Source organism: Bubalus bubalis, chromosome X (genome assembly GCF_019923935.1).
Source record: "Bubalus bubalis isolate 160015118507 breed Murrah chromosome X, NDDB_SH_1, whole genome shotgun sequence".
NCBI classification, from domain to species: domain Eukaryota; kingdom Metazoa; phylum Chordata; class Mammalia; order Artiodactyla; family Bovidae; genus Bubalus; species Bubalus bubalis.
Genome location: NC_059181.1, coordinates 141,434,646 through 141,723,003, shown reverse-complemented (window position 1 = coordinate 141,723,003; position 288,358 = coordinate 141,434,646). Strand labels below are relative to the sequence as shown.

Below are 288,358 nucleotides of genomic sequence, written 5' to 3'. Positions count from 1 at the left end.
TCACTTTCACTTTTCACTTTCATGCATTGGAGAAGGAAATGGCAACCCACTCCAGTGTTCTTGCCTGGAGAATCCCAGGGACGGGGAAGCCTGGTGGGCTGCCGTCTATGGGGTCGCACAGAGTCGGACACAACTGAAGCGACTTAGCAGCAGCAGCAGCAGAGAGAGTCATAGCAGAAGGCAATGGCACCCCCACTCCAGTACTCTGGCCTGGAAAATCCCATGGACGGAGCAGCCTGGAAGGCTGCAGTCCATGGGGTCGTTGAGGGTCGGACATAACTGAGTGACTTCACTTTCACTTTTCACTTTCCTGCATTGGAAAAGGAAATGGCAACCCACTCCAGTGTTCTTGCCTGGAGGATCCCAGGGACGGTGGAGCCTGGTGGGTCGCACAGAGTCGGACACGACTGAAGTGACTTAGCAGCAGTAGCAGCAGCAGAGAGAGTCATAAGGATCAACAGGGCCACTTGCTGAACTGTGCTGGGCTGTGAGGCAGGGAGGGTCTTTGCAGTAAGGGTCTTTGATGGTCTTAGGAGAATCTTTGAAGGTCTTAGGAATAAGCTGGGTTGCATTTGCCCTTAAAGTATGACTCAAGATTGTGACACTGGGACTTCCCAGGGTCAGGTGTCCGTCCATGCTGTTATCACCAGGTTGCTTCTCATCTGCCACATTATTTAACACATATCTGCATGGACTGGAGCCGTGTAGTGGCTTGTCTCTTCCACAGAGTAAAGGGTCTATGTTTGTGATACCGTCACTCGGCTGCCTTTCCTCTTCCCCTCCTGAGTTCTGAAGCACACTCTTCATGACTGAGGTTGCTGTAAGGATAGTTTCTGAAGAAGTGAGGACTGACAGTGTAGTCAGTGGTCCACTGGTAAAAAGTTTAACAATTGGCCCTCTCAGTTAGTGGGAGAGAAGGATGCTGATTTATAGCATTTGCAGATTTCCACACTTTCACATGGTGTAAACACTCCCACCAAGGCCAATTTCAGGCTCTCAGTATGTTGTCATGGAACACAGTCATAAAGAGGGACTTCCCTAGCGGTCCAGTGGTTAGACTCTGAGCTTCCATTGCAGGGATCATGGGTTCGACCCCTGGTCAGGAAACTAAGATCCTGCATGAGGTACAATGTGGCCCCAATTATTTTTTTAATTTTTAAAAAAGATTGGGATGAGATGTCCGCCTGTGCACTATCATAGGGTGTTTCTACCACATAGGCATAACAGATGTAAATCAAGAGCATAGATAATAGTGAAGTGTAGCAAGATAATTTGGAAGTGATGAGTATTCAGTATTTATCAGCCTTATATCTTGAATATAATTTAATTGCCAATATACCTAATTTAATGTTTAACAATGACTGTATTCAACAGATCAACTCCCCCAATTTTTGTTGAACAATCAGTTTTCACTATCCAACAGGGTGTGGTTCTACATCCCTTTTCTCTTAGCTTCAGCGAGAGAAAGAGAAGCTGAGGAAACAGAGCCTCGGGGCCGTCACCCCACTTTAACCAGAGCAGCCCCACTTGTATTCATTTTTTGGTTCTGTGTTTGAACAAAGGATTCCAATGTTTAAAAAAAAATTTTTTTGAACACACTCATGTAGATGGGCTATGATGCCCTTTCTATCTGCGATATCCAGAGTGAGCCATGCCCCATCTCCCCTTTCCTTGCCTGGACCCATTTTTGTCACTCAGGCTTCCTCCTCCTGCTACTCCCAGCAATCCTCTGTCCCATCCCAAGGATTCCCAACTCCACTGAAGGGACAACTGTTATTGTTGGATCTGGTTTCGACTGGGATCCCTTCTGGGCATACTTTACTCTTCAGCATGTGACTCCAGAAGCTTCTTCTAAAGGTCTTTCAGATACAAAGGGATGGATGTACAAAGGGCAGAATTCCAAGAAGGAGGGGTACTCCCATAATCGACCTAATTTATATCTTGCATTCTCCGTCCAAAAGCTCTACGTGTCAGTGGACTACTGGGTTACCAATTGCTGCCTGATCGTGGATCTCTATTTTTCTTTACACAACACAGTTTTCTTTATGTAAAAGCTAAAAACTGTTCTTAGCAGATGTTTGGGTTGCTCTCCCACTGAATGCAAGTTTTTCAGCCGTGGAAATGCATGAGGGGGCCGCAGGGGTTATGGATGTGACACAATTCTTTTCTGAAGGCAAATTCACCCTCCTGAGCTTGCCAGAGAAATTATTTTTCCAGGAAAACTAAACAGTAAGCACATACTTGGATGTTCCTTGCAGGCAAGAGAGGAGCCCTTTCTATCCCATTAAGGTCAGGCAATTGCCCAAATGATTTGCTTCACTGCCTATCATAACGGGGAGTGTGGGACAGAACCAGCGGGAGCCTACTCTCATCTCTCTCCCTCCAGCAGTCACAGTCGAGCAAAGTTCACAGGCACAGGCACCCTCTGAAGCCTGCAGTCAGAGAGGCTGAGGCTGGGGCCACTTGGAAACCCCTCAACACACACGCGCACACACACACGCACACGCACACACATGCACACACGCGCACACACGCACACACACACACAGTGTTCCCCTAGCTCAGTGCCACAGCTCAGCTCATACGGATCAGTGTTCTAGAACCAAACATGGAGAGATGGCATTTGGTACGTGGAAGCTGGGACCTAGGAGCTCACAGGATGGGATACAGTGCTGAGCTTCCTGGTCAGCTGCCAAGTCTGCCGGGTGTGCGCTGTTCAAATCCGATAGGGTAGCCAGTGGCCCAGGAGCTTGGGAGGGAGTGGAGGCTGCTATTTCCTGCCTGTAAGGCTGCCTTCAGAGGCTTAGGGGTACGTTCGCAGCTTGGTTTCTCAGGTTCTGTCCCCACTCTTGACAAACTCCCCTTGTCCCCATTTCCCTGAGAGTGATGGCTCTATATCTGAAGGCTCTTACAGGAGGGAGGGATGAATGCACGCCCAACACATAAAACAGACTCAGAGCCAAGCTCTGTCCAGTCTAGGCCAACTTAGGTGATAAATCTTGCTCAATTCCCTGGTCAGAATACCTTTGGCTACCTCTGCAAGCCAGGTCTATTCTCCATCCAGAGCCCTTTGGCTACAGTCCCTGCACAGTCGGCACTTTCTCCTCTTCTCTGGCCAAGCTGAGCTCACTCTCCCCTGGCTCCCCCCAAAGCCCTTCACTTTCAGAATCAGAATCCTTTGAACCCAAACTTTGTCTCTTACAAAAGTCTCTTCTTTTACCTCCAACTTTATTCCAACCTAGACTCCTAAATTCTCTTGAGGCTTCCAACACTTGAATTCGGGGGAATTTGGTCTTTCCAGGGGAAACAGAAGTGTTCCTTATTTATTTATTAACATCCAGGGGCTGCTATCATATATAGATGATCCACAGGAGATAGCAACCTGAGTGTGTTTTTCCCTCATCACTTGCTCTTGACCTTGGAGAGAGGTTTGAAAGCTAAATGTAAACCATTAGCAAAATACTGTCTTTTCAATGCACCAAACGGAGGGAAAGTTAGCTTATCTTTCAGAAGCCCCCAGAGTATTGTGGACTAGCTGAGTAAATGTAATTAGAAAAAGGAAAAGGGAAGTCAAGGATAAATTCACATGGAGCTGAAGGAGCCTCATGATAAAGTGGATTTTCCCAAGAATTGCCGGAAAGCAAAGCTGTTCAGCCTTTGGGAAATGGTGAGTCCAAGAATTTCTGAAGCGCCCCCACCCTTCACCTGGCCATGGCCTTGATATCACCAAAGAGTTCTGCTTGCTCTGCTCCAGGCTCAAGCAGCAAGCTGTTTTCATTGCTACTTTCCAAACTGTGCTCATATCCATTATCTCACTTGATTCTTGCCAGGACCCTGTGAGGTAGGTAGGACAACTATTAGTTTTCCCTGGGCTTACTTTTGGAAGATGCCCAGGACTCAGATTTTGCACAATTGTAACTTGACAGATTTGGCTCCATTTTCACATGCTAACAAAACCTGGCCCAGCCTAATCCTTATGTAAAGGGGAGATTTTTCCTGCAACATTGAACTAAACTAGGCAGAGAGATTCCTGACCATCAGGGGTGACATGATGGGGCGGGGGGCAATCTCAAAAAAATTTAGTAATTCTACCCCTCCCCTCCCTTTCTAGAGCACAGGCTTTTGAATGGGGAGGGCTTGTGTTATCCTCAAGCTACTCAAACCTTCTTTCTTGAAGACTCGATGCTAGCTATATTTGATCAAACAATTGATCAAGTGCCGATTGTGGAGGCACAGAGAAGTATGAGATGTGGACCCCGACTTCCAGGAACTTACAGTTTGATGGGAGCTAAACTTGTACACTGGAGAAGGCAATGGCACCCCACTCCAGTACTCTTGCCTGGAAAACCCCATGGACGGAGGAGCCTGGTAGGCTGCAGTCCATGGGGTCACTAAGAGTCGGACACGACTCAGCGACTTCACTTTCACTTTTCACTTTCATGCATTGGAGAAGGAAATGGCAACCCACTCCAGTGTTCTTGCCTGGAGAATCCCAGGGATGGGGGAGCCTGGTGGGCTGTCATCTCTGGGGTCGCACAGAGTCGGACACAACTGAAGCAACTTAGCAGCAGCAGATAACTGGTACACACGAGACAACAGTACATATCAGGCAAAACAGTGAATGTCAGGGAGAGTTGATGCAGCCAGGGGAGGCATCTCAGAGAGTCAGAACACAGGAGGGTGGTTAAAAGCATGAGCTCTGGGGTTATGCAATGAACATGGCTTTGCAGTCCAGATCCACCATTACTAATGGAAACTTTGAACAAATCACTATACCCTATCTGTAAAATGGGATGAAAATTAATAAACAGCTATCACATTAAGTTGCTGAGATTAAATGAACACAGTACCCAGCACATAGTTAAGTGTTTAACAAATGGCATCATTCAGGCACTATTTAAGCTGATCACTAAAGAATGGGTGGTTTGGAGACACTCATAGAGTCAGAACAATACAAAGCATGGAATTAAACAAAGTCACTGAATTTAAAAATAAAGGAGGTGTGTGAGGATGCTGAGGATAATGGTCTTACCAAAGCAGAGGATACACGTTAAAGGACTAGGGAAAAAATACACTTTGTTAAGTTAGGTGCAGCTAGATGATGAAAAGCCTTGACAACCAAGCAGAGGAGATAGACTGGATATAACAGGAAGTGAGAAGCCAGCAGAGACTCTGAAGCAAGAGGATGATTTGGGGATAGTGGTCTTAGAGTAAGATTGGCCTGGAGGTGTGTTTAGTGACTTAGGCAGGGACTGAGGGATATCTACTATATCAGGTGTGTGTTCATATGGACTTGATCTAGAGACATGAGAGTGAGATTACAAAACATTTGAAAATATTGGGAGGGGGTTAACTGGATAGAATTGGCAATTGGATATGGGAAATGAAAGAGAAGGAAGAGACCAAAAGAGTTCCAAAGTTTTGAGTCTAGATGACTTGGAAAGCGGTGGTGCAATTGACAGAAAAATGGGAGTCAAAAGGAAAAGCAGGCATGGAGGAAAGGAAATGGATTCAATGTTCAATGTTCAATTTGAGATGATGGATACACTTGCAAATAGAAATGTCTAGCAGAAAATAGTGACTGATGCAAAAAGCCAACTCATTAGAAAAGACCCTGATGCTGGGAAAGATTGAAGGCAGGAGGAGGGGGGATGGCAAAGGATGAGATGGTTGGATGGCATCACCAACTCAATGGACATGAGTTTGTGCAAACTCTGGCAGATAGTGAAGGACAGGGAAGCCTGGCATGCTGTCCATGGGGTTTCAAATAGTCGGACATGACTGAGCGACTGAACTGAACTGAGCAAAGTTATGAGATAGGTATTATTATTATTTCCATTTTATAGATGAGGAAACTGAAGCGCAAAGAAGGTAAATAGCTTACCCCAGGCCACACAGTTAGTAAGTGGCAGAACGGAGAGTCAAACCTCCACTCTAGCTTCAGAGACTGTTTTGAATAACTCTGCTGTTTGTTACCTCTTTAAGAAAGGAATTTTCTGTAGGTTTCTGATAGATAGCCTTCATCAAATTAAAGTTTCCTTTTATTTCTAGTTTTCTTAGAGCTTTCTAAGAGCAAATGAGTGCTGTGTTTGTCAAATATTCTAGCTGTATCTATTGAAATGATCATATCATTTTTTCCTTTAACATGCAAATATAATGAATTACATTGATATTATTTCTAACGTGAAACAACCTTGCATTTCTGGGATTAAACCCTAATTGATTCTATTATATTCTTCTTTTTCAAAAGTGCAGGATTTGATTTGCTAATAATTTATTTAGGGCTTTTGTATAGTGTCATTTTTCTGTCTTTGTACAATTTGGTATTTGTATAATGATAGTTGGGCTTCACTGATAGCTCAGTTGGTGAAGAATCCACCTGCAATGCAGGAGACCCTGGTTCAATTCCTGGGTCAGGAAAATCCACTGGAGAAGGGACAGGCTACCCACTCCAGTATTCTTGAGCTTCCCTTGTGGCTCAGCTGGTAAAGAATCCACCTGCAATGTGGGAGACCTGGGTTCGTTCGATCCCTGGGTTGGGGAGATCCCCTGGAGAAGGGAAAAGTTATCCACTCCAGTATCCTGGTCTGGAGAATTCCATGCACTGTATAGACCATGGGGTCACAAAGAGTCAGACATAGCTAAGCAAGTGACTTACTATAATGATAGTTTGGGGAAATAAATTGGAAGCTTTCCATCTTTTTCAATGTTCTGAAGCAGTTTGTTTATTGATAAGAGGATGTCCCGTCAAGGTTTGGTACAATTTACCTTTAAAATCTTTGTGTGTCAAGAAGGTTGAGGTGTATGCTTTTTTTTTTTTGGCATTTTTTTATTCTATCTCAATTTCTTCTCTAGTTTATTGGCACAGTCTGATTTTCACCTTCTCAAACCAAGTTTGGTCATATATATTCCCCTAGAAAACAATCCATTTCATCTAGGTTCCACATTTATTGCCATAAATATTAATACAAAATGCCAATTATTTATACATATACCAAGACTGACACAATTACTAAGAATATTAAAGTTTTCCTACAGTTTTTAATGCATTTGAAATGTAGTTCTCTTTTTTCTTTCCCCCTTTTTTTCTTTCCCTCTCCCTCTATCTCTTTTTTACTCCTGAGTGGTTTATTTTTTTTTTAACAAACTTGCTAACGTTGCCTATTTTAATGGTGTTTTCAAAGAGCCAGCTTTTGTTTGTATAGATCAACTTTCCATTTTTTGTGATTGTGTATTTTGTAAATTTTTACTTTAATCTCTATTAGCAAGCCTTATTCCTGTAAAGCCCATCTGTCTGGACTATCTTTCCTCCTTCCCTTCACTTGGCTAACTCCTACTCATTCTTCAGTTTATGCATCATTTCTTTCAAGAAACCTTCCCTGACCCTCCAGCATGATTTAAATGCTCATCCTCTGTCCTCCCCCAGAAACTTCCAGCGCTCATCATTCTACATTATAATTAGCTTTCTGCTTGTGTCTCTCCCCTATTAGATTGTAAATTCCTTGAGGGCAGGGACCGTATCTGGTTCATAATTGTACCTCCAAGTGCTTAACACAGTACTTGGCTTCCCTGGTAGGAATTCAAATGGAAGGTTTATTGGAGGTAGCACTCCATGAGTCGGCAGGCAGATCTAACAGAGAGGTCCCCACCAGTCTGGTACATGAGGTCTGGGATCTTTGTTTGTTTTGATTGAAATATAATTGATGTACAATGTTCTGTTAGTTTCAGATGTACTGCATAGTGATTAGGCATTTGCATGCATTATTAAATGATCACCACAATAAGTCTACTAACTCTCAGCCCCATACAAAGTTATTAGAATGTTATTGACTATATTCCTTATGCTGATGATATATATTGCCTCCCCATGGCTTATTTATTTTATAACTAGAGGTTTGTACATCTTCATCCCCTGCACCTTCTTCACCTACCCTTTCAGGTATTAAAAAAAGGAAAACCAATTAATTTTGATAGAACTTCCTTTCTTGATTTTTGAAGAATCAAAACCCTTCAAATGCGTAATTCCAATGGTCATCACCTAGGAAGGAGTCTTGCCCCCAACCCCGCCCTCCCCTTTCAGCCCTGCATTCCAGCATGGATATAGAAGGTTTAACCCCAAAGGAGACAAGGCCAAGAGTTACCCATTAAAGGAGCTGAGGCTAACTGAAGTTAAAGGTCTACAGGCTGCCCCAGGGCTTTTCCATTTAAAAGCAGCTTTCCTGCACAGGGGCCCTTTCCTTCTCTGCAGTGAGTATGGGTGGGGGGGACCTCATCCCACATTTCCATTTTCTTGTTTCCAATCTGATTTGAAATACCTTTCCCTCTTTTTCTTCTTTCCCCTCGATTCCCTCCTTTTATTTACCATTGATCTTGCAGTTTTTTAATTACTTGTGTCCAGGAGGTGTTTCGAGAATATGCACTGAAGTAGTAGTTTATGAAATTGGCAACATCCAAGCATTGCTGCCCTAGGTTTTCTTCTGGAAACTTCTGTGGTTAGCAGTCAAATCCAAAGAAAGCAGAACATAAGCCGAACTGAAAGAGATGCATACCAAAATTATGGAATACCATGAACATGAGAGCCAGCTCTTGCCCACCTCTCAGCCCCCACTTCCACCCTAAGCTACAGTCTGATAGAAGACGATTTCTAGAAACAAAAATCAAAGTGGTGATAGAGCGTGTTCCTGCTCACCGTGAATTTACTCCTTGAGAAAGATGGTCTCACTTCCTTGCATAATCTGGGTTCCTCTTCGAAGAAGGGATCATGAAGCTAAAAATATACAGACATTTTTGAAACAGAACTCATTCTGAAATTGAAGGGAAGTCAGAGGAAGCAGGACTCAAAGTACACCCACTCTGTGCCACCTATCAAAGATAGAACTCAATGAAGAGAGATATCCCACAGGGCACAATGTGGGACCTGGGCTGCTGAGAAAAGGTTGCCAGGCAGGCTACTTCAGACCTTTCTGAGGTTGCTTTGCTGACAGCACATGTGTTACAGGCACCATGTTAGGCTCTAGGAATGTAGCGAAGAACAGGACACAGCTCTGCCCTTGAGGAGCTTCTAGGCTGATGTCTACATGGGACACTCTGTCCGCATTTGGAACTCTCCTGGCTATGACACATGGCACCTTGACCTGAACATGCCCCATCTCCTTAGCATTTTCAGTGGCCTCAAAGACAGGAACTGCATGTCTTTTATCTCTGTACCCCCAATATCTAGAACACTGCTTCAAAGATGGCAGGCATTCAAGTAATATTTGTTAAATGAATGAAGGAAGGAAGGAAGGAGAGGAGGAATGATGAAAGGAAAGAGGATTAGGTGTCAACATTAGTAACAGTACTTTAGAATCCTGAGGAAGCCCCCAGAATCATGGGCCAAAAACCCAGAGATCCTTAGGTCAGCTTCACAGATGCTGGTGACTTTGAATTGGTCGCTTTTATTGTTGTGTTTACTCATCCTTGAAGGTATTAAAATAATAGAGCAGGAAAACAGTTTGGTGGCTCCTCAAAAAGTTAAACATTACCTTTTTAGTAACAAAGTTACCATATGACCCCACAACTCTACTCCTAGATATACACTGAAAAGAACTGGAAACAAGGATTCAAACTAGTACATGTACACACATATTCAGAGGCTTTGGCCTCACTACTCATGATCGCTAGAAGGTGAAAACAACCCAAAGTCCATCGATCGATGAATGAATTTTAAAAGTGTGATGTATCCATACAATAGAATGTCATTCAACCATAAAAAGGAATGAGGTATTGTTACACGCTACAACTTGGATGAATCTTGAAAACATTGTGCTAGGTGAAAGAAGACAGGTCAGTTTAAGAAGACGGCCTTTTGAAGAAAGTCTCGAGAAAATGTTGGTGTAGCTAAGGAGATGGGTGAGCACAAAGTGTTGGGTACTTGGGTGGAGCAGTGCTAGGAAATGCTTATTGACTGATTTCTTGATTGAATAAAAAAAGATATTTACATAAAGGATCTCACTTCAGGGATGCCCTATCTTGGGTCTTGTCTTCAGGCCACATTTTGTGTCAATGCTCTCATTCCCCCATTCTTTCACTCAACAAACATCTATTGAGCACTTCCTGTGCTCTAGGAAGCACAGTGCTAGGGATTCATAATCATACACATGGATAAGAAAAATTCACATACAACTGCAAACATTATTTTTAAACCGGGTTTCAACCTTTTACTTCTCCAAACTTTGAGCTTGATTAAACAGATTGGCAAGAGCAGGACAAGTTATGGTGGCAGTGATGGTGTTTCCACACCTGGACTATGTGGCGCAAGAAGCATGGTTAAGGGGCAGAGTACCTGAAAACGAGGCCAGCTCAGGAAATGGCCCTGTGACAAAGGAAGTAGAAGAGACTGTCTTCCCGCGTGTCCTGTCCTCTCTATCCCCTGCCCCCTGCCTGGACCACCTGGAGACAGTGGATTGAAGCAGTGGTCTCACCCTGTGTGCAGCAAACGTTTTCTCTCACCCCCAGCATAACTCACGAGGGGCTGTGTGTGAGCACTAGGTCGCCCAAAATTGAGGGGAGGCAATCTGATCAGAATGAAGAAGGGTCTGCTTCTTGCTGCCTATGCTACAGTTAATCCATTGCCATCTGTCTTTATTTTGCTGACTCACTGCTTTCATTTGGGTTGGCAGTTCTTTTGCTGTTGGCTGCAGTCTTTAACTGTTTACAGAGGGCTGAGATGGATGGAGAATTAGGGGCTTTGCATTCATTCCCTGGATGAAATCCTACCCAGGTACTGTGGGCCTCTTGTCGAGGGCTGAGGCCAAGGCCTCTGGATTTTGATGGATGGTGGAGATTAAGTGTAGGGTAACACATCATTTAGTCTGATTGCAAGGCCAGATTTCTCCCAAGTGCTGCCAAATGAGCTGGGAGGTCATGTGAATTGTCTGCCCAAGCACAAGGGAGCACGGCGCCTTTTAATTAGAACAAGGATGAAGGCTATTCGGGACCTTGGTCTGTCAGGGAACTTGGAGCACCCACATCCTATACCTCATTCAAGGTTCTCTTTAAGCTTCACCTCATCCATGGACACCTCCACTGTATTAATTTCCATCCCCACCAAACATCCTACCCCTCCTCCAAAATGCACTTTTCTACACTTTGAATCTCATCAGCATTTGTTTTTTATTGTGTACAGTCCTGGCTCACTCTGTCATTTTGGAGCCTACCTTCAGCCTAGTGAGAGACTCTTTCTTTATCATTGTGAGATATAAGCTCATCAAGACGTGAAATTCTTAGCCATTATAGCTCTGAATGTGATTCTGGGCATTACATGTTTGTGGTCTAAACCTGAGGTGACATACGGCTTATTGTCACACTTTGAAGGGTGAAGCACAGTGCTATTCATAATACTGGGATACCAGGTGTAAACTGGGACCACCATGGGCAAGCCAGTGCATATCTTCACCCCACCTAAAGCACTGGGCTCCTGTTTGACTTATTTGGTTCCTGCCCCAACTCCCAGGTAGGACAGGTTGACACTGAAACTGAGTAGGCAGATAGACCAAAAGTCCCTCAACTCCCTCTACCCCCAAATGATCTAACACAGAAAGTATCCTTTAAAGGGTTAAAACTGATATAAGCCCACTGCAAACCCATGGCGTCTTATTACAAGTCATTCTATCAGATATCCTGGAAGTGTTTCCACTGAATTCCTATAGATTTCAAAGGCCAAAAATGGCTTCCCCAAAATCATTTTCTCCTAGGATCCAGCTACCATATAACAAAATGGAGGTGACTTGCTTATCAGAATTATCCCTTTGAAAGCTTAATATTACATGGTCTAACTATCCCAGGGTCATCTGTGTTGGAAGGTATTCTCTACCAACAGGTCAAGATTAAAAAGTAGCCTCCAGAAATTGGAGCCCTCATACACAGCTGGTGGGATTGTAAAATGGTACAGACACTTTGCAAAACAGCCTGGGAATTCTCAAGCAATTAAACACAGAGTCACCATATGACCCAACAGTTCTACTCCTACTGTATACCCAAGACAACTGAAAACAAATGTCTACACAAAAACTTGTGCATGAAGGTTCATAGCAGTCCAATAATATTGGACTTTGCATAATAACCAAGAAGTGGAAACCATTCAAATGTCCATCAACTGACGAATAGATAAACAAAATGTGGTATATCCTTACAATGGAATATTATTCAGCCATAAAACTAATGAAGGACTGACACATGCTACAACACAGATGAACCTTGAAAACATTTTGCTAAGTGAAAGAAGCCAGACACAAAAGACTACATCATATGATTTCATGTCTATAAAGTATCCAGAACAGGTTAATCCATAGAAACATAAATATTAGTGGTTGCCTAGAACTGGACAAAGTAGGGCATTTGAGATGGGGAGTGACAATTAAAGGTTACAGGGCTTCTGGCATCAGGAGCTGTTGAAAATGTTCTAAAACTGATTGCAGTGATGTTTGTATAATTCTGTGACTATACTAAAAAATCAGATTATGATACATTGTACATGGATGAATTGTATGGTATGTGAATCATATCTCAATAAAGCTGTTTTAAAAAGTAACCAGGACTCAGTACCAGCTATCCAGGCTAGACTTGGCGTTGCTTTAGTAAGAACATGGGTGCCTTCTTCCAGACCATTCTTCTCCGTCTTCTCAAGTTGCCCAAGCACCAGCTTTGGCAAATGCCTCCTAAGGGCAGACCCAATTGGGGATAGGGGGAGAGAAGCCTTGTTAATACCCACAAGGCCTTGGCATTTTCTTATTAGGCTTTACAGTAGCATCCATCACAAAGTCACAGGATCCAATAATATGGGACAGGAAAGAACTTTGGAGCTTATCCACTCCAACCCTCCCCATAGAGACGCTCAAAAGGGGGAAGTGATTTGCCCGAGCCACACATTTAGTCAGTGGCAGAGCAAGAACCAGAACCAGACACTCTAGACTCCTTCTCCAATGCTCTTTTTCCTGCCCAGCTTCTCCACTGCCTCTCTTGTCCCTGTCCTACCCAAAGCAGCCCCTTGGACACTTCCTGCTGAAATCCAGGAGGAGTCAGTCTGAGAAGAATCCAAGCTCAAAATCAGGGTGAATTTACAATTTTGGAAACATAGTTCAAGTCTGGAAATGTGGTTGACTAAAGAGCGGGTCAGGAAATGTGCAGTATAGGTCTCCCAACATCAGGATGTGGATAGAGTACAGGATTTGACCCCTGGTGCAGCTAAATTTGTGGAATGATCACATGCTTCTCTTTATACTGTATTTGGCAGTATTAGAAGAGAAAAATAATATTCATCTTAGGAAAACCTTGGTAACTGCAAATTTTCTGGCAACCTTATTTCCTCTCGCTTTCTTGGAAGAAACCAAACGAAAAAGCAGCTGTACAAATTAGCCCTGACCAACAGGCCCGGGACCAAAACAAAACAAAAAAAAAAAAAATGAAGCCCAAAACAAATCAGGCTAAATATTTAAATCAGAATAGAAAATACATCCAACTCTACGCCTACTGAAGCTTTTCAAACTGCTAATCTCCACTTGATTATCGATAACATTCTCTTTTCTAGGAGGTCAGGACAAAGCTGGGGACAGTGTGACCGAAACTTATCAGCAGTTTTCTAAACCCCTTCATCTGTATTCACAGATTTTTCTGATAGCCCTGTTTAATAGAGGTCAAATCATGTATCCTGCTTGTGAGAATCAGAGTAGTACCCTAGTGAAAAGAAAGTGTGCTTAGTAAGTCACCAGTCATCAGACACTGTGGGCCAGGCACCGTGCTATTGCTGGAGGGAAGAGGAAGACGCAATGCCAGTTCAACAGGAGCCATCCAGCCCCAAATAAGACAGATCATAGCCGAGGGCAGGGGCAAAGCTGAGGAGGTAGCAGAGTTTATATATGTTGAATAACAGTCAGAGGACCAGCCTTTCTGGAATAGAGATTTCTTTTAAGGGAGTCATGGCATATTTGATTGACAAAGGAAGTTGGAGACAGATTGTGACGGCAGTGTAGGGTTTTGAGGAGGTGAGTGGCCAAATGAAAACCAGGTCAGGGATGTCTTCTCTTCACCCTTCCCTCAACGCTGGTTGAAGTGTGCTCCTCTAGGCTCCCATAATCCTGGGCCCTATCCTAACACTTTTCACACTTGCCTGTGATTCCCTGCTTCCTTAGAGTTCTCCCCTTCAAACTGATTTTCTTGTGGGAAGAGCTTACATCTGGTTGATGTGTTTTTCCCTAAGGCCCAGCAAAGAGTTTAACCCATGGTCGGCACTCAGGAACTGTTTCTTGATGGAATGAGATGGGAACTGGACAAGATAGGCTGGGATACAAGGCTAGATATTTGGAAGAGCCATCAGGAGAAGGCTGGGGAGAGATTTGTTTAGAAAGATGTTGCCCTGGTGCAGACATGAGGAAATATGGCCCTGACCCCAAACAGTAGCAATGGTGACTGAGAAGGGAGGATGTCAGATGCATTTCAAAGGAAGAATGCACAGGACTTGGAAATCTTAACAATGACGGAGGAAATAAAACAAAATGGCTATTGAGTTGAACTGGAGTAGTTTCCTCACGAGGTGGTGTGGTAGGTCCTACAGACCCCCGTAGTATTAACCAGCCCCTGCTCCCATTCTGTGGGCAATTGGTCATGGATCCAGCTGTTTATAGAGACCCTGGTCTTCTGCTCTTTTCATAGTTAGAATGAAGAGGACTAGACCATTGCTGAGGGGACTTTGCCCAGCTGTCTCCGTGCCAGCTGTGCTGAGTCCCTAGGGAGCTCGTGCTGACCCAATAAGACTATGCTGCAGAGTGATGGCCTGACTTTTGGTCGTCTTAATCCTATGGTCTCAACTCAGCCCCCACCACCTGGAGGTGTCAAACAAAGAAGTCCCAAACAAAGAAAAGCGTTAGCCTGAGAAACAAGAGTCCTCTTTTCCTAGCTGTGCCTGTTTCGTTCCACCTCAGTCTTTCTGCAGTCCAGGAAGGGAGGGGCAAGAGAAAACCACGGAACTTTTTAAAATCCCATTTTCCAAAAGCTAAATCAGATTCATTCTGTGTCTCCTACACAGACTGCATTCGTCTGGGTAATGTAAACACTGTGAGGCCACAGCTGTCTGCCAGCTGCAACGTTGAAGCCCATTTTGGGGGGCATGAAAAAACCTGTCTGTAACTATCACAGATGAGAAGTGTTAGCTAATGAATGGTCCCTGCTGAGTCCAGAGCCCAGCTGAGTTATTTCAGTCCTGGGCTTTAGCAGAGATTTTTATTGGGTAACAAATCTCAAATGCAACCGGTCACCCTCTAGACCCTGAATTGGAACTAGTCCCTCAATCCCCCCCAGATGAACTCACTCCAGGGACATTCCTGGTAGTAGCTCAAGGATCTTGGCATTCAGAGCATTGGATGACTGCTCAAGGAGGGTACAGTGCAGGCTTAATAATCCCATGACCCCCTTGGGCTCCCCACAGCCATGTGGACAGTGGCCTTTTCCGAGAGCAGAGTTGCCAATGGCTCCCACCGGGGCTGCTCAGCTTTGAGTAGCCTGAGAAACAGTTGGCTTTGAGTTGGACACCACTATTTCTGCTGGGCCTCAGCCTAATCCTCTGGTTCTTGCTGGCACCTTTCCTACTGTTCTTTCTCCTCTTATATGGGCTCAGGTCAGGGGCAGGCAAGGCCAATAGAGCCACCAGACCAACCAGCTGGCATGAGATGAGTGCAAGGGCCCAGCACCTTGCAGGGTGTCTGCCTAGAGTGTGCACACACCAGAGCCGTGCCTCCAGCTTGCCGTGGGATAGAAGCAGGTACTGATGATCAGCCTCCGTGTGTGTACTGGCTCAGAGCTGTCCGCTAATTAGAGACCCACAAAAGAGAGGAAAGTGCTATATCCAAGCCAGTGAATTTTTTGTGCTAAAATCCAAGTAACAGAAAATGTAACCATTTTAATGTGCACGATTCAGTGGCATTGAGTGCATTCACGATGCTGTGCAATCATCACCTCTGTCTAGTTCTGGAACATTTTCATGACCCCCAAAGGTGACCCCATACCCACTAAGTAAGTAGTCACTCCCCATCCCCCCACCCCCAGCTCCTGGAAACTACTAATCTGCTTTCTGTCTCTATGGATTTACCTATTCTGGATATTTCATATAAGTGGACTCATACAATACGTGGCCCTTTGTATCAAGCCATCATTTTTTTAGTACTCCATGTGCTAGTGGCTATAATAGGCATGAGACTCCAACCTCAGATGCATGCCAGGTAGCAGCAGCTGCTATGTTTTTTGGAATACAGTACTTAGCTAACTCAAGTCACACACTGGGTGATTTATTTGCACCACCCTGTGTAATCCTCACAACTTCCTGAAGTAGATAATAGTAATGTCCCATTTTAAAGGTGAATAGTCTGGGGCACTGAGAAATTAAGTGACTTAGGCAAGGTCATACTAGTAGATTAAAGTTAAGATTCCAACTTAAGTCCTCCCATTATTCATCATGAATGTAGCCCGACTTTGAGCCAATCTGCTTAGTTAGAGCCAGCCTACTGCCTTTGTGGTATGTGCTGCCTGCCCCATCTTGCTTGCCTTTAAGACCCCACAGGCAAGGGAATAATCTCATGAGGCCCTTGTTAAAATACCCTTGTGCTGCCAGGGATAGGAGCCTGGCATGAGCGCCCCTTATGTTCACATGCCCTTGGGCATACCCAGAGTTTTCTCAGAATATGACCCCACCCCTTTCTCTCCTACTCATGACAGCGTATGGGAATGTTAGTGACAGTTATTTATAAAGAAACTCTTGAATCCGCTTGAGTTTATTTTCTTAAGTAAATCAGATACAAGCTTTGGTATTTGATTATTAGAAACAAATACTAACTGATTATCAGACACCAGACTGCCCTGACATCAAAGATGCGAACCTGTGGTCCAAGGACTTTCTCCTTCATGACCCATCTGGAGGTGTCAGAGAGGTACAACTCAGCTCAATCAAGCTTCCCCTGGGACTGACGATCAGATTACTGTAAACAAAGGTCTTGGGTGGCCTTCATGAGGCAGCCTCGAAGGCTGTGCACCTGATGTCTGGACTTTTGAACATGACTCTGGCTGCATTTGACAGACTCCCATGCCCAATCACATATGTAAGAGATAGTCAGGGCCTGACTCAAGTTCACTAGCCAAAGTTGGGGAAAAGGGAAAGGAAAATGGGTATTGTCCCACTGTTTTCTAGACTCCAGGATGTATGTTTCAAAGCTCCACCAATGGGAGTGGCACTCCAGAAAGTTCAATGGAACTGAAAGAGACAAATATTGATACTCGACAGTCAGCTTCTATAATAATAATAACGGTGCCGCCTGAATGCAAATAAGCAGAACAGATGTTCCTCATGTGTTATGAGTTGAAAATCATTCCTTCATGTGGGATCAGTTAAAATCAAGCTTGAGACTTAGTGTATGTTTAATATAAAAATTCTCAATAAAAAGACTTTGGAGGCAAAATCCGAGTGAGGGCATGCTAAAATCATCTGGGCAAATAATCAACCATTCGGCATTCGCCTGGAAAATATCAAGGGATGTAAGCATAGGAGGATGGCAATCCTGGGAACAGAGGTGTTGATGAGAGAAATGTCCTTTGTAATCAGATCTAACCAGAGGTCAGTGTGTTCAGTTCTTCTCAGCGTAAGTGTGGGTCAGAGCTTGCTGTTCTAAGGTGAGGCCTGGAGGAAAGGAAAACCCAATTCTTTTGACATTTAATATACAATAGAAAAATTTTCAAAAGCTGGGTTCTTAGAAGAGCTAACTTCAACTTGAACTGTCTCAGCCCAGTCACTGGCATGGCAATTAATGAGAGAACCTCAGCCTTGTTCACTGCCTTCAGGACCCCATCCACACCGTAGAAGAACTTCATATCTGAGCTGGCAGACACACTAGGAACCATGATCCAATACTCTCAGCTCACTGACGAGACAGGTACAGAAGTGTTTTTGATATGCCCAAGATCAGAAGTGAAATGAAACCCGGGCAGAGCTGAGACATGACTCCACTCTGGGAGCCCAGCTGAAAGAGGCAGAAGTCAAAATGGAATATAAAAGCATGACTGCCCTTTCACAATAACAGCATAAAATTAGCATTCTACAAGGAAAAAAAAAAAACAGAACTGGCATGCTCTTTCATTCCATAGCAACAGCTAACAGACCTTTTGGTTTTAAAGAATTTGCATGGTGTAAAATAGTCACCTGATCCCAAGGAAGAGAAACAAAACAGGCAACTATTAAGAAAGTCTTAAAGAAGCCAAGAAAGGGCCAAAGGCACTGAGAGGCTGCCCTACGAGGCCAGGCAGGAAATATTAGAGCAAAATAGCTAGGGAAGATGAAGGCATAGAAGGGATGTCATATGATCAAAGTTTATAGAGAAACTCCAGAAGGCCATGGATCCAAAGGACTTAAACATGTCCTCCAGATTCTAGAGTATGAGAGGGGCAGCCTTTTTAGTGCATATCAGGAAAAATGGATGAAAGGCAGCCTTACTGTACACAGTAAGTACTAGTGTTAGCTGTGTCCAACTCCTTGTGACCCCATGGACTGTAGCCCACCAGGCTCCTTGAGTACTAGATGCCCAGTAAACATGAAGGAAATGCACAAACCTTCTCCACCTGAAAGGTGTTACAAAGCTACAAAGCATTTCTCAGAGAACTTCAAATAACCCAATTTTTGGTGTAATAATAATAACAGCTACCATCTATTGAGTGCTTACTATGTGCCAGGCACCATGCTGAGCTCTTCACATGATTTTCTCATTTCATCCTCACAACCACCCTGTCACTACTTTTCAGATGAGAAAACTGAGGCTCAGAGAGGTTGATTCATTTGCCCTAAGTCACACAGCTAGTCAGTGGTGGAACCTACCCTCAAATCCAGGTCTCCCTTCATTCCAAAGCGTGGAAACACTCCACCATCCTGCCTCTGTCATCATAAGGGTTTGGTTTCTTGGGACTCTCCCTCTGGCAGTAGAGAGCTGACAAAAGTGATGTTCTAGAACACTCATTCCAGTTGGTGGGAAAGATGAACTGGAAAGAGAAACCCTGGGATTAGGGATCCAGTTAGGAGCCTAAACCAATAAGAGGAGATGAAAAGCAAAGACTTGGTGAAATGACTGGGAGGAGGGACTGACAGACTCTAAAGACATATGGGATCCTACTGCACCGAACTTTGCTGGTTTCCTTTAGGACATCCTGGAGATCTCTCCGTGACCATACATGTAGATCTGTCTTACCCTTTTGGTGACTGCTCAGGGTTCCATTCTATGGGAGCACCACTATTACAAACAGTTTCAGTGAACACTCTGGATGTGCATACATCTTTGCATCCTGGTATCTGCTGCTGCTGCTAAGTCACTTCAGTCGCATCCGACTCTGTGCGACCCCAGAGACGGCAGCCCACCAGGCTCCCCCGTCCCTGGGATTCTCCAGGCAAGAACACTGGAGTGGGGTGCCATTTCCTTCTCCAATGCATGAAAGTGAGAAGTGAAAGTGAAGTCACTCAGTTGTGTCCGACTCTTAGCGACCCCATGGACTGCAGCCTACCAGGCTCCTCCATCCATGGGATTTTCCAGGCAAGAGTACTGGAGTGGGGTGCCATTGCCTTCTCCGATCCTGGTATATATGTGGGATCAATTCCAAGCAATAGAATTTCCAGGCTAAAAGAAACACATTTGAAATTGTGATAGACTTTTTTGAAAAGATTTTCAGCATTGAGATGATTAATATTTTAAACTAGGGATAAGGGAAAACCTTTCTTGGTACCATTAGGGAATGGTATATTACAGCAGAAATAAATGGATTGGTCACCATTTAATCATATAATCAAAAAGCACAGGGCCTTCCATTCCTTTCTAAAACAAATGAACACCCATATTGTCACATCTAGTGACAGGTAGAAAGGGAACCGAAGGCCTGGCAACCCTTTGGGAATCATTTTCAAATGTTGGAAAACTAGTAACTCATCTCTCTTCATTACTTAATTTCAAAGGAGGAGGAACTAAGCTGGAGTGTGTAACAACAGGATGGCTGTGGCCATTATTTAATAAAGGATACAGTGGCTCCCAGAAGGAAGGCTGGCAAACTGAAAGGAGGGAAGTCTTCAGACATCATAGGAATTTGACTTTATTTGTAGCTTCGAGAACGTTGGCCATTGTTTTCAGACTTCTTAAAAGTAGCACCCAAAGGGAAGGGAGGGTAAACTCAAGTATTATTATTAAGCATCATAGTCTGGTCCCCAGGTGACATTTTGTTACACTGCTATTAGAATCAGTTCCACCTGCAAATCCCCAGCCTGTGACCAAAAAACTACCTGATTGTGGGCATCATGGGTCAACAAAAATGGAGGAAGCGGACAGGGAAAGGAGGTAGCTGAGAGATAGCTAGCTGTCTCTCCCCAGAGAGACAAGTGGTCAAATGTAAGAAGTTTTAGCAAGAGACCTGTGCATGAAGACAATAGGTGTGTTTTTTAAATTTCCACCGAATGGACTAGTGAGCAGAATCCCAGCATCCCATCCTATTCATTCACGCAACAAGTATTTATTGAGCATCTACTATGTGCCAGGCACTGTGGGAGGCATTTGGGAAGTACAGCATTGAACAAAATGCAGGTGGCCCCTGCCTTCATGGAGCTTACTGTGTCAGAGGATAGATAAGCATGAAGCAAGCAAACACACAAATAAATCCATAGTTATAAAGAGTCATAAGTGCTGTGAGCAGGAAAAAAAAATTGATCCTCGGAAAGAGAACATTCAAATGGGGCCCAGCCTGAGGAGTCAGGATGGTCTTGCCAAGGTAGCCTAGCGTTTAGACCGAGTCCTGAGTGGCTTAAAGAGCCAGGCAGAGAGCGTTTAAGGCTGAGGGAAACGTGTAAAAGGACTTTGTGCAATCAGACCCGTAGAGTTGCTGAGCAGGCAGGAGGCTACCTGGGAGCTGCTCCCTCTCTGGACAAACCAAAGTGCTCTAGGCCTTACGGTGGCTCCGGGACCCAAGTGAGTTCCAGAGACCAATCTGGAAGTTACCCAGTAAGGATCCATGGTGACAGGCTGCTTGGAGGTTCAGCCAATTCGATATGGTGAGCTTCCAAAGTATTCCTAGTCTCCCCGACCTCAGAGAATCACATCCCAGTGATTTCCATCTCTGCTCATTGCTTGCCATGGGCGGGGAATGGCTGCTTGCCAAAACACTGAGCCTCACCTTGGTTAGGGTTAACGATGGATTGAGGCAGCTCTGGCCTTCAGGAAAAGCGCAAGCAGCAATGGGGAGTGAGAGCAACAGCCGGAGCCAAGGAGGCAGCCCCTGCCAACAACTTCCACTCCTTCCCTTCCCTCCGGCATGGCTGCCCAAGGAGCCCCGGTGACTGTGTATGGTGATCTGTTTGTTTTGCAACTGACAAAGAAGGAGGGAGCCCTTTCTGACATTTTTGCCCAGAGGCCCCAGATTTCTCAAGTATGAAACTGCCAAATACGCAACTTTGGGTGGATATTTGGCTGAATCACTTTGAAGGGCCTGTCAGTGCCTAAAATGGAAATTGTTAGAAAGCAGAGGAGAGTGGTTGCCAGCAACCATGAAATGGTAATGACCAAATCATTTATTTTTGCAATGAAATGTCATCCCCTAACACTACAAAGGCCGGGTTTTTTTTTTTTTTTCCTATCTTAGAAGTACTGAATACCTATAAGAAATCTTCAAAAGTGACTCTGTGTGCCATGTACACGTCCACATGTGCCCTGTCCCTCTCCCACCCTCTGCCTTCCCTCCTGAACCAAAGCTCCTCCATGCTTCTGAAGCCCAACTGCAACCTGGGATGAATTAAGAAGTTGGCTGATTGTGAAAGGCAATCAGGCTTTAGCTACCCTATAAAATGAAGGGGAGTTCATTTGGTTATTTATAAGATGGTGTGTGGCCAACTTTACCACGTGGCAAAGTCAGTGGGTAGTAATAGACTATACCCCAAAGCATGACGTGGGTCTTTGAATGATCTGTTCCAGTGTGGCTATAGTTGCACCTGGGAGACAAGACACTTCATAAGGTTTTACCGGACGTAAAATTCAGTAGCAGGCAAATTAGGCCAAATCTCCAATTCTGTGCCTTTTATTTTTAAACTCTGGTACTTTTTTTTTCTTTTTTGAGTTTACGAGGAAGAAACTGGAAAGTACATTGCGGGTTAACACTGGGCAATGGAAGAAGATCTACTATTTCTTTGAAAACAGCTATTAAGATACCATTCCTTCTGGCCAATTCCTGGGCGGCTTAACCAAAGACAAAGCCTCGGGTCCTTTCTGTTTTTCCACATTGACTCCCGGTTAGGATCAGTGAAATTTTATATGGCCATAAAATTCATTTTAAAATAATACTTTACAAGCCTTTTGGCCTGAAAAATATTTCAATAATGTCTGCACATTCAATACGGAAAAGTAAGCTAGGTCTCTTGAGCTCTCATTATGATAAGCTTTGAGAGGGATCCTTGGATCACAATCATCACTCTAAACTCTTTGATCACCTGTTTTTTTCAACAGGAGTGGTTTTCCCCAAAGTTGTTTGTGATTGTCACTATGAGATCCATTTTGTAAGCAGGTCTGGTGTTAAGACAGGTAACAGAGACATTACAATTTAGCTGTGGCCCATGGCCGACTGAATGTGGCAGTGGCATGATGTCTTGCTGCATTTGAAGCCCACACTGCATGGAATCCCCGTTATGCCAGGGGTTGGGGCAGCACACAGGAAGAAGTGGCTCTGTTGTGGGTGAATCCCTCCTTCTGATTCCCTTGGAGGGTTGATTCAAAAAGGAATTATAAACTAGGCCAACTCTGTCATTTCTGTCACTTTCCCAACCTTTGAAGAACCCTCTATCCCTCAGTCCCTGTGAGTCTAATCCCACTCTCTCAGCTTTGGCTTCCTTACCTATAACATGAAGGACTTTGACCAGACAAGCTGTCAGTTCTTCCCAAACTCTGACACTTGACAAATCTAATGGACTTACCAGCACAGAGCAATGTGGCCATTTTCCAGCACTTTCTGTAGTTTGGGAATATCCATTTTCTATAGTGTTCTTTCCCTCTGTGACCCTTTTAAGAGGGAAACACAACCCATATCCAGTGTCATAAAGTCAACATTTGGCATCACTGCCTGAGAAAGCTTTATTCTCTGTAGAAGGGACACAGAATGCTATAGAAGCCAGGGCAAGCCCCTGTGACTGACAAGGGATGCAGGCATATAAGGAAGGTGGGGTGGGCAGCCCTCACAAAAGCCAGAAACATAGTTGCCAGCTTAGTCCTCTCATGGTGCTTGTCCCACTCAGAAGTATGATGGCTCAGGGCAGACCCCCAGGCTAGCAGTCCTGGATTAGAATGTGTGTCTGCGTGCTCAGTTGCTTTAGTCATGTCCGACTCTGTGTGACCCTATGGACTATAGCCTGCCAGGCTCCTCTGTCCATGGGATTCTCCAAGGCAAGAATACTGGAGTGGGTTGCCATGCCCTCCTCCAGGGGATCTTCCCAACCCAAGGATCAAACCCATGGCATCTCCTGCATCTTCTGCATCACAGGCAGGTTCTTTACCACTGAGCCACCCAGGAAGCCCCATGGGTTAGAATAGCAGCTACTTAACCTTGAGCTGGCTAATGAACCTCTTTGTGGTTCAGTTTTCTAGTCTGTAAAATATTAATAATCATACTGTTGTGAGGATTAAATGAGATCAGATGAGCATGTTAAAGTGCTTAGAACAATGTACAACACATTGTTCATTGAACATTATTATGTTCAGTAAATGCCAACCATTTTCATCATCGGGCATCCATGTCCAGGTATGGAGCCAGGAGTGGCAAGGGTCACACTACACAGAGCTACCCTTTCTCATGTGTCATGTGTCTCTGGGATCTAAGTCATCTTTTGTGAGGTGTCTGCTCTGGATGAGGTGAATTTCTTCCATCTGCAGAGCTAACTGCCCACTGGATAGTCTTAGTCTCTCTAGATTCACAAGCCAGTGATAGTGACCCCAAAAAAGGGTGAGAATCTATTCCATGAGAGGGAAAGTGTGGTTATTTAAACCAAGCAATTGTCTCCCCAGTTTGTAGAGGACTTAACAGAACTCTGATTTGAAGGCTCTTGGAGTTGACAAAGCATCTTTAGAAAAGAATGTTCCCTGGGGGTACTCCATGTCCACAGAGGTCCAAACAAGAGAAAACAGATTGTGGTTAGACCCAGGGAAGATATTTTTACCACAGATGGATAAAATACTGGGCTAGATTCCCAAAACAGGTTATATAGTGTCTTTCCTGGTAAATTGCGCAAAGAGTAGCTGGCCATCTGTCCTAGATTGTGTTATAGACCATCCAAGCAGGAAAAGCCCTTAGAGGCCATTTTGTCCAAGTCTTGATTATAAGAATGAGAATGCTAAGATCCAGAGAGAGGGGACAATTGCCCTATAGCCAGAGAGCTACTTATTAGCAGACTCAGGATTTAAATCCTAGGCCAAAAGCTTAGGCCATTGCACCACGTTGCTCTTGTTCAACTGCTAAGTGGTGCCCAACTCTTTGCCACCCCATGGACTGCAGCGCACCAGGCTTTCCTGTCCTTCACCATCTCCTGGAGCTTGTTCAAACCTATGTCCATTGAGTCAGTGATGCCATCCAACCATCTCGTCCTCTGTCATCCCCTTCTCCTCCTGCCCTCAATCTTTCCCAGCATCAGGGTCTTTTATAATGAGTCAGCTCTCCACATCAGGTGGCCAAAGTATTGGAGCTTCAGCTTAAGCATCAGTCCTTCCAAAGAATATTCACGATTGATTTCCTTTAGGATGGACTGGTTTGATCTCCTTGCAATCCAAGAGACTCTCTGGTTCTGTAGTACCAACATACTAAAAAGTAATTGAGGCCCACCCAGAAGGACTCAAAGGTAATGAGCAGGGCCCAACTTGCCAGTCCACCCATGTATCCATCTGATTTTGAAGCTCTGGCTGTCCAAGTGTTTCAGCCAAGCCTCCTCACCCGGCTAACTGGTCTTCTTAGCTTACTATTTGAAAGCAGCTGTGGTTAAAGCAGAGCTTGCTGACTCAGCCCATGTAGTAAGGATGACTAAACACAAGAATTTCCTGTGGGGGGGTAAGGGGGATGGAAAATATCTTTCGAATGCATTTGTTTCAGGGAACCATTCTGATCAGTCAGGAGCTGGCCCACCGTGGGCCCATGAGGAAAAGCCGCAGGCTGTCCCCGCTCAGCACCAAGGCAGGGTTTACAGATGTTTCCTTTCTTTTCTGCTAAACAACACTGTGGCTGTCTCGGCACCATTTTGGTCTGGCCAGCATTTGCACAGAGTTTCATCTGCCAACCGGTACAGCCCAAAGCCAAGGGGAGCAGATGTCTCCCCTGACCGGAGGGCCCTTTCGCATCCCCCTGCATGGAGGCCTTCCCCCAGGGGTGAATGAGCCTGATCTGCTTTATCTCAAGGCAGCTTCAATCCTGAGCCCACCTTGAACTCGAGAGGATCATTTCTGCTGACTGATCAGAAAGCAATGTGGGCTGCCTTCCATCTCCAGGGTGCACTCGGGGGAGTTTGCAATCTGGAGTCGAGTCATCATTTTCAGGTCTGAATACCACACAGACCTTGGACAACTTTAGGAAACGAACATTGACTTCAGCTGGATTGCTCACCAGCTTAAGGCATTAATTCAGTGAAACTAAAATGCGGATAAATATTTCAAGGCTCTTGGCTGGAAAGGAGTCTGCCTTGCTCAATTAGAAAGTTGGAGACACCTGGTGCGTTTGGGGTCGACACATTTTTATAACTCGCAAATTAGAAAAGGGGGGCCAGGAGAGAGGGAGAGGGAACACACAGCCATCTTCCAAAAGCCATCGACCACGGCAAAGGTTCCCACACAGAGGAGTCAAGTCCGAGGGGCCTGCCTCAGCCCCTCCCCATGCCCCCCTATCCCCACCCACTTAGTCGCAAGGAGGAAACAGGACCAACTGCTTTACGGGTCTCTAAGAGTGTCGAGGATTTATTTTTCAGAAGTGAGTAACAATTTCTTATTCCAATGAAGGGGAGCGTTTTGGGTCAGCCAATGTGGTCTTGGCGGAGGGGAAGGGGTAGAAGGAGGGTGTCCCAGTTCCTTATACACCTAGCAGTGTGAGCTTAGAAGTGTAATTCCACTTTTCTCAGCCTGTTTCTGATTCTGTAAGCACTTACTTGAGCTACACATTGTGCCTGATAATAATCCAGCCTCTAAATATTCAGTGAATGAAAGGGAGGGAGAGGGCAAAAGAGTCGAGAATGTAAGACAGGACAATAAGGATCTGTGCAGCCCACAGAGTTGGTTTGAAACTTAAATGAAATAGTTATGAATTCTTCTGCTTGTCTAATACTTTACAGTTAATGAAGTAAGTATACACCCACTATCTTATTTGAATCTCACAAGACACCTGTGAGAGAAGCAGAGTAAAGATTATGTGTCTGATAGAGGGAGGTGAGGCTCAGAGAGGTGGGAAGGAATACATGAAGGAACTAGGCTCCAGATCTAGCGCACCATTAAACATTGGGCTGGCCAAAAAGTTCATTCGGATTTTTTTCCATAGGCACATATGGAAAACCCAGACAAAGTTTCTGGCCAACCCAATACTACACACCCTCTTACTTTCAAAGAAAGGGTTTTTAAAGGAGAAAGTGCTACTGGATCAATGCCTTGTAACTAAGCACACTTTGTATGAGGGTTCAAACACGATTTGAGTGCAGAAGAAGAAATATCAGTCCATGACTAGCAATGATATTCAAGATCACAGTTAAGACCTGTCCACTCAAAACACAAGAAGCCAGGGGGAAATGGCCTTGGAATGACTTGGGCTGGGATTATCTGATATTTTTGTAAAAGAACAATGGGGCCTCTGGTTGGCAGGGAGCTAACGGTTGCTATTTGCAACAGCTTGGGCCAGTGTAAGGAGACTGACTGTGGCTTCAGGTGAGCGAGCCAATATATACTTAGTTCACCCCCATCAGGTATCGCTCATGAAGCCATTAGCAGCTGAGCGGGAGCGGACTTGTGGTCTGAAACTTCTCCAGGTTTATGTGGGTCTTAGAACCTTTGACATATCCTGAATGGGGCTATTCAGGTTATGAGTCCAATCCCCATCCGATGAAGACACTTCTCTCTGCTGAGTGGCTGCCCAGCTTCCAGTGACAAAAAATCTTACTACCACTCTATGTAGTTTCTAGCTCTGGGTTCTGGCCAGCTCTACTGATGGCTGTCTGTGCCACTGACGTTTCTGACTGCATTTCTATGGGAATACAGAGATGTTGATTGCAAATGCACTCATGGAGGCCATCAGTCATGTTCCTAAAATGTTATATGAAAACAAAATTTTCACAAAGCACATCCTGGTTTTTGTGCCCTAGGTTGGCTTGTGATTTAAAAGAATCATTGTTTCTGAATTTATCACTTTTTAAAATATAGAATTAGGTTTGCTTAAAGCAGAAGTTTTTAACTTGGGCTCTGTAGTTCTCAAAGGAGATACAGAAAGTTGCATGGATTTTTCTGAAACTATCTGCAAAATTGTGTATTTGCGATTATACATATTTCTGAGAAGAGAAGTTTTTCTCAGATTCTCAAAGAGCTCTACCCTCAAAAAGGTTAAGAATGATGGGCTTAGAGGAAGGTGGAAATGTAATTGTGTTATGAATCATGCAACTTCAACTGCAATTTATTAGGAAAGTGACTTCATCTATGTCAATGTCCGTGGTCAGATTCTCTTCCCTTGTGCGACCGCTGAAGGATGATCTCCAATGGGACATGCTGCCATGCTTTGATCTTCTCCCTGACCTATTTGCAGGGTAATGGCCACACTAATAGGATGTGAGTGGTGCTTGCTATAGACTGGAATAAGATACCTGATAACACTTCCCGTCATTGAGTGGGCCAAAAATTTCATTTGAGTTTCTCTGTAAGATAGTGCAAAAGACCCGAATGAACTTTTTGGCCCACCCGGTACTTGTGTTCAGTCATCAATCCCAGAGTGCAGCCTATAAGGCAGACATGTGTGCTTCACATTTTGAGATTTGGAGGCTGATAGTTCTGATTGTGAGCAAGTCACTTAATCTATCTGAGCCTCAGTTTCCTCACCCAATAGACAGGAGTAGTATCATGGTTGCCTGAGGATTGTTAAGTGAGATGGTGGATGTATTGTGCTTGACATATAGTAAGTGCTCAATAAACAACAATGCCAACAGTATCTATGCCAGATGACCAAGTCTTTCAGTCCAGTTCAGTTCAGTTCAGTTGCTCAGTCATGTCTGACTCTTTGCGACCCAATGGATACAGCACACCAGGCCTCCCTGTCCATCACCAACTCCCGGAGTTCACTCAATCTCATGTGCATTGAGTCGGTGATGCCATCCAACCATCTCATCCTCTGTCGACTCCTTCTCCTCCCACCTTCAATCCCTCCCAGCATCAGAGTCTTTTCCAATGAGTCAACTCTTCGCATGAGGTGGCCAAAGTATTGGAGTTTCAGCTTCAGCATCAGTCCTTCCAATGAACACCCAGGACTGATTTCCTTTATGATGGACTGGTTGTATCTCCTTGCAGTCCAAGGGACTCTCAAGAGTCTTCTCCAACACCACAGTTCAAAAGCATCAATTCTTCAGCGCTCAGCTTTCTTTATGGTCCAACTCTCACATCCATACACGACTACTGGGAAAACCATAGCTTTGATTAGATGGACATTTGTTGGCCAAGTAATGTCTCTGCTTTTTAATATGCTGTCTAGGATGGTCATAGCTTTTCTTCCAAGGAGCAAGAGTCTTCTAATTTCATGGCTGCGGTCACCATCTGCAGTGATTTTGGAGCCCCAAAAAATAAAGTCTCTCACTGTTTACATTGCTTCCCCATCTATTTGCCATGAAGTGATGGGACAGGATGCCATGATCTAGTTTTATGAATATTGAGTTTTAAGCCAGTTTTTTCACTCTCCACTTTCACTTTCATCAAGAGGCTTTTTAGTTCCTCTTCACTTTCTTCCATAAGGGTGGTGTCATCTGCATATCTGAGGTTATTGATATTTCTCCCAGCAATCTTGATTCCAGCTTGTGCTTCTTCCAGCCCAGCATTTCTCATGATGTACTCTACATAGAAGTTAAATAAGCAGGGTGACAATGTACAGCCTTGACGTACTTTCCAATTTGGAACCAGTCTGTTGTTCCATGTCCAGTTCTAACTATTGCTTTCTGATCTGCATACAGATTTCTCACAAGGCAGGTAAGGTGATCTGGTATTCCCATCTCTTGAAGAATTTTCCACAGTTTGTTGTGATCCACACAGTTAAAGGCTTTGGCATGTCAACAAAGCAGAAATAGATGTTTTTCTGGAACTCTCTTGCTTTTTTGATGATCCAACGGATGTTGGCAATTTGATCTCTGGTTCCTCAGCCTTTTCTAAATCCAGCTTAAACATCTGGAAATTCGTGGTTCATGTACTATTTAAGCCTGGCTTGGAGAATTTTGAGCATTATTTTGCTAGCGTGTGAGATGAGTGCAATTGTGCAGTAGTTTGAACATTCTTTGGCATTGCCTTTCTTTGGGATTGGAATGAAAACTGACCTTTTCCAGTCCTGTAGCCACTGCTGAGTTTTCCAAATTTGCTGGCATATTGAGTGCAGCATTTTTACAGTATAACCTCTTAGGATTTGAAATAGCTGAATTGGAATTCCATCACCTCCACTAGCTTTGTTCATAATGATGCTTCCTAAGGCCCACTTGACTTCACATTCCAGGATGTCTGGCTCTAGGTGCATGATCACACCATCATGATTATCTGGGTCGTGAAGATCTTTTTTGTATAGTTCTGTGTATTCTTGCCACCTCTTCTTAATATCTTCTGTTTCTGTTAGGTCCGTACCATTTCTGTCCTTTATTGAGCCCATCTTTGCATGAAATGTTCCTTTGGTATCTCTAATTTTCTTGAAGAGATCTCTAGTCTTTCCCATTCTATTGTTTTCCTCTATTTCTTTGCATTGATCACTGAGGAAGGCTTTCTTATCTCTCCTTGCTATTCATTGGAACTCTGCATTCAAATGGGTATATCTTTCCTTTTTTCCTTTGCTTTTGGCTTCTCTTCTCTTCACAGCTATTTGTAAGGCCTCCCCAGACAGCCATTTTGCTTTTTTGCATTTCTTTTCCGTGGGGATGGTCTTGATCCCTCTCTCCTGCACAATGTCACGAACTTCCATCCATAGTTCACCAGGCACTCTATCAGATCTAGTCCCTTAAATCCATTTCTCACTTCCACTGTATAATCATAAGATATTTGATTTAGGTCATATCTGAATGGTCTAGTGATTTTCCCCACTTTCTTCAATTTCAGTCTGAATTTGGCAATAAGGAGTTCATGATCTGAGCCACAGTCAGCTCCTGGTCTTGTTTTTGGTGACTGTATAGAGCTTCTCCATCTTTGGCTGCAAAGAATATAATCAATCTGATTTTGGTGTTAACCATCTGGTGATGTCCATGTGTAGAGTCTTCTCTTGTGTTGTTGGAGAGGGTGTTTGCTATGACCAGTGCGTTCTCTTGGTGGAACTCTATTAGCCTTTGCCCTGCTTCATTCTGTACTCCAAGGCCACATTTGCCTATTACTCCAGGTGTTTCTTGACTTCCCACTTTTGCAACCATCCCCTATAATGAAAAGGACAGTATTGGGGGGGTGTTAGTTCTAAAAGGTCTTGTAGGTCTTCATAGAACCGTTCAGCTTCAGCTTCTTCAGCATTACTGGTCGGGGCATAGTCTTGGATCACTGTGATACCGAATGGTTTGCCTTGGAAACAGAGATCATTCTGTCGTTTTTTTGAGATTGCATCCAAGTACTGCATTTTGGACTCTTGTTGACGATGATGGCTACTCCATTTCTTCTAAGGGATTCTTGCCTGTAGTAGTAGATATAATGGTCATCTGAGTTAAATTCACCCATTCCAGTCCATCTTAGTTTACTGATTACTGAAATGTCAATGTTCACTCTTGCCATCTCCTGTTTGACCACTTCCAATCTGCCTTGATTTATGGACCTAACATTCCAGGTTCCTATGCAGTATTTGTCTTTACAGCTTCGGACTTTACTTTCATCACCACTCACACCCACAACTGGGTGCTGTTGTTTGGATCTTCAAGTCTTTATGAAGAGCCAAAGCTCTTTTTGTAGGACATGAGGACATGGATCACTCTAGGGCCCACCTTGCTGTCTGGGGCCATGCTTAGTGACCCATTCATGGGCATAGAAACAAAACCCATTGGACCATTGTCATCTTGTCAAAATATAGGCTTTGGCCTGTTCAGCACTTGTCATCTGCTAAAAGCTGTGAAGGAACCCTGATACCACATTTGATTATTGAATGGAGTTCTATGTAGAGATTCAGGCAGTGAGTATAGGAGGCTGGAGCAACTGGTGCAGTCAAATCAGCTCAAAACCTTCATTCAGTGCTTGGCCCAGCAGCAATCATAGTGTCCACAGGGTTTTCCCACCCCTCTTCCTATCTGAGCCTCAAAACATCTGGATGAGATCAGAAGGACAGATGTTGGAGAAGCCATTTATTACAGCAATAATATAAGCAAGTCTGGGAGTTTTGAGGACTTGGTGAAAATGCAGTGTTTTGCACAAAACAAACAAACAAAAATGAGTGTGTTAGCAAGAAATGGTAATTGAGTATTAGTTTGTGAGTATTGAGTCTATAAATGAGTATAGCACAGAGCTGGGCATGTGGAAAGGCTTACCTACATTGGGGTGTCTAGAATTCCATAAAAGGAAAAAACACAAGAGAGTCTAACTGAACACCGGATGCTCTCATCCAATTAAGGGCAGTAAGTCTTTAGAGACAGGAAGTCCTAAGTCAGTTGCAGGACCCCAGAAAGCCTTCCTCAAGGAGGCAGGTTTGGGGCTGTTCAGAGAGGCAGAGGGAAGAAGTAAAGGCTGGGAGGCAGATATGCAAGAGCTGAGAAGCTGGGAAGAGCCTGCAGGAGAAGGGAGGAGCTCAAACAGGGTGATGAGCCAGGGTGCTGCCTTGGAAAGAGTTTTGGGTAAAGAGGTTCTGGAGACCACACCCAGTTGCCCAAATGAAAACAGAAGGCATCTGGAGCAGCTAAGTGTGGCAGCAGAGGGGCAAAATGAGGGAGTGGAGCCAAAGTGTCCAGCTGGGAGCCGGGAATGAGAATCCAAACTTAAATGGTTAGAGTCTGGGCTGGGATAAAGCCACAGAAACCCAGGAAGGTGAACAATGCAAGGTGGGGTCTGCTGGTCCCTGGAGCCTTTACCTGGAGGAGCGCAAAGACTTTCCTCTCTGTATGGAGCAAACTGACTTGGGGGTCTTTCTACTTCTCTGGCATGAGAAATTTCTATTTCTTCAGCATGCCTCCTTCGGGAGCACGTGGCTGCCTGGCTTTAAGACAATCAGCAAAATCACTTGCGAAAGAGAGAAACCAAGAGGTGATTCTTCATGTTGCGAAATGATTCTTTACCAAAGGATATACAAAGAGCGCCTTGACTTAAACCCTCCCTGAAGTGCCTTTTTGAATGTAGGATGAACCAATTCAGAAATTCTATCGAAAATGTTTGTTTAAATAGCTTTAAAAAGTAAAAAAAAAAGTGGGGGGGGGGAGCCAAATGTTTCCAGTTGTCTTTTCTTGTGATACATGGGAACTGTATAAAACTTACACTTTCTGAAATTAATACTAAGCTATGGTAATTTACTGAGATGAAATATATGAGGATTAACCAGTAATAATAATAGTAGTCAATGTGTATTGAAGGCTTGCTAAGTATGACATATTACTAAACAATTTAAAGTCATTATCCTGTTTTTATCTTCACAACAGTCTTTTGAGGTATTCTCCGCATTTCAGAGATGAGGGAAATGAAACTTTAAGAGGAGTTAGCTAAATTGTATGCTATCAAAAGAAAGAAAGAGAGGGAGGGAGGGAAAGAGGAAGGAAGGATGGGGGAAAGAAAAGCAAAGGAAAGGGAAAAAGGGAAGGAATGTAACTCCCTTAGGTTATGTGCAGGGTAGCACCCTATGTCCTGAGAGGCTTTGGAGGGTAGGGTGACAAAACCCCTAGGCAGTCCCCCTCCTCAGCCTTTGCCCAGGTTTCTATTAATACTTAATGTAACAGGTCTTGTGAAACTTCTCTGATGGAAAGACACCTCTGTCAGCCTGCAGAGATTGGTCAAGGCCCTAGTCCAGCGGTGAAACAATTTTGTTGACATTTCAGCGTGACAGGTACAGAAGCAAGGTCTGCAAAGGGGGCTCGGGATTCAGTTCCCTGGGTTGTCCTGAGATTTTCTTCCTCAGATTTGAGCACTTCCCTCAGTTGAGAAAACCCAGGGCTGTGAAGCAGTTCTTCACTCCTGCTCTGGACACTGGGTGAGGAGTGGTGAGAGTTGACCCCTCCGAGCATCACGTTGGCTGGAGCTCTGAAGCACTGCTTCTACCTGCCTCGCGTGCCTGAGAGGCCAAGCCTGGATCAGCCCCAGAAACCCCCAGAGGGCAGGGGCCGTGCAGTTGATCAAGGCTGCCGACAGTGACTGGATTCATTCCGGGTTCAGCTCCTCAGCGGGGTAGGTGAAGGTGCCATACATTCATGCTCAAGGGAAGAAGAGAATCTTGTTTTTACAAACTTTAAAGGAATATAAAAATGACTTTGTGGTGTTTGAATTAGCTTTGCTGGATAAATAGAGCCCTGTGGCCCAAGGGCTTAGGGAGCATTGTGGGGAGATCAGATATTTCCTTATGCACATTTCTATATACATATGTTTCCTTATATGCATGTGCCTGAGAGCTTGTCACTGGTTCTCACTGAAACTGGTTGTTTCCTGTGGGTGACTTCTGTCTGTCCACCTAGGTGGTAAGTCCTTAGTTTAATATCTGAGCCTGTGTACTCTGAGGGGTCCTAGGCAGTTGTGTTTGGGGTCCCAGGCTGAAACTAAGACTGATATTTTTGAAACTTTCTTGGATGGAAGACAAGGGTCTTGTTTATCATTGGTTAGTCGCTAACTTGTGTCTGACTCTTATTGCGACCTCTTGGACTGTAGCCCACCACACTTCTCTGTCCATGGGATTTCCCAGGCAAGAATATTGGTGTGGGTTGCCATTTCCTTCTCTAGGGGTCTGGAAACCCTATTTAATTGCTGCTAGCAGTCTGTAGCTTATAAGAGATGAAACCTTTGATTTGGATTGTTGACAAACTATTCTTGTTTTAGTGGTGACAGCAGCTCCTATATATTGAGATCTTCCCATGTGCCTGACTCTACTAAACCCTTTACATTAGGATCACTTATCCCCCATTTTGCAGATAAGGAAAGTGGTAGAGAACTGAAGGGATTTGACTAAAGTAAGGCTCCTAGTGAGTGGAGAGGTGCGATTTGAACCTGTAATTTTTTTTTTTTTGAAGATCTAATTGGCTTTATTTATTTTATTTTTAATTGAAGAGTAATAGCTTTACAATCGGAGAAGGCAATGGCACCCCACTCCAGGACTCTTGCCTGGAAAATCCCATGGATGGAGGAGCCTAGTGGGTCACGAAGAGTCAGACACGACTGAGCGACTTCACGTTCACTTTTCACTTTCATGCATTGGAGAAGGAAATGGCAACCCACTCCAGTGTTCTTGCCTGGAGAGTCCCAGGGACGGCAGAGCCTGGTGGGCTGCCATCTATGGGGTCGCACAGAGTCGGACACAACTGACGCGACTTAGCAGCAGCAGCAGCAGCTTTACAATATTGTGCTGGCTTCTGCCATCTGCCATACATTAATACGAATCAGCCATATGTATACATATGTCCCCTCCCTCATGAAACTCCCTTCCACCTCCCATCCCATCCCACCCCTCTAAGTTGTCACAGAGCACCAGATTTGGGTTCCCTGTGTTGTATAGCAAATTCCCACTGACTATCTATTTTACATACGATAATATACATGTTTCAGTGCTAGTGTCTCAATTCACCCCACCCTCTCCTTCCTCCACTGTGTCCAAAAGTCTGTTCTTTATGTCTTCATCTCCTTTGCTGCCTTGCAAATAGGATCCTCAGTACCATCTTTCTAGATTCCATATATGTGTGTTAATATATGATATTTGTTTTTCTCTTTCTCACTTACTTCACTCTGTATAATAGGCTCTAAGTTCATCGACCTCATTACAACTGACTCAAATGTGTTCCTTTTTATGGCTGAGTAATATTCCATTGTGTATATGTAGCACAATTTGTTTATCCGTTCATCTGTCGATGGACATCTAGGTTGTTTTCGTGCCCTAGCTATTGTAAATAGTGCTGCGATGAACAATGGGGTACGTGTGTCCTTTTCAAATATGGTTTCCTTGGGGTATTTGCCTAGTAGTGAGATTGTTGAATCCTATGGTACTTTTCCTAGTTTTTTTTTTAAAGGAATCTCCATACTTGAACCCACAATCTTAATGACCACACAAATCTTCCCTGGGAAAATTGCTCAGAATTCTTCTCCTTGCAAATTTCAAGCAGGTACTCTTTAAGGGAATTAATATGTGGTTCAAGAAGCAAAAGTGGCTTTGGGAGGAGAAAGATACATAGTTGTCTATGAGCGAGGCTGGGAACCACTTGTGCAAGCTAGTCTGCTATGGGAGCAATTGTATCTTGACTGGGGAGAGAACAAGGAAGTTGATGGGACCACCTGGAGCTGGACAGCCAGTCCCTGAACTGGGCCTGAGCCTCAAGAGGGAGAAGGCCAAGGCCAAGGCCAGAGGCCAATAGGCCTGGAAAACTGGCACCATGGCACTGCTTCTAGGCCTGGGTGTCCTAGAATCATATAGAGGAGACGCCCAGCTCTTTGTACTGGGTAATATTCCCATGTACACCTCTGTTATGACTTGTGTCTTTTTTGCATATTTTCTAACTGGTTATCGCTGGTATATAAGAAAGTTTTTATTTCTGCATGTTCACTGTACATTTAACTACCCTCGTGAATGCTCATTAACTTTTGATGTAAAATTATAATTCACTCACATCTCAGTGAGTGAATGATGTAGTGATATCCTTGCATATCAGTTTTTTAGATATGCAAGGATATCATTACAAAAATAGAGAGAGAAAAAGAAAAAAGTTAGTCACTCAGTCATGTCCAACTCTTTGAGACCTCATGGACTGTAACCCACCAGGCTCCTCTGTCTATGGGATTTCTCCAGGCAAGAATACTGGAGTGGGTTGCCATTTCCTTTCCCAGGGGATCTTCCTGACCCCAGGATTGAACCCAGGTCTTTTGCATTGCAGGCAAATTCTTTATCATTTGTGCCACCAGAAGATATATGTGTATATATGTATGTATGTATGTGTATATAAATATATACACACAGTATATATATATATATATATATATATATATATATATACATCTACATATTGGGACTTCCCTGGTGCTCAGGTGGTTAAGAGTCAATGTTTCCACTACAGTCAACATTTGTTGGTGGAAGGAAGACAGGAATGCCATGCAGCCCCCCAGGAGAGATGGTCTTGGATAGAGCCTCTCTTTGCCATCCCGCCACAGGGCATGAACAACCCCTCCTCTCACATCAACCTCCTTGCCATCATCCATCACTTTGGGTGGCACCAGCACAATCACTCAGTGACAAGCAAACCAGGTTACAGCACTTTTCACATCAACAGATTGGCAAATCACAGACACCAGTGTTTGTCATTACCAGGTATCCTGATTTTTGTTTTGAACACTATGATCATCATTCCTTTGGGTAAATCCCTAGTGTCCAGATGTTTGCCTTTCCACACTGTAAAAGGAGAATCTTATTACTGGTTTCTAGTCACCTCAGAGCATTGTGGGGAGAGTCGAAGCCAGTCTGGAAGCTGGATGTCTAAACATCCCTGGGCTTGTGGAGTTCTCACCAAGCCTGTCACTGCTGTTGACATTGAGAATACTGGTGTGGGAACAAGTGCTGTCTTTGTCACAGGCTCAACTCCAGGGGCCTCTCCTTCCCTAAGCTGGCAGCTGAGGCTAAGCACTCGATATCCCTGGGCCAGCTGTTGTGAAGTAAACGCCAGGCAGTAGGTAAGGCAAGATTCAGAACTGGGCAGACAGCCAGGCTTGAGTGGGAGCCCTGATTCAGGAGTGGAGGGGGGCACAAAAGTTGGCAAACAAGTGTTTTCCAAGGGAGGAAGACTAAAAAAAATACAATCTTGTTTCTAAGGTAGACAGAGTACCAACGGGCTGTGGAGGAGCAGCCTAAAAATTCCTTCTTTAACTCACTTATCAACTGAAGAAGATTCTAGTACTAGAAGGACACTGTGAGCGATGTTTCCCAAGGAGGCTTCCCTGGGAGCACAGAGAGATAGCCACACCCTTTGAAGTTCGCTGGGAGCTTACAAAGGGCAGCGTTGTTTCCACCAGGGAAGAATGATAGCCCCACATAATGGTGTCCTTATTCTCTAAATCTCAGACCTTGTGCGATGAGGGGCCAGTGAGCCTTCAGGCTCAGGCAAAGGGGGGGGGCATGGGCAAGACACTTGGCACAACGCACATGCTCACAGCTTGCTTGCTAGCCAACATGGAAGATCTTTCCTAAGAAGATAGTGTGGTCAAAGTCTGGGGCCTGTTTCAACTCGCTTTCTAGGAGGATTGCTAAACCATACCCAGGTATTGTTTTAATTTGATGATGGTTGATAAATGTTTCCAAGTAGACGTATCTATCATACTTCATAGATTTCGGTGAAATATGTCATGCGCTTAGAGGCTGTAGAGATAAAAGACTGATGAGAAAAATATTGTTTTAAATCAGAATGAAAAGGGTGGTATTTCTGAGTGGTGGGATTCCTATCACACAAAAAAGAAAGTGAGTGGGCTGGCAAGAGCTGTCTAAGGTGGTCGATTCTCCATTCATTAGTTAAGTGAAGTCCTCAGATGGGGCTCTAACATAGCCTTAATCAACTTGGGGATGCCTATGGTACTGCATCATCCATGCTTATGTCAAGGACCACTTCCAAAATTCTGACTCATTTCCCAGGCCAGTGGAACCATGTAAGCATATGAGTTTCACGTCTGGTGTCATCTCCGGGAATTTCTGTCAGCCTTGGTGCCTGGGAATAACTCCATTAGACCCAGTAGAAGTTGGGTGGTGCAATGGCAAGAGTTCAGGCGGAGACCTAAGCTCCAGTCCTAGCTCTGTGCCAATTAACTGTCATTTCAAGTGGGTCTTTTAACAAATCTGTGTCTTGGTTTCTTCAGTGGTTAAAAAGAGTCTTTAATTTGATGATTGAGTCCCTTCCAGGTTTAAAAATAAGAATGTCTGTTTCTTAGCTTTGGGTTCAATAAAGAATTGTTGTAGGTATGCCAGTCATCTGGTGTTATAAATTCTTTTAGGTCTGAAAGGGATCTTAAAGGTCATCTAGTTCAACCCCTTTATATTATGGATATATCAATAGAAACCAAGACTCAGAGAGAAGGGAGTTGTTCAGTTAGTGCAGACTGAAGGTTAAAGATCAGGTTCCATGATTCCCAGTCCAGTGCATTTTCCACTGCCTTTATTTTTAAATCAAAGTAATACATGAGAATGATTTTTTAAAATCAAGTAATATAGGAATGCTTGTAATTAAAAAAAAAAAAAAAGAGTTTTCTGCCCTACCCTTAGTGTCACTCCTCAGAAGCAGCCATTGTTAAGAGATTCTGTTTTCAATTCATCTGGTGGTTATTTCAATATTTCTAAGTATGTCTCTACTCCTACTTCTTAATATATCCATTTAAAGCCTTATCTATTGACTCCTTGCTGTAAAAACTATGGATTTAGGTCACTTAGCATTACTCTCAACCTCTTTTCTTTCTCCACCTCCCCACGTTTGATAGTATTATCTTTATGAGGTTTTTAAATTCACCTTTTAAAATAGTATTCAGTATAATTTCCTATTTGGGTTATACAGTTCAATGAGTTTAGACAAATACAAAAAGTCATATAACTACCACCACAATCAATATATATCACCCCCCAAAACTTCCTTATGCTGCCCTTTGTAATCAACCCCATCCTTCACTCCCAACCCCTGGTAACCACTGATCTGTTTTATGTTCCTATATTTTTGCCTTTTCCAGAATGTCATAGAAATAGAACCAGCGAATATGAGAACTTTTTATACTGCTTCTTTCACTCATTTTAATTATTTTGAGATTTATGTCTCAGTAGTTCATTGTTTTTATTGCTGAGTAGTATTCCATCGCTTGAATGTACCAGTGTACTCATTCACCAGTTGAAAGACATGTGCATTGTTTCCAGTTGGATAGTATTATTTTTAGTGAATTCCACTGGTTACCTTTTAACTTGAAATCATATACTAAAACCTCTATTTCTATATCTCTAGACAATGTCCACTATATATTAAGTAGGTCTTCCTTTTCAGAATAGTAAATGCTTTTGACTAGATTTTAAAACATGATACTTTCATTCATTTCATCTCTGTTTTAAATGGATTACATTTGAGGGTATAATTTTTCATGTGGGTAGAGGGCTTGTTTAAATGCTATCCAGCAGCCCCATTCAGGGCTACTCCTCTTCCCAGTGGCTCCTGTAGCACAGGGGCCTTCTCTAGCTCTGGACATGCTTGTTGCTGGGAACATATACATGTACTTTCTGTTCTGACTGTTGCTAACGCAGGCAGGCAGTAATTTGGGGGAAAAAGACCTTTCTTCATGTGGATTTCAGCTTTTGTCTGTCATGCTTTTGCTGTTCCAGCTGCCTTCACCAGTGAGCACAAAGCCACATTTCCAAGGAGACTGACAAATTATCCCCAGCTGCCAGAAGGAGGTTAGCTTTCTGTGTGTTCTGTGTCCCCCTTCTCTGATAACTAACAGGTTAACTCTCTAAAGGGAATTGACAAAAGCAGAAATTGTCCTTTCACCCAAATAGGTTTTTTTGCTTTTTGAAAAGTTGTGGATTTGTCATAGTCCTCTCCATTGTGACCTTAATTTACATCAGGAAATACAGTGTAAATGATTACAACTGAACCCCTGTTGTTTGCAAGGTTCACATTAGTGCATTTTTTTAAAAAGCATGTATGAGATTGCAATTCTGTTTGAAAATTTGCTAGCACAGTGTCTTTCCTCAAAAAGTAGCTATTTGAAGGCTGAATGATACCAACCCTGGCCATAGAGAGTGATATGTGATTGCACTTACTTGTATTTTTAACCATCTTTGTATGTGTGTTATCTGCCTAGCACTTACACTGCATAATGGGGGGTGAGTCTCATACCTCGCCCGGTACGCTACACATAGTAGGTGCTCAGTAAATGCCTTTTGAATGGAAATGATCCAAAATATTGTCTTGCACAAATATGGTGAAGTATTCTGTATCAATGTAGTGAGTCAGGCATTCTCAGATACTACTGGGCATGCAAATTGATACAACTTTCTCACAGGGTCATTTGCCAAAATGTGCCAAAGCCTTAACGGTGTTCTTATCTTTTCACCCAGAAACTCTCTAAGGACTACCCTAAAAAAAAAAAAAAGCAGAAATGCACAAAAGATATAAATACTAAGAAATTCATTGTAGTATCATTTAAATTAGAAAAAAAGTGAAATCAACTTCAATGTCTAAATTATAAAATCTTATGTAGTAACATTTATACTATAAATGCTTTGTAGTTATTTAAAATCATGTTTAAGAGAGTCTATAACACCATGAGAAAATGCTCGCAACCTAAATTAAGTGGAGAAAGGGAGGATACAGATGAACATACAATATGATCTCCTGCGTGTGTGTGTGTGTGCACACATGCAAAAAGAAAGAAGACAGAAAGGAAATAAACAAAATATTAACAATGATTCTAATAGTAGAATTATGAATTATTTTCATATTCTAATATTTGTAAATTCCAAATTCTTTACAATGAGCTTGTATTACTTTACAACCTGAAAAATATCTTTTTAATTGGAAAGAAAGAAATACTATCCTTGTCACAAAATGTGCAACAATTTCTCAAACCAGAGTCTACTCTTCAGATGCCACGTGGAAAGTCATGGCAGCATTGTTTTCAGAAAAGCAAAATTATGCCTACAAGTCTTTTCGAGGTTTATTAAGAGCCTCAGTTTGATATTGAAAGGCAAAACTGTTCATCCTTTTCTCTAGGCCTAGTTAGGTTTCATCCTTCTCTCTCCCTATCCCCACCCATTTTAAAACTGTCCAGATCTGTGGAACAAATGTTGAACAAACTGGAAATAAATAAAATCCAATAGCTTTAAGATATCACAAAGCCCTCCCTTCCTGTGTATTAATGGCTACCAGCCCATTGTACTCCCCAGAGTGGAGGGCTGGAGTCAGCGAGATGGAGGCTTTTCTGATTCAAGCATGAAAACTGCAAATGCTCAAAATTTAGGAAGTCTGAGAAGATTGAGACACAACATGTACAACCTTTCCTCCCTCACATTCTGACCTTTACATAATAAAAACTGGTGGGCTCTGCTGGGGGAAAAAGCTACTAAGTGAAAACTCAGTCATAGAAGGCAGATACAGTAAGTATTCTTCACATTTCAAAGAAATCTCAGAATCCTAGAACTTTACAGCTAGAAGGAAAATATTCCAATAAGTCCAGAGTTCTTTCCAAATCCCAGATACTGTGCTGGTTGCTGATCAAATGTTATCTCATTAAAAACCACATAGCAATGCACTCCATTTTACAGATAAGGAAATCAAAGCCCAGGGAGGCGTTATAAATTGCCTTGGATTACATAGTTTTTTTGGCTGCAAAGCTGGAGCTAGGGCCTATATCTTCTGGAGACTCTCAGGTGAAAAAATGAGTTTTTCTAATATTGTCTTGTCCCTCAGTTCCAGATAGTCCAAAAAATGTGCAGTTGTTCTTGGATCTTTTGCTAACAACTTAAGCTAATCAGGTCCAAGATCAAACATATAGCCTTCTGCTTGGCTTCCAGTGACCCAGGATCTGAACCAGTCTGGCTTTTTACTCTCTTTCATGCCCCAGCCCCAACATAAACAGTCTGTTAACAAGTCCTGTCCATTTTTCCTTCAAAAAAATACCTTCAAAAAGGCATAAACTTCCAGTTACAAAATAAATAAGTCATGAGGATGTGACGTACAGCATGGACACTATAATTAATAAAGCCGTATTATTATATTTGCAAGTTGCTAAAAAGCAGATCTTAAAAATGCTCATCACAAGAAAGTAACATTTGTAACTATGTATGGTGACAGATGTTAACTAGACTTATTGTAGTGATCACTTCACGGTATATACAAATATTGAATCACTATGCAGTATACCTGAAACTAATATAATGTTATATGTCAATTATACCTCAATAAAAAAAAATACTTCTATATCCAACCCAACCTACAAAACAACCCAACCTCTACCTCCTTCTTGACTACTCCCAAACCATACCACTGCCTGTCTTCTGGCTCAGACAACAATTCTAGTCTGCATCACACAATTATTTTAGCACCTGTCATTCAGGGACAGTTAACATTTGTTCAGCAGCACTCATCCTAGCATCAAGCAAGTATTGATTGTCTACTATATGCCAAGTGCTGAGATGGAGAATTCATTTGTCTTTTCTCCTCAACTAGACATTAAACATCCTGAGAGTGAAGGCTACAGCTTTCTCCATAACCTCTTAAACACCCGTTGCAGCTCTGGGCACATACTGAAGACTTGTTTATTCAACAGCAGAACAGATTTAAGGAATCTGTCACCAGCTCAGCAGCTGGAGAACTCTGGGGACGCCTTAATCTATGGATCTGCCTCAATATCTCACAGGCTACATGAGCATGATCCACTCACTCAATGAAGACCGCATATCAAACTGGCTTTTTCACACCATACCTTCAGGGATAAGTGAAGAGGTTTAGCTAATAAGAGGTATGGAGTCCAAAGCATCAAATGGGGATTTCTGCCTCCAAGAAAAGAAGCTGGAATAGATGTACTTGTCCCTAATTTTTGTCACTAAATACAGCTAAAAACCCTGGGTGTTATATATAAAACAAATATAAGAGGACCAAGAAAGGTGGAAAGAAGAAGGCAGAGTGGCTAAAGACCTCAGTAACCAATGAATGACGTGATGGTGAGTTCCCTGGATTTTCTTTTTGCCTCATTGATTCCAGACTGGATGCTGGAGACACCAGCAGTTAAGAAAAAACCAAGTGGGAGCAAACAAACAAGAAAGGCCTGCTCTCTTTAGCCAAAGGACCAAGAAAGGGGCAGCCTAGCAAAGTAGGCAACTTTTAGACAAGTACTACTCAACTGTAGCCAAACACCATAGGAAAAACTATGACTTCCACACACACCCATGCCAACGAATGATGAGTGGAGAGCCTGAACTTCTAACCCAGTGTGCCACTAACAAGGCAGCAACTCTCTTTTCCCTGCCAGAGTAGGGGAAACTTCTCCAAACAGGAAAAACAAAAGGCTTAAATAAGAGCCTCATTACATGATACCCAAAATGAACAGTATTCAACTGAAAATCATTCACTATACCAAGACCAAGGAAGAACTCAAATTGAATGAAAAAAAGGATCAACAGATGCCCAAATCAAAATAAGAGATGTTACAGTTATCTGACAAAGATTTTGAAGCATCTACCATAAAAATGCTTCAGTGAACAATTACAAACATGCTTGAAACAAATGAAAAGACTAGAAAGTCTCAGCAAAGAAATATAACATCTCAGCAAACAAATACGAAGATACAAATAAGAACTAAATGAAAAATTTAGAAATGAAAAACTCAGTGGATGAGCTCAACAGAATAGAGCAGACAAATGAAAGAATTAATGAACTTAAAGGTATAACAATAGAAATTACACAGTGAGAACTGGTAAAAAATGAAAAGAGCCTCAGGAACTTATGGGACTATAACAAAAGATAATAACATTGATATCACTGAAGTCTCAGGAAGAGGGAAGAAAGAGAAAGGGGCTGAAGACCATTTGAAAAAATAAAATCTCAAAGTTTCCAAGTTTGGGAAAAAAAGATAAACCTACATATTCAAAGAGCTGAAAGAACCCTAAGTAGGATAGAAGCAAAGAAATTCACTCTAAGACCCATCATAGTCAAACTTCTGAAAACTAAAAACAAAGAAAGTCTTGAAGGCAAAAAGAAAAGAGAACAAAGAGACAATGTTCTAATAAGGAATTGGCACATTTTTCAAGCACTAAAAGAAAAGGACTGCTAACCCAAAATCCTACATCCCTCAAAAATTTCCATCAGGAATGAAAGGGAAATGGAGACATTCTCAGATGAAGAAAACTTAAGAGATTTTGTCACCATCACACCTACCCTAAAAGAACAGCTAGAAGAACTTCTCCAAACAGAAAGAAAATAATAAAAGGACTCTTGGAATATAAGGAAGAAAGAACACAATAAACAAAAACATGAAGAAATCCAGTAGACTTTCCTTCCCCTCTTGAGTCTATGAGGAAAGTAAATGAACATAAATGGAGGTAAGGTTTCCACTTCACCTGAAATGGTAAAATAACACCATCACTAGAGTGTGATAAGTTATTTATATGTAATAAAATACCTAAAGGAACCACTAAAAATCTATACAAAAATATACACTCAAAACCATGACAGATAAATCAAAATGACATTCCAAAAAATATTCAAGTAACCCACAGGAAGGCAGAAAAAAGAAATCTGAGAAATAAAAGGCAGAAAACAAAGAATAAAATGGCAGATTTAGATTATAATTTATAAAAAATTGCATTAAGTATAAATGGTCTAAGTATATCAATTAGAAGACAAAGATTGGTGGAGTGGATAAGAAAAATATGACCCAATTAAATGCATTATACTAGAAACCTACTTCAAATATAATGATATAGAGAAACTGAAAGTAAAAGGATGTAAAGAGATATATCATGCAAACATTAATAAAAAGAAAGTATGTGTCTATCAAAGAAGAGCAAAATAAGCACAAAATGAGCAGAAGGAAGGAAATCATAAGGAGCAGAAATCAATGAAATTGAATAAAGGAAAACAATGAAGAAAATAAATGAAACAAAAGCTGTTCCTTGTAAAGATCAATAGACTTGACAATCTCTAGCAAGACAAAGGAAAAAGAGAAGAAGCAAATTACCAATATCATGAACAAAACAGGAGATATCACTACAGATCCTACAGATAAGGGTGGGGTACAATAAGTACCATGAACAACTCTACACACTTGTATTTAAAAACTTAAATGCAGTGGACCAATTCCTTGAAAAACACAAACTACCACAAGTCACCCAATGTAAATAGAGTTCATAGCCCTATAACTATTAAGGAAATTAACTGCATAATTTTAAAACTCCCAACAAAGAACTCTCTAGTTCCAGATGATTTCACTGGATAATTTTACCAAATATTTAAAGTATCAGCAATTCTACATTATCTCTTCCAGAAAATAAAAGTAGTGGGAACATTTCCCTATTAATTTTATGAAGTTAGCATTACCTTGATACCAAAACCACCTAAAGACAGTACAAGAAAACTACAGACCAATATCCCTCATGAATATAGATGCAAAAATCTTTAGCAAAATATTAGCAAGTAGAATTCAGCAATATAAAGGAATTATATGCCATGACCAAGTAGGGTTCATTACAAGTATCCAGTTCAGTTCAGTTCAGTCACTTAGTTGTGTCCAACTCTTTGTGACCCCATGGACTGCAGCACTAACACCCAGAGCTTGCCCAAACCCATGTCCATCGAGTTGGTGATGCCATCCAACCATCTTATCCTCTGTTGTCCCCTTCTCCTCCTGCCTTCAATCTTTCCCAGCATCAGGGTCCTTCCCAATGAGTCAATTCCTCACATCAGGTGGCCAAAGTATTGGAGCTTCAGCATCAGTCCTTCCAATGAATATTAAGGACTGATTTCCTTTAGGATTGACTGGTTGGCTCTCCTTCCAGTCCAAGGGACTCTCAAGAGTCTCCTCCAACACCACAGTTCAAAAGCATCACTTCTTCAGTGCTCAGCTTTCTTTATGGTCCAACTCTCACATCCATACATGACTACTGGAAAAACCATAGCTTTGACTAGATGGACCTTTGTCAGCAAAGTAATGTCTTGGCTTTTTAATATGGTGTCTAAGTTGGTCATAGCTTTTCTTCCAAGGAGCAAGCATCTTTTAATTTCATGGCTGTACTCCTGGACACTCACAGGTAAGTCTGCTCAATCTTTTATGGGGTCACTGCTCCTTTCTCCTGGGTCCTGGTGTGCACAAGGTTTTGTTTGAGCCCTCCAAGCATCTCTGGTGGGTAAAGGGTTTGATTCTAAGTGCAATTTTGCCCCTCCTACCATCGACTTCCCTGATAGGTCAGTTGGCAAAGAATCCACCTGCAATATGGGAGACCCCAGTTTGATTCCTGGCTCAGGGAGATCTGCTTGAGAAGGGATAGGCTACCCACTCCAGTATTCTTGGGCTTCCCTTGTGGCTCTGATGGTAAAGAATCTGCCTGCAATGCAGAAGACCTGGGCTCGATCCCTGAGTTGGGAAGATCCCCTGGAAAAGGGAAAGGCTATCCACTCCAGTATTCTGGCCTGGAGAATTCCATGGACTGTGTAGTTCATGCGGTTGCAAAGAGTCAGATATGACTGAGCAACTTTCACTCTTCCTTTCACCATCTTGTTGGGGCTTCTCATTTGCCATTGGATGTGGGGTATCTTTTTCTGCTGGGTGATTCTCCTGTCAACGGCTATTCAGCAGTTAGTTGCAAAAGTTCTCACACGATGAGCACACGTCCTTCTACTCCACCATTTTGTGAGACAGTGACAAGTATCCAAGTCTGGTTGAATATTAAAAACCAATCAACGTATACCATCATATTAACAGGCTGAGAGAAGAAAAATCACATGAGCATATCCACTGATGCAGAAAAGACATTTGACAAAATTCAACATCCAATCATGACAAAATCTCTCAGCAAACAAGGAATAGAAGGAAACTTCCTTAACTTGCTAAAGGGTACCTACCAAAAAAAAAAAGCCCTACAACTAATATTATATTTAAGGGTGGAAAACTGAATGCTTTCACCCTAAGATCAGGTAGAAGGCAAGGATGTCCATTGCTACTATTCTTTTTTATCATAGTACTAGAAGTTCTAGTTAGGACAATAATGACAGAAAAGACATATAGATTTGAAAGGAAGAAATGAAACTTTCTATTTACAGGTGGCATGATAATCTACACAGATAATCTCAAGGAAGCTATTTTTTAATTCATTTTATTCAAGTATAGTTGACTTAGAGTGTTAATCTCTGCTATACAAAAAAGTGAGTTATATATATACATATATATTTTTTGTATTCTTTTCCATTTATCACAGGATATTGAATATAGTTTCCTGTGCTATACAGTAAGGCCTTGTAGTTTATTCATTCTCTGTATAATAGTTTACATCTGCTAATCCTAAACTCCCAATCCTTTCCTCCCCCTCCTAACTCCCCCTTGGCAGCCACAAGTCTGTTCTCTATATCTGTGAGTCTGTTTTATAGATAAGTTCAATTGTGTCATATTTTAGGAATTTTCTCTTTTTTTGGCTTCATTGGATCTTCATTGCAGTGCACAGGCTTACTCTAATTGTGGTGAGCAGAGGCTCCTCTCTAGTTGTGGTACAGGCTTCTCATTGTGATGGCTTCTCTTGTTGTGGAGTATGAACTCAGGCTTAGTATTTGCGGTATGTGGGCTCAGTAGCCGTAAAGTATGGACTTAGTTGTCCCAAGGCACGTGGGATTTTCCTAGACCAGGAATTGAACCTGTGTCCCCTGCATTGGCAGGCAGATTCTTAACCACTGGACCACCAGGGAAGGCTAGGAATCTATTTTTTTTTAACTCTTAAAATTAATGTCAATTCAGCAAGATCAGGGAATAAACATTAAAAATCTATTATGTTTCTATATACTGACAATGAAACATGGGCACCAAAATAAAAAATATAATACCATTTAAAATTGCTCAAAAAAAAAAAGACTTTGACATATACCTAACAAATATGCATAAGACTTGTATGCTGAAAACTACAAAATGCTAACGAAAGAAAACAAAGAAGAGGGGAATTCCCTGGCGGTCCAGTGGTTAGGATGCCATGCTTTCACAGCCAGGGGCCTGGGTTCAGTCACTGTCGGGGGAACTAAGATCCCACAAGCTGCTAATGGCATGGCAAAAAAAAAAAAAAAGAAAAGAAATTAAAGAAGATCTAAATAAATGGAGAGAAATGCTATGTTCCTGGATATGGGGACTCAACATAATAAAGATGCCATTTCCTTCTCCAGGGGATCTTCCTGACCCAGGAATCAAACCCGGGTCTCCTGCATTGCAGGCAGACGTTTTACCATCTGAGCCACCAGGGAAGCCCCCAATAAAGATGTCAGTTCTCCTCAAAATGATATACAAGTTGGTTCAGTTCAGTTCAGTCACTCAGTTGTGTCCAACTCTTTGCAACCCCATGAACCGCAGCACGCCAGGCCTCCCTGTCCATCACCAACTCCGGGAGCTTACCCAAACTCATGTCCATTGAGTCGGTGACACCATCCAACCATCTTATCCTCTGTCGGCCCCTTCTCCTTCCGTCTTCAGTCTTTCCCAGCATCAGGGTCTTTTCTAACGAATCAGTTATTTTCATCAGGTGGCCAAAGTATTGGAGTTTCAGCTTCAGCATCAGTCCTTCCAATGAATATTCAGGACTGATTTCCTTTAGGATGGACTGGTTAGATCTCTTTGCATTCCAAGGGACTCTCAAGAGTCTTCTCCAACACCACAGTTCAAAAGCATCAATTCTTCAGCACTCAGCTTTCTTTATAGTCCAACTCTCACATCCATATATGACTACTGGAAAAAGCATAGCTTGACTAGATGGACCTTTGTTGGCAAAGTAATGTCTCTGCTTTTGAATATGCTGTTTAGGTCAGTCATAACTTTCCTTCCAAGGAGTGTCTTCTAATTTCATGGCTGCAATCACCATCTGCAGTGATTTTGGAGCCCCCCAAAATAAAGTCAGCCACTGTTTCCACTGTTTCCCCATCTGTTTCCCATGAAGTGATGGGACCAGATGCCATGATCTTAGTTTTCTGAATGTTCAACTTTAAGCCAACTTTTTCACTCTCCTCTTTCACTTTCATCAAGAGGCTCTTTAGTTCTTCTTTGGTTTCTGCCATAAGGGTGGTGTCATCTACATTACTGATATTTCTCCCAGTAATTGATTCCAGCTTGTGCTTCATCCAGTCCAAAATTTCGCATGATGTACTCTGCATATAAGTTAAATAAGCAGGGTGACAATATACGACCTTGACATACTCCTTTCCCAATTTTGAACCAGTCCGTGGTTCCATGTCTGGTTCTAACTGTTGCTTCTTGACCTGCATACAGATTTCTCAGGAGATAGGTAAGGTGGTCTGGTATTCCCATCTCTTTCAGAATTTTCCACAGTTTGTTGTGATCCACACAGTCAAAGCCTTTGGCATAGTCAGCAAAGCAGAAATAGATGCTTTTCTGGAACTCTCTTGCTTTTTCCATCATCCAGCGAATGTTGGCAATTTTATCTCTGGTTCCTCTGCCTTTTCTAAATCCAGCTTGAACATCTGAAAGTTCATGGTTCACGCACTGTTGAAGCCTGGCTTGGAGAATTTTGAGCATTACTTTGGTAGTGTGTGAGATGAGTGCAACTGTGTGATAGTTTGAACATTCTTTGGCATTGCTCTTCTTTGGGATTGGAATGAAAACTGACCTTTTCCAGTCCTGTGGCCACTGCTGAGTTTTCCAAATTTGTTTTCATATTGAGTGCAGCACTTTCACAGCATCATCTTTTAGGATTTGAAATAGCTGAACTGGAATTCTATCACCTCCACTAGCTTTGTTCATAGTGATGCTGCCTAAGGCCCACTTGACTTTACATCCCAGGATGTCTGGCTCTAGGTGAGTGATCACACCATCATGATTATCTGGGTCATTAAGCTCTTTTTTGTATAGTTCTTCTGTGCATTCTTGCCACCTCTTCTTAATATCTTCTGCTTCTGTTAGTTCCATACTGTTTCTGTCCTTTATTGTGCCCATCTTTGCATGAAACATTCCCTTGGTGTCTTTAATTTTCTTGAAGAGATCTCTAGTGTTTCCCATCTTATTGTTTTCCTCTATTTCTTTGCACTGATCACTGAGAAAGGCTTTCTTATCTCTCCTTGTTATTCATTGGAACTCTGCATTCAAATGGGTATATCTTCCCCCTTCTCCTTTGCCTTTTGCTTCTCTTCTTTTCTCAGCTATTTGTAAGGCCTTCTCAGACAACCACTTTTTGCCCTTTTGCATTTTGTTTTCTTGGGGATGGTCTTGATCACTGCCTCCTGTACAATGTCTCAAAAATCCGTCCATAGTTCTTCAGTTGGTAGTTCCTAATCAAGTTGGTAGCTCCTAATATACAAGTTGGTAGTTCCTAATAAAAATCTCAGCAAGACTTGTAGAATTTTGTCTAAAATTTATTCAAAAAGTCAAAGGAACTAGAATAGCTAAGACAATTTTGAAAAAAGCAAAAAAAAAAAAGAGGAAAGAATCAGTTGGCCCTACTACGTATCTTTAATAATCAAGACTATGGTGGGGACTTCCCTGGTGGTCCAGTGGCTAAGACTCTGAGCTCCCAACGCAGGGGGCCTGGGTTTGATTCCTGGTCAGGGAACTAGCTCCCATATGCCACAACTAAGGCCCAGCACAAACAAATAAATATTTTTTAAGCCTGTGGTATTGGCAGGAGGATATATAGACCAACAGATCTGAATAGAATCCAGAATACACCCACATAAATATGCTCAACTGATTTTTTTTTTAACTGTAAATACAATTCAGTGAAGGAAAGATGGCATTTTCAATAAATGGTGCTGGAGAAGTTGGATATCTATGGGCAAAATAAAAGAACCTTGTATTAGAGTTCTTTAGTGAAACATAGCCAATAAACTGTGTGTGTCTGTGTAAAGACTGTGTGTGTATAGAAAGAATATGGGAATGTGTGTACATATATGTATGTATGTATGTATATGTGTGTATATACATACATCCAATTTTTCCAGCACCATTTATTGAAAAGACTATCCACCTTTCCTTCTTTGAATTCCATTTGTACTTTAAATATATACAGAAAAAAAGAGTGAGATTTTATTTTAAGAAACTGGCTCATGCAATTGTGGATACTGGCAAGTCCAAATCTGCAAGTCAGGCCAGCAGGCTGGAGACCCAGGGAAGAGTTGATATTGCAGCTCTAATCTGAAGGTAGTCTTCTAGAAAACTGCCTCTTCCTTGGGGGAGGTCAATCTTTTTCTTAAGGACTTTGACTGATTGGATCAAGCCCACCTATATTTTGGAGGGTAATCTGCCTTATAGTCTACTGAATTGAATGTTAATCTTTTCTAAAAATAAAAAATACCTTCTCAGCAACATTCAGCTGTTTTACCAAACATCTGGGCACCATGGCCTAGCCAACTTAATACATAAAATTATTCATCAAAAACCTCATCCTAAGTCTCATAACATACAAAAGTAAGTTAAAAGTGTCACAGACTTACATGTAAAACTAAAATTTTTAAAAACAAACAGCAAATATTCAGGACCTAGGACTAGGGGAAAAGTGCATAGACTTGACATCAAAAGCGCAATACAGAAAACGAAAAACCAATAAATTGAACCTGATCAAAATTTAAAACTTTTGCTCCATGAAAGGTCCTGTTAAAGAGGATGAAAAGACAACCTATAAAATGGGAGAAAACATATGTAAACCACACATCTGACAAATGACTCATATCTAGACTATATGAAGAACGTTTTAAAAACTCAACAGTGAATAAAACAGACAATCCACCCAGAAAATGGGTAAAGGACATAAAGACACATTTCACCAAAGAGGAAATACAGATGATAAATACACAAGATGTTCACCATCATTAACCTTTAGGGAAATGCAAACTTAGACAATGAAATGTTATTAATACTACACACCTATTAGAACAATTGAATAAAAAGCAATGACAATACCAGATGCTGGCAAGAATGTGGAAAAACCAGAACTCTCTGATACTGTGGGTGGGAAAGTGAAATGCTGTGGCCACTCTGGAAAATAGTTTGGCAGTTTCCTATAAAACTAAACATGCAATTATCATAGGACCCAGAAATCACACCCCTGGACGTTTATCCCAGAGAAATGGAAACTAATGCCCCCTACAGAGTCTTGTACATTAATGTTTACAGCTTATAGCTTTCCCTGTAATGGCCCCAAACTGAAAACAACCAAAATGTCCTTTAATAGATGAACAGTTAGGCAAACTCGGGGTGTGATGAAAAGGAATGTACAACAACTTGGATGGACCTCAAGGGTATTATCCTGAGTGGCAAAACTCTTTGCATCAATATCTCCACCCCTCACTCTGTAGTCCCCGTACCCCACCACTCCAATTGTAACCATTCTAGATTCAGTTCCCTAAGATTCAAAAGATAAATTGATAAAAAGAAGCACCCTGGTGATTTCAATTTTGTGGCAGTGTATGAGGAATGGTAGTTTCTAAAGTAATATATTTTATTTATTTATGTATGGCTGAACTGGGTCTTTGTTGCTATGCATGTGCTTTCTTTTTTTTCAATTAATTAATTTATTTTCATTGAAGGATAATTATTTTACAATATTGTGATGGTTTTTGGTATACATCAATGAGCTTTCTCTAGTTTTGGCGAGCAGGGGCTACTCTAGTCGCAGTGCACGGGCTTCTTATTGTGATGGCTTCTCTTGTTGCAGAGCATGGGCTTTAGGGCATGCGGGCTTCAGTAGCTGCAGCTCCAGTTTTCTAGCTCAGTAGTTGTGGTGTACAGGTTTAGTTGCCCCACAGTATGTGGAATCTTCCAGGATCAGGGATCAAACCCACATCCCCTGCATTCGCAGGCAGATTCTTAATCACCGGATAGCCAGGGAGATCCCTAAAGCAATGTTTCTTAAATATTATCATTATCTTCCCACATCTACATGACACACAGTCATGCACGCATATACATAACCAGGATGTTGGGCTTTTCATGCTATCGGAGTCTTATCTCTGTTGCCTCATTTTCAAAGATGAAAGATAGAAACCCACCTAAGCTGTATTCAGATGAAGGGAGAAAGTAATGGCTGGTGGCAGTGTAGGGGAAAGAGTAACTGGAAAGAGAGGAAGAGAAACCTGATAAGAGTTGCAGGGGGTGGCTTGTGCTGACCTGTGCTGCAGCTCTGTAGCTTTGGTCTTGGTCATTCTGTTGACATGTGCTCACTATCTCCCCATCTGCAACCCCAGTTCAAAGTCTGAGAACTGGTGTGGAAATGGCCCTTCTTCAGGGAGGCCTTAAGCCAGACCCCAAGACTAGGTTAGATCCTTGTGTTACACACTCTCACAGCACTTGAATCTGACCTTGGTGTCATTTATCACAATTTTAGTTACATATTTTTCAGGCTATTAAGTGTTAGATAATGATGTGTGAGTTTATCACATGTCTCCTATTTGGGACTGTAACTGGAATGAATGTTGGAACCTTGTCTTAGTTCATTTTTGTATATTCCCAAGCATCTAACAGGGTTTCCCGGGTGGCGCTAGTAGTAAAGAACCTGCCTCCAAATGCAGAAGACATAAGAGATGCAAGTTCAATCCCTGGGTCAGGAAGATCCCCTGGAGAAGAGCATGGCAAATCACTCCAGTATTCTTGCTTGGAGAATCCCATGGACAGAGGGGCCTTGCTGGCTATGGTCCATAGGGTTGCAAAGAGTTGGACCCGAATGAAGTGACTTATCATGCATGCATGCAAGCATCTAACACACTAGTGTTACTAAAAGGTGCTCAGTACGTATTTGTTAGATGAATGAAGAGGGAGAAGGTAGCAAGATTCTCATTGAATTAAACATAGTTACTGAAAACCTTTTTAAGAAAAAATAAACTTTGATTTGTATTTATTTTCTCTATTATGAAAATAGGAAAAACATTACTTATCCCCCATGTCACATTGTGTGCTGTGCTAAGTCACTTCAGTCGTGTCTGACTTTGTGACCCCATGGACTGTAGCCTGCCAGGCTCCTCTGTCCATGGAATTCTCCAGGCAAGAATACTGGAGTGGGTTGCCATTTCCTTATCCAGGGGATCTTCCCGACCCAGGGATCGAACCCGTGTCTCTTATGTCTCCTGCATTGGCAGGTGGGTTCTTTATCACTAGCACCACCTGGGAAGTCACACTGGATAGACTGAATAGATATGGAGATACTCTGGAGTAAAAAGCACTATTCAAGTCCATGGGCTAATGATAATAAAGCACAGGCTTCCTACCTATTGAGTTTGGGGAGCCATTGTACATTCTTGTCATGGAATCTAGGCCCTGGAGATGCTATGTATGACAATGTGTCCACCTCTAGGGGGCTTCTTTCCACCCACCAAGGATCTGTCCAAATCACCCAGCAGGAACCGGTGCTAGGTTAGAGTGCCTACCCAGGCTACATAAGGACTGTTAGGGATCAAAAATTATGGTTTCCATTACCTTTATTTATTTCCCCCATGGGAATAACTGAGTTAAGTTGAGTGAGCACAAAAGATTTGAGAAGAGTTTCCTTTAGACTTTGACCCTAGAGCCCAAATACTGTTTCCCATGCTTCTCCAAGTTTCCATTCCCTGTCACTCACATAGGAGGCCCCCTCCCCACCAGTCAGCAAGGAAGCCAGATTTTTCCAGTGGGAGGAATTGCAAGGGGGGTGCAGATGTTCCACGTCAGTACATTTCAAGGACAGGTCCAACCTGTTTAGCCTTTAACTCATAAACTTGCCTTTTCTTCTCAATATACCATGATCCAGCCCCGGGCCACCCAGGCTCCCCCCAACCCCCAGTCCCTTAGGGGAAACAAGGTCCTTGCTGGCTGAATTTCACATGAAATTCCCAAGTTACAATGAACAGTGCTCTCCTCATGGCCACCTGACACCAGAGCGGTTGCTCAACCCTCCCTCATTCCCATGCCTGCAGGGCTGGAATTAACTTGGTTTCAGGGGCCCCTGACTAAATCAACTATTTCCCAAGGTGCCCTTCTGCTTTCTACTGCTCTTGAATGATTTCATCCCGAGTTTCTCCTCCCTTCCTCCGGCTTGAGCTTTCTTGAGGATTCTCCCCTTGCCTGTCATACTCAAGTCGACTGTTTTCTCATAATGCCCCTCCCCACACCTGGCCCAGGCTCTTCTTTGGATTCAGGAGTGGTCCTGTACCCATCAGCAACTGGCAATCACCAAACACACACAGTTTCCTGAAATCACCTCAGTGTCCCCTGCCAAGAGGATCTAATTCCAGTACACACAAAACAGGGCAGATGCCTATAGAAAAAAAAAAAAAAAAAACAGGCAAGATACAAATATCACCAAGTTTTCCGATGAGAGTGGTTTTCAGCAAAATAGCTTGAACTGGGAATGACTAATCAAATCATAATCCATGAAAATCTACTCAAGGGCATTTTACAACACTTTCCTAGGAGCATTCTCTGAGAATACAAGTATCAGAACTTTATACATTGGGCTTATTTCTAGGCCTGACCACATTTTTTAAGCAGGGGAAAGTGTTACCAGTTCAGAAAACCAAGAAATGTGTTGGCATTTGATTTATTCTGCATGAAACTTGCTCGTTTTTCTAGTTTGGAGGTTAAGCAGGGGGACAGAAAGGACAACCACATTGATGTTAATACCTGTCCCCTTCCCTACCCCCACCTGCTACCTTGAAACCTAGTAGGTCTCCTAAATAAGCTGATGTGCCAGGCAGGGGCCATTGTAAGTAGCACACGAATGAAGTGAGAGAGAAAGGAAACTTAGGAAGGCTCAGAGAGCCCTTAGTGGGGTGTTGGGCATATTGTGAGCGCACAGTCAATGTTAGAGGTGCGGAGGAGGAAGAAGGAGAAGTGATACGGAACCAATGGCCAGATGACCTTGGATTCTACTGGAAAGAAGGGGTCTGACAGCCAGTGTCTCTTTGCCCAGGTACTCTGCCTTTCCAGCCGTGGCCCCTCAGGTTGAACAGCTGAGACTTTGTTCCCAAACTCACAGGTGTTCAGTCCCGCACACCTGGATGGAATGTGGTTCTCACCTTCCTGCACTTACTGAGTTGCTCTGAGGGAAATGCTGTACATTTTTTCAAAGGGAGCCTGCACTTACGTTTGCTCACGGTAAATTTTAAAATTCAGAAGATGATGAGCTTGTTGACTAACTAAATATGTCTGTTTGGATCCATTTGTGGCCCCTCCCAGGCAGATGCCTCCCCGTCCTGTGGCTGTGGGCTCCAGAAGCAGGGTGGGCAGTGGGGTATGAAAATGTGAGTCGTTGGTCTTCTTGGACCCAAAACTTATTTACAGAGCACAGGATTTACAGTCAAAAAGGGTGTTGTTTTTTTTTAAACAGAAGTGGGCAAATCATAGATACTCTCCATGTATGCAAACCTCCTTTCCAACAGTTATGAAAGGACATTCTAAACTTTAAATGAGAACCCTGTTGGCGAAGCTCCACCCAAACATCATGTTGAGAGGAAGATCACCTAAGAATTACCAACTTCAGGACCTGAAATCTCCCCAGTAATGCTGTGACTCCAGAAGTAGGCAAGGGTCCTTGTTATGGCCCTGGCTCACTTCCCCACCGCTGTTCATCTCACGTCAAAGCATAAGCTGGTAACGTACACCGAGGGATAGAATTCGACCCAGGGTCAGGTCAACTTGAACAGTTCTGCACAGAAGTCCAACTTTAAATTCTACCCTCTGTGGAAGCAGTCCCCTCCTGCAGCTGCTCACTCCCAGCTGCCCAGCCAGCTGCCACCAGGCCAAAATTACCCCTACCTCGGGGTCCTCTCCACACACTGCCTCATGTGCTGACACATCAGCTGGAATTGCCCACAGTGAAAGTCAGCTCTGATTTTCACTAATATATATATATTTTTGTAACTATAAAAGGGCAACTTAGAGATACCCCTCACCCTCAGCATATGTGGAATGAGATAATACAAAAGCTTGCTGAGTCAAACCCCAAGAACCAAATCGAGCCAGAGATGATGTGAATGTGGAACCAATCAAAAGTTTCCTGGCTTAGAAAGGCCTGGCTTAATGGTTCTCTTTAAAATATTTTTAAAATTTTCAATCACGTAGGATGGAATCCTCACACTCTTTTTCCAGATCCTTGGTGGTGGTGGGTTTTTTTTCTTTTCAAGATGTTGAGCCTGTTTCTATGTGTCATTAGCAGAATTTGTAGGCAACAGGAGATTGGGTGTGACATTGAGGCTGGGAGTCCCGGGCAGCAAGAGGTTGAGAATCAAGGATTCAGGATCAAATCACTGTTGCTTCTGTAGTGAGAGGTTGTCACCCAGGCAATTAAGTGTATATTAATTTTCCAGCAATGTAGTTTGACAATCAGCACATCAAATAAAATATTTCACACCCAGGAAAGGCCAAATGCACATTCCTGCATGTGTGTCCTTAAGTGGTATTTTTATGGAAGGAAACTTTCTTTGAAACAAATGTCAGAACAGAAGTTGAGCTTATGAAAGGCACTGAGAAACCATGGCACAGAGGTTTTAAGACATTGCCGGTAAAAAGCACAATCCTCCACCTCAGTGCCTTACACGGTCGTCATGCACGTTCGATGCTCGGATGGCCCACCTGTATGTACAGGTGTCCTCACTCACTTGCACATCGTTCACAGCAAAACCTGGTAGTCAGACTGCTTGTGTATGAGAAATCAAAGTGGCTGGCGGATCGGTCATCTGGCCCCCCAACTGCTCAGCCTCAGGACAAGAAGGGATCTCACAATGCTGTATGGGATTCTATCTGCACATCCCTGGATGAGCAAGGAAATTAAGCTGTTTTCTTACACAGCAGAGAGATTCAGGTGCCCTGAACCCCAAGTGGAGAGCTTCGATCCACCACCGCACTTCTGTCTGGTGTCTTGGAGGGGGTGTGATGAGTATGTACCGGTAACCTGTGCCTGAGGAAGGAGAAGATTAGGGTTGGCCTTGGTCCCCTGCCTGGGGAGGCCCCTGCGACTGAGAGATGTTGCGGTACATCATCAGGAAAAGGTTGCCACAAATCTCATTTCTGCCTCTGCCTTCCCGGATGCCTGCCCACCGCCCCTTTTTTTTCATTCATTTGTACATACATTCCTCAAGTATTTACCGAACACCTATTTCAGGCATAAGCCTGGGCTCGCCAGGGCAGGAGTGTACAGAAGACGCTTGTTTTCTCCTCTCCCTCTCAATGGGTCTTCTCTCCTTCTCTCTCTCCCCATAATTCAAGTGGTAACAGGGGTGGATGGAGGAATATCCAAAATTCATCCCTGTTGGAGACATCCTTGCCAGGAATTTCCAGCAACCCCCTGGGGAGAGTTGCAGATTGATGAGAATCCAGCTGGGACTCACAAGGGGGTGGAGGGAAGTGGGGGTGAAAGGAAACCCGCAGTCAGGCTGTCTGCCCAAGCCCAGGCTATAAGTCTCATTTATCAGGCATTTGCTCTGTGCCAGGCTCTGGTTGTGCCATCTCTCCTACCTCATTCAACCTTCCAACCCAAGAGGTAGTTATTATACCTGGGCCTGGTTCTTTATGAGGAAACTAAGGCCAGGAGGGGGAAGTGACTTGCCCAAGGTCACCCAGCTAGGAAGCAACATAGCCCCAGTTCAAGCTTAGGTCTATTTCCAATGCCCAGGCATTTTAAAAACTCAGAATGTGGCTTAGACATCAGCATTAAAATAGTTTGAAAATATAGTATTAGTCACTCAGTCGTACCCGACTCTTTGAGAGCCCATGGACTGTAGCTTTCCAGGCTGCTCTGTCCATGGAATTCTCCAGGCAAGAATACTGGAGTGGGTTGCCATTTCCTTCTCCAGGGGAACTTCCCAGCCTAGGGACTGAACCCAGGTCTCCTACATTACAGGCAGATTCTTTACCATCTGAGCCACCAGGGAAGTAGTTTAGGAGCTTCTAAAAGGTTCTATGAGCCCTGTTTCTCTGCCTAGTTTACTTTAGTTTTTCTTTTCAAGAATTATGATTTTAGGGGACTCCCTGGTGGTCCAGTGGTTAAGACTCAGCACTTTCACTGCTGTGGGCCTGGGTTCGATCCCTAGTCAGGAGACTAAAATCCTACAAAACTTGTGCCACGGCCAAAAAAAAAAAAAAAAAAAAGGAATGGTTTTTAATAATAGCTCCCATTTATTGAGCACTTACATATCAGGAACTATACTAAGCACTTTTACACTCTTTGGTTTCATTCACTCCTCACAACAACCCTAGGAAGTATTGTTGTTGTTGTTACTATCCTTATTTACAAATGAGGAAAGCAACACTTAGAAAGCCCAGGGTTACTCAGCATGTAAAAACTGAGCACAGCTTTTTACCAGGTTTCTCTGACACATCAAAGCCACTTAGCTGCTAGAGTATCATCTTGCCTTGAGCCCTCTATGATATTATTTTGAAGAGTCTTTCCTCAGACTTTCTTCTCACCCTTTCCCTGTCCATATAAATCTCACCCATTTCTGTCCTGTAAGTGAGCTACGTCACTGTCTCCTCTATAATCTCCTCCCCAAGACCACTTATTATTCCCAATACCCAATCATCCTAGACATCCCAAGCATGTATCCATACAGGAGGAATCATAACTAGAACATTACTAGCACCAAATTTTTAGTCACCTTTACAGATAAGCTCATGGAATCTTCAGAAGACAAAGTAAAACCATAAATTCTTATATTTAGAAATAACAAATACTACTTAAAACTTGATTTTTAAAAAAAATGCCTCCTAGTTTGATGATCTCTTACCAGCAAAATCTCTCAAATGAAGGGGAAAATCCCCCTTCCTGAAAATCAGTTTATTTTATAAACAATGATAAGGTGGCCCTTTCGAAAGTGTTGCTTAATTAGAGATTCAGAATTTAAACATACATTCTTAGTGATGTGTCCCAAATGACCATATCCCTTGAGAAGAACAATCCTTCCTATTTCTTTAATCTGCTCCTTCCCCCTGGTTTTGTAGCACAAACACCAGGGCAGCTGCCATTTTGTGCCGAGAATTTGTCTTTCCATTTTCCAAGGGAGCAAAGAACAAGGAATATCTCCCTTATCTCCCAATCCCCTGGATGGGGTCGTGCCCTTTGAGGACTTACTCTATTTCAGCTTCTACCTCTAGGCAGTCAGAAAAATAACTCTGAACCACCCAGAGAATGAGCACCTGCTTCAGTGACTGTCCCAACGTGAACACACTAATCCCCGGGTTTAGGAGAGGGTCGCCTTCCATGCAAAATGGCCAGGCTCTTCTGCTGGGTCGGCCCTGCTGGTTTTAATAGCGCTGTCTTGATTTCTAACAGCTGGGGGCCACAGTTGTTCAGTTCTTATTGTGAACTAGTGCATGGCTCACACAATATAAGATTCTTCATGAGGAGTCTGAGAGAATGCCAGATGGTAGTATTAGGGGAAACCAGGTCAGTTCCTTTCTCCAACATCTCAAGCTAGTGCCTTTGACCAGGAACCAAGAACATCCCAGCCCCACTGCTTTCTTAATGCTTACCACGTGGGATTTTTTTTAAAGTGAGTACTAAAATGTTTCTGGAAGCTCAACTTTTATGAGGGCACCAGGGTTGCCCAGCAAGTTATTTAGAACATGGAGCCAATGTGAAGTCCCTTTCAGCAGTCTGTTCCCTTCCCCCTCCCATCCAAGCCCTGCGCATAGCTTCACAAACATCCAGGCCTGGTAAACATACCCCAGCATTCCTTTTAAAGACATGATGAAATCAGAAAGAGACACAATCTCTGTCCTCGGGGTGGAAGTAGGACCATGTGATTCCCCACTTCTGTAACAAATGCAAGAGTTTGAGAAAGTGCGGTACCTTTTTTCCAGTCATAGAGATCTTGAGGGTTGATCTAGCAGGCCATTCTTCAGAGTTGGGGTTGCCATATTTGGTGGCTTTTTACAGAAGCTTTGCCCATTTCCTTTGTCAAAAATAGATGGGGAAGGCCTGAATATATAGCGTGTCCTAAGGTGCATTATACTCTGGGTCACCATGCAGCTCATGGAATAAATGTGTTCCACTGAAATCAGGAATGACAGCTTGGTTTTAAGAAGTCAAAACTACAAGGAGTGATCAGTGACCTCGAATTATCTTCTCTGAGCACTTCTGAATTTCTGTCTCTCATTTATTGCTTTTTTTCTCGGTTCCCTCTGTTTGAAAAGCTATTAATTTCCTCACCTTCCCATCTGTCATCACCCCATAAGTAATCTATGCCTCTTTTTGTGATGTCCTCTTTATCAGACACCTGCCCTGTATTACTTTCCTAGCACCGGCAAATACTAGACAGAAAACTCTGGGAGCTCCATGCTTATGGCAGATGCTTCCAATCCTGTTTTTGCCACTTACTAGCTTTGTGTCTTTAGTGAGTTCCCTAATGTATCTGATGCTCAACTTCTTCTGTAAAGTGGGGCTATTACTAAGAGTACCTCCCACACGGGGTTGCTGTGAGGATTCAGTGAGATACTGCAAGTAAAGCCCCTTAGCACAGTGTCTCAGTAAATGTTTGTTTCCTTCCTTCCTTCTTCAGAGGAATTTCAGTTTCTCCACCAGATAGCTGCCTCTAATGAACAGCCTTGGGTGGACTCAGTTTCTTTGTTCCCATAACTTAGGAATACAAAGAAAACTTTAAAAAGTGACAGTTGAAACACAAATGACACCTTCAGCCGCTGTCTAACAGGTCTGCCATCTTCAGCCTGTGAATACTTTGTTGTTCCTTTTGTCGTTTTCAAACCTTGAGCTGTTCTGGAGAGTTCGGTCTCTGCCCCTCACTGCCATTTGCCCTCTTAGAGCTTCTCTCAGCTTTTTGCAGCTGTGGGAAGTTGCTCCCAGAGGCCCTCTGTTCCTTTTGTTTGCTCTGCTCCCTTGGCTGAGTTTGAGAGTCATTTCTTCTCCCTCTCCTAAACAACGCGGCCGCCAGCACTGACGCAGAATTCACCACGTATCTTGAAGCAGTGGTCCATAGGTCAAGTCACTGCAGGACTTTCCCTTCCTTGCCACAATGATTTGCTCACTGTAGTATCTTCCAATTTTGTATCTGGTGTAAAGGCGGAGAGAAACCAGGCAGGCTCCTGGGAAGGCCCAAGGCCTACAGTCTCCACCCTTCTGGGCCCCCATTTCCACAGTTTTAACATGTGATGTTTGCCTTTGAGGACCTTACAGGATTGCTGCAAGGATCAACGGAGATAACGAGAGAACACGCTCTATGGGAGGGGTGTCTCTATACACAGAAAAGATAGCCAAATTAAAGAAAAAAGCAGAGATTTATTGCCATATGTGACTCATATATATTGAAACAAACTTCCAAAAATCCTAGGATTCTGTACTTGCTTAGAACATTGCAAAGAAGCACAAAAAGGTGGGGGGGGGGGTTGTTCCCCCCACTCCTTTCTAGGTTAAATAGAGAATATTTAGACTTTTGAGCACTTGCCCTATAGCTATGATGCTAGTTCCAAAGAGCAGAGCCCCAACCCTTCCATTCAGTGCAGAAGTTTGTAAAGAGAACCCCCAGTGTGAGACTTTCAGAGGTTATGCTGCTTGAAAGGGCCAAGTCAGCCCCCCGTCATTTAGAGCTGGACAGCAAGCCCCATTCTGATGGCTACATTGTGACTCACCCTCCCTTCTCCCCTGGCACCTTATCCTTGTCACTGCCACCAATATCAGCAAGGGCCAGTCACAACAAAAACCTGGCTGAAGACTCAGGTCCCTGTGAGGCCGTATTGTGTAGTCCTGTATATATCAGGAAGATGTATATAAATAACTGCATACTCGTGTGTGTGTGTGTGTGTGTGTGTGTATTCTCTCCTGCCTATATTCATAATATATGCACTAATTATGACCACATTATGATACATGATTATGAACACATTATGAATTATGGTCATATATTACGAACACACACATGGGAACACACATGCGGCATTTGGTGATAGAGCCTTCAAGACACTGTAATCTAGCCTCCCACATAGGACAGGAATTCCCTTTCCAGCCATCCTAAGTGACCACCCAGACTCTACCGGAAGGCCTGCAGAGAACCAAGGAAGCTTAGTTCTACAAGAGACTTCTCTGTGCATTTTTGGACAACTTTTAAAGTTAGAAAAAGCCTTCCTGATATTACACTAAAATCTCCCTCCCTCCTTCCACTCTCTTGCAGGCATCCAGTACCATCAGCAGCTTTAGACAGTACCTTTAAACAGGCTACTTTCTTTCTAACTTCCTGTCTCCATTCCTGGTTAGTTATCATCTTCCTAATCCCAAGTGGAATTTAACGTTGTAACAAGACAAAGAGTCAGAACGTTCATCCTTTCAAACTCTTATCTCAGGAAGAAGGCATGTGTGTCTGTTCAATTTGTTGGAAAAATATATTTATTAGTTTCCTAAGGCTGCTGAAGACTCTTGAGAGTCCCTTGGACTGCAAGGAGATCCAACCAGTCCATTCTAAAGGAGATCAGTCCTGGGTGTTCTTTGAAAGGAATGATGCTAAAGCTGAAACTCCAGTACTTTGGCCACCTCATGCGAAGAGTTGACTCATTGGAAAAGACTCTGATGCTGGGAGGGATTGGGGGCAGGAGGAGAAGGGTATGACAGAGGATGAGATGGCTGGATGGCATCACCGACTCTATGGACGTGAGTCTGAGTGAACTCCGGGAGTTGGTGATGGACAGGGAGGCCTGGCGTGCTGCGATTCATGGGGTCGCAAAGAGTCGGATACGACTGAGCGACTGAACTGAACTGAACTGAACTGAAGGCTGCTGTACAAAGTAGCCCAAACTGGGAGGCTTAAAACAACAAAAATATATTCTCTCACAGTTCTGGAAGCTAGAAGTCCAAGATCAAAATGTCATCAGGGCCATGCTCTCTCTCTGATGGCTCTAGGAGATGATCCTTCATTGCCTCTTCTAGTTTCTGATGTTTGGTGAAAATCCTAGGCCTTCTTTGGCTTGTAAATGATCGCTCCAGTCACATGGCTGTCTTCTCCCTGTGACTTCACATCATCTTCCCTCTGTGTCCAAATTTCCCCTTTTAGTAAGAGCATCAGTCATATTGGATTAGAGCCCACCCTAATGATCTCTTAATTTCATTATCTCTGTAAAGACCCTATTTCCAAATAAGGTTACATTCTGGGGTATCAGGGGTGAGGACTTCAACATATGTTTATGAGGGGACATAATTCCACATGTATGTGTATATATATATATATATATATATATATACACACATATACATTTATAGCTAAATGATGTAAGTTCAACAGCTTGGCCCTTGAGAAATATTTTAGAAAAGAGGCCTTTGTTCTTAGTTAAGGGGAAGATAGATTTTCAGGAGTAGAGGCCCTCCTCTTTTTGTTGTTAATATATATTTTAATAGTATTATATATCACATATGTATATATTATCAGATATAATAATGTAATAGGTTAGCCTAACATTATTTATATTCTATATATTTACTTTTAAATATATATACATTATAATAGACAGATGATGAACACAGGTTCAACGTATCATGTATCTATTTTAACAAAAGACTAATTGCATAGAGAAGGTACCAAGCCAACACTCTGCCTTAAGTATTTTGACATTGCAGGGATAAGGACCTATCATAGCAAAAGTCAAATTTTTATTATAGAAAAGTTGCAGATGGCAGAGATGGAGAGTGATATCTACCAGCGAAATACAACAGCATATGCAGAGATGGGGTCAACTTCAAAGCATTCTAGGGGAGCACTCAGGCTGGGGGCACGAAACAAAACCTGGAGTTGGCCTGGATCTCTCTCAGTCTGGAGTTGGTGGAGTGGATTGAGCAAGTCTGGCCCAGAGTGAGCCAAGGGTCAGCTTGCACTGGGGGAGACTTAATCCATCTTGCCTCTGATTTTTCAGGAACCTCTGGTGCTTTTTGATTTCCACCTCTGTGCTCAGAACTGACAGTGGACACGTAGATGAGCTCTGAGGAGGAACAGACATCCAGCCCATGTTTTGGTTCCTCCTTGTAGCTAAGGGAATCCATCCACGGGCGACTTAGGAGATCTGTGTCCACTGGCTTCAGTCAACCCAGTGGTTCCAGGAAGCCCCTTCTAGGCACCCAGCACTCTTCAGTACCTTGTGGACCTGGGACTTTCGGTTTTGATGATACTATGTCTCTCAGTTGCCTGACTTGGTCTGGGTGGTCTTAAGAATTTCTTCTCTCCTCCCATGTAAAGCCAAACCAAAGAAAGTTGTACCTATCTTCTGTGTAGAGGTTGACTTCATTCACTTATCTGATACCATCAGAGTGGGGGTAGGCTGTGAATCTCCCATTGCATCTAGGCATGCTGACACTTGTTGTGCTTGGTTGCTTGATAGCAGGAAGGAGAGCAGTGACCTGGGTTGGGGAGTTAGTGCATGGAGTGCTAGCTCCGTTTCGAGTGGCTGGTTAGGAGCTAATCAAGAGGGCAGTGGGTACATTTGGCCTGGGCCGACATACAGTCCTTGGCATCAGTGAGCTCAGTAGACAGGCAGGTGGGTAAGTGGGCAGGACTCTTGATGTGGGCCCTACACTTTCTACCAAGAAAATTTTCACTGTTGCCCCAGGACTTCAAGGAGGAGTTTGGGGAATGAGTGGAGGAGAGATTTAGCCAGTAACAAGGTTCAGGCCTTTAGGGGTTGGATAAGGAGGCACAGGGGAAAATGGTAATTTTTGGTGGTTCCTTCATTCTTTTATTCGATAACTATGTACTGAGTACTTACCATGTACCAGACACTATAGTAGATCAAGACTCAGCTCCCTAAGGAATTTACAGCCCAAGGATTAAGGGATGGGAAAAAATAGTAAGGATCATGGCAACAGCAGGAAATAGATTTGGGTTTTCCTTTCTTCTTAATGTGTGTGTCTGTGTATTCGTCCATCTGTCCATCTGTGTGTGCCTGTATATGTGTGTGAGAGAAAGAGAGAGGGAGAGAAGGATTTGCTTTTCCCACAATGTCCTGGCCTCAGGGCAATGCCTCTACCTATTCCAATATGCAGGCAAGCCTCCCAAGCTATAGGCTCCCTAACAATGGGCAACAGCTTTCCTACCAAAGAAACCTTTTCTAAACCCTTTCTCCCTCTCGGGAGTCAAGGGATGGTGAATGGCCTCAGTCAGGGTGTACACACGTGGACCAAGTGACCACATTCTGGGTGGGGGCATACACAAGGTAGCTTTGGATTTGGGAGAGCCACATATTAGTCAAGTCAGGTAAAAATCAGCCAAACAGTCTGTAAAGTAAACTGTGGTTTGATTTGGACTTAAGCCATCCTTCAGCTGGGGCCGTAGACGTGCACCTCACTTTGAGAAAACCTGTACCCAAAAATCCCAATTTTGAAAGGGAGAGAGGAATGTGCCTGACCATTTTTGAAAGCCACCTAGAGCCCTTGTTTATTGACACAGGTGTATCAAAGAGGTGGTGAAGCCCTTGAAGGAGCATCTGATTCAGTCCTCTGCCTTCTGATGGTAACACCCGGAAGTCATCTTGGGCGAAGGAGCCTTTCTCTGGTTTGGGCAGCCTTCCAGAGATGACTAATGGGTTAAAAAGGCGGCCATGCTGCTGTGGACTTGCAACCTCTGCCTAGACACAAACTTACCTTGTCTTTTGAAATGAGAAGGGACTCTGGGGCTTTGTGGCAAAGGGTGTCATTTTCTGAAAAATCAAACTCAAATAAATTATTAAATTAACACATGAACTGGATTAAGGGCACGCATTTGGGATTTTCCTTACATTTTATGAAAATTATGAACTACATCCCTTCGTTCAACTCTAAAAACTGAACTAACTCAGCTTCTCTTCATGAAAGGGAACGGGTTCCCATAACCTGATATTTGCCATTTCCACCAAAGTACAGCTTTCTATATTTATTTGGAAATGCTTATGTTCAGTCAGGGTATGGTTTACCCTTATTATGACTTGATTTCACATCAGACTCCTCACCTTTTAGTAACCAAATTTATGACCCAGAGAAAACTTCTCTCTCTTACAAGGAGCTTGGATTCTTACTTATTTCGCAACCTTTATTTGTGCATGAGATGAACCATGACATTTAAACTATGCTTGATAGCTTAACAGATTATAAGAACAAAACCAGATGGCCCAAACAAAAATAATGCTTTGATTGCCTTCAAATTCAATGTCAAAAATTAAAAACAGCTTTCAAAAAGCCTTGCCTTTTTTTTTTTTTTTCCAGAAATGACTTTGGATCATATATATGTATATAGACTTTTCTGCTCCCCCCAAAACTAAAAGTATGAAACTAAAAATTTAACAATGATTATTTTGAGATCAAAGAGTACTTTCTGTTTTTTCTATATCTCCCAATTTTTCTACAGTTTTTTCCCTCCACTGTTTCCACCTCTAGAATCAGAGGGGAAAAAAAACACTTTTAATGATTAGTTTAATTTGAATGAAATCTTTCCTAGGGTTGAGTCAAGGTGTTTTCCTTGGTTGAGAGAATGGACATTGTTAAGCATTAGCAGTTCATAATTCTTCCTCACCAAACAATGAATAATGTGTGGTTACTTTAACAGCTTGTTTCATGAGGCTGAAAACGAAACTGGGCCCAGATTTCTTTAGAATGAATGTAAATTCTACAAAAGCAGTAATTTAATTTTCTAACTCACCTTAATGAGCCTTCAACATCATTAATATAATAACAATCCTCACTTTCTTTGAGAGCAGCAAACCAAGTAATTCTTTAAAACTGGGCCTCAATTTTAAAAGGCCCCCAAACTTTGACATAGTTGGCTGGGCAAAGTCAACAACATGTGACTATTTGAATTTCTAAGCTAAAGGGTCCACAGAGTGCTAGGATTCTTCTGTTTTTATTTTTTAGAAGGATTTTTATTCCAACTCAGATTCATTTTTCTTCAAATCAGCTGCAAGAGCATGAACAAACTTTGCTGCAAATCAATGCCCTGACAGTTATATTTCCCTGAGATAATTGCATACTGCTTTGGAGTTTCCTTTTCCCCTCTGTTTCCTTTTGTTTTGACAACAAGATTCTGGGAAAACAATATACAAGTGATAACTCTGCTGTCATGAGTATACTGAATTTTAAAAATAAATAACTGTCGACCCCAAAAGCTTCCAGGAGCCTATGGAGTGAATTCTTTTTCCAAACTGTTCTCAAACCAGATGTGGAAATGTTTAGCTAATTCCCCTCCCCATTCCCCATGCAAAGAGTTCATATGTGTCTTTAACGACATCAGAGGCGATGGGGAGGCAAAAGTCCTGTCTGCTTTCAAGGAGATTTGTGTTACACATCTCCATTTGCTCACCAACATCACAAGACTAAGCTGGACTTCAGCTTTTGTCTCTCTTAAAAAATATCTTCTTTTCCATGAGATTAAAAACGCTCTGTGTTTAGACCAATATTCAATCTCTTTCTTGTAAGACATTAAGAAATAGAGTTCATATTCCCAGAATGAAACGTTTCATGTTTTTTTTTAATAATGTAAAGGATGTATTAAGATTTAGGCTTATTAGGGAATTTTTTTAAAAGGGGAAAGGAGGAAAACTCTTTTAAAAGAACTGATGGAAACTGTGTATGCATAAACCACATTTAGAAAAACAGAAAGCTACTGTACTCTATAGCTGCAAGGAAAGCAAACATTTTGCATCCACGTGTCATTAGCAGCTCTGGATTTACTGGCCTCTCTATAGCTCAGTTCAGGACTGTAGGTACCAATAGCTGAGCCCTGTTTGGTTATACAAATGCATGGAAGCTCAGATTCTGGGATGTCACAGGGATAATCTTGCAGTTTTTCTAACAGTCCAACCTCCTCCAAGAAGCCAGGGTGAATGTTCCCCCCTCTGCTGTTATTTCTTCCCCAAATCTTAAGTCCCTTAGCTCCTGGGATGCTGTGCACAGACCCAACTATGGCTAAAAATAGCTCTAATTTGGCAACTCCACACAGCCCTCTCTTCTCGCACCCCCTTCCCATCTTTAGCCCTTCAGCCCTCTTTTTCCTCTGCTCCCCCTCACCCTATAATCAAAGCCCACCCTCTCCCTCCCCAGTCAAGTCCAAGATGCCATTCTACCAGCACATCTCAGCTGGATATTAGAAAGGGCTGCTGACTTGATGAATTCACACTGTGTTGTGAATGAGTTATAACCTTCCCTTAACTCACACCCACACTCCCACACACACACCCTCTAACTTCCCTGGGAATTGCAGGCATTAGGGAAGGGAGGCTGCCCAGTCCTGATGACCTGTGCTCAGCAAAATGGAGCAACTCCCCAAGAGTGGCATTAAGCTAAGCCTTAGCAAGTTCATTAGCAAGTGCCTTCTTCTCTCTCCTGATGTCCCAACTCCTCTCTCTCACCTTAGAGAGGCAGCCATTTTTTTTCCTTTGGTCACGCACAGTTTATGGGATCTTAGTTCCCCAACCAGGGATTGAACCAGCACCCCCTGCATTGGAGGCACAGAGTCTTAATCTCTGGACCGCCAGGAAAGTCCCTAGAAATGCAGTCTTAAACACAGGTCCACTAACTTCATTTTTCAGTTTTATCTGAGCCCAAGCTATGTTGTCACACACATTTATTGCTCCAATCTTGTGGCAATCTTGTGGTTACAAGAAAATCAGAGGAAACAAATTCTGTCCTATGCTCAATAAGCTCCCAAACTCAGTGATGTTTACTAAACCCCTTCCTTCAAGACTGATTCAGTGAATGTAATTCAAAAAGCTAATGTTGGGGGTGAGAGTGAGGTAGTCTAAAATGATTGGCTGGGGGGCAACTGTAATGTTTCTCAGACAATCTGGACTTTTTATAATTCTCTTTGGATTAACCATGAGAAGGAGGAGAAGGGAAGATAGAAAAGATGCTCGAGGGAAGGAGAAGAAGTGGATGGCTAACTCTCTGGATGAGAACACAGCCTTAAACTTGGTCTCAGTTTGGGGGTTTGAACAACAAAACTGGAGTGGAAGGATTGTTTCCCTGGCCTATTCCAGGAAGTACTTAAAAGGGAGGTTTTTGTTCAGGGCAAATAGGTCCAGACTGTGAGATGACGTAGGAAGGAGGAAAGAGGGAGAGAGAGAGAGAGAGAGAAGGACACTCCTAAAGCGAGCTCAGGACAAGGCGGTCTTCCTGAGACCAAGACAGTAGTGCAGCAGTCATGGCGCGATGACCTCAGCTTCCAGGAGCAACCTCAGCAAATGCACATCATTCTGGAGCAAGTAGCTTGTTTATTTAGCTGTTGAGTCATTATCCAGGAGCAGCTGGCATCAGAATTTACTTGCTTTTTGTTGTTGCTGTGGTCATCACCATTGTATTCTGTTTGGTTGCTTTTTTGGAGGGGTAAGAGGGTTGAGTTTTCGGTTTGTTGCGGCTGTTGTTTTTTGTTCGTTTTTTTCTTTTTTTGCTTTGTGGAAAACAAACCAAAAAAATAGTCTTAGGAGAGACATTTCAGAACAAAGAGGAAAGGAAGGAGCCAGGTAAACCTCTTAGGCTTCTCTTTACACCTCAATATCCTCAAGAGAATGAGGAGTCAGTAACAAGGGAGGGAAAGACAGGGCCACCAATCAGATCAAGTGCTGACATAAAAACAAAACTTCCCATCCAGGCCACAGCACCTGGCTAGTGGGCTCCTCTGCCATTAAAGAAAACAGCAAATTCATCAGTATCAAAGGAAAAGAAAGAGCTGCATTTTTGCAACGGAGAAAGAGGGGAAGAAAGAACTGTCTTGGGGTGCTTTCTATTTAGCACAGTGCTGGGCACAGAGTAGACACTCAATAGATCAAATGAGTTCATTTACTCAAGGATTACTTAACTCACCAAGGAGCAAAAGTAAAACCCTGCATAGACATTTCCTTTGAAATTTTAGGCACTTTTCTATTTGATTTATTCTATTTTCACTTTTAAAATTAAAGCTGAGTTGAACGAAATGTGATGATATTCCTGTTTCTTCCTTCTTTCTTCATGTGTACCCCTTCTGAAGCAGAGCTTTAGACACTTGTTCTGAGCTTGACTCCGTTTTGCTCTTAATTACTCTGCCTGTCACTCTTTAGGAGGTAAAGGCAATAGGACTGGGAAATGGCTACAAAGCTTCCTATTGGAAAAGAAAGTAAGTTTAAAAGACCAGTGAAAATAAAAGCATGTCAAGCAAAGCATATGACTCCATGAGGTGCAAGCCATGGCCACAAAGAACACCTTAAGAGATGCCTTGACAATCAATGTGTAAAGTGCAAACCCATGACTTGCTTTCTTCAATATGGGACTTTTTGGTAGTTTTCATGTGTAATATGGATGGGGAAATGTCCAAATAAAAACCATTATGTTTTTATTTCTGCAATTTCACTCTTTTATAAGGTGTCTTGAGGAATATATTAGGGACTCTGTTGGTTATAATGGCTTATGATGCTACTGCGGGCATTTTTATTTATATATATGCTGCTAAGTCACTTCAGTCGTGTCTGACTCTGTGCGACCCCAGAGATGGCAGCCCACCAGGCTCCCCCGTCCCTGGGATTCTCCAGGCAAGAACACTGGAGTGGGTTGCCATTTCCTTCTCCAATGCATGAAAGTAAAAATGAAAGTGAAGTCGCTCAATTGTGTCCGACTCCCAGCGACCCTATGGACTGCAGCCTACCAGGCTCCTCCGTCCATGGGATTTTCCAGGCAAGAGTACTGGAGTGGGGTGCCATTGCCTTCTCCGTTATATATATATATATATATATATATTTTATTGAAGTATAGTTGACTTGCAATGTTTCAGGTACACAGCAAGGTGATTCAGTTATACAAATACACATATATTATTTTTGAAATTATTTTCCATCATAGGTTATTACAAGATATTGACTATAGTTGCCTAAGCTCTACAATAAGTGTTTGTTGCTTGTTGCGTATCTATTTTTTAATTAGAAATCTAGCCTTCTATTCATATTAAGTCAAATAAGTGGAATCAAGATGTCATCATTTTTTTAGTTAGGCAAGAATTCATAAGTTTTCTAAAATATATATATTGTACATACTTATACATATGTATAGAAAATTTTTTCTACTACACTTGATAAAGGCTTGAGAAAAAACATCAAAAAAAAGAAGAGATGCAGAAATTAGAGAATGTAAACTAAATGAAATGAGAATACTGGATATGAAATAGAAAAAGTGAAACTAACTAGATAAAAGCAAAAGGTCATCATATTGTCCAGTTGTTTTTAAACATGGCTGCTGATTAGAAACATATCTGGAGCTCTGAAGAAAAAAGCAATACCTGAACATTTGTATTTTCAAAAACTTTCAAGATAATTCTGACATGCATCCAGACTTTAAAAAGTGACTGTAGGTTTTTCTATTAGATCCCACTTTTGGTGATATAGAGTTATATTATTTTTCTGTTGACCAATCATGATACAATGGTATTAAGTGAGTAACAGTTACATAATCACAAGAGTAAAAGATGTTTATTAATTTTCACAATCAGTAGCCACTGCTGGCATTTTTAAAGCATTCATTTGATCACTTTACATAAGCCACTTGTTTGTTGGAAATAAACCACAATTTCTTGCTGGGTTCTCATTTAATTAAATTTGTTGCTAACCAAAAGAAGGCAATAGAGAAGAGTTCATTAGTACAGTATAGGGGAGGACATTGGGGCCTTCAGGAGGAAAGTGCTGTCAGCTTGAATTAAACTGTTATTTTCTGTCACCTTATTTAATGTTTGGCATGAAAACAATTTTGTTTTCTTTTTTGTTGGGGTTGCACACAAAGGAATGCCACTGCTAATCAGTGTAGACTTTCATTGTATATGTGAGGGAGTTTTATACCCAAACAACATGGTAAAGTCGTTTAAAGAAATCATTGTAGTTATCTAGAAACCCATGAGTTCCAACAATGAAATAAAAATTCAGTTCTCTCTCACAAAGATATTTTCCTTTGCTTCTTATTTTTTTTCAGTTTTATTGAGGTATAATAGACAAATAAAATTGGAAGAGATTTAAAGTGTACAACGTGCTGATTTGACATACATTTACGTTGTGAAAGAATCCCCCCTATTGAGTTAATAAAACACGTCCCTCACCTCACATGTTTAGCTTTTTTTCTTTTCAGTGAGAACGTTTAAGTTCTACTCTCTTCACATTTTTTTTTCAATGCTTTAGGAATGGCCTCTTTTTTTTTTTTTTTGGCTGCACTGCGTGGCATACGGAATCTTAGTTCCTGGACCAGGAATAGAACCCGTGTCCCCTGCAGTGGATGCAAGGAGTCTTAACCACTGGACCACCAAGGAAGTCCCTGGTCTTTTTTTTTTTTTTTTTTTTCAAATGGTCATGTTTGAACTTACCATAAGAAATATGATGATTTGCCTTTTGTGTTTTTGTGTGTTCTAGAACTCCTCACGGGATAGCTTCCTGTTTCCTGAGAGTCGTTACCTGATAAGCTGCCAGAATGAAAGTTTTCGAGCTGATAAGAGAGCTGATCATCCTCACCTCTGTGTTTTCAGCCTGTTCTGGACAAAATCCAGTGACTGTACTGTGCTCCACAGACTGGTTCATGGTCACGGTACACCCCTTCATGTTGAACAACGAAGTGTATGTCCACTTCCACGAGTTACACTTGGGCCTGGGTTGCCCTGCCAACCATGTTCAGCCACATGCCTACCAATTCACCTACCGTGTGACAGAATGTGGTATCAGGGCCAAGGCTGTCTCTCAGGACATGGTTCTCTACAGCTCCGAGATATACTACACTTCCAAGCATACCTCATCTAAGTATGTGATTCCAGTGTCATGTACTGCCCCGCTACGTTCCCCATGGCTCACGATGTCCTGCTCCAGGAACTTAGCCCCCAACGGAGGGGTCACAACCCGGAATGGCGAGACATGTTATGAAGTGTTCACCTTGTCACAGTCCAGCCAAAGGCCCAACTGCTATTGTCTGTCTTGTGTCTACAATGAAAGAGGGCAGAGTCAAGCCCCACATCACTAAGTAGACAAATAGAAGCTCTTATGACCCTCCTATGTGTGTTTTTGAGAAAAAACAACTCATGGTGATTTCATGAATGAGCTTTTAAAAAAAATTTTTTTGTATATTTTTAGGGAAAAATAAAATCCTGCTGGCATAGAAATATCAGTTGGGCATTTTTATTTCATAAACACATACAAAGCTTTTACTATGCGCCAGACACTCTTCTAAGTGCTTTACAAATCTGAGTGCCTGATCCCTTCTCTAAGATGACTTCTTTCTCCTTTAAGGGCCCCCAGTGAATCCCTCCATCTGTCACGCATGTCCCTGAAACTACACCACCCAACTTAGCATTTAGCCACATTCCTTCTTAGTTTGATCTATCACTTTTCTGTATCACTTTTTGTCCATGGAAGGCAGAATTCATACTAGTGGTTTATAAACCACCAGTGGTTCTAGGAATCACTCAACTCACATCCCACCAACTAGAAGGCATACTCCTGAGGCCAAGGGGTAGACCTTATACTCAGTCACACACTCATAGTACTCTGAAAAGTTGCCCGGCTTATGTGATCAGAAAATTTTCAGCCAAGCCTGGCTATCCATTACTGTTCTCAAAGACTTGCAAAGGGAAGGTACATCAGTTTATCCAACAGTGAGTTCTCTGGGTCTCTTTTATAAGTGCACTAATCCCATTCATGAAGATTCAATTCTCATGACCTAATTATCTTCCAAGGGCCCCACCTCCTAATACTATCACATTGGGGGTTAGGATTTCAACATACAAATTAGGGACGGGGAAGAAATACCCAGTATATCGCAGTCATGGCCATCAAAGAAACACAGCTGTTCATTTAAAAATCTCCTGCCCCTTCTTGAGGAAAACTAGGTAACAATCCCTGAAAATAATGTGTTCATTCAACAAACATTTAGCACCCTCATCCTATGTTCCAGGTATTATGTTAGATGCTGAGTATGCATTGGTGAATAAGACTAACATGGTCTAATCAAGAGAAGACAAGTAAACAAGCCTAGGGAGCTAGAAGCTATTCTAGCCCAGAGAATGGGCCTGTTCAGAGGCCTGAGGATCAGGGATGCAGCCATCAGAGAAACTACAATTAGTTTAATCCAATGTAGTTGGGGTAGAGGGCAGTTGACAGTGGTGAGAAATGGGGTAGAAAAGTAGCAATAAACAAGGCTATGTACAAGAAAATGAGGACTGCTCTTCCCCATCCTCTCTTCAGAAGCTTATGGATTATTAAACACTAAAACACCTATAAATAACATAGCAAACTGTCAGTACTAGATATAGGAGACCTGGACTACACAGGCAAGTTGTGCACTTGACACCTCAAGGAGCAGTATTCGTGGAGACACCCCCGGGGGCTGTGCAACGTATCAGCCTTGGCGGACACTCAAGACCTACTCGCTAATAACAGCTGTTACCATATGCCTGATACATTATACACATGACCTTATCTAATCCTCACAACTGCTCTGCAAGATAAAAATTATTTTCTCTGTTTTCTAGATGAGGAACCTGAGTCTCAGAGAAATTGAAGCTAGACAGTTAATACGTAACATTACTGGGATTCAAACCCAGGTTGGACTAGCTCCGAAATGCATTTTCCTCCCCTACGCTTAACACTCCCTCCCAGAGAGGAGAGGCTTCCAGTTGGGTTGAAGGATCCAGGAAGATTTCCTGGTTGAGATGGGCAGTGATCTCATTCTTAGAAGATAAGGAGGAGTTGGCTAAGCACAAAGTAGGACAAGGGGCATCCTTTGGGAGCGTAAGAACTGGCACAGGGCAGTTAAGTGTACTCTGATGGGAAGACACCTAGGGGGTTAGGGCTGTAAGTTAGGTGACAGGGCATGAGAAGAACAAATAGGGGAAGGTGTAAAAGTGTAGGAAGAGATGAAAATGAGAATGATTTCAAATGAAGAACCACAAGACTTCATTCATTTTAGCCTATGCCTATAGAAGCCCCATTCCTGATCAAGAGAGAAAGTGAGCTGTGCAGGCAAATTTGGAGTGTGACAGACTCCAGACCCTGGAGCAGAGAAGACAGGCTTCATGGGGGCCATGAGATTGGAGCTAAGCCCTGATCTGTCTGACAGGATGTAGGTGAAAAAGGAGATTGAATCAAAGAAGATGTCATCACTTAGAGCCCTAGAAGCTCAGAAGACATGGTCAGTTCTGGCTTTAAGTAAGGAAACTGGAATGAGGGTAGAGGATACGGGTAAGGAAGGATGAGTCCAGGTTGCACAAGTTGACTTGGAGATGATAGTGATATCCAAGGGAACATGTCCAGGAATTAGTTCAAGAAATTGAGCTTCCTTGAACTGGAGCTTAAGAAAAGGGTATAAGAGGTAATTACTGGGAGATAAAAGCCTTGGGAAGATGACATGAATCTAGGTGATTAGGATCAGAGAATGAAAACTCCCTAACATTCAATCTTCAAGGCACAGTTGCAAAACAAAAGAGAGAGAGAGAGAGAGACAACAAAGGATACCAAAGAGAAGTGATCAAGAGATGAAAGAAGTGTGACTCAGGGGATTCTAGACCAGAGATTTGGGTAGGTTAGTTTTTCCAGTGCAACAGATAAGTCAAGATGGAATAAGCCTAGGCCTCATGCAACTGAGGGCATTTGAACTAGGCCTTAAGTGAGAGGAAGGATTTCATCAGATGAAGATGGAAGGCAAAGGCATTCTAGGCAAAGGAAATAGCAAGAACAAAGATGCAAAGCAATATTGTATCAAGAATCATATTTTACCTGGGTAAAAATCTCTGTATAACTGGGCATCATTTTTTTCAGAATTCAAGAGTAATCTGCACTTGTTGACTCGGACATGTCTTTACTCAGTAAAGCAAACTTCAACCATTTCAGTTCCATGTTTAATCTTTTGTGCTTGATCATGTGCTTCTTGAGCATGGAAGACCCTGTCCTGTTTGTTGGTTTGTTTGTGTTGCTTTTCTCCTATGTAGTACTTGGTGAAGGTATTCAGTAGGTGCTCAAGCCTGTTTGGTGACTGTTACTGAGAAAGGGCCTGGAAGTTCATAAGCATAGAAACCATTCAAAAGATGGGAAGATAAAAATGCTTTTAGAAAAAAACGCATTTTGAGTTGGCTAGTTTATTTACCTTTTGGCATGCCACTCTGAAAGGGCATTTTCTTCCTTTATTGTGGTAATGTCCATTTCACTTTTAAGGTGACATGGTTTATAAAAATCTACCACATAGTTTTAATCATATTTGTAATAATAATAAGAAATGCTTTATTGCCCTCAAAAGAAATGAGCATTTTCACATTTTGTTCACTCTCTGGGAAAGCCAAAAATGTTTGAAACCATGTGTTATGATAATTGCTTGTCAAATATTTAAAAATATTTCACTGATAGAAGGAGAGTCAAAGTAACATTTAAATTTTAATTCCTATACCCTGAAAACGGGGTATTATAATACTAATTATAAAACAGCAAACCAGATTTTTAAAAAACAGTATAAAGTATATATAAATGTCAAGGGCAAAAAGTCTTTTATCCCTAATTTTAACTAATAGGCCATTTTGGAGCTGCATGTCAATACTCCCATCCCTCCATTCCTCCATCAAGAATGAAAGTCTGACCAAGCATTAAACTAAACACAGCATGTTCACACACACACACACACATGCAGACAGAGGTACACACACACCATGTTTATAAGAAATACACTATCCAAAAAAAAGAAATACATCATCAAAGATCAAATGTTTAAAGAAAGGCTAATTTATGAAGTAACATCTTTTAATTCTTTTTCTCTGTTTTCTTTAAATCTAATTAGTATTGCAATCCCTGTGGTTGATCTCTATGATATACTGCTTAAAGTGTAATTATAGTTGTTTATTCCCATAAAAGAGAGAAAGAGAGGACAGGGAGACAGAGACAGAGAGAGACATAAGGAGAGGGCTTTCAGTCTTGCGACTTTCTACAACTTTTTCAGAAGAAAACAAATGATTTGATCAGATTTCAGCTTATAAACTTACACACTGATTATACAATTATAAAACTTTCTGTATTAGTTATCTATTGCTGAACAATGTGCGTACATGCCAAGTTGCTTCAGTTGCGTCCGATTCATTTCGACTCTACAGACTGAAGACCACCAGACTCCTCTGCCCATGGGATTCTTCAGGCCAGAATACTGGAGTGAGCTGCCATTTCCTCCTCCAGGGGATCTTCCTGACCCAGGGATCAAACCCGTGTCTCCTATGTCTCCTGCATTGGCAAATGGGTTCTTTACCACTAGTGCCACTTGGGAAGCCCTTGCTGAATAACAAATTACCCCAAAACAGGACTTCCCTGGTGGCCCAGGGGGCTCAATCCCTGGTCAGGGAACTAAGATCCCAAAGGACATTTGGTGCAGCCAAAAAAAAAAAAAAAATTACCCTAGAACAACAACTAGTTATTCTCTCATGGTTTCTGCGGATCAAGAACCTGGGCACAATGTAGCCAAGTGCCTCTGGCTCAAGATCTCTGAGGAGATGCCATCAAATTGTCATTTCAAGATGCAACTGGGGTTGGAGATTCCACTTCCAAGCTCACTCAAGGGGCTGTTGGCAGGAGGCCTCATTTCCTCTCTGTGAGCCTCTCCATAGGCTGCCTGAGGGTTCTCATGGTATGGAAGATGATAATGACAACAAAGATAGGAAGTGGGAGAAGAGGGAGGGAAGGAGAGGAGGGACAGAGTCCAAGTCGGAAGCCACAGGCTTTTTGTAACCCAGTGTCAGAAGTGACATCTCGCCACTTCCGCCATGTTCTATTTGTTGGGGAAGTGACTCTGGAGGTCCAGCCCCTACATGAGGGGAGGGGACTACACAAAGGTGGAAGCACCAGGAGGCGGGATCACTGGGGACCATCCTAGTGATGACCTTAACTCCACAAATGAGATATTCTTCAATTTATCTGTGTATATATAATCAATTTACAATCAATGGCAGGACACAGCTTGGGTAGAAAAATACATGATAAGTCACTGCTGTACCCTTGCCTCTGTCGGTTCTGTTTTCCTTCTCTGGGGAAAATAAGTCCTACCAGCTGCAAATTACAAGTCCGACTGATTGGTGAAAAGTATTCCAGAGGAAGCTTCTATTTATTTTTCTAAGACGACATTGCTGAAGACATTTAAAGCCAAAGGGGAAAAGTGTAAAAGGTAAATCAAATAACATAAATGATGATGCTAGTTCAGATCAGACCAACGATTTCCTAATGCAACTCAGTGGGAGTGGGGAGATGGGGAAATCTGAGTCATATATATGTGTATGCACATATTTTTTATATATCCCTGGAGAAGGAAATGTCAACCCACTCCAGTATTCTTGCCTGGAAAATTCCACGGACAGAGGAACCTGGAAAGCTACAGTCCAAGGGGTCACAAAAAGTGGGACACAATGAGCGACTGAGCCACACACACTATATATATATATATATATATATATATATAAGGCATTAGCCAGCTTCAAAATTGAGAGGCAGGGGACTTTGCTCATTGATTTATATATACATATATATATGTATATATATAAATACTAACACAATGCTTCCCATCACTCTTCCCATTACTACTTTCTTTCTTTTTTTTTGCTTTGTTCCTATCCAATCCACAACCATCTGGCTTGGCCATTGATGAAGTTCCTGTAACTTATCTGAAGGGTAATGCAATGAAATCAGAGGAGCTCCCAGAATTATTAAACAGCAGGAACCGAGAGGGGCTCACAGGGCCTGAGCAGGTGGGGGATTGCAGGAGGCTTCATAAACAAGTTCCCGGAAGTGAAACGACAGGCTTGCCCTTCCCTGCCTGGTTGTCAGCCTTCATTTGTAGATGTTCTCTGACAGGCAAGGGGGAATTGCTCTGAGTCAGAGAATTAAATGCTAATACCAGTTTTCAAATGTAAAGGAACACACAAAAAAAATCCCTGCCAGCTGTCTAAAAACTTACCACTCCCCCCTTCAAAAGCACTTATATTCTACAGTTACCAGGAGGAATATTTAAATGACTCAAGTTATTTTCAATGTTATTTTAACTTTGTCACACACACCCTATTATATAAACACCAGGCTAATGTAAATTATTCACCTTTTAAAGTTACTTCAAAATTTTTGACTTTTAGCCAAATACGTATTTCTTTCTAGCAAGAATTCTTTTGAGTTGTAACTCTACAACTTAAATACATACACATCTTTAAAAGTTTATTTTCCAAGCAATGCCCATAGAATATTTATTGTTTTCTAAACTGCATTTACATGACAACATACTGAAAGAAAGCCAGTGTGAGGAGAGGAGAAATAAGTCCTAAAGCCAAGTCCTAAAGCCATAGTGAGACTGGTTTCTTTGGGGTTAGAGAAACCTCAGCCCTCCCCTCTACCAACAGAGCGTCAAGTTGAGAACAAATTGACCCAAAAAGTAAGCCTCAATATCATTCCTACACTAACTCCCTATAATAATTTACAGTCTGCAACCAAAGTAAAATTATCTCTTCAAAAATCTGGCTTTTATGATCCAAGCTACAAATTAATTCTCATGTTCATTTCATATTTCATCTGTTTAATTTTTGCTCTACCAAGCTATAGAGAAATCACACTTTTCTGATTATATTGAAGCACCTAAGCTCAAATATGTTGGGATATTTGGTTACAGCAACTACAATGAATATTTAAGTTGCCCAAGTTGCTTTCAGTGTTATTTTAACTTCTTGAAAATATTTAATGACAATTTTTTAAGCTGCCCATGAAAAAAAAACATTCTCCAGTTTGAAGCTCTGCCATCACCCCAAAACGATTAGCCTCAGTCCAGAAGGTGTGTTTCCGTTCCTCTGTTCCATCAAATCAGCACATGAGGTTAAATTTCTGTATTCTTTTGGTGAATTTTTTTGCCTGATATTTACTGGTATTTTAAAACATATTTTTATGACTAATGTCACAGGAAATTGATTATCCTTAAAGGCCAGTCAAGTCCTAGTCAGGGGCAGGAGGGGTGCGTATATTTTGGTGGGGGCCTATGCAGTTGTCTGAGAAATAGAGAAAAGGGAAGAAAGAGGGGTAGGGAGAGAAAGAGAAAAGCTGCTGGGGAAAAAAGTCTAGCACATCACCTGATACACAGTAGGCATATATGAAGCAGTATTTTTCCATCTGTTCTCTTCTCCAGTAAGAAAACTCAGTCCTGTGTGCATGAAGAAGAAGATATTCCAATGGTTCTGATCGACCTCGGTTTATCACAGTTTTAGTTTGTAGAGTTACCAGGTAAGCCCAGTGAATCTATTGCAAACAATTTTCATTACATCACACTCAAGGCCCTTCAAAGACTCCTCACAGTCCCATAATTAAATCAAGACGCCTCTGCCTACTTCCACACCCCTCTAATCTATTTGTCCTGGAGGGGCAGACCTTATTTGTCCAGTTCAATCAACAGCTAATTCCACAAAAGATAGCCTCTGTCTTGCTGTGTCTCTCTCCTTTTAACTCTTCTCTATCTGCAGGTCCCTGAACATACTGTTTTCCCCATTCCATTTAAATTGCACCTTCCCTTCAAAAATCGGCTTGAAACTTAAAAGTATGAAATGATGGTGGGGGACTACCCTGGTGGGCCAGGGGTTAAGACTCCATGTTTCCAATGCAGGGGACATGGGTTTGATCCCCAGTCAGGGAACTAAGATCCCATACACTGTGCCACACAGACAAAAAAATAAAAAATAAAAATAAATCAAATGATGGAGGTAGTTTTTCAGGAGAGGGTTTCTAGTACTGAGTAGCTAATTTAAAATAAACTAATTCCATAGTATTAAAGGGGATGAGTTTCAAATGCCAATCTCAGACCAACTTGTTAAGCAACCATGTTGGCTTTGGGTTAGACAACCCTTGGCACCAAGGGCACCAAAGGGCACCTAAGCCAACTCTTGAGGATATTGGCCACAAGCTTCACCACCGACACAACCTGACATTCTCCTCACTCCCTCCATCTCTTTTCCCTTCTCAGGTAGCATTTATTTGAAAATCTGCATTGGACACCAACTGACGCGAGTAATTGTGCAAAGTGCTGAGAAGAGATCCATAGCTGGGCATGTCCTTACCCTCTAGGGGCTTCCTATCTGCTAGGCAGAGACTTAGAATGACTAGCTTTATTAATGTGCTGTGATGGGACAGGCCAGAGGCAGTTAACCCCAACCTGAGATCATCTGAGAAGGCTTCAGGGAGGAGATGGCATTTGGGCTGAGCCTTGAAGAATGAGGAAATGAGAAGAGCAAAAATCTCCTGCGTGGAAGGATAAAAAGGAAGCTGTGGTTGGAGGGTGAAGGGGTACAACCAGAGGGGCAGATCAGAGCCAGGTTGGAGAGGGTCTTGAAGGCCACATTCAAGGACTACACTTTTCACTGTGTGATTTTTTAGTGCCAAGGATCAATATGATCAGAATTGTGTTTTTAGAGTTGAACTTAGGGAACTAGGGTGAGAGGGGCCAAACTAAGCTGGGGGATGAGCAGGGAGCCTGAGAAGGTTACCTTGGTGACCTAGGGGTGGCAAGTTAAGGGTTTGCATTAGAAGACAGAGAAGGAATGAGGGGAAGGACTTGATTTTCTTTTCCTTCTTTCACCTTCCTCCTTTCTCATTTTTGTCCTTGCCCTTACTCTCTGCCTCCCTCCTCTTTCCTTGCCTGAGGCCTAAGCATTCCTTGGGGACTCTGAGCTAAGGAAGCTGCTGAAGCCCTGGGTTTAGGGCACATGTTAAAATGGAAAACTGGACCCAGATCTCTAGCTCCATTTCCTGCCAATGGATGGAGCTCACCCTGATCATTAGCTACTGTGGAATCCCACCTGATTTTAAACCCAAGAATTATTTTAAGAGACAGGAGGTAAAAGAAACGACATGTCCCACCAGTCCTAGAAACTCTACATATTAAGTCTTTTAAATATTTTTTTTAATGCAAACAGCTATGTTATGGACACAAGAAGAAGTTCTGGATATTTTGGCATTAATAGCTTTAATATTATGCTTCAGTTATACACACTGACTTTCCTTCCTTTCCTATTTCAACAAATATTTCATAGTTTGGAAAACACATCTTGGTTTTAAACAGAGATAGCATCCCTTAGCACTGTTCACTTTCCTGTCCCCTCCTCCTATCTCTGCCCAGCGAGATATTATTTTCCCCCAGGAGTAGCACGATCCTAAAAGTGAAGTCGTTCCAACTTGGGGAGCTCTGTGCTTTTGACAGCACCTCCTTGGTGCTGGCCAATTTGGAGCTTTAAAAAATTTTTTTTGATATAAAAGGAGTAACCAACTGCCCAAATGCACTTCAGCCTCCCTGAATCCAATAGCATTTGATGTGTTGACGTTGCTCTATACTGAGTTTTTGTTTTTATAATAGGGTAATAAGGCTCAAGGAAAGCGCTAGAAGTGTAAGATTAGAAATTGATCATAATGTTTACGGTGAAAGCAAGTGACCAAATCTTGTCCAGGAGGTGGGCTTTCATCTCCATGCCCCTATCATTATACTGTGCTGTGAGCTCACTCTAGTGCAAAGGAGAGTCCAGCTGGCTTACAGGATGAGGACCCTGTAGGGCCAGCACAGTGTAGAGACTGAGGTCACCCTCCACCCCTCCACCGTGGCCTTCCTTTGTGCAAAGATCCGATCATTTCTGTCATCTGAGAGAGTCTTTGATTTCATGGGCCAAAATCCAGGAATAATTAAGACAATAATAGTGCACACCCAACAAGAAAAACATGCCCTGTTTAAAGAAGAAATCCCAGCAGCATTGAAGGCAGTGATTCCGCATCTTTGAAAAGAGACTTCGAAATCAAAAGCAACAGCCATCAAGGACTTACTAAGCTCCTCCTTGGCAGAAAGGAAAAATTTACTAATTTATTCTACTTTCTCCTGGTGAGATCATGGGGTTGGGAGAAGTTAAGATTTGACATTTCCCACCCCCCCCCACAAAGTTCTAAGTTTTGCAAGCAGCTATTTTTTATCATAACCAATTTCTCAAAATAAAATAAAAATTACTAAGGTGCACTATATTTTTTGCTAAATCTGACAGTAGGGCAGGCATGAGTGTATTATTTCTGCTCACTGCTAGCCTTTTCTTGAACCCTGAAAAAAAAAAAAAGCTTTTACAAATAACACAGTAGAAGCTTCATAACAGAATTCCAGTTGTTTTCTTTCTGTTAAATCTGTAACTCTATCCTGATTTTATCTCTCTGAAGACTTCTGGATATTTACAACATAAGGAAAATCTTGTTTCCCTAACTCAAGGCCTTCATGAAAAACATAATCATAAAAGACACTTCTAGTTAAAATGAAAATGCTAAGTTCTAGACATTTTGTTTACAGTGTAAAAAAGAGTTTCAATTCAACTCCTTTTCCTAGTATCTAATTCCAAAGATTTATTTGCAATTGCTTCTCAGAAAACACTTTCCAAAAATTCTTCTAAATACCTTGTTATGGGTTACTTCCTTGCTGAATTTCTCCAGTCGAGGGCTAATTTATTTTCCTCAGCTGCACCTTCAGAGCCTTCAAAGCTTTTTTTAAAACTCTCCTCCCACGGCTGACTAGAATTATTTCTTATCAAGGTAATTTCTGAACGTTTCAGGGAGGAAAAAAATATGTGCTATTTTCCTGAAAATACCTGCTTTGAAGCTGAATTTCAGAAACGACAAAAAAAAAAAAAAAAAAACAAATAGTGAATGGTGTCCACTTCATTTGGGGGTTCTCGGGTTGCCCAGCGAGAAGTTCCCTCCTTGACACCGGGGTTTGGAGGGCTGCGGCTGGGTTTTAATGCCAGGCTGAGTTTCTAAGCGACTGTTGGGGCAACTTCTGTTTTGTGAGGTTGGGAAGGGCCTACTAAAATGAGAAGCCATTTGCAGAATCAGGGTTTGTTTCAGAGGCCCTAAGAAAACCTAAGGAAATCCTTAAGACATCATATTTGAAAAATACTCGAAGATTGTTCACTTGAGTAAATACTTAGCTTGCCTGCCCTCACTTTCTGCGGCCTGTAGCCATATTACTCACCCTCAAAGCATTCATCAATATTCAACTGGCTCTCTAATTTGCTGATGTAGCAAGAAGAGTTTAATAAAGGAAACTTGCTTCCCCCACCCCACCCCCACTTTGGAGGACGTGCCACAAACTCCACTTTTATCTTATAGTGCTGGAATCTTCTGCCCTTCTGCTAATCCAAGGAGGGGAATGCACGCTTGCGCGCAGTTAGATCAACCCAAGCAAATTTACCCACGAAGCCGAGCCTTAAAAGCCCAGAAAAGTCTTTCACCCCAAGGACACTGGAGCTTTATAAATGATCTATCTGAGGATTTAGAAGCTTGTTCAGTCACGTCTGACAGCCCGACAAACTTTCAGCCCTGTCCACGAAGCATTCTGAAAACTTTCAGAGGGAAATTACCGTTTAGAAATAACCTTAGCGCCCACCGAACCCTTACACGTCACTGCAGTCTTAAAACCTTTCCTGAAAATCAAATCTTGGCCTGTAAAATCTTTTTAGTTAATCTTTGAAAATAGTTTTGCAGACCCTGGAAGAGTCTACTCTCCCTCCCACCCCCCACCTCTAAAAAAATGAAAGAAAGAAAACAGCCGCAGAGGCAAGGGACAGGCCGCGCAGCACTTGCAGCGCCTCGGGTCTGCGAGATCGCCCTTGCAAAGAAATTAAGAGTTGACATCGGCGCTCCAGAAACCTCAGTGAAATGCATGCCAGAGTTAAGCAGCTCAAGAAACTTGAGCGCCGAGCAAGGCAGAATCCGTGGTTTTATTTTTGTATACTGATTTCGTGTGTATGTGGTGTGTGTGTTGCTATTTTTCTTTCAGCACCTGATTTTTTTTTCCAGTGCAGCGCGCGATTCCCCACCACCCCGCGCGCAGGGCGCAGGCCGCTACAGCCCTGGCCACCCTCGGGGAACGTGGGGGACCGGGGCCGCGGCGGCGGCGTCAGGCGCGCGGCTCCAGCTCCCCGCGGCCCATCCGTTTTCTAGCCCGTCCGCCGCGCGGGCGGCTGAGCAGAGCTGAGCCGATCGAGTCGGAGTCGTACCTGGGGTGGCTGAGTCGCCCGCGGAGCCCCCTGCCCAGACCGGCGCGCTCGGCAGCTCCTCTGCCGTGCTGTGCGCCTGGCCGCCCACCTGCCCCGAGGCCCCCGGGTGCCTCCGGGCCTGCGTCCCGTGTCCGGGGAGGTGGCCGCTGCCGGCCAGCGCTACCCATTGCCCTTCCCTTCCAGAATTCACTGGTCTGAGCCCTGCGTGCTGACAGATTTGTCCCACCCGGGACAGTGAGGGAGAAAGGAGTCGCGATCATTTTCCTAGACAGCATTCAGGCGCTGTTTCTTTAACGAGGAGAGGGAGTTCTCACAATGTTTTTATTATGACATTTTGCAAGTAGACAGGAAAGTTGAAAGAACAGTACAACAAACGTCCACTTATCCCCCACCTGGATGTGACAACTTAACACACTATAACACTTGCTTCCTCTGTCTGGCACAATGTGTGCGTGTGTAGGCTGTATCATCTGAAAACTGCAGACAAGATGATATTGCACCTCTCCACTCCAGCCTTCATCTTCTAAGGGTATCCTCCTACTTACCTTCAATACTATTCTCACTATTCTCACCTAAGAAAATCAACTCTCCGTCCCCAACAGCAGCTAGCATTTATAATAAGGGCTCATTTCCCTCCTGTTGCCCCGGGTCAATCTTAAAAATGTTTCCCCTTCTTGGACCGGGACGTGTGCAGACAGTTGTTCCATCCCTCCGGGCTCTGTGCCCCCAGCGGACGGCCTGCAAGTACGGGACCCGCTCCGGGGCTGCTCTCCCTGAGGGCTTGGAGGCTCGGAGGGATGGCGTGGGCAGGGGAGTCCCCACGAGGCTGGCCTCAAACGCTTGGGGAAAGCGCTACGCTCACGCGGTTCGAAGCACCCCTCCCCGTTTCCTCCCGCAACAAGTTAGGCACCCCCAGCCGGCACAACGCCAGGGGCGTTGCTCAGTCACCTTGCTCCCTACTGGCAGCTCAGGGGCACCGCGAGGGGACCAGTGGGCGCGGGGTGGCCTCCGTCCTACACATCTGGGTGTGCGCTGCGCTACCCTGTGCCCGTGGCTTTGCCTTGTCCCATTCTTTTTTCTCCCTAAACCCCGGCTCTTCGACTCTATACCGGCTCTACTGGATGCCCCGTGCCCTTCTCGGCCCCATCCCGGCTGCGGGCCAAGGTTGTGGCGTGGAGCGCCGACACACACACACACACACACACACACACACAAACACACACACACACCCCGCCCCCCCATCCCTCCCCTCTTCCCCTCCCCCTTTCCGCCCCCGGGCCGGGAGCAGCGCGCCGAAGGCGGGGGGGGGGGGGGGGGGGCGTGGGCACCGCGTGGCCACGCCCCCGGAGCCGGCTTTTTCTAGAGCCGCTGCTGGAGGCTCTCCGCCGGCCGCCCAGCTTGCCTCCCAGGGTGCGCAAGGCTCCGGTCCCGCGCTCCACTCCGCTCCGCCTCCGCCACGCCGCTCTCCGAGCTTCGGCTGCAGCCAACGCAGGAGCGCGCCCTCCGCGCCGCCACCCCGAACCCCGGCCCCGGGCTCCCGCCTCTCCGCGCCCGGCTCCGGTCCCTATGGCTCGGGACCCGGTCCCGCGCCCCCCGCGCCCTCGCCGACCTCAAGCCCCGGCCCCGCTCCCCTCCCGGGCCCAGCTCTCTCGCTGTCTGTCTCAGCCCTCCGCACCCCCTCCATTCCTCCCTCTCTCTTTTGCTTGCTTGCTCGTTCGCTAGCTCTCAGATGCGGCGAAGCAGCTTCGCAGGAAAATCCCAGAAACCTTTGCAAACAGCTGACAATGAAATTTAAGAAATTCTTCGATTTCGGCGCCATTTTCGAGTGGATCGAGAGGTGACATGAGGTTTTTTTAAAAGGGACTTGTTGGCTGGCATTTCTCCCTTTAATCACGTTGGTTACGGCAGACTGAGAAAAATGAGTTACCACGCTGAAAAAGTTATGTGTTGCTTTGGGATTGTAAAGCATGTTGGGGGGGGGGCGGGGTGTGGGCGAAACAGACACATGAGTGGGCTGGGAGAATTCTTAGGAAACGGGCTGGAAAAAGCTAAGATGGAGGGGTGGGGAGAGAAAATCGAGTAAGGGGCTGTGACCGCTTGTCAGCCTCGCTAGAGTCGGGATCCACTGGTTTTGACGGACTGTACATGAACTTTTCGTGGCTCCTATTTGTAAGCCGTAAAATATGTCTTGGAAATAAATGTATGATTAGTTTTGCACTGTCTTTTCCCAACTAAAACTTTCAAGGTTGTTTAGTTTTCCCTGTAGGAAACATGACGTTGGGAAAGTCGGCATGAATGAGCCGAGGGAAGGTCCATCGTGTTTGTGGTGGGGGAAGAAGGCATCTGCAAAATTGAGACAAAACGTTGTAAAATATGAACAGAGGAAGAGGCGTATGCTTTGGCTCTTAAATGATTTGGCCCAACACAGTTCAGTTCAGAAGGCGGGGTGGGGCTATGGGCAACTCGAAAGTATCGATTCTTTGTCTATTGTATCGGCGACTGACTCTCTGCTGAAGTGACAAGACTCCTCTTTGTAATCTCTTTTCGTAAGTAAACTTTAATCTAAGGGGAAATCCATAAACTAGGGGAGCGAAGTGGCTTTTTAGGAATGTAAGTCGTTGTACTGTCACTAGGAGAGAAAAAACGGGTTAAATGACAGGTACAAATGAATTCGATTCCAGTGAGTTTGCAGAGCAATCTGGAAGGGACCTTCGCCTTTGACACCATTGCTGTTTCGAATGAACTTTTGTTTTTCTAAGTAGTCAACTAAGGAAATGTTAAATGAGGGATGACTTTAATGTGAGGGTTCTCATATTTGTGTGGGGCATAAATATTTAATTGGGAGAAGGTTGTGGAGTTTTAAAGTAAAACTGTACATTTGCTAAACATGTTTTTTTCTTTCTTTTTAAAGGCAACCAAGGACGTTTATCTCCATTAATCCCAAAAGTGAGAGTTGTTTGTAAATAGCATAGCCAAAACAAGATGGAATTTACACACACTTAAATGTATGTCCCAATTTAGGGAACGAGTTATTAATAAATTAGTTTACCATAAGTAGTGCATTTGGTAACACTGGATCTCAGTCTGGTGTTACGAATTTTGTAATTAGTCTCATTGAATACTCTGAACATTTTATCATCTAATAAACAGGACACAGCATCCATTTAACTGGTTTTGAAAAAACGATGTAAATTTTAAATGAACCAAAACACTTAACAGACGTGGATACTTGTCGTGTCTATTACTTGTATTGAAACGTATTTTAACTTTCAAAACCATTAGCATTTTGTACTACTTGTGTTGTTTTAACTTACAGGTTTGTGATTGAGGGTTACAGATTTATTTTCTTCTGCTTGACTATTCCGTTTAAACACTGTGGGAAAGGATGCGTGTAACTTATTGCTAATGTGTGTCCATTTTAAAAAGGAAAAAGTGGTATGTAATAAGTTAATCATTAAGGAGTATGCACAGAGCCGGCCATTTCAGAACGGGAAAGCATTTCTGGGGAACTGCTTGAGACAAGGAGGACTGATTTGACATCAAGTATTTAAACTTTTTGACTTGTGTTTTAATAGCTGGTATTAAAAGGTACAAAGTATTTATGAATAAGTTTGAGTTAGTTTCATATGTAAATGTCCAGATATTTCATATCAGAACAGTTATCTCTTCATTCTTTAATACCTTTGAAGACAACTCAAGGCAGGGTGTTTGCTGTAATAAGGAAGCACTGGTAAGTTCAAGAGGACATCTCATGCTTCTAGGGATGGATCTGTATTTCCCAACTATCATATATGTTAAAATAAGCTGAAGCTGCCAGAGACATTTTGGTGATCTTCTTTAAGTCAATAAATGAAAAGTTATTGTTTTTTTTAGCGGGGACATTGAGTGAGGCTTATTTATAACATACACCAGGAAAAAGTTTCAGGAAGACTTTGAAGCAGGCAAGAGTGATCCAGATGTTGCCAAACTGCCTCAATTTCTTTTCTTACTATTCTTTCCTTCAGAAGTAAGATTCTTTCCCACCCTAATTCCTCTCTCTCTCAGCCCTCTGCCTTTCACCACTACACTTTTCCAAGATTCATCCTCTGAGGGAAAAAAAGAAGAAATCGAGTAACATTCTTCACTCCACCTGCTGATCCTGGAAATCAAATTTCTAAAAAGTATGTCGATTTGGACTGACGTTTCGCTTTATTCCTCGCCATCGGGCGGGACGGGGGGTCTTCCTTCCAGTCACCTTGTCTTTCTCCACCTGCAGGTACCCCAGAGCGATCCTCCTTCATTGACTCCGAGGGGATGCAGCAGCAATTCATGTTTTGAAGTGCTTTAAACGGTTCAAAACGTGAGGCGCTGCTATACCCCCTTGCGAGGAAGTAGGAAGGTGGGGTTCTGCTAGACGTGCGTGCGTTCCCAGGGAGCACCGGCTCCCCAGGCCAGCTCTCGAACAGGTAGGTGAGCGGAGGCTTGGATCTCTCTTCCTCTTCCCCCGGCGCCCTTTCATCTCCCGGGAGGCTCCGCCAGAATCCGAGGAGAGCTCTACTGCTCGCCAGGGGGGCTGGGGGCTGGGGGCTGGGGATGGTCTGGGCCACGCGCGCCGAGAAGGGGGTTGCCGTGCAGCACTCAGCCGTGCCCTAGCAGCGGGAACAGTACTGCAGTGGGCAATCGGTGATCTGGAGTATTGTTTCTGCTGCCCGGGCAAGACTGGGACTCCCGCACGGGCCCACCCACCAGGTAAGTCCTAGTCCAGTGCCCGCCTTGTCTGCTCCAGCAACGAGACCCGGGTGAGGCGCGTTTGTCCTCGGTCCAACCTTGGCCCGCCTTTGAATAGATGTGAAAGAAACTGCATTTTAGCACTCCTTTCCCCTTCAGGGTAAAATTTAAGCGAGGGTGTGGGGGGAGAACCCTCCTGATCACCCAGACTACCACTCACAGGACAAAAAACGAAGAAAGACTACCTTCAAGTCTCAGCAACTAAATGGTGTGGGGTGGCGAGGAGGGGAGTAGTTGGAAAAGAAGTAAGGGGACGCCTTAAGGTGACCCTTTGCAAGCGGTCGCCAGGCCGCTGTGCGGCTCCTGGTAAATGACTCACGTCCTGCATGTGGAAAGGACACTGGAGTCCAGGAAAGAGAATGTTTCTGGCCCCTTCTCGACACCTTCCCCACTCTTCTCCCTGTCTCTGTTGGGGGAAGCTTCTGCAGAGATCTGGCGAGGCGCAGGGCCTGGCCCGCGGGTGAATCCCAGGCTGCCTCGTAGAAAGGCGCTGACCTAAGTGATCTGAGGCCTGCAGGGAGCGAGGTTACCCGAGGGGGTGGCTGTGGAATGAGGCTCGGCGGTTCAAGCTGCTTCTTGCCCTATCTCCCAAAATCTGGTACCAGAATTCCACTCTGGAGGCGCTTCCCCAAGGCCACCACAGTCACCCGGGGGCCCGCCCACAAGGGATTGCCCCGCTGGCAGGGCACGGCTGGACAGCTCCTGAGAAAATGGCAGCCCCTGAGCTGTCGACTCTGGGGCCCTCCGTGCCTGCAGAACTCCAGGAACTGTTACCAATGGACCTCGAACGCTGTCTCCACCCCTCACTGTGCGCCCCCCAGTCTAGGCTAGGAGCTTGAGAGCCGGCCTAGAAAAGAGAGGACTCATTCATTCTCTGGCTGAGGTCGCACTTTGCCTGTGAAAATCACTTTAGGTTTTTGGTTTGATCCAGCGCATGGGCAGGTCAAGGACTCTTGGCAAAGATAGAGAGAGGTGTGGAAACTTTCCCACGCTTTCTGTCATCCTAAAAGAAACCAAAGACGTGAAAGCCCCTCTGGTCTGTACAGGCTGCCTGGAACTGTCTTCCCGGGGGCCAGGAGTTGGACCCCTGGAGGAGGAGCAGGAGGAGGTCGGGTTTGGGAAGCCCGGGGTTCCAGGCAGCCCGAGCCGGGGCTCAGGCTCCCGCCGCCCCCACGCGCGCTCTCCCAGACTCCTTTGCGCTGAGGCCGGCGCGGGCGGGTCGGGGCCCTTCCGGCCACCGAGGACCTGAGGGCTCCGGGGGCGCCGCCACCCGGCTGCTTGGGGCCAGCCCGGTTCCCCGCGGCCGCCGCTGCCCCGCCCCGGCCTCGATCCCGGACCGCGAACCCTGAAAGTTGGCTCGCGGCCGGCCCAGGGCCCCGCGGGCTCGCAATCCCGAGGCCTGAACGGCGAACAGGTTCCCACACCCGCCTGGCTTTGCGCTTAGGGTAGGAAAGGCACCTCGAGACTGCCCCCGCGCCTCTCATCTTCTCCCTTTCTCCCTGCTCAGGACGGGTCCCCTCGAGCCAGAAGGAGGCCTGGCAGCAGCCAGCGCCCATCCCACGGGAGGACCATGCCCGCGCCCTCCGGCTCCCTCCAGCGAGACCCAGGTGAGAGACCCGGCCGGTTGGGGACTGCAAGTGGCGGAGGGTGGGAGCCACGATCCGGATTGGGGGCATTGCCTTCCAGATGCGCTGTGGCCCTTGGCCCCAGGCCCCCAAGAGGCATCGAGCTTGAGGGCGTCCACACAGCCTTCGGACTGCGTAGTGCCCTTTTTCTGACTTAAAGCAGTCATCTTACACCATTATTCACACGGTCGAAGTTGCAGTGTGCCTAGATTTTCCTCCAAGGACAAAAATGTGAATAAAGCAATATTTTAGCCAAATATTTCCGTGTCAATTAAGAAGATTGCAATTCGTTCCAGACTATAAATTCTCTTTAACTCTCTAAGGTATTCATTCAAATTGTTTTTCAACGTTGCTAAATGTGCATCATAATGTGTGGGAGTGTGAAAGGAATCCACTTATAGTCAGCAGATCAATTGATCCGATGTTACCACCTTCAAGTAGGCACCTTTCCATTGTTTTCTCATCTTTTCCCAGCACATGTTATTTGTTAGGAAGCTGCGTGCACACAGCCTTGTATTAAGTTTATTAGACAGATGTGGCCCATAAACTAGGAAAAGTTTAGTCAGGCTCTAAATTTAAAATTCCACATTGCTGTAAGTTGTGGGACAAGATATATAGGTTACATTTATAAGCTAGAATTGAACATAATTTAAAATATTTTAATCACAAGGATATTTTTTGAAGGCATCCAGCATTTCCAGTTAGCAGTAATGACTTTTTTTCCAACAAAGGAACACTGCATCAACACTCTTGGCCCGGATCTGGACACAGAAGACTTCTGTTTCAAGAAAATACAGTCATCTCTCAAATCCTGTAATTTATATGCATTCTAAACTCACTAGGTATTGAAAACCACCCAAATGTCCCACAACACGGGATAAAATATAATCAATCACTCAGTGTAATATTATGCATCCTTTAAAAATGTTATTGGAAAATGTTTTATGATCTGTAAGTCAAAATAACCCTCTCCCACCATTTCTTTCTCCCTGCTGCTCCCTGATACCCATGCTTCTTTGTTCCAATTGGCATGTAAGCTTGTTTTCCCTGCCAAATGAGTCAGTCATGATGGGAACGTCAATTGATTTGAACAGATGTGTGTCAATGTTACTTGGAAAACTAGATGCCAATAACCACAGCCACACACACAAAAAAGGCAGTGGTTGCAACTATGTAAAAATTTATGCATACATACAGACAGTGACTAAAGTGGAACCCCAAACAGGAAAACAGTTGGATATACTCCAGTGCTGGGACATTAAATGATTGTATGCTGCTTTTGATTTTTATTAATATGAATAACTGTCCAATTAAAAAGACCTACTAAGGACTCTGCAGTGCAAATTTATTTTGCTGATTGTTTTAAAAAACACCATACCAATCAAATCATCAAGGCAGATGGGGCAGCAGGGGACTGGGTTTTTTCACCCAATCCTGAAACAGGCTCAGGGCAACACTTGGAGAAAAAGTCATCCTACACAGGTGTGAGCTAACTTCTAGGCAGCTTTCCTGAGAAACTGCACAAGACGAAAATAAAAATAGGTCCAAAAAGCATTTTTTTGAAAATCAATGAAAGTTTATAAATAGGAATTAAAGACTAGAGTTGGGGGCTATATCCAAGTTTGAGTAAACTTTTAGAGACCTATTTTCCCATCGGCCTACAGTGTAACTTATCCTCATAACCCTAAAACTTGATATGCATTTGTGTTTAGAATGATTACATTACTCCTAAAAGAAAATCGATCTATGCACCAATTATAGCAAATGTGTAACTCCCTGCTATTCTACACCCCAGTTATCCTTCCCATTAGTTACTGCTCAGTAAATGAACAAAAATCTGCTAGCTCTTTCATAATATCTCACCTGCATGCAGCCTTTACCTCCCTCCCCTGCTCTAAAAGTGATCTCTTTGGCAAGTTTAAAAAGACATAGACCCCTGTAGGGATAGTAAATTAAACCATTGGGGAGGAGCCCTGACAAGACCTCCATTTCCAGGCAGCTGCTCAGCTTTGGAGCGCTCTACTTATGCCACTGAGCTCTAGGATCTGAGCAGCCAGTGGGAGTCAGTGGCCCTGGCTTGGGCACTGCTGTTAGTCAAGGAGCTGAGAACAGAGCAGTATCCATGAGCTCTGAAGGCTTTGAAGCATGCCTCTCCCAAAGCAGCTCCCTTTACCTATCCCCTAACCCACCTGACCTGCCCTCCAAACCAGACTGTTGCCCCAAGGCTAGACATTTTAAAGTCCCGGCCACATAAACTACAATAATCAGAAACATAATAATCCTAACATTTTTCCTTTTAAAAAAAATTGTGCTTTTACATGCTTTTTCAAATGTTTTCATATTTTCTACCTGCAACAACCCGAAGAGATAGATAGGATAAAACATCAAGAAAAGCAATTGCTGATAAGAAGCCTGGGGCTTATGGGGGTTGAGGCTTTTATGGGGGTCTGAGGCTAGTCTGGGGCCTCTTCCTCCTGAGCTCATGTTGAACTTCTTGTTTCATTACCTGTTAATCAGAACCAACTACACAGTAGTGACTAGAGCAGGAAATGGAGTTGGGTTTGTTTAGAAAATTTAGAGGTGAAACTAATTAGTTGTCTGATGAGCTTTTCCCTCTGCCCTGGACAGTTCCTGCTTGAGGCCCATGATTGGCCCCTGGATGGCTAAATAGTGACAATAAATAACCCAGGTGTATACACATAAGTACACACAAACCAAAAAAAAAAAAAAAAGTGTGATTGAAAATCGTTTTAAAGTCTCTGACCGGTATTGGATACTTTCTAAAGATTTAACCAAATTAATCTTAAGCAAAGATATGGAATGTCCAACCATAAGAGTTAACTTAATGTAGTCACTCACTCAGTGGAACCTCTTTGAGCCATGACAAATAATAATTTTAAAGGCTGAGTTGAAACCTGGGAAACACTTATGATATCAAGTTTTAGAAATCACGGACATAGAATCCTGTGGACACCACAATTGACAAGGGGGTCTATGTAGGAGCAGAAACTGGAAAGAACATCAAAACAAACAAACTTGTTGCTTAAGATGGTGGAATTCCAGCGGAAGTTCTTTCTCTGCTTTTCCATGTGTTTTTTGTTATGCCGTGTTTTTTGTTACATTGTCAAACATAATTCTCTAAAAAGTCTTTAGGGGTCACAGACGATACAGCAGTTTTGAGTCAAGGATGCACAGACCTCAGACATCTCGGGGATCATCATGTCACGAGATACCACTGTGCACTTGTGACAGATTGATAACTGAAAGGTCTGGGAGCCGCTCATCTTCACAGCAATACAACTGGTAAGTATTACAAGACCCATTGATGAAAAGATCAAAAAGTGGGTTTTGAGCGAGGAAGAAAGAGGTTGCTGAGGTGGAAGGAATGGGACAAGCTGTACTTTACAGTTTAATGGGAGGTGGGAGGAGTCAGACTTTGTGTCTTTAGTTGTTGTTTTAAGTTCCTTGTGATGAATTGACATTCATTCAAGGCATAAGATTTTATATTCATGCTAGAATGTTAAAGAATTTATGCTCAAGCAAACAACTGAAAAGACATGAACCATAAGCACTATAGACACAGGGTCATCCTTAATATGTTGTTGATGTAAGTTGTTAAGAAAAGGCATAAAAACTCCATGAACAAAAATTCACAGAAGAAGAATACATAAAAGATGCTCATTTCAGTACTTTTTGTTTTTGTTTTTGTTGTTTTTTTTGTCCACGCCATGCTGCATGTGAGATCTTAGTTCCCTGACAAGGGATGGAACCTGCACCCCCTGCATTGGAAGCGTGGAGTCTTAACCACTCGACTGCCAGGGAAGTCCCTCATTTCAGTATTTTTAAGAATAGAAATTAGAAACATCTTGATGACCAATGAAAAAGGATTGGGTAAATAAAAGATGGTGCCTCTAATATGTGGCAAGAGAATATGCTCCTGCTGAAGTATTTAGCAATAAAAGAAATGAGCAAATTTTTGCACCTTTCCCATCTATGCAATCTGAGCATACGGGGGGCATTCTGTATGTAGTTTTATTTCAATATACAGATAAAAGGCTGGGAGGAAATGTATCAAAACTTTTAAAGTGGTTATCTATGAATTGTGGTATAAAAAGTGTTCAGAGAAAGATGCTAAACTATTTTTGCGATGTGTTCCTAATATGTAATCTAAATGTATTGGGAACATTTTGCATTCATAGTTTTGTATCAATCTTCATATTATTATATGGAAAGAAGGCTAGGAGGACGGATACCAAAAGTCCATCAAAGAAAGATGCTAAACTATTTTTGCGATGTGTTCCTAATATGCAGTATAAATATATTGGGAGCATTTTGCATGCATGGTTTTGTATCAATATACAGATAAAAGACTGGCAGGAAGAAACCAAAAATTATATCATGGTTATCTGTGGGTTATGATATCATAAAGTGATAAAAGTAAGATGCAAAATTATTTTTGCAATATGTTCCTGAATATTTAATATAAGTATATTGGGAACATTTTGCATCCATAGTTTTGTATCAGTATTTAGAAAAAAAGGCTAGGAAGGAATATACCCAAATTTAATAGTAGTTATTTCTGGGTTTTAGTATTATAGATGATATCTGTCTTTCTCTTTATACTTTTATGTATTTTCCAAGTAATACTTGTATAAACAACAAGATTCATTACTTTTATAGCGATAATAAAACTTATTTTATGTTTTTAAAGAGTTTGTACTTATTTAAAAAAAAAAAAAAAAAAACATGGTCCTTCGACCCGGGGATGGGGGAAGACTTCCTATTTGGGCAGCAATGGGCCTAGAATACATTTTCAAACCTGTCTGAGCAAAACCTACACAGCTTTGGTTGGCTCTGTGGTCCAAATATATGTTATCATTTACTCTTGGCAAAGGAAAGAGAAAGTATAATTTTAAAATATAACCATGACAGAGTAATAATAATAATATTGCTAACCAGACTGTTATCTCCTGTCTAATCAGAGTAACACTTCAAGAAGTATAGAGAGTTGAAACAGGCTGCTTTTCCCCATGAGCAATTGAGGCTGGCGGGACTTGGGTTGTTGCCCAGGGCCTCAAGACACATTGGCCAGCTTGGGACAGGCCTGAGTCAGGAAAACACCTTACAGAAAGTCTAATTCCACTTAGCTAACTTTTTGCAGATGCAGATAAACCTCCTGCATCCCCCCACAATTCTGCTGCACTTCATAGCAACCCTGGTGGTGAAAAACACATGTGCCACCTGAAATGTAAGCTTTCCCTGTTCTTTTAAGAGAGACAGAGACCTAAAGGGGTGGGATGGGGGGGTGGGAGTGATGCTCTAGAGGGAGGGGAGATTATATACACACACACACACACACACACACACACACACACTTATAGCTGATTCACATTGTTGTACAGTAGAAACTAACATAATATTGTAAAAAATAAATAATTTTTTTAAAAAAATGAGGAGTCAAAATAACCTACCCAAGGTCAAGCATGAGGCCTGCAGCTAGAATTTAAAAGAGAGAGAGAGACCGACAGAGGCATTTGGAGACACATCAGGCTCACAGCCTGACAAGACAGCCACCAAGGGTCGAACGCTCCTCAGTTGCACTGATTTGAACAGAGACACTTTATCAGAAGAGGACTAGGGTCCCACCCCCATCCTTTAAGTAGCACTCTGGGGAAACTGTTTCCCCTCAAAGAATCATTCAAACCCTGTAGCAAGTCCATATTATTAGACATTATTTTTGAAATAAGACTTTGAGAACAGCCTTCCAATTTCCTGGTGCCATGCCCTTTTTCTGCTTAAGGACAATTGTCATATAACCAACCGTGTCCTTTTGTGTCAATGGTTGTGCTCCTCTTTAATCTTTCATACGCACTTTTCTCTGCCGCATTCTAGCAATCTGAGCACATTTTCAGGATACCTAGCTCTGTGCTACTTATTTTTGCAGGGAGGAGAGGACAGAAGAGAAGCGGGTGAATGTGATACTAAGCCAGAGTGCCCTTGAACACACCAATCCTGTCTTCTGTCTGCCACTGAGTACAGAGCTGTGGCTTTGACCTTCTGAGACAAGGCAGACCATACGGAGAATCTGCTTTGCTCAGCTGAATTATCTAGCATCTTCCTTTTCGCCTAGATCCAGAGCATGGAATGGGGGAAGGGTGTGGGAGGGCCCCCTTCCTCATTGGAAGCTTTCCTGTACAGCTGAGAGAGAGAGAGAGGGTGGTGGGGGGAAAGGAGAGAGAGAGAGAGAACTCTTAACATAAGCACTGACCATAAACTCTTCGTTACCAGAGAAAAAGCCCCCGACTTCTGATTTTCTGAACCAATAAAATGTCCTAGAATTTGGCCACTGAAGAGAGTACTCCTAGTTGGGAATGTGCCAAGAGGGGCAGGGTGGGGGAGAGGGGGGCAGGGGGCCGGCGCAGGAGCTGGGAGCTGTCCTTTGCTAGCAGGGTCAGTGCAATCCCTCAGTTTACAGAAGAGGAAATCGAGTTGCTGAGAGAGAGGAAATAACTTGCAGAGAGGTCGCAACTTGCAAAGAATTGGTGGTGACGTTAGAACTTGAACCTTGATCTTCAGGGCTCTTTCCACTGTAATTTATTGCGTCTAAAGGACAGAGAGAGCGACTCAGGAAGATGCTAGATAGGATGTGGGGCTTGATGAACATCTGCAAAGGTAGATGGAGCCAGAAGAGGCAGAGAGGCACATAAGGACACTCTAGGTGGGGGACAATGACCCGGGGCAGGCACGGGCAGGGTGGGCGTGCTGTGGCACTAGGGCAGTCAGGAGGCAGGTCTGGAGGAAATTGCTAGGGTCAAGTCTAGATTGTCAACGTGGGCTATGCAGACCCTAGAGGGGATAAGACATTGTCCCAAGGGGTACAAAAAGCCACGGAATACAGATGACACAACTTCCAAGAGAAAGATTTGATTCAACAGTGGGTCATTTAAAGCACTGTTTTTCTGTTAAGCACAGATTCAGGAAGATAAAACTGAGATGTCAAAATCATTTCAAGTTTGTTGCAGGCCCCTGTGGGCTGCCCCACATCTTCCATCCCAGTCTTTTCCCAAGGGAGGATTTATGCATTTGTCTCTAGACATTTGGCTTTCTGCTTGTTTTTCCTGCCAGTTCCAGGATCCTTGACTTCTGCTAACAGCCGCCCTGCTCTGCCCTTTAAGGTGACTGCTGCTTACCCCAGGAAACTGCTAGAGCCCCATGTCAGGCACAGGACCCAGGTCAGGCCAGTCCCACAGTACCCCGTGTCCCATTACATACACATCAATTACACTCTAAAAATCTCATGTGACCCCAGCCTAATCAATGAGAATACTTCTCTTATTGATGGGAGTAAGGGTGGGTTAATCCTGAAATGGGAAGTCTTTCTTGCAGTTTCTAAGCTTGGGGCTGTATGTGGCTATGCCCTCACCTACCTTGCTCTTCCGTGTCCATCACTGGGAGGAAGTCCATCTTCAGCAGGAGAGAATGAGAACAGCATGCACCTAGAAACACTTAGAAACACAGCAGGAAGGGGAGGAGCAGTGGGGGAAGGGAAGGGAGGCAAATGACCTAACTTTAGTCCGATCCCAGGTTGGGAGCACGTATGGCCTGTTTCTTTTTTGTTTAAGCTGGTTTCATTTGATTTGTTAGAAAAATACTTACTGAGCACCTTCTAGGTACCAGGTACCATCCTAAGGCCTGGACATAGAGCAGTAAACAATGCTGTCATGGAATTTACATTCTAGATTGAGTTGTGCTTCTGTCACTTGCAACAGATTGCGGAAGAATGTACATGCTAAACATAAGGACCAGAGAGAGAGAGTCTATACTATAAACAAAGGAGTATGAAATTTCTTGAGCAGGGGACTCATGTGATCTTTCACAGCAGGCCTGGCTGGAAGCAGTGACTATGAAAAGACTGGAATGGCTGGGGCTCCAATTTGCTCCATTTTTGAGATACTCTCATGAAGAGAATGTCATGGTTCCTGTGATGAAAGTCAACTTCAAAGGAAAATAAAATGCTTCCAGGAAGTGTTCCGGGCCCAGCTCCTCTGGCCCTCCCACCACCCCCACTCACTCTGGTTGTGTGGTTCTGCCCATGTGCAGTACGATGACTGCTGCCTGCACGTGAAGTGCAGATGCCACTGACCAGAGAGTAGTAGCTGAAGGGAAGGCCCACAGGAGCTGCCGTCTAGGCTGCCCTCTCCCTGCCCCAACCCACCCACCTAAGATCCATCCCAAGTGCTTCATTCTCTAGAAGACTCCCTTGACTGCCCCACCAGGTAGAACCTCCTTTGGGCTCCTGCCACTCTCGTATCCGGGCACTTGCTCATAGCAGAGGTGGCTTTTTTTTTTTCAGGCGATCCTCCTACAACTCAGTAGGAAGCTGTCTGAAGACCAGAGCCAGGCTCCCCTATGCTACTTCCCCCCACAGAGCCTAGCCCTGTGCCTGACAGTGCAGAGAGGGTGCTCCACCCCAGTTAGTTGATGAGACTGATTGTGGAGATGACTGAGGGGTAATGATCTGAAGTCCTTTTCCTGGGACAGTCCTGTTTCAGCCTATGTTATTGCCATAATCATCAGCAGCATCCTCCCACTTTCAAAAGTATCATGTGATAAAATAGATTGTTACCTACTCGTCTGGAGGGCACCAAAGGAGCTGTTGTCACAGCCAAGTTGAAAGGGCTCCTGATATAAGACAAAATACTTATAAAATCAAAGCAGCATTATATTGCAATTCTGTGCTCTGGTTACTTGGAACTGAATATGCTCCTTATAGAGCTCTGGAGAGACTTGCCTGCTAGGCTGCATCTGGTTCCCACACTTGCTCAAGCACATGAAGCATTAAAGCCACAGTCCAGCCTGTCACAACATCCTGGTATTGCCTCCATTTATTTCATGCCATGGGTGTATAAAATAGTGCTGTTACACCCCACAAAGACTGAAAAGGCACTGGAGCTCAGTCCAGAAGCAGAAAGAGTTCAAAGGCAATCATGAACACCCCAGAAATCCAGCAGATGGGGCAAAGTGCTGCTTGATGATTCTTTTCAGCTCTTAGCTTGTGAGAATCTGCCTCCCAGGGGCAACCAAAAAAGAAAAAAACAGCCTCACCCCATCACCCTCCCATCTCCCTCTCTACCTCTGTCTCCCCAGGGTTACAGCATCATTTTGCCACTGCTCCATACTCACCAGCTTCTGTGTAGAGGCCCTGTGAGACAAACATTTCTCCCTTGGATGGATTAAAGAGGGCCACAAATTCTTTGACACATGGCTCCCACTGGGATATAAGGTCTATGTCCTCTCCCCTCAAATCTGGGCTGGCCTCAGTGCCTTGCTGCCCTGGGTGGCAGAAGTGGCCTTGCAGCTTCCACCTGGGCCTCTTGGAGCCTCGTGCTTCCACCTATGAGTCCAGTTGCTCTGAGGAGCATGCTCCAGTTGCTCTGGACAAACCATGTGAAGAGATGCCATGGAGACGCCCCAAGACTCCAATAAGGAGAGAAAGAGATGCCCAGGCTGCCCCTAATTGTTCCAGCTCCCAGCAGTTTAGGTCACCCCAGCCGAGTCCCTGGATATCACAAGTCATCTCTGCCAAACTGCAGATTCCTGAGCAAAATCAATGATTTTCATTGTCTTAAGAGACTAAGTTTTGGGGTGGTTTGTTCTCTAGCAACCCATAAGCAGGGTACTCCCTCTTGGAAATATTTATTGATTTATCAATTCTTGTAGCATAAGTCTGGTGCACTGTTCAGCTCTAGGAGCAAAAGTGCAGATGGGGAAGGACTCAGGGGTGAGCGGAGGAGGGAACCCTGCACTGCTGCATTCCTGGTTCAGTAACCTGAGAGCACAGCTGCGAGTAGGCAACAGAATGGTGAGACAGTAAAGGGGAATTTTTTTAAATGTAGTACTATGACTGTTTTTAGCTTCTTTTTTTATGGCAAGCAGAAATGGTTTTGTGTTTGCCATGTTGCTGTTGTTGCTGTTGCTGTTCAGTCGCTGAGTCATGTCCAATTCTTTGTGACCCGCTGGACTGCTGCACACCAAGCTTCCCTGCCCTTCACTATCTCCCAGAGTTTGCTCAAACTCATGTCCATTGAGTCAGTGATGTTATCTAACCATCTCATCCTCTGCTGCCTCCTTCTCCTTTTGCCTTTAATCTTTCCAAGCGTCAGGGTCTTTTCCAATGAGTCGGCTCTTTGGATCAGGTGGCCAAAGTATTGGAGCTTCAGTTTTAGCATCAGTCCTTCCAATGAATATTCAGGGTTGATTTCCTTTGGGATTGACTAGTTTGATCTCCTTGTTGTCCAAGGGACTCTCAAGAGTCTTCTCCAACACCACAATTCGAAGGCATCAATTCTTCAGTGCTCACCCTTCTTTGCAATCCAACTCTCACATCCATACATGACTACTGTAAAAACAATAGCTTTGACTATAGAGACCTTTGTCAACAAAGTGATGTCTCTGCTTTTTAATATGTTGTCTAGGTTTGTCATAGCTTTCCTTCCAAGGATCAAATGTCTTTTAATTTCATGTATTTACCATAGTGAAATCAAATTATACTTACAAAATAAGTGTATGTCACACCCATTAGGATGGCTACTATGGAAAAAAAAATAATAAGTGTTGGCAAGGATATGGAGAAAATGGAACACTTGTGCATTTCTTATAAAATGGTACAGTTGCTGTGGACAATCACCCAGCAATTCCTCAAAATTAAACATAGAATTACCATGTTATCCAGCAATCCCACCTCTGCATATATATATATATATATATATATATATATACACATACAAAAGAAAGCATATATATATATATATGTACACATACAAAAGAAAGCAGATTGAAATAGGTATGTATACACCAGTCTGTGTTCATAGCAGCATTATTCACAATAGCCAAAATGTGTACATAATACAAATATTCATCTACAGATGCATAGATAAAGAAAATGTGATATATCTATATAATAGACTATTATTCAGCCTTTAATGGAATATTATTTGGGCTTCCCTGGTAGCTCAGTTGGTAAAGAATTTGCCTGCAATGCAGGAGATGCAGGTTCGATCCCTGGGTCGGAAAGATACCCTAGAGAAGGAAATGGCAACCCACTCACGTATTCTTGCCTGGAAAATCTCATGGACAGAGGAGCCTGCTGGGCTATAGACCATGGGGTCACAAAGAGTCAGACAGGACTTAGGGACTAAACCACCATTCAGCCTTTAAAAGAAAGGAAATTCTAACACAGGCTACAACATGGATGAATCTTGAAGCCATTATGCTAAGTGAAATAAGCCAGACACAAAGGGGCAAATATTGTATGAGTCTACATATATGAGTTATATGCTTTTATGAGTAATAAACTCATACAGACATTAATTCTGGCAGCTAGCCACAGTCTTCAAGGGCCCAACAGCAGAGTCATCCGCAGTTAAGAGTCTTCCCGGTTTTATTTCCAGGGTCCCAGCAGCCGGGGAGCCCCTCTGGCACAACACATCCTGGGAGAGTGTCTCTAGACCTCCAGTAAGAGATCAGACTCTGGACAGGTCAGAATTAACCACAAGGCATTGGCCCTGCTGGGACATCCTGCAGGCGCCCAGGGGGTCCCCACCTCCCCCAATAATGGTGGGGATGCGCTCTGTCCCAGGACTCGGATGGACTCCCTCCCAGAAGACTTGGGGATGGACCTGCTTGTATTACCCCAGTATACCCGGCGGTGGAGTCTGGGGGAGAAAGTCAAGCCTCCCGGCTCCCCCAGGGTCAACCACCAGGACCGAAGGCTGACTGACGACCACCCAAGGGTGTTTAAGCCTCCGCCTCCGATGCTCTTTGGTACTTGGATAGTACTTGGACGGGGACACGCGACACTGGAGCTGGAAGCTCTGTCTGCGACCTCCCCCAGGACACAAACCTCAGCACAGCACTGCCGACCTGTGAGCACACATCCATGTGGAAGGGTAACCTGACACATGTGGGGCATCTTGGCCCAAGTGGGTTAAGGAAGGCATCAATATGGAGGGTAGGAGTGAATTCTAGAAGATCTGCCCTTGGTAACACTTGACACAACTGAGAATGGGAGCTATTCACCAAACCAAAATGGAAAGGATTAACTGAAAGTCAAAATGAATGAGAACTATATTACCATCACCCCAACCTGTCTTTCCCACTGAGCTTCCAGAATGCTGGCAACTGGGCTTATGTCCCCCAGACAGCAGGTGGGATTTTATTCTATGTAGTAGACACCTCTGGTGCCTCCTGTCCCTTCCCCTTGGGGCACCTCTGATTTCAGCTGCATAAGTGCACTGTTTTGTAAGAGATCAGACTCACCTCATATTGGCAGTGTTTGACCTTTAGAGAGTATTAGGTCTCTCTTTGCTTTCAGTTCCAAGGCCTTCTCTAATGCTGTGTGTGTTATGCTGTGAATGTTTATGTCTCCACTCCCGAAAATTTCTATGTTGAAACCTAACCCTCAAGGTGATGGTATTGGGGGATGGGGCTGATTAGGTCAGGGTGGGAGGCAATTAGGTCCTGAGGGTGGAACTGTCCTCAGGAATGGGAGTAGTAACCTCATAAAGAAAGCTGAGAGCCGAAGAATTGATGCTTTTGAACTGTGGTGTTGGAGAAGACTCTTGAAAGTTCCTTGGCCTGCAAGGAGATCAAACCAGTCATGCTAAAGGAAATCAGTCTTGAATATTCATCAGGACTGATGCTGAAGCTGAAGCTCCAATACTTTGGCCACCTGATGCAAAGAAATGACTCATTGGGAAAGACCCTGATGCTGGAAAAGATTGAGGGCAGAAGGAGAAGGGTACAACAGAGGATGAGATGGTTGGATGGCATCACCGACTTGATGGACATGAGTTTGAGCAAGCTCTGGGAGTTGGTGATGCGCAGGGAAGCCTGGCGTGCTGCAGTCCTTGGGGTTGCAAACAGCTGGACACAAGTGAGCAACTGAATTGAACCTCATGGAAGAGGCTGGAGAAAGATCCCTTCCCGCTTCTGCCAGCTGAGGACACAGTGGAAAGAGGCCAGTCTATGAATCAGGAGGCAGACAACATGATGCTGCACTTCCCAGCACCTAGAATGGTGAGCAAAGAATGTCCATTTTTGATAAGCCCCTCAGTTTGTGGTATTTTGTTATAGCAGCCCCAGTGGACTAGGAGGCTGTAGGAGCTACTTATAAAAGTAGCTTGTAAGTGTGGTCAATTAACACCCCAGGGTTAATAAGACTTTATTAAGGGTTAGTAAGGCTTTACCCTCACCCAACAGGGAGATGGGAGCTGGTGTTTAAAGGCTGAAGCTTCCTGTTCTTCAGTGGTCAATTCTGGAAGGTCTCTGAAAGCTTCTAGGGAGGCCCCGGGTGGAATGAAACTCATGTTTCCCACAAGGGTGACCTCAATAACACTTGGTTATATTGGCTTTTCCTCTTGCCCTGTGTCACTCTCTTAGCTCCCTCATTCCAACTTCCCGAGATCAACTCCCAGATAAACTACCTGCTCTCAATTTTTTTTCTGAGCCTCTGCTTTTGAGGGAATGCAAATTAAAATAGTCTCCATTTGAAGACACCAGAATGAAAAGCCTGTGTGCTGGTCCAGCTGTTCTAGATTGGAGCCAGTGGACAGGCCTGACACAGGTCACAAAGCTTCCAGTCAGCACGTTAGTGTCTCATCCCTAAATGTGGATCAGGGCCCAGAGCTGGGATGAGAGTGAGCCAAGGGAGGCGCCCAGGGCGCCCTGCTTGCCTCTCCTGGCACTGGCTGAGACAGTAGCAAAAAGCCTTAAGACTAAAACCAACAAATGGAAAAAAGAAACGCTAATAAAGGAAACAATGCACACAGCAGAACACAACTTTGAAAAATCCACCGTATCTCCAGAAACATAATTTATGCATTCTTCAAGAAGAAAAGAAGGAGCATTTACAGAACAAGAAATGAAAAGTTTAGGGCATCTCTTAAAGAGTAGAACAAAAAGGCCGAGTAGGAAAATAGAAAAGAAAAGGAAAAGAGCATTAGAGGACTGTTCCAAGAGACAAATCATAGATGTTTCTAGAAAGAGAGCCAGAAAAAAAAATAAAGGGGGAGAGGATCTTATGAAAGAAATAGTACATAAAAATGCCCAGAACTGAAGGACATGAGTTTCCTGTTTGGCAGAATACAATGTGTGCCCAGCGTAGTGAATAAAAAAAAAACCACATCAAGGCACCTCATCATGAAAATTTCAAACGGAAAGATAAAGAAAAGTTTCTAGGAGCTTCCAGGAGAAAAAAAAAAATAGATTATACGTAAAAGATCAGAAACCAGGATGACTTTGGATTTTTCAAGAGGAAAACAGGCAGCTAGACGACAGGAAACAATATTCTGAAAGAAAATTAATATCCAACCTAGAATTCTGTATGCAGCTAAAGCAACAATTAAGCATGAGGAGAGAATATAAACATTTGCACACATGCAGGGTCTCAAAAAAGTTGCTTCCTTTCTCAGGAAGCTCCTGGAGGCTATGTGCCACCAAAATGAGAATGAGAGACTTCAGCTTCTGCACATGGCAGGCTAGGTCATTTGGACCAACACTTCTGCTGAAGACATCAAAGAAGGTGGATAACATAATTTTAAAATATCCTTAAAAGCATGAAACACTTAACAAGATAGACAGTAGTGTGCCAAGATCCAGGAGAGATGAGACCAGCTCTTGGGGTCACTTTGGTTCAAAGATATTTTTCCAATCAGAAAGAAGAAGCCAAGAGACTGAACATTTCCAGTGGCCTCCAATGGGTAGGGAACAAAAGTCAGAGTCCAGGGTCAGGCCACGACAAAGATTCTGGTAAATCATCACCTGTCTTGGGCTGGGATCTGGAAAAGCTGTAGCCTAGAAGTAAGGATGGCTTGGAAATAAACCAGGTCTCACACGCAATGCAGCCTGCCTTCCATTCTTCCAAGTAACCCCCAAAACCTCATGCCCTGAAATTGTATTCAGTGTATTTCAGATAGCTAGCAGTCGCAGGCACCTGGGAAAAACAAATAAAAACCTTTGGAGGAATAGAACAGTATCCTAGGCTTCATTAAAAAAGTTATGTCCAACACATAATCAAACTCCTAAAGTTTTTAGATACTATGAAGAGCAAGAACCAGTAGAAATGATAGCCAATACAAATTAAAGCAGAACTCCCAGCACCACAATTTTCAACCATGATTGTAAAACAGTGATGTGTATTTTGTTCAGAGGGGAAATGCCAAGCTTTACAACTGTAGCTGGAAGCTGAAAACCATAAAACAAATCATAGAAGATTAAAAAAAAAAAAAAAAAAAAAGGAACATGAGAGTAAACCAATGAAGACGAAGACATGGGATCCATCAAATAGAGAATGTAACACAGGTGAAATACAAAGGAAATTCCCCCAGCAATAGGGTAGGAGGATGCCAGGATGAAATCTGTACACCAGACCTTGGGAGCTACCAGTTCAGGTTGGAGCAGGAACTGGAAGGCCTCAAGAGGGTTGTTTTCAGGAGGAAAAAAGTGGAGCAGGAAAAAAAAATAGAGTGGAGTTGATAGATTCTCTAATGTATTTCCCATATGAAAAATTGAGTTGAAAGTTGTCATACAAAGTTACTGGACATTGAGAATTCCTCTGCAGTCCAGTGGTTAGGCCTTGGCGCTTTCACTGCCCAGGGCACAGGTTCGATCCCTGGTTGGGGAGCTAAAATCCCACAAGCCCCATGGCACAGCCAAAAAAAAAAACTTATTGGGTATTATGAAAATATTTAGCCAAAGATTTGAAGAAAGTCAAGGAGAGAGGGCGAGGGTGAGGAAGAGGGAGGGAGAGAGAGAGCACAAGAGACGGGACAGAGGCAGTCAATAGGAAATATTTAAAATTTTAAAATCAGGAAAGAGTGGTGTTACCACAGGATTTTATTTGTTTCTAAGTCTAATATCTCACATAGCTTCTTTGATCTATGGGTTATTTAGAAGTGTGTTAGTTTTCTAATATTTGGGAATTTCCTGCCTTCCTTGGATTAATATTTCTTTGTGATGATGTAATTTTCTCTATTGTCTTCTTAGCTTTACTTCTTTTTGTTAGTTTTTAGCAGTTGCTCTAGGGTTAACAACATGCATCCTTAACTTAGAAAGTCTATTGAGAGTCATTATTGATACAGAGACAAAACATCAGACTTCGAGCTTTCCCTTCTCATCTTGTGTGTGATACTTCACAAATCTAGGAACCTTAACAACACAGTAATTCCATACACTTGCCCTCCTGTTCTCTGAGCAATCACTGTCATATCTTTTACTTCTATAAGTCTTATAAACCCCAGCTGACAGTTTCTATTGTTTATTTTTATCGTCATTTGTCTTTTAAGTAAATGACAGGAAGAAACACAGTCTTTTATGTTTACTCACTTACTTGCCATTTCCAAGGCTCTTCATACCTTCTTGTATATCCAGAAAAAATGCTAATGCTATTTTGATTAACAAATTAATCACTCTGGTTAATTTTTTAAATCCCACCATTGGGATTAACAAAGACCCTACTTTGGAAGTTTTAACCCATCTCAGTTGAACTGTGAAAGGACCTGCTCTAAGTCAGGGCCCTCCAGAAACCACAGGGAAGAAAAAAAAACTATTTTGATTTTGCATTAGTTACTGTCTTAAAAATAATATACAGCTGTTAAGGGCTTCCCTGGTGGTCCAGTGGTTAAGAACCCACCTTGCAATACAAGGGACACTGGTTCGATCCCTGGTCCAGGAAGCTCCCACATGTTTTGGAGCAATTGAGCCCATCTGCCACACCTACTAAAGCCCATGCACCTAGATCCCATGCTCCAAAACAGAAGCCACTGTGATGAGAAACTCTCACACCGCAACTAGAGAAAACCCCTGTGCAGCAACAAGGACCCAGTACCAGCCAAAAATAAATATTAAAAAATAATTATAATATACAGCTATTAAGAAGATTGGTAATAAAAGTCTGTGTAACAATTATAATAAGAATTGTCATTTATTGACTATCTACCTACCCCATGTTGTTGGAAATGGACACTCAGTGGGAACTGAACCTTGCTCAGATGCCAGGGGTAGGGAGGAAGTGGAGGTGAGCACATAAATTCAATTCTGACAGTAGGTACATGTTGGTTTTCTCATGCAATAGCCTGGAAATGTGTATGACACACAAATGTTAGTGTTAGTTGCTCAGTTGTGTCCAACTCTTTGTGACACCATGGATTGTAGCCCACCTGGCTCCTCTGTCCATGGAATTCTCCAAACAAGAATACTAGAGTGGGCAGCCATTCTGCTCTCCAGGGGACCTTCCAGACCCAAAGATAAAATCTGAGTCTCCTGCATTGCAGGCAGATTCTTTACAGTCTGAGTCACCAGGGAAGGCACAAAGCTAAGCCCCAAAAAATGTCATGGTCATACATAAAGTGTGATTAGCATTAGGATAAAAAATACTATGCACTATGATCGTGTTTGGATAGACTTTTCTCTAATTTCCACATTTTTAAAAATCAGAGAGCAGTAAAATCTATAGGAGCACAAACAGGTTTTCTTCTTGATGTAATCAGAAAGACTGAAAAATAATTGAAAAGAGGAAAAATCACAGAGAGTTAGCTTTATTTAAAAAATTATTTTCTTCTTTCTCTGTTTTGGCTACAAAGCAAATAGTTTCATTGTTTTTCTGATTATATAATTTTATCATGCATGCTCAGCTGCTCAGTCATGTCTGACTCTATATGTACTGTAGCCCACCAGACTCCTTTGTCCATGGGATTCTCCAGGCAAGAATACTGGAGTGGGTTGCCATTTTCTCCTCCAGGGGATCTTCCCAACCCGGGGATTGGACCTGCATCTCCTGCATTGGCAGGCAGATTCTTTACCACTGAGCCACCTGGGAAGCCCCATAAACATTCAGATATATACATAAAAGTTCAAAAATCAAATAAACAACCTGATTAAAAATGGGCAAAGGACTTGAATAGACATTTCTCCGAAGAAGATATACAAATAGCTAATAAACAGAGGAAAAGATGCTCGACATCACTAATCACAAGGAAAAAGCAAATCAAAACCACAGTGCAATGCTATTGATACTTCAGACCTGTGAGAATGGCTGTTATCAAGAAAACAAACAATAACAAGTGTTGGTGAGGATGTGGAAAGTTTGCAACCCTTGTCCATTTTGGGTGGGAAGATAAAATGGTGGAGTCATTGTGTAAAGCAGGATGGCAGTTCTTCTTCCAAAAAAAAGTTAACAAAATTATATGGTAAACATCAATTCCATTTCTGAATATATACCCCAAAGAATTGAAAGCAGACACAAATGGGTATTTGTAACCCATGTGCATAGCAACCTTATTCACAATAGCCAAAAGGTAGAAGCAAACCCAAGTGTGTTATTTGCTAAGGGCTGCCATAACAAAATGCTACAGACTGGGTGACTTAAATAGCAGAAATTTCTTTTCTCAGTTTTGGAGGCTGGAAGTCTAAGATCCAGCTGTCAGTAGGGTTGGTTTCTCTTGAGACCTCTCTCGTTGGCTTATAGATGGCCACCTTCTTGCTGTGTCTTCACATAGGCCTTTTGCACTCGGTTTCTTGGACTAGGGTCTTATACTCATGACTTCATTAACTCCATTACCTCTTCAAAGTCCTATCTCAAATGCAGTCACATTAGGGATTATGAATTTTGAGGAGACACAATTCAGTCCATGACACCAAATGACCATCAGTGGATGAATGGATACACAAAAAGGCTATATATACATGCGATGGAATATTATTCAGCCTTAAAAAGGAAATTCTGACACATGCTCCATGGATAAACCTTGCAGACATTATGGTAACAGACATTAGCCAGTCCCCAAAGGACAAACACTGTATGATTCCACTTACATGAGGAATCTAGAGGAATTAAATTCCTAGAGACAGAAAGTAGAATGCTGGCTGTCAAGGACTAGGGGAAGGAGAGACTGGGGAGTTATTGTTTAATGAGTACAGAGTTTCAGTTTGAGAAGATGAAAACGTTCTGGAGATGGATGATGGTGATGGTTGCACAACAATGTGAATGTGCTTCATGCCACTGAATTCTACACTTACAAGTAGCTAACATGGTATGTTTTATGCTGTGTATGTATACCACAATAAAAAATGTGCAAGAACTTCCCTGAGATAGTAATCATTAAAACTAGGAAACTGGACTTCTCTGGTAGACCACTAGATCAGAATCTGCCTGCCAATGCAGGGGCCACGGGTTTGATCCCTGGTCTAGGAAGATCCCACAGGCTGTAGGGCAACTAAGCCCATGTGCCACTACTGAGCCTGTGCTCTAGAGCCCAGGAGCCACAACTATTGAGCCCACAGACCACAACTGCTGGAGCCCATGCACCCTAGACCCTGTGCCTTGCAACGAAGACTAGCTCCTGCTCGCTGCAACTAGAGAAAACCCGCAAGCAGCAACGCAGACCCAGAACCTCCAATAATTAATTAATTTAAAAACACACAAAAACTTGGGGAACTCATCTTTTCATGCATCTTTACACTTACAGGTATATATATTATGTGTTTTTTGTCCTCCTAGAAATCCTTTTAATTTCAAAATATTTTATTATTGTATGATATTTCAAATGTATAGAGAATCATAATGCAGATGCCCATGTACCCACCACTCAAGTTTAGAAAACTTTTTTGTATTTTCCCATTCTGGCTTGAGACCTTTTATAAAAGTCTCTTATCATGTAATATTCAGTACCTACAATATTCTGTGTGTATAAAATTAAAATGCACACTTAAGAACCTACCACAACACCCAGTCTTGGAACTAGGCCCTGTGGATACCTTTGAATCCACCTGTGTCCAACACCATGTCATGTCATTCCTCTGCCTCTGCCTACTGGCACCCCGTCCCCTGCCACCAAGAAACACTGTTCTGACTTTTGTGTTTATTTTTCTCTTGCTTGTCACATATGTATCTAGCTCTATTCTGGCCACTTCTTGCTGCCTGAAAACCTGTCTCAAAACAGTGATTTAAAGCATCAGGCATTTAATTATATCTCATGATTCCATGTGTCAGGAATTCAAGCAGGGTTCTGGTAGGAGATTCTTCTATTACAAAGAGTGGATGGGCTGGGCTGGAAGGCCTACATGGGCTCAGCACAAGTCTGGAGGCTTGGTGGAGATGGCTGGGTAGAAGGCTGGGTTCAGCTGGGACTGTTTACTGGAGCCAAACCTCCTGAATAACTGACTCTGGGTAGTCAGACTTTTCCTAGGGTAGCTCAGGGCTCTCAGTGTCCCAAGAAAGCCAAATAAAGCTATAAGACTTCTTATGACTTAGTCTAGATGTCTGGAATGTCACCCTGCTGGACTCTATTGCTCAAGCAAGTCTCTAAGGCCAGCCCAGATTCAGGAGGAGGGGAATTTTCTCCACCTCTTGATGGGAGGATTAGAGAAGAATTCTTGGCCATATTTAATCTATCACAACAGCCCCTAGACTATGTTTTTAGTATTTTTATTGCCAGATGGTGACAGGGGTCCTGTACATGCTGAGCATTCCATAGCAAATGTCACCTTCTCAATTAAGCTTATTCGGATATCTTGTTTTTCTTCCTTTCGTTTAAAAAAAAAGTTTTATAATGGAAAATTTCAAACGTATAAAAACATACAATAGATCCATCACCCTGTTTCAATGATCATCAGCTCATGGCCAATCTTGCTTTCACGCCCCCACCTATTATTTCCCCCAACTCCCATATTATTTTGAAATAAATCCCAGACATCAAGACTTTTTTGTCTATAGATAATTGAATATTATTGTATTTCTAAAAGACAGATTATTTTTTAAAAATAACCACAGTATATTATTTCATATTCTAAAGTGAAGTTGCTCAGTCGTGTCCAACTCTTTGCTACCCCATGGACTGTAGCCAATCAGGCTCCTCTGTCCATGGGATTTTTCCAGGCAAGGGTACTGGAGGGGGTTTCCGTTTCCTTCTCCAGGGGATCTTCTCAACCCAGGGATCAAACCCAGGTCCCCCACATTGCAGGCAGATGCTTTACCATCTGAGCCTTCTAAAAGCCACAACAATTCCTTGATATCAATGTACGTTCAAGTGTGTGCAAATTTCCAGTTGTCTCCTAAGTGTCATAAATGTGTATTTTTTTCTGCACCAACTCTCCCTCTTTTAAATATGCGTGTATTTTAAAGTTTATTTGAATTGGGATCCAAATGAGGTCCATATGTCACTATTGATTGATATTTCTTCTTCTTTTTTGGCCATGCCACATGCATGACATGTGGGATCTTAGTTCCCTGACCAGAAATCGAACCTGTGCCCCCTGCAGTGGAAGCCCAGGGTCCTAACCACGGAACCTTCAGGGAAGTTCCTAATTGATATTTCTTGAATCTCTTTATCTATTGGTTTCTCCCTTATGTCTTTTTTCCTTGCAACTTATTTGTTAATGAAATCAGGTTGTTATCCATATAAAAACAATTGATAGCATCTTAGATTAGAAACACAGGGATATTTTTGCTTTATGAAACCCAGAAAGTTTTCCAGGTTCTCCAGTTTTTCACTTAACAAGCATAATGCAGTTTCTTGGCACTTTTTGCCTCCTCAGCACAAATTTCTCCCTTATTCCTTCTTCAGTGAATCCTGACCTTGTTCAACATGTTCCAAGGGAAATTAACTATAATCTTAGCTTTAAAAGTGGGCTTGACTGGGGAAAAGGCAATCCCATCCCCCATTTCCAGTGATTGATTAAGAAATGGGACATTTGAGCCCATTTTGGCTAGTGGGACTTGAGAGATTCATCATTGCTGTTGAGAATTGACTCAGAAAGCCTTTCTCAAGGAAGCTTGCACTCACATGACTATTGTCAGCCTCTCTTCTGAATATTCATTGGAAGAACTGATGCTGAAGCTGAAGCTCCAATACTTTGGCCACCTGATGCGAAGAGTCGCCTCATTGGAAAAGACCCTGATGCTGGGAAAGATTGTGGGCAGGAGGAGACAGGGGCAACAGGGGATAAGATGGTTAGATAGCATCACCAACTTAATGGACATGAGTTTGAGCAAACTCTGGGAGATCGTGAAGGACAAGGAAGCCTGGCGTGCTACAGTCCATGGGGTCACAAAGAGTCGGACATGACTGAGCAACTGAACAATTCCTGACCGTAAGAAGGCACAGACTTAGGATGAAGTTGGCATTATGGACCGCAGAATAGAGTGATGGAAACCCCGTGAGTCCTTGGCATCATAGTGGAGCAGTGGATCAACTGGTCATGCCTGAGCTACCTCTGGATTTCCCAGTTACATAGTCAATAAATCTTATTGTGTAAGCCAGTTTGATCTGGGCAATATGACTGGGAGCCTAGAACATCCTAACTGATACAAAGGCCATTGTGATGAGTCCAGTCCCCCTGTCTGGCTTCTTGTCTTGTCACTTCCCTCTACCTTCCCCTTTGCAACCAGAATAGGCTACTCACCATTTCCCACACTCTCCTGCGATTTTTTCCCTATGACTTTGCCCAAGCAGACGTTATGGCTGAAACATTTTCCCCAGCTTTGTTTCCTCTATATCTCCCTGTCAAAACCTTTCCCACTCTCCCAGGTCCCATTTCAATGATCATTTCTCCCTGAAGCTTCTCCCCAAATGCCCCCCACCTCCGCCTCCCTCTTCTGAGTTTCCTCTTTGAATTCCTGTTGTGTTAGGTGTGCCCCTTTTCTAGCACTGAAGGAAGAATTGCCTTGCTTTACAAATGCTTCTATACTTGATCCCTCTCCCCTACTAGACTCCCGTCAAGTGCAGGGATAATTTTCTTTCATCTCTATCCCTGAAGAACCTAGCACAGAGCCTGAGACACAGAAAGGCGCCATAATAAGTCCCTCACATACAAAAAATTTCCATTTCGAGTGTGCCTTCATAAGTCCAACAAAGTCAGCCTAGGTACCCAACTAACACAACTGACTATATGGTACTGTATGGTAATAGTAATAAAAATAAAAACTGTACTGTAATAGGACTTACAATACTTTTCACACAAGTAATACATTAAAAAACACAAAAAATAAAGAAAATACTTTTAATCTTACAGTACAGTACCTTGAAAAGTACAGTAGTACAGTACAGCAGCTGGTACGTCTTAGCAGTACCAGCTACATCACTGCTGCTTTTATGCTTGCTTCCAGACGTCCTGGGCTTGACATAAAGATACTGTACTACTGTACTCTATACAGTACTGCACAGAAAAGTACTCAAATACAATCACTTGTAGAGGATGCACGCATGTGACAATGTATGCCAGACACAGATGTTCGCATCTTTGAAAGCTCGCAACTTGAAGGTTCTTGTGGAGGGCGCTTGTACTGAGTTGAACAGCAACAATACCAAATGTGGTTGCTTCTTTAACTTATGTGACTCCAGACAGTTGTTTCCTATGAAGGCTCAGTGACTTTTTAAAGAAATTGTTATGTCTCCAAATTTACAAGTAACATATGTAAACACATTTTGAAAGTGGGGAAGTCAGGTTCAACTGAAGGCAGTATCTTCCCCCAAGTTCCAACAAAAGGCCAGATGGCCCCTTGTGAAACTTGTTTAACCACACCTGACCAACTAAAGCAAGTGTGGCAACTGTTAACAAAATGTCTTCAGAAAGGTGATTTTGGAAGTGCTGAGGTTCAGAAAGACCCAGACTGAAGAAAGACCAGATAACTTTAAGAAAAGGGTGCTTTGAACAGCATCCCTGGTGTCAGACAGATCCCGGTTTCAGTACTGGTTATGTTCCAGATATGTCACCTTGGACAAATTCCTTCTACTCTCTGGGAGCTCAGCTCCCTCATCTAAGAAAATGGGAAGGGGGAATAAAGTGTATACTCAAGAGGGTGTTGTGAATAGGAATGAAGCAGTGCATGCCCAGTGTTCACACATAGTCAGTGGTCTGTAAAAATGTACCTGCCATTAATAACAAGGAGGGTGATCCTCAAGGGATGGGAGGGGAAAGCAGTGGAAAGTAGGGGTAATGGGGACAGGATAGTGTGGAATGGGGAGGGAAAATCTAAGTAGACCTTTTTGTATAGCTCTGACTCTAACGTTTTGCCATAATAAGTATTTACGACTGGGAGCTGGAGGGCCTACATGAAGTATGAAAGTGAAAGTGAAGTCGTTCAGTCGTGTCCGACTCTTTGCAGCCCCATGGACTGTAGCCTACCAGGCTCCTCCATCCATGGGATTTTCCAGGCAAGAGTACTGAAGTGGGTTGCCACTTCCTTCTCCAGGAGATCTTCCCAACCCAGGGATCGAACCCGGGTCTCCCACATTGCAGGCAGACGCTTTGCCATCTGAGCCACCAGGGAAGCTGAGTTTATACATGAAGTTTATACATGAAGTATAAACACTAACAAATGAATCAAATTCCACTATAGGTTATTAAAGTAATCATGGAGAACAGCATTTTGACTGAATACTATAAGTCTTATGACAAAAATCTGTCCACAAATACTGGACTCTAGTTAATAAATCTGTTACAGGCATATGTAACTACTTTATGATACTAGGGTCGAACAAACTACTGAATTGAGCCACATTCTCTCTGTCAAAGAAAAAAAAAATTTAAGAATAAAGAAAAGGGGCAGGTTAGAATGGATCTTGTGGTGTGGATGAGAGTGGAGACAATAGACATAGGGAAATAAACATACTGACATCTCCACTCTCACTCAAACTACAGGATTCATTCTAGCCCAGATACAGAAGTAAACATAGATGTGTGTGTACATGGGTTAGTATGTGTGCTTGTATTTCCTAGCTCTGTCCACTGGGAGGACCTAGAAGCAAGAACACCCCAATAGTCATAAGCACATCTAGCCCTCGGATCTTGATTTCTAATACCATTGTCCAGTAAAGGGACCAGGCTTCTTGAAGTAATGGTTGATTCCATACCAGGGCAGGGTAAACACAAGGCAAACCTGTAATATCCCACGGTGCCAGGAAATAGGAAAATGCTTGGGAAAGAGTGGGATTAATGGGAACATGCACAGCAAATGTTCCAGGGGAAAAAACGTGCAATAGAAATGAACCTGTGATTTACGTTCAAAACTCTCAAATACTGTCATAATGAAAGGAATAGGAGAAAAAATGTTAAGAAGAGAAGTTCTACTGAAAAGCTACCAAATTTTGAAAGTCACTTCAGTCATGAATCATAATGAGGAGGCTCATTATGATGCACACTCAGGCTGTATAAAGAGAAAACTTGAAACTTAATTTGGTAGTTTTTATTAGTAATGCTTGAAGTTACAAATAATAATGAAAAACCATTAAAAAATCATTACTCTTTCAAGTGGCTTGAAGTATCTATAAAATTCACATTTACAAATGGCAAAGAGCACACACAATCCTTCATGCCAGAAAGTTATTTTGTCTGAAGCTGCCCACGGGATCATAAAATAAGCCAGCAGAAAAATTTGAAGATCACATTAGAAGAACTCTGTAATCATCTTTGAAAATGCTTCCCAGTGCCAGAGGAAGTCAGTTTGCATTCTTAAAGATCAGCCCTGACCTCAAAAAAGCACTTTAATGTACAAGTCATTTGGAATTATTACCTTCAATGAGCTTAATATTTTCCTCTATGCTATCAGTGTATTCATTTCCACTTAAGAGCTGAGTGCCAAAGGTTAAGTGGCAGTGAATGAAGATCCAGGTTCTGGACTAAGATTGCCTGGGTTCAAATTCCTCATCTGCCACTTCTAGCTGTGTGATCCTGGGCAAATGATGCAGCTTCTCTGGGCTTGCATTTCTTTATATGCAAAACTGGGGTAGTTAAAAAAACCAACCCACCATCATAGGGTTTATCATAAAGATTCAAAATGCTTGCTGCTGCTGCTGCTGCTGCTAAGTCGCTTCAGTCGTGTCCGACTCTGTGCGACCCCATAGACGGCAGCCATCAGGCTCCACCATCCCTGGGATTCTCCAGGCAAGAACACTGGAGTGAGTTGTCATTTCCTTCTCCAATGCATGAAAGTGAAAAGTGAAAGTGAAGTCGCTCAGTCGTGTCCGACTCTGTGCAACCCCATGGACTGCAGCCCACCAGGCTCCTCCATCCATGGGATTTTCCAGGCAAGAGTCCTGGAATGGGGTGCTGTTGCCTTCTCTGTCAAAATGCTTAGTATGGTTCTATTGCCTATGGTGATCATTCAATAAAAGATTAATAATAAATAGGGTTTGGGGGTTTTGTGTGGGCTTTTTTTTGTTTGGGTTTTTTTGTTCAACCTGAACATGTTTTGCTTCTTATTCTAGGTAATTCAGATACAATTTTAAAATATTATATTTATCTTTTTACTTTCTATCATTTATTCAACAAATATTTATTGGGCACTACAATTTGGCAGGCACTGTTGTAGGGGTCTGGGATAAAGCAGTGAACAAGACAGTCCAGGTCCTGCCCTCACGGAGCTAATGGTGTACCACCAGAGACAGCCAATAAATAGAGAAATAAAGGAAAAGCTCCACTCAGCAGGTGCTTTTAAGGGAACAGCTCTGCCATAGGCCATGTGGACAAGGTCAACTGCAGTCGGACCCAAGTCTCAGATCAACGCCCCATGACCCTCCCAGGAACATGGTAAACAGCTTTGTGAGGCACTGTCCTGAGGCTATTGGTCACCCACCTCCCAACCTTGAGGGGGCTGCCTCAGAAGGCAGTTTCTGGACCTTCTCCTTGGTTCCCGAGAGGCATGGGACTTCCAATCTTGCACCACTGAGGCTACAACTGAGGGCAATACAATCATTTAGTTGGAGTATGGAGCCGACCCCACCACGACAGGGCAACCTGCCACTTGTCATCTGTCCTCCCTGGTTTGGTGCCGTCCTGCAGGGACTGGGGATGCAGGAAGCTGACATCATGCTGGGATCTCGCCTACCCTTCAAAGTAATAAACTCTCTGCATCCACCTTGGGCTTTGTTTCCTCCCCACCCCAATCGATGGCAGAGTCGCAAGTCCCACCTAGCATCTATGGCAGTAGTTGCCATTTAGGGACTGCCTGACTGCTTGACAGAGCTAAGGACCATGAGGAGATTAAAACAGAGGTAATGGAGAGAGACTTTGAGGCTATTAGGCAGACCAGGGACAGGTCCACCAAGGTGGTGGGTGAGCTCATCTGGGGGAACAGAGTAATAGGCAGAAGGAACAGCAGTGTGAAGTGAAGTGAGACAGGAGGCGGAGGATAAATGAAGTTAGAGGAGCGGGCAGGGGCTGATTTACCTGGGTTGGGAAGATCCCCTGGAGAAGGAAATGGCAACCCACCTCAGTATCCTTGCCTGGAAAATCTCATGGACAGAGGAGCCTGGTGGGCTGCAGTCCATGGGGTCGCAAAAAGTTGGGCACGACTGAGCGACTAACACTTACTTACTTTTGCAGGTCTGCGGATAGCTTGAGTTTTCAAGTGTTAAGAAGGCAAGCGATATACAGTTGACACTTCAACACAGAGATTAGGGCTGCTGACCCTTCAAGTAGTCAGAAATCTGCATAGAAGGTGTCAGTTCCATGTGCACAGATTCAATGCACAGCAGTGTGTAGCCCTGTAGGTATTTTTGGTAACACATCGCTGTATAAGTGGCCCACACAGGTGAATATCGTTATTCAAGGGTCAACTGTAATCTGATCTGTAGTTTTCAAAAGATTATCATCCAAAAAAGAGGAAAAAAACACATAAGAATGAAAAAACGATGTCCCAAACTATGGCAACCCACTCCAGCATTCTTGCCTGGAGAATCCCATGGACAGAGGAGCCTGGTGGGCTACAGTCCATGGGGTCGCAAAGAGTTGGACATGACTGAAAGCAGGGGCCTAGCACTCTGGTGAAATACACTCAGAGTACTAGGAGCCTGGTGCTGGGAGCAGCAAGGTGGGGAAGAGGCAATCCACCCTTGTAGGAGTTTGGCTTGAACTCTGAAACCAGGAGCCACAGGAAGGATTTGAGCCCTGTACACACGCACATACAGCCCTATCAATACTCACTCTAGATAAGATTTAAATTAGGATCACTCAGGCATAAAGGACAGAAATGGTATGGACCTAACAGAAGCAGAAGATATTAAGAAGAGATGGCAAGAATACACAGAAGAACTGTACAAAAAAGATCTTCACGACCCAGATAATCACGATGGTGTGATCACTGACCTAGAGCCGGACATCCCGGAATATGAAGTCAAGTGGGACTTAGAAAGCATCACTACGAACAAAGCTAGTGGAGGTGATGGAATTCCAGTTGATCTGTTTCAAATCCTGAAAGATGATGCTGTGAAAGTGCTGCACTCAATATGCCAGCAAATTTGGAAAACTCAGCAGTGGCCACAGGACTGGAAAAGGTCAGTTTTCATTCCAATCCCAAAGAAAGGCAATACCAAAGAATGCTCAAACTACCACACAATTGCACTCATCTCACATGCTAGTAAAGTAATGCTCAAAATTCTCCAAGCCAGGCTTCAGCAATATGTGAACCATGAACTTCCTGATGTTCAAGCTGGTTTTAGAAAAGGCAGAGGAACCAGAGATCAAATTGCCAACATCCACTGGATCATTGAAAAAGCAAGAGAGTTCCAGAAAAACATCTATTTCTGCTTTATTGACTATGCCAAAGCCTTTGACTGTGTGGATCACAATAAACTGTGGAAAATTCTGAAAGAGATGGGAATACCAGACCACCTGATCTGCCTCTTGAGAAATCTGTATGCAGGTCAGGAAGCAACAGTTAGAACTGGACATGGAACAACAGACTGGTTCCAAATAGGAAAAGGAGTTCGTCAAGGCTGTATATTGTCACCCTGCTTATTTAACTTATATGCAGAGGACATCATGAGAAATGCTGGACTGGAAGAAACACAAGCTGGAATCAAGATTGCCAGGAGAAATATCAATAACCTCTGATATGCAGATGACACCACCCTTATGGCAGAAAGTGAAGAGGAACTCAAAAGCCTCTTGATGAAAGTGAAAATGGAGAGTGAAAAAGTTGGCTTAAAGCTCAACATTCAGAAAACGAAGATCATGGCAACTGGTCCCATCACTTCATGGGAAATAGATGGGGAAACAGTGGAAACAGTGTCAGACTTAATTTTTCTGGGCTCCAAAATCACTGCAGATGGTGACTGCAACCAGGAAATTAAAAGACGCTTACTCCTTGGAAGGAAAGTTATGACCAACCTAGATAGCATATTCAAAAGCAGAGACATTACTTTGCCAACAAAGGTTTGTCTAGTCAAGGCTATGGTTTTTCCTGTGGTCACGTACGGATGTGAGAGTTGGACTGTGAAGAAGGCTGAGCACCGAAGAATTGATGCTTTTGAACTGTGGTGTTGGAGAAGACTCTTGAGAGTCCCTTGGACTGCAAGGAGATCCAACCGGTCCATTCTGAAGATCAGCTCTGGGATTTCTTTGGAAGGAATGATGCTAAAGCTGAAACTCCAGTACTTTGGCCACCTCATGCGAAGAGTTGACTCATTAGAAAAGACTGTGATGCTGGGAGGGATTGGGGGCAAGAGGAAAAGGGGACGACAGAGGATGAGATGGCTGGATGGCATCACTGACGCGATGGACGTGAGTCTCAGTGAACTCCAGGAGTTGGTGATAGACTGGGAGGCTTGGCGTGCTGCGATTCATGGGGTCGCAAAGAGTCGGACATGACTGAGCGATTGATCTGATCTGAGGCTGCTGTGTTGAGAGACTGTGTCTGTTGGTCAGGGGAAAGGGGGACAAGAATGGAAGCTGGAGTTCAAATCAAATCGAATCGGAGGTTACTGCCATAATCCATGGAAGAAATCATGGCCAATTTGTCCATGGCAGCCTTCCCTCCACGATTTTGGCAACTGAAGCTCACAGGTAGTCTCTTCTGTGAAATGTGCTTAGAATGGATAAAAATAATGTATATAAATAATTTAGCACAGCATCTGACATATATTAAACCTATTAAATAGTAGCTACTGGCTTTGCCAGTTTCATTCCTGAAGCCTCTGCACCTACCTTGAGAACTGCTCTTACAGGTTCTTGTGTCTTTAAAAAATGCAAATACAATCTTATCTCTCTCTACTTAAAAACCCTGAAGTGCCTTCACCCTGTGGAATGCAGAAAATCCACCTTCCTGGTCACAGCCTACTGGGTGGTCCATGGTCTGGCCTTGACCTTCCTCTCCAATCTCAGGGCCTGAGTCTCTCCTGGCTCGAAGACACTGGCTTTCCTTCTTTCCCTCCAACCCCTCAGATGGTTGTCACCATCAGCTCATCTCTTCATGTGGCTGGTTTCTCTTCCATTCAGTTGCAGCTCAACCATGACCTTCCCTAACTGCCTTATCTAACATCCACCCCTCACCCACCAGTCCCTAACACATTGCTGTTTTAGCTCCTTCACAACCTGCCACTATTGGAAAGTATTTGGTTTGCTGTCCCTCTCCCCAGCTAGAATGAAATCTTTGTGAAACTAGGAACCTTGCCCATCTTTCCCAGGACCTAGCATATTGTAGATGCTCAATATATTTCTAGGATCTCAAATGCAGGGAAGGACATTACTTGATTAACTTAAGCCTAGCTAAAGAATTAAGGCACTAGCCCAGGTTATCTATAAATCTTTTATACATGGAATTAAAATGGGGACCTATCTATATTTACAGGTATGATTCATAGATTATAAGCATTCACACTATGGGAACATATGAAGGCTTTGAAATAATGAATTTTCCAGGTTGCTGAGGTGTTCTTCTTTAAGCACCAACATTTCCCTGGATAGCAACATTCCTAAAACAGAGTCTGTGTTGCCCTAGCTCCTAAATTCAAGTAAGTGAAATTTCATTTTCCCTTCCTTATGAACATTCCTTATTGTAAGAGGCTGAAGTGAAAGAGCAGCCCTGAGGGATTACTGAGGTGTGACATTTATGACCATCTGCTCCAATCCTCAATGACTACATGGTCCCGGAGCTTGCAGCTTTTTCCTTTTAAATATTCTTCCTCTACCTTGACAGGCTGTTATCCTAAAAATTACTGCTATTCCTGTCAGTATCTCCCCTCCCCTTTCTTATAAATGTGTTAGGGGAAGCACACTGATTGAAACTGCCCACCCTGGCCAGGCACCATAGTAACTTTGCATGAGCTGTTTTATGACAGGAGATCCTGATAAGGAATACGGAACTAATAAGCCACCACCAACCGGAAGAGTTCAGGAAAGGTCGAAAGGAGACACCGCGTGTCCATCCACTTTCCAGAATCCCTCTCGCTAGCATCCGTCTTGGCTGAGTGATGCCTGCGCCACCAGGAAAGACTCTGAATTAGAATGATTGGCCAAAGACCACCCGGAAACTAATCCCATCACCATAAAACCCGAGACTGCGAGCCACATGGCAGAGCAGTTCTCCTGCGTTCCCTTACCCTACTGCTCTCCAACCGGGTGCCCTTTCCCAATAAAATCTCTTGCTTTGTCAGCACATGTGTCTCCTCGGACAATTCATTTCCGAGTGTTAGACAAGAGCCCAGTTTCAGGCCCTGGAAGGGGTCCCCCTTCCTGCAACAGAAAGAAGAGGGTGAGGCAGGTGTGCAGTGGGAGGCAGGATGCAGTGGGGAGTAGGGTGGCCTGGGACGCCTGGTTGGGGGCACGTGGTGAGGAGAGGACTTGGGAGGCATCCTCTTCCTGATCCTGGATGCTACACTCACAAGGTAACACTTACCTCAGACTCACAGGTCACGAAGATCAAATGAGATAACAAAAAGTGAAAATATTTTGCAAACTAGCAAGTTCTAGGACTATAACACATTATTATTCATTATCATTCAAAGTTCCCTGTGGGGAATCACAGCAAACTTTTTAAGGCACAAATATAGCTGGATGGCCTACAAGGTTGCTAGTTCATACCTTACCTGGAGCAGAGAAGCAGTGAAGAGTTTTGGCGTAAAACTTACCTTCCTGCTCCCAGAAAACAAAAAGTTTTGTTGTTGTTCTTTAGTCAATAGAGTATTCTCTACCCAAAGAAGGTAGCAGTCTATGTTTGAAAAGCTGTGGAAGTGTAGGTGAAGTTGTGACTGAAACCATTTAACAGAATTACAAAAGAGAGAGCCATGTTATTTTATTTTTGGTTGCCCCACTCAGTTTGTGGGATCTTTCTTCCATGACCAGGGATCGAACTTGGGCCCTTGGCAGTAGAAGTGCGAAGTCCTAAGCACTAGAGCGCCAGAGAATTCCCTGAGCTGTGTTATTTTAGCATAGGAGAACATAATAAACTATATACTATGTGTCTAAAATCTAAGGCCTCTGAAGAAGGCCTAGCTCCACCAACCCATTTTAATAGATAATCATTATTTGCTGTGTTTGGTAAAGATTACAATTAAACTATCTACTAAAATTTAACAGACAAGGAAAAGGTAGCCAACAGAAAACTAAACTAGGTTAATTTGTAGAGAAATGACAGGTATGCATAATTTCCTTTAAAGAGATAGCCTTTATTTGAAGGATTTTTACACTGAAGAATTCAAAAAGTGGTAGGTTTTTGGAACTTACTGACCTGTATTGAAAAGGAACTGTTGACAAAGATTCACCAGAAATGATTTGAACAAGCAAGAAAATATAGTTACTACTACCGAAACCTACTGAAACAGTTCCAGGACATACGGTTTCTCTGACATAACAATACCTCTAAGTGCTGTCATGGATATGAAACTGACTCTTATTACTTTTCTAAACACACAGTGGTATAGTTAACAATATTCAATCACTTCTGTTCTTTCCTGAATATATAAAAATTAAAATACCAATTAAAAAACTAATATATTCTTCTCTTTAAATGTTTCTTACAGATACAATTTCCATATTTTCAGTCAATAGTGGTGTGGTTTAAGAGATATTTCATTCACAAGTCAAACAACAATCTACCCAAAGGGAACTGATAGTCTTTAGGCTCGTAGTGCAAATGAAGAGTTCGGGAATGCAGCAACTGACATTTCTAAAATACAAAACAGATCAAATTCTTAGGAGATACATGCAATAAGCTCTATTAAGCAGCTGGCCACAGAACGAGAACATTGGATCATGTCACTGGTGATTTCACTGGGACGCCAGGTATTTCCAAACTCAACTCGGACTCTCATCTTAGGCTTTGTATTTTGCTTTTCCAGTTTCGCTAATGACACACACGTGCTATAAAGTAAAAATTGAGAAATTTACATTAGAAAAGCATCATCTGAAGTGAAAGGCAAGAACAATATTCGGCATGTCTTCTACAAATGGTATTATGCTGCGGGGGTCTTAGTGAAACCAACAGAGGTCTGTGTGCCTCCCCCACCTTCCTCACCCATGCTCACAAACGCATTCTCCAGATTCCTGCCTCCAGAGGAGGAGGTGGGTATTTGAAGGAGAGTGACTTGAGACAGAAACTAGTTCCTTTCTTTCTTATGACCATATCCATCATCTGAAATAATAATGGGACGGTTACTGTGTATTAAAGCTGTTCAACTGTTGAGCCAGCAAGAAGTGTCACCCTCGCCTGGCCAAGTTCCAGCTCTAAGGACGTCTGTACTTGACTACAGCTTTATGCGACTAATGGGAACCATCAGTCTGTTCGAATTATGAGGTGCTGGAAAGAGAAAACAAGTCTTCCCTTTTGTAAATTTTTACATGGGTTCTGAAAACTGAGAGTGAAGAAAAGAAGCATTACTTACATTCAAGTCCCTGAAGTATTCATTATAGTCAAGGGCATATCCCACAACAAACTTGTCTGGAATTTCAAATCCAACAACTAAAAAGAACCATAATTCATCATTCAGATACAGAAAACATCACTTTCAAATCTAATATGTGTAAACATTCTCTAAAGTAACTCTAAACCATTTCATATAAAACTTATTTGGGTTAAAGATGGTTAAATGATTGACGAAAAGTAATTCACTTACAGTCTGGTTTATATCCAACACTTCGAGGGGTCCTTTTCATCAGCAAGCTGTTAATTATAAAATGTGACATGTGACACGTGGAGACACCGGAGGGCATTACAGAGAACATGTGTGTTCTGCAACATGGTTTCATCTGCCGTTTAGCCTGCTATGGTCAGTTTTCACAAACTCAAAGAAAGACTGTGAAATGGAGAGCAACATCACAGGGCTCCCTGGGCAGGGGCAGCAACGAGTTCACACTACAGATGGGGCCCTTGACTGATCTCCACCTGGGACAGAAGGGACTGTTCTGAGAACTGCCCCCTGACTACCCACATGCCCATCAAAGGGCAGCTCATTGGGAGGATGAATGGGTGGGGAATGCCAATGAGCAAAGATGATAAGATAAAGGCTCTTAGTCCCAAATCCCCAGAAAACAATCCCTAAGCCACAAATAAGTGGCTTACAAAGAGGCACTTTAGCCAAAAAATAAATAAATAAACTACCACCCTAAAGGAGCCGGTATTTATTTTGGAGAACAGAAACTGCTGGTAGGATTCGGCAACTCTACAAAAGCTAATTTCATAACCCAAATGCTGCCTACAGAATTTTTTCAGCTGTTAAAAAAAAAAACCTGTAATGGTGCTTTGAAAGTCTTTACATATGATAAGGCAGTCCCAAAAAAACTCAAGATTTCACACCTTCAGAGATAAGTATATTAAAAGGGCTGGAAAGGACCTGCACATCAGAATTATCTGGGAACCTTAAAAAATATGTAACAGAACTCAGATGCCCAAGCCATACCCCTCACCAATTACATCTGAAGCTCAAGGGAAGGGACTTTTAAATTCTCAGGTGAGGGACTTCCTGCTCCAAATACAGGGGGTCTGGGTTTGATCTCTGGTCAGGGAACTGGATCCTATGTATCAGAGCTGGGAGTTCACAATGCCACAACTCATGATTCCACATGCCACAGCTGGGGATCAAGGATCCCGAGTGCCATGGGACCTGGGGCAGCCAAATAAATAAATTAAATTAATAATTATTTTAAAAAACTCTCAGGTGATTATGATGTACAGCCTAAGTTGAGAAGCACTAGCCTAAGCCTTAGACTCCAAGAGATCATAGTCTAGTAAGTCCTTCGTGATTCTCCTTTCAGTAATGAGAGGAGACACTTGGACTAGGTTTTCATTTAGAAAGAAAGTAACAAATTGATCACAGCAAAACCCCTTCCATCTACCTGAACTCATTCAGGAACAATCCAGAAAAGGTATCATTAAACTCAGTGCAAGCTGTACTAAGAGCTCAGGGGAACTCAGCACCTTATGTTCCTATAGATCTGAATGAAATAATTGGAAGTTACAAAAAAATGCACAGGGAGGATCCCTGTGTCCTTTCTCCAGTTTCCTCCAATGAACATTTCACATAATGTAGCAGATTACCACGACCAGGACATGGACATTGGTGGACTGACCTTGTCCAGATTTCACCAGCTTTACAGGCTCATATATTTGTAGTTCTAGGCAATTGTATCACATGTGCGGATTCATGTAACCACCACCACAATCAGGATACAGAACTTTCCATCACACATGGCTTTTTCTTGCTACCTCTTTATTTATAGTCACCTCCAAACATCACCTCCTAACCCTTGGCAAACACGAATCTGTTCTCCATTTCTATCATTTTGTCACTTTAAGAAGTTGTATAAATGGAATTATACAGTATATGCCCTTTTTAAGATTGGCTTTTATTGAACAGTCCCTTGATCCTCCTCCAAGTCATTGGTGTGGATCAGTAGCTTGTTCCTTTTTAGGGCTGAGTAGGATTCCATGGTAGGGTGGACCACAGTTTAACCAGTGACCTACCAAAGGACATTTTCATTCTTTCCAGTTTGGGGCTATTACAAATGCAGCTGCCATGAACATGAACACATGGGTTTTTGTGCGGATGCAAGTTCGCATTTCTCTGGGAGAAAAGCCCAGTGTACAGCTGTTGGGACTTGTATGGCAGATACAGGTTCAGTTCCTTAAGAAACTGCCAAACTGTTTCCCAAAGTGGCTGCAGCATTTGACACGCCTCTCAGTTAATAGTTTTTTTATTTGCAATTTAACTTTGAAGTTAAAAAGCTTTCTAGTCATTCTTAACCCTGCTCTGAATAAAAAGAATAAGCTTTATGTTTCCTCTCTTTATGCATAAAGCACAAATACACATCCACTACACAAACAAATGCACAATATATCTGTGATATTAAAATGTAATGGCAAGGAAGAGATTAAGAAAAAAAGGTTGAAAAACAACTGACTTGGGTCAAGTCCATCACTAAGAAATGACCTAGGTATTCTTTGAATACTTCACACCTCCAGCAACAGGAAATACCTCTCTCATGAGGCAGTCTTTCTCAGTTTCTCAGCATATTCCAGGAAAGAGGCACAAAAGAATATCCAGAGAAGTACATACCATGGTAGGTTGACATTTAAAACCCTAAAAGCACGTAGACAAACAAGCAAGGGCACTGATTGGTTTACAGGAAATTGCTTAGAGCACTAGAATGCATCATGTCTACACTTCCATCATGCCTGTCCCAAATCCTGATGATAAACTTGCACCAGCTATCAAAAAAGCCCCGAAGGACAAACTGCAGACATATGACTCAGTGGAAGGCTTACTCTGATTCAACGATGTTCAACAAATACTTTGTTCCTTTAAGACAGGTTTATAAAAACCAGATAATCATTTAGGGGAAAAAAAGGCAGATCACTATCTGACCCCTACACAAAAATTGCCGATTGGTCAAATTTTTAAAAAAAATGAAAAAAAAAAAAAAATCCACACAGGAATGTCAGTCGACAAAACACTTAAACTAGTACAGCATAAACTCAGCCAGGTTTCTGGGTTCAAATCTCACCTTTACAGTGATCCAGCTCTGTGCTTCTTGGATAATCCCCTATGCCTTGCTATCCCCATCCGGGAAGTGGGGCTAACAACTGACCTCAGAGTTGTCGGGAGGGGGGGGGTGAAACTCGAATTAGGGGTAAAACAAACACAGGTAGAACAAAGCAAAAGCCAGACAGCACAGGTAGGACCAGGAGGTGAGGCTGATTCAGAAGAAAGGAAGCAGGCACTGTCCATTTTCAATGTAGTTACAAGACGCAACACACAGGCCCACTCCGTCACTCGACTGCGGGAGCTAAGGCGCTTCAAGGCCTACCCCTTCCCTCCACCTCCTTACTTGTCTTTACGATCCTTGGTCTCAATTTTGCAAAGTGGCCCCAAACCCTCTACCATGCTACCCTGGACAAGTTGGTATCATTACTATATTGTTGAAAAACCAAATATTAATAACATAAGATGATAAGGCAACTGCACTGAAAGGCTTTAAAACGTGACGAATGATTTACAAGGACATTTACTGAGTCTTCTTTGAGATTACATTACTTTTTGAAGATAAAACTAGAGTTGAGAAAATTTACCCTTACAAAGAAGCAAGCACTCTTTTTTCAAATGAAGTAGCTTATGTCAAAATGTTATATACATACCTCGCAACCTTGACCATCTTTGGTTTATGCTTCTTGACCAAGGCAAGCAAAGTCTGCATTGTCTTCCCAGTGTCAATTATATCCTTTCAAAACAAAGAAAAGATATTTAAATGGCAAATAAAACCATCACAGCTTTAAATTCAGTCATTATACAAACACACACAAAAAACCAAAATCCCATGTATAACTGGAATAATGCCATTTTTTTCAGTGCAGTTATTCTCACCACAATTCATACTGAGATATTCTGGAATCTGAAAATCAGTTGGCTCTCAGCAAGCAGTAGGAACGCCAGTCCTCAGGGCTCGATTTTATAGGCACCAAGAGGTCAATGACAGCTAGTTTAAATATATATGCAAGTATGTACACGCATATTTTATTAGAGAGTTGTGCTGCTGCCCTTCATTATAAGAGATTAGATATTTTTTCATAAATTCAAGATGAGGATGCTTTCCTTCCAACTCTTAGTTGCGGGTGGTTAAAAGACCACACTGAGAAACACTGTTTTATATCATCTTAAAAGTATCCAAGGGACTTCCCTGGTGGTCCAGTGGCTAAGACTCCACATTCCCATTGCAGGGGCCCGGGTTCCATCCCTGGTGAGGGAACTAGATCCTGCATGCCCCAACTTAATATCCCGCATGCCACCACTAAGACCAGGTGCAGCCAAGTAAATAAAGACTAAAAAAAAGTATCCAAAATATTAAGATTTTACTATATAGAATGACTTTACATGAAAGTGAATTTTAGCTATTTAGTCAAAAGTAGGACATTATTCAAAAGAAACCCATCTCTAATTGGGAAAATATTTCTTCAACCATAACCCTAATGTTCTTTAGTGAAAATATTCTCTACAGATGGTCTAAAGCAGCGCTCACAAAATGAAGCTGTAAGTCATCAGAAACATCAGGGCTGGGGATTTGTGAAAAATACAGATTTCTGGGCTGTGGTAGACAGACTCTGACTCCCGCCCCCTAGTGGACACATCGAGAATAACCCCCTGCTCCCTGAGTGTGAGCAGGACTTGTGAAATGATGGAGTAGTCATTAGGTTGTGTTACACAAAACGGCTGGAGCAGCCTGGAGAGACATTCGGCTGGTTTTGAAGAAGTCAGCTGCCATGTGAGAGGGCCATGTGCTAGGACATGAGGACAGCCTAGCAAGAAACTGGGGCTCCCAGTCTCGCAACCACAGGAACTCAGTTGTGCCAACAATGGGAATGAATTTGGAAGACAGTACCAGAGTACCATGAACCACAGGTGAGATCAGAGTCCCAGCCGTGATTCAGCCTGATGAGACCTGGGGCAGAGGATTCAGCTACCCTGAACTCAGGCTCCTGATCCCTGAACCCTGAGATAATAAATGTATGTTGTTTTAAGCTGCTTAGTTTGTAGTAATTTCTTTAAGTGGCATCATCCTAGACAAAATGAATCAATCTGAAGTGGAATTAGTGAATCTGCATTTTAAAAGAGCAACCAGTTCCCAGGGATACTCATGTACACAAACCGTTTGGAAAGAGTCTTACTTGTTTATTTACTTTTTTAATCTATAAGCTAAAATCTAAGAACCCTGATAACAATAAAAAAATGAATTAGGGGTTACTGGCAGCTCAGATGGTAAAGAATCCGCCTGTAATGCGGGAGGCCTGGGTTCAACCCCTGGGTCGGGAAGATCCCCTAGAAAAAGATATGGCAACCCACTCCAGTATTCTTGCCGGGAGGATCCCCATGGACTGTAGCCTGCCAGGCTCCTCTGCCCATGGGGCTGCAAACAGTTGGACACAACTGAGCAACTAAGCACATGCTGCTCTTAAGCCTTACACCATTTGACATAAAAGAGTGAGAATTTATTCTATATAGTACTATGATGAGTAATTTGGCAATAACAGTCAAATTGAAAATGTACAAATTCTACAACCAAGTCATTCCACTTCTAAGTGCCTGCACCCGGAAGGAACTCGAACACACGCACACAGGACATCACAAAAGGATGCTCTTGGCAATCCTGTTGTAGTAGGAAAAACTGGAAGCCAACTCCCTATTTGTAGGGCAACAAACAGGTTGATTCACACACTGCAAAGTTATGATGGATTTTAAGGTCAAGTAACTCTATATGTCTCAACATGAATAACCTCAAAACCAATTCTGAGTGAGAATAACAAGTTGCAAGAGAGAACATATAGAGACTATGGGCTTCCTTGATAGCTCGGTTGGTAAAGAATCCACCTGCAGTGCAGGAGACCCCGGTTTGATTCCTGGGTCAGGAAGATCCGCTTGAGAAGGGATAGGCTACCCACTCCAGTGTTCTTGGGCTTCCCTTGTGGCTCAGCTGGTAAAGAATCCAACTGCAATGTGGGAGACCTGGGTTCGATCCCTGGGTAGGGAAGATCCCCTGGAGAAGAAAAAGGCTACCCACTCCAGTATTCTGGCCTGGAGAATTTCATAGACTGTACAGTCCATAGGGTCACAAAGAGTCGGACACAACTGAGTGACTTTCACATGTAAATTATCAAAAGATATGCTTTGTATATGGTTATATATATGCAACAGAAGCATAAAAACATGGATGGGAATGATATATGTAACTTTAATTTTTAAATTCCAAGCCAAAAAGAGAGGGGTAAGATATATACCATAATGTTTCCACTATCCAATTTAACTTAAAAATAAATTACTAAATACTTCTTACAAACGATCTCATTCCCTTATAATACAAGCCCATCACTAAAACTGGTGCAAAGGAATTTCTTTCCCTGGGTTACCTTTAGGACTGCGTATACCAAGTTAGAAAATCATAAACACCATATTAAAAATATGTAAAACTTACTTCGACAATCAAGACATTCTGGAAGAAAAAGAGAAATGAAAATCAGTACAATGAATCAGACAGTGTTTCCAATTATAGTTTAAGTCACATCATAACAAACTCTAAGGATTTCTCCAAATTCTTGTTTTAACCTACTTTACTATATCAAACCCTGATTTAAACAAATGGGCCATCTGTTGGGATTTGGAACTCTTTAATATAAAATTTTCACTGCAATGGAATTTTTAAAATAAAATTTGACCCATATGTTCAATTTTTTAAAAGAGTTTCCATTACTTAAACAGAATAATCTTGGGCAAGTTGAAAAATTTCTCTGGGCCTCAGTTTCCCATGTAGAAATACACTAACGTGTATTCCAACTCCAACATTCAAAAACTATAATTTGTACAATAACTCCAAAATCATGCATTTAACTTACCATATGGAATCCTATTAAAACCCCCATTTTCTTGGTAGGCTGAAATTGATCTGCATGCGCTCATATTCTTGGACTAAACTAAAAAAAGATACCAATGCTTCCTGCTACCATAAACCCTTATCCCAATTTCTACCTCTTAGAATTTTATAGCTGAAAGAACCCTTAGAGGAAATACTGCCTTAACTGTCTAAGGTAGAGAAGAGTCCTATCTATTCTTGGGAATGAGGTAGCATTTCATATACTGATTATAATCAGTCATAAGAAGATTCATGTTATATTATTTATTTGTAGTCCTCATTTGTCTGTCACATACCTATAGCATTAGGTATGATGTTCTCTATACTTTTCTAAGTCAGTGGTTATCAAGGGGGGTTTGAAAGAAACATTTGAAATTTTTTAAACCTCACCTTATTTAATCTGTAATTTTATAACTGCATGTATTTTATAATATACATTATATTACTACAATAGTTCATATACAACACTCTCTTCCTCATATTACAACTAATTTCTCTCTTCTCAAAAGATACTGTAACCTAAATCTTTAGGAAAATTGAATATACAGTTGACCCTTGAACGACAAGGAGGCTAGGGACACCAACCTTCCACACACTTGAAAACCATATATACCTTTACAGCCGACTGTATCACAGTTCCTCCATATTCACAGATTCAACCAACTACAGATTGTGTAGTAGTATAGTACAGATTGATAGGAAAAAATGTGCATATGAGTGGACTCACACAGTTGAAACCCATGTTGTTCAAGGGCCAACTGCAATCAAGTAATGAACCAATAATTGTTTCACCACCCACCATGTGGTTTGCTCAGCATTTTCTCTAGCCCAGCTAGCACATCTGAAGGATAATATTTTCCCACCAGTAACTTTGGCTCACTGATGTGGCAATCAGAACCATGGGATGGAGTTATAGTTTGAAAACAGCATTGAATTATGAGACAGAAAAACTGGAGTCTAGTCTTGGCTCTAATACTAAGTAGCTGCAAAAGCTTGTCTAAATCATAATCAAAGACTTTTAGTACTATGAGACAGTTTACACAAATCAAAGTCTAGAGAGATTAAATATTTGCCACACAAAATTATAGTATCCAGAGTATGGTATCATTACTGTTTAAAAAATAAAAGAATGAGAATTACAACCATTATTGAGAGTTTATTTTATATCAAATAACTACCTCTTTACTTAACGAAAAAAAAAGAGGCTCAGAGGTCAAATGATTTGCTTAAAGTTATAAAAATAGTCAAGTGGATAGACTTGAGAGGTTTTCAGGGTTCAAAGCCCATATTCTCAGCTACTAACTAGAAAAAAAAGGGAAAACTACTCATAGACACAAACTGAAATAGAAAGTCTAAATAATCCACAATCTCACCCCTAAGAAATAACTTCACCCAACTTCTGCATCTTGATTTTTTCCCACAATAAATGAGCTTACTCTAAGTTATTTCAGAAGCAAAGAACTTGTAAGATCACAGAGCTATGCAGTGGGACAGCCATTAGGTGGGAAAGGCAAGGTCGAACGCAATCAGAAAGCTTTGAAGGCTAGGTCCCTTCCAGCACTAAAAACTGATTCTAGGAGTAAGGGCTTCAAATGACTTCTAAATATGGACAAAGCATGCCGAAAGGGAAGGAGAATATGTCTGGCAGAAAGGGAGAAGAGTCAACAGATTACAATTTCTCCTTTGAAGTTTTCAAAAGATGTTGAGGAAGACAACATTAGTTTGGCATGACCCTGATATGGGACCATAGAATTTGACACAAGTGTTGTATGTTAAAATTGCCTTACAGATACTCAGTCATGTAAGTAAGCTATAAGCATTAAAATCTAAAAACCAGAGGAAGAAAAGAACTTTGGAGCTAGACAGACCTAAATTTAAATTCAAGTTCTATCATTCGCCAGCTTCCCTGGTAGCTCAGATGGTAAAGATTCTGCCTGCAATGAAGGAGGCCTGGGTTCAATCCCTTGGTTGGGAAGATCCCCTGGAGAAGGGAATGGCAATCCACTCCAGTAATCTTGCTTGGAGAATCCCATGGACAGACCATGGGGTCGCAAAGAGTCAGACATGACTGAGCGACTAACACTTTAACTTTCTTTCACTCTGCTGGCAGAGTGACTTTGGACAAGTCCTTCAACCTTTCTGAGTCCTAAGTTTCTTGATCTATAAAACAAGAATGATAATATCTACCTCACAGGATTCTTGTGAAACTTTTATAAGTTTATGCCTTTATATTTGGTACTGTATTCATCAGCAAAAAAAATAAAATAAAATAACTGGCAGCTGAAAAAGAAATCATAGCATTCCATCATTTATCACAGGTTACTCAAAAATCATTTCAGTGTATCAGAAGAATAATATTCAAATATTTTAATAGCTCTATTATCTCAGCTAAACGTCTGTACTGGAAGATTTTTGATGTATTAAAACTCTCTTTGCAATTCCTTAAAATAATAGTATATTTGAAGTGTTCGTACTACCAGAAACTGCTGAAAGTTCTACACGATTATTATCACTTGACCCTTTTAACTCTCTGAGGTGGTTGCCAGTATCATCCCACCATACATATGGGAGACAGAGAAGTTAAAGAACCTGCCCAAGGTCACGCAGTTAGGAAGCACTGAGTCAAGCATTGAATCCAAGTTCTCCAGCTCCAGAACCCACACTTTCAGTCACTACATTATACTGTTTATCTTTTAAGAAACGATGTGTGATCTATTTTTAAAAAGGAGGCTTTTCCCTTCATATACTCTTTTGAAGGATCCCAAATTAGATCCCCACAGAAGCATACCAACAGTACTTGGCAACAAGAGATCTGAAGTTTAACGTTGGATTCTGTGGACTCTTTGCTATATGACCTAGGTTAGATGCCTAACTTAGATTGTTTCCAAGGGCTAAGTAACTTGTGTTTGAGTACATAAATAACTATCTAAATTGCCTCCTGGTGATGGATTGAAAGTACAGTATGACTCTTGGTATGGAGTGTTCTTTCCTTCTCCCTCAAGATACATACCTTCCCCTAAGAGGAAGTTTATCTATGAGCTTGCCCCAAGAAATGACAAAAACATCAAATAAACAACCTAACCTTACACCTAAGAGAACCAGAAAAAGAACAACAAGATACATACCTTTCCAGTTAAAGCTGAGAGATCATCTCCACCAATTACTTTTATGTCACCTGTTGACTGGTCGTTCTAATTAAAAAAAAAAAAAGCGTATAAATATACATGTATATCCTTCCATATAATACACACACATTTCAAGTTATCAAATGGGAACTAGGAGATTTAAGAAGTTAGCTATCTCATGTCACACCATTATGATACTCTAAGAATTATGTTTCTAGAAATGAATGACAAAAAATTAAGAAGTTCTAATTAGCCATTACTGATTTGATGCTTTGAAGAGTCCTAAAAATGGGTCACACGCATTTTTGAGTGGGCAGTATTACAGCAGCCACCCATCTTCAGTCTCAGGAATTTCTGAACCATGAAAGAATTTATTAGCATGACAGGTGTCTGGTTCTGGCCCTGGACCATTCCCATGAGTCAATCAAACTGTAGAGTCTGGTCTATATCACACTCAACTCCAAAGATATCTCCCTCAAAAGTCTAGCTGAGGCCCAGGCCATCTTCAGCACAGTCTGGGAAATCAGGTCTGATCAGGAGTCCTTTAAAGCATACCTCTTAGGCTCCAAGTTTTCTGCCATCATAGAATCTAGTATAAACCATTAAAGGAGTTTCAAAAAGGAACGCTCCACACCCACTGTAGCTGGTGGTGATAATGATCGTAATTCAGCTGTGCTGGATTCAAGACAGAAAACTAGTGAACAGTGAATGAAAGAGCTTAGACTTGCCCTTCCAGAGAGCAAACCATACCAAAGTTCTGCCAATTACAATGGTGCTGTAACAGACAAAGAGATCAAGGAACAGAATGGAACCCAGAAACAGACCCAGAAGCACATGAGGATTTAGTACATGATAAAGATGGCTATTTCAAGTCAATAAGAAAAAGAGGAATTATTCAATAAATGGTGTTTCATCAACTAGTAATCCATTTGGGAAAAAAATAATGTACGATCCCTACCTCATAGCGTACACAAAAATAAATTCCAGATGGATTACAATCTAAACATAAAAAATAAAGCCATAAGCAGACCAGAAGAAAATGCAGAGTATTTTCACATTCGCAACAAAAATTGGAGACAACCAACATGTCTATTAACAGGGAATTATTTAAATTAAGGTCATCCACACAGTGTAATACTGTGCAGCTATTAAAAAGAATCTGACAATCTGTACATACTGTCATGAACAACAGTAACTAAAACACCAAGCTGTAGAGCAATGTGCTGCCCATGAAGCCATTTCTGTTCAGCATTTTAAAAAAGCTTATAACTGCAATTACCTCTGAGCAGTGACGAGGGATAAGAAGACTTTCTACTTTCACATGTAGGAATACTTGAGATATTTTGGGTTTGGTTCCAGACCATCACAATAACATGAATGTCGCAATAAAGTAAGTCACACAAATTTTTTGGTTTCTCAATGGACATAAAAGTTATATTTACACTGTACTGTAGTCTATCAAGTGTGAAACAGCATTATGTCTGAAAAACAATGTACATTCCTTAATTTTAAAATACTTTATTGCTGGAAAATGTTATCATTTTTTATGTGGAATCTTAAAAACTGGTACAAATGAACCTATTTACAAAACAGAAATAGAATCAAAGATGTAGAAAACAAACTTAGGGTTACCAGGGGTAAGGGGGGAAAGGGATACATGGGGAGGTTAGGACTGACAGATGCACACTGCTGTATATAAAATAGATAATAAAGACCTACTGTGTGTAGTGCAGGGAACTCCACTCAATACTCTATAACGGCCTCTATGTGAAAAGACTAAAAAAAATGGATATACGCCCATGTGGGGCTTCCCAGGTGGTGCTAGTGGTAAAGAACCCGCCTGGTAGACAAGATGCGGGTTCGGGAATTTGCCCTGGAGGGTGTGGCAACCCACTCCAGGATTCTCACTTGGAGAATCCCACGGACAAGGGAGCTTGGCGGGCTACAGTCCATAGGGTTACAAAGAGTCCCACACGACTGAAGCAACTTAGCACGCACGCACGCATGTGCGTATGCGTAACTGATTCACCGCTGTACACCTGAAACTACCACAACAGTGTAAATCAACTATATTCCAATAAAAATTAATTTAAAAGAACATAAAGACGTGACAGCAAACACTGTGGAGGATGCAGAGAAACTGGACCATTTATACTTCATGTGAGTGTACAGGCACTCTGGAAATGGTACAGGCACTCTGGAAATCAGCAGTTTCTTTAAAAATAAAACATGAAACTATGGTACAACCTCCCCCCAAATATATATAAATAAAAATTCTAACCATCATCAGAGCCTTCAGTGAGTCCTAACCTTTTTGTAATGGTAACATCAAAGATCACTAATCACAGATCACCATAACAAATATAATAATAATGAAAGCTTGAACTGCTGTGTCAATTACCGAAATGTAATTCACAGATGCAAAGAGTGCAAAAGTGTTGCTGGAAAAATGGCACCAATAGACTTGCTTGACACAGAACTGCCAAAAACCTTCAACTTATTTTAAAAAATGCACTATAAAATGAAGCACAATAAAACAAGGTGTGCCTGAATGCTTCTATATACATGTCCATATTTGACGGCAGTGTTATTTTTGAAAAACACAAATGGGCCAACAGAACACAGTGATGCAAACGAGTGTAAGATACAAAAGTATGACTTCCAATATCAAAAACCCTTGCATATCACTTCTCATCGCCACCTCTTATTCTAACTAACTTAAAACCTAGAGTTTCAAACACAGAATAGAAAACAAAAAGTGTATTAAACCTGAAGCTTTCAATGAGCACAACAAATCAAGGTAAACAGCGACATCTTCCGTTGAAATTTGGTATTACACTCCAACTTCAATTGACCCTTTTGTACTGAGGCAAGATCTGAGAACTGAAAAGTATGGAAAGTATGAAATCATGGAAAAAACCCTGTGATCCAAAGGCGACGGTAATAGGGAAACAGACAAGAGAACTCCAAGTATGCAAGACACTGCTGCTCTGGTAGATCTAAATCTCCATATTCGTGTTTGCCCCAAGGGTTTTAGCTTCTAAGGCTTCTTTGATGAAAACAGAAACAACTTTTAAAATGCAGGCTAAAACAGCACATTCATTTACGAAAAATGTTACAGTCCACTGTGCTAGAGAAGGCAATGGCACCCCACTCCAGCACTCTTGCCTGGAAAATCCCGTGGACAGAGGAGCCTGGTAGGCTGCAGTCCACGGGGTCACTAAGAGTCAGACACGACTGAGCGACTTCACTTTCACTTTCCACTTTCATGCATTGGAGAAGGAAATGGCAACCCACTCCAGTGTTCTTGCCTGGAGAATCCCAGGGACGGGGGAGCCTGGTGGGCTGCTGTCTATGGGGTCGCACAGAGTCAGACACGACTGAAGCGACTTAGCAGCAGTTCCCAAATCGCATACAAATGACAACCATGAATCCCTTACCCCACCAGAGGATTTCCCTCACTCCCTCCATTCCCATCTAGGTCAAGGTTCCCACTGTCTCCCTGCTGCATTTCACTACTGAGTGACTCTCAAGTACTTCAAACTTCATGAGATGATGGTACTGGCATGGGAGAACCCAATCTGTCCTTAACTCAGAATGTCACTGTCTACTACATAAAATACCCAGAGAAGCTCTTTGGGTTTACAAATACATACCCTTAGTGTCTTTGTTTCCATTTTATCAAGCTTTCTTTTTTAAAAATATCTATTTATGTGGCTGCACCAGGTCTTAGCTGTGGCATGGGAACTCTTAGTTGCTGCATGTAGGATCTAGTTCCCTGACCAGGGATCGAACCCAGGCCCCCTGCATTGGGAGTGCAGAGTCTTAGCCACTGGACCACCACGGAAATCCCTCCATTTTTAAAAAAATAAAATTTGTGGTTTCATGGGGCCAAACGTGACTACTTCCTTCATGTTCTATGAGTCAGGGTGCTTGTATAAAACCTAAGCTGCGCAAGAAGGACTACATCAAAGTAAAAATCCACAGGCAAGGATGAGAAAATACACTTTTGACCTTTCTGTTAGAGTTTCTTTACACTGTGGACAGTACATATCCCCATTCCTGCCAATTTAAACTGAACAAATTCTTTCCCCCATCAGTGTCCAATAGTCTTAGTTCAATAAGCAGGAGAAAGGCATAAATCACTTCACTTACTTTATATATATAAAAATAGGTTTACAGAAGATAAGCTTTAGACCACATCAAAGTGGTACTTTACATTCAAACTTTAACTGTTCTGGAGAAAAAAGCATACCTTAAAGCAATTGACTAAATACATACAGATTGAAAGCTACTGACCTCTTCTTAGAAGAGATACTTTAAGAAACTACTCCAATATTTTCTACATTTTTCTTTAACAAACTCACTCAAAGAGCCAGCTTCTTACAAATAACAAATCACTATAAGTAATTTGCACCTTTCATGTATTAAAAAGTTGGCCTAATCAAGCTACTAATCAAGTGACCTCCAAAATTATGACTGAAACTTACAGCTTTATGAATCTTGATTATAATTGAGGAAAAAAATCCCAGAATTGGCAAAATGAATTGTCTTTGCATGCAAAACTGATGAAGAAATAATAGGAAGCCCATATCAGAGGATCCAAGTCAGTTAAAAAGTTTCCCAAGTAAGACTCTTCTGCACAGAATTAAAGGCCTGGGTTCAAATTAAAGGCCTGGGTTCAAATCAAAGGCCTGTATGATCTTGGGTAAGTCACTTAATCCCTCTGCCCCTCATTGTTCTCAAATGTCTTGTTGCTGTTGTTTAGTTGTGTCCAACTCTTTTGCGACCCCATGGACTGTAGCCCGCCAGCTTCCTCTGTCCATGGGATTTCTCAGGCAAGAATACTGGGGTGGGTTGCCATTTCCTTCTCCAGGGGATCTTCCTGACCCAGGCATCAAACCCATATCTCCTGTGTCAGCAGGTGGATTCTTTACCGCTGAGCCACCAGCAAAGCCCTCCCAAATGTACACTGAGATAATTCCTAACTCAAAAAAGTTTTCTACAAGATTTAAAATCCTAAGAACAACTTCATTTTAAGGTAAGCCATTTAGTCTGAACACATCACAAATCAGGTTAATTTTTCCTTTGATTACGGCCCACAAAAATTTTACTCATCTGACAACTTTCCCTCTTGAGGCTTTCTTCTTTTTTAAAAAAAATTATTTATTTTTAATTAGAAGGTAATTTGGAGAAGGCAATGGCACCCCACTCCAGTACTCTTGCCTGGAAAATCCCATGGACGGAGGAGCCTGGTCGGCTGCAGTACATGGTGTCGCTAAGAGTTGGACACGACTGAGCGACTTCACTTTCACTTTTCACTTTCATGCATTAGAGAAGGAAATGGCAACCCACTCCAGTGTTCTTGCCTGGAGAATCCCAGGGACGGGGGAGCCTGGTGGGCTGCCGTCTATGGGGTCACACAGAGTCGGACATGACTCAAGCGATTTAGCAGCTTAGCAGAAGGTAATTGCTTTACAATGTTGTGTGTGTTTCTGCTGTACATCAACGTGAATCAGCCATAGGTATATATATATGCCCCCTCCCTCTTAAACCTCCCTCCCACCTCCCACCCCATCCACTCCTCTACGTTGTCACAGAACACCTGATTTGAGCTCCCAGCACCACACAGCAAATTTCCACTGGCTATCTATTTTACATATGGCTATTTATGTTTCCTTGCTACTCTCTCCATTCGTACCACCCTCTCCTTCCCCCGCTGTGTCCATAAGTCTGTTCTCTATGTCTGCGTCTCCACTGCTGCCCTGCAAATAGGTTCATTAGCACCATTTTTCTATATTCCATATGTATGTTAATACATGATACTGTTTTTCTCTTTCTGACCTACTTCATTCTGTATAACAAGGTCTAGATTTATCCACTTCACTAGAACTGACTTTATGGCTGACTAACATTCCATTGTATACATGTACCACAACTTCTTTATCCATTCATCTTGTCGGTGGATATCTAGGTTGCTTCCACATCCTAGCTACTGTAAACGGTGCTGCAATGAACACTGGGGTACATATGTCTTTTAAAATTGTGGTTTTCTCAGAGTATATGCTCTTGGAAAAGGAAACGGCAACCCACTCCAGTATTCGTGCCTGGAAAATCTCATGGACATAGGAGCCTGGTGGGCTACAGATCATGGGGTCGCAAAAGAGCCAGACATGACTTAGCAATGAAACAACAACAAGGTATATGCTCAGTAGTGGGATTGCTGGGTCATATGGTAGTTTTAGTACTCGTTTTTCAAGAAATCTCTATACTGTTCTCCATAGTGGCTATCTCATTTTTTTTTAATTAAACTATTTTAGTAAAAAAAATTACTAAAAAATTGAACTCACAATAGAGAAAATACATTTGCACACTTACTAACTGCTTTTTTAAAAAAATATCATAGATCTTTAGTGATAGAAAAGGTCACTTAATATATAGCATTTTATTTTTGAAGGATATATATATATACACATCTTAATACCTCCTGAAATTGACATATGACAGTTGTCAGCAACTTACATATATAACTGACAGTGTCTTCTTTCTTAGCAGTACAAAAAGTAGTGGGAAATCTTAAAATCGAGGCTATCTTAGATTTAAACATGGTATCTGGAATCCCTAGGCAATTTCTCAACTAGGCAGTAAGCAAATAAAAATCTGAATAGCTAGTCTAAAAGTATGTAAACTATAATATGTGTGTGTATGCACAGAAAATTCTTCAAAATATTACAATTAAAAGAGGTACTGGAATTTAATTCCTTTATAATTCTTTATGGTTGTATGTTCTTTTACAGGTTTTTTTTTTTAATCAGAAAAATTTACTTTTTATTCTGAAGAAAAACTAGATAGGCTGTGTTAACACTGTTATGGCTGTTCATATATCTGGGAAAATTTAATAGTTCATGGAGCATTTCTTTAGGATAAGTACAGATCAGTTAATGTTTAATTCACTACTTCAAACTGGTGAAGATTATACTAACGTCATTGTTACCGATGCTACAAACAATTTTAAATGCCTATTTTATGATTACATCAAATTGTTTTATAATATGCACATGTAAATCTCTTCCACAACAAGTTGATGAATTATTAAAGAGGGTAGAAATGTTACTTCAAATCAACAAAGTATATATGGTTTTCCTAATTTCTATTGTTTAGTAGTAAATCTACACAAAATGTCACATAAAACAGAACAGATAACTTTTTTCTCTATGGGAAAATTTACCTAAATGTTTGCTTTAATTATGTTCAAGATCTCAACACTTTTTATCAGTTGAGGAGTTCAGCTTAACAATCCTCTAAGATCTAAAACTAACAGGAAAAAACTAGCAATTCCTTGGTGGTCCAGTGGTCGGGACTCTACACTTCCACGCAGGGGCACAAGTTCAGTCTCTGATCAGGGAACTAAAATCCTGCATGCTGTGTGGCGTAGCCAAAAAAACAGAATTAAAATGTCAATGTTCCTACTGCTTCAAATTGCTCTATGACTATAAATATACTTAAAAAGAAAATATTAAACTCCCTTCATTTTTTAATGAGCTTTCTTTTCAAAGAAAGAACATTCTGCACAAGTCTCCAGAGTAATGAAGTAGAAGTCATAAAGCAACAAAACTGATTTTTATGTGTATGTGTGTGGGCAGGAGGATTCTTAAGAAGATCAAAAACAGAAATCATGCCCTGGACTGTGAGCCTCTAAGCAATAGCATATTAAAGTCAGTTATATTGACTAGAATTAAATCTTAGTGTAAATCAGCAAAACAACTTCTGTTAAGTAAAAATCCAAATTTTGCATTTAAGCAAGTCTTTAATTCAAGCAAGATTCAGACAAGTTAAAAGGAGTTTATAATTACAAAGTAATGTCATGATATATAAGCACAAAGATTTTTAACAGGATAGGGAAACTGTCTATGATGATACTTAAATAGTTGTTCAGTCACCAGCAGGACTGATAAAAATGGGGGAAAGGTCAAAGACTTGGGTCAAATAGATGATTAACGAAAAGAAAGGAGGCTGAAAGTTAAATGTACATAAGTGGTCCTTATTTCCAAATGGAAGTGTAAACATAACGCAAGTTTCTAAAAAGATGCCCTACAATACTGATTTATAAAACAGAAAAAGATCAGACATTCATTCTAATCCTTGAAGAAGCTAGGAAAAAAATCTATTATTTAAGGAAAAGAGTAACTCTCAGGAATTACAATGCCAACATGCAACCAGAAAAAAGGCAACAGTATGAAGTAATAAAAATTAAGCATATGGATGATGAAATTCACATGAAAAGATGACATGGATTTTGGTTCACCCCACAAGCATCAATAATGCTTACTCTGTCAATATTCTGAAGCATTTGAGACTGTGTGACACAGACAGAGGGAATGTGACACAAAGGTGGTTTCTTCAATGTGCTAATGCTCGCATTCCAACACACTTTCTAAGGGACAACTGCTGACCCTCCTTATTACTTACAACTAACTCCAAATGCCTAGGACTCCCTTGCAAGTCAATCTAGTGCCAGAGAGGATATCTGCCACCAGTCAATAGAGGATCCCCTAAGTCCCAAGAGCAATTCCTTAAGGGGGTTTTAAAAATCCAGAAAACCGAAACTAAATCAAAAAAACTTTAAAATAAATATAGGCTTTGGGGGAGAATGGATACATGTATATGTATGGCTGAGTCCCTTCACTGTTCAGCCGAAACTACCACAACATTGTTAATAGGCTATATCCTAATACAAAATATAAAGTTAAAAGTTTGAAAAAAACTAAAATAAATACTGGCAACTGTATAAGGCAACTAGTTTGAAAAAGACAATATTCACTTGGATATAAAGTACTAGGGAATATATTAGAAAAGCTCAGTAACCATGTAAAATGAACATGTAAGTATAGTTTGAAGAGCTTCAAAACAGGAAAACCTACAGCTGCCATGGGTTTTTTTGGTTTTGCAAAACATAATGCTTCACAATAAATTCATGTTAATCTGAATTTTAGAATCCATGTAGTTTTGTTTTTATTTATTAATATAGATCAATTGGAATTTATGCATAATCAGTTAAAGCTGATACATATAGGATGCATATAATAAAAATGCCATGTTTATTTTAAACATGTATGAAATATACTTACACAGTAGCTCTTCAGTCTGATAAAATCCACAGTCATAGGAATGGATTTGTCACTATTTCTGTTCAGTGCTTTGATGTAATCCAACAGGTCAGCAAAGAACTTATAGCCCCCCTTGAGCACACAGAGGGCCACAATGTGATGGCCACCCATCTCCTTCATCACATCTCGAGCCAGTCGTTCGGTCCTACAGAAATTAAAATCAGTAATTTAATAGAAATTAAATTATATTATTTAAAAAAAACATTTAAACTTTATGGAAATTCCCTGGCAGTCCAGGGGTTAGGACTCCATGTTTTCACTGATGAGGGTCTGGATTTGATCCCTGGTAAGGGAACTTAGATCCTGCAAGCCGAAGGGAGTGGACAAACATTAAAAAAAAAAAAGGAGGTTCAAGTCAGTAAACCTATAGCTGATTCATGTTGATGTATGGCAGAAACCAACACAATATTGTAAAGCAATTATCCTTCAATTAAAAAATAAGTTCAAAAAAATATAAATAAATAAAATCAACGCATTGCAAATGTAAAAAAAAGGATTCAGCTTCCACAAAAAACGTACTCTGCCCTCCGTGAAGTCTATCTGTGCTCATAAAGCAAAGGTAAAAATTTCAAAAACCTTCAAAATCCATGTGTACTATAAGATCTATCATGAAAAATTTAAAAAAGCAAATTAAAATAAGATACAATTTTCACCTATCAAACTGGCAAACTCTGATAATACAATATTAGAAGAGATGGTGAGGAAAATAGCACACTCATATACCATTGGGAGTATAAATTAATATAACTTTCTGGAGGATACTTTGACAGTATCAAAACATTCAATAAACACCTTCCCCTTGGCCCAAAATTTCCCCATGGATAAAGTTAATTGACCAAATATCTGTAAAAGGATGTTCCCTTCTACTATGATCTGTAAAAGCAAAATAATGGAGACATCATGCATCCATCAATAAGGAACTGGGTATATCAATTATGGTACAGCCAGAAAGTGGAATGCCATGCAACCTTTAAATATTGAGACAGCACCAGATGTACTAATCTGAAAAAATGTCCAATAAATTGTAGATCTATACAACAGCAATACTAATGTGTTAAAATATATGGTATAGATACATAGGCAGTGAGTAGGGAAGAAATGTGTACAGGAGACCGAGAGAACTTTACTCTTCATGTTTAAGCGTCTAGAGTCAGAATATTTTAGAATATAGTTATAATAATATTATAATCTTAGAATAAAAAAGAACAGCCAGAGACACAAGACAAGCATTTAAATAAAGTGAAGTTTTTCACTGAAATTCATTTAACAGAAAATTTTCAAGCTAGTGTGCATAATAATCAAAATATGACCTTGCCTTCCCATGATTGAGCCCCACTCCATTTCCCTGTTCAGGGTTGAGAAATCAAAGACTTTGTGACTAAAGTTCATTCTTCCAGTTTCCCTTCAATATTTACTTTATTCTTCTCCATACAGATTCCTGGTATACCATGACTTATACTGGGTTATTCATAAGTTCTCCTCCCCTCCCTTTTTTGTCAAGAGGGCTTCTAAAATAGAAAGCATCAATTATGTGAAAAGCTGGCCTAGTTTATGTTCAAATATCAACTAGTTAAAACAGTTGCTGACACTAGAAATTAATATAAGGAAAGACAAAATTCCAACTTGAGATCATACTAACCTGTCCATAATTAGTCCATGAGGAATAAACACTTTCTCCAAATCCTCAGCATAATGATTGGGTATACAAAATAAATTTAGGTCATAACCTGGTTCATCATCGCTAATCTGAAAAAGAAATACAGCTGTGTTAATGAGAGCATTTCAGGATACAAACACTTGATTGGATTTAGATGTTTAAAAACCTTAGCCTATCACAGAAATTTAGATATTATGAGGTATCTTGTGTGTGCTAAGTCACTTCAGTTGTTTCCAACTCTGTGACCCTATGGACTGTGGCCAGAACTTTCTGTAACTTCATAGGTATAATGAATTGTAGTTATAGAAGAAATCAACCACGTTTCAGAGATTAACAGTTAAGATTACAGAAGTTGAATGACATGAAAATTTCTTTAGTTCAGCAGAGAAGAAAAACTAAATAGCTAAGACAAATATGACAAAATCTTGATAATATTATAAACATAGGTGATAAGTATATAGAGATCAATTATACTTTTTATATGCTCTCCACTTTTGCATGTTTGAAAATTTAGTAAAAAATGTTTAATACACTATAGTCTAACAAGTTAAAATATCACAGTGAACAAGAAAAATTGATGTTCCCTAACTCAAATCAAAATAGTCTCATCTCACAGTAGGGGAAAAAAAACCCACCATGAAGCTAAGTGATTCCTTAAAAACCCACGCTTGCATAACTCTGAGACTGTTATAATCAACTCATGAGGAGCCTTCATACTAGACACTCTAAGATTGTTTGAGCAGGACCACATATTGGTCATCTTGGTATGTCCAGTTCCTGGAAAATAAAATATTAATAACACTGAGGACGTGGTACCTGTGGTGGTAAAATATGCTATGAGTACAGCTTTCTAAATTTTGTATATGAACCTATACACACAGAGGACTTCCCAGGTGGTGCTAGTAGTAAAGAACCTGTCTGTTAATGCAGGAGATGTAACAGACGCAGGTTCGATCCCTGGGTCAGGAAGATCCCCTAGAGGAGGAAATGGCAATCCATTCCAGTATTCTTGCCTGGAGAATCCCATGGACATAGGAGCCTGGCGGGCTATACTCCTTAGGGTCACACAGAGTCAGACACAACTGATGTGATTTAGCATGCATACACACAGAAAAACTATAATAAAATCACAAAAACCTTTATCTTGGGGAGTGCAGTTATAGTGATTTTATTTATTATATATTTCAAATTGTCTTCGATGAGTATATACTGCTTTTTACAAATTCAAGTCCTCATTAATTAGTTGTGGTAGTATGTCTTTTCATATACAATATGAAAAGCATAGGGAAATTTTCTAAGATATATTAAAACCAAATCTATGAATAAAAAATTATAATAGAAATAAAAGGAAGACAAGAAAAAAAAGAAAGGTTGGTATGCAAGAATATACCAAACAGTGGTCAACTGTAAGAACTGGGGACCTGCCACTTTCTGCACATTAATCTTGACTTGGGTTTTTTTCATTGTCAATTTCACTTTAAAAAAAATTATAGTTTCTTTATAATTTCTATTCGGCATTATATTTAAAATTTCTTCAGCACCTGGCCAGTTAGCTCAGTTGGTTAGAGTGGTGCTAATACAGCTTATTCCAAAGACACCAACCAGAATTATAATATTTTGTTTCACATTTTATTCAAGATGGAATATCTTCCAAATCACATTCAAGAAGCCGATGACATGAACTTTGGCAGCTGGCAAGAAATATTGGTCAAACCATAATTAAATCTTGCCAAGTCAGTTATTATCTATTGAGCATCTCCTGCTCCAATCAGCACTGTGTTAGGTGCTTAAGGACAAGTAGCTTGGTTTTCAATAAATTGTAAAAATAGATATTTAAGATGCATCTATTATCCACAGAATTGATAATTATATTTTAAGAAATTTGAAGTTCATGTCGTCTTTCTTTCAGTCCCCAGAGCTCTGAGTTTTCCAGACTTTGGTGGAGTTTCAAGTACTGTCAGACTGGTAGTAATTGCATGCCACTTCCATCTGGAGCTGTGGCCAGGAGGCTGGTGGTCATTTGGGCAGGTGGATAGGGACATGTCCACGGGCAAGGTCCAGCAGCACGCAGAGCACAGGCACTCGCTGGGCATGCAGCCTGAAGTCAATATTGGTTTGTTTTAAAAACAAACATGTTGGAGAAGGAAATGGCAACCTACTCCAGTATTTTTGCCTGGAAAAGTCCATGGACAGAGGAGCCTGGCTGGCTGCAGTCCATGGGGTTACATGACTGAGCATGCATGCATGAGGGTGGAGGGTCACGGGTTGGTAGCAATAAACTGGTAGAACTAAAAAAAAAAAAAAAAAAAAAAAACAACAACAACAACAAAAAAACATGTATTACTTTCATACGCAGAGGGGAATATCCTATTTTGGGTATGGGAGAAAGATTATGCCAGATCCTCTAGGGTGAAGTACTAATGTATCCAACTCAGCATTCACATCAGGCTTATTTCACAAGACATTACTACAAAAAGAATGGGAATGGGACATCTGTGATACCTACAGGAGTATTTTAAGTGAGTATTATTTTTATAATGCTTCATAACAAGCAAGGTATTACTTTTCCAAATTTTATAAACTGAAATCTAATCAAAGTTTTGGGAAAAGGAGAGGTAGACCTTGCTAGATCCTATGCAAGGATAAACATTCATGTCAGGCTTGTCAGACTAGATCTGCTATTACCTGACAAGAATGAAAAATGTACCATTTCAGAGCGCTTTAAAATCAAGATCCAGAGCACCAAAATGGCTTCCCTTCCTCCCAATTACTCACCGCTCTGTCACAAGCATAAACCAGGACCCACCCAGTACTCTGAAACATGCAACACTTTCACGGAAGATTACTGCTTCTGTGAAAATGACTCAGTATCTGGCTGTGGGTTTTGCATGCATCCTAAGAACTTCAAGTCTTGTTTGTATCCATCAAAGCTAATGTGAATTCTGCCCAGAGTTCAAGCCAGACACGCAGTCTAACACAGATCAGCAGGGATATACCCCCAAATGGGAATTCTCTCTGTCAACATGCCAAATTCATTTCTATCTCAGGGAATTCCCTGGCAGTCCAGTGGTTAGGACTCCATGCTTTCACTGCTGAGTGCCCGGATTCAATCCCTGGTCAAGGAACTAAGATCCCTCCAGCTGTGTGGCATGGCCAAAAAATGAAATTTTTAAACAAATTTTTTCCAATTGAAAAGGTTTTATTTTCAATTGGTACTATTCGATTTATATATCACATTCAGTGTAAAAGGGTTTTTTTGTTATTTGAAGCATTAAAAAAAATACATCAATATAACTCTTTCCAAAAGGCAAAAACAAAATTCATAAAATCTGCCTCACTTGAGGTACTTTAGACATAAATTCACAACTTTGTTATAATTCACTATAAATATATGGGGTTGCCATTTCCTCCTCCAGGAGATCTTCCCAACCCAGGGATCAAACTAGTGTCTCCTGCGTCTCCTGCACTGGCAGGTGGATTTTTTAACCACTGAGCCACCTGGGAACCTCAATATTAATTGATTAATATCTGATATGAATTAACCCCATCTAATATGGATTAGTTAACAGTCCAGTGGGTACTTTGATAGGAAGGGATCATATATATTTAATTACATAAAAATGCATTCAGCATCCACCTTGATTACAGCACTATGCCACAGATTTTGTAGGATACAAAGATGATTATAAATTGAGAGACTTCAAAGAGTTTATAATCTAATGGAAAAGACATATATATATATATATATGACCAACTACACAGCACATTAAAGCTTATAATCTGTACCATATCTAATCCCACAAGCCCACAAATGTGTGATTATCAAAAGTGCTTATACACACTAAAGATAAATGGAATCCAAGGTCACCTAGCACCAATGACCCCTTCCTAAAGAAATATTAAGCTTAAAGTATATGATAAAGTATTATATTCTGTTGCCTAAATTGCAAACTGAGTAAATTAGACTGGCATGTCTCTGGCACCGAATTAGCACAGCCTTCTAAATCAACTAGGTGACAGAAATGCCCAACTTTATATATGAGTATAAATTACATGGTATTATTTGTAGCTTGGCGTTGTATGTCTAAGGACAGTGGTTACTACCAACACTTCCTAAAAGAACTGTATTAGTCTGCGGTAACAAAAAATCATAGACTGGGTGGCTTAAACAACAGTAATAGTAACTTATTTCTCACTGTTCTGGAGGCTGTGAAGTCCAAGATCAAGGTCAGCAAAGTAGGCTCCATTATGAGGCCTCTTCTCCTGGCTATGTGTGTGCTGGGGGCGGCGTGGGGCTGGGAACTCTGGTGTCTTTCTTCAAAGACCAAGGCCCCACCCTCACGACCTTATCTAATCCTAATTACCTTCCTAAGGCCCCTTTCCAAATACCACTGCTTGGCAGGGCGGGTGGGGCGGGGCGGTGGCTAAAGCTTCAACATGTGAACTTAAAATGGCTCAAGCTCACAAAGAAGCTTCTGGATGGCTTTGGGAAGGGCCCAACTCCAAAATATTTAGGGGAGAGCTCTGGAGGGGCTGGAAGTGGTAAACAAATGAAAATGTGGTTTCTTTGCAGATACATCTTTCCTACTATGATTCCCAGTTCAGCCAGAAATGGCCAAAAGATAGGTTATTAATAGCTCTGAGACACTTACCATTTACTCAGTTCAGAAATCTGACTGCATCTACTCAGAGCTTTAGAAGGTAGCTTTCAAATTCTAACTTATCTATAATAAACTTGTTAATGGTAAAATCTACAAGGCACTTTTATTAATATGAAAGATTACTGAAAAATGCAACATTACTATATATCTTTTGTTTAGGACCAAAGTCCATCTTTTACTATCATAAATTATCAAAATTATTTTATTTTCCAGTAAAACTGGAGCCACAAATTCTTAATAATTATATGTGTCACATCTATAATAATGGTTTTCATACATGAAAAATGTTGTTGCTTGTACATAAGATGTCTAATTACAAAGATATATTATCTAAAATTACAGTAAGCAAAGAGATTAACTAGAATGAAGATAACACATGCAACATCAATTCATCATCTGTGAGCTGGATGGCTTAGGTCTATTTGTGATCCAAAAATGACAATGTTTATGCGTCTAAACAAGACTGAATGGAAGTGAGGAAGTGAGTTTTAAAATGTGAATTAAAAGGTGTACAGTAATAGATAAAATACATTTTATTTTATTCTTAGTAACCAACAATACGGGCTTCCCAGGTGGCGATAGTGGTAAAGAAACTGCCTGCCAAGGCAGGAGACCTAAGAGACAAGAGTTCTCTGAGTCAGGAAGATCCCCTGAAAGAGGAAATAGCTACCCATTGCAGTACTTTTGCCTGGAGAATCCCATGGACAGAGGAGCCTGGCAGGCTACAGTCCATAGGGTCGCAACGAGTTGGACACGACTGAAGCAACTTAGCATGCACACACCAACAATAATTCCAAGCTTCCAGAATGGGCAGAAATGACCAGGTGGCATATTTTTACCTTTGATATTCAGACACTTCAAAACTCTCAAAAAACACCAAAGCAGATATGTCATACCCTTGGGATAATTTGTGATAACTCAGGGTATCTTAAGACCAAAATTATGAACTTCTGATGCATTTATTCCTAAATGTGAAAATAGTTTAAGCTAGTAGTATGTTCATTTTCCAATTTTATATCAGCCTTACAAATAAATTACACATAACACTTGCTTGCCCTCCCTTCTAATAGGTAAAGAATTAAAAGCTTTACAAGAATCTAAGGCTTACAAAAATTAAAATCAGCATTCTATTCAACTCAGGGATAAATTATTACCTGCTTCTCTGTAAGCGGGCCCATAACTACTATCTATATGTACAAGGACATGCATTTAGCCAACATTATCATCTTTCCTTTCCAGTGTGCACAGTAGAATAATAGGCATGTTAACTCTGGGCAAAATACACGCCTATCAATTATCAGAAGCACAGTGCTGAAGATAGTAGTTCACAGCAATTTCAAATGTCTGTTTGAATTCTTATTTGTAGCAAATTTTTCTAAATATTAGACATTTGGCAGCCACTGGTAGGAAAGTAACAGTCTCAATATTGATATTAACAATTGTGGCTGGCAATTTTACAGCATATAAATCTTACTGATGCATATAATATACAATTAAAGAGGAAGAAGAGGACACTAGCACATCTTCATCTTTAGCATCTCTTCACACTGGGGGTAAAAATGACACGGCCTAATTACTGCCTAGTGAACTACAGAAAGCTAACAGAAAGCTAAAAGAACTCCAAGACCCTTCTTCTCTGTTGATCTGGTTGGTCCTTTTGTCTTTTTCCCACCTCTTGCCTACAGACTTTCTGTAATACCTAGATATAAAAAATGGACGGAAAAAGTTAAGATGAATCTATAGGATGCATGTCACATTAATTAATCAATTTTAGAATGAAACCGCCAAATTCAACTACTCCATTTCTCAGCAGTCACCAAGGATAATTTTGGTCTACACTGTCAGCCTAAATCCTGTTGATAAAATGATAGTGTTGTGGACCCCAAAAAAGCACTATTTTATCAATTCTGTGAAAATGTGGCAGGGTAAGATTTAAGCCCAGTTAATAGGGATTACATTTCTAGCAGTGCTGCTGCTAAGTCACTTCAGTCCTGTCCGACTCTGTGCGACCCCATAGACGGAAGCCCACTAGGCTCCTCTGTCCCTGGGATTCTCCAAGCAAGAACACTGGAGTGGGTTGCCATTTCCTTCTCCAATGCATGAAAGTGAAAGTGAAGTTGCTCAGTCGTGTCTGACCCTCAGCAACCCCATGGACTGCAGCCTTCCAGGCTCCTCCGCCCATGGGATTTTCCAGGCAAGAGTACTGGAGTCGGCCATCCTGAAATGTAGAAGATATTTTATCCACATAATGTATTTCTGATGCTTCATAATAACCTGCAAAAATTTAGAAGCTTGTTCTTTGTTCAAGTGTGTCCAAGTTTTCCCTGGTAGTTTAGAGACATACTTAGAAGTAGCATGGGTCTTATCAGGCAGATCTGGTGGTCAATTTCATCTGATTGATATTGGGTAAGTTACTTCATCCATCTATGCCTCCAAGATCATACTAGTATTTATCTACCTCCCTCAACCTCCCTTGGAATATCTATTATGTATTCTTAGGGCATTTATACTAGATAATGTTGTAAAATATTTACCTCAATGCCTAAGACGTAGTATGTACTGGATAAACACCTACTACTGTCACTTTGAACTTAAAAGTGGAGAGGTTAAGAGCAGACTCTGGGGCCAGATAGCTTAGATTCAAATTCTAGTATTGCTGGGTCATCTTGGGAAAGTTACTTAACCTCTCTGAGCCAGGTAAATTTTTTAAATAAACATCAAACCAATTAATATGTATAAAGGGCTTAGTAACCAGCACATAGCAAGCACTATTTAACTGTTTGTTATTGCTAACATGGAGACAATTTCTGGGAAGGAAATAAAAAAGGGAACAGGAATTTGCAAACCAAAAACACAACGAATATCTTGATGTTTAAACAAAACTAACAGCCAGTTATAGCAAAAAATAATTCACTGTATGCTGGGGCAAGCACTGGACACCAAAACTTAAAACCAATCAACCTCCTAAGCAACTGAATAAAAATAGCTGAGTACATACTATTAGCATCATATTTAAGCACATGGCGCTTGATAGAGACCTAGGTTTGAGTCTGAGCTCCTCTCAATAACTTCAAAGATTTAGAGCCTAAAAGGATTCAAGGATTCCTCATCTGTAAAATGATAACCAAACTTCTGTTAGAGGGTTGTTTTGAGGACTAAATAGGGATAGGCAGGTAATGACAATGATAGATAGGATCCCAGCTACTACTGTTGCTAAATCTATTCAGTCGTGTCCCACTCTGTGCGACCGCATAGATGGCAGCCCACCAGGCTGCCCCGTCCCTGGGATTCTCCAGGCAAGAACACTGGAGTGGGTTGCCATTTCCTTCTCCAATGCATGAAAGTGAAAAGTGAAAGTGAAGTCGCTCAGTCGTATCCGACTCCTAGCGACCCCATGGACTGCAGCCTACCAGGCCCCTCCGTCCATGGGATTTTCCAGGCAAGAGTACTGGAGTGGGGTGCCGTTGCCTTCTCCGAAGGATCCGATAGGATCCCAGGGCAGACTCTTTAAGTCCCAAGGCCTAATATGAAATAGAATCCTTTCTTTTTTAGGGCTCAGTGGTTTATTTAATTTACTCATCCAACAGAAAATCATTGAGAATTTCTTACGTGCAAGGCACTGTGATTCCTGCCCTTGTGGGAGAGACAATCAACAGGTAATAAGGTAACTGTTAAAATAATAATAATAGTAATAATGCAGGCTAAGGCATTTAACTATTGAGAGAGGGTTGGCTCTTTTAGCAAGCATGATCAGAAGGGGAGAGCAAGGGGAGGGAGCAGCTGGGCTTCTTGGAGAAACAAGAACCAATGAGATTGGAGACAGGATACCAGAGACGGATTATGGTACCAATGTCCTTGAAGGTCAGGACCAGATTCGCATTTTTTTTTGTCCCCTGAGACATCAAAGAGCAACGGATTGGGATTCAAGCATATCTGATTACGAGGCCTGGCTTACCTCTGGGCTGTGGGAAAATTACCTAATGTCAGTTAACTATTTTCTACGCATGTAGGTATGGTTACCGCTGCCAAGGCTGCCGCGAGGATGCAATGAAGCAATGCGCATTCCCATAGATATTCATCATAGTGTTTGCAGAACTAAGTGAAAATACCAGTCCCCGCATGCCTCCCATGTGGTCGCTTCCGTGCCCAGGGCCCTCTCCGGAGCTGCCCTGAGGACCTCACTCCCACACTCCAAACCTAGAGAGAAGAGCCTCTCCTAAGAAATCCCCCACCCTCACCGCGCCAGATCATTCCCGAACTGGCCCACGGCCCCTCCCCATAGCACGCTCGCCAGCGGCACATGTCAACCAAAACGCCATTTCCACCCTCTCCTCCCACACGCAGCCCTCCTTCCCGGGGCTCTCCAGAGGCGGCCACCCCGACCTCGCCGTTCCGTCACCCCAACGCCCCAGCGTGACACGCGGCCGAACCCAGGAAGATGCGGCCGCCCCCCTTCCCGCGACCCCAGGCCACCCGGACCCAAGCCCGCACTGCGGCCCCGCGGCTCGGGGGGCCGGCGGCCGCCGCCACGGGCCTCGCGAGCCAGGTTGCTCACCACCACGCTGGGACTGCGGGCCGCCATAACGTAGCCGGCTGGCGCGCGGGCTGAAGGCAGTCTGGGGAGGAGGAAGCCGGTGGCGGAGCCGAGCGGGAGGCGGAGGCGCGGCGGTGGGCGGCGCCGCGCGGGAAAGCCAAGAGGTCTGCAGGAGCGCTCTCCACCGCCGCTCAGAGCTCCGGAGCAACAGGCCCCGCCCCGCCCCGCCCCGCCCAGGGCCGCCGGCGCGCTCCCCGCGCGCCTCCGTGGGCGCCTGCGGGTTTCCACGCTCCGGTGGTAGCCGTGGGAATTTTCTTCCCAAGGAAGTGGAGAGTCGTCCGCAACCTCTCTTTTGCTTTCCCTCAGTCTCTGTCCAGACGGTCCCCAAATTCCCAGACCTGCCGCCGCCCTCCTTTCCTCCCAGTGGCCCTAAATCGGGCGCCGACTCTTCAGGTTTCTGTCACCACGTGGTTCATCTCGCTCAGCGTCCCCTTCCCAAGACCTTGGACTGCATTGCGGCTTCCATTTCCCTGAATCGTGGCCCAATTCTAACAAAAATCTTTAACTGGGTGTATGAGTTGAGACCTAGAACCATAGAGTCAACCCGAACAGGGTATAAATCCGAAGGGAAACCTTAACTGTTCTTTGACTTTGTGCGAATCAGACTCACTGAGCCACTCTTTTGCGTCTCAGTAAAATGAGGATATTAACTTGGATCGTTGAGAAATAATGGTATGTACGTAGACGGTGTTCTATGTACACACACACACACTATATTTATATATATATATGTGTGTGTGTGTATATATATATATGTAATGTATGTGTGTGTGTGTGTGTACAACTCTGAGGACGGAGCACGATCAGTAAATGAGAGCTATGGCCTTCACTGATCTCTATTCTTTGCCACCACAATTCCCGATATGAATCTGGGGGGAAAAATCTTCCCCTACACTCCAATAGGCCGAGCACGCCAATAACAGTTGTTCCATTTCTACTGTGCTCATCTGTGTAGCTCCAGCACCCACCACAGCGCCTAGCACATAGATGGTGGCCTTCATTAAGGCCACTGACAGGTACTTGGTGGGAGGAGATTTGTGAAACTGGGCAAGTCATTGAACTCGGAGCGTCAGTCTCTTTCTCAGTTACGAACTTTTTGTACCTATCTTTTGGTGATCATGAGTGTATTTCCATTGGGTATAGACGTTGACGTTCATATCAGCACATTTTTATTACTTATTCCTTTAACAAACACTGTTGCCCTAGGAAGTTAAATTAGAGAAGTTTCGGTTATATATTTGGCCCCTGACACAAGCGGACTCAGCCGCCCACGTTGGTTTCTAAATCAAGTACCAACTCTTCAGAACCTTTCCAGCTTGCTTCTGCTATGCAGTTTCTTTCTCCAACTCCTATACTCCTGTATTTTAACAGAGACTTGAAATAAATGGTGAAAGCCAGTGATTTTAAAGACAAAGAAACAAGTCATTATTTCAACCCTGTCATTTTAGGTGACAACTTGGAGCTTTCACTTGTGAAAAAAAAAATTTTAAACAGCAAACAGAGTGCAATCTACAAGAGGTAATCCTTTGGTAAGTGAAAATCTGGTTCATATATGACATCTTTTGCTGATTTTGGACAATATATTTTAAATTGAAATGTATTCATTTAAATTTTTAATTGTTTTAAAACTAAAGATGAAACAAGAAAATAATGGTTTTTACTAATTACTATTTTTTCTGTAGTAATTAGTAATACCATTATTTTAACAGAAAATAATTTTGTCAGGTAGGCAAAATAATTTTCTCACATAATTTTGTCATTCTGGGTGTCAAATATGCTAGGTATGCCACCATTCTTCACTAGAAGATCTGCATGCAGGAAGAAGTAAAAAAAGTATGGGTATAACGCAACATTCCCCTGCCCCACCCCTGCCTTTCAAGAAACAATTTTGTAATCCACTTATGTGGACAGAATGAGGAATTATTTCTGTACTACAGCCAATTCTGAGTATATTTCTGCTCCACAGGTTTCTTTGTTTAGTAAGAACCTTGTTTTTACCATGGTACTGTGTATTTCTATGGGGAAAAAAATCACTGCAAAAATCCGTATGCTAAATGTTGAAAAACTGAATTTACAATAGCCTTCTCAATGTCAGATGTTTCTCCATCAGAATAAATTCTCATTAGTTTTACTTTGATTCCATGAATTGGATGAGAAACTGAACAATTACTGGAATTAATGGGATGGTTCATTTTATGTGCCAACTTTGCTGGGTTGTGGTGCCCAGATATTTCATCAAACATTATTCTGGATGTTTCTATGCAGGTGTTTTTTGGATTAGATTAGCATTTAAATCACTGGATTTTGAGTATACCAGATTACCTCCATTTCAAGTCCTAAATAGAACAAAGGCTAACCTCCCCTGCAGGCAAGAAAGAATTCTGCCAGCCAGACTGGAACTGCAACTCTTCCCAGTCTCCAGCCTGCTAGCCTTCTCCATCAGATTTTGGACTCAGCCAAGCCTCCACAATCACATGAGCCAAGTCCATAAAATCTCTCTCTCTCCCTTTCTCTCTCCACACACACACATCCTGTTGGTTCTGTTTCTCTTAAGAACCCTAATATAACTGATTTTCAATTTGAATCATCGCATGATATCAGTATAAAACTGACATAATTTAACTGTGAAGTTCTCCTGCTAGTAGAGCTACATCTTAAAAGCTATTGTTTCACTTTTCATCATGTACAAGGAAGCATGACATCAAAAAGTAAATGAATGTTGAAAAGTATTTGATCTAAACAAAAGTCATTCATGAGCAATATAAAGCTACCCTATCTGCAGCTGGACCTCCTTAAGTCATCCTCTTTGGGCACAATTTTCTTAAAATAACTACAAACCTTTGAGGTAGATGATACTGTCTCTGCCGGCATGCATACAGCTTCTGGTTTTCATGTGATCAGTAATATCACTGAGGAGCCCCACCCACGTGTGGATAATTATCAACAAGTGTTTTGTTCACATTGTACATTCATGATCAATTTTCTTAAATAACAATTTCAGTATTTTTCATTAGTTATGCACTTTAGTTTTTTAAACTCATGCTGAAAGGGTGGACTGCAAGTTTTAAAAACTGTAAGGGTTGTAGATTTGCAACATATAATGAATAACTATTGTACCAAGAGCATTCAGACTGTTTGCTGTATTATGTTCTATGGCAGGACATATTTCTACCTCTAGTTCCTGAATATATTTTACATACATGTACATATGTAATTTCCTATGTCCACTGGCCTAGTGGCTTCATGTATCTTGCAGGTTTTGGCATGGGCACACCCAGCTGGCACACCCAATGTCCAACAAGAGGCAGAGTAGTGAATACTGCTCTCCCAACCCCCACCCAGGATAAGAATGAGTCGGTTGTCTCTAACTCATAGTGTGAGTGCATTTGCTGACACAAGTGAACACCCAACACACTGTCCTTGAGAGGAAAAGGGAGAAGGTTTATCACTGGCTGTCCACTGGTTGTTGCTTAGGTTTAACTGTGTTAAAGTGAGAATTTGGTTCTCTGCATATTGCATCTCACAAGCTAGTAGACAAGGCCAAGGCAGAAGCTGGAATTTAAAAAGTGATATGCAACTGACCCATCCTGGCTTTTTTCGATTCAACTATTAATACTTACACTTTGACTTCCCTGGTGGTCCAGTGGTTAAGAATCTGCCTGCCAATGCAGGGAACATGGGTTTGATCCCTGGTGCGGGAAGATCCCACATGCCGTGGTACAGCTAAGCCCATGAGCTGCAACTAGTGAAGCCGTTGTGCCTGGAGCCTGTGCTCCACAAGAAGAGAAGCCCACACACAGTGCAACAAAGAGTAGCCCATGCTTGCCACAATGAGAAAAAGCCCACATGCAGCAACAAAGACCCAGCGCAGCAAAAAGTAAATTGATTAGTAAAAAAAATACTTGATAGGAAAATGAAAAATCTGGGACAAATGCTAAATTGGACAAGATGCAGGGTAACACATAAACTGGGACTGTCTTTGGCAAACTGGAATATATAGTCCCCCTATAATGGTGTAGGCCAGGTTGAGGATGCTTTCCAATGCTCCTGATTGGCAGCTCCCAATCTCTGACCGGTTTTCTTCCTCTCCAGTTCATGTTGGCCACCATGCCTAACATAATTTGTGCTTCAGATTCATGGCAGGTCTCCAGTTTCATCATCTAGCATTCTGTTCTTGGCTCTCCTTACAACCTTTACTTCCCACTTCAGTTTGGATTCCACCTGCACCACTCTCTCACCACTGCCAGAAGTCCTTTGTACCCTTCTAATTCTGCTCTGCCACAATGGCAGTGCCACACCCTTGTTCAACCCACAGCCTGCTTTGCCCACCCTATTAGGCCATGAAGGGCTGCAGGAGAATATCCCACAACCATGGACATTGATTCCTCTACAGATTCATGGTCTCAAACCTCAACTGGGCCCTAAACAGCCATGCACAATCCTTTACAAGTGCTTGGTCAGTTCCCCCTCTTGTTCTCCTCAGGAATGTTCTGAACACATTCTCCTTCAACTCCATCAGATTCACTCTAGAACACAGATTCAACCCATTAACTTATGAAGAGATGGAAGGAATCAGACCTGAATCCCTTCAGTTCCTTCCGCCAACATCTGCACTGCTTCTTCACCTCTTTTCTCCAGGCCAAGAGGTGATGAGTCTCTCCATACTTGCTCCATCTGCTTTTTCATTTCCCATCTCCTCTCAACAAACCTTCATTACCTCTGTCTCCTGCACCAACCATTGTACTGAAAAAAACTTTAACAAAGAACACCATTGACTGCTATCTTGCCAAATCCAATGGACATTCCTTTTGGCCTTACATAATTGTCCTTCACATTGCATTTGATATTATTTATCACTTTGTTCTTGAATGTCTCTATATTTCTTTGGCTGCTGGAGCACCGCCTTCCTGATTCTCCTACTGCCCTATTTCTTCTTGCTCCTTCTCTCAAACTTCCCAGTATACCCTTCCCATGTTAACATCCAATACAATCACACTTAATGCAATGATCAAAATCAGGAAATTAACATTGCTACAACAGTGTTAACTAATCTAGAACCCTTATTTCAATTTCACCCATTGTCTCATTAATGTCCTTCCTGGACCATGACTAGTTCCAGGAATGCATATTGCATTTCCCGAACTCTCCTTCATTCTGGAACAGTTCCCCAGTCTCTGTGGTCTTGACATTTTTGAAGGGCACTGGTGAGTTACTCTGAACAATGTCCCTCAATTTGGGTTCGTCCAATGGTATGACATCATTAGATTTCACACAGTCCACTTTGGGTCAGAAAGCCAACAATTGTGATGGTGTGTTCCTCACAGTGCTTCACCTTAGGTGGCACATGTTACCCATCTGTCCCATTATGGATGTTCACTTGGATTACTTAGTTAAGGCAGTGTCTGCTAGGTTTCTTCACTATAAAGACACTATTTTCCCCTTTGTAACTAATAAAGATTATGAGGAATGGTACTTTAAGACTATGTAAAAAATATTCTTTCTCATCAAACTTTCACCAATTTTAGCATTATTGCCGGAAATAATCACTGGGATGTTTGTCAAATGTTGATTTTTCCTATTAACATAATTCCTTTTTAGTTTATTAGCTTGAATTCTATTACAATGAAGAGCTTTCCTTTCTCCCTATTCATTATTTATTAAATTATTTATATCACCATAGACTCAGAGATTCCAATTTTATCTTATACATAATGATCCACTAGTAGCATGACTTTGTTACCCAAATTGCCCAAGATTTGGCCATTGGGAGGCCCTCTGTGTTGGCTCCTATATCTTGATATTTCCCCACCATCCTTTGAGCACCGTGTTTTTCTTTTTTTGGCTGTTCCACACAGCATCCTAGTTCCCTGACAAGGGATCAACTGGTGCCCTCTGTCTTGGGAGCATGGAGTCTTAACCACTTGACTGCCAGGCAAGTCCTGAGCACTAATTTCTGGCACTGCATGATTTTCTATGTTCATCTTGTGCTTTCCGAGCCCTAGCCTTGGAACCAGCCATTTCCCCAAAAAGCCCTGGTTCCTTTAGGTTATAACTTTTAATTCATGATGGTAAAAACTAAATGTCTTATAATAAGCTTTTAGAGATGCATTCATTCATTGCCAACTGGCAGGATCTTAATTCTGGACCAGGGATGGTACCCCGGCCCTCGGCAGTCAAATCGTAGAGTCCTAACCACTGGACTGCCAAGTAAATCCCAAGAGTAATTATATTTTAAAAACTAAGGTTTAAAATGTAATGCCATCTATCAGTATTTAGTATGTGTGCTGTGTGTGTGCTCAGTTGCTGAGTCATGTCTGACTCTTTGAGACCCTATGGACTATAGCCCACCAGGCTCCTCTGTCCACGCAATTTTCCAGGCAAGAATACTGGAGTGGGTTGCCATGCCCTCCTCCAGGGGATCTTCCTGACCCAGGGATCAAACCTGCATCTCCTGTGTCTCCTATACTGGCAGGCAGATTCTTTACCACTGAGCCACCTGGGTATGTATATGTATACTTAAGTTTGTACATTTAAATACTGATATATGTACATTTTGAGGTATGTTAAATTCTTTTTTGAAAAGAGAACCTTACATAAAATAGAATTAGTAGCTCAAAAAAATAAAAAAGAGCTATATACTGAGTATACAGTTTGTTCTCAAGGTGAGGCAATAAAAGAATTAATTTCTACATGAAGACAGAGTTGTTGCCTCACCCAATATAAATGTGTACTCTTAAAAGGTCTACCTTTCATGCTTCTGTGCTGCATTTGAGTGTTTTTGCTATAGAAATTTGTAAAAATCAGCAAATGAGACAGAAAGGGTTCCTTGCTTCTAGAAGCAAGGATGCTTCTAGAGAGGCTAAAATCTCTAAGGTTATGTTACCTTCTGTTTTGGTTTTCAGAAAGCACTATTACTCTGGTTATTAATACAGTTAAAGCTGTGGCTACTTGACATTCTCAGGTATCTGTATGCTAACATGACATCTCTTTCTGATGGTTCTCTTTTCCAGGATCAGGTTCAAAATTCAGAATATTAAAAACAGACAGGGTATTTTACACCAAACTATCTTTAACACCTTCTTAGATGGCTGCTAGCACCAAAGGCTTACTCCTTGATCTCCTGACCCACAGTGTGGTATCACAAACAAAAGGATTGAGGGGTGTGTGTTAGAAATTATTAGGTATAATAGATATACTTCATAATTTTTAATGAGTTCAACAGTAAACTGTCTTATATAGTTCAGGATCCCATTGTAGGGAAAGTTGTAAGTCAAAGAAGCTCAGGTTACTTTAGGTTAATTTTGTATAGGTCAAATACTACTATAGGAAATTGTGTGTCTTTTCAAGCTGGGCAGTAACAGGGAGACAGATAAGAAATTGACTTCTAAAAAATATTTTATTGCTGAGTTTAAAATACCTCTGTTGTTTGAAAGTGATTAGATAGAACACATTGTACAGGACAGATTGTAACACTGAAGATTTATCAAGGCCTTCTCTGTTCATATGTTCTTGCCTCAGGGTTATCGTACACTAAGTATGATAAAAAGTTACAAATAGGTTCATTCGCTTGTGTACTATTCTCTAATCAGACATTCCATTTTCCTCCATTCTGATACTTTTGATTATTTAAATGCAATCATTCCATCATTCAGCACAGTAGTCTCTGCTCTCCCTTCATGCTTACTTAAAGGGCCCTGCTATAAATAAGATAGAGCTGTGCTGTTTAAGAGAGCAGCCACTAACCACATGTGGCTCTTTAGATCTAATTGAAATGAACTAAAATAAAATCAAATTTAAAAATTGGTTCCTCAGTCCTACTTAGCCACATTTCTTTAAAAAAGTTTTAAACTGGAGTATAATTGCTTTACACTGTTGTGTTGGTTTCTGCTGTACAACATGAATCAGCCATATGTGTAAGTATGTCCCATCCCTCTTAGACCTCCCTCCTGGTGGCTCAGACGGTAAAGAATCTGCCTGCAACGCAGGAGACCCAGGTTCAATCCCTGGGTTGGGAAGATCCCCTGGAGAAGGGAATGGCAACCCACTCCAGTATTCTTGCCTGGAGAATTCCATGGACAGAGGAGCCTGGCAGGCTACAGTCCATGGGATCGAAAAGTCAGACACAACCGAGTGAATAACACAACACCCCCGTCCCCCAATCAGTTCCCTCTGGGCCATCACAGAGCATCAGGCTAAGCTCCCTGTGTCATACAGCAGGCTCCTTCTAGCTATCTGTTTAACACATGGTAGTGTACATACGTCAAAGCTACTCTCAATTCATTCCACCCGCTCCTTCCCCACGTCTGTTCTCTGCGTCTGTGCCTCTATTCGGGCTTCCCTGATAGCTCAGTTGGTAAAGAATTCTACATTGCAAATAGGTTTATCGGTACCATTGTTCTAGATTCCATATATATTTAGCCACATTTCAAATGCTCAATAGCCATTTGCAGCTAGTGGCTACTATATTAGTGTGGACACAGAACATTTCCATCACTGTAGAAAGCAGAGTGGGTCTTCTGGAAGGAATGCCAAAGAACAGTCTCAGAGCCTCAGGAGGAAGAAAGCAGGCTTCTCAGTGTAAGTGGATACTGATCCCAGGTGCATAAAACTGACAGACTGTTCCAGTGTACCAAAGACTCACAATTTCCAGGACTATTTTAGTGTAGAGGGAGATGAGTTCACAAAAGCAGATGACTATGGGGGAACACATGTATACCTGTGGGTGATTCATGTTGATGTATGGCAAAAACCATTACAATACTGTAAGTATCCTCCAATTAAACTAAATTAATTAATTTTTTAAAAAGTAGATGACTACTCCAAGTGGAAAACAAAATAGGACTGAGTAAAATGGATGAGAAATCTATGTATGGCAAAACCAATACAATATTGTAAAGTAATTAGCCTCCAATTAAAATAAATAAATTTATATTTAAAAAAAGAAAGAAATCTAGTTGTGGTTGTTTTAGACTCTTTTCAGAATTGCTTTCAATATTCTATTTTCCAACAAAGGCCCCATTCTTTTTGCTCCATTTGTAACCCTCAGTTTAGCAGGTGGCATCAATGCCCTTGAAATGAACACTTCCAACTGAAACATTTCTAAAACAAAAAGCATAAATTCCTCAGACTGACACGTTATTTCCATTATCTGAGGGAGGAATAGAAACAGGAGAGTGAGAGTTGTGGGCAAGGATACAGAGCCCCGGACTAATCTCCTGCAGGAGTCCTGCCTTCAAGCCCGGATGACAAGATTTTGTATTCTGGTATCCCTGGCTACCTGGGAAGATGGGGAGTGGACCCTCTCAAGCTCCTATTAGTCAAGTGCAAGAAACCAGAGGTCCCTGTGTAAGGTACACTTGGAGCTAATGCGGGATGGGGGCATAGCTAGTAAGGGGCCTGGCAGGGCACTGCCAGCACAGAGCCATAGGCTACACAAGACAGCTACCAGTGGAAATGAAGTATCATGGGATTTTCCTTGGAAACACCTTCCTAATATAGGAAGCTAGTTTGAAGGAATATTATCAGTATAACTAAAAATAATGCTAAAAATGACTTTGTTACTATATACTTAAGACTATGCCTAATTTCCACCATTTACTAGAAGCAGCTGCTTTTTAAATAACTCATTTTCACCAGTAGCTATTGCAAAATAATTTAATGTTTGGCTGAATCCAGGTAAGATTCTGTAATTTTCGTGAACATATAGAAATGTTTCCACTCAACTTTGTGTGTGAACTTTTAAAGGTATAGTATCTGACAGACATTTGTGATAATTATTTAGCAATTGTATTTTGCCTCTATTATTTTGATTGCACCTCCTAATATTCTTAAGTATCTTTAGGGAGTTTAAATTAGCCTTAAACTAGATGAATAAGCACTTGATTTTATATATCTACCAGAATTGCCTGTAACATATACCTATATAACACATAATATAGGGGTACTTACACATGTAAGTGAATTTTGACCTTTAAGATGATTTCAAACAAAACCCCAAGAACTTGTGTTTGCTTCTTCCTCTTCAAATCTGGGGAAATTCAGATAATAGCAAACACTTAAATAGCACTTACCATTGGAGAAATTTAAACACTGGAGGGGTTCAATAATATTATTGTGATTATATTTTTTAAAGTCTTCATGCTCTCTCTCTCTCTCTCTCTCTCTATATATATATATATATATATAAATAATGGGATTTGATTCAAAATAAACCATGGTGTGTGGGAGAGGAATAGGTAGGGGTGTATATGAAACAAGATTGGAAATTAGTAATTGTTGTATCTGGCTACTGTGTTCACAAAAAAAATTTTCTGCAGGGCACTTAGTTATGTGAATTAATGGACTTTAAAAAATGTGCACCGAACTTTGACTTGGGAGTTTCTGTTTAGAAATTTACCTTAAGGAGATAATCAGACAGGGAAGAAAGCTATATGTTTAAGAATGTTCATCTCAGCATTATTTTTAAATATTTTTTACTCATGTATCCTATAAGAAAAAAAGAAATGTTCCTTTAACAAAATGAAAAAGGAATCTAAGATGAAGACATGAAATACAAAGCAAAACAGTGGCAGGTGAAGGGTCAAAACAGCTCAAAAGACCAGTTTCCTCTATTTTGGGTGTATGTCAGTAGAAAAGGTAGAGAATCCTCTGATTCTTGATTCCCTGATTCCTAAATGGGAAAGGAGAGCGTCCTCTCTAGGCCACCTGATCCAAATATAGTTTATACCCTTTCCTCCAGATGTGGTTCCTTAGTGAAACATCCTGATGACTCACCAAGGCTTACTCCTATTTCCTGAGATCCGGCCTTCTTCAGGCTCCCTTAACAAGAACTGCTGTTTCTGCTGGTGTGTTTAACTTTAACAATAAATAATAATTTCAAAATTACAGATAAGTTACAAGAATAGTACAAAGAACTCCCGTACATCCTTTACCAAGACTTACCAACCTGTGACATTTCGCTCTATTTGTTTTATGTCTTTTTATACATACACACACATGGATTACTTTCTGAACCAGTTAAAATGCACACATGACACACCTTTACTCCTAAACAGTTCAGTATGTATTTTCTAAGAACAAGGATATTCTCTTATATAAAAATAATAATCACAATCAGAAAATTAACATTGATACAATATCATCTAATATTCAATCCATATTTACATTTAGTTAACAGTCCCCCAAATGTCCTTCATAGCAAGAATTCTTTTTCTGAACCAGGATCCAACTCAGGATTGCACATTGCTTTTACTTGTCATGTCTCTTTGGTCACTTTTAACTTGAAACAGTTCCTCTGCCTTTGTTTTTCAAGATGTTGATTTTTCTGAACAGTACAGGCCAGTTGTTCTGTAGAATATTCTTCAATCTAGAGTTCCCTGTTGTCTCTTCATGATTAGATCAGCTCTCTTTGCACTCGCAAAATAATGGCAACAACATAACCTGCAAACAACTTAACTGTCTGATGATAGGGAAATGGTTAAATAAACTGTGATACAACCACAAAATGTACTATCATGCAACCAACAAAAATGATAGAGTATATTTACTGAGCTGTAAAGACATTTTCAATTTTTAATTGAAAAAAGCAGAATACAAATCAATAGTTATAACATGAGCCCATTTTATATAATTACATATATGCATAGAAACCCTGAAGATTTTACAAAAAAAATATAATGGTGACCTATGGTCAACAGGAATATGATGGATTAAATTATTTTTTTCTTTTTTTTTGGTGCCATGACTGAGATGATGGATTAAATTGTTTAAAATTTATCTGTATTTTCTATGACTATACTACCAAATGCAATCTACAGATTCAATGTGATCCCTATCAAATTATCAATGACATTTTTCACAGAACTAGAACAAAAAATTTCACAATTCATATGGAAACACAAGACTTCAAATAGCCAAAGCAGCCTTGAGAAAGAAGAATGGAGCTGGAGGAATCAACCTTCCTGACTTCAGACTATACTACAAAGCTATAGTCATCAAGACAGTATGGTACTGGCACAAAACAGAAATATAGACCAATGGAACAAGATAGAGAACCCAGAGATAAACCCATGCACCTGTGGGTACCTTATTTTTGACAAAAGAGGCACAAATATATGATGGGGCAAAGATAGCCTCTTCAATAAGTGGTGCTGGGAAAACTGGACAGCTACGTGCAAAAGAATGAAATTAGAACACTACCTAATGCCATACACAAAGATAAACTCAAAATGGATTAAAGACCTAAATGTAAGACCAGAAACTACAAAACTCTTTGAGGAAAACATAGGCAGAACACTCAATGACATAAATCAAAGCAAGATCTTCTATGACCCACCTCCTAGAGTAATGGAAAAAGTAACAACAATAAACAAGTGGGACCTAATTAAACTTAAAAGCTTTTGCACAGCAAAGGAAACTCCAAATAAAGTGAAAAGACAACCGTCAGAATGGGAGAAAATACTGGTAAAGGAAACAACTGACAAGTAATTTCCAAAATATACAAGCAGCTCATATAACTCAATACCAGAAAAGCAAACAACCCAATTAAAAAGTGGGAAAGGGACCTGAAGAGACATTTCTCCAAAGAAGACATACAGATGGCTAACAGGCACATGAAAAGATGCTCAGCATCACTCATTATTAGAGAAATGCAAATCAAAACTACAATGAGATATGCCTCACACCGGTCAGAATGGCCATCATCAAAAAGTCTACAAACAATAAATGCTGGAGAGGGTGTGGAGAAAAGGGAACACTCCTGCATTGCTGGTAAACTGATGGATGTAAACTGGTAAACTGGAATGTAAACTGATACAGCCACTATGGAAGACGATATGGAGATTCCTTAAAAAACTAGGAATAAAACCACCATATGACCCAGCAATCCCACTCCTAGGCATATACCCTGAGGAAACCAAAACTGAAAAAGATACATGTACCCCAATGTTCGCTGCAGCACTATTTACAACAGCTAGAACATGGAAGCAACCTAGATGTCCATTGACAGATGAATGGAAAAAGAAGTTGTGGTACATATATACAATGGAATATTATTACTCAGCCATAAAAAGGAACACATTTGAATTAGTTCTAATGAGGTGGATGAACCTACAGCCTAATATACAGAGTGAAGTAAGTCAGAAAGAGAAATATAAATATCGTATACTGACACATATATATGGAATCTAAAAAGATGGCACTGATTAATTTATTTTCAGGGCAGCAATGGAGAAACAGACATAGAGTACAGACCTATGGACATGGGGGGAGGGGAGGAGGGAGAAGGGGAGATGTATAGAGAACATAATATGGAAATTTACAATACCATATGTAAAATAGATAGCCAGTGGGAATTGGCTGTATGACTCAGGGAACTCAAACAGGTACTCTGTGACAGGCTGAAGGGTGGGATGGGGAGGGAGATGAGAGGGAGGTTCGGGAGGGAGGGGACATGGGTGTACCTATGGCTGATTCTTGTTGATGTATGACAGAAAACCACAAAATTCTGTACAGTAATTATCTTTCAATTTAAAAACTTTTTAAAAACTTAAAAAGTTATCTGCATTTTCTAATTTTGTCATATGAGCATCAAGTCATCTGTGAATAGTGAAAATATCTTTTAAAAACTTTAAAAAGTAACAGGATAGCTTCACTTTTATATCTGAAGGATCACCATGTGGAAAAGGAAATACTTACTTTCCTGTACCATGAACCAGCTAATTTCACTTAAAATCACTTCATCTTATTTGCTCTTTACAACAACCCAGTGGTTTAAGGGATATATATTACATATAACATGGACACTATTTTGACAGAGGTGTAGGGGCTGAGACTGAGAGGAGGAAGGTACCTTGCTCAGAGTTTACCACTTACTGGACACAAAGCTAGGACTCAAATCCAGGACTTTCAGACCATAAAGTTCCTAATTTATCCACTTCACTCTGCTCTTGTGTGGCTCTTTTTCAGGTGTCTGCTGCCTGACTCTATCTGCATAATGGGCTTAAAATTTTGAGTTTCCCAGATTTTGGTCTTACCATCATACCTCTGATGATTTTCATAGGTTTCAGAAATAGGCACATCCCTTAACTTTTATTTTTCTACTAAGCAAGATTTATATATGTGTATCTATGTACATTGGAGGAGAAAATGGCAACCCACTCTAGTATAGTCTTGCCTGGAAAAATCCCATGGACAGAGGAGCCTGGTGGGCTTCAGCCCATGGGATCACAAAGAGTCGGACACAACTGAGTGACTCAGCATCTGTGTACATTAAATGATTTTGCTTTCTGATGTGCCTCAAGCTTTGAGTTATCTTTATTATGTGGCATTTTCTCAAGCAAGGTGGCTAATCAACTTCATTACCTCATGACACCGCTGGCCTCAACATCTTCCTTCTCTTAACTTTCCCTTCCACCATTTTACCTCTCAGGTACCTACGGTTCCCTCCACTCTGTCTTTGTAGGTCCTCTGCCAAGGAAAGGAAACCAGATGGTGATTTTGCACAGGCACCTGTTAAACCTCTGCTATTGGGGAGGGGCTAAGTAGACAGTCCACGCACAGTCCCAACCAACAAAGGGACTTTTCAGTTTCGGTCTTGTCATCTAGTGGGTTACTCTTCTCTTCGGGTCATCTGCAAAAGCAGATTGGCAGAGAACCGTGTGATGGTGTGTGGACTATCATGGACACTAAATAGAGTCAAGGAAGTCAAGTAAAATAGGAACTTGAAAGCGCAAATTGGCTTTAGCAACAGTCACTGGTGAACTGTGCCCGAGTGGTTTTAGTGTAGTTGAGAGAAATGGAGAGATGTAGACAGAAGTGCATACAGTGAGCTAAAGAGTGTATAATAAAAATATCGAAGTGGAAATATCAAGTGAAGACTTGACTTTCAAGAAAATTATATGAAAAGAGAAGGTAAAGTAAAACTAGAAGGAAGCACAGGAACAAGGGACAGTGTATTAGGGGATGGAGATCTTCAGTCTGTGTTCTCTCCTCTAATTCTCACAGCTCTATGCACGGAGTACTAGTTTCAACTGCATTTAAAAGATGAGAGATAATGGAAGTGTAGAATCAGCAACCTCATCAAGGCCACCGAAATCCGGAGGCCATCTTTAAGTACAAAGGACTGCAGACTGATGTGGAGAATCTGAGACCAAACACCAGTATTTATGGGGCATCAGTCTGCATTGGGATTTCCTCTAGCAGGTCATCTTCCACCAAAGTAAGAGTACGGTAAACTCTAGGCAGAGGAGAAGCAAACAGTGGAAGAGAATTACGAGAAGTGGGAAGCTGAGGCCAGTGGTGTCAAGGGGTAATGGAGCTCATTAACTATCTTATCCAAACTGAGTACTTAAGGAAGCAAGACCAAAGAAAATGAAGGAACTAAGAGTCTGGTGAACATGGGCACAGAGTAGAAGTTAGGAATCTTGGCCAAAAGTTCAAAAGAAAAACATACAAACAAACAAAACCCAGTAGAATCCAAATTAGTTTATCAGTGGTAAAAACAGATCCAAAAGACAGAATGAGATTCTAAAGAAGTATATGTGGAAGTCAAAGCAGATCAATTTTATCACTATGATTGATGGTATCATTAACAGGCAGATAAAATTCAGGTCAGGACAATCTGATGTGACACTCATGCTTGAGTAGCCAGCACATTGGGTAAAAGTGTCCAGAAGAATAGCATAGTGTCCCATTTGAGACTCAGCTTCAGTGAATGGAGCAGACTGTGGATAGGGACTGGAACTAATCACCTGCGGTCACACAGGTGACAGTTTGATCAGTTGATTGTGGTGACAAGTGAGAACAATACAAGAGGGCAAAGACCAGGACACCATGGAACACTTAGATCAGGGTAGGGGGAAGAGTCAGGAACGGAGTAGTCTTGAATGGGTGGTATAGATCATGGAAATAGAGTTTCCAGGAGGGCATCAAAGGAAAAAAAGAATAAAGATAGGAACGTTTTAAAGTTTTATGTCAACCACCTTTCTAGGAAATGGCCTACAAACAGTTGGCTGCATTTCCAAGTTTCATGAAATGGAGTGACTCTGGTTATTAAATGCAGTAAAGGCGGCCTAAATCCTTTCCTACCTTGCCTCTTTCCCAGGGAAAAAGAAAACCTGTCAAGCCTTTTTCCTAAGCAACATATGTTTTCTTTAACCCCTTTCCCTGCCCCTTGGCCCCCACCCTCATCTCCACCCCCAGCATACTGGATTCCTGCCCTAGGCTTCTTGGACACATGGGATAAGGTGAATCACTTAAGAACCATTCTTCCAAGGGAGGTCTGAGAAGACTATTGTGTTTGAGGATAATGCCAAAATTTCAGCTCTTTGATCTGCAAACTTTCAGACACTGCTTATCTTCTATGCTTGCTCTCTAACAGAGAACATGAGACCAGGGTCCAAAGAATTACTGCTTCCTGGTAATACTAAATCAATACTAAATATAGAACATAAGCCTATTGGGCTTAAGGATCAGGAACATTTGAAAATAAGCCTTTCTGTTAAGTTGTCTGGCTAAACTCTGAAAATAATACCAGTCTTCATTATTACTAAAGTTTCAAGTTACAAAAATGAACTCTCTAGTGTAGTTATCCTGTTTGTGGCTACTCCTTAAAGACTTAATTATTTCATAAGCATATGAAAAAAAGGGGAGGAAACATAACCAAAGGTCAAGTTATTGTTAAAATATTCAAAAGAGTTTTTTGTAAAAAAAAAAAACAGAAAAAATAAAAGCTATTTGTAATATTATACATCTGACTTAAATCTATTTAAGTAAAATAATTGGCTAAAGTCATAAATACCCAATTAGCACAAAATGTTAAACTAATGGCATCAAGTCCTGGTTCCAAATCAGGAAAGGAGTACATCAAGGCTGTATATTGTCACCCTGCTTATTTAACTTATATGCAGAGAAGGCAATGGCACCCCACTCCAGTACTTTTGCCTGGAAAATCCCATGGGTGGAGGAGCCTGATGGGCTGCAGTCCATGGGGTCGCGAAGAGTCGGACACAACTGAGCGACTTCACTTTCACTTTTCACTTTCATGCATTGGAGAAGGAAATGGCAACCCACTCCAGTGTCCTTGCCTGGAGAATCCCAGGGACAGGGGAGCCTGGTGGGCTACCATCTATGGGGTCGCCCAGAGTCGGACATGACTGAAGCGACTTAGCAGCAGAGTACATCATGAGAAACACTGGGCTGGATGAAGCACAAGCTGGAATCAAGATTGCCGGGAGAAATATCAATAACCTCAGATATGCAGATGACCCCACCCTTATGGCAGAAAGCAAAGAACTAAAGAGCCTCTTGATGAAAGTCAAAGAGGAGAGTGAAAAAGTTGGCTTAAAACTCAACATTCATAAAACTAAGATCATGGTATCCGGTCCCATCACTTCATGGCAAATAGATGGGGAAGCAATGGAAATAGTGAGAGACTTTATTTTGGGGGGCTCCAAAATCACTGCAGATGGTGACTGCAGCCATGAAATTAAAAGACGCTTGCTTCTTGGAAGAAAAGCTATGACCAACCTAGACAGCATATTAAAAAGCAGAGACATTACTTTGCCAACTAAGGTACATCTAGTCAAGCTATGGTTTTTCCAGTAGTCATGTATGGATGTGAGAGCTGGACTATAAAGAAAGCTGAGTGCTGAAGAATTGATGCTTTTGAAATGTGGTGTTGGAGAAGACTCTTGGGAGTCCTTTGGACTGCAAGGAGATCCAACCAGTCCATCCCAAAGGAAATCAGTCCTGAATAGTCATTGGAAGGACTGATGCTGAAGCTGAAACTCCAATACTTTGGCCACCTGATACAAAGAACTGACTCATTTGAAAAGACCCTGATGCTGGGAAAGATTGAAGGCAGGAGGAGAAGGGGATGACAGAGGATGAGATGGTTGGATGGCATCACCAACTCAATGGACATGAGTTTGAGTAAACTCCAGCAGTTGGTGATGGACAGGAAGGCCTGGCGTGCTGTAGTCCATGGGGTCGCAATGAGTTGGACACGACTGAGTGACTGAACTGAACTGACTGAATGGCATCAATTCATTCTTGAGTAAATTCAATTTATTCTTTAGAAACTTTCTTGATAACCAAATATTCACGTTATTTTTTCCCCTAATTTATTTATTTACTTATGGCTGTGCTGGGTCTTCCTTGCTGCTCAGGCCTGTCTCTAGTTGTGGCGAGCAGGGGCTCCTCTCTAGTTGCACTGTACAGGCTTCTCATTCTGTGCTTTCTCTTGTTGAAGCACAGGCTCTAGGGCACTTGGACTTCAGTAGTTGCAGCACCTGGGCTCAGTAGTTGCGGCTCCCGGGCTCTAGAGCACAAGCTCAACAGTTGTGGCTTATGGGCTTGGTTGTTCCATGGCATGTGGGATCTTTCTGGACCAGGGATCAAACCCATGTCTCCTGCATTCACAAGTGGATTCTCTACCACTGAGCTACCAGGGAGGCCCCTATTCATGTTATTTTTACTCTTATTTCTTATTTTATATTCAGACATGCAGGTAACTGGTGCTTGAAATTTTTAAATGAAAAAAATTCTAGCAGATAAGCTAAAAGCATGATATGTATATCAAGTCATTTTTTCTAGTTAGTCTTAGATTTTATTCATACAAGGACAAACCAACTAGTTGAAAAGGTCAAGTGATTCTACCTTATTTTTTACATAATTGACCAGTTGTTAGACAGTGTTGGGGAGTAGGAACCATCTCAACAGAAAAAGGTCATAGGAATTCTTCAACAAAACAGTACACAACCCCTTCAAGTACACTGAACTGAGTCACATCTGACTCTGGACACACAGTAAATCCACCTGGCAACAATGAACAGCTATGAGCAAGCTGTTACTTTTCAGAAAGCAGAATGAAGGCAAATGATTCACCAATAATTAATACAAATAATAATACATACAAAACTGTTGATAGTACATACGAAACGAAGCCTTTTGACTTAACCTTTTCACGAATGAAATATAATGTCCAGTTTCTCAAAGATAATTCATATTCCACTTTGAGATATAGTCTATTTGGTCTTTACAACAAAATCAAAACTCCACAGAATTCTCTATAGAGCATGTATGTTTTTTTTAAAGGCTCCACACCTCTTTTTCATTAAAAAGCACTCCTTTGGAGTAGCAGAGCAGGGAAGCTTAGTCCCTACAGGTGGACTTTTAAATTGGTACAAATTTTTTGGATGATTTTTTTTATCAAAATTTTAAATGTACATACCCTTTACTTAGAAGTTCCACTTCTGAAATATAGCCTAAGAAATTACTTGCTTAAGAACATGAAGATGTACATGAGACTGGACAGAACTGCAGTTCATCCATACACTCTAATGCCATGGCGCTGCTAAACAGAATGTGAGAAATCTAGTTGTGCTGACACTTTCTAGTGTTGTTCAAGTGAAAAGACAAGGTGCAGAACTGGAAGTACAGCATGAGACTATTTATGCTAAGTTATATCTTAACATAAGCATTTGGCAGAATACACATCAAGTACAGGGGAATAGGCTGGTGGAAAAAGGGGGATTTTAGTATTTTGCTTTATACATCTGTATATTTTCATGTTGCACAATGACTACATTTTTTTAAACTGAGGTAAAGTTCACATAACATAAAATTTACCCTTTGAAGTATATAATTTGTGGTTTTTAGCATAGTCACAAAGTTGTATAACCATCACTACTATTTAATTTCACACATTTTCATCACCCCCAAAAGAAACTCCATGCCAGTTATTTCTTACCCGCCCCCGCCCCCCACAGCTCCTGGCACCCACTAATCTGCTTTCCGTCTCTATGAATTTGCCTCTTCTGGACATTTCATATAAACAGAATCCTACACTATGATGATCATAGTGTAGTAAGCTGGCTTCATCCATGTTTAGTATGAATCAGCACTTCATTTCTTCTTATGGCTATATATGACTTTAATAGCTCCGATTTTAGAGCTACTCAAACAGAAAAACCTTACTCTTTTGTATACACGACTTTATAGAAACTCAACAGCTCTAAATCCAGTGTCCATATTACAGTTTATTTCTACCTCCTTGCTCCTAACACTCCCTTGAACATTTACTCTCTCAGGTCCCATTTAAAAGGTTGCCTCTTCAAACAGTACTTTTGTTTTCACATAAATCTATTAGACTATTATCATTCACACAGCAGAACGCTTTTTGCCCAGTTGTACCTTCCCTATCTCCACACCACTGGCCCCACCCCCAACATAAAACACATTTGTAAGTCTATAGACTTTTCACTTTCACTTTCATGCACTGGAGAAGGAAATGGCAACCCACTCCAGTGTTCTTGCCTGGAGAATCCCGGGGACGGGGGAGCCTGGTGGGCTGCCGTCTATGGCGTCGCACGGAGTCGGACACGACTGAAGTGACTTAGCAGCAGCAGCAGACGTGTATAGGCACAGGTAGAATTTGGGAGTTTATGGATCCGCTATGTTGACAAGGACCAAGGTCTGGCTGACTTCAGTACATTTACCACAGGAAGAAATGTCTGCTACAGTGTAACGAAGTAAAATGCTATCATTAACTTCCATAGTAACTTATTATTAACTTCCATAGGTATTTTACAGCTTTCATCTTCTGAATAAAAATCAAGACTATATTTTTGCCTTGTCCTTCAAGTTCGGTTACCTCATTATCTGAACAAGGCAAAATTATGTAATACTGGTTGATACATAAAGCAGCACTGTCACAGGGACTGGGTTTTTCTCTTAAAAACATGGACTGGCCATAGAATTTTCCTAGGAAATTCTACCACATTTATGCTTTGGCATGACCTCAGCAATGCTGAAAAAAGAAAACAAAAATACCCCAATCCCAAACCCCAGCTGTAAATAGTTTCAATTAGCTAAAGAAAAACCACATAATTCTCTTCTCCATATTTTTATTGGGTAATTAAAATGAAGCTCAGTAATGGCTTTTCAATGTGCACGCACACGCACACACACACACACTCACTCACTCACTCACCCAAACATGACAGGTAGCATTTGCAATAAAGCACACTATAGTTCTAGTTCCAGCATTAATCAGCAGTCTCTTGCTTGATTTCTTTTTCCTCTTGAGTAGGGATGCAGGCATGCAGGTTAGAAAGTATATGTATGGAATGAGTATATTCTACCAACCAAAACTTTGATTTCTGCCCTCAATAGGACCACCTCAATATATGAGCACTACTGCTAGAAGTGTCCACAGTAAAGGAAGTACATTTAAATCTTTAAGATGGAATTCCTTTATGACAAGGATATTAACCTTGCACCCTTATGAGCAAGCTGATAAACTATACTAGGAGTTTGGGTTTATCTTTAAAATCGCCTTCTAACTAGGTTTCAGAGGATCTGATGTAAGTCATAGGTATCTGAATCATGTAATGATAAAAGAAACAAGATGTAATGCAGTTCTATTATACTTTTGAAAGATTTGCTGTTTCTCTCCCTGATAAAGCCTTATGTGTGAAACGTCAAAATTAACTCAAATTCACATTTTTCTCTCTCTCATACTTATTTAACCACAAAGTTATTAAACAAACTAGGCATTTCACCTTGAAATAATAGCAAGACTAAAAGGAACATAATACTATTGCAGTTACAGATAAGCTTCATCATACCCTTGCACAAAAAAGACATAAGTACAAACATGAAAGTCATAACTCATTTATTGAATGAATAGTATATGCAAGAATACCAATAAAAGGAAACTAATACTACAAACTACAATTTTGAAAATAAAGCCAATATAACAGGAACAAAATATACATAATATGAGAGGAATGTTTGATTTTGACCCATAATGCATTCCTTATCTTTACAATAACCTAAATGTCTGTTAGAACAAAACTGTATACCTTGGTCTAACTTTAGTGCTTCTTAAAAAAGCAACAACATTCTAGAACACTTTTCTTTTGCTTTGAGATATTTAAGATTCACACATTTGTTCAAGTACATAGATTCTGATTCAACAGTAGATCTACATATCTTGTTATTCTCTTAGTATCTTGAGTAACATGTACTCTTGAGCAAGTACTATCTGAAATTCTAAAACTGATGATCGTTGAAATAAAATGTACTTCAGTTGTGGGTTTTTAATAAATTGAGATGAAAGTAAAACTCACCCTTCCCACCCCCCTCCCCCCAGGAACAAAGAGCTCATTAAAGTATAGAAACTCAAGTCTATCTTTCTACTCTAAAGAACATTTCTTACTAACATTTCTGGTAAGGCAATAAATGCTCCAGAATAATCTTCAATATATGCTTGCAAAGATTACACTGTTTAATATCGATAACAAAAACAAAACAAAAAAAAGGGAAAAAAGGAAAAAAGAAAAAATGCTTCAAAATTTTAAGCTAAAATATGCATAAAGGACAGTCATGGCAGTATTTTTTGAAATGATGTAAATGTTATATACTTATCAAATAATGTCATGCTTATTAAAACTACAGTTAAGGACTTAAGAGATGAACAGTAAATACACTGCTGAGGTCCATTTTTCTAAATATTCATACCACAATGTAATTACTACCCAAAAGATGATGATGCTACTTGGGAACATAAGTACTGTACAATTTTTACATTGTAAGGCACTTTTACTCAGCATGTGACGAAAACATGGATAGAGAATCAAAATATTGGAAGTTTACAACCGAAGGTGATTTTTCATGTGACTTCAATTTACATTTCAATTTTTAATGAAAGACTGTTTAGCCAATGACACCACAGTGAGAAAAATAGGTAGCCAGCCACGTATCTAGCCAACCAAATGGTAAAGTGCTATTCTGGTTGCTAGTGGCAGAGAAAGGGTTGAAGAAACCCATACAAAGTCATACACTTTATTACATAACAAATTTATTAACTGACAGCTATAGTATTTGAAGTTCATTATATGATTATTGACTGGCCATTATTACCCCTTGGCACCTTCCATTTTTCCTAAAAATATCATTACAGTAGTTGTCCAAAAATGAAGGTGCTCTATTATTCCGTGGGTAAGTCTATGGCACACAATGTAAAAATGATCTAGACACAGTGATTCAAAGATTTAAAATAATGGGTTTCAAGCTGCTGTAAGGAAATAAAGTACAGATCCTTTGGGAAAAGTCACATAGCTTGGTAAACAAACATCTAGATCTGTCGTTGCACTTCAAGTCATGGTGAATTTTGAAAATTCATCACATACATACACAAAAAAATCCAATGGTATATTTAGAGCAAAAGGAGAACAACGTATAGGGCAATCCATTACTAAAGCTAGTTTCCTTCTAAAAATAATAAAAGATGGTTAAAATAAAGCAATCATTGAGTCCCTCGATTTAAGTAAATGTGTGAATACACACTTGACAAATGTGACTTTAAGGGACTAGCAGTTAAAAAAAATCAGTCATTAAGCACAGTGTAATTTTCCACCTGTTACATTTTTAAAATGCTTTTCCATAATCTGCAGAACATCTCAATGTACAGTCAAGTTAACATGTTATTTCTTGTTGGCTAATCTGCTTTAATGTGGTAGGTTAATAAACCAGAAATCAGAATCCCTACCCTTGATACTGAGGTGCTATGGTAATATTAGGCAGAACACAACTAAAGTTTTTTTGGTTTTGCCACAAAGAAATAGATAAATGTGCTTCAGCAGGTAAATGGAAGAAAATATCACTAGCTAGAAATGCCAGTGTGAAAATCCTTTCTAAAAAGCTGGGTTCTTAGGCTTTGAGAAACAATTCTGATGATCAATGAAATAATACCGAACGTTACCAGAAGGAAAATAGGTCACAGAAGCCTATTTTATAGATAAGCAAAGCAATGAATGAAAACATTAAAAATATTAAATAAAGTTTCTAAAATAGTGGTCACAAAATTAAAAATAAATACTGTTTTATGCAAAGACTGTTTTTTTTTTACTTCTACAGCACATGAGACCTCCTTACATACTTTGGGCCAATATATGAAGTGTTCCACAAAAACACGGCACTTGAGAGGAACAAGTTTCAGACATGGTGGCTAAAGTCCTTAGTAAGTGGTAACCCCTTAAATCTTAAAGAGGTTTCATTTGCTGTTGCCAAATGTTAGTTTAAACTTGAAAGGATCCAATCATTTTGCTAGAAGCTCTTTGTATGACATGAAAAGAGAAGAGGTTTACTGTCAAGAGAATTTTGGCATAAGCACTGGAGCTCAAAGCTTATAATCACCAGTTGCCCGAGTCCATGCTGGTTAGTGAGAACAACTTTAACAGGAACCAAATGAAAAGCTTTAGCACACTTCTTGGAAGAGATTTTTTAGCATGTGCTGTCAAAGCCAAGAGAAAAAGAAGGTTCTCTTCATTTCTAGCCTCCGTTACTTGAGCGTGGAAAAAAAATTCAAAAATCCCCATGTGTTGCCACCAGAGGCATGTTTGTACTGTAAAGTGAAATTTGCTTACACTTTCCCTTGAGTATGAATCCACTAAACAAACTTGGACATTCTAAACAGTAGAACTTTGTTCAGTCCAGAAATATAGCTTACTTCATTTCAATGTCTGCTTTAACTGTTGACACTATACACAGGGTTAATAGTGTTTCAATTGCTTCCCAGAAACTGCGAACTACAGCTACGTAATACCAACATGTCAAACTCTGCCATCTAGTGAAGGCTCATAAAACAAACAAGATGCTTTTAGGCAGTTCAATGAAGGATCTAAGAGTTGGGCAGTAAAAAGTTACAAACCCTTTTTGATTTTAGAAAACAGTGAAAAAAGAATAGTAGTTATGGATGTCTTATTCATTCCCAGTTTTCTAACTCTGTCCCATGAACCTGTTTAAAAGATGATAAAAAAATGTAAAATATGATGCTTGAGGGGAGCACAATAAATAAAATGTTATTGAGGAGCAAGAATATCTTATTGGTTTGACACTACAACTACATTTATTGATAAAGTGGATAGCTTGTTTTTACAGTTACAAAATCAGCTAGTTAAAAGAAAAAAAACTATGCAAACCTACACATCCTCAGCATTCTAGTAACATGCTTAACTAAATATAATAGCATTAAAAAAAAACCAAACTGCACATTATTAGTTCAATATATATTTATCAGTGTGTACTGTATTCTGACAACACAGCCAATATAGTTAACTTTCATACCTAGTTTCCATTAAGCTGCTGCTGAGTTAGTTGTTGCTGATCAATTTCTACTTTTCCTCGGCTTTTACTCTCTCGTTCTTCATCTTCTTCATCTCTCTCATCATTTCCACTATGATTTTTACAATATAGTCTACAACGATGAAAGATAAAAATCTCAAAATGTTTTGTCATTATTGATGAGAACATATTTACATCATTAGTGGATGAGGTTGATGCCCATTTAAAATATGGTCTCCTCATCCATGCTTAAAAACTCTCCACAATTAGGTAAAGGTTCATTTCTATTTAACAGAAAGGAAAGCACTCTATTAATGAGATACAAAAAGTTCATCTCAAATAAAACCTCTGGTTTAGGATGAAAGTTAGCACATATGTTCAAATATAAGGCAATTCCTCACTTTGCCCAATGAGATTAAAAAGGTTTTCAGCCAACATAAAAATATCAATTTTCAGTATATATGTGAAAGTGTCAGTTGCTCAGTTTTGTCTGACTCTTTGTGACCCCATGGACTGTAGCTCACCAGGTTCCTCTGCCCATGGAATTCTCCAGGCAAGAATACTAGAGTGGGTAGCCATTGCCTTCTCCAGGGGATGTTCCCAACTCAGGGATCCAACCCAGGTCTCCTACATTGACAGGCAGATTCTTTACCATCTAAGCCACCAGGGAAGCTTTACTATTGGTGTTTTACTATATACGCACCAATATATTTTGCATAATCAATCATCTCCACCATAGTCAGAGAAGGGTGGGGGATGATCTGAGCTTAGTTTTAAGGCAATTATACACAAGATGACAAGATGGAACAATGCTTAAAAAATGTTCAATAGATGCCCTCTTGTGGGCAGCAATGGATAAAAGATGATCACGTAAGAATTCATCTGCCACAGATGATGTAAGAGTAGCTTTAACATGAACGTTTCTAACAAGTGAGTAGAATAAACGGCAGAGGTGGGGTTGGGGGGGCAACAAAGATAATTGACTTCTGACATAGTTTTGTTCATCACTTTTTATTCTTAAAACATTTTCAATAATTTTCAAAGAACTATGGAGAATTTCTACTCTTCAAACACTGAACATTAGGAATCACTTTTTAAATCATGACTTCAAGTATCAAGTGTGAGACTTTTTTATAGTGTACCTGTGAAGTATCTTCCTCCAAAATACAACCTGAATCTAAATAAGCCTTTGAACCAAGTTATAAATACAGGAAATACAGAGGGGTAGGAAATGAGGTATATGGTATATGAAACCATGAACAAGCAAATAGATAAAATCTAGAACAAGGGGCTTTTCCAAGACAACTTATCAGGGTTCTTCAATAAGTAGGAGGAAAAGGCAAGGGTGGAGTGGGGACTGTTCTTTATTGACAGAGACTTAAGAGACTTCCATTAAATGCTATGTAAGGACTGTGAATGTATTGAAATTTGAACAAATCAAGGCCAAAAGAACATTTTCAAGACAACTGGGGAAAGGTGCAAGTGGACTGGGTATGAGATGATACTAAGAATTTACTGTTAATTTTAAAAAGTGTGATAATAATTGCACAGTGATACTAAAATACCTAAGGATAAAATGACAGAAGATCTGGGATTCTGCTTTAACATACCTCAGAAAGAAAAAAAATGTAGATGAAACAACTGTGCAATAACTTGGTACCTGCTGAGACTAGGAGTTGTGTAGTTTTAGAAATTTTTATAACAGAATTTTATCTAAAAGATGAGCTCTTTGTTAGAAAAATATTAATCTTCTCTGGGATTATTTTTCACTCAAGGACTATTTCCCATAGACCTATTATGTGTCTTTCCCCAGTCTGGACACCCAGGCCACAGGTGTTGACTAGTCAAAGATCTCTGCTGTCACAGAACTTACTGTTTTATTGTGGGAGGCTAAAATTTTAGAAAACTATATATGTATATAGTTTAGAAATACAATAAAACAGGATACAAAGATCACTATATAATCTTCCCTTGCCTTTTTAATATGAATATATTCATGATCCATCCTAAAGGAAATCAGTCCTGAATATTCATTGGAAGGACTGATGCTGAAGCTGAAACTCTAATACTTTGGCCACCTGATGCAAAGAACTGACTCATTTGAAAAGACCCTGATGCTGGGAAAGATTGAAGGTGAGGAGAAGGGGACAACAGAGGATGAGATAGTTGGATGGCATCACCAACTCAATGGACATGAGTTTGAGTAAACTCTAGGAGTTGGTGATGGACAAGGAGGCCTGGCGTGCTGTAGTCCATGGGGTCACAAAGAGTCAGACATGACTGAGCGACTGAACTGATTCATGATCCAGAGAGGACTGGTAAAGAAAGAAGGGAAGGAAGCCATTTCATGTAGAAATATTCCTCCTTTCATTTCCTCCTATCTGCCCATTCTTCTCTCCCCAAACTACTTGGTTATGGACTTATTTGAACTCAATGGTCTCCATGAAAAAAGCTAGATTCCACCTTCTAAGTTTAGAAACAAATTTCAATGTGAAAAAATAAAAAGAACATTTCAAATCATCATAGATCCCAGTCCAAATATTTTTGTTCAGAGATGACCACTGCAGCATGGTGTTCTAACTACTACAAAAACCATCTAAACGTCTAAAAGAACTGATTAAACAAGCTAAATCACGCATTCAATGGAATACTAGACAACCATTAAAATGGTGATGTGCTACTGTTTAACATCACAGAAAAAATGCCTCTACTAAAGATACAGAAAGTGGGAAACAGGTTATAAAATATTATATATAAGAAAGTTTGGTTTTTTAAATGTATACATGTAAATAATCACATAAATGTCTAGAAGAAAACATTCCAAAAGATTTAAAAGTTATCTTTGATGCTAGAATTAAAGTTGATACTAAGTTTTATTTTTATCTAGTTTCCATTTTCTTTCTGAAATGAAAATGGATAACTATTGTGAAAAGAATATCTAAATAAAGTTAAATTTTAAATACAACAATTCTCATATATTTGATTTTAAATATTTTTAAATGAGCTTGTTATTTTAAAATATTATTGGGGGACTCCCCGGTGGTCCAGTGGCTAAGACTCCATGCTCCCTATGCAGGGGGTCTGGGGTTCAATCCCTGGTCAGGGAACTAGGTCCTATATGCCACAACTAAGACCCAGCCCAGCCAAATAAATAAGTAAATAAAATTAAAAATAAAACATTATTGGCTACTTTAAAAAATAATGTATTGCTCATGAACTATATAAAGGAGAATATAAAATTGTCTCTTCTTCCCTATGCAATGAATAAGAGGTGACAACCATTACATTTGCTGTCTATACTCCTAGAAATTTTTCTATGTATAAAAACCATGCGACTTCCCCAGTGGTCCAGTGATTAAGACTCTGTGCTTCAAATGCAGGGAGCATGGGTTTTATCCCTGGTCAGGAAGTTAAGATCCTACATACTGTGCAGTGTGGCCAAAAACAATCCTATAATGTGATGGGATCTAAATATAATTTGGACAAACAGGTTTTAAAAAATACATGTATCTTGTATGCATGTATACATGTATACACATATCTTGTATGCATGTATACATGTATACACATATCTTGTATGCATATACTTTACATATGCTAAAATAGAATTATGCAACTTTTCCCCCTTGACTGGAAATACCTCTTTCATAACTCTACACATGGGTCTACTTTATTTAACTGCTGCATAGCATTCCACTAGATGCTTGTATGTACTAAAATTCATTTACTAAGTCTCTTGATGGAATTCTGATTTTTTTCCTTTCTTTCTTTTCTTCTTGCTATTGTAGGTGAAACATTAATAAAAATATTTCCCCTTTCTGCATGAGAATTTCACCTTTGGTTAACTCTTTAGCTCTGTTCCCCTGGCAACTTAACAAACATTCAGTTCAGTTCAGTTCAGTTCAGTTCAATTGGTAGACTGTATCTGGATTGGGGGCTTCCCTGATGGCTCAGCGGGTAAAGAGTCTGCCTGCAATGCAGGAGACAGAGGAGACACAGGTTTGATCCCTGGGTCAGGAAGATCCCTTGGAGAAGAAAATGACAACCCACTTCAGTATTCTTGCCTGAAAAATTAATCCCATGGACAGAGGAGCCTGGCAGGCTATAGTCCAAAGGGTCACAAAGAGTTGGACACGACTGAGTGACTCAGCACATGATTGAAACATTACAACTTCTCTAAGCAGAAAGCCTCCAACTCTGTGAACATTTCCCTTTCTGAAATTAGTTTTAATGGTGTCCAAGTCCTTACTGGCAACACACACAGGTTAACCAGGAAGGGAAACTTCCTCTGTAAACTCTGCCTCCCCCCAGATAAAAGCAAAATATTTAAATTCTCTAAAGAACCACAGATATAAAATGGAGAGCAGTTTATCATTGGAGACCTAAACCTTAAACAATATATATCTTTTACTACTAGTCTGCTTGTGTGGACTGAGCAAACAACAGTGCAAGAACATGTATGTGTAAGAAGTTTCACTGCATTGTTAGTGAGAGCAGCAATATCCACTAAGACATCTTCTTCGATTCTAAGATTCCAACAAAGATATGGATCTATCTTCAGTGATCTTTATCCCTGGGCCAGTACCATACTATTTTCATTACTATACTATATGATTGGCTTTGATATATAACAGGAAGATTTCTCTTCTCAATTGCATTAAAAATTTTCTTGGCTTCATGTGATAAAGATTAGTTGGCTACTCCAATATCTATCCCTGCCCTTACCTACATAGTACTAAACCATATTTTGTTTGGGTAGCAATGTGTCCACTAAAACTATATTTCCCAGACTCCATTGGACACGTGACTAAATTCTGGCAAATGAGATGCTGAGTGTATGGAAATTCCAGGAAAGCTGATTAAAGCCTGACTCAGGTGGAGCAACAGCAACTTGGCCCTTTCATCTTCCTTTGCCCCTGCTTCCTCCTGCTTCCTATGGAAGGAAGAGACAACGGGAAGAAGGAAATGGGGACCAATGATAACACGGAAAAGCTGCCTACCACATCTGCATTGCTTTCCCCTGGACGTCTTTCAGGAAAGAAACAAACTTCTATCTTGTTTAAGTTTCCATTTCTTTTTCCAGTAATATAAGGTAACAATCATTACTAATAGACAATAATACATTTACTTTTTTAGATAAAACTGTCAAAAAGTTGGATTTCATTAAAATTGTATTAAAATATATAACTTGGGAAAAACAGGTATCTTTCAAAGTTGAGTCTATCAAAGATCATAATATACTTTGTTATTCATTGGGGTCCTATGTAAGATGCTATTTTTTTAAGACAAAGTTCACCTTTGGGGTGTGTGTGTGTGTGTGTGTGTGTGAAGAGGAGTAAGAGTTTGGGGGGGAGTGGGAGACAGTTTTCCTTTACATTTTTTAACTAGCTATTTGTTGTTTAGTTGCTAAGTCATGTCTGAGTCTCTTGTAACCCCATGGACTATAGCCTGCCAGGCTTCTCTCTTCATGGGGTTCTCCAGGCAAGTATACTGGAGTGTGTTGCCATGGAACTGTGGGGGTTTTTCTGTCATGGAATTGTTTTTAAAAATTCATCTCATATTCAGCAGTCTTACTGAGTGAGCTCTTATAAATTGTTAATAAATTCAGAGTTGATTTCTTTGGATTTTCTTGGTAGACAATGAAATCAATAATATTGACAATTTTTTCTCCTTCACAATATTTACTATACATTTTCCTTCCTTTCCTTGTTGTACCAGCTTAACCCTCCAGAAGAACAGTGAAAGTGACTTTGGTAGTTGGCACCCTTGTCTTGTTGCTGATCTGAATTAAAGTGTATTGGTATAGTGGTTCTCAATTAGAGATGAACTTGAGAATCACTTAAGTGAAGTGAAGTGAAGTCGCTCAGTCACGCCCGACTCTTTGCGACCCCATGGACAGTAGCCTGCACCAAGCTCCTCCGTCCATGGGATTTTCAAGGCAAGAGTACTGGAGTGGGTTGCCATTTCCTTCTCCAGGGAATCTTCCCAACCCAGGGATTAAACCCAGGTCTCTCACATTGTAGACAGACACTTTACCATCTGAGCCACCAGGGAAGTCCTGGCAAGTTATAAAATACATGGTTTGGGCCTCAACCTACTGTGAGGGCCCGGGCATGACCATTTTTAAAGAGGGCTCTCTCTACCTTCTGGTTAAGAACCATGGTCCATTTACTTTAATGCCAAAGAAGCTGTTTTTTTCTCTTAACACTCTAGTAAGACTCCTAGCTTACAACCAAGAGCACTTTTGCTACCTTACTTTAAAATTCAGAAATGGATGTTGAATGATATCAAATGTCTTTTCAGTTTCCACTAGGAAAGCACTAGGATTTTTCTTTATTAATTACAATGGGTCACAGTCCTAATTGTGAATAAACTTGAAACTGTTAGACTACAGCCCTGGATTTGATTTTCTAATATTCTATTTTGGATTTTGGTACATATATTTATAAAAGTAAGATCAGTCTCTAGTTCTTAAATTTCTGTTGTTAAATGGTATCTTTGTCAGATTTAGTGTCACAACTATGCAAGTGTTACAGAATGAATCAAGAAGTTTTCCATTTTTTGCTATGTGTCCATGGGGTTGCTAGGAGTCGGGCATGACTGAGCAACTTCACTTTCACTTTCATGCATTGGAGAAGGAAATGGCAACCTACTCCAGTATTCTTGCCTGGAGAATCCCAGGGACAGAGGAGCCTGCTGGGCTGCCGTCTATGGGGTCACACAGAGTCGGACACGACTGAAGCGACTTAGCAGCAGCGGCAGCAGGACTTTTAAAAATAACTTTGGAATTATCTGTTCCTTAAAGGCTTGATAGAATTCATTTGAAAAACATGTGCCTTTATTATTAAGCACAGTTTGGCCAAGTTTATAACACAGCATTAGCACCTCATGCAGTCACCCAAATGGCTTGGTGACTGCTGACACAAACTGCTTTGTCCATGAGGTAGCTGACTCTGGGTCCTTGGTTTACTGCACACTGGGAATGTGAGAGCAAGGAAGTCCTTTACAACTTGCGAAGACAAACCAAATAAATATTCAGGGATCCCTATCAACTTACTCTCCATTTGATTAAACAATGGGAACTATTATAGATTCATATTGATACCACTAGTCCAATGCAGCACAGGTAAGGAGAAGACCATAAAAAAACGAAGGCAACATAGAATCCCAAACCTCCAAACCTTACTCTTTCATCAGTCTTCCAAGAGTACCTTTAGACTTCTATCTTCACAACTACTATTCTAATCTACCAGCAGTTCTCACCTGGACTTGCAGCAGTAGTCTCCTACCATCACCCCCCCTCCATTTGCACCCTGGCTTGTGGACCATCTTAGGGCCTTGCACACACTGTTCCCTCTGCCTAGAACACCTTCCCAACACCCACATCCATTTTGCCTTTCATATCTCAGCTCAAGCACTATTTCCTTAAGGAAATTCCTAGACACTTCTCCACTACAGACTAGGTTAGCTCCTCCTCCTTATATGCTCTCACAGCACTTTGTAACAGAACTTTTACATCAGGGGTCCCAACCCCGACCAGTACCAGTCCATGGCCTGTTAAGAACCAGGCTGCACAGCAGGAGGTGAGCGGTGAGTGAGGAAACCGAGCTTCATCTGTATTTACAGCTGCTCCCCTTTGCTTGCATTACCGCCTGAGCTCCGCCTCCTGTCCGATCAGTGGCAGCACTGAATTCTCATAGAAGGGCGAACTCTACTGTGAACTGCACGTGCAAGGTATCTAGGTTGCACACTCCTTATGAGAATCTAATGCCTGATGGTTGGAGGTGGAGTTGAGGTGGTGATGCTATCGCTGGGGAGTAGCTGCAAATAGATTATCATTAGTACAATAAATGTAATGAGCTTGAATCATCCTGAAACCATCCCCCCAGCCCCCAGTCCATGGGAAAATTGTCTTCTGGTTCGGAACTGGAAACCTGGTGCCAAAAAAGTTGAGGACCACTGTTTTATACCGTTTATGAAGTTTGTGATTGTATATTTATTTATGTGGCCATTTGACTGATATGTTTCTCCCACTAGACTGTGAGCTTCCATGAAGACACAGTCTGTGTCCATTTTGATCACTGTTGTATGCTCAGCTCCTAGCCCAAGGCCAGGCACATAGGAAGCATAACAAACACTGGATAAACAAATGCTAATCCAGAGATGTCTAGGCAGAGGAAAATGCCACTGCAGCACTCATACAGAGTCCTCAGTATTCTACACTTGGCTAAACATCACCTAAGAAGCGTGAGCAAGTAAACTAATGTCATCTATTTAAGGGCGGTTACTTACTGACAAGTTTAGGAAAATGGACAATTGTTGTTCTCTTACTTGTAAATTCCTCGTGACATATTTTCAATGTATTTAGCTTTGTCTTGTACTCCACAGTGGTAATGGTAAGTCTTAACACAGGCTTTTATTTCACATCCAATAGTAGCACCGGGCTGACTGCAAAGTGTACATTTCTGTTTAGGGGAAGAGAAATAATAATTATAAGCAGTATTTCCAAGTTTATGCAATCTTATTTTTTCTATTTTAGCCATATTTCAGCCAAACATTCCATGTTACAAAGAAAAGTTTTTCTATTGAAAGAGAGTACATTGAACTTATAGTATAGCATATATATTAAATAATGTTGCAATCTAAATCATACTTTGACTTTCTAATATGTAGTCACCCCTGATGTTTCCATTATTTAACTCTACTAACCATTAGCAATCTGACATTGAAACATAAAGGGAACACTCCTTAATACTGGCAAACACACATAAAAATATATTCTATATTTTAGTGGTTGGCTTCTTCTCTTCCCTGCAATCAGTCCCTTTCTTATTATGACCAGGGGGAAGAATGAGAAGATAGGAAAGCACTGCGCCCCAGAAAGGGACTGCTACCAAGTAGGCAAAAGGGCAGAAAGAGACTAAGGGGCTGAAATTCTTGTAAGACTTAAGGTGATTGTTGGCAAAAGAGTTTCATAGTCAAAGAAGTTTGAGAAATGCTAGTTTTAAACAGATTACTTGATTGCAGAACTTCTGACAGCCTTTCCTCCAGGAAGGAGGGTATAGTAAACAGTTTCCAAATTTATTGAATTCCAGATGCCCTTTTAAATTTGGAGCAGTGGGAGAGCATCTTGATGGACCGATTTCCTTTGAAGCACACATGGGAAAATGCTAGGTTAGTGCTGACACTAACGGTCAATAGTGTAGAAGTAAGCAAGCTGATCAAGAGAACTGAATTGTTATCCTAGTCACCTATTGGACTTCAGATGTATGACATAACAACATTGCTCAACATAATATGACTGTTTTCCCCCCTTTTTTTTAATACTCCACATTCTGTTTTAAAGGAGTTTCCTTTTTTAAAAGAATAATCAAAGTATCAAGAAACTGAACTGGATTTAAATGGAACAGATGATATCAATAATCTTTATACCTTCAAAAATGCAGTTCCACAGAGAAAAAGTCATTTCTAATCAATTCAGACAAAGATCAGCAATGTCTGAAACAGATCAAAGGGGAACTTCACAATGGAGGGATTGACTCACCACCTGAATCCAAGGATCAGACATTTATGACTTGTCTGATGTGATAAAATATGGATGAAATAGTCCCACCTGTGAAGAGTTCTTACCCCCCAAAATGTTGAAAACTGAATCTAATCAGTTTTTTACATCTAACTTCCACTTTAAAAGAAAATCTGGTGGATAGAGGGACAAGTTAAATGGCATTGTGAAAAAGCAAACAGACAAATAAAGCATGTGGGATGTTCTATAGGACAATTCATTCATTTTCTTCAACAAGTCAGTGGCATACAACAAAACAGAAACAATAAAGACAGGGAGGACGGAGTGCCCTAAATTACCTATAAGGGATATGTAACAACCAAATGCAATGTGTGAACCTCCTCCGATTCACACAAACCAACTTTAAAAAGATAGCTTTAAAACAGTTGGGGAAAAACAAATACAAACTAGGTATTAAATGATACTGAAGACTCATTGTTAATTTGTAAGTTGTAATAACATTGTGGTTAGGTAAGAAAATGCCCAACTTTTAAGAGATACATACTGAAATATGTAGAGGTGAAATGATATGAAGTCTCAGCTCTGCTTTAAAATACTTCAAGCAACAAGAATAAAAGGCATAGATGAAACGAGTGCCGCAAATTCTTGATGAGTCAAGGTGATGGATAGACATGTGTTACTAGTCTTTCTAATTTTGATGTTTGAAAACTTTCACAATAAAAATTTTTTAAATAAAGTCATTTCTAGAGACAACTGCTGTCTTAAATATTTTGCATTCCTAGAACATTTTATAATACTCATAAACTGTAAAGGAGTAAGTGATCAAATAAAGATGCCAATATTTCTTAAAGCTATTTATTAGTAATTCAGTATGTTTAAAAACACGAGACTTAGGCACATTTTATAAAGGAAACTTTAAAGCTATGATAAACATATTAAGAGACAACTATGTTTGTGAACTTTAAACAGAAGGCTCTGAAAAAAATCTTTTCCTTTTATTAAAAAAAAAAAGAATGAATAACAACATGGGGAGGATCTCAATACTCTATTGGGGTCATGAAATTTTTCTTAAAGCGAGCTTAAACAATTTAACATTTTAAACTTAATAAGGTGTGTCACATTCACATCTTCATTTATTTTATCAAAAGACTCTCAAAATACCCTGAAATATAAATCTCTGTATAATCTCTTAAGTAATGAAGTTACATAGAAAAAAGAATAACTTTCAGTAACATCAGCATCCTTTATTATATTACAAATGAGTCAAATATATACTTTGCTTTAACACATGAACTACTTTATATTAAAATTTTTGGTGACTGGATGAATTTAAGATGTGTTCTAAATTTAAAGCACAAAGTCAGAAGAGTAACGTTGCATAGCATAAACATAAAAGCACAGACCATTCTTTTCCCTCGTTTAATCTCCTGCAGTACAGTTTTAATATCAAAATCTCCAAATTCTGCTCTTGAAGTTGTTGTGAGTTGCACGGTGCCAGAAGAAAATAACTAGAGAAGAAAAATGCAAAAACATGTAATATTCAGAATCCTAGTGAGGAAAAGATTAAACAATGTGTGCACAAATGTGTTACATTATTTTAATATCCTGAGAAAGATGACTTTTCCTTAATCAAATACAACTCAAATATTTTTTTAATCTAGTCACATGTCTGATTAAAATATAACTCAAAATAAGAACAATGGAATAAAACTAATATTGCCAGTACAGGAACAAGATTAAATGCTTCATTAAACAAGAAGAGTTCAGCAGTGTCATCCTGCCATCTCAAATATTTTACATTTCCACAAAGTTTAAAAAAATAGTTTCAACTGACAAATTTCAACCACAGATACAGATCAGAATCACCTGGAGATTTTTTTTTCCAACTAGACATGTTTGGCGGAGAAGGCAATGGCACCCCACTCCAGTACTCTTGCCTGGAAAATCCCATGGATGGAGGAGCCTGGTAGGCTGCAGTCCATGGGGTCGCTAAGAGTCGGACACGACTGAGCGACTTCACTTTGACTTTTCACTTTCATGCATTGGAGAAGGAAATGGCAACCCACTCCAGTGTTCTTGCCTGGAGAATCCCAGGGACAGGGGAGCCTGGTGGGCTTCCGTCTATGGGGTTGCACAGAGTCGGACACAACTGAAGCGACTTAGCAGCAGCAGCAGCAGACTTGTTTGGGATCTACTCCAGGGATATATATTTTGGAAAAACCTCCCCACATAAATTTGATAGGCATCTCTAATTAAGAACTCCTGAAATAAGTAATATAATCTTAAAAAAACTTTGGGGCCATGTCACATGACTTATGGGATCTTCCTTCCCTGACCAGGGATTGAACCCAGGCCCTCAGCACTGAAAGTGTAGAGTCCTAACCACTGGACCACTAGGGAATTCTATAAATAATATAATTTTTAAAAGCTAATCATCAATGGGATAAATAATTTCAATACAACCTATTTCAAAAATGCTTACATATACTATATGTCAGACCTGTATCTAATGATGCAAAGATATAGTTTTTACCCTCAAGGAATTAAGGCTCATAAATGAATAACTGCAATACAGTATAAGAAATACAATAAGAGAGATTTTTACCAGGTTATAGTGGGGTCTAAACACAGCTTCCAAGACAAGTTTATAAAGGTGATGTTTTTAGTTATAAGACTGTTAATTATGGATTATCTGGAACATAGTAACTACAATCAGGATTACTTTAAATCCCACTAAAATCATAAACACTATATATTTTAAAATCTAGAGTTTATGAAGACTTGGGATTATAGAACATAATCTAAAAGAGATGCTCAGAGGGCTCAAACAAACTTTGTGTGCACCAGGACCCAGAGACCCCAAAGAGACTGAGACAGAACCATGTTTGAATGTCTCCTGCAGAGGTACGGGTCAGCAATGGACTGCTGCAGGGGCAGGGGCTTTAGATGCAGCAGACCTGGGTGTGGCGTAAGCCTTCTTGGAGGAGGCCGACATTAACCCCACCATAGAGCCTCCAGAACTTACAGAGGACTGCGGAAACAGACTCTTGGAGGGCACAAACAGAACCTTGTGCATGCCAGGACCCAGGGGAAAGGAGCAGTGACCCCACAAGAGACTGACCCAGACTTGGCCGTGAGTGTCCAGGAGTCTTGGCAGAGGCCTGGGTCGGCAGTGGCCTGCTTCAGGTATGGGGGCACTGAGTGTAACAGTGCCTGCATGGGACCTTTTGAAGGAGGTTGCCATTATCTGTATTACCTCCACCATAGTTTGGCCCCAGGTAAATAACAGGGAGAAAGAAATGGCAACACACTCCAGTATTCTTGCCTGGAGAATCCTGCGGATGGAGGAGCCTGGTGGGCTGCTGTCTGTAGGGTTGCGCAGAGTCCAAAAGGACTGATGCGACTTAGCGTGCATAGCAGGCATGCAAATAACAGGGAGGGAACACAGCCCCACCCATCAACAGAAAATTGGATTAAAGATTTACTGAGCATGGCCCTGCCCACCAGAACAAGACCCAGTTTCCCCCTTAGGCAGTCTCTCCCATCAGGAAGCTTCCATAAACCTCTTATCCTTCTCTATCAGAGGGCAGACAGACTGAAAACCAGTCACAGAAAACTAACCAGGGCAGACAGACTGAAAACCAGTCACAGAAAACTAACCAATCTGATCACCTGGACCACAGCCTTGGCTAACTCAATGAAACTATGAGCCATGCCATGTAGGGCCACCCAAGACGGATGGGTCATGGTGGAGAGTTCTGACAAAACGTGCTCCATTGGAGAAGGGCATGGCAAACCAAGGCAAGATATTCTTGCCTTGAGAACACCATGAACAGTATGAAAAGGCATAAGAGAGGACACCGAAAGATGAACTCGCCAGGTCGGTAGGTGCCCAATATGCTACTAGAGATCAGTGGAGAAGTAACTCAGAAAGAATGAAGAGATGGAGCCACAGCAAAAACAACACCCAGTTGTGGATGTGAGTGGTGATGGAAGTAAAGACCAACGCTGTAAAGAGCATGGGAACAATGCTGTAAATTGCATGGGAACCTGGAATCTTAAGTCCGTGAATCTAGGCAATGTAAGTGGTCAAACAGGAGATGGCAAGAGTTAACAGCGACATTTTAGGAATCAGCGAACTAAAATGGACTGGAGTGGGTAAATTTAATTCAGATGACCATTATATCTGCTACTGTGGGCTAGAATCCCTTAGAAGAAATGGACTAGCCATCATAGTCAACAAAAGAGTCCAAAATGCAGTACTTGGATGCAATATTAAAAATGACAGAATTATCTCTATTCGTTTCCAAGGCAAACCATTCAATATCACAGTAATCCAAGTCTATGCCCCGACCAGTAATGCTAAAGAAGCTGAAGTTGAACAGTTCTATGAAGACCTACAAGACCTTCTAGAACTAACACCCCCCAAAAATGTCCTTTTCATTATAAGGGACTGGAATGCCAAAGTAGGAAGTCAAGAAACACCTGGAGTAACAGGCAAATTTGGCCTTGGAGTACAGAATGAAGCAGGGCAAAGGCTAATAGAGTTTTGCCAAGAGAATGCACTGGTCATAGCAAACACTCTCTTCCAACAACACAAGAGGAGACTCTACACATGGACATCACCAGATGGTCAACACTAAAATCAGACTGATTATATTCTTTGCAGCCAAACTTGGAGAAGCTCTATACAGTCAGCAAAAACAAGACCGGGAGCTGACTGTGGCTCAGATCATGAACTCCTTATTGCCAAATTCACGCATAAATTGAAGAAAGTAGGGAAAACCACTAGACCATTCAGGTATGACCTAAATCAAATCCCTTACGATTATACAGTGGAAGTGAGAAATAGATTCAAGGGATTGGATCTGATAGACAGAGTGCCTGATGAACTATGGACGGAGGTTCGTGACATTGTACAGGAGACAGGAATCAAGACCATCCCCAAGAAAAAGAAATGCAAAGAGGCAAAATGGCTGTCTGGGGAGGCCTTACAAATAGCTGTGAAGAGAAGAGAAGCAAAAGGCAAAGGAGAAAAGGAAAGATACAAGCATCTGAATGCAGAGTTCCAAAGAATAGCAAGGAGAGATAAGAAAGCCTTCCTCAGCGATCAATGCAAAGAAATAGAGGAAACAACAGAATGGGAAAGACTAGAGATCTCTTCAAGAAAATTAGAGATCCCAAGGGAACATTTCATGTAAAGATGGGCTTGATAAAGGACAAAAATGGTAGGGACCTAACAGAAGCAAAAGATATTAAGAAGAGGTGGCAAGAATACACAGAAGAACTATACAAAAAAGATCTTCACAACCCAGATAACCATGATGGTGTGATGACTCACTTAGAGGCAGACATCCTGGAATGTGAAGTCAAGTGGGCTTTAGGAAGCATCACTATGAACAAAGCTAGTGGAGGTGACGGAATTCCAGTTCAGCTATTTGAAATCCTAAAAGATGATTTTGTGAAAGTGCTGCACTCAATATGCCAGCAAATTTGGAAAACTCAGCAGGACTGGAAAGGGTCAGTTTTCATTCCAATCCCAAAGAAAGGCAATGCCAAACAATACTCAAACTACCGCACAATTGCACTCATCTCACACGCTAGCAAAGTAATGCTCAAAATTCTCCAAGCCAGGCTTCAACAATACGTGAACCATGAATTTCCATATGTTCAAGCTGGGTTTAGAAAAGGCAGAGGAACCAGAGATCAAATTGCTGACATCCACTGGATCATCAAAAAGCAAGGGAGTTCCAGAAAAACATCTACTTCTGCTTTATTGACTATGCCAAAGGTTTTGACTGTGTGGATCACAACAAAGTGTGGAAAATTCTTCAAGAGATGGGAATACTACACCACCTAACCTGAGAAATCTGTATGCAAGTCAGGAAGCAACAGTTAGAACTGGACATGGAACAAGAGACTGGTTCCCAATCGGGAAAGGAGTATGTCAAGGCTGTACATTGTCACCCTGTTTATTTAACTTATATGCAGAGTACATCATGAGAAATGCTGGGCTGGATGAAGCACAAACTAAAATCAAGATTACAGGGAGAAATATCAATAACCTCAGATATGCAGATGACACCACCCTTATGGCAGAAAGCAAAGAAAAACTCAAGAGCTTCTTGATGAAAGTGAAAGAGGAGAGTGAAAAAGCTGGCTTAAAACTCAACATGCAAAAAATTAAGATCATGGCATCCAGTCCCATCACTTTACGGCATATAGATGGGGAAGCAATGGAAACAGTGAGTGACTTTATTTTGGGGGGCTCCAAAATCACTTCAGATGGTGACTGCAGCCATGAAACTAAAAGATGCTTGCTTTTTGGAAGAAAAGTTATGATCAACCTAGACAGCATATTAAAAAGCAGAGACATTACTTTGCCATCAAAGGTCCATCTAGTCAAAGCTATGGTTTTTCCAGTAGTCATGTGTGGATGTGAGGTTTGGACTATAAAGAAAGCTGAGTGCCAAAGAACTGATGCTTTTGAACTGTGGTGTTGGAGAAGACTCCTGAGAATCCCTCAGACTGCAAGGAGATCCAATCAGTCCATCCTAAAGGAAATCAGTCCTGAATATTCATTGGAAGGACTGATGCTGAAGCGGAAATTCCAAAACTTTGGCCACCTGATGCGAAGAACTGGCTCATTTCAAAATAACCTAATGCTGGGAAAGACTGAAGACAGGAGAAGGGGATGACAGAGGATGAGATGGTTGGATGGCATCACTGACTCAATGGACATGAATTTGAGTAAACTCCGGGAGTTGGTGATGGACAGGGAGGCCTGGTGTGCTGCAGTCCATGGGGTCCCAAAGAGTCGGACACGACTGAGAAACTGAACTGGGTATGTAATATACAGCATAGGAAACCTAGTCAATAATACTGTAGTAACTTTGTATGATGGAGAAGGCAGTGGCACCCCACTCCAGTACTCTTGCCTGGAAAATCCCATGGACGGAGGAGCCTGGTAGGCTGCGGTCCATGGGGTCACTAAGAGTCAGACACGACTGAGCGACTTCACTTTCACTTTCCACTTTCACGCATTGGAGAAGGAAATGGCAACCCACTCCAGTGTTCTTGCCTGGAGAATCCCAGGGACGGGGGAGCCTGGTGGGCTTCCGTCTATGGGGTCGCACAGAGTCAGACATGACTGAAGCGACTTAGCAGCAACTTTGTATGATACATGGTAACTAGTCTTATTGTGGTGATCATTTCATAATATATAAAAACATTGAATTGCTATGGTGTATGCCTGAAACATATAATGTTGTAAGTCAATTATACTTTTTAAAAAGATTTGGGATTATAGGATATGCTATTCCTAATTCTAAAACACCAATACTGTGGAGGGAAGTTCTATATTTGGTCACTAGCTAAATGCCTTTCCAAAACTTGGATTTAAAAGCATATAAAAAGAACCATACTTACCATGCATTTATAATGTGCAGCTGCCTTCTTGGCATTAAATATATGCAGTTTTCCTCTTGCTTGATTTTCTTCCTCCCCTACATGACAAAATCCACATTTAGGCCTGGTGTCACTAGGGCTGCTTCTATGTGGAGACCGATCTCTCTGCAAACGTGAAAGAAAAAGAAAAGCTTGAAAAAAATCCATAAAAAATATGCTATCAGTACCTCAAGCTTAGTTAACACTTCAAATGATTAACTTTACCTATAAACACAGGTATACTCATGTTGCCACAAAAGTAAGAATCCAACGATTTTCTACTTACATAGGAACTACTTTCCATTTCATCCGTTCCATGAGAGGATGTAGACCTGGTATCTTCCGACAGTCCTTTAAAATTAGTTTTTCGTGGCCTTCCTTTGCGACTTTTCTTTTTACTTTTAGGCGATGAAGGCTCCAGTTCATGTTCATTAAAACTTTCTTCTAAATCAGCTGCTTAAAAATGAACAAAAGCTTTATTCACATGGACCAATCTTAAAATGAGCATTAATTCATGGGTCCTTAGAACATACGTTTTTCCTCAGAATATCACCTCAAGATATGAGGAGAAATGGTCTGTGGTATGTTTGATGTAACAGCCTAACATTTCATATAAATGCAATGAAAATCAAATACAAAGAAACAGTTTTATTATAATCATTGTAAATTAATTATTTCCATCAAATTTATAATTATATGCAAATGAGTTTTGTGATCCCGACTGTGCACATAATTCAGTAAACATTTCCAAATACTAATAAGGGAAATTTTAGAATTAGATCTTGTTGGACTTCCTTGGTGGTGCAGTGGATAGGAATCTGCCTGCCAATGCAGGGGATACAGGTTTAATCTCTGGTCTAAGAAGATTCCACATGCCATTAAGCAAGCAAGCCCATGAGCCACAACTACTGAGCCCACAATTTAGAGCCCGTTAGCCACAAATACTGGGCCCATGGGCCACAATTACTGAAGCCTGCACACTCTAGAGCCTGTGCTCCCCAAGAGAAGCCATCACAGTGAGAAGCCCACACCACAACTAGAGAAAGTCCACGCAAAGCAACAAAGACTCAGTGCAGCCAAAATAATAATAATAAAATAAATAACTTAAAAAAAAAAGAATTAGATCTTGTGTTGTTGTGTGTGTGTTTTTTTTTACCATAGGTTTCAAAGAGTTTTCCCTCACACTATTGGTGAAATCAGAAAAATTACCCAAAATTTAAACTTACAATAACTTGGAAAACTAAATGAAAATAAAGTAGGTATAACATGCATGTGTGCTCAGTCCCTCAGTCATGTCTGACTGCTTGTGACCCCATGGACTGTAGCCTGCCAGTCTCCTCTGTCCTTGGAATTTTCCAGACAAGAATATTGGAGTGGTTTGCCATTTCCTCCTCCAGGTAGTGGTGGTGGTTTAGTCACTAAGTCATGTCTGACTCTTGCGGTCTCATGGACTGTACCCTGCCAGGCTTCTCTGTCCATGGAATTCTCTAGGCAAGAATACTGGAGTAGTTTGGTTTCCTTCTCCAGGGGATCTTCCCAACTCAGGTATCAAACCTGGGTCTCCTGCACTGCAGGCGGATTCTTTCCTGACTGAGCTACCTCCTCCAGGGGATCTTCTCAACCCAGGGATTGAACCTGTGTCTCCTGTGTCTCCTGCATTGGCAGCTGGATTCTTTACCACTGTGCCACCTGGGAAGCCCATGTATATCTGTGCTGTCCAATATAGCAGCCACTGGCAACATGCTTTTTTTTGAAATTTAAGTCATTTATAATTAAATAAGATTAAACCATCAGTTTCTCAGTCTGACTGACCACATTTAAGTATTTACTAGTCACATGCAGTAAACTGAGTCTCTACTAGACATCACAGATATAGAATGTTTCTATCATGGCAGAAAAGTTCTATTGGGAAGCACTGTTCTAGATAGCTCTTTAACATGAAAATCAAAAGACCTAATTCAACAAAGAAGTCATCTACAAATGAGCTAAGCAACTGATCAAGTAAACAAATATTAAGCCCTGGTGGCTCTCAGATGGTCAAGAATCTGCTTGCAATGCAGGAGATACAGGAGACCTTGGTTCAATACCCAGGTTGGGAAGATCCCCTGAAGAAGGAAATGGCAATCCACTCCAGTATTCTTGCCTGGAGAATTCCGTGGACAGGGGACCCTGGCAGGCTACAGTCCATGGGATCACAAGAGTCGCACAAGACTGAGCAACTAACACTTTCACTTCCTAAGTATAAAAGGAATTTCTAACGTAAGTGGTAGGAAAGCTATGTTGCAGGCTGTCTGTACATACTTTAATGGATTAAACAAAATTAATGTAGAAGTTTCAGAACTGTACTTCCCAGCAATTTGAAAAGAATTTGTACCATTAATAGAGGTGTTTCATTTGGTTATTCACTACAAATATTTTATTCATTGAGGGTGTACAGTATATAAGACAATGTATTTGGTATTCAAAAGATATAAAAACCAAATATTCAGTCTTAGAGTCAAACTACAGAAAGTTTTAGGTACAGTTCTAATACCTATTTTGATTTTTCTTTTACCATAAATTATTGACTATAATTCCATGGACTAATTTCTCCATGAGAAAGCATATTAACTCCTATTCTCAGATGCTGATCTTTCCTAATAAATATTTTAAGGGGTTTTTTTAAAGCAATAAAAGCACATTCATTATGATAAGAAAAGGGTAATTTAAGTAGTGTACTTGCGTATATAAATTCCAGGAACTGAGAGCATTAGATCATTTGCAAAACAGTTACTAAAACTTGTATCAATGTAACTTCACCTAACTATGGTAGAATCTGAGAGAAGAAAAGGGGGAGGGGGAGAGTTTTACAGGCAAAAATCTGGATAACTCTCCCTGTGAAGACAGACAAGTCAATTAAAGATATATTCTAATCTTAACACTATAGCAAATTTAACATCAGAACACACCACCTACTTTCTTTAAACATTTAATCTGAGAATTCTTAAGACACAATTTCATTAAAGCTATTAGAATTACTTGTATGTACCAAAAATTAAAATGAAAAATCATAACCAAATGTTTCACTCATCCTGGTACATACTATATCATATACGTAAAATACATAATATTCTGTCATTTACAATGAAAACAAAAATCATTAGCACTATAATAATACTACATTGTTAAATACCTATAAAGAAATTACTTAACTGATTCCATTATCAGGCCAACATGTCAACTTTCTACATGGCATATCTGTCTGTCCTAAATACGAAATCACTCACTATAAAATTTCAGGGGACTTTAATATCAATAGTAAAAAAAACAATCACAAAAGATTGACAAAATTTAACTATATTAGACTCTTAAACTTCTCAAAGTAAAAACATAAGTGATACATTTAAAAGGCAAATAATAAACTGGAAAAATATCTTCTGTACTTATGACAAAGGATTAGTATCTTTATGATCTGATAAGCTCATAAAAGATTAAGAACCCAACACAAAAACATGATCAAATAATTCATAGAACATAAATAGTTAAATATACTTTGAGAAAATTTGACTTCTCTAGAGTCAAAGTGTAAATTAAGTGATATATCATTTCACCTATCAAAATAGCAATCTTTAGTTATAAAAAGCTACAATAAATCCAACAAGAAGTGTGTTAGAAATACAAACATAAAAGAAACCCCACAAATATACTGAGATAAATGATGCTTCTGGAAGAACCAGATCAAGATGAGAATGGTATTAGTTCTTGCTAACCTTATTTAATGAAATGTTGAAAAGACAGAACTTAAGTTGATTCCCCAGTTTTCTGGAACAGTATATGTATAATACTATCTTTTTAAAAAAGATATCAAAATATACCATAAAGCAAAAGTACTTAAAAACACTGGCATAGGAATAGACACATATCAGCAGAAGAGAAAGCTAGGTTGAAAACAAACCCATATGGATATGGGAAATCAGAGTATGATAATGGTAGCATTTCAAATGAGTTGGGGAGAGACATAATGGCACAAATGGCTACCTATTTTCTAAAAACTGAGATTCCTATTCTCATACCATATGAAAAAATGAGAGATGGAGCCAAAAAATCTAGTCAAGTAACAAACTATAAATGTAATAGAAGAAAATGGAAGAGAATTTTGGGATTAGGACACCTAAGAAGCCATTTAGTGGCAGGGAGTGAAAGAATAGATACACTTTACAGAGAGCACTTCAAATCAATTTTGAAAAGCTAAACCTTGAAAGAAAAACATGTAAAAGATAGAACTGACAGTTCACAGAAGAAATATAAATGACCAAAAAAATGGGCAGAAGCACAACCTTATTAGTGATAAGGGAAATGGAAATTAAATGAGATAATCATATGGGTAAAAGTTATAAGGCTGATAATATCCAGCAGAGGTACAGGGAACTGGACACTCTCATACAATATTGGTACATATTATAGTTCTTATTTCCAATGTTAAATGCATAGACTGTCACCTGCCATCACCATTTCTAAGATTTTATCCTATAGAATCACTTGCATAAGTACATAAGCACGTATGTATAGGGAAGATCAATGCAGTTTTATTTGTATGTGGAAAAAGTAGATATAGGTGTTTTTAAAACACTTTGTTTGTATTTATTTGGTTGCACTGGGTCTTAGTTGCAGAATGTGGGATCTAGTTCCCTCGCCAGGGATCAAACCCAGGGCCCCTGCATTGGGAGCACAGTCTTAACCACTGGAGCATGAGGGAAGTTCCAAGGTGATTTTTTAAAGTAGAGAAATCTATAAGTAAACTACAGTTCTATTTATTCTATGGCATATAACACAACTATTAAAAAGAATGAGGTTGATCTGTATGCAGACAGAGAAGGGTGTCTGATATATCACAGAAAGAAAAAAACAAGTTGCACAACATCACCTCTATTTATACTATGATGCCATTGTATTATGAACAGTGCATATATGGATACCTGTGTAAGAGTGTATGTATGTAAGAAAGGTTCTGAGAAGATATACAAACCATTATTAGTAGTTACTCATAGAGTGTGATTCTGGAATTAATTTAATAGTACTATTGTACTATTTAAATTTTTTAACAATGGGCAGTATACTACTTTTGTATTTAAAAGAATTCGTAACATACAATGTGGTGAAAGGAGGGGGTAAAGTCAGCCACTGCTGATGGGAATATAATCTAGCACAATCTTTCTAGAAAGTAGCATGGCAGTGTGGATTGAGAACCTTAAAAAGATTAAACCTTTTGACCCCAGCAATATTATTTTGGGAAATTTATTCTGAAAATTATTTGCACATGAAAATGTGAGGAGGAAGCTAGTCACAGCACCTTTGTTTAAATTTTTCATGGTTGCTTACTGGTTTTTTTCCTATTCAAAACTGTGAAAATATTTTACATTTTTTAAAATTATCATTTTTAATAATAATTATTAAAAAATTATCTGCATGAAAGAAGGAAAAATCTTCCTTTCCACCTTCCAATTCCAACTGCTCTGCACTCCCAGCTTTTGCCCTAATTTTCTTGCTTCCCTTTCTTCATATTCACTCCCTCCCTTCTCAAGGTACTACTGTTAAGGCTTCTTTTCTCAATCTCAAGGGTAGAGAGCTTGGTTTTGAATCCTGGATCTCTTGTCACAGACTTTGTGTCCTTGGACCTGAGACCTACCTCAGAGGGTTCCTGAATTAAAAAGAGTTAAGGTACTTGATCTAGAAGGGCCTGGCACATAAGACACGCTCAATAAATGTCAGCTGTTATTTTCTATGCATATGCAAATCCAAGCATACTGCTCTACATCTTGCCCTTTTCCATTTAATATATAAATGCAAATACCCAAAATATAAGACCTAACATTTGAGTTTTTACTATACCAGATGTGCTGTGCAGTTTACATGCATTATTTCATTTGAGTCTCGAAACAGCCCCATGAGGTTGTATCAGTCATCATCCCCATCCCCCATTTTACAGATAAGAAAAGTAAATTCAGAAAACTTAAAATTATTTTGCCCAAGATCACAAAGCTGGGGAAGAGCAGAGCTGGGACAGACACATGTCAGTGAGTGACTTTATGTTCTAGAAGTATTAATACCGACTATCAAGGAAATAAACACTTTTATATGCTCCTGCAAGGTAGAAAACTGCTAGCTATACATATGCTTATGTATGCATATTAGTGCTCTTGAAGGACACAAAAGAAACTGATCCTAGATGTTGCCTTCAGCAAAAAAATTTGGAAACTGAAAAACAAGGACAAGGATGAGAGGAAAGCTGCCTTTCCAGTACTTAGTAAATCTATTCTTTGCACCTAAACTTAAAAGGTTTTTAAAGACCTTGATACCACATTAGGATCTCCCTAAATTTCCATTTAATAAAAGTAATGAAGATTGGAAATTGCCAACATCCTGGGTGATTTCACTGTCCACATGGACAATCCAAGCAACACGTAGTCATTCAGTTCCTTAATCTTCACTAATGTCCTCCATCAACCACCTAATCCCCATAATCACACCCAGATACCTCATAATCACCTAAAAGGATTCTCTCTCTGAAATCACTGCCTCATACCCTGGGACCACAGATGATTGCTTTCCTAAATAGTTTCATTCTCATTGTTCTCCAATCTTACCAGGACCTCCAGTCTATTAATTCCTTTCAGTTTATTTCTCTCTAGCAAATATTCTAAACTTCCTATCCCTTTACTTCTTTGTTGAACTCACTTGGAAAAAATCCTGATTCTGAATGAACCAACTAGCCACTTTCTCTGTGCTACACCCAGGATCCCGAGTTGCTGGAGGAAATGTCACACGAGCTGATATCATCATTTTATAAATTCAGGGTTACTAACCTCAACTGCTCCAATAAGGTCTGGAAACTTTACACTTCTTTAGGTAAACTTTCTCCCCTGGTCTTCACAACTAGTATTTCAAAACTTTCTCCTTCAACTTCCAACCCTCACCCATCTCCCTACACTTTCCCCCACAGAGAAAACAGACCTAATAGGAACCACCTATCTTCCTTCTCTCCTATTACAGTAGAAAGGTTCTCCTTATCACAGGGCAGTTGTTCCACCTGCACTCAATCCTCCTCCTCGTACCTCCAATCTCTTCTTGTCCATTGAATCCTTTCTTGTAAGCATTAACAACTAATCTCCCTCCCCACAAAGGCCAACTAAGTGAAAGAAACCAATCTGAAAAGGCTACATATTGTATGATTCCAAGTATATAACATTCTGAAAAAGGCAAAAGTATGGAAGATGGTACAGAGATTCTCAAATCTGTTATTTCAAAACACAGTTCATGTTATATCAAGCTAACAGAACAGACTGAATTATATAGTATTTATCACTTTAAGTATTAGCAAAGTAGGTACTGAGCCACAGATGGCAAATGGTCAATACACTGCCAAAGGTATCAATTCCTCTTTGCTCTACAGACTAGTGCTGTACAGTTCTCAAAGACAGTCCCTGAAATACAATCCTATAACCCCCACCATAAATTACAATCATAAAGTAGAACATATGTTTCCCATTAGAATAATGAAGTAAGTGGAAGTTCTGTTTCTGACAAAGCATCCAATATCTAATAAATTCAAGCTAGATAAATGTGATAAAAGTCTAAATTCAATAAATAGAAATTGCCATATTTTTAAATTGCAAAGTTATGCTCTCAAGTTCTACAATATGAGTATATACACACACTACATATGTCACTAATACAGGGAGCCCCAATATGCTATAAAGTATACACCGAACCCAAATTTCAAATCAACTGTATCGTAAGTTTGAATTGTAGTATTCCTGCCAGTTCTACTAAAAGAAAAGTCCTCTCGAAAAGTATGAATTTAGATCTTCCTCATTAAAAAGTTTCTCAAAGCAAAAACGGTGGTTAAAATTATTTCACTTTGTGTAGTCTGCAGTGACTTATCTCCACCACTAGATGGTACTATCAGCTTCAGAAACTGAGGGAATAAAAGGGGCGATGTCTATAGGACTCATTGTTGTCACCCTTAAATACCCTGACCCAGTATGTTGATACACTTGCCAGATCATTAAGTCTCAATCCTTGGTTTACTACATATGCTCACTAAAATTTTGAAGAGAATCAAATAAATACATTGTTAAAATCTGAAGCAATGAAAGGTGAGAAAGCTTACTCTTAACCTTACACTAAAGGTTTTTCAACTCAATTCTAGAATGAAATGAAAAAACTGAAGGAAAACACTATAAAGTTTATCAGTTGTACTTTATCAATCAAAAAAGATTCTGTTCTTATATTTGTCCAATATCTTTATCTTAATAATAAGTTTTTGCTAAAGACAGTCTTTAACCAGCACTTCTAAAGTATTTAGATTAATCTGGTCCTAAAGGGAAAACAATACTATTTTGTATTATAAAACCAAGACCTAAGAAATCAAAAAGGGCCACAAATTTTAATGTGCTAACACTGATAATTAGGTAAGTCTTTATAAAAGAGACAACTTCTTAAAACAACAGGCTCAAATCATTCTTAATTCTAAGCAACATGCTCTCAGAAGCTAACAAAAACTTGAAAGATCTCTAATCTAAATGAAAGGATAGAACAATCTCAGATTAAATCTGAGCTTTTCATATTGCTAGTAAGAGTATCAAAACCATCTGTATGAGAAATTTGAAACAAGTCAGAATTGAGTTTCAGAACTTTCCCATACGTTTTAAAGACCAACTATACAGCTTGGCTAACTATATATAAACATGACTGTTCTGGTTTTGTACAAATTTAAGTGGAAGCAAACCATAAAATAATTTTAAAGGTTTGTATTTTAAAATTGATTATTTCTTATGAACATGTCTATATTAAGGGGGGGTGAAAGTTACTTCAGTGTGAGTAAAAATTCAACAGAAAGGTTGTTTATCACACAATGTACCAGTATTTCTAGTCCACGTTTTATCTGACAGTAGCAAGGACTCTCTAATTATTACCTTTACAACCCACTAACATAGTCACCTGAACACAGAAACCCATAACCACTAGCATCATTTCCCCCTAAAGATAAATATATTCTCCATGTACTCTTTACAGGAATTTAAGGTAAAAGTTTTCTTTAAAAATTCAGATCTTTTTCACTATTAGTTTAATGTAAACTTTTCACATTAGTTTATCCAAATGCTTTTCTCTTTTTTTCCCATTGTTCTGGTTCATTCATAACTTGAGTAATTTTTATAGTGCCTTAACTTAATTTAAAATGAACAAACATGTTCTCTATACTTAAGTATATTCATTATAAATCTTAATAATAGGAATAAAAATTCATTTGCAGATATAATAACACTGCTCTCAAAAGGCTTTGAACCTCTGTAGGAACTAGGTTAAGTATTCTTTTAAAAAAAAAAAACTGAAGTATAGTTGATTTACAATGTTGTGAAAAATATGGAATGCTTCATGAATTTGCATGTCATGATTGCACAGGGGCCATGCTAATCTCCTCTGTATTGTTCCAATTTTAGTATATGTGCTGCTAAAGCAAACACCCCAGTGCTTTTCTTAATTCTTCAAATAGCATTCAATTTTAAGACACCTCTTGTGGTGAAAATTAATATAGTATAATTCGCTCATATTTTACTCAAATTTCCTCTTGAAATTAAAAAGTGGCTGAATGACGTACCTTCAGAATTATGTGCAGTTTTCTTGTGTTTTCGACAATAAACCCTACAAGAAACGAAAAAATTAAAAATTACCAAGTAAACAAACCAACTCCTTTTTCAAACTAAGAATGAGCAGTATACTTCACCCCATTCACTAGATTCCAAAAACCTTATCATTAAACTTTCTATGCCACTTCTCGAAGCAGTTAATTCCCTACCAAAAACACCCCTTGCAACGAATGATGAGATGCTTGGAATCAGGCAAAAGTTTTTTACAAAGACCTAAAGAAAGTATGACTTTTAAAAAAGCTAAGAGAAGTTAAATAATTACATGTATATCCCTTGTGAAGGTTTCTCTCGTATTTGAGCTTTGTCATGCAACGCACAGTGGTAGTGGTATGTCCTGTGACAAGTCTTCACATCACAACCAATTGTTGCTCCGGGACAATGGCACAAAGAGCACATCTAGAGCAAAACAATAAAATATTATTATTAGTGTGTGGTTTTGCTACAGCTATGATATCAGGTTAGAGGCATAGCAAATCTCTGTCAAGGAAAAGAAACTGGTTATTGAAAAGTTCTGTAACTAATATTGTTATTTTTCTTATTTTTCTCACCTAGAAATAATTCAAATAAAATTCTACTGGGAGTATTTTTTCCCATGTTAAACAATGACAAAATTAATGGAATATTATTGATGTCTACTGTTGTATTGTGGTCAACAGAAAATCTGAAATGCTGCAGGAATGTAAACTGTAGACCTTTTCACAATCCAGATCTTCCTGGAAATGAGTAACTGGGGAAAATGGCTCATACCAGAAAAAACTGTCCTTCACATTTCCACTTATCAGTGAGAATTTTTAGAAAAGAAATCTCACATACTATTTGGGAACCTGGTAAAATCAATTTCAAGTGAGGGAGGGAAAAAAGATAAAAGAATTAGGTAGATTTTTAAATCCCTCAAGCCCTAAAAATATTCTATGATGTCAAACTGATTGTGAAAACATGCTCATCTATTTTAATTTAATCTGTTACTTACCTTTCACATTATGAATTCAAGCAAATAGATAAAACAGATGCTTTCAACATATTTTAATACAATTTACCTCTGACTTTACTGGATAATTCATATTGTTTAACTAGCTCACATTTAAATTTAGAAAAAAATTCTTTAAGAAAAGTACATAATGATGACTGGTAGTGGTTTTGATTAACATATCATAGTATACTGTACTATGGTGGTGGTTTAGTCACTAAGTCATGTCCAACTCTTGTGACCCCATAGACTGTAGCCTGTCAGGCTCCTCTGTCCATGGGATTCTCCAGGCAAGAATACTGGAGTGGGTTGCCATTTCCTTCTCCAGGGGATCTTCTCTACCCAGGAATCAAACCCCAGGTCTCCTGCATTGCAGGCAGATTCTTTACCGACTGAGCTACGAGGGAAGCCCATTATGAGTGGACTTTTAATGAGGCTCTCTCCTAAGCTATAAATGCCATGCCAAAATAAATTCACAGGAAGGTAAATCTTAAAAACTGTTCACTTTGTTTCTTGGTAGGGATGCCTCATTGGGAACTGTTCTCATTCCTCTTTACTTGGCCCCTAAGTAATTTTGGTGTACCAAGAGGCTAATGTAAATTCTAATAAAATACCTTCTATTTCTCTAAGCAAGTCAAACACTCAACCTTTCATTCAAGCTATCATTTAAAAAAGACTTCTATATAAGTCAGAAACAGAAACATTCTCAATACAGGTACTTCCCAGAAAACACGAGGGCCAGTGCCCATTATTAATGCTAAAGAAATACACCACTTCCTTAAATAAATACAGAAACTTCAAAGCAATACTGTAAAAAGAAACACTGTGCCAAATTATCAAGCAAGGCAAGTTGTTAAATCCTTTTGGGTGGCTTATAAATTGTTAAGGACATGGAACATTTGTACTCAGTTTATGAGGTTCTATTATTTTAGTAAATTATACTTCTAATTAAAAAAACATAGACTGATTATAGAAATTGCAGAAAACACAAAAGAGCACAAAGAAAATTAAAAAATCATTCATACCAACCAAGTGTAGACACCATTACAGTGTTGCAATGCTTATGTGAAAGTATTTTTCTCTGTAATTCTATACATATTAGTCACCTGGTTTTTAACTTAATAAATTGAACATTACCACTACTTCATTAAGAGCTGTACTGCAAGTACCTCATTTCGAAATTACACTGAAAATGGGTTTGCACAGGTACATTTGGAAAATATTGAATGCAATGAGCAAGCAAAAATAAAAGGAGAGGTACTGTTACAAATCCCGTACCAGCTCAGCACTGGCACACATATAGTGAGATGGCCACTTTCAGATACTGCTATATTCTCTGGACAGCAACTTGCCTTATTTATCACAGAGCTTATTAAAAGTGTATACACTCTCTGATCCAATAATTTTCCTTTTATTAACCTAGTCTACAAAACAAATCAGACTTAATTTATATGCAGTCATATTCACTGAAGAATTATTTAGAATAACTCCAAATGTAAAACCACCTGTGGAAAACAGCCATTGAAAAACGTTTAAATAAGTTATAGTACAACCATATGTAGGAATGTTCTTTACTCTTTTCAAAAACATTTTAATGACATGGGAAAAGGTTTATGCATAATATTAAGTGAAAAAACAGGACACAAAGTCAGGTATGCAAATTATGACCCCAATTATGTTTATAACTTTATTCTTTGAAAATAGGAGAAAGTAAACACAGTGAAATGCTGAGTGGCTATCTCTAATTGGTTTTCTGTCTCATAATTTCCTATATTTTCTGATTTTTCTACAAATTACTTTTGTATATGAAAAATTATTTTAAAACCATTGGGAATACTCCAGCAAATGATTTCAATCCCCAAATCTCGGTTTACTGAGAATGAGAAGGAAACCAAATACCAAAATATATCAAAATGTGTTTTGGTTGGTTATAAATTCAAATCTGCCTAAACCAGTTAACTACAGCAACTCAGGACAAATAAATTTTTTGAGTGAGAAAAAGCTTATTCTCATTTTTATTTTGTCAGTTTCTCTCAAGGAAGAAAGGAAAGAGGAAGATATACCAATAAAAATGTTTTCGGAGAGGAAGATTCTTCTCAAGGTTAGGAGTAGGAATTTTTCTTAATTAGAATTTATAGGAAAAAGAAAGAATTTACAAGATTTTATGCAGCATTCATATACCAGCAGATATTTCTGCTTGTAAATACATTCTGGGAAGGTATGAAGAAAATACCAAAATATTATCCATATTAAACTAAATATGAAATGTAAATTTGCTTATATACCTGTGAATACAGAATGGGAACGCTACCGTTATGTTCAAGATATCATTGCTATGTTGCAACCCATGAAATAATACTTGAACTCCTATGGGACTTAAGATAGCGTATTCATTTTGGTTCTTACCATTTTACTTCTTTGTATGACTAATTATCTTTGTAAATGTATAGATTTTATCTACCAATCCCTTCTAGACCAAGTTTTTTGAAAGATAAACACTGTGACTACCATGTAGCACTCAATAAACATTTTGATTTTAAACTTACTATGTTACTGAAAATTTTAATATCATATACCATATTTTTTTCTCATTCATGTTTTTAACATCTGCAGACTTGACTACTTATCTTCAAGTATGTCTAAAAAATATTTAAAAGTCTGATTTGAAAAGGTAAAATAGAGAACAATCCAGTTGAAGGGGCAGAGAATGAGCAGAGAGAATGAGGAAGAGATAAAAAGACAATTAAAGACATAAAAATCCCAATTAAAGTTTGGAAACTAGATAGGTGGCTAGTATACTTTTCTTTTAAAAAAAATGGAAAATAAAATAAAGAGGACTTCTACTGGAAAAAAAACAGTTGAATAATAGGAAAATAACCCCTGCCTGGCTGGACCAGAGTGATGTTATCCTGTGTTCCTCTTTACACACAACATTTATTTGCCCTTCAATCAGTTATAGGCTCTATTGGGCCCTCACCAGAAGAGTGTTAACCTGCCATTTAACATCATGCTTTCACTGCAGTCAGAGTGCTCTCAAATGTGGAGAAATGAAAGTTAACCTGATGGGAACACATTTTTCAAGGACAATGGTGGACTTCTTCCTCCTTGAAAAAAGGTCTTTTCCCACATATCAAATACACATATCAAATATTCTGTTGAAGGCCAACTTCCTGTCTTCAGGATAGGTATAATGTCAATTCTCAGCTTATCCTGCCTATACCCTGATTTCAAGTTCTTTAAATAGAGGTGAAAATGTCTTTGTTGTTAATCATTTTTCTTTTACTTTTACTCCTCTATTCAGTTTGCCATCTAGTAGACCTAACAAATTCAACAATTTGTCTTCCAAAATAGGGAGATTAGAAAATAAGACTCAACAGATGTTTGCATAACATGGTATCTTTTTCAAAATTTTTAATAAAAATTACATATATTTCGGAGAAGGCAATGGCACCCCACTCCAGTACTCTTGCCCGGAAAGTCCCATGGACGGAGGAGCATGGTAGGCTGCAGTCCATGGGGTCGCTAAGAGTCAGATACGACTGATCGACTTCACTTTGACTTTTCACTTTCATGCATTGGAGAAGGAAATGGCAACCCACTCCAGTGTTCTTGCCTGGAGAATCCCAGGGACTGGGGAGCCTGGTGGGCTGCCGTCTATGGGGTCGCACAGAGTCGGACATGACTGAAGTGACTTAGCACATATATTTAGGATATACAGCATGTTTTAATGTACATATACATAGTGAAATAATTACTATAGTTGAGCTAATTAACATACCCCTCTCTCCAATATAGTTGCCATTTTTTGGTGCATTGGTATAAGTCCCTAAAGTCTACTGTCAGCAAATTTCCACGATACTACAGAGTATCATTAACTATGGTCATCATGTTGTACAACAGATCTCTAGACTTATTCATCCTACATAAGTGCAACTTTGTACCTTTTGACAAACATCTCCCATTTCCCCGACTCCTCCTGCCCCTGGTAACCAGGGTTCTACTCTCTGGGAAGCTATACTATATTAATATTCAGTTGGGCCATACAAGCAGAGTCTCAAGGAGCTAATCCACAAACAAAAGAGGAATGAAGTCATGCATGAGAGTAGATGAACAGAACTGAAAGGACTATGACTTAGCTAAAGTCCTGCAGGAGCCCGAGGTTGGAACTTATCTGCTCCTCAGTCAACTGATCAAGGCCAGGACTGAAAGTCACTCTACAGAAGGAAGAAGTCTTAAGTAATAAAAAGACAAATACTGCTTTGTTAGTAGCTATGGGGGAAACACAGGGAAAAAGTCAAGACCACAGAGACAAGGCAAAACAAATGAGATGCCAACTTCTAGGACAGGTAGAAAGATAAGGCTCTTGAAGACAAGTTCTAAGACTTAGTTTGCCCCGCTCAATTGCTATGTATCTACAATGTATGTCAGTAACTGACCACAAGTGTATAGGTATAAATTCTCATAGCCAAGTAGTTACTACTCTCAAGACACTTGTTTCAAGAAAACTGCTACAAATGTACAGAGAATGCAACAGATTTCCAAAAAAAAAGTCTGTAGGGAAAAAAATACCAGAAGCACTTGGAGTTGGGACTAGGGTACCTAAGATATTTTCACAGAAGAGATGAGACAAAAATTAAGTGAGAGCAGTTTACCTTACACTGGTGTTTGTCACTTTGTATTTTTTTTTAATAACAGAAAACATTACCTCTAGTTATTAATAATAAAATAATTAGGTCTAAATGGAAAGCTAGAAAGCAAAACTGAACTCTTAAAGTTGTCTAAGTCATTTTAAAAATAACTTGAGATTAGGACCTTAAATTCTCCAAGTGCTTCTAAAAAACAGGGCCACTGAAAAGTACTTTACTAGAGTGACAGACTAAATCTAAGCAGTTACTGAATAATTTCAGAAGTCTTTTAGAAATCAGAGGGCAAGGAACTAATAATAAGTAGGCCTATCAAGCTCTTACTTAACCTAGTCTCCTGACCTTGCTCTCAATATCACATACTCCAACTCCATCCAACTTTATGAATCATCATTATTCTTAGGGGAAGCACACCGATTGAAACCGCCCACCCTGGCCAGGCACCATAGTCACCATTTGCATGAGTTGTTTTATGACAGGAGATCCTGATAAGGAATAGGGAACTAATAAGCCACCACCAACCGGAAGAGTTCAGGAAAGGTCGAAAGGAGACACCGCTTGTCCGTCCACTTTCCAGAATTCCTCTCGCTAGCGTCCATCTTGGCTGAGCAATGCGTGCGCCACCAGGAAACACTCTGAATTAGAATGATTGGCCAAAGACCACCCGGAAACTAATCCCATCACCATAAAACCCGAGACTGCGAGCCACGCAGCAGAGCAGTTCTCCTGGGTTCCCTTACCCTACTGCTCTCCACCCGGGTGCCCTTTCCCAATAAAATCTCTTGCTTTGTCAGCACATGTGTCTCCTCGGACAATTCATTTCCGAGTGTTAGACAAGAGCCCAGTTTCAGGCCCTGGAAGGGGTCCCCCTTCCTGCAACATTATGAGGAATATAAATTCTCTTATTGGAGCTTTTGAAATTTGTTTTACTTATCTGAAAGATTCAGATTCAGAGTTTTTCGGAGCTCAGATCTTTATGTTTAAGCTCTTCTAAGATGTAGGTCTTACAGGCTGAGGGTACTCTAAAGTGCCATACTGCTTGCTATACTTAATCTGTGAACACCAAAAATCCATGCTCAAATAAGTACCAAGACATCCCCCCCAAATCAGACATAGATTATTTTATATTATTGGTTAGGTTATCTTCCATTACCACAAGTAATTACATAATGACATAAACTTACAGTATTCTCAATTGCAAAGAAGTATTAAATGAAGGCAAAGGAGAAAAAAATTTGAATTTTTAAAAAATTAATTTGTTCAGTAATAGCCAAAGACCTGATTTTCTCCATCATTAGACCTGAAGTTTCTCTTTGGCCTCCCATTTATTCTCTTTAGTCACCTCCAAAGTAAAACAAAGTTATTTTTCTTTTTATAAATGACAGGTAAAATATCTGTGCACATTTAATCTGCATGCCATAATCTGAACTTTGAAAACAATTCACAGTTCTATGAATACCTTCATGCTGCATGTACACTTAGTTACACAGATGACAATGAAGCCAGGGAAATCTTCTGGAAAAAATTTACCTGTTTTCCCCAAAAAATACTCTTAAGGCAAGCCCAATTCGGCCCATCACCTGTCTTCACAAAGAAAGTTTTACTGGAACACAGTCACACTCACTTCTTTGGGTACTGTCTATAACTGCAACTGCAACAATATGGCTAGCAAAACCTTAAATATTAATTATCTAATCCTTTATACAAAGTGCGCCAACCCCTGTCCTAAGGCAATGATCCATAACTGAGTGCTCATCAAAAATCATTTGGGAACCTTTTTAAACCCACTCACCCTCCTTTCTGATTGCTGGTTAAGTATCCCTGATCTAAGGATTTAGTAGCACCATTAAGTCCGTGGGCATTTTGTGCTTCTTTGTATGTAGTAAGCAGTTGTAACACTCTATACACTTTGGGTGCTTCATTTTACCCTTACTAAATGCCAAATAAGCCACATACTCTAAATAGCACTGGAGGTGATATATGTATAATTATGGCTGATTTGCATTGTTGTATGGCAGAAACCAACACAACATTGTAAAGCAATTTTCTTCCAATTAAAAAATAAATTAAAAAAATAGCACTGGCATTTACTACTCTATACTTGTTAAAAGTACTTCCTCCTCCTTGAAACTCTTACCTCTTTGAGTTCTACAGTATCATTTTCCCAGTGGAACACACTTCAAATGTCACTCTCCCTGAAGTCTTCTGATTTCTCAGGTAAAATTAATTATGGTCCTCTCTCCCAGATCTCCTGTGGCATTCTTTACATTCTAGGCTAAAGTACATGTATTCATGATCGCATACAAAGTGTCTAACATTGTGCTTGGTACTAAGTAGGTGCTTAATTAAGTATCTGATAAATGGACAGACAGATGATTTCTAGACTCTGGATAGAGGCCTTGAATATAATGCTTAAGGAAAACAACAAAAATTTAACACCCTACTGGGAGAGTGAAGGTTGAAGAAACATGGAAACGCCCTTGTTTGAGGCATACACAGCTCTTCACCATCCTGAACAAATAAGCAACCTGATCTTTCCTTCTAGATTTCTCTCATTCCTCTTCAAACAGCTAGAATTGCAAACAACACTAAAACACTGATTAACCAAAACAGAGGAATTTTATGCCTATACTCTTATCTCCATGGTCAATTTACACCTAGCCCATTTTTAAAGCTTCACACTATTGTCCCATTGAAGCCCTTCCCGCCTTCAAATTCAGCCAACAATTAAGGAGTGCCCACTTAATAGAGTACAATTGAGCACAAATGAGATGTCAAGCACCGTGCTAAGTGTTTTCCATGCATTCCCCAGCCCCCACCCCCACTTAATCCTATGCTGGGCAAAAAGAATACAGTCTTTGCTCTCCCGGAGCTCACAACACAGTGGAGAAGAAAGGCTTGCACACATGTAACAAATACAATGCAGGGTGTTAAACCCTGTGTCAAAGATGAAGGTTGAGTTGGACTCAAAAACCGGAGTTCTGAGAGGCAGCTAGGAGATGAATAACGTCAGTACATGCACAGCAGTGGGGGACAAGTGGAGGATATTCAGGAAACAGCTAGAATGAGACAGGGGATGAGATAAACAATGGAAATGGTGGGTTAAGTTATGCATTCTGAAGGGTAGATATTCTATAGGCAGAAAGGAATCAGTAAAGGTTTGGAGTCAGGGAGTGAGTGGTATTAGGTTATAAAGGTAGAGATCAAGTAATTACCAGCAGTATGCTGGAAGGATGGAAAGAAGAAGACTGGATATAGGGTCACAATAAGAAAGAAGGCTGAGACATCCCAGAAATAGAATCGATGTGAGTGATATGGAAGGAAGGTAAAGGATTCAGAAAGAGAATCGGGTTTCAGGGCAGGGACATGATGAACAACAGTGGAATAGACAGGTTGAGTTTAAGATGCCTGCAGGACATCCAGGTACAGCAGACAAGTATGCTGCCGTTATTGTATTTCATTTTCCACAATGTATATCACTTATCTCCTGAAAAATCCTACTTTGCCCTTCCCTTCCCTTCTTACCTGAGTTGAAATTCCTGTCTAACGTTTACAGACCCTGCAATCATCTCACCTTTCTCAATTCTAATCTATTACTGCCAGTCTCAGTGGCCCATTCTCATATAGTTAACCTATTTCATGGACTCATACTTTTTTTCCCTTTTAAATCTTACCATCTCTGGGATATAGTCTTAGCTACTTAAATTGGCATGACTCCTCCCACACAAAATAAAAAGGTTTATCTATAAATTGTCATACTGCAGATTCATATATGCAGATCATATCTCGATTATGATCTCTCAAAACCAGATATCCTGTTTCGCTGGGGTGCCAAGCACTGAACTGGTAGTGAGTAAACAACAAAGTCAATATGTAGAATTGTAGAATTGGTCTTTTTATTTTCAGAGGCTACTAAAAATATCTTGCAAGTAACAGAGACTCAGAATATTCTTAGATAGTATGTAGGTAGGATTTTTGTTCTAAAAACTAACAATGCTATTAACAGACTATATTAATAGCAGCCTGATAATGTCCCAAATTCAGTATTATTTCCATCTTTATTAGAAAACTATTAAGCTTTAATTTTAAAATGTGATTTTGGGTTAGGGAGCTTAAAAACAGTCTAGTATAGCCTAGTGATTAAGAGTTCTGGCTTTGGAGTTAACTGGCCCTGGATTCAAATTCTAGCTCTGCCACTTACCAGCTATATGATCATAGTCAGGTTACTTCTCTGAGCCTCAGGTTCCTAATCTGTAAAGTGAGACTAAATACCTTCCTATCTCACAATATGACTGTGAGGATTAAAAAGGATCATGTATTTAAAGTACTTAGCCCAGTCCCTAGCACATACTAAATGTTCAATAAATGTTAGCTATCTCTGCTACTGAAGAAGAAAACAGGAAAAAATGTTCAGAGGATTTCTCAAGACGTGAGAAAAATTTAGTTTAAAAAGGAGAAAGTTTAGGAATGATCTGAGGATAGTTATCAAGTATATGAAGGACTTTTCATTCTTAACACAAGAAAAAAAAATACTTCCCTTAATGGAAAGAGACAGACCTAGAATAAATGACTCTCAATTAAATGAGATATTTGATTTATATAGAAGGACGAATTTCTCAACTGTGAAGAGTATTATATAATACTGGTCCTGTTTCAGCTTGCTTGGGTAGAATCACAATTTCTTAATATATTTAAATATAAGATAGACAAAAAAAAATCTGTTATATGGCTTGTAGGTAATCTTGCCTAAGGGGAAGGAAAGTGAAATGGCTTCTTAACCCCTTTCGGTCTTAAGAGTTCTTGATATATTTGACACAGGTACCAATTAAAACAGTTCATTATTTGATGTAGATATTTTGGGGGGGCGGGGAGGTAGATTTTAGTTCCCTGACCAGGGCTCGAACCTGGGCCCAGCAGTGAAAGCGAGTTCTGATCACTGGGCTACCAGGGAATTCCCGCATAGATACTCTTAACGATCTCAACACCTAGCTCCATTCATCAAGAGTATGTTCTTCAATATTCCTCCCAAGTGTCTCCTTAAACAAAACGAAAACAGCAACAATAACTCATAATTTTACTTGGAAATTTGAATTTCTTGGCTAGATAGCTGGAGAATAAGAGTAAATGGTACAGATGTTGTATCTCCACATATGGATTCAACAGGAACTAGAAACCATTCTGGAAAAAAAAATTTGTCTTAATTGCAAAAAGACTTTCAAATTATAAAAACCTTATATGCTGGCAAATGTCTTGATGTAAAAGAGATAAATATGTTCATGTAGAATGGCTTTTCTCTCCAATTCTTATGGCTGACGTGATAATCTTGGAAAGTGGACTATGGCAGCAAGAACACAGAAACTAGCCACCTGTACCCTTCTTTTTTGTGGCTTTCCATCCTTTCAAGACTCTGACGCACCTGGCCACCTATATATTTACACCTTACATCCAAGCCTCTTCTCTTCATGGTTTTCTTTGGGGCAAGCACGAGATACAGACTGGAACCTGCCTTAAAAGCACCTATGGACCAGCACTCTTGCTTTTCATTACTTTCAATGGATATTGACCCACTTCTCACCTAGAAATCTAGATGAAAAAGAGCCAGGGCAAACAGACTCACAAGATAAAACGCCTTAAAAAGTGAATTGTGCTTAGTTGCTCAGTTGTGTCCAACTCTTCGTGATCCCATGGACTGTAGTCCACCAGACTCCTCTGTCCATAGGAATTCTCCAATCAAGAATACTGGAGTGGATTGCCATGCCTTCCTCCAGGGGATTCTGCCATAAGGCAGGTGGATTCTTTACCACATGAGCCACCAGGGAAGCCCAAAAAGTCAATTAGGGAAGCTGATTATCTAGTTTTCATACAGTTTACCTACTTACATGAAACTCTTCACTTTTTGTCTTTCTTTCTGATTTATGCCCTTTTAATTGCTTAGATAAATCTACACAGGGAAAAGTAAAGAAGAAAACCAAAACCTGGAATTTTGGTTACTCGATAATATTTCATGTAAAAATGATATAATGGAAGGGCCAAAACTAAGGGTAAAAAGGAGACTTAAAAATTATTTCAAAATTTAACATATAAATGCTACTCTAGTCCTAGGCCCTATGTAAATTATTTAAATTCTGACATTTTAACAGAAGGAAAGGGAGCAAAACTATATACCTGGCTCAAAAGTTCTCTCCTTCTGCCACTATTACTCAAGGCTGGATGCCCACAGCCTCAAAATTTTGGCTGCAAAACACCTTTCCTAAGGAACTTCCCTGGCAGTCCAGTGGCTAAGACTCTGATATATCACTGCCAAGGGAGTGGGTTCAATCCCTGGTTGGGGAGTGTCAAAAAAGAAAAGAAAAAAAAAAAACCTTCCCTAAGGTAAAACTCTTTACATCTTCTCTAGCATGTTTTAGTTATGCAACATCACTGTATAGCAAGCAGTGATACAGCATTATCCATTTATACTGCTGGTAAAAATACAAATAAGGTAATGACTTGTCTAAAGTTACATAATGTATCAGTGGCAGCTATTAACAAAACAGGCCTCATGAATTCTCAACCCAGTAGGCTTTTCATTAGCCTACAACAATGTTAGCAGGGTCTTATTATTACTTATGAACAATAACTACAACAGGGCTGCCATTTTTAAAATCTTAACTATGTGCAGGCACCATGCTAGGTCCTCTACAGTTTCTTTTTAATTCTCACAATATCCCTGGGAGGCAGGGACTGTTGTTATCTCCTTTAGGCAGGTGAAGAAAACACGGCATAGAGAAGTAAAGAACTTGTGCAGAGTCACCCAGCTAGTCAGTAAGAGAGCTGGGATTCAAATCCCCGTCTGTTACTACAGCTTGTGGTCTTAACCTCCAGTACTGTTCTACTCCCTAGATCAAGGAATAAGCTTAGTTATGTATAATTCACTAGGGCAAAAAAATTAACTCCCTACATCTTGCCATTAAAAATTAATCAAGACAATTTATAATAGTGAAATCTGTACAAAGTTCTGATGCTTTCTGCACAAAGGGGAAATTTTACCTAATTTAAGTAAATTAAATCTCCACTGAATTTAGCAATACTGATAGATGTATGTTACTGCTTCTTATAAAAATAGGCATCGCATTTGTTAGTAACACAGTAACATCAGGGACCAAAACTGCTCCTGTTCTGACTAGAGCAGCCACATAGAATAACAACAATGCTAACAAGTCAGGGTGTAGACACATTTTCCATGAATATTCATTAAGCCAAGGAAAAAACAATGGGTGATAAGGGTTACAGTGCAACTAGTTTCAAGTAAGTAGTATTCTTTCTTTGTATCCAAATTGGTTTTTAAGGACTAGGAAATAAAAACATACTGCTGATTCTCAAAACTCAGCAAGCACAGTAACATAAAGAAATCTAAAACCACCAAATGAAAAAAAGATCACATTTTTTTTTAAATGGAGCATTCTATTGTTATCTGCAGTTTTGGAGCTGGGAAAGATAAACGTTGTCATGGTTAAGGTCTCACTGCAACAACAACAAAAATGTCTGACCTCTGAATTCCTATTTCTGCCTATAGTGACTCTAGAGTTGAAGACTATTTATGCGAAGGGTTGACTCATTGGAAAAGACTCTGATGCTGGGAGGGATTGGGGGCAGGAGGAGAAGGGGACGACAGAGGATGAGATGGCTGGATGGCATCGCTGACTCGATGGACATGAGTCTCAGTGAACTCCGGGAGTTGGTGATGGACAGGGAGGCCTGGCGTGCTGTGATTCATGGGGTTGCAAAGAGTCGGACACGACTGAGCGACTGATCTGATCTGATCTGATCCTAAAAACAAATCTCAAATGTTCTCTTTGAACTTCTTCATACTGCTTTTATTTTTAAACTATAGAAAACTGACTACTTTTCAAAATAGATTATTCCCGATATCAAAATGAGAGCCCTCCTTCCCATCAAGATTCTTTATGAAGTGTGAGATTACTCAGTGTCTAAGGACATAGATATATGTTCTGCCAAACCCATCTTTAAAATAAACACTTGATAGTGAAGCTACTGAAGGTACATTTACAGATTCAATAAAGAGCTCAGAAGAGAAAAATAACCAAATAAGAAGAAATTATTTCAATGTAAACTATAATGTATCAAATACCACCTGAGCCAATACTACTTTTCCACCAGAACAATACAGTATCTTGCCAAACTGGTTACTTGGTAGCGAAGACAACTGCAGGAACATTACACTGGTGAAGTTTCAGAAAAACTGTAAAATTCACCAAAAGTTATCCAAAGTCATAAATACTGTGTTGTACAACTGAATCACAGTAAAATATGCTGTTCAGACACTGGTAACATTTTCTTGTTGAAAGGGTTCTGTCATCTTCATTTGTAATGATCACAATTACTTTATCATGGAAAGTAAAAACATTTCAGAATTTTAATTTTAAAAATAAACTTGAATGATGACTTTAACATAAAACATTCAAATTAAGCAAACTGCTTGTTTCTAAGTCAACACAGCTCGCAAGAAGATTTTAATACTTTTGGGGGAAAAAAAATAAATATACATATTGATTTACTCCTTTTTTGTTCATTGGCAGACAAATTAAAACTAGCCTTGCAATTTGCTGATTTGGGGGGAAAAATAAGACTGCAATTTAAAAAAAATTACACTCAGTTAATAAGGCAATACACTTTAAAATAAGCAATTTCCTCTTTAATGAGCTTAAAATAAGTTTTATTCTCAAGAGGCAGAAATAGCAACTTACCAGCTTCGTGCCTCTTTTAATTTCCTTTTGGACATCTTCAATAGAAAATCCACCAAGACTTTCGTTATCAGAGTGTGATGAAACCAAAGCAGATGAGAACAGCTATAAATTACATTTAAAAGAAATTTAGGTTCATATAAAAAGAAATTACAGTGAAACGTAATTTATAGTGAATAAGATGCTAAATTTAAAAGGAAATAGTAAAGTAAAAATGACACAACATTAGTGAGGAACCATTTAGACGTTTAACTGGTTTTGTTGTTCTGTTTAGTATTCAGGAATATTCACTGTTAAGATTCTCCTGGTTTCAGGGCTCTTGGTTGCTGCGAGCGTACTTACCATACACTTATGGTGTGCTGCCACCTTCTGGTTTTCAGATATTAGTAACTGTCCACATTCCTTGTCTCTATTTGACTTACAAAAGCCACATTTGCGCTGTCTTGTAGGCCCTTTTTTCTGTTCAACAGAGCTTGACATGATTTTTAAATTGCCTTTAGAATGCCACTTTATGCCTCAAGAAAAGCTACAGAGGATAAGAAGGGCAACAAAATGGTTAATTTGTTTTAAAAATCAATTTATACATTCATGTAAATTGTTTCATATTTGACCTAGGTTTTAATATGTATAATTAAAAATAGCTACTTAGTATAAACAAATGAACACTGAAACCTCTGTAATTTTAAAAAGTGTACTATCTATGCATAAAGATAAATTAATGAAGTAACTGGGAAAAATCAAACTGCTCTCAAATTAAGGGACATGTGAAATAATTAGAACTACTTCTGCATGGATAAATAAAACATGAACAATGTGTGAAATTAAAATAGTCATCTGCTGACATAATTAATGAAAAACATTTTTCATGTATACCGGGGTGCCCCTTCAAGGAGACAAAGAATTATATATCTAAGAGCAGAGCAAAAACCATTGAGAACTACACAATATCCAGAGTGAACAGAACTCTTTAATTGCACAATTCTGTAAAGTTCACATATTGATAATCCAACAAATGAGAAATAAATTTTACATAACCATGACTTTGGAACACTTATTTTTAAAATTTGAGTTCTTTTCAAATTTAAAAAAATCATTTATACATCTTTATTAGTTTTTGCTACTGTATTCCTTTTGCAAGTAAAGGAAAACTTAAGTTTTACAGCAGTCTATTAAAAAACACAGACTTTAAGAACCAATCATTTATAAAAACAACTCTGTTATCTGACTCTGAGATTTACTCCAAAAGTCTGCTTATTAAAGTTACAAACTGACAGTGGTGTTCTATATGCAGTAACTTTCATACTTAAATTAGTAATACTGTATAAAGGGTGGGAAATTTTTCTGAATGAGCCTTCAATTTAGTCAAAATTATAATTATAGGTAGTATAGTCAAACAAAAAAAGGGAAGAAAAGTTCTAACATGGAAGGTTTCAGATTTAGATCATCAGTCTCAACATGGATTCTTCAGAAGAACAAAAACAAATGTAAAATCAGTTAGTTGAATTGTGCCGTTTTCCCAAATCAAAAGAACTAAGTAGCTCAGGACCTAGGTTACCATAACACACATTTCAATCAATAAAATCTCAATTTTTTAATCTTAAAACTTACTAAATTCTTTCCATTCTTTCATATATTTGAACCTTTTCATAAAATGCTGAAAACATGGACTCACTAACACTACACAGTGTCTTTCTGAGGAGCGCTTGTTCACCAACAGAGCGGCAGCAGCTGGATGCCAGCAAGGTGGTAGCTGCAAACCATGCAGTGCTTCACAATATAAAAACACAAACACTGAAAAGTGAATATAAAGTCACAAAGAAACAGGTCTTCTCATCAATTTTTATCTAGGTTTTTCGGTGTAACAAAACTTCACAGGCCTTGACAGTCTCTACATTGATGGGTTTAACAAACTCTTAATGCTATCAACAATTTTAAATACCTCCCCCTTTCAAATGGCATCGGATACTTTACAACAGTACTGTATTCACAGCACTGGCTATAAACTGTGAAACTGATTGAAAACAGGCAGCAAATACTTTTAGGATTAAAGAAAAAAAAAGAACATAACAGAGAAACAAAAGAAACAAAAGGGGAAGTGTGTTTGCATTTGCTCAGGCAAATGTATGTTCAGTTGCTTTATCAAGAATATAGCTGCCAACATCTTTAGAATTAAACATGCAAAACACCAAAATTCATAAATAGCACCAGAATTTGCTACTTGGAGTTCTAAATTAGCTTTCTTTACTACTGTGCAATGAACAGTAAACACTCTGAAAGCACTGTAATGTATTCAGCATTTTTTCTGGTCATCCTTGGCCAGTTGAAAGGATGGCACCACTACGAATCCAATCTATACAGACATCTTAATGTGTAATTTCTGTACAACCCCAGCATAAGCTATAAAATCAGCTTAAGATAAATTCCTAGATTAGAAAATTCCTCTTTATTCTTAAAATTAATTCTGAAAATGGTGTCCTCAAAATCTACCCATATTGAATTCTACCTCTTTCCGTTTATAAACAGATAAACGTCTCATCCTAATTTTGATATCTACTTTACTAGATATCAAAGACCCCAAAATCTAAAAGAGAAAAAAAAGTACACTTTATTTTGCATTCAAAAATATTCTAGTGTATCTTTTCTATAATCAGTTTAAATATAATTTGTTAAGTGAACAGAAACGCACACAAAAGTGCACCAAACCAATTAAAAACTTTCCCCAACGTGCAATGACTAAATGGATTTTTCCACTAAAATTCAAATAATGCATCTGTGCATATCTTGCTAATTTTTTTTAACAACCTCCTTGTAAAACATGAAGTGGAGAACATCATGGAAACAATGACTCCTAGCAAAAAATGTCTTTATCATAAAAATATAGATTTTTATGTAATGCTGTCACATTTGTGGTTTCTACTTAAGGAGAAAAAGGGCATTCCAAGGACCAATATTAAGTTCATAATGATCCATACAATACATGGCATTTTAGTTCTAGTCTACAAGGTTTTTCCGGGCATGCAGAGATCAAACTTTGATGCTTTCGCCCAACAATGAGACCTTTTCCTTAAAAGAAATACAGCATTATGAATAATGTTATAAAGCACAAATAAATAGGCAAAGATGCCTGAGAAACATTGTCTGAAAAAATAGAAAAGCCTGTTTAGTTAGGCTGAAGCAATCAGTGCATTTCTGATTTTCCAAGATGCTGTAAAGCACCAAATGGCAATAACCTGAAACATCAAGGAGAGCCTTCAAGAACCAACTCGAGAGCTCATTCAATGTCTGGTATCTGAAAGACCATTTTCATAGAAAAACAAAACAAAAACTGCAGTTCCGGAAGATCAAACAATTCCACACGCAAGCAAGTTGAAATATACAGATCAAATATATATATAAACATGATCCAAGAAGCAGTATTTCTATCAGTTACACTGGAGAGAAATTAACGAGTAAGAGACGAACCGGAAGGGCACCTGAATTTGGTTGCACGATATTGTTACACGCTTCGCACTGTTTTTGCGGTTATTCAAAAGGAAACTGAAGGAATTTTCCAGTTGTTTCAAACCCAAGGGTAGAGAAAGAATTTGAACTGTATGAAGAAGACCTGATATTACGTAGTAAGCCGATGAAAAGAAAAGGCATTTCAAAAATAAAGGATTTTTCAACTTCCACGCAGAATATCGAAACGAAGAAATTTCAAAAGAATGCCGAGCTGCTCGTCCATATAATAAAGGATGGTACACAGAACGTACCGGATCCTCTCCGTTATTTATTCCTCAATACAAACTAGACTCCAAGATCTCCCTCTAATCAAGCGCTAGATAAACTCGCAAAACTATCTTCCACTAAAACACTTTAGCAGGTTCCTTTCGGTCGTGAAGTCAGGGTCCCCTAATTGTCCTTTTCCAATCCTCCTGGATCCAGGAAAAGATCACCCTACCACTTTCTTGAACCCTCCTCCCCCCAGGAGTTCGCCCTCTAATAGTCTTCGTTTCGTATCTCAGTTTCACCAATTCCCCCCACCCCGGAGTTTTTCCTCATTCCGAAAGGCTAACCTTCTTGTCATCCTAACAATTTTTCCTCTCACTCTTCCCAAACTGCGAGTCCCCCTCCTCCCCAAATATGTCCTAAGCGATGGGAAAGACTAAAAATTCCCTGTATTTTGTCCTCCTTAAATGTCGCGCCCCCTCCCCCGAAGTCTAGGCTTAAGCCTAACGTCTCCCTCCGCTCCTCCGAAGCACTTTTCTCAGCAGCCTCTTTGCCAAGCGCCTTCAATGAGTGGCGCTTCTGGGGTCCCTGACAATAAAGCGAGACCACCAAGAGTCCCCCTTAACAACGGGCAGGGGCGGCGGCCTGGCCACCGCCATCCTCCTTGTCTTTCCCCGCTGGGCAGAGAATGGGGGGCCCCAGGGTACCGTGGGGACTCACCGGCGGGGCCCAGAGGCGAAGGGAAGGGGAGAAGCGCCAATAAGGGGAAAGAGAAAGAAGTCGATCTCGGTTCTCCGGCAGCGCCTGGGAGCGGGGCTCTGTCGCCGGAGGTTGTTTCCTTTCATTCGAGGAGAGACGGGCTCGCGGAGCGCCCTTACGTCGCCCCCCTCGCACGCAACGACACACTGAGCGTTAATACGTCTCGAGCGCGCCGTGGGCCCTGATTGGCTGCAGAAGGGGCAGCTGAAGCCGCCCAGCCAGGACGCATGTGTAGAAGCCACCCCCAGGATGGATCCAGGCAGCAGGCCCCACCTCCTGCTCGCGCGCGTACCTTCTATTCTCCGGTCCACCGCTTAGCCAAGTGTTTGGGGGCAGAATCCTAGGAGATGGAGAAAGAGATTTAAAGATATCGCTGTGGGTTGGGCGGAGAAGGGACTGGGCTGGGACTAGAAACCGTTGACCAGGGGCCCTGGGTAACCAGTTTTCAACAGTGATTCAAATGGGTAGGCCTTATCCCTTGCACTTGTTCACTGAGGCCTTTTCACATCCATTATTTCATTGTACTCTCGTGGCATCTCTTTCAGGTCCTCCATTCTCTCGTTTTACTGCCAGGAAAAACTGAGAAGCTGGTAGTGGAGTCAGTCTGCCTGGATTTCAGTCTGTGGGCCAATCATGTTTCACCTCTGTGCCTTAAATTTGTGTGTATCTTTAAAATGGGGATAAAAATAGTAGCTCACGGGTTTATTGTGAGGTAGAAATAAGATAATGCCAGTAAACCGTGTATTAGGGTCCCTGACGTATACCAGGCCCTGTATAAGTTATGAGATTTTCACAATCAGAAAAGATAAGTGATTTTCTTCATAATTTGCACAGGTAAAGCCAACACCTAAACTGAGCACTTTCCTCTTTAATGAATGACGCCAGACTGTGACCTTGAGCACATTGTATTACCTCTGTCCCTCAGTTTCGAGACATCGAAAATGGAGATCACAGTGGTATCTATCTTATAGGGTGGTTAAGAGAAATGGATTGATATGTGTAAATCACATAGAATGATGCTTGCGCTCATAGTATGCCATAAGGGTCAGCTTTTGTTATTTTTCTCCTGGGCTCACAGACTGCTAACTAGTGGTTTAAAAGAACAACAACAACAAAAAGCCCTAATAAACCGATGAAAATTTAAAGATCTCCTTCAGGTAGCTATTTTTCCCGTCTAAAAAATAAAGAGGGGAGCAGTGGATTTCCATTGTTTTGATCCGCTACCGTTTCGATGGTGTTTCACCATTTTTTTTTTTTCCGACCTCAATGGCAACATTAGATTGTAATCCTCAAGAAAACGGGAACCGCATTTGATGTAACACTTTATCCCGTTTGAAAGTGTTAGTCGCGCAGTCCTGTCCGACTCTTTGGGATTGCATGGACTTACGCCTGTCAGGCTCCTCTGTCCGTGGGATTTTACAGGCAAGAACACGGGAGTGGGTTGCTATTTTCTTCTCCAGGGGATCTTCCTGACCCAGGAATCGAACCCGTGTTTCCTGTGTTGCAGACGGATTCTTTACCCTCTGAAGTGAGTGAATGAGTGAGTGAAGTTGCTCAGTCGTGTCCGACTCATTGCGACCCCATGGACTGTAGCCCATCAGGCTCCTCCATCCATGGGATTCTCCAGGTAAGAGTACTGGAGTGGGGGGTGCTATTTCCTTACCCTCTGAACATGTACCCAATAAGGGTAGACAAAGCAGGACCCTTTGCCCTTTCATCCAGGACCTGTACCCTTGAAAGGGAGAAACTAGAGATTTACATAAGATCCAGAATGTGTATTCCAAATATTTACAGTGTGTTTGAAAACAGGTTCTCCCCCCCACCCCAACCCCTAGCATCATTTCCCACCAACTTCACACACTTACTGATGTGAGGATGAGACTGATGATTGTGTAAGTGACAAAATGTAGTGCCTGTGCAGTATGTCATCATTTTAGATTTCCTCACAAATCCCCATATTTTGCTCTTTTATTCATTCTCTCATCCATGCATTCCTTCTAACACAATTTGATTGAGTAAACATCTGCACAGCTACTAAGTTCCAAACACAAGAAGAGACATAGATCAACTCAATCCCTGACCTTGAACTCATGGTCTAAAAAGGGAGACAGACAAGCAAACAAAAACATTATGATGTGAAATATGCTGTATTAGGTGTGTGCCTGGTACAGATATCCTCTATTATGTACAAAGTACTATGCTAAGGCAGAACGCAACTGTGAATAAGACACAGTCTTTGCCCTCAACTCTTTACAGTGTACCAAGGTTAAGATGAATAGCTGTGATAGGGGATAGACTATAGCAAGTGCCTTTACAGTGGAAAGGAAGTGCAAGGAGAGTTCAGGAGAAGAAGAGATCAGTGACCCCAGTTAGTTTCAGGTCCCAGGTCTGGTAACTAGTTCCAGTTAGCCTGACTGATAGGTGCAACCTGTTATTTCAAGGGCTACAGAAAGGAGTCAGATGGTGATAACTTGCTTTTAACAATGCCTGAGGATGGAACATCAGATCTCTTAATCTCTTACTGATTCACCAGCATACTCCCACCCAATACTCTTTCTTTTCCTCTCACTTTTTCTTCAGGCTCTAGGTCTGGTTTTTTGTACCTGATTCTCAGCAAAATCTTTAACTTCCTGACTTATTTAGTGTAGGGCTATCTGAGCTACGCTCCTTTATCTTGTACACCCATCCTCTCTGGCTTCCTTCAAGATGCAGATAGAGAATCGTCCTTCCTGCTTTTTAAAGTTAAAGCTGTAGGTTTAATCACATTGTTTCTGTACTCTGGAGGAACTGATTCCCTACTTATTTTCTGCTTCAGCAGCATCAATTGCCCTGCTCTCATTTACCTTCACTGCCAGACTCTACCTGCACTGGTAGACTGTGTTATTTCCCTCAAATTGCTCTCCCATCACTCATTCAGCAAGCATTTGCAGATATTTTCTATATGCCAGGTATTATGCCAGACATTGCATGTTTGAAAAGGTGTAAGACACAGCTCCTGCCTTCAAGGAATTCTCAGTCTAATGAGAAAGACAGAATTTCTTTCTGTCTGTAGGTGAAATGCTACAATAGAATTACATACCTCCAAGATTTATGGACTCTGTCCAGTGGAGCAGGAAATACATCCCTGCAGAGGAAATGTTTTGAGTTGAGTCTTAAAAGACAGGTCCTGGTCTAGAAAAATCTGGATCCCATCTTCATGACTCTTCTGTCTTCATTCTTTACATCTTTGTTACATTTGACTCTTTAGGCCATTTACTTGTTCTGAAACGTTCACCTTCCTTGTCTTGTAACAGGGACTCTGACTCTGGCTTTCTGGCTGTTATTTCAGTCTCTTTTGTAGGTTTCCCTTCTTCTCTTTTTAAATGCAGGCTTCTGCCTAGACAATCCTATACCCTCCCCTGGTCTATCTACTGTTCTATAAGCCCATGTGTGTGCTAAGTTGCTTCAGTCATGTCCAACTCTTTGCAACCCTGTGGACTGCAGCCTGCCAGCCTTCTCTATTCCATGGGATTCTCCAGGCAGGAATACTGGAGTGAGTTGCCATTTCCTTCTCCAGGGGCTCTTCCCACCCCAGGGATTGAACCTGCATCTTTTATGTCTCCTGTACTGGCAGGCAAGCTTCTTTACCACTAGCGCCACCTGGGTTGAACCCAGGTCTCCCGCATTGCAGGCAGATTCTTTACCAGCTGAACCACAAGGGAAGCCCCAACCCAGGAATTGAACTTGGGTCTCATGCATTGCAGGCAGATTCTTTACCATCTGAGCTATCAGGGAAGCCCTGTATCAGCCCAGCCGGTCTTAAACTTTGGAGGTGAGAATTATCTGAGGAGTTAGTTAAAAATGCAGAATTTTTGGCACCCCCTCCTCTGAGGATTCTGAAGGTTTGGGTCCAGGAATCTGTGTTCTTAAACTGGCCAGATAGCCGGATGTGGATATGCTGGGGATCACACATTAAGAAACTTCCCTGCATTCTTTTTTTGTAGAACAGATACTATCTCTTGACTTTCACTAACTTGTAAACAACCATTTAGCAACTGCGCTTGCTCTGCTTAGATCAGCCCTGTCCTTGAGCTTAAATCACTAAGTCCAATATAAGCAAATTCATCCTCTCCAGCAACTACAAAGTACTTTTTCTTCCATCTTCAGTGTTTTTGTGTAAGATACCACTAGCATTTCTGCTCCTGCCTAAACCAAAGGCTAAATTCGCCTAGTGCCATGACCTCCCTTCTAGCTGTAATCAACACCAGTGGATTATGCATTCATTCATTAAGTACCTATTGATTACCTACTACATTGTTAGATAAATATGGACATGGTCCATTTGGGTCGAGTGGGGGAGACAGACAGTAATCAATTAATCACATAAACCAGTGTAAAATTATAATTATGACAAATTTTGCACAACTTGTTCAAAAAAGCAAATGTCCCTTATATGAAACTTAAGTCTATTTGCATTTTGTATATTGGATACATATTTTTTTATTCTTTATTTTTAAAGTGGATGAATTAAGCATTTGAAATGTTTCTGTGAAAAAAATACAGTGCTATGTATTTGTGTGAGATGAGTCAGAAGACCTGAGTTTGAATTGCTGGCCTGCCACCAACTAGCAGAGTTACCTCAGGTTATTCATTTGGCTTTGTTTACACATCAGTCAGATGAGATTACTGTTACTTGAAAAATTGATTGCAGGTTACTTGCAAGATTACTGTTACTTGCAAGGACAGATAATGAGGTACAGGAGTGTTCTTGCCCAATAAATATGAAGGACAATTTTGTATCCCTGAACTGCCATATCATCTGCTTGATCTACCTGCTGACATAGGCTCCCAGCACTTGGTCACTATACTCTTCTACGGTAAAGCATCTGTCTACAATGCAGGAGACCCGGGTTCGATCCCTGGGTCGGGAAGATCCCCTGGAGAAGGAAATGGCAATCCACTCCAGTACTATTGCCTGGAAAATCCCATGGACAGAGGAGCCTGGTAGGCTGCAGTCCATGGGGTCGCAAAGAGTCGGACATGACTGAGCGACTTCACTTTTCACTTTCGCTTTTCACTCTTCTACTTAGTTTTTGTTGTTGTTGTTATTGTTTCAACTTCCACTTAGTGTGTTGATGAGCCTTTATAATACTGTTAACTCTCTCCACCCTATGGAGCTATTCTGGTACCGAAGTGAGGAGATGGGGGCCTTGAGGGCCCCCATCCTTGAGGAATTCCCCATTCCTTGAGGGAATTTGTATAGATCTCTTTCCCTAGTTTAGCAATTTGAAGCTGAATGTGGAGAATGGACAATGGAAAAGAGAGTAGAAAATGGAGAATGGGAAAGAGACTGTAATGAAGAACAGGAAGAAGTGAAGTTGGAATGGGATGACATCATCTCAAGAGTTTGTTAATAATACAGCAGCCCAAGCCCCTACCCCAAGAATTCTGGCATAGGTATGAAATGAGGCCCAGCAACTATATTTTTAGCAAGTTCCCCAGGTAAAAAACTGTGATAGATAGAAAAGTTTGAGAACAACTGACCTATAGCCATCAAGCTGAAAGCAAGAAAAAAAACACAAACACTTATCACTTGGGCAATTCATCAGTTTCACCTGACTGCCCAAGAGATTTCATTCTGATAAATATCATTCTTACACATAGATGTTAGTGAGGACACGTGCTTATAACTGGCTTTGCCATTGGGTCCCAGGTGATCTTAAACATTGTGGTTCTGTGGCCGGCCCTATTTTGGCTGTTGGCTAAGTAGCATGATCAGACAAGTCTACACTAATCTCACATATTATAATAATGTTTTAAAACAAGAAGAATTGTATATGAATAAGATTTGTGGGGAGCTAACATTCACAATGAGATATAGTCTGAGCCAGAAGACAAAAAACAAATGGTCTGGACAAAAATCCTGGTTTCAGGTTAACTTTTCAGTGCCTTAATTTCCTCATCTGTACACTGAAGATGATGGAAGTGCCTGTCTCAAGGATTTTTTTTAGGATGGCTGGAGATAATCCACATATAGCATCTGGCACAGTTCCTGGCCCACAGAACTCAATAAGCATTAGAGCTAGCTTTCTGGGCAGCAGTATGGAGTGTTCCACTTAATGAGCAGCTGTAGTAGTCTTCAGTTTTTCTGATAAGTGGAATGGAGAGACAAAAGACTTTTCTGCTGTATTTGCTTCCTACAACTCCTTTGACAGCTTTCTTGGACTTGCTAGGACCTAGCAGCCTTCAAACTCTAGTTCAGTTGTCAGCCCTTAGCTTCCCGAAGCTTTAATTACCCTTCCACTGGGTGAAGCTCCCATCCTCTGTTTCCACAGCATCCTGGCCAGACCTTGAGCTCGTCATTTTCCACCTTGTATTGGAGTTATTCGTACTTCTGTCTCTCCCACTAGACAGTGAGCTCTTGGGGAGAACAGGCCATGTCCTATTCATTTTTCTACCCTTTGCACCTAGCACAGTGCTTGCCCCATAAATGTTTACTGAACTTTCTCAGAGGAACATGCTAGGGAGCCAATGGTTACTACTTTGGGAAGACTTTTTCCTGTCTGAGACTGCTGTCTTTATTATTTTGTTTATTTATTTGGCTGCACTGGGTCTTAGTTGGGGCATGCAGATCTTTAGTTGTGACCTGTGGGATCTAGCTCCCTAACCAGGGATTGAACCCAGGCCCCCTGCATCGGGAGTGCAGTCTTTGCCGCTGGACCACCAGAGAAGTCTCTGAGACTGCTGTCTTGTACTCTGGGCCTTGGCTCCTACACCTTTCTGTTGTGCTGAGAATCATTCAATGCAATTTAGCAATTAATTATATACTGTATACACTATACTATTTTAATTGCTTCATATGTTAATGTACCGCTTATTTCCTCTTCCCTCAGGCATTAAGAGAAAACAGGGCTATAAATGGGAAGTGGATAATCTAGCTGGGAGCCACACCCAGGTGTCAGTCAGGCCTGCTTATTGAATGCCCAGGGTGATACTATCAATCACCAGAGGTGAATGCAAATGAAAAAGTAGCATAATTTACCACAAGTGCCTAGAACACTTAGGCACTCAGTATTTGTTAAATGAATGAGCAATTTTGTGAAAAACAGTAGTTTTTCAAGTAGTTTTTCAAATGAAAAACTTGATTAGACTAGAAATCAGGAGCCCTGGCTTCCAAACTTCATTTTGAACTTGAAAAGTCACTTCATCTTCCTGGGACACCTTTTCTTGTTCTAAAAAAATATGAAATCAGACTAGATTATCTTTAAGATCTCTTCTAGTTTTAATATGCAGTTCTGCCTAATAGTTAGGCTCCTCAAGGGTAAACCTGGTAGATATTACCTCTTATCTTCTCCATGGCACCTAGCACAGTGGTGAGCACACAGGAGGACTTGAGAAATACTCAAAGTCAGAAACTTCACCAAGATATTTTTTTTTACCAAGATATTTTTTTAAAAAGCACAACCAATGGACTCCAAGTGTGCCATGAAACATGCCTCATCTCTAAAAATGGGACCTCAAAAAAGTAGGAGAAAACCTGGAAACCTGAATTGTTGCATTGCAAAATCATTAAAATATTTAGGATTTGGAAGCCTAACTTAGGCTCCAGTTGACAATGCAGTGATTTCCTTTCCTTAATCCAAGTGAAAACTTGAGTGCATGTGGGATACAATTACAGCTTGATCTTAGACTCTGTTCTCTCTCTTACTTGGTAATCATCCACCTCACCACTTTATTTACCACCCACTGGGATTGACAGCACACTCATTTAGCTCTCTAGCCAAAACATCTCTCCTCTGAATTCTAGGGCCATATATCCAACTGCCTATTTGAAATTGCCTAGTCACCTCAAAAGCATCTCAGACTCAGTATGTCTCAAACAGAACTCGTTATCTTCTCCCTATAACCTTGGTACTGGTCCACTGTTTGCCAACTCACTGACCGGTACCTCTGTCCACCAGTTCTGCAGGCCAGAGATCAAGAAGTCATCCTTGACACCTCCCTCTATTTCACTCCCCACACTCACCTCTAGTCTATCAATAATCATGGTAATTTTGACTCCTAATGATCTCTAAAATCAGCCTACTCTGTTATCTCTACTGCTTCTACCATTTCCAACCTGGACCACTCCACCAGTTTACTGACTTGGCTATCTGATTTAATTTTCTCTCTTCCAATCTATCTCCAACACTCCTGCAAGTATCATTAATCCATGTATTCACCAAAAAATATTTATTAAAAAAAGAAAAAGAAAAAAAATATTTATTGAGTACCTACAAGTGATGTGCCAAGCACTCAGGATATAGCAGTGTACAAAACAAGCAAAAATTCCTATTTTCATGGAGTTTGCATTTTAGCAAAAGAGACACACACTAAAAATAATATGTAGGGACTTTCCTGGTGGTCCAGTGGTTGAGACTTCGCCTTCCAGTGCAGGGGTTACAGGTTCGATCCCTGGTCAGGGAACGAAGATCCCACGTGCCTCGGGGCCAAAAAAGCCAAAATATAAAACAGAAACAACGTTGTAACAATTCAATAAAAGATTTTTAAAAATAAAAATAATATGGAGAATACATAGTATGGGGAATTTACTTCCAGCGTGATGAATTAAGAAAGTTAACAAGTCTTCTCCACCCAAAGCAACTATGAAGCTTTACAAAACTATCAAAAACAGACCTTTCAGTGCTCTGGAAAGCTGCCAAAGACATAACAGGGTGACCAATTATACTGATCTTCTTGGTTCTGTCCCAGTTTCAGCACTGAAAGTCCTACATCCCAGGAAACTCTTTCCCAGTATGCAAAATCAGTTTTCAGCAATGGCTGCCCAGGTTTGAGGGAAAGGTACCAAACTCATACTATGGCTCCAAACACAGGGGCTGAAAGCAATGCTATTTTCAGTGTCCAGTGAATATGGTAGCAATCTACCCCTAGTCACTGTTGCTGTTTTTAATCCTGACCACTGATATTGGCAACCATGATTCACTGTTCACAATATCCCATCATTCATTGTTGTAACAGTCAGAGAGATGCAACTTTAAGTTTGCAGTTTATATACATTGTAGTCATGATTTGTAACATTCTGTCTTTGACTTTGCCTGTGGATTAACTGTTGTGATTTGTATGGAGATAGTGGCACTGTAATTTTTTTTAAAAAAATTTATTTTTTGTTGGGATATAGACAATGTTGTGATAGTCTCAAGTGAACAGTGAAGGGACTCAGCCATACATATACATGTATCCATTCTCCCCACAATGGGCTTCCCTCATAGCTCAGTTGGTAAAGAATCCACCTGCAATGCAGGAGACCCCAGTTTGATTCCTGGGTCAGGAAGATCTGCTGGAGAAGGGATAGGCTACCCACTCCAGTATTCTTGGGCTTCCCTTGTGGCTCAGCTGGTAAAGAATCTGCCCGCAATGTGGGAGACCTGGGTTCAATCCCTGGGTTGGGAAGATCTTCTGGAGAAGGGAAAGGCTACCCACTCCAGTAATCTGGCCTGGAGAAAGTCACAGAGTTGGACATGACTGAGTGACTTTCACTCACTATTCTCCCCCAAACTCCCCTCCTATCCAGGCTGCCACATAACATTGAGCAGAGTTCTATGTGCTATTCAGTAGGTCCTTCTTGGTTATCCATTTTAAAATAGCAGTGTAGTGGTACTTTAATTTTAAACTTTATGAACATTGTGTTCTAAGTGTTCAGATAAAGAAAATGAGAACAATTACAATACCAACTGCAGCTTGACCCAGAAATTACCGAAAAGGAAGACTAAATAAATGACTATGTTATTTTGATGACAGATGGAAGGACACATACAAATGGATTAGGGAGGTAAACAATGAAAACTACATACTGGATAATAAACTGAAAAGAGTTTGGAACTGAGCATGGCAGAGAAGGAAATGTATAAGCACATATGGAGATTGAATCTCACAGGTGAAAGGTAAGACAGATAAGTGCTTATAAATCAGTCAAAGGCTTTTGGTCTTCCAAAAGGACACCAAAGTTTGGTTGAAACTAGTGGCCACTAATTTACCCTAGGCATATCATAACAAATATGTCTTATTCTATCTTTCCTATCATTGCTCTTTGAATAAAGTTACATTTCCTGATTCTAAGACAGCAGCTAAAATGTCCTGTGGGTGAATGAAAGGGGAAATTTTGGTATAAAATGTTTGGCTCCTAGCAGTCTGGAGTTGATTTTACCGAGGATCTTACAAAGGATCATGCTTTATACAGTAAATCAAATGATGTGTCAAATCATGGCAACTGAAAAATGTTCCTCCTAGCTTTTAGGTACTTTGATTTGAAAAGGAGGCTTTCAAATCATCTTCTTAACTTCTTTGAAGATCATAATGAAGCTTCAAAAAATAATAAGAATAAAAGATTGTTGATATCTATCTTTGATCATTGTTCTGCATATTCAGTAGACAGTGCCAATGTAAATTTTTGAAAGCAGATGGTTTTAGAACTCAAAATAAAATGTCACCCAGTAAAGGGCAGTCAAGTTAAACAGTGCTTCCTCAATTTCTTATGAAAATTCTAACTTATTTGGAATCCAATTTTGATTTCACAATTTCAAATTTCCTCTGTACTTTTTTTGCCCTGAGAACAAGGGTTAACTTCTGAGTAAAAATTAGTAATTATGAGTAATTAGTAATTATGAGTAAAAAATAGACATTTTAGGCATGGATAAGCCCATACAATGAATTTGTAGATACAAAGGACCTGACTGGCAAACAGCTAGTCTAACAAAAGTAGCTTGAAGATACAAAGTGAATGAATGTACATTTTTGGAGAGTTGGAAAATAATTCCTGCAAGTCTAGCAACCTGTTTCCACTTAGTAAAATCTATGTATTCTGTGCTCAACACTTTTGTTGAGATTATTTTAGCTCTTACAGTTAAGTCTTTGATCAATTTTTGGTTAATTTTTGCATATGGTGGGAGGTAGGGTCCCAACTTGACTCTTTTGCATGTGGATATACTGTTGTCCCAGCACCATTTGTTGAAAACACCATTCTTTCTGCATTGAATGGTCTTGGCACCCTTGTTGGAAATCAATTGACCATAAATGTGAGAGTTTATTTCTGGACTCTCAATGCTCTTCCATTGATCAATATATTTATTCTTTTGTTAGTACCTCACTGTCTTGATTATTAGAGCTTTGCAGAAAATTTTGAAGTTAGGAAATGTGAATCCTCCAACTTTGCTCTTCTTTTGCAAGGTTGTTTTGGCTATTCTGGGTCCTTTGAATTTACAGATGAATTTTAGGATCAGCTTATCAAATTCTGCAACAAAACCAGCTGTGTTCTTGATAAAAGATTGTGTTAAATCTATAAATCAATTTGGGAGGTATTTCTATCTTTGCAATATTTAAGTCTTCTGATCTATGAACATGGGGCCATTTTTTATATTTTAGGTTTTTTAATTTCTTTTTTTAATCCAATTTATTTTATTTATTTTTTTACGATTTTTAAAATTTTAATTGGAGGCTAATTACAATATTGTGGTCTTTTTTTGCCATACATTCACATGAATCAGCCACGGGTGTACATGTGTTCCCATCCTGACCCTCCCTCCCACCTCCCTCCCCATCCCCTCCCTCAGGGTCATCCCAGTGCACCAGCCCCGAGTGCCCTGTCTCATGCATCGAACCACAGTTTTCAGTGTAAAAGTCAGCACATCTTTCGTTAAGTTTATTCCTAGGTATTTTATTCTTTTTGATGCCATTGTGGATGGAATCATTTTATTTTTTTAATTGAAGTATCGTTGATTTACAGTGTTGTGTTAATTTCAGCTGTACAGCAAAGTGGTTCCATTATGCATATATATACATTCTTTTTTATATTATTTTCCATTATGGTTTATCACAAGATATTGAATATAGTTCCCTTGCTATACAGTAGGACCTTGTTTTTATCCCTTCTATATATAATACTTTGCATCCTATGGAATTGTTGTCTTAATTTCACTTTCTATTTGATCATTCCTAGTATACAGAAATACATGTGATTTTTGTATTTTAGTTCTATGTCCATGACTTTGCTGAAATCATTTTCTAGTAGGTTTTTAATGTGTTTGTTATAATATGCTATATATAAGATCAGTTCAGTTCAGTCCCTCAGTCGTGTCCAACTCTTTGCGACCCCATGGACTGCAGCACACCAGGCCTCCCTGTCCATCACCACTCCCAGAATTTACTCCAACTCATGTCCATTGAGTAGGTGATGCAATCCAACCATCTCATCTTCTGTCGTCCCTTTCTCCTCCTGCCTTCAATCTTTCCCAGAATCAGGGTCTTTTCAAATGAGTGAGTCCTTCGCATCAGGTGGTCAAAGTATTGGAGTTGCAGCTTCAACATCAGTCCTTTCAATGGATATTCAGGACTGATTTCCTTTAGGATGGGCTGGTTGGATCTTCTTGCAGTCCGAGGGACTCTCAAGAGTCTTCCCCAACACCACAATTCAAAAGCATCAGTTCTTCAGCACTCAGGTTTCTTTACAGTCCAGCTCTCACATCCATACATGACTACTGGAAAACCATAGCTTTGACTAGACAGACCTTTGTTGGCAAAGTAATGTCTCAGCTTTTTAATATGCTGTCTAGGTTGGTCATAACTTTCCTTCCAAGGAGTAAGTGTCTTTTAATTTCATGGCTGCAGTCACCATCTGCAGTGATTTTGGAGCCCCAAAAAATAAAGTCTGCCACTGTTTTCCACTGTTTCTCCATCTGTTTGCCATGAAGTGAGGGGACCGGATGCCATGATGTTAGTTTTCTGAATGTTGAGCTTTAAGCCAACTTTTTCACCCTCCTCTTTCACTTTCATCAAGAAGCTCTTTAGTTCCTCATCACTTTCTGCCATAAGGGTGGTGTCATCTGCATATCTGAGGTTATTGATATTTCTCCCAGCAATCTTGATTCCAGCGTGTGCTTCATCCAACCCAGCGATTCTCAAGATGTACTCTGCATATAAGTTGAATAAGCAGCGTGACAATATACAACCTTGACGTACTCCTTTTCCTATTTGGAACCAGTCTGTTGTTCCATGTCCAGTTACTTTATTGTTGCTTCCTGACCTGCATACAGGTTTCTCAAGAGGCAGGTCAGGTGTTCTGGTATTCCCATCTCTTTCAGAATTTTCCACAGTTTATTGTGATCCACACAGTCAAAGGCTTTGGCATGGTCAAAGCAGAAGTAGATGTTTTTCTGGAACTCTCTTGCTTTTTCAATGATCCAACGATTGTTGGCAATTTGATCTCTGGTTCCTCTGCCTTTTCTAAAACCAGCTTGAACATCTGGAAGTTCACAGTTCACGTATTGCTGAAGCCTGGCTTGGAAAATTTCAGGCATGACTTTACTAGTGTGTGAGATGAGCATTCTTTGGCATTGCCTTTCTTTGGGAATGAAATGAAAACTGACCTTTTCCAGTCATGTGGCCACTTCTGCATTTTCCAAATTTGCTGGCATATTGAGTGCAGCACTTTCACAAAATCTTCTTTTAGGATTTGAAATAGCTGAACTGGAATTTCATCACCTCCTCTAGCTTTGTTCATAGTGATGCTTCCTAAGGCCCACTTGACTTCACATTCCAGGATGTCTGGCTCTAGGTGAATGATCACACCATCATGATTATCTTGGTAGTGAAGATCTTTTTTGTAGAGTTCTTCTGTGTATTCTTGCCACCTCTTCTTAATATCTTCTGCTTCTGTTAGGTCCATACCATTTCTGTCCTTTATCGAGCCCATCTTTGCATGAAATGTTCCCTTGGTATCTCTAATTTTCTTGAAGAGATCTCTAGTCTTTCCCATTCTATTATTTTCCTCTATTTCTTTGCACTGATCACTGAGGAAGGCTTTCTTATCTCTCCTTGCTATTCTTTGGAACTCTGCATTCAAATGGGTATATCTTCCCTTTTCTCCTTTGCTTTTCCCATCTCTTCTTTTCACAGCTATTTGTGAGGCCTTCCCAGACAGCCATTTTGCTTTTTTGCATTTCTTTTTTGGGGGGATGGTCTTGCTCCCTGTCTCCTGTAGAATGTCATGAACCTCTGTCCATATTTCATCAGGCACTCTGTCTATCAGATCTTGTCCGTTAAATCTATTTCCCACTTCCACTGTATAATCGTAAGGGATTTGATTTTGGTCATACCTGAATGGTCTAGTGGTTTTCCCTACTTTCTTCAATTTAAGTCCGAATTTGGCAATAAGGAGTTCATGATCTGAGCCACAGTCAGCTCCCGGTCTTGTTTTTGCTGACTATATAGAGCTTCTCCAAGTTTGGTTGCAAAGAATATAATCAATCTGATTTCGGTGTTGACCATCTGGTAATATCCATGTATAGAGTCTCCTCTTGTGTTGTTGGAAGAGGATGTTTGCTATGACCAGTGCATTCTCTTGGCAAAACTCTATTAGCTTTTGCCCTGCTTCATTCTGCACTCCAAGGCCAAATTTGCCTGTTACTCCAGGTGTTTCTTGACTTCCTACTTTTGCATTCCAGTCCCCTATAATGAAAAGGACATCTTTTTGGGGTGTTAGTTCTAAAAGGTCTTGTAGGTCTTCATAGAACCGTTCAACTTCAGCTTCTTCAGCATTACTGGTCGGGGCATAGACTTGGATTACTGTGATACTGAATGGTTTGCCTTGGAGATGAACAGAGGTCATTCTGTCATTTTTGATATTGCATCCAAATACTGCATTTCAGACTCTTGTTGACTATGATGGCTAGTCCATTTCTTCTAAGGGATTCTAGCCCACAGTAGCAGATATAACGGTCATCTGAGTTAAATTCACCCATTCCAGTCCATTTTAGTTCTCTGATTCCTAATACGTCAATGGTTGCTCTTGCCATCTCCTGTTTGACCACTTCCATTTTGCCTTGATTCATGGACCTAACATTCCAGGTTCCTATGCAATATTGCTCTTTATAGCATCAGACCTTGCTTCCATCACCAGTCACATCCACAAGTGGGTATTGTTTTTGCTGTGGTTCCGTCTCTTCATTCTTTCTGGAGTTATTTCTCCACTGATCTCCAGTAGCATATTGGGCACCTACTGACCTGGGGAGTTCATCTTTCAGTGACCTATCTTTTTGCCCTTTCATGCTGTTCATGGGATTCTCAAGGAAAGAATACTGAAGTGGTTTGCCATTCCCTTAATAAGATCAAATTATCTGCAAATAGAGATAATATTGTTTACTTTTTCATTCCTATCTGGATGCCTAGTTTCCTTGCTAAGGCCTGGTTAGAACCACTAGTACAATATTGAATAGAAGAGATGTTGTTTATGGATGAAAACTTACAACTAGTAGGTAAATAAATTCTGGAAATCTAATACACAATATAGTGAATATAGACAATAATATTGTATTATGATCATCAAACTTGCAAAGAGACTAGATCTTAATTATTCCCACCACAAAAAAGAAATGATAATTATGTGATGTAATAGAGGTGCTAACTATCTCTACAGTGACGATCATATTACTATGTATATATGTATAACACAGTATTATATGTCAAATATATGTCTTTTTAAAAATGTTTATTTATTTAGCTTAGTTGTGGCACATAGTATCCAGTTCCTTGATCAGGGATCGATCCTGGGCCCGCTGCATTGGGAGTGTAGAGTCTTAGCCACTGGACCACAGGGGAGTCCCTACGGCAAATATATTTCAATAAGAAATGTTGAAACATGTGGTTGACTACTATTGACTTGAGCAGACATCCACATTTCATTCCTGATCTTAGGGAAAAACTTTTAATATTTCATCATTAAGTATGATGATAGTTGTGGGTTTTTCAAAGATATTCTTCATCAGGTCAAGAAAGTTTCCTTCAATTCTTAGTTTATTGAGCCCTTTTATCATTAAGGGATGGCAAATTTCACCAAATACTTTTTCTGCATCTATTGAGATGATTATGTTAGCTTTGTCCTTTATTCTATTTATATGGTATATTATTAATACATTAATTGACTTGTGGATATTAAAACAACTTTGGAATCCTGGGATGAATCCCACTTGGTCATGGTGTGTAATTCTTTTTATATGTTGTGGGATTTGATTTGCCAGTATTTTATTGAGGATTTTTGTTTCTGTTTTCATAAGAGATACTGGTTTTTAGCTTTCTTTATTTGCTGTATTTTTGTCTGATTTTGGTGTCAGAGTAATACTGGCCTCATAAAATGAGTTAAGAAGTGTTCCCTCCTCTTTTATTTTTTGGAAGAGTTTGTGGGAAAGTGCTATTAATTCTTCTTTAAATATTTGGTAGAATTCACCAGTGAAGTCTTTTTTGTGTGGGGGTAGGTTTTTTTTATTAATTTATTTTTTATTGAAGGATAATTGCTCTACAGAATTTTGCTGTTTTCTGTCAAACCTCAACATGAATCAGCCATCAGCTCAGTTCAGTTCAGTTCAGTTGCTCAGTCGTGTCCGACTCTGCAACCCCATGAATCGCAGCACGCCAGGCCTCCCTGTCCATCACCAACTCCCGGAGTTCACTCAGACTCACGTCCATCGAGTCAGTGATGCCATCCAGCCATCCCATTCTCTGTCGTCCCCTTCTCCTTCTGCCCCCAATCCCTCCCAGCATCAGAGTCCTTTCCAATGAGTCAACTCTTCGCATGAGGTGGCCAAAGTACTGGAGTTTCAGCTTTAGCATCATTCCTTCCAAAGAACACCCAAGACTGATCTCCTTTAGAATGGACTGCCATAGGTATACATATATCCCCACCCTTTTGAAACTCCCTCCCATCTCCCTCCCCATTCCACCCCTCTAGGTTGATACAGAGCCCCTGTTTGAGTTTCCTGAGCCATAAAGCAAATTCCCATTGACTATCTATAAAAATGACTAATTCAGTCTCTTTGCTTATTTTAGTTCTAGTCATAATTTTCTATTTCCTGTTCTGTCCAGTACAGTAGGTTGTGTCTTTCTAGTAATTTATTCATTTTATCTAAGTTATCTAATTTGTTGGCATATAGTTGTCCAGGTGGTGCAAGTGGTAAAGAACCCGCCTGCCAATGCAGGAGATATAAGAGACATGGGTTCAATCTGTGGTTCAGAAAGATTCCCTGGAGTAGGAAATGGCAAGCCACCCCAGTATTCTTGCCTGGAGAATCCCATGGACAGAGGAGTCTGCCAGGTTACAATCCATAGAGTCTCAAAGAGTTGGACATGACTGAAGTGACTTAGCACACAATTGTTCACAGTATATGCTTATAATCCTTTTTATTTCTGTAAAGTTGGTAGTAATGTCCTCTATTTTATTCTTGTTTTTAGTAAATTTTTTCTTGGATAGTCTAGTTAAATGTTTTTCAATTTCCTTGAACTTTTCAAAGAACCAACTTTTGGTTACATTATTTTTTTTCTATTTTTTCCTATTCTCTATTAATTTCCACTCTACTCTTTATTATTCCCTTCTAATTGCTTTGGGTTTCGAGTTTAGTTTTTTTGTTTGTTTTTTAGTTTCTTAAGGGGGAAAGTTAGGCTATTAATTTGAATCTTTCTTCTTTTTTTACTGTAGGTGGTTTATGGTTTTTCCAGTAGTCATGTATGGATGTGAGAGTTGGACTGTGAAGAAAGCTGAGTGCCGAAGAATTGATGCTTTTGAACTGTGGTGTTGGAGAAGACTCTTGAGAGTCCCTTGGACTGCAAGGAGAACCAACCAGTCCATTCTGAAGGAGATCAGCCCTGGGATTTGTTTGGAAGGAATGATGCTAAAACTGAAACTCCAGTACTTTGGCCACCTCATGTGAAGAGTTGACTCACTGGAAAAGACTCTGATGCTGAAAGGGATTGGGGGCAGGAGGAGAAGGGGACGACAAAGGATGAGATGGCTGGATGGCATCACTGACTCGGTGGACGTGAGTCTGAGTGAACTCTGGGAGTTGGTGATGGACAGGGAGGCCTGGCGTGCTGTGATTCATGGGGTTGCAAAGAGTCAGACACAACTGAGCGACTGAACTGAACTGAACTTACAGCTATACATTTCTCTGTAAACAATACTGTAGCTGCATCACATAAATTTTGTATGTTGTATCTATATTTTCATTTATCTCAAAGTATTCTGTAATCACTCTTGTGATTTCTTTGGCCCATTGTTTATTTAGGAATATGTTGTTTAATTTCCACATATTTGACTTCTATTTCCTATGTGTACACCTATGTTCATTACAACATTATTTATAATAGCCAAGATATAGAACAATCTAAGTGCCCATCAATGGATGAATGGATAAAGAAGATATATACAATGAAACATTACTCAGCCATAAAAAAAAATGAAATCTTGCCATTTGTGACAATATGAATGGACCTAGATGATATAATGCTACATGAAATAAGTCAGATAAAGACAAATACTGTATGATTTCACTTATATGTGCAATCTAAAACAAAATAAATGAACAAACATAGCAAAACAGAAATAGAAATATAGAGAATAAACAGGTGGCTGCCAGAGGGGAGGGGGTGGGAACAGGACAGAAATAGGTAAGGGGGATTAAGAGGTACAAACTTCCAGTTATAAAATAAATGAGTCACAAGGATGAAATGTTTAGTATGGGGAATATAGTCAATAATAATGTAATATCTTCATATGGTGACAGATGGTAACTAGACTTATCATGGTGATTATTTTGAAATGTTAGAAATATCAAATCACTATGTTGTATATCACTATCTTGCCTTGAGAACCCCATGAACAGTATGAAAAAGCAAAATGATAGGATACTGAAAGAGGAACTCCCCAGGTCGGTAGGTGCCCAATATGCTACTGGAGATCAGTGGAGAAATAACTCCAGAAAGAATGAAGAGACGGAACCACAGCAAAAACAATACCCAGTTGTGGATGTGACTGGTGATAGAAGCAAGGTCCGATGCTGTAAAGAGCAATATTGCATAGGAACCTGGAATGTCAGGTCCATGAATCAAGGCAGATTGGAAGTGGTCAATCAAGATATGGCAAGAGTCAACGCCGACATTCTAGGAATCAGCGAACTAAAAAGGACTGGAATGAGTGACTTTAACTCAGATGACCATTATATCTACTACTGTGGGCAGGAATCCCTTAGAAGAAATGGACTAGCCATCATGGTCAACAGAGGAGTCTGAAATGCAGTACTTGGATGCAATATCAAAAAAGACAGAATGATCTCTGTTCGTTTCTAAGGCAAACCATTCAATATCACAGTAATCTAAGTCTATGCCCCAACCAGTACCGCTGAAGAAGCTGAATGGTTCTATGAAGACCTACAAGACCTTTTAGAACTAACACCCAAAAAAGATGTCCTTTTCATTTTAGGGGACTGGAATGCAAAAGTAGGAAGTCAAGAAACACCTGGAGTAACAGGCAAATTTGGCCTTGGAATATGGAATGAAGCAGGGCAAAGACTAATAGAGTTTTGCCAAGAGAATGCACTGGTCATAGCAAACACCCTCTTCCAACAACACAAGAGAAGACTCTACACATGGACATCACCAGATGGTCAACACCAAATTCAGATTGATTATATTCTTTGCAGCCAAAGATGGAGAAGCTCTATACAGTCACCAAAAACAATACTGGGAGCTGACTGTGGCTCAGATCATGAACTCCTTATTGCCAAATTCAGACTTAAATTGAAGAAAGTAGGGAAAACCACTAGACCATTCAGGTATGACCTAAATCAAATCCCTTATGATTTTACAGTGGAAGTGAGAAATAGATTTATGGGACTAGATTTGATAGATGGAATGCCTGATGAACTATGGACGGAGGTTCGTGACATTGTACAGGAGACAGGGAGCAAGACCATCCCCCAAAAAAAGAAATGCAAAAAAGCAAAATGGCTGTCTGGGGAGGCCTTACAAATAGCTGTGAAAAGAAGAGATGTGAAAAGCAAAGGAAAAAAGGAAAGATATAAGCATCTGAATGCAGAGTTCCAAAGAATAGCCAGGAGAGATAAGAAAGCCTTCCTCAATGATCAATGCAAAGAAATAGAGGAAAACAACAGAATGGGAAAGACTAGAGATCTCTTCAAGAAAATTAGAGATACCAAGGGAACATTTCATGCAAAGATGGGCTCGATAAAGGACAGAAATGATATAGACCTAACAGAAGCAGAAGATATTAAGAAGAGGTGGCAAGAATACACAGAAGAACTCTACAAAAAAGATCTTCACTACCAAGGTAATCATGATGGTGTGATCACTCACCTAGAGCCAGACATCCTAGAATGTAAAGTCAAGTGGGCCTTAGAAAGCATCACTACGAACAAAGCTAGTGAAGGTGATGGAATTCCAGTTGAGCTATTTCAAATCCTGAAAGATGATGCTGTGAAAGTGCTGCACTCAATATGCCAGCAAATTTGGAAAATTCAGCAATGGCCACAGGACTGGAAAAGGACAATTTTCATTCCAATCCCAAAGAAAGGCAATGCCAAAGAATGCTCATCTCACACAGTCGTAAAGTTATGCCTGAAATTCTCCAAGCCAGGCTTCAGCAATACGTGAACCATGAACTTCCAGATGTTCAAGCTGGTTTTAGAAAAGGCAGAGGAACCAGAGATCAAATTTCCAACATCTGCTGGATCATGGAAAATGCAAGAGAGTTCCAGAAAAACATCTACTTCTGCTTTATTGACTATGCCAAAGCCTTTGACTGTGTGGATCACAATAAACTGTGGAAAATTCTGAAAGAGATGGAAATACCAGGCCACCTGACCTGCCTCTTGAGAAACCTGTATGCAAGTCAGGAAGCAACCGTTAGAACTGGACATGGAACAACAGACTGGTTCCAAATAGGAAAAGGAGTATGTCAAGGCTGTATATTGTCACCCTGCTTATTCAACTTCTATGCAGAGTACATCATGAGAAACGCTGGACTGCAAGAAGCACAAGCTGGAATCAAGATTTCCAGGAGAAATATCAATAACCTCAGATATGCAGATGACACCACCCTTATGGCAGAAAGTGAAGAGGAACTAAAAAGCCTCTTGATGAAAGTGAAAGAGGAGCGTGAAAAAGTTGGTCTAAGCTCAACATTCAGAAAACGAAGATCATGGCATCTGGTCCCATCACTTCATGGGAAATAGATGGGGAAACAGTGGAAACAGTGTCAGACTTTATTTTTTGGGGCTCCAAAATTACTGCAGATGGTGATTGCAGCCATGAAATTAAAAGACGCTAACTCCTTGGAAGGAAAGTTATGACCAATCTAGATAGCATATTCAAAAGCAGAGACATTACTTTGCCAACAAAGGTCCATCTAGTCAAGGCTATGGTTTTTCCTGTGGTCATGTATGGATGTGAGAGTTGGACTGTGAAGAAGGCTGAGCGCCGAAGAATTGATGCTTTTGAACTGTGGTGTTGGAGAAGACTCTTGAGAGTCCCTTGGACTGCAAGGAGGTCACGAAGGAGATCAGCCCTGGGATTTCTTTGGAAGGAATGATGCTAAAGCTGAAACTCCAGTACTTTGGCCACCTCATGCGAAGAGTTGACTCATTGGAAAAGACTCTGATGCTGGGAGGGATTGGGGGCAGGAGGAGAAGGGGACGACAGATGACGAGATGGCTGGATGGCATCACTGACTCGATGGACATGAGTTTGAGTGAACTCCAGGAGTTGGTGAGGGGCAGGGAAGCCTGGCGTGCTGCAATTCATGGGGTCACAAAGAGTTGGACATGACTGAGCGACTGAACTGAACTGAACTGATATTGTATAATAAGAACTAACATATGGTTTTAGGTCAATTATACTTAAAAAACAAATAAATAGAAAAAGAGATCAGATTTGTGGTTACCAGATGGCAGAGGTTAGGGGGAAGGGGAATTAGATAAAGATGGTCAAAAGTTACAAATTTCAAGTTATAAGATAAACAAGTACTAGGTATGTAATGTACAACATAAGTATAATTAACACTGCTGCATGTTATACCTTAAAGTTGTTAAGAGAGTAAATCTTAAGAGTTCTCAACGCAAGGAAAAATAATTTTTCTCTTCCTTTAATTTTGTATCTATATGAGATGATGGATATTCACTAAACCTACTATTTCATCACTTCATGACATATGTAAGTCAAATCACTATGCTGTACACCTTAAATTTATACAGTGCAATATGTCAATTATATCTCAATAAAACTGGAAGCAAAAAAGGCTTTTATTTCCTTTTCATCTTCTGCATAGTTTTTCTGTCCATTATCAAAAGTAAGGTGTTGAAATCTTCACTTATTGTCGAATTCTCTAATTTCTTGTTTCACTTAAGTCAGTTTTTGCTTTATGTATTTTGGGGCTCTGTTGTAGGTGTATATGTTTATAGTTTATATATGATCTTGGTGGAATGACTCTATCAATATATGATGTTTTCCTTTGTGTCTAGTAATGATTTCCTTTTTGGTGTCCACTTTGTCTGATACTAATAGAGCCACTCCAGCTTTCTTATAGTTGCTATTTGCATTATGTATACTATTCCATTTTTTAATTTTTAACCTATTTGTATCTTTGAATCTAAAGTATGACTCCTCCAGTAAACAGCATACATTTGGATCTTGCCTTCTTTTATCAAGTCTGATATTCTCTGCCTTTTGATTGGATTGTTTAATCCATTCACTTTTGATTTTATTATTGATGGAGTACTTGAATTGATATTTCCCTTTTTGTTTACTGTATACAGTTGACCTCTGGACAACATAGGTTTGAACTGTGTGGGTCCACTTATACATAGATTCTTCTCAATAAATCCATACTACAGTATTACACAATCCTTGGTTGGTTGAATCCTCCAAAGCAGAACCGTGAATACAAATGAACGGCATCTATGGAGGGCTGACTATAAATTATACTTGGATTTTCATCTGCAGGGGTGAGAGAGTTGGGGCCCCATGATGCTCAAGGGTCAACTTAATTTCATGCCTTTTATATTCCTCTATTCTTCCTTACTACTTTATTTTGCATTCAGTTCAGTTCAGTGGCTCAGTCTTGTCCGACTCTTTGTGACCCCATGAATCGCAGCACGCCAGGCCTCCCTGTCCATCACCAACTCCTGGAGTTCACCTAGACTCACGTCCATTGAGTCAGTGATGCCATCCAACCATCTCATCCTCTTTCATCCCCTTCTCCTCCTGCCCCCAATCCCTCCCAGCATCAGAGTCTTTTCCAGTGAGTCAACTCTTCGCATGAGGTGGCCAAAGTACTGGAGTTTCAGCTTTAGCATCATTCCTTCCAAAGAAATCCCAGGGCTGATCTCCTTCAGAATGGACTGGTTGGTTCTCCTTGCAGTCCAAGGGACTCTCAAGAGTCTTCTCCAACACCACACTTCAAAAGCATCAATTCTTCGGTGCTCAGCCTTCTTCACAGTCCAACTCTCACATCCATACATGATCACAGGAAAAACCATAGCCTTAACTAGACGAACCTTTGTTGGCAAAGTCATGTCTCTGCTTTTGAATATGCTATCTAGATTGGTCATAACTTTCCTTCCAAGGAGTAAGTGTCTTTTAATTTCATGGCTGCAGTCACCATCTGCAGTGATTTTGGAGCCCAGAAAAATAAAGTCTGACACTGTTTCCACTGTTTCCCCATCTATTTCCCATGCAGTGATGGGACCAGATGCCATGATCTTCGTTTTCTGAATGTTGAGCTTAGACCAACTTTTTCACGCTCCTCTTTCACTTTCATCAAGAGGCTTTTGAGTTCTTCTTCACTTTCTGCCATAAGGGTGGTGTCATCTGCATATCTGAGGTTATTGATATTTCTCCTGGCAATCTTTATTCCAGCTTGTGTTTCTTCCATCCAGCGTTTCTCATGATGAACTCTGCATATAAGTTAAATAAGCAGGGTGACAATATACAGCCTTGATGTACTCCTTTTCCTATTTGGAACCAGTCTGTTGTTCCATGTCCAGTTCTAACTGTTGCTTCCTGGCCTGCATACAAATTTCTCAAGAGGCAGATCAGTTGGTCTGGTATTCCCATCTCTTTCAGAATTTTCCACAGTTTATTGTGATCCACACAGTCAAAGGCTTTGGCATAGTCCATAAAGCAGAAATAGATGTTTTTCTGGAACTCTCTTGCTTTTTCGATGATCCAGCATTGTTATTCAGTCACCAAATAGTGTCCAACTCTTCATGACTCCATGGACTGCAGCATGCCAGGCCTCTCTGTCCCTCACTATCTCCCAGAGTTTGCCCAAGTTCATGTCCATTGAATTGGTGATGCTATCCAACAGTCTTAACCTCTGTCTCCCTCTTCTCTTTTGCCTTCAGTCTTTCCCAGCATAAGGGTCTTTTCCAATGAGCCAGCTGTTCTCATGGATATGTCTGGACTATTTTTGACCCTTTGCATTTCCATATAAATATTATAATCAGTGTGTCAATTTTTTTAGTGGAATAAAAATAACCTATGCTGCTAAAGAATCTGCCTGCAATGCTGGAGACCTGGGTTTGATCCCTGGGTTGGGAAGATCCCCTGGAGAAGGGAACAGCTACCCACTCCAGTATTCTGGCCTGGAGAATTCTGTGGACTGCATAGTCCATGGGCTCACAAAGAGTCAGACATGACTGAGCGACTTTCACTTCACTTCACTTCACTTCATTGGTATTTTGATTACTATTCCGTTCAGTTTACAGACCAGTTTGGGGAAAATCAATACTTTCACTGTACTGAGTCACGTAATCCATAAACATGGCATATCATTCTATTTTTTAAATCTTTTTCTGAATTTTCTCAATATATTTTAGTTTTCAGTTTACAGCTCTTGGGTATCTTTTGTTAGATTTATTCCTTATTGCTTGATGTTGTTTGATACCATTATAAATGGTATGTTTAAAAATTTCATTTTGAAATAAAATTTCATTTCTATTTACTTGATGCTAGGATATAGAAATACTATTGATTTTTTATATTTTTATATATAAACTATCCAGTAGATTTGCTAAATTTGCTTATTAATTCCAATAGATTTTCTGTATATTCTTTTGGATCTTTTTTTTTGGGTGCAAATCATGTCATAAATAATGACAGTTTTATTTCTTCCTTTCCTACCATATACTCTTTATAGCTTTCCCCGGTGTTATTGCCACTGGACTCCAAGCTTCGTTGAATAGAAGTTGTGCTAACAGACTTCCTTGTCTCAGTCCTGATCTCAGGGAGAAATGTTTCAATAATTCATCATGATGTTTGATCTAGAGGGTTTTTTTTTTATAGGTACACTTTATATGATTAAGAGTTTCTATTACTAATGTGCTATGAGTTAATTTTTTCCTAATCATGAGTGAATGTTGTATTTTTAAAGATTTGCTCTCCATCCATTGGATCATTCCTACTGTGGCTGCAAATTAATCTATTTCACCTTTTAGTTCTGTCAGTTTTTGCTTTTTATCTAGTATGGGTGTGTATGGCTTTAGAATTTGTAATATTCTCCAAGTCGACTGATTCTTCTATTTTTACAAAATATTCTCTATCTCTGATCATGTTTTGCCTGTGATTAGCACAGCTGCCTCAGCTTTCTTGTGGCTAGTGTTTGCAGAATACATCTTTTTTCATTCTTTAACTTTCAACTTATATTTAAGGTGTATCTTTTGTAAGCCATTTGTAGTTGAGTTTTATTTTTATCTAGTCTGACAATTTTGACCTTTTGATTGGTATATTTCATCCATTCACTTTTTAAAAAATAACTTTATTGAGATATGATTCACATACTACAGAATTCACCCATTAAACTGTATAACTCAATGACTTTTAGTAAATTCATAGAGTTGTACAACTCAATGACTTTCAGTATATTCATAGAGTTGTTCAACCATTACCACAATCAAATTTTCAACATTTTCATAACCAGACAATTCACTTTTACTGAAATTAGAAACATGTTTGGGTCTTTTACTCCCACTGTTTTTCTTCTATTTGATTCAGCTGTTTTATGTTCATTTCTCTTTTTCGTTTTCTTTTACGTTAACCTTTGTTGCTATTCAGATTTTCTCTTCTAGCCCGTGGCTTGTACATTCTTTGTTATTCTTTCAGTGATTACCCTGGAGATTACACGTGTATCCTTAGCTTATTGCAGCCCAATACAAAGTATTGCTTTTCTTCTTTACCAATAATTTTATATAACCTTAAAGTTCTTTAACTCCATTTACACTCCCATTTTGCATTATTGTCTTTATACTTTAAAAAAGGTACTTAATTCACAGAATTGCAAATTTCAGAGATAGGCTAGCTTTCAGGGATAGGTGGACTCAGGATCTTACATCCAAAATAGACCTCTGTCCATCTACCATCTCTGCTTCCTTCTGTTTCGGATTCATTTCAGATAGGCGATCCCACTGTTATATTAAGCCTTGGAATCTCAAGGTACACAACCTACTGCTTAGCAACCCAGTGGGGGAAAAAATGCCTATACCATAATACTTCCAGCTAAAGTTTCAGGGTTGGTGCTTGCTGGCTTGTTATGGGTTCATCTTTGATCAAATACCCTACACTCAACCAATCATCATGGTATTTTATTGATCACATCTGTATCACATGCCTAACCCTGAAGTTAGAGATTGGAATGAACTCCACCCAAATTCCATGGTGTTGTTATGCATTTAAATTATATTTTACACCCTACTAAGCATTACTATTACTGTTTTGTACAAGTAAATCGATCTGTTTTTATTCCAATATTTAGTTCTCTATAGCTCTTCATTTTTTCCTGCATTTTTAGTATCCCTCGGGGATCGTTTTCTTCTGCTTAAAGAATTCCTTTTAGTGTAGGCTTGCTGACTATAAATTCACTCAGATTTTGTGTGTCTGACATAAAATAAGTATGGCACCTTTGTTTTTCAAGAATATTTTTACTGACTGGATTTTTACTTTTGTGGGTCACTTTCCTTCATGCTGTAATAACACCATTGTGTTCTGGCTTCTATGGTTTCCGTTGAGAAGTTAGTTTTTTTTAATGCAGTATTTTATTTGCTAATTGCATAATTAAAATGGCATAGTGTTTATACTTTTCATGTATCACCTATTTGGAACTGGTACATTTCCCTCAAAATGTGTTATTGTTTATAAATGCCCTCTAGATTGAATAGCTGTATTTTTCAAGGCATAATAGTATATTGCTTTAGTTTGTTGTGGCAATATGCTTCCATTTATAGATATTTAAATTTATAAATCTAATTTTTCAAAGTTCTTCAAAATGAAATGAAATGCTTTAAGCATATATGTCTAAATCCACTGTGCATGTCTCTCTCTCTCTCTCTGTGTTTGTTTTATTCTTTTTTTCTTAAATGTCTTCTTCTGATCTTAGATTTCACTTGCTCAAAAACATCATCATCTACCATTTCATTATCAACTTTCCACATCACAACTCATTCACTCACTGAGGAAAGAAACTTTGAATCATCTTGGAATCCTTTCCTTCCTCCATCTGTTTATATTATATCACAGAATATAGGAAGCAGGCAACAGAAATGCATCAGGAGAGATGCTTAAGTTTTAACTATTTATCTTGAAATGTGTAGAATGGGATTATGTAATAAAGCAAATGATGTAAGATGTGAATGTAAATCCATATTTCAAATTGTCTTCTTGATAATTAGAAAAACTTTTGCCTGACTTTTTGTTATATCTGCTTAGAGTGTCTCAGTCTTCACCTTGAAATAGAGATGAAGAAGCACTTATATTGGGATGATGGGAAACCTCTGCTCTTCCATTTTCTTTGCTTGTTTTGTGCTTGCATCATTAGCATTCGCTTCAACCCATGGCTTCTTTGCAAAGATCTTCTGAAATATTTTGTCCATTGTATTAGAGTTGGTTTATCTCAAATTAGATAACATTATGCATAAACATATTTAACCCTCCACAGGTAAACTGCAAGACTAAAGAGCCAAGGAATGTGGGAGAACACCATGAGCAAGTCATTTGCTTTGTGGAACTTCTCTTTGACTCATGAATCCCTCAGGCTTTGTTTGTGACCATCTGATATATGGATCCAGGGAAGGTGCTGATGTCAACTTGTATATTAAACATTAGTGAAGCTACTTTTAAAATTTTCTTTGGATTAAAAAAACTATCACTATAAGCTCTAATATTTTCTTACAGTACCCAATGGTGCATCTTGCACCTCCCCTCGGGATATACACCCCATTGGGGATCATTACTATCTACTGTCCTGAAATGACCCATAAGTAACAGAACTTCACTACAGAAAGTCAGGCAAACGACAGTGTACATTTTTCTCGCTCTTTCCTGTCTCAACCCTAAAGTTCTCAGTGCAGAAGAGGGAAGAGAGAGCAAAAGAGAAGGAAACCCCCTACTCTGTTCTAGACTCATGTTGGAACTCCTCCTTGCCCTGAGAAAAGAATTTTGAATGAACTCAAAGACTGAAGCTTAGAAATCAGCATAACTGGGGAATTCCCTGGTGGTCCAGTAGCTAAGACTCTGCACTCCCGATACAGGGGAGCTGGGTTCAATCCCTGATCAAAGAACTAGATCCCACATGCCACAACTAAGACTCTATGCAGCCAAATAAATAAAAACAAATATTAAAAAAAAAGAAATCAGCATAACTGGATCTTAATTACTAAAATGAAACTCATGGAAGGGGTTGGAAACTCTTGGGATTGGACCAAGACATCATTGAAACAAATGAAAAGATAGAAAGGGATTTTCAACCTAGTAGGATGGTCATCACATTAAAAAAAATCCTAAGGAAATATCATATTTTGAAACTTCAGAGATATCCAGTTGTGGACAAGTCCAAAAGACAGAGAGTGAAGGAACTACAGAGAAAACTGGGCCAGGCCAATGGAAGGACGCACGGCAGCAGTATCACTGTGGGGTGTGACACAAGCCTTCCAGATGGATCGTGTAGATGGTCTTGCCAAGAGACTTGGCCAGTCTGGCATAAATGAGTGGTGTGGATCACCTAAGATCTCAAGCACAGCCTCAAAGGTGAGGACATATTGGCTTGGATCTAGGCTTTGCCATTTTCACTTTAAGCATGTTGCTTAACCTCCTTAAGCCCCAGTTGCCAGAACTGTAAAATGGGAATGATAATAGTACTGGTCTTATAGGGTTGCTTTAAGGAGTAAATAAAGGTAAATGGGCACATAGTAAGTGCTCCAATAAATGGTAGGTAGAGTCGTCATTGTTATCACCATCACCTTCTTTATCATCAGATGGTTGCAGTTGCTTCTGCTGAAAGTGAAACATTTGGTAAATTCTTTACCTGCTCTGCTGAAAATGTTCCATCTTGAAAGAAGATATTGGCTGCCTTTCACAGAACTCCTATGTTATTACGGGTACTGTGCTAAAAGCATTTCTCACTTAATTGCCACATAACTCCTACAAGATGGACTGTTGCCATTGTTCAGTCTCTGAGTCATGTCAGACTCTTTGTGACCCAATGGACAGCAGCATGGACTGCATTTTACAGATAAGAACTATCACCGAGTTTTAAAGAGCTTAGTTCACCAATTTGCCCAAGTTCACAATGCTTGTTGGAGACAGAGCCCTACTATTTCCACCGAACCACAGTGCCTCCCACTGAGCATGGACCTCATTCTGGAGAATCTGCTAATAATATGGAAATGTCAGTAACAAAGAAAGGGACTGGGTTGACAGCAAATTGCAATTGTCAGAAAAAGAACTAAAGGCTTACTCATAAATGTACCTTGATTTTAGGGAAGTCAACTTCAAAATGTTCCAGGTTGCAAAGTCATTTTTAAGACTTCTTTCGCTTTTTTTTTTTTGAAGGTAATTTGGCTTTTTCTCTTTGGTTGCTTCTAAGACTTTGCATCTGACTTCTGCAATTTTACTCTGACATCACTATAAGTGTTTTTTTGTGTATGTGTACTTAGCTTGTATGTGGTTCCATCTGTGTGTTAATGTCTTTACTTGATTTTGGAAAATGCTCATCCATAATCTCTTCAAATATTACTTCTGTCCCAATTGTTCTCACTCCTGTCCTTCTGGGACTTAAAGGACATTTATATTAGGCATTTTCAATGCGTCCCACATGTCTTTTTGTTCTGTCTATTTTTTATTCTTTTTTCTTTCAGCACTACAATTTAAGTGTTATGTATTTAACTCTCAATTCACTGATCCTGGCTTCTGCCAGGTCTGTTTTGTTGTTAAATGTTTCTAGCTAGTTCTTAATTTCAGATATTAGTTTTCTGTTCTATAATTTCCATTTGATTCTTTTTTCCAGCTTTATTGAAACATCATTGACATAAAATATGGTGCAGGTTTAAGGTATTCAATGTGATGATTTGACACATGTATATATTACAAAATGTTTACTGTGATTAGGTTAACGCATCAACCTCACACATTTACTGTTTTGTTTTTGCTATTGTTATGGCAAAAATACTTAAGATTTACTCGTAGCAACTTTCAAGTATTCAATACAGTATTGTTAACTACCCTCACCATGCTGCACATTATGTTCTTGGAATTCATTCATCTCATAACTGGAAGTTTGTATCTTTTCATCAATATCTTCCCATTTCTCCACCACCCCAGCCCTGGTAACCATCAGTCTCATCTTTGTTTGTATGCCTTTGATATTTATTTATTTTAAACAATATTTATTTATTTATTTGGCTGCACCAGGTCTCAGTTGCAGCATGTGGGATCTAGTTCCTTAACCCGGGATCAAACCTGGGCCCCTGCGCTGGAGGCGCGGAATCTTGATCACTGGATGACCAGGAAGTCCCCCAACTGTCTTTCTCATTTGACTATAAACTCCATGAGGAAAAGAACCCTGCCCATCATGTTTACCACCATAGTCTCAAAGTTTAACCCATATGGTACTCAGTTAATGTTTACTAACTGAATGAGTGAGTGGATGAAAACAAGAAGGCAAGGGGACACGCATGCAAGAGGGTGTCATGGTTAACTAGGAATTAACTATTATGGATTGGTTAATTAACTAGTTGATTATTAATTAATTAACCAATTAACTTTGTCACTGAATCACATTAATTACTTATGTTAATTAGTTTATTAATTACGAATGAACTATTAACAAGAAGGAACTGAGACTTGCAGTAAATGTTGAAAACGAAGAAAATACACAAAAAGCCCAAAGGTAAAACAAACAATAACAAAAAGACCTCTTGCTGCTGCTGCTGCTGCTAAGTTGCTTCAGTCGTGTCCGACTCTGTGCGACCCCATGGACTGCAGCCCACCAGGCTCCTCCATCCATGGGATTTTCCAGGCAAGAGTACTGGAGTGGGTTGCCGTTGCCTTCTCCAAAAGACCTCTTAGGGAACTTATATTCAGAGAAGGAGAAGGAAGATTAAGAAAAGTATATACCTGATGCTTAGGGCAAATGATTAAATTTGATGGATGACACAGGAAATGAATAACTCCAACTCTCACTGTGTTTATTTCTGCTTTGATTGAGAAATTGTTGGAGAAAAGAGATGTTCAGCAAGAGTGGAAGTAGGCAAAGGAGCTTAGAGGAATAGATGTGGACATTGGAACTAGACAACAGCGTGATGAATTCTGGCTCTGACATTGGCCTTGGTTAAATCACATAAATAATTCTCACAGCCTCAGTTTTTCCCATATGTAAAATGAAGATATAATTATTGGACAAGGTAAGGATTTGAATAATAAATGTTGTGTGTTTAATGCTTAATATACCATAGAGCTTTCTCCTCAAAGAGAAGGTAGATTCCTTAAAAATTACTTGTTATTAATATAACAGTTAGTTCTGGCAAGGGTTATTAAAGGAAAATGTTCTTCAGTAATTGGATAAAGAAGGGACCAACTTAAACATATATGTTTATATATGATCTAATTATATGTATATATAGGGGAGGAGAAGAGGATCAGTTCAGTTCAGTTCAGTTCAGTCACTCAGTCATGTCCTACTCTGTGACCCCATGGACTGCAGCATGCCAGGCTTTCCTGTTCATCACCAATTCCCAGAGCTTGCTCAAACTCATGTCCAGTTGATTCGGTGATGCCATCCAACCATCTCATCCTCTGTTGTCCCCTTCTCCTCCTGCCTTCAATCTTTCCCAGCATCAGGGATTTTTCCAATGAGTCGGTTCTTCCCATCAGGTGGCCAAAGTATTGGAGCTTCAGTTTCAATATTCAGGAATGATTTCCTTTAGGACTGACTGGTTTGATCTCCTTGCAGTCCAAGGGACTCTCAAGAGTCTTCTCCAACACCACAGTTCAAAAGCATCAATTCTTCGATGTTCAGCTTTCTTTATGGTCCACTGCTCACATCCATATGTGGCTACTGGAAAAGCCATAGCTTTGACTAGATGGACCTTTGTCAGCAAAGTAATGTCTCTGCTTTTTAATATGCTGTCTAGGTTGATCATAGCTTTTCTTCCGAGGAGCAAGCATCTTTTAATTTCATGGCTGCAATCACCATCTGCAGTGATTTTGGAAACCAAGAGGATATATGTACATATTTCTACATAGTTAGAGATACAGATAGCAAACTAACTTGATTTCTTTCTTTGATAGAGTAATTTAGACAGGTTGAATTGGATTACCAAATTGATCATAAAATGACATACAGCCTCTCCGGACTTCAGCAAGGCATTTGACAAGGGTTCTTTAAGTGCAGAAATACAGGTGGACAGTTTTTTAAATTATGGTAAAATATTTTGTGATATTGTGATTAATAATAAGAAATATATATTTGGTCTTCATCTCCATCTGTAGCACAGAGCTCCTAAAACCTTTTGTATTTCCTAAGTGATGAGAACCATAAAGGTATCTTTTGTATGTTACTCAATAACCTCAGATGTGCAGCTGACACCACCCTTATGTCAGAAAGTGAAGAGGAACTAAAGAGCCTCTTGATGAAAGTGACAGAGTGAAAGAGCTGGCTTAAAACTCAACATTCAGAAAACTAAGATCATGGCATCCAGTCCCATCACTTCATGGGAAATAGAGGGGAAACAATGTGACAGTGTCAGACTTTATTTTGGGGGGCTCCAAAAATCACTGCAGATACTGATTGCAACCATGAAATTAAAAGACACTTGCTCCTTGGAAGAAAAGCTATGACCAACCTAGACAGCATATTAAAAAGCAGAGACATTACTTTGCTGACAAAGGTCTGTCTAGTCAAAGCTATGGCTTTTCCAGTAGCCACATATGGATGTGAGAGGTGGACCATAAAGAAAACTGAGTGCCAAAGAATTGATGCTTTTGAACTGTGGTGTTGGAGAAGACTCTTGAGAGTCCCTTGGACTGCAAGGAGATCCAACAAGTCAGTCTTGAAGGAAATCAGTCCTGAATATTCATTGGAAGGACTGATGCTGAAGCTGAAGCTCCAATACTCTGGCATTGGAAGGACTGATGCTGAAGCTGAAGCGCCAGTACTTTGGCCAGGTGATGTGAAGAACTGACTCATTAGAAAAGACCCTGATGCTGGGAAAGATTGAAGGCAGGAGGAGAAGGGGATGACAGAGGATGAGCTGGTTGGATGGCATCACCGACTCAATGGATATGAGTTTGGGCAAGCTCTGGGAGTTGGTGAGGACAGGAAAGCCTGGCATGCTGCAGTCCGTGAGGTCACAAAGAATCGAACATGACTGAACAACTGAACTGAAGTGATAAGAGCCAGAAAGGTGTCTTTTGTGTGTTAATGAGTGAATTTGGAACTCATCTAAGGATAGGGATGGGTTGTCAGGGTAACCAATTGGGATTAGAGGGTTGGAATTTTCAGTTCCACTTCTTGATTTCTGGGGAGGGGAGAGGGGCTGGAGGTTGAATAAGTCAGCAACAGCTAATGATTTAATGATTTAATCAGTCATACATACATAATGAAACTGTCATAAAAATCCAAAAGGATGGGGTTCAGGGAGTTTCCAGGTTGGTGAACCTGTGGAGGGCTGGGACAGAGCATGGATGCTCCATACCCTCACCCCATACCTTGCCCTCTGCATCTCTTCCATCTGCTGTTCCTGAAGTCTATCCTTTTATAATGGGCTTTCCTGGTAAGTCAGCTAGTAAAGAATCTGACTGCAATGAAGGAGATCCCAGTTCAATTCCTGGGTTGGGAAGATCCCCGGGGGAAGGGATAGGGTATTCATGGGCTCCAGTATTCATGGACTTCCCTGGTGGCACAGATGGTAAAGAATCCACCTGCAATGCAGGAAACCTGGGTTTGATTCCTGGGTTGGGAAGATCCCCTGGAGGAGGGCATGGCAACCCACTCCAGTATTCTTGTCTGGAAAATTCTACGGACAGAGACGCCTACCAGGCTGCAGTCCATGGGGTAGCAAAGAGTCAGACGTGACTGAAGCGACTGAGCATGACACGGCACAGCATAGGACAATTTACCAGAACAGTTCACCTGCTGGTAGCCAAGAATTGTTTGGTTGATATGTGGATAAGTCTCCACTCCACATGTTGGAAATTGTGTCCAGGAATTCAAATTATATACATAACATAAAATTTACCATTTTAACCATTTTAAGTGTGTAATCCAGTGGCCTTAACTATATTCACAATGTTGTAAATTCATCACCTCTATCCATTTTCAGAAATTTTTTTTAGCCTCCTAAATAGAAATTCTGTATCTGTTAAATAATCACTCACATTTTCCCCTTCTCTGAGCTCCTGTTAATTTTTCTTCTTTTTCTGTGTTTATGAATTTGACCACTATAGATACTTCTTATAAGTGGAGTCATAATATTTGTCCTTCTGTGTCTGGCTTATTTCATTCAGCATAATATTTTTAAGGTTCCATGTTGACAGTATCAGAATTTCATTTCTAGGCTAAATTATATTCCATTTCATGTATATGCCATGTTTTGCTTATCCATTTTTCTGTTCATGGACATTCTTATTGTTTCCAACTTTTGGCTATTGTGAACAATGCTGCTGTGAATAAGCTGTTTAAACAATTTGATGAATTAGCAACTGGTTGATACAGTTGTACTCAAAGGGTGCTGCTAAGTGATGGCACCCTTGAAGGAAGTTTCTAGTGGTTTGTCACAGGGTTCTTTTCTGCAGCCTTCCTCTGTTCATCAGTCTTTTCAAAAAAATATAGAACATAAGGCTGGCTCCTTTTGTTGCAATAAATACAAACTTGGGGGAATGATAACTATATCATATAGAAAGATTAGAACTCAAAGAGATATTGGCAAGTTACAGACACTGAATGCATTAAGAAAGACGAAAGTTTACAGGGGCAAAATATAAGGTCATATATTTGAGTTCAAAAACCAACTGCATGAGTACAGTTTAGGTATGCTATCTCTTTGAAAGCATAAGCTTAATGTGTGCCAATAATATAAATTGTTCCCTCCAAACATTCAACTGATACTAGGCTACATTCAAGAAAATATAATATCTAAAAAAGAGATCATAGCCATACTTACTTTGTGCCACACCTAAGGTATTGGTGTTCAATTGTGAGCAACACTCTTAAGAATGCAGAATAGTGTGGTGTGGGCTTTCCTGTCTCAACTGCCCTACCCCAATTCCAGTTTTGTCACTTTTAATTCAATTTGTCACTTTTCATTTATTTTTAGTTTTGTGGCATTGAGCAAGTTACTTAACTTCTGTGTTTCTTCAACTGTCAGATAGAGATAATAATAAGAATATTGTGAAAATTTAATGAAGTAACACATAGTAAGTACTCCATAAATATTAATTTTTAAAATGATGTGGTCAAAACAGAGTATTAATATAGTCAAAGAAAAAGAACCACTTATCTTTTCAACCCACAATTATTTATTAAGCTTCTCCACGGTTATAGGAGGAACACTTGAATAAACTAGGGATGTTCAGCCTAGAGAAGAAATAACATGGGGGGGTATGAGAGCTGTCTTTAAATCTTTGACGGACTGTCACATGGAAGAGGCATTAGACTTTTTTTTGGAATGGCCTCCTGGAGTAGAACTAAAACCAGTGGGTGGAAGCTACAGATTTTGGATCAATGTAAGGAAGATGGAATTCTCTGCCTTCTGAGATAATGAATTAACTGTCATTGCAAATATCCAAGCAGAAGCTAGACAAAGATTTGGCGAGGTACTGTAAAGGAGATTCTAGTATCACGTGGGTGCTTTGAGTACATGACCTTTAATGTTCATTAATCCTTCCAGACCTGAAGAGTCTATGATGCTATGAAAACATTTTTGCTTTTTCTTAACTGTGGGATTGTATAAGGTCTGCACACCTTCTACCTGCTTCCAATTTATTTTGTCAAATCACATTTGGACCTAAACAGAATGACTTGAAGTCAAATGCGGGTCGATCTGGGAAATCTTAGTGGTTTATTTTTCAGCTATCTAGTTTACAAGTGATTCTTTTGGAACCACATCACTCAGAGTCCCCAACCACTACCCCAATTCCTGTTTGGAATTACAGAGAAAAATGGTAACCCAGACTCCTGGGATACAGAGGCTGAGGGAAGTCTGATGAATTTTTAAAGAAACTATTGAAATGTTCCTAAGTGCTTACTAGAATAAGTGTCATTTGGTGGAAGTGTGGGGAAGATGTATATTTAAATTTTCAACCATAGATTCAGGAATATCATCTGAGAACAACTGAAGTTTGGTAGAGTTTTCTGAAGAGTTGAGAATGAAAAATAAAGCTTGTTATTTTTATAGACTAGAGTTTAGGAATTCATAAACTGTAACTGTTGTCATAAGAAAATTTGAATCAGGAAAGTTTGACTTAGCAAGTGGCTCAAACATGCTCTTTATTTGTCATCTAAATTAAAATGTGAAACAGGATGAACTAAAACAGAAAGTTACATAGAAAAATGTATTATGCACTATTTTTCATTACCTCCTAAATAGATAAGGATGAGCTAGAGAAAAAAGGCACTAGGTAAATCTACTAAATAAATGAATAAATTGTAAGAAGACTTTGTCATTTAGAGGAGACAACTAGCATTTATCCACAAAATACATAAATGACCAGGCAATTTACATGAATCTGTGACATGATTCGTCTGACATACATTAAAAAAAGAGGTTGATAAGTACATTTAAAAATTTCACAACCAGTTTTGTTGACACTTTGAGATAGTGTCTTAAAAAATACAGAGAAAAATTTTGAAATGTAAGCCAACAATACAGGCTTTATTTCCATTTCTGGATTAGATACTAATGAATAGTATCAATAATTCTGGAGCCCATAGAAGCATATACTGGTTTGGCTACACTCATCTTTATTTGTAAGTTAATTGCTTTTCAAATGACAACTAAAATCTTAGTAGATTTTGTTTGTGGGACTTTTTTTCTCACAGTAATTATTTTCTTACCAAAAGATAATTCATTTTCAAGAGGCTGCTCGGGGGAAAAGTTAAAAATAGAACACATACCATAGTAGGTGTCAAAAGCACTCTACAGTTCATGAACTACATTGATATCTCATAAATCTATTTTCGAATAGCTACACAGAATAACTATTGGCATTCAGTAAGTAATAAAATCATAGCTTATAAAACCAAGTCAAGGTACACTAGAACTGTGCCACAAAATATCTAATACCATCTGATATACTTGTGTAGCACCTGACTGTGTACAAAAGCATGTTCACACCCCTTCTCATTGGAATAAATTCATAACAGCTCTATGAATAGACAATATTATCCAGATCTCGCAGATGAGGAAACTGATATTTAAAGACTGTAATTGATTTGCCCAAGGTCTTACAATGAGAAAAGGCAGTTCTAGGACTCCAACTTAAGATGGCTGGCTCTGTGCTCCAGAGCAGTCATCCTTTATCTCCTGAAGGATACATTCAGCCTAGAAGTGACAACTTGTTGCTCCATTAGTAACTAAACCACTCGGATTAAAAGCCCAAAATACAAAGCATTTCTTATATTGTTTCTCTCCTTTGGGAAGAATTACAGCAAGTGTTACAAGTTTTAAATATTCAGACAATGTGGAGACTTCCAAGAAAGTGTATGAATATGTAACATCAGAATAGATACGTTATGTGATTGTTTTGTCTGAGTACCTGAATTAGACACAAAGCTCTGTTTATTTTTCTTGCTAGTAAAGAAGCAATATACCAGAACTGTATTGCTTGGGTCACTCAGATATTGGGTATCTACAGTGTACTGGGCACTCTATGTACACAACCCCATGAGTAACATAACTATTACTCTCATTTTAGAGATCAAGTATCCAAGTCTCACAGAGATTAAATAACTTGATTGAGACCACATAGTTAATAACTGAAAAAGCTGGGATATAAACACAGATGCTCTGACTTCAAAACTCATTCTGTTAATCAAAACTACATTACTTCTAACATAAAAGAAGTATGAAACCATCTATGACTTCAAAAAGAAAAGGATATTTTAAAGGTTAGAAAAAAGAATAAAAGCAGGAACACAAATTCTGGGTTACTTTGAAAGCTTTTTAAGATCATTTCTTTTAATTTTTATTGGAGTATATAGTTGATTTACAATGTTATGTTAGGTTTTGGTGTACTGCAAAGTGAATCAGTTATACATAAACATATACACACTCTTTTTTAGATTCTTTTCCCATTTGGGCCTTTATAGACTATTGAGTAGAGTTCCCTGTGCTACACAGTAAGTCCTTATTCAGTTATCTGTTTCAAATATAGTAATGCATATATGTCGATCCCAATCTGGGATCATTTCATTAAAAAAAAATTTTTTTTGGCACACCCTGTGGCATATGGGATCTTACTTCCCTGACCAGGGATCAAACTCTCACTTCTTGCATTGGAAAAGGGGGTCTTAAGCACTGGACCACTGGGGAAGTCCCTGGTATCATTTCTTAATAAGTAGTTATATAGGTATCTTTCATTTTCTCTGTGTAAATAATGATCTCTAGTAGAATAAAATCGATCTGTATGTGCAATATATACATATACAGATATATTTAATACTTTCTAGTCTACATTCCAATTTTTTTCTTGATTTTGGAGACATTATAAGTACACACTGATACTTCTAACTCCATTCCAACTCTACAAGTTATCTCCTGCTGGTGACCCTTTTAAAATTTTTATCTCCCTTCTTCCAGCAAGAAGTCTGATTTCCAACAGTATTAACTCATTTTCTCCAATACACATAAAATAGTTTCAGAATTACTGTATTCATACTACTATATAAAACAAATCTACTTAAATGTATTGAAGATCTGTATGCAGGTCTTTTTTATCCCTAGTCAGAGAATACACAGACCAAGTACTTTGTTTGAAAGTTATTTGGATTAGTTATTTTCCATGTGGTGATGTTATTCATTTGAAATACAGTTGGGTTCATTTGTTTCTGTTTGTATTCAGTTTTAAGTTTCTTTTCCCCTCCTGTTGATTCAATTTTATTTTTGAAAATGCAGAACATTGGCACAGTTTCACAAGCTAAAACTGCAAAAATGTATCCTCAGAGAAGTGTGACTCCCTCTCCATCCTTTACAACATGCCCCTGCCCTCTCCTCCCTGAAAAAGAACCTTAGCCATAACAATAATTTGTCACTTTCCAAACCTCAGTCCTACCTGATAAAATCTTCTTCCTTAGTATTTCATTTGGGAGGAAGCTATTAGAAAAAAATGTCTAAAAACTCTTCTCAGGGGGGCCAAAAATGAAAAAAAAAGTTAAAAAACACTGATCTATTCTCCATCTTTATAATTTTGTCCTTTTTATCATGTTAAATAAATTGAATCATACAGTATGTAACCTTCTGAGATTGGATTTTTATCATTCAACATAATGTCTTTCAACCCATTCAAATTGTGTAGATGAGAAGTTCTTTCCTTTATATTGCTATGTAGTGTTTCATGGCATGAATGTATCAGTTTGCTTATCCATTCATCCACTGAAGGTCTCTAGGGTAGTTTCTAGTTTTTAGAGATTGTGATTGAAGCCTCTATAAACATTTGCATATGCGTTTCTGTGTGAACATAAAGTTTTATTTCTGTGGAATAAATACCAGTCATACAGTTGCTGGGATGCATGGCAAGAAAATGACCAAATATTTCTAGAATGTCTGTACCATTTTAGATTCCCACCAGCAATGTATGAGAAATCCAGTTTCTCCACATCTTCACCAGCATTTGCTAGCATCAGTATTTTTAATTTTAGCTATTTTGGTGAAAGTGAAAGTGTTAGTCGCTCGGTCGTGTCTGACTCTTTACGACCCCATGGACTGTAGCCCACCAGGCTCCTCTGTTCACGGAATTCTCCAGGCAAGAATACTGGAGAGGGTTGCTATTCCTTTCTCCAGGGGATTTTCCCAACCCAGGGATCAAACCTTGGTCTCCTGCACTTTCTGGCAGATTCTTAACCATCTGAGCCACTGGGGAAGCCCAGGTGTGTATTAATATCTCATTGTGGTTTCAATTTACATTTCTCTAGTGGCTAATGATGTTGAACATCTTTTAATGTGCTTATTTGTAGTCATTCAGCACTTAGATTTTGTACATGTTTTGTTAACATTTTACCTAATTATTTTATTTAGCCTCTTGATGAAAGTGAAAGAGGAGAGTGAAAAAGTTGGCTTAAAGCTCAGCATCTTTTCTGATCTTCAGAAAACTAAGATCATGGCAACTGGTCCCATCACTTCATGGGAAATAGATGGGGAAACAGTGGATACAGTGTCTGACTTTATTTTGGGGGGTTCCAAAATCACTGCAGATGGTGATTGCAGCCATGAAATTAAAAGACGCTTACTCCTTGGAAGGAAAGTTATGACCAACCTAGATAGCATATTGAAAAGCAGAGACATTACTTTGCCAACAAAGGTCTGTTTAGTCAAGGCTATGGTTTTTCCAGTGGTCATGTATGGATGTGAGAGTTGGACTGTGAAGAAAGCTGAGTGCCAAAAAACTGATGCTTTTGAACTGTGGTGTTGGAGAAGACTCTTGAGAGTCCCTTGGACTGCAAGGAGAACCAACCAGTCCATTCTAAAGGAGATCAGTCCTGGGTGTTCATTGGAAGGACTGATGTTGAAGCTGAAACGCCAATACTTTGGCCACCTCATGCGAAGAGTTGACTCATTGGAAAAGACCCTGATGCTGGGAGGGATTGGGGGCAGGAGAAGGGGACAACAGGGGATGAGATGGCTGGATGGCATCACCGACTCGATGGACATGGGTTTGGGTGGACTCCAGGAGTTGATGATGGACAGGGAGGCCTGGCGTGCTGCGTTTCATGGGCTCGCAAAGAGTCAGACACAACTGAGTGACTGAACTGAACTGAACTGATTTAATGTTTAAAATGGTATTGTTTTTAATTCTGGTTTCTACCTGTTCAATGCCAGCATATAAAAATACAGCTGATATCTGTGTGTTATCCTCGACCCAGTGACCTTTGGCCTTGCTGAACTCACTTATTTTAGTGCTTTCTGGTAGATTCTTGGGATTTTCTACTTAGACAAAATGACATCTGCAAATAAGGACAGTTTTATTTCCTCCTTTCTAATTTGCATATCTTTTTCTTGCCTTCTTGTACTGTTCAGGAGTTTCAGTACCATGATGAATAAGAGTAGAGAGAGTAGAAGGCATCCTTGCCTTTTGCTTGTTTTCTGGGGAAAGCATTCAATATTGTACCATTAATTATAATGTTAACTATAGGGTTTTTTAGTAGGATGATCTTTATTAAGTTGAGCAAGTTCCCTTCTATCCTTAGTTGGGAAAGAGTTTTTATCATCAATTTTATGGACTGAATGTTTACTTCCCCCCAGAATTCATATGACAGCACTGGCCTTAATTCCCAAACCATCCACCTTCACCAGGCACAATGATAACCACTTGCATGAGTTGTCTTATAACAGTAGGTCCCAATAAGGAACATGGTGCTGCCACCGAAAGCTAATTACAAGAATTTGGGAGGGGCCAAAAAGAGGGAGAAGACTCTGGCCCATAATATGTCTTATAAAACTAACCCGAAGTATTCAGGAGGGGTCAAAAGGAGGTAGGAGATGCCATCCCATAATATTGTCCTGCCAACCTCCCAGAATCCTTTTCACTGGAATCCATCTTGGCTGCAAGATGTACATATCACCAGGAAGGACCCTGAGTCAGACCAAATATGGGCACAAGCATGATGACTGACCAGAGACAACTGGGAAACTAACCCCATTACAATAAAACCTGAGACTGTGAGGCACGTGGCAGAGCAGTTCTCCTGGGTTCCCTTACCCTGCTGCTGTCCACCCAGGCACCCTTCTCAAATAAAGTCTCTTGCTTTGTCAGCACGTGTGTCTCTTCAGACAACTCATTTCTGAATGTTAGACAAGAGCCCACTCTGAGGCCCTGGAAGGGGTCCCCCTTCCTGCAACACTTTCTTTTGATTAATGTTTACAGGATATATCTATTTTCATTCTTTTGCTTTCAACTTCTGTATATCGTTATAGTTGAAGTGAGTTTGTGTAGACAGCATCTAATTGAACCATATTCATTTATCCACTCTTCCGGTCACTCTTTTTCAACAAATGTGCTTACATTTACTTTTAATGAAATATTGCTATGTTAAGGCTTATGGTTTCCATTTTGTTATTTATTTCTCTTTGTTCATTTTCTCTTTTTTATTGAAGTAGAATTCATATAACTTAAAGTTAACAATTTTAAATTATACAATTTAGTGGCACATTCATAATATTGTATACCTCTATCTAGTTTCAAAACAGTTTCATTACTACAAAAAGAAATCCTGCACCCTTTAAGCACTCATTCCTCATTCCCTCCTCCCCTCAGACCTTGACAACCACTATTTTACTTCCTGTTTCTGTGGATTTGCCTGTTCTGGGTACTTCATAGGAATGTGGCCTTTTATGTCTGACTTTTTTTACTTCGCATGTTTCTAAGTTTCACCCAGAATGCATTATGTATCACTACTTCATTCCTTTTTATAACTCAATAATGTTCCATTGTATGGATGTATCACAGTTTACTCATTCATGCATGATTTTATGCATTTGAGTTATTTCAAACTATCAGCAATTGGAAATAGTTTTGAACATTTGGTGTACAAGTCTTAAATACTTATACAAGTAAAAATAGACATCTGATTTTTAGCCAGTAGATAAGAAGAAAAGATAACATCTGTACTTGAAGTGTATGTTGGTGGGGAGGGGTCAGTCTTGTGGGACTGAGACCTTAATTTGTGGTCTCTGACAACTAGGCAGACAACTATTTCCAGGCAGATAGTGTCAGAATTGAGCTGAATCATAGGACACTCAAAGAATTGTTTGGTGGTGTGTAAAGCCAACCACCCCCAACACATATACACATTGCAATTGGTGACTAGAACTTTTTCATACCTATTTTCAATTTTTTTGCATATCTCCCTAGGAGTGGAATTGCTGAGTCATTTAGTGATTCTATATTTATTGTTTTTAGAAACTTTCAGACTGCTTCTAATGTGGTTGCCCCATTTACAAATCCACCAGAAGTGTGTAAAAGTTCTAGTTTCTCCACATCCTCACCTACAATTTTTAAAATTTTTTTTTAAATAATCATCCTAGTGGGTTTGAAATGTATATGAGCCGTATCCCATTGTGAATTTGAATTGCATGTCTCTGATGCCTAATTTTGCTGAGCATCTTTTCTTATGCTTCTTGTCCATTAGCACATCTTAGGAGAAAGGTCTATTCAGATCCTTTTTCCATTTTTAAATTTGATCATTTGTCTTTCTGTTGCTGAGTTTAAAAGTTCTTTATATATTCTGGTTATAAGACCCATATTGGGCTTGCAAGGTGGCTCAGTGGTAAAGAACCTGCTTGTCAATGCAGGAGACACAGGTTCGATCCCTGGGTCGGGAAGATCCTCTGGAGGAGGAAATGGCAGCCCACTCCAGTATTCTTGCCTGGGAAATCCTATAGACAGAGAAGCCTGGTGGGCTACAGTCTATGGGGTCACAAAGAGTAGAAAATGAGTTAGTGACTAAACAACAACAACAGAAAAGATAAAGATTAATAAATTGATCTTCCTTAAAATGAAGAATTTCTGTACACTAAAAGACACCATTTAAAAAGTGGAAAGGCAAGAGATAGAGAGATAAGATTTGAAATCCATTTATCCAATGAAAGACTCCTGTGCAGCATGCATGCTAAGTTGCTTCAGCCATATCTGACTCTTTGCAACCCTATGGGCTATAGCCTGCCAGGCTCCTCTGTCCATGGGGTTCTCCAGGCAAGATTACTAGAATGGGTTGCCAAGGCCATCTCCAGGGGATCTTCCCAACCCAGGGATTGAACCTGTGTCTCTTATGTCACCTGCATTGGAAGGTGTGTTCTATGACTATATAAAGAATTGTTACATATTAAGAAAAAGAAAGTTCATTTTTTAATGAATAAAAAGACTTAACTGATATTTCAAAAATAGTATCTACAGATGGCCAATTACCACATACAAAAGTGCTTAACATATTATCAAATTAAATCCATAATGTGATAACAAATCTATCTGAAAAATCTAAAATTTAAAAGCCTGATGATGGAAGGTTTGGCAAGTTTGTGGAGTAATTTTTGTACTCTATTCATTGTAGTAAAAATTGGTACAACCATTTGGGAAAACTGTTTGACAGTATCTGCCGAGCTGAACACGTTTTTCCTATGACCGAGTAATCAGGGTGCCAAATATATACCCAATACAAAAATTAATACAACATTGTAAATCAGCTTTATTTCAATAAAATAAATTTTAATAATAAATAAAAAGGTATGACCAACCTAGATAGCATATTCAAAAGCAGAGACATTACTTTGCCAACAAAGGTCTGTCTAGTCAAGGCTATGGTTTTTCCAGTAGTCATGTATGGATGTGAGAGTTGGACTGTGAAGAAAGCTGAGCACCGAAGAATTGATGCTTTTGAACTGTGGTGATGGAGAAGACTCTTGAGAGTCCCTTGGACTGCAAGGAGATCCAACCAGTCCATTCTAAAGGAGATCAGTCCTGGGTGTTCTTTGGAAGGACTGATGCTAAAGCTGAAACTCCAATACTTTGGCCACCTCATGCGAAGAGTTGACTCATTGGAAAAGACTCTCATGCTGGGAGGGATTGGGGGCAGGAGGAGAAGGGGACGACAGAGGATGAGATGGCTGGATGGCATCACTGACTCGATGGACATGAGTTTGAGTGAACTCCAGGAGTTGGTGATGGACAGGGAAGCCTGGAGTGCTGCGATTCATGGGGTCGTGAAGAGTCGGACACGACTGAGCGACTGAACTGAATTGAACTGTACCACGTGAGATCCCAGTTCCCCAAAGCCCATCCCTCACATTGGAAGCACCGAGTCTTAGCCACTGGACCAGCAGGGAAGTCCCTGTTCTTCATTTTCATCTGGGTGGTGAGGACATGACTGTGTTCATTTTGTGACAATTCACTGGGCTATGCATTTAAGGTCTGTGTACTTTATGTAGTATGTAGATTTTACTTCAAAAGAAAATTAACCTGAAAATTTGCCTTTGAAAATTCTCATAAAGGTAAATGGAATCCAAGGGAGAATAGGGAGAGAAAGAAAACCATGTTTTATTATTTTCTGTGATTTGAATTTGTGTAAAAATACCTTTTCCCAGAAGTGTAATACAGATCTAGTGGGTGGGACATATTTCCTGACTTTATAGTTGATCATAAGAAGGATAATAAAAGTAAGTAAAACATATATTCTAAGGGTCAAATTACATCCCTTTCCCCTCACTCAGTTCCCCTCACCTCTTCCTTATTTTGGCACCAAAAATGAGGCAGTACACTATGGTTAAAGGAACATAGGCTCCTTGAGTCAGGTAGCCCTAGGTTTGAATCCCTGCTCGGCCACAAGCCAGCTAGCTGTGTGAGCTGACCCAAGCATTGTATCCTCTTTGAGCTTTGTGTCCTTCAACATTAAAATCAGGCTGATGAGACCTCCCTCATAGGGCTTTATGTCAAATACTTAGCCCCTAGTGCCCATTCAATAAATGCTAGCTGTTGTTGTTCTTCTTCTTCTTTGGGTCATTGTTCTTTTCGTAAACTGTATTACTGTATTCGTATTACTGTAAAGTGTAGAGGCTTCTTCAGTTGGAAGTATGGAGATAGCTGTCTTGCAAAGACAGGCGGAAGAAAGGTGCTAGGATTGTGTCTGCTGCTGCTGCTTAGTCGCTTCAGTTGTGTCTGACTCTGTGCAACCCTATGGATTGTAGCCTGTCCAGCTCCTCTGCTCATGGAATTCTCCAGGCAAGAATACTGGAGTGGGTTGCCATGCCCTCCTCCAGACGATCTTACCAACTCAGGGATTGAACCCAGGTCTCCTGCATTGCAGGTAGATTCTTTACTGCTGAGCCAGGGAAGCCCCAGGATTGTATCTACTATCCCCTAATCCATAACTTTTTAAATTTTAAAAAATTGGTCAATTTGGGGCGATCCTAAGATGGCGGAAGAATAGGACGGGGAGGCCACTTTCTCCCCGACAAATTCATCTAAAGAACATTTGAACACTGAGAAAATTCCACAAAACAACTTCTGAATGCCGGCAGAGGACATCAGGCACCCGGAAAAGCAGCCCATTGTCTTTGAAAGGAGATGTTTTATCAATGGTGCTGTATAGATGGAGAAGTTTTGAGGCTACTGTAAGAATAAGACTGAAAACCAGAAGCAGGAGGCTTAAGTCTAAATCCTGAGAACACCAGACAACTCCTGACTCCAGGGAACATTAATCGACAGGAGCTCATCAAACACCTCCATACCTACACTGAAACCAAGCACCACCCAAGGGCTAACAAGTTCCAGAGCAAGACATACCACGCAAATTCTCCAGCAACACAGGAACACAGCCCTGAGCTTCAATATACAGGCTGCCCAAAGTCACTCCAAACCCATTAACATCTCATAACTCATTACTGGACACTTCTTTGCACTCCAGAGAGAAGAAATCCAGCTCCACCCACCAGACACCAACACAAGCTTCCCTAACCAGAAAACCTTGACAAGCCACCCATACAACCCCACCCACAGCGAGGAAACTCCACAATAAAGAGAACTCCACAAACTGCCAGAATACAGAAAGGCCACCCCAAACACAGCAATATAAACAAAATGAAGAGACAGAAGAATACCCAGCAGATAAAGGAACAGGATAAATGCCCACCAAGCCAAACAAAAGAGGAAGAGATAGGGAATCTACCTGATAAAGAATTCCAAATAATGATAGTGAAAATGATCCAAAATGGAATCACAGATAAATAGCCTGGAGACAAGGATCGAGAAGATGCAAGAAAGGTTTAACAAGGACCTAGAAGAAATAAAAAAGAGTCAATATATAATGAATAATGCAATAAATGAGATCAAAAACACTCTGGAGGGTATGAATAGTAGAATAATGGAGGCAGAAGATAGGATTAGTGAGGTAGAGGATAGAATGGTAGAAATAAATGAATCAGAGAGGAAAAAGGAAAAATGAATTAAAAGAAATGAGGACAATCTCAGAGACCTCTGGGACAATGTTAAAGGCCCCAACATTCGAATCATAGGAGTCCCAGAAGAAGAAGACAAAAAGAAAGACCATGAGAAAATACTTGAGGAGATAATAGTTGAAAACTTCCCTAAAATGGGGAAGGAAATAATCAACCAAGTCCAAGAAACCCAGAGAGTCCCAAACAGGATAAACCCAAGGTGAAACACCCCAAGACACATATTAATAAATTAACAAAGATCAAACACAAAGAACAAATATTAAAAGCAGCAAGGGAAAAACAACAAATAACACACTAGGGGATTCCCATAAGGATAACAACTGATCTTTCAATAGAAATTCTTCGAGCCAGGAGGGAATGGCAGGACATACTTAAAGTGATGAAAGAAAATGACCTGCAGCCCAGATTACTGTACCCAGCAAGGATCTCATTCAAATATGAAAGAGAAATCAAAAGCTTTTCAGACAAGCAAAAGCTGAGAGAATTCAGCACCACCAAACCAGCTCTCCAACAAATGCTAAAGGATCTTCTCTAGACAGGAAACACAGAAAGGGTGTATAAACTCAAACCCAAAACAATAAAGTAAATGGCAATGGGATCATACTTATCAATAATTACCTTAAACTTAAATGGGTTGAATGCCCCAACCAAAAGACAAAGACTGGCTGAACGGATACCTAAACAAGACCCCTATTGTATACAAGACCCCTATTGTATACCCCTGTTGTATACAAGAGACCCACCTCAAAACAAGGGACACATGCAGACTGAAAGTGAAGGGCTGGAAAAAGATATTCCACGCAAATAGGGACCCAAAGAAAGCAGGAGTAGCAATACTCATATCAGATAAAATAGACTTTAAAACAAAGGTTGTGAAAAGAGACAAAGAAGGACACTACATAATGATCAAAGGATCAATCCAAGAAGAAGATATAACAATTATAAATATATATGCACCCAACATAGGAGCACCGCAATATGTAAGACAAATGCTAACAAGTATGAAAGGGGAAATAAACAATAACACAATAATAGTGGGAGACTTTAATACCCCACTCATGCCTATGGATAGATCAACTAAACAGAAAATTAACAATGAAACACAAACTTTAAATGATACAATAGACCAGTTAGACCTAATTGATATCTATAGGACATTTCACCCCAAAACAATGAATTTCATCTTTTTCTCATGTGCACACGGAACCTTCTCCAGGATAGATCACATCCTGGGCCATAAATCTAGTCTTGGTAAATTCAAAAAAATTGAAATCATTCCAAACATCTTTTCTGACTACAATGCAGTAAGATTAGATGTCAATTACAGGAGGAAAACTATTAAAAATTCCAACATATGGAGTGTGAACAACACGCTGCTGAATAATCAACAAATCACAGAAGAAATCAAAAAAGAAATAAAAATATGCATAGAAATGAATGAAAATGAAAACACAACAACCCAAAACCTGTGGGACACTGTAAAAGCAGTGCTAAGGGGAAGGTTCATAGCAATACAGGCTTACCTCAAGATACAAGAAAAAAGTCAAATAGATAACCTAACTCTACACCTAAAGCAGCTAGAAACGGAAGAAATGAAGAACCCCAGGGTTAATACAAGGAAAGAAATCTTAAAAATTAGGGCAGAAATAAATGCAGAAGAAACAAAAGAGACCATAGCAAAAATCAACAAAGCCAAAAGGTGGTTCTTTGAGAGGATAAATAAAATTGACAAACCATTAGCCAGACTCATCAAGAAACAAAGGGAGAAAAATCAGATCAATAAAATTAGAAATGAAAATGGAGAGATCACAACAGACAACACAGAAATACAAAGGATCATAAGAGACTACTACCAGCAATTATATGCTAATAAAATGGACAACTTGGAAGAAATGGACAAATTCTCAGAAAAGTACAACTTTCCAAAACTGAACCAGAAAGAAACAGAAAATCTTAACAGACCCATCACAAACATGGAAATTGAAACTGTAATCAGAAATCTTCCAGCAAACAGAAGCCCATGTCCAGACGGCTTCACAGCTGAATTCTACCAAAAATTTAGAGAAGAGCTAACACCTATCCTACTCAAACTCTTCCAGAAAATTGCAGAGGAAGTTAAACTTCCAAACTCATTCTATGAGGCCACCATCACCCTAATACCAAAACCTGACAAAGATGCCACAAAAAAAGAAAACTACAGGCCAATATCGCTAATGAACATAGATGCAAAAATCCTTAACAAAATTCTAGCAATCAGAATCCAACAACACATTAAAAAGATCATACATCATGACCAAGTGGGCTTTATCCCAGGGATACAAGGATTCTTCAATATCTGCAAATCAATCAATGTAATACACCACATTAAAAAACTGAAAGATAAAAGCCATATGATTACCTCTATAGATGCAGAGAAAGCCTTTGACAAAATTCAACATCCATTTATGATAAAAAAAAAAAAACCCTCCAGAAAGCAGGAATAGAAGGAACATACCTCAACATAATAAAAGCTATATATGACAAACCCTCAGCAAACATTATCCTCAATGGTGAAACATTGAAAGCATTTCTCCTCAAGTCAGGAACAAGACAAGGGTGCTCACTCTCACCACTACTATTCAACATAGTTTTGGAAGTTTTGGCCACAGCAATCAGAGCAGAAAAAGAAATAAAACGAATCCAAATTGGAAAAGAAGAAGTAAAACTCTCACTGTTTGCAGATGACATGATCCTCTACATAGAAAACCCTAAAGACTCCACCAGAAAATTACTAGAGCTAATCACTGAATATAGTAAAGTTGCAGGATATAAAATCAACACACAGAAATCCGTTGCAGTCCTATACACTAATAATGAGGAAATAGAGAAATTAAGGAAACAATTCCATTCACCATTGCAATGAAAAGAATAAAATACTTAGGAATATATCTACCTAAAGAAACAAAAGACCTATATATAGAAAACGATAAAACACTGGTGAAAGAAATCAAAGAGGACACTAATAGATGGAGAAATATACCATGTTCATGGATTGGAAGAATCAATATAGTGAAAATGAGTATACTACCCAAAGCAATCTACAGATTCAATGCAATCCCTATCAAGCTACCAACGGTGTTTTTCACAGAGCTAGAACAAATAATTTCACAATTTGTATGGAAATACAAAAATCCTCGAATAGGCAAAGCAATCTTGAGAAAGAAGAATGGAACTGGAGGAATCAACCTGCCTGACTTCAGGTACTACTACAAAGCCACAGTCATCAAGACAGTATGGTACTGGCACAAAGATAGAAATATAGATCAATGGAACAAAATAGAAAGCCCAGAGATAAATCCATGCACCTATGGACACCTTATCTTTGACAAAGGAGGTAAGAATATACAATGGAGAAAAGACAATCTCTTTAACAAGTGGTGCTGGGAAAACTGGTCAACCACTTGTAAAAGAATGAAACTAGAACACTTTCTAACACCATACACAAAAATAAACTCAAAATGGATTAAAGATCTAAATGTAAGACCAGAAACTATAAAACTCCTAGAGGAGAACATAGGCAAAACACTCTCCAACATAAATCACAGCAGGATCCTCTATGACCCACCTCCCAGAATGTTGGAAATAAAAGCAAAAATAAACAAATGGGACCTAATTAAAATTAAAAGCTTCTGCACAACAAAGGAAACTATAAGCAAGGTGAAAAGACAGCCTTCAGAATGGGAGAAAATAATAGCAAATGAAGCAACTGACAAAGAATTAATCTCAAAAATATACAAGCAAATCCTGCAGCTCAATTCCAGAAAAATATACGACCCAATCAAAAAATGGGCCAAAGAACTAAATAGACATTTCTCCAAAGAAGACATACAGATGGCTAACAAAAGATGAAAAGATGCTCAACATCACTCATTATCAGAGAAATGCAAATCAAAACCACTATGAGGTACCATTTCACACCAGTCAGAATGGCTGCGATCCAAAAGTCTACAAGCAATAAATGCTGGGGAGAGTGTGGAGAAAAGGGAACCCTCTTACACTGTTGGTGGGAATGCAAACTAGTACAGCCACTATGGAGAACAGTGTGGAGATTCCTTAAAATACTGGAAATAGAACTGCCATATGACCCAGCAATCCCACTGCTGGGCATACACAACGAGGAAACCAGAATTGAAAGAGACACGTGTACCCCAATGTTCATCACAGCACTGTTTATAATAGCCAGGACATGGAAGCAACCTAGATGTCCATCAGCAGATGAATGGATAAGAAAGCTGTGGTACATATACACAATGGAGTATTACTAAGCCATTAAAAAGAATACATTTGAATCAGTTCTAATGAGGTGGATGAAACTGGAGCCTATTATTCAGAGTGAAGTAAGCCAGAAAGAAAAACACCAATACTGTGTACTAACACATATATATGGAATTTAAAAAGATGGTAATGATAACCCTGTATGCGAGACAGCAAAAGAGACACAAATGTATAGAACAGTCTTTTGGACTCATGGGAGAGGGCAAGGGTGGGATGATTTGGGAGAATGCAATTGAAACATGTATAATATCATATGTGAAATGAATCACCAGTCCAGGTTTGATGCATGATACAGGATGCTCGGGGCTGGTGCACTGGTATGACCCAGAGGGATGGTATAGGGAGGGATGTGGGAGGGGGGTTCAGGATGGGGAACACGTGTACACCCATGGCAGATTCATGTTGATGTATGGCAAAACCAATACAATATTGTAAAGTAATTAGCCTCCAATTAAAATAAATAAATTTATATTTTTTAAAAATTGGTCAATTTATCTAATGAAAAACATCTGCCAAAACAGTTCACCCATTCCTCCCACCCTCTACTCCCTGTCTCTTACAACTACCAATCTGTTCTCTTTATCTATGAACTTGGTGGCTTTTTTCCCTTAGATTCCACATATAAGAGTGATCATACAGGGACTTCCCTGGCAGTCTAGTGGTTAAAACTCTGCACTTCCACTGCAGGGGGTGAGGTTTCATCCTTATTCAGGGAACTAAGTTCCTACATGCCATGGTAAATGGCCAAAAAAGAAAAAAAGAGAGAGAGAAGGAGAGAGAGAGAGATCATACAATAGTTTTCTTTCTCTGTTCGACTTTTTTCACTTAGCATAATGCCTTTAAGGTCCATCCATGTTGTGTAAAACGATAAGAATTTACTCTTTTTATAACTGAATAATATTCCATTGCATATATGTACCACAATTTCTTTACCAATTTAATCACTGATGGACACTTAGGTTGTTTTCCTATCTTGGTTATTGTAAATAATGTTGCAATGAACACAAGGGTACCTATATCTTTTTGAATTAGTGTTTTCATTTTCTTCAGATAAATTTCTTAAATATTTCCTATGTTCAAAGTTGTATGCTGACCAGCATGGAAATGATGTGACCCCAGTGCTTAGAACACACCTTTTGGCAAAAACAAGACATGTTCAGAAAGGATTGGTGGAAAGTAGGCATAGAGGTGGCCTAGGTCTGAAAGATAGGGATGAAAGTTACATATGAGCTTGGTAGCAGTAGGGGTCTGGGACCAAATTGTAATGATAAAAGTCCACACAAACTTCCAAATTCAGTTGAGAAATTGAGACAGCAGGAAGACTTTCGAAGCAAGAAAGGAATTTGGACTTGCCAGTTAGTTCAGTAATTCCCTGAGTAGTTACCAGGGATACCACTGTTGTCCAAGTGTGGGTGGTATTCAGGTTGGAGCTTACAGACCTTTCAAGACACTTTCAAAGAAGGGGAGAAAAACAGGGCTGGCAAATGGTTTAGGAACAGAGCGAGCAAGGACTTCTGTGACCTGAGCTCTGTCATCCATAAGTGAGCAATCAAAGCGACTTTCAACCTTAACGCAGGGGTTGTCCTTAATCATTGACAACTTGGCTAAAACTTTTCAACTTCTGATTATTTCATCTCCCGTGATGAAGCTATCTGTTCCTTGTTATCAGTTTATCAGGCTGTAAGCCTTTTGAGCACCCACAAGGGGCAACAGAGAGCATTAAGTATTCCCAAGGGCTTCCTTTGTGGTTCAGCTGGTAAAGAACCTGCCTGCAATGTGGGAGACATGGGTTCGATCCTCGGGTTGGGAAGATCCCCTGGAGAAAGAAACTGCAAGCCACTCCAGTACTCTTGCCTGGAGAATTCCATGGACAGAGGAGTGGGACAGGCTGCAGTCCATGAAATCGCAGACTCGGACATGACTGTGTGCTACCTTTCACTTTTTTTCAGTTTAGGCTCAGCAAACCCAGTCTTTGGGGGTCTTTTAAGAAACTGCACTCCATGCCAATATGAAGCCTTCATTCAGTAACTAGAGTTAAGGGGAGGTCAATTGCTTGGAAGAGGAAGTAAAGAGACTGTGCACAGGGAGACCTACCTTCTTTTATGGCCTAACCCTCACTCTTGCCTGGCTCTTTCCTGGACTCCTAGGAATCATGCTATTGACTGGGGACAAAGTGATCCACGTTCATAACAGATCCCATCACACTACTGTCTATCTGCTTCCTGGCCTTTGACTTTTCATTTAAATGATGTTGGATCTAATTTCTTTATGGCTGACTCACAACATAAAACATTTATTTATGATTCTGTACCCCCCATGAAAAATAAACAAGAAAAACACATCATTCATTCATTCATTAGACATTTGTGCAGAATCTACTATTGAAGAATTCTTTCAGACAAGATGACAATGTGGGGTAATCGTTATTGAACTGGTGGGAAGCCAAGCAGCATTAACAACAAACAAGTGAAAGAAAAACTTTTCACTGGCAAACTAGGTGGCAAAATCATTACACACAAGCCTGAGTATTTATATTCTCCCATTTCAGTATAAAAACAAATGCCTTGATCACAAATTTATGGGATTTAAACTACAAACAAGAGCATGTCACTTAACTGACACTGCATTAATCCTCTTTCATAGGCCAGAATGTGTGTAAGTGAGACAGCTTCTCATCAGACATGATCAGCTCCCTGGCATGTCCATTGCTCAGCTGGAGAAGAAAATGTCTTTGAAGAACAACCTGTGCATCTAAGTTTTGGATAAACATAGAACAGAAAACATCACTGTGCTTTTAACAGAAATTGTTGGGGAAAGCAAAATGTACTGCACACATTTCTGGAGAAATTACCAGAGTAACTATTAGAGGAGTGTTATTAAAATGTGTCCTGCAGGGTCCTGGAGCACAGCCATTCCCAATTAGATGTTGGCTTTATCAGAAACCTGCCTCTTCCCTTCACAGAGAAAATAATTGGCACCTTAGGAGAATCTGTGACAACATCAGCAATTTCATTTGCTTGGTAGTGGTATTTTTTCCCTTCTCCTTTTCTTCCTCTCCCCCACCTCAAGTTATAATTCACATGCCACATACCATTTTAAAATGTACAGTTCATTGCTTTTTAGTGTATTCACAAAGTTGTGCAACCTTGACCTCTAATTAACTTTCTGTCTGGATGGATTTGTCTATCCTGGATGTTTCAAATGAATGGAATTATCCATATGGGGCCTTTTGTGTCTGCCTTCTTTGATTTAACGTCATTTTTTTCAAGGTTCATCTATGCTATGGTATGGATCAGTACTGCATTCCTTTTATGGCTGATTGATATTCCATTTTACTGATATACCACACTTTATCAATGTATCAATGGACACAGATTATTTCCACATTTTGGCTATTATATATAATGCTGCTATGAACATTCACAGACAAGTCTTGTGAGATTGCATATTTTATTTCTCTTGGATGTATACTTAGAAGTGGAATTGCTAGGTCATGTAGTAAATATGTTTAACTTTTTGGTTAAAACTTTGGCTAACTTTTTGGTTTTCCAAATCAGCTGCAACAATTTGCTTCACACCAGCAATGTATGAGGTTTCAAATTTTCTCTTTACCAATCTTTACCAATACTTGTTATCATCCTTCTTTTTGTTTATTGCCATCTTAGTGGATGTGAAGTGGTATTTCACTGTGGTTTTGATTTGCATTTCCCTAATGAGTAATTTGGAAAACTCAGCAGTGGCCACAGGACTGGAAAAGGTCAGTTTTCATTCCAATCCCAAAGAAAGGCAATGCCAAACAATGCTCAAACTACCGCACAATTGCACTCATCTCACATGCTAGTAAAGTAATGCTCAAAATTCTCCAAGCCAGGCTTCAGCAATATGTGAACCGTGAACTTCCAGATGTTCAAGCTGGTTTTAGAAAAGGCAGAGGAACCAGAGATCAAATTGCCAACATCTGTTGGATCGTTGAAAAAGCAAGAGAGTTCCAGAAAAACATCTATTTCTGCTTTATTGACTATGCCAAAGCCTTTGTGTGGATCACAATAAACTGTGAAAAATTCTGAAAGAGATGGGAATACCAGACCACCTGATCTGCCTCTTGAGAAATCTGTATGCAGGTCAGGAAGCAACAGTTAGAACTGGACATGGAACAACAGACTGGTTCCAAATAGGAAAAGGAGTACGTCAAGGCTATACATTGTCCCCCTGCTTATTTAACTTATATGCAGAGTACATCCTGAGAAATGCTGGGCTGGCAGAAGCACAAGCTGGAATCAAGATTTCCAGGAGAAAGATCAATAACCTCAGATATGCAGATGACACCACCCTTATGGCAGAAAGTGAAGAGGAACTCAAAAGCCTCTTGATGAAAGTGAAAGTGGAGAGTGAAAAAGTTGGCTTAAAGCTCAACATTCAGAAGACGAAGACCATGGCATCTGGTCCCAACACTTCATGTCAAGTAGATGGGGAAACAGGGTCAGACTTTATTTTTCTGGGCTCCAAAATCACTGCAGATGGTGATTGCAGCCATGAAATTAAAAGACGCTTACTCCTTGGAAGAAAAGTTATGACCAACCTAGATAGCATATTCAAAAGCAGAGACATTACTTTGCCAACAAAGGTCCGTCTAGTCAAGGCTATGGTTTTTCTAGTGGTCATGTATGGATGTGAGAGTTGGACTGTGAAGAAAGCTGAGCACCAAAGAATTGATGCTTTTGAACTGTGGTGTTGGAGAAGACTATTGAGAGTCCCTTGGACTGCAAGGAGAACCAACCAGTCCATTCTGAAGATTGGCCCTGGGATTTCTTTGGAAGGAATGATGCTAAAGCTGAAACTCCAGTACTTTGGCCACTTCATGCGAAGAGTTGACTCATTGGAAAAGACTCTGATGCTGGGAGGGATTGGGGGCAGGAGGAGAAGGGGACGACAGACGACGAGATGGCTGGATGGCATCACTGACTCGATGGATGTGAGTCCGAGTGAACTCCGGGAGTTGGTGATAGACAGGGAGGCCTGGAATGCTGCGATTCATGGGGTCGCAAAGAGTCGGACATGACTGAGTGACTGAACTGAACTAAACTGAATGAGTAATGACATTATTAGACATGAAGGAAGCTTAAATACATATTACCAAGTGAAAGAAGTCAATCTTAAGAGGTTACATAATGTATATTCCAACTATTTGACATTTTGGAAAAGGTGACAGTAAAAAAATCAGTAGTTGCCAGGGACTGGGGCAGGGGTGAGAGGAAGATAGATGAACAAGCAGAGTACAGTGGATTTTTAGGGCAGTGAAAATACTCTGTGGGCTTCCCAGGTGGCTCAGTGGGTAAAGAATCCACCTGCAGGGCAGGAGACCCAGGTTCGATCCCTGGATCGGGAAGATCCCCTGGGGGAGGGCAAGACAACCCCACTCCAGTATTCTTGCTTGGAGAACCCCATGGACAGAGGAGCCTGGTGGACTATAGTCCATAGGGTTGCAAAGAGTTGGACATGACTGAAGTGACTGAGCACCCAAGCACAAATACTCTGTATCATTCTATAAAGGTGGATACATATTATTATCCATTTGTCTAAACTCATAAAATGTACACTGTCAAGAGTGAATGGCAATGTAAACTATGGATTTGGATGATTATATTTCAGTGTCGGTTCATCATTTGTAACAAATGTACCACTCTGGTGGGGGAAGTAAATAATGGGAGAGGATATGCATACATGGAGATAGGAGGTATATGGGAAATCTACGTACCTACTGCTTAGTATTGCTGTGAACAGAAAATGGCTCTAAAATATAAAGTCTATTTAAAAAAACAGAAAGCAGGGCTTCCCTGGTAGCTCAGTGGTAAAGAATCTGCCTGCCAATGTAGGAGACCCAGGTTCAGTCCTTGATCCAGGAAGACTCCACATGTCTCAGAGCAACTATTGAGCTTGTGCTCTAGAGCCCGAGAGCCACAACTACTGAGCCCACATGCTGCAATTAGTGAAATTTGAGCACCTAGATCCTGTGCTTCACAACAAGAGAAGCCATTGCAATGAGAAGCCCATGCACTGCAACTAGAGAATGGCCGCCGCTTGCCAGAACTAGAGAAAACCCCATGCAGGGACAAAGACCCAGCACAGCCGAAAAAAAGACCTTATTAAAAAAATCAAGATAATGCAAGAGGTATTTAGGGAATAGTGCTAGAAAACGTATATGCCTCACATTCAATTATAATAATTGTATTTTTAATGTATTAACTTTTGTATTCTTGACTCAGCTCCTAAATTATAAAGACCTTGAAACTATAAAAACCTTGATAAACCATGGTTTCTTTTTTATGTTACATTTAAGCTCTAGCACAATGCATATAATAAACTTTCAATATATACTTTTACCAAGAAAAAGAAAAGAGAATGGATAATGTCTCAAATGGACGAATCAAGAAACAATAATATGCATATAATATTATTTGGAAATATCATGGTAAATACAGTCAAGATTTGTTTAAATATTTTGAAAGTGGTTGTCTTTTGAAAATGAAAACAGCACTTCAAATCACATATTTTAAAAAACCCAACAAATGAAGCCTTGTTTTGAATGAAATTTATAAACTCTTAAATATATTCACTACTATAGTACCCTTGGTTCTTCTGACTCCTCTTGTTTTCAAAAAATATTTTTGAGTCTTTTGCTTAGAGTATATTTTACCTGGTTTCTATTTCTTCTCTGTTTTCAAAATGCAAGCAACTTTTCAAATATATGTTGTCAAACTTTTTAACATTAATTTTTACTGGAGTATAGTTTATTAATAGTGTTGTATTAGTTTCTGCTGTACAGCAAAGTACATCACTTATACATATATGCACTTTTTTTAGAGTCCATTCCTATATAGGCCATTTTGAAATGAGTTTACTCTGTAAAAACTCTTAATAATTTTATTTTGTTTTTTCCATTATGTCTTATTTAATTTAAATTTATTTTTAATTAGACAATAATTGCTTTACAATATTGTGCTGGTTTCTGCCATATATCAATATGAATTAGCCACAGGTACACATATGTCCCCTCCCTCTTGAACCTCCCTCCCACTCCCACCGTATCCCATCCAATTTAGGTTGTCACAGAGCACTGGATTTGAGCTCCCTGCATCACACAGCAAATTCATGGATCTCAAAACTGCTCCTGAAGAGGTTTAAGGGAGAAATCTTAGATTGTACCCAGGTATATCTGGTTAGCTTCTGTCTAGGAGTTCCTTACTCCCTTTATCTCTTCCTGAAAGCAATTTTTTTTAAGTAAATGGCCAAAGTCATATCCCTAAAGTTTCCATGTCTTACGGTCTTTTATATTCAAAACATTCTAAATCATTTAAAAGATTACAAAGAGTCCAAGTGTCCATCAGTAAGGGCTTGGTTAAATTATGGTGCATCTACCCAATGTTAAATTTCAAATTCAGCTACTTCCTTTCACCATCTTTCTAAAATAACAACAGGAAGACAATTAGTGAGATATAAGTAGTGTACTCAATTTTTCATCATTTTTCAAATTGATTAGAGAAAAAATGTTTGACCTAAATACAAAAAGGACAGTGGATAAATTAAGGAGTAATGGCAACTAATTAACCAAAATATATATATATATATATATATATATATATTTTGTTGTTTTCAGTTGCCTAATTCTGTTTGTGATTAGACCAATAATTAAATTTACTTTTATTCCCTGAGAAGACACCAAATGATCATGGAACATATGAATAACAGAGATGCAAGTGTGAGAATAAACTGGCTGGTGACTAATCCATGAAGTAAAAAATTTACATGCTGAAAATTAATAATCAATTTTCTATGAAATGCATCCTCAGTTCCTCGACAAGTTAAAGTTACCATATGACCTAGCAATTCTCCTCCTAGAGAAACGAAAGCATACGTCCTCATAGAAACCTATGTGTTAATGTTCATAGCAGCATTATTCATAATAGCCAAAAAAGTAGGAACTATACAATGTTCACAACAGATGAACAGATGAATAAGAAGTGGTATATCCCTACACTGGAGATATTACTCAGCCATAAAAAAGAATGAAGTACTAATACATGCTACAATCTAGATGAACCTCAAAAACATTATGTGCAATGAAAGAAAACAGAAAGAAAACAATGTTTCCATTGACATAACATACCCAGAATAGGCAAATCAGTAGAGACAAAGCAGATTGGTATTTGCTTGGGGTTGGGGGATAGGGTCTTGCCTGGAGAATCCCAGGGACAGGGGAGCCTGGTGGGCTGCCGTCTATGGGATCGCACAGAGTCGGACACGACTGAAGCGACTTAGCAGCAGGGGGATAGGGAAATGGGAAACTATTGCTTAATCAGTACAGGTTTTCCTTTTGGGATGATGAAAATTTTCTAAAATTAGATGGTGGTGATGGTTGCACAAGCCTATGAATATAGTAAAAATCACTGGATTGTACGTATTAAATGAGTGAATTATATGTATTAGGAAGTTATATGAATAAAACTGTCAACAAAAAAGAAAGGAGCAATTAGGACAGATAAGAGGAGGGTAGCAGGTCTCCCTGGCAGATTCAGGTAAACACAGCTGGATGTGAAATCCCTCGGGTTTCTGTTCTCAGACCCTTGGGTTTTGGAAGGAGCCACAGCTGTGGTTTGCCAAAGCACCTGAAAGGCTCCAATCAGTCACAGGCCTAGAGAAACATCAGTAGCTGAGAGAAGCAGGATTCTTGATCTGCATGGCAGTCAGCTGGATCTCCAGCCACCCATGCCTGTGGGTGAATGAAATCACCTATATGGCAGGGAACACCAACCACTTGGTGCTGGGAAATGGAAGTCAGAGGCCCAAGCAAGCATGGCACCACTTGGAAGAAGAGCACAGCAGAAGGTGGGTGGGAAGCCAGCTCTCCCCTGGGATGCCCATGGAATACATGAGGAGACTGTCAACAGCCAGTTCTGATAGAGATCAATATATGCTAACTACAAAATCATTCCAAAAAAAGGAAAAAAGATACATGTACATTTTATCCTATCTTAAAACCTGTACACTTGCTCACCAATCTATTGATTTAAGGCCAATGTTTTTTTTCCCCGAACATGAATATGTTGATGGGTTTTTCTCCTTATCCTTCTTGTTTAAATAGCACATTTAAACAGCATCTGATTTCCAGTGTCTGTTTATTCAAAACAAATAAAGGACTTAGAGATATGGGTAGTGAAATCTGAGAGCAGAATATTTCTAGATTTTCATATGTTTTCCCATTTTTGCTGATATCTCAACCACAACTAAACTGACAATGATATTTTAGCTATTTAAGTCTTTTAACAGTTTCTATAATCATTAAACTTAGCTTTTATAAAATGTTTTTACAGCTGTATCTATTCAATTTATGTAATATTTAGTTATAATTACAATAACTAGTGTTATTAGGGGTTAGGGGACTTTGGTCTGAATGTGTCCCTCCAAAATTCATATATGGACATTCTTCCCCCTCAGGTGATGATATTAGGAGGTGACTATGTCATGAGGTTGGAACCCTCTTGAATGAAATTAGTGCTCTTATACAAGGAGCTCCCAATCCAGTATTCTGGCCTAGAGAATTCCATAGACTGTATAGTCCATGGGGTCAGGTTGCAAAGAGTTGAACACAACTGAGCGAATTTCACTCACAAGGAGCTCGAGAGCTCACTCACCCCTTTCACCATATGAGGATACAGTGAGAAGCTAGCAGTCTGCAACCTAGAAAAGGGCCTTCAATAGAATGAGACTGTTCTGGCTCATTCACATTGGACTTCCAACTTCCAGAAGTGTGAGGAAAAATTCATTGTCTATAAGCCACCCAGTCTGTGATATTTTGTTATAGCAGCCTGAA

The 288,358-nt window shown here is 40.4% G+C and overlaps 3 protein-coding genes, 2 long non-coding RNA genes and 3 other non-coding genes across 15 annotated transcripts in view; 4 read left to right on the top strand and 4 right to left on the bottom strand.

Annotated features, from left to right (window-relative positions):
* Positions 1 to 74,105, top strand: part of PLAC1 (placenta enriched 1) — a 77,788-nt gene extending 3,683 nt beyond the window's left edge. The window contains exons 1-2 of one of the 2 annotated variants that reach the window (XM_025276603.2): positions 37,546 to 37,652; positions 73,380 to 74,105. In XM_025276603.2, the coding sequence (XP_025132388.1) occupies positions 73,438 to 73,977 (540 nt within the window). In that variant the 5' untranslated portion in view covers positions 37,546 to 37,652; positions 73,380 to 73,437 and the 3' untranslated portion in view covers positions 73,978 to 74,105. Of the gene's footprint in view, positions 1 to 37,545; positions 37,653 to 73,379 lie in introns of those variants that run through there. The other variant, XM_025276606.2, reaches the window with a different exon arrangement.
* Positions 59,039 to 59,112, top strand: TRNAE-UUC. Its single transcript has one exon. It is a non-coding gene; the product is annotated as a tRNA-Glu (tRNA).
* Positions 74,106 to 90,546: 16,441 nt separating the features above from the next.
* LOC112582095 lies at positions 90,547 to 93,740 on the top strand. Its single transcript, XR_003106664.2, has 2 exons — positions 90,547 to 92,391; positions 93,141 to 93,740. It is a non-coding gene; the product is annotated as an uncharacterized LOC112582095 (long non-coding RNA).
* A 31,086-nt stretch (positions 93,741 to 124,826) lies between these two features.
* Positions 124,827 to 156,416, bottom strand: HPRT1 (hypoxanthine phosphoribosyltransferase 1). Of its 4 annotated transcripts, XM_006074801.4 has the most exons (10): positions 156,237 to 156,368; positions 147,656 to 147,797; positions 147,003 to 147,109; positions 145,325 to 145,508; positions 136,197 to 136,262; positions 132,637 to 132,654; positions 129,812 to 129,894; positions 126,294 to 126,340; positions 126,063 to 126,139; positions 124,827 to 125,541 (listed from the first exon to the last, which is right to left on the bottom strand). In XM_006074801.4, exons 2-10 carry the CDS (start codon positions 147,692 to 147,694, stop codon positions 125,494 to 125,496), a joined length of 669 nt encoding a protein of 222 aa, XP_006074863.1. In that variant the 5' UTR covers positions 147,695 to 147,797; positions 156,237 to 156,368; the 3' UTR covers positions 124,827 to 125,493. The 4 variants fall into 4 exon arrangements, with proteins under 4 accessions (XP_006074863.1, XP_006074864.1, XP_025133155.1 ...); XM_006074802.3 differs by lacking the exon at positions 147,656 to 147,797 and having other exon boundaries at positions 156,237 to 156,416; XM_025277370.1 differs by lacking the exons at positions 147,656 to 147,797; positions 156,237 to 156,368 and adding an exon at positions 154,680 to 154,718.
* On the bottom strand, positions 139,971 to 140,043 carry TRNAG-CCC. The gene has a single exon. It is a non-coding gene; the product is annotated as a tRNA-Gly (tRNA).
* A 21,518-nt stretch (positions 156,417 to 177,934) lies between the features above and the next one.
* PHF6 (PHD finger protein 6) lies at positions 177,935 to 226,996 on the bottom strand. Of its 4 annotated transcripts, none has more exons than XM_006074803.4 (11): positions 226,841 to 226,995; positions 222,755 to 222,938; positions 222,416 to 222,517; positions 208,321 to 208,454; positions 208,010 to 208,053; positions 198,659 to 198,828; positions 198,355 to 198,498; positions 192,330 to 192,434; positions 189,735 to 189,868; positions 181,407 to 181,536; positions 177,935 to 181,077 (listed from the first exon to the last, which is right to left on the bottom strand). In XM_006074803.4, exons 2-10 carry the CDS (start codon positions 222,890 to 222,892, stop codon positions 181,407 to 181,409), a joined length of 1,101 nt encoding a protein of 366 aa, XP_006074865.1. In that variant the 5' UTR covers positions 222,893 to 222,938; positions 226,841 to 226,995; the 3' UTR covers positions 177,935 to 181,077. The 4 variants fall into 4 exon arrangements, with proteins under 4 accessions (XP_006074865.1, XP_044793487.1, XP_006074867.1 ...); XM_044937552.2 differs by having other exon boundaries at positions 177,935 to 180,395; XM_006074805.4 differs by having other exon boundaries at positions 198,659 to 198,825; positions 226,841 to 226,994.
* Positions 207,769 to 207,875, bottom strand: LOC112582459. The gene has a single exon (XR_003106989.1). It is a non-coding gene; the product is annotated as a U6 spliceosomal RNA (small nuclear RNA).
* A 1,448-nt stretch (positions 226,997 to 228,444) lies between the features above and the next one.
* Positions 228,445 to 244,438, top strand: LOC102401381. The gene is made up of 3 exons (XR_328960.4): positions 228,445 to 228,506; positions 236,657 to 236,799; positions 244,377 to 244,438. It is a non-coding gene; the product is annotated as an uncharacterized LOC102401381 (long non-coding RNA).
* The last annotated feature ends 43,920 nt before the right edge of the window (positions 244,439 to 288,358 follow it).

Excerpts from the sequence above, each read along its gene's own strand:
- HPRT1 (XM_025277369.1), bottom strand. The coding sequence starts at position 151,267 with ATGGAGCCTACTTTGCTGACCTTGATCTTGGACTTCACAGCCTCCAGA. Across the intron at positions 145,509-147,002 it reads CATGGACTAATTATGGACAG|GACCGAACGACTGGCTCGAG; the intron begins GTTAGTATGATC and ends TAATTTCTGTAG. Across the intron at positions 126,341-129,811 it reads AAGATGGTCAAGGTTGCGAG|CTTGCTGATGAAAAGGACCC; the intron begins GTATGTATATAA and ends TATAATTAACAG.
- PHF6 (XM_006074803.4), bottom strand. The coding sequence starts at position 222,892 with ATGTCAAGCTCTGTTGAACAGAAAAAAGGGCCTACAAGACAGCGCAAA. Across the intron at positions 208,455-222,415 it reads TTAAAAGAGGCACGAAGCTG|ATGTGCTCTTTGTGCCATTG; the intron begins GTAAGTTGCTAT and ends GTTTTGCTCTAG. Across the intron at positions 181,537-189,734 it reads ATGTCACGAGGAATTTACAA|ACTATATTGTAAAAATCATA; the intron begins GTAAGAGAACAA and ends TCATCGTTGTAG.